Raw genomic sequence first — 238,048 nt, forward strand, 5'->3', positions numbered from 1 at the left:
TTTTTTTCTTCTTTAACTTTTATTATTATTATTATTATTATTATTTAATTAACATGCCACAAGTAAGAAAGCGCTATTGTCATTCTGTTCCCATTGCTCCGCAGAGAAAGCTCCAGTTTGATCCGCTCTAGAGGGCAGCTCAGTCCCCAGAGCATCAGATCTGACTTCCTAGACTCCCTGGAACCACAAGTTCACTTCCCAGCGGGGCAGGGTGCAGCCCTTTCTCCTTCCTAGGCAATAAATAGCGGGGAAACCAGGTTATCTCTGTGGCCAACTTTCAGGAAAGACCTTGAAAACAGACACTAGGGGTGGACCCTCATGTCACATGGTGCTTTCCCTAACAGTGGGGGTTTGCTGCAGAAGCGGCTGAAACTTATTGGGGCCAGCCTGCAACTAAATGCCATGCTGATCCCAGGAGATAGTCAACTCGGGTTTTTCATAGAAGCCCATTTAGAAGGCTGCGACAGACTGCCCTGCCAGCGTCTCCGTTTACCTCAGTGAAGCCATTGGTGGCTCCATCAGATTAGGTGCCAGGACCTTTGGGACCTGGAAGGTTTACTTTCGTGTTCAGCACTCCCCGGCATTTCTGGACCGCCTGAAAATCTTAGTGCTCTTGTTTTGTATTTCTGATTAGTGGGTTGCAATACGTGCAATGGGATTGAGGCTTCATTTTGGGGTGTTTCTTTTTCTTTTTGGCTCCAGTAGCTGCTGCCCTCACCTGAGTCACTTATGGGAATTTTCATACTTTAGGAAAAGCTCGTCCTGGTTCTTCACATAGAGTGTGCCCTCCTTCCGCTCACCCTCGCTCGTGTTGGTTGTACCACGTGGCCAGCACCAGCTACCACACGAAGGCTTTCGGTGCACAAGAAGGAAAGCCAGAGGTGTGGGGACGAACGCTATAGGCAACTGCTGAAGAGGAGGAGACAGGAGGGTCAGGAAGTCAAGGCCAGGCTGGACAACACGTTTGCGGCCTGATGCGGTGGCATGTGCCTTTAGTCACAACACTAGGAGGCTGAGGCAGGAGGATTCCTCAGAGTTCCAGGTCAGCCTGGGCTAGCCTGATAATCTGTCTTGAAGGAAAAAAAAAAAAAAAAGAAGAAAGAAATCATCCAATCAATGGCAGTGGAGACTGACGAGCAGCCACGCTGCAGATTTTTGCTTTTTGCTTTTTGCTTTTTGCTTCGGTGACATGGGCTATCCTCCCACTTCACTGTGACTGAAGGGAAGAGCGAAGACAGCTTGCCTGCAGCCTTTTCTGATGCTTGCTCTGTAAGTTTTACTTCTCTTCTGGTGTTGAGTCCCAACGAAAAATGGTTACCGAATGAAAGCTACAAGCTTGCAAATTCCTACCAATCACACTTTCATTCCTAGAGGCATCATATTGTTGAAAATTATACGTGTTTCCAGGCATGGTGACATATGCCTTGAATCCCAACACTCTGGAGGCAGATGTGAGTTCGAAGCCAGCCTGGGACTACAGAGTAACTTCCAGGTCAGCCTTGGCTAGAGTGAGACCCTACCTTGAAAACAACAACGCCTGATACAAGTTAAATGTGATTTTTGTGTATGTGTGCCTAGGCTTTGTGATTGCAAAAGTTATGAACACGGGGTGGGGGAGATGACCCTGTGTATAAAGTGCTTGCTGCACAAACAGGAGCACCTGAGTGGGTCCCCCGGAAAAGCTGGTGTGATAGCACACACCTGCTCTCCCAGTGCTGCGGGGGCACAAAGAGGAGGATGCCCAGGGCTTACTGGTTAGGCAGTCTAGCCGCGACAGGAAGCTCTAGGTTCACTGGAGAAGAGTAACTGAGATGGACGCCCGGCATCAACCCCTGGCCTCCACAGGCATACACGCCAACCCCCGACATGCACACCCATGCACACCACACACACCCGTGCATACATGCCAACCCCCGACATGCGCACCCATGCACACCACACACACCCGTGCATACACGCTAGACCCCAACATATTACACCCATGCACACCACACACACCCATGCATACACGCCAACCCCTGACATGCACACCCATGCACAACACACCCATACATCCACACCAACCCCCGACATGCACACCACACACACCCAAACATACACGCCAGCCCCCGACATGCACATCCATGCACAACACACACACATACATACACACTAGACCCTAACATATTACACCCAGGCACACTGCACACACCCACACTAAACATGTTATGAAATATATACATATATATATATATATATACATACATATATATATGTGTGTGTGTGTATATATATATATATATATGTAAACAGTTGTGAGCTGTATCCAACAATGGCACTGCGCTTGTTTTTATAGACATGTGCCTTATATAGATCTATACATACAAACTTAGAGGTGCTTTTCAAAGACCAAGTTGGTAACGGTCGAACACCCACCCAAGTCCCCTCACCAGTTGCTTGGGGAGGGAAACGAATGGCTTCTTACGGCCTAAGCTCTGTCTCTTGACTCCAGCCAGGATTTGCCTGACTACAAGCTCTCTGCGGCGGATGGCTTTGTTCTAGTGCTCAAGACACTGGAAACTCTCCAGTAGGTTTTGGTATTTTGTAATTCACAAGAGGACCTTCTCTGTTGTTTTTCAGTAATCTGAAACTGTTTAGTGTCACTAATTTGTACATAAAAACATTTGAGGGCTGGAGAGATTCCTTAGCAGTTAAGGCATTTGCTTGCAAAGCCAAAGGATCTCAGTTCAATTCCCCAGGACCCACATGAGCCAGATGCACAAGGGGGCGCACGCATCTGGAGTTTATTTGCAGTGGCTGGAGGTCCTGGCATGCCCATTCTCTGTTTCTCTCTCTGTCTCTTTCTCTCTCACTCTTAATAATTAAATAAATAAAATGTAAAAAGACATTTGAGAAAAAATAGCACAGTGGTGGACAATGTAGAATTCTACATTACTTTCCTCACCACGGAAAGCTCTGCTAAAGCCCTAGATCAAGTGCAAGGGGCACAAGCATCTGTGGGTTGGACAGATTCCCTAAATCTTCCGAGAAGTGTGCTGTTCACCATTCTATTAGGACCTACTCTATCAACTAATGCCTGCCCACAGCTGGACTGCATTTAGGAAGCTTTAAGAAATCTCTGCTCTTTTTCTGTTCTTTTCTTTTCTTTCTCTCTCTCTCTTTTTTTTCTTTTCTTTTCTTTCTTTTTTTAATTTTTTTGTTTGTTTGTTTTCGAGGTAGGGTTTCACTCTAGCCCAGGCTGACCTGGAATTCACTACGTGCATGGGTGTTCAAGGTTGGCCTTGAACTCATGGCAATCTTCCTATCTCTGCGTCCTGAGTGCTGGCAAGAGAAATCTGCTCTTTTAAGTGTAAGTTGGTTCTTACTTTATCTGATAGTAAGGCCTGGGGTCGACTGTAAATGAAGTGCAGGCATGATCTGCTGGATGCAGGGGAACCCAGCTACAGTGGGTCCTCTGATGGCCGCAGTTCTGTTTAGTTCTCTGGGACTGTTACTGTAATGACTACAAAACACCAGTGCCAAGGTCTCTCCAGATAGCCCAGGATGGCCTTGAACTCAGAGTCTTGCCTTTGGCTCCTCAATGCTGGGATTACAGGCATGAGCCACCATGAATGGCTTGACTTCTTAAGCCTTAACTGTGTCCATGTGGTCCAGCTAAAGCACACACTGGGTGTGGTGGCGCACGCCTTTAATCCCAGTACCTGGGGGGCAGAGGTAGGTGGATCGCCCTGAGTTCAAGGCCACCCTGAGGCTACAGAGTGAATTCCAGGTCAGCCTGAGCTAAAGTGAGACCCTTATCTCAAGAAGAAAAAAGCACACACTTCTCAGATCTGACAGAGCTGAGCCAATCCCTCTACTTCTCTCCTGCTAAGCACACAGATGGGGGGAACCGAGCTGGACTGTGGGAGGAAGTCTGTCTCCTGACCTTCCATAGCACATCATTGGATTATTTGATAGTAGAATTAATAAACTGAAAATGGTGGCAAATGCTTGAAATCTCTGGACTTGGAAATTTGAGGGAGGAAGAGCAGGAGTGCAAAGTGATCTGATCCCCACCTACATAGCAAATTTAAGGCCAGCCTGGGGACTACATGAGACCTTGTCTTATACTTCCTCCCACTGAAAAAGAAAAATGTTGCCTAGTTAATGTTACATATGTTATATTCACTTTGTTTTCTTTCTTTTAAACATTATTTATTTGTTTATTTAGGACACAGAGAGACAGACAGAGAAAGAGAGAGAGAAAGTATGAATGCACCAGGGCATCCTACCACTGCAAATGAACTCCGAACACATGCACTGTTTTGTGCATCTGGCTTCATATGGGCATGGGGAATCGAACCCAGGCCATAAGGCTTTTCAAACAAGCACCTTTCACTGCTAAGCCATCTCTTCAGACCTCTTTTTTTTTTTTCTAAGGAGGGGGTCTCACTGCAGTCCAGGATGACTTGGAACTCTCTCTGTGGATCCAGGCTGGCCTCAAACTCACAGCGATCCTCCTACCTCTGCCTCCCAAGAGCTAGAATTAAAGGTGTGCGCCACCACGCCCGGCCTGTTTGCTGTCTTTTTCCTTTCTCTGTCCTTTGGTTTGAACTCCTGACCCTCATGCTTCCACCAGTGCTGGACTATACACAGGTGCCATCATGCTTAGCAAGTTATGTAAGTACAGTACGTCAAGGTCACTTCTTAGAGCCTGGTGTGCTGGTATATGCAGATAATCCTAACACATGGGAGACTGAGGCCGGAGGGCTGAGAGTTCCAGGCCATCCTGGGGCTACATAGTAAGATCGAATCAGGTCTGAATTACATGGTGAAAGTGCCTTGAAAAAAAAAACCTTTAAAAAGGGTGGAGGAGTTGGGGCGCAGGTTGGTAGAGTGCTCGCTTAGCAAGTAGAAGGCGCTGGGCTTGATCCCCACCACTGCATGAACCAGGCTGAATGGCGTACATGTGTAGGCCTGGCACTCAGGAAGATTAGAAGTTCAAGGACATCCTTAGCCAAATAGTGAGTTTGAGGCTAGCCTGGGCTACATGAGACCCTGTCCTCCCCAAATAAAATATCACTCAGTGATGTTTAAGTTTAGAATCTGAAACTCATTGAAAGCCCAGGATTCATAGAAGCACTGGGAAAAAGTTATTGAAAGAGCAATTTAATATGCACTAATGGATTAAGCTAAGAGAGCCACACTAGCTATGATAGTGAGCTTTTATTACGCCTTAAACGTTTTATATATGATTTCATTTAATTTTACAACAGTGCAAGGTACATGTTCTTACCTTTCCATTTTATAGGGAAGGAAGCTGAGATTAATAGAAATCAGATGATTTATTTCAGTTAATTCAACAGTTAACTTCATAGAGCCAGGAGTCAAGTCCAGATTTTGATGAAGAAAAAAAAATACCTGATTGAAATTACTATCCTGGGGTTAGGGAGCTGGTTCAGCACTTGTGAACTGGAGAGATGGCTTAGTGATTAAGGCATTTGCCTGCAAAGCCAAAGGATCCTGGTTCAATTCTCCAGGACCCACATAGGCCAGATGCACAAGATGGCGCATGCACCTGGAGTTAGCTTGCAGTGGCTGGTGGCCCTGGCACGACTGTTTTCACACTCTCTCTGTCTACCTTTTCTCTCTCTCTCAAATCAATAAATAAATAAAATTAAAGGCACTTGCTTACAAAGCCGGACTGTCTGAATTCGACTCCCCAGTACCCACATAAAGCCAGATACACAAAGTAGCACATGCGTCTGGGGTTTGTTTGCAGTGACAGGGGCCCTGAGGTTCCCATGCTCTCTCTCTCTCAAATAAGTAAATAAGTAATAATAAAACCAGTGTGTGTGGGCTGGGGACATCCCTCAGCGCTGTCGGAATAAGCATGAGGCCTAGAGTTCAGTCCCCAGTGCCACAAAACAACATGTGCGCGCGCACACAACTCAGCTTGGGAACATTAATAATCCAAAAATGTTTCTTGGAGTTGGGGACATGGCTCAGTTGGTAAAGTGCTTGCAACGAGGACCTGTGCTCAGAGCCGCAGCACCCAGGCAGGATGTAAGGTGTGTGGCACGCACCCCTGATCCTGATGTGGCCTTGGCAAGGACTTTCTGAATATAACCCCAATTGCTCAGGAAATAAAACCACAGATCAACCACTGGGATCTCATGAAATTACAAAGCTTTTGTACAGCAAAGGACACTGTGAATAGAGCAAAGAGGCAACCTACAGAATGGGAGAAAATCTTTGCCAGTTATACATCTGATAGACAATTAATATCTAGGATAAAGAACTCAAAAAAGTAAATAATAAGAAATCAAACAATCCAATTAAAAAATGGGCTATGGAACTAAATAGAGTTCTCAAAAGAAGAAATACATATGGCATATAAGTATCTTTAAAAATGTTCTAGGGCTGGAGAGATGGCTTAGTGGTTAAGCGCTTGCCTGTGAAGCCTAAGGACCCCGGTTCGAGGCTCGGTTCCCCAGGTCCCACGTTAGCCAGATGCACAAGGGGGCGCACGCGTCTGGAGTTCGTTTGCAGAGGCTGGAAGCCCTGGCGCGCCCATTCTCTCTCTCTCCCTCTATCTGTCTTTCTCTCTGTGTCTGTCGCTCTCAAATAAAAAATGAACAAAAAAAAATATTTAAAAATGTTCTACATCCCTAGATATCGGGGAATTGCAGATTAAAACCACATTGAGATTCCATCTCATTCCTGTCAGATTGGCTACCATCATGAAAACAAATAACCATAAATGCTGGTGAGGATGCGGAAAAAGAGGAACCCTTCTACACTGTTGATGGGAATGCAATCTGGTCCAGCCATTGTGGAAATCAGTGTGGAGGTTCCTGAGACAGCTAAAAATAGATCTACCATATGACCCAGCTATACTCCTAGGCATATACCCTAAGGACTCATCTCTCTATCGTAGAGGTACTTGCTTAACCATGTTTATTGCCGCTCTATTCACAATAGCTAGGAAATAGAACTAGCCTAGATGTCCCTCAACTGATGAGTGGATAATGAAGATGTGGCACATTTACACAATGGAGTTCTACTCAGCAATAAAGAAAAATGAAGTTATGAAATTTGCAGGAAAATGGATGGGTCTGGAAGGGATTATACTAAGTGAAGTAACCCAGACCACGAAAGGCAAACATTGCAAGTTCTCATATGTGGATCCTAGCTACAAATGACTGGACTTCTGTGTAAGTAGGAAGAAAACTCAGTAGCAGAGGCCAGTAAGCTAGAAAGGAGATACAAAGGGAATAGAAAAGGAGGGAGGGGCACTGAATAGGATTGTATTGTATATATGTAAGTTGAACTGACTAATGGTAATGAAAAGGCCTAAGTGAGGTCAGGGGAAGAGACTGAGTAAAGGAAAGGTGGAGGGAGGGCTAATCAAAATCTAAGAGGATATAAATAAGTCATATGGAAACCTACTTTTTTGGACAATGGAACACACAGGAGCCACAGATTGTTACCAGAAATTTTTCAGTGCCAGGGATGGTATACCTTCCAGTGAGTTGTTGGTCAAGGAGGTCTCTGATGCCCCCAAAACATTACAGGTCATTGCCAAGGCCCTTGGTTTCCCACCAGGAATAGATGGTAAGACCCTATTGCTGAAGACTCCACATACTTGGGCTGCAAGGTCACTGAGAAACCCTGCTGGAGCTGAGCTGAAAACCTCCTCCATGTAGACCAGCTGACAGAAAGCTGGAAAAAGCCACGCTGCATGCAGTTCAATGGGAGAGAGACAAATCACCAGTGAAGATCCTCAACAGTAGACACTGCAAGCCTTATATTTGGCCAGCCAGACCAAATGATCCAACAGGTGTAATAGTGGCACGTCTGTTCTGGGGGAAATCAACTGCCCTCAAATTTGACTGGAGGCCCACTCCACAGGAAGGAAATCATTCCTGATACTGAAAACCTACAACAGGGATAGTCATGAGCCCTAGGAGTGTAACATCTGCTGCTGTTTGGCTAAATGTATATACTATGCTAACCAAACTGCTCAGTAAGCACTGCTCTTAATATTCCTACCCTTATATTAATGCTATTCTCACTTTTGGTTTAAGAAACTCTTTTCAGATGTCAGTGACCTTAGGATGACTCACAAGGTACCATGGTGCTAAGAAGTGACAGAGGAGTGCTCAGCACTGAAATATCTTAATCACATCTTCCAAGGCTCAGGGTCCATTGCAGAAGAGGTGGCAGAAAGAATGTAAGAGCCAAAGGAAGGGTAGGACTCCTTACAACGTGCTCCTCCAGACAGAAAATGGCCTGGATATCCATGACCTCACAGTTCCTGACACTACCTACACAAGACCGTTGGAATAGGAGGAGAAGATGATGACATCAAAATAAAAGAGAGACTGATTGAGAGGGGGAGGGAATATGATGGAGAGTGGAGTTTCAAAAGGGAAAGTGGGGGGGGGGGAGTAGGGAAGGAATTACCATGGGATATTGTTTACAATTATAAAAGCTGTCAATTTAAAAAATTAATTAATTTTAAAAAAAGAGTTTCAAGTTTTCAGGTTCTCATTTTTCCTGTCCTGGGCCACACTCTCTCCCAAACTAAATGAGTCTGAATAAAAGCCACCCTCACTGAGGGGCATATCTTCATGCAGGGCCTTTGGTGAGGGGGGCTTCTTAGAAGATGACAATTGCTCAGCCAGAGGCGGCATTTTCTAGCAGTTCCTGGCTTGAGCTGGACTCAGTAAACCTGCAAAGTCAAAACAACAACAACAAAAAACAAACAAACAACAACAACAACAAAAAAAACAAGCTTTCCCAGCTGGGCCTGGAACCCTGTAATCCCAGCTACTCAGAAGGATGAAGCAGGGCGGGGGGGTGGAAACTCAAGGCCTGCCTGGGCTACAGAAGTTCAAGGACAGCCTGGCCATCTCAAATTAAAAAGAAAAAGAGATGGGCTGTAGAGATGGCTTAGCAGTTAAGGCATTGCCTGTGAAGCCGAAGGACCCAGGTTTGATTCTCCAGGACCCACATAACCTAGATGAACAAGGGGCACATGAGTCTCAAGTTTGTTTGCAGTGGCTAGAGGCCCTGGCATGCCCATTCTCTCTGTGTCTCTCTTCTCTCCCTCTCTCTGCTTGCAAATAAATAAGTTAAATTTAAATTTTTTAAAAAAATAAATAAAAGGTAAAAGAGGTTAGGATTTTAGCTCAGTGGTCAAGAGTTTGCCTAATATGTATTCTTCTCCCAGGGTCAATCCTCAGTTCCACAAGAGAAAAAAGAAAGAAAAAGTTTTCTTTGATTCTTCAAACAAACCTTTCTTCCTTCTTACTGTATTTCCTTGGAAAGAATTCCCCTTCATCCTTAAGCAGGAATCTCCTCCTGTGATTTATGTATGTTAATTAGGAATGTGCCTATTTCATTAAATTTATCTCTGGAAAGCGGCCCACTATTTTTTCTTTTTTTTAAAAAAAATATTTTGAGCTGGAGAGATAGCTTAGGGTTTAAGCGCTTGCCTGTGGATCCTTCAGACAGGGCTTGGAGGCTGGATTCCCCAGAAACCACGTTAGCCAGATGCACAAGGGGGCGCACACATCTAGAGTTTGTTTGCAGTGGCTGGAGGCCCTGGTGCACCCATTCTCTCTCTCTCTCTCTGCCTCTTTCTCTGTCTGTCACTCTAAAATAAAATAAAATAAAATAAAATATAAAATAAAATAAAATAAAATAAAATAGGCCAGTCTGTTGGGCTTGCCTCAAAAAAAATTTAAAAAATATTTTATTTACCTGAGAAAGAATGAGAGACAGAGACAGAGACAGAGAGAGAGAGTGAATATGTGCATGGGGCCTCCAGCCACTGCAAATGAACTCCAGGTGCACACACCACTTTGTGCGCTGGCTTTACATGGGTCCTGGGGAACTGAACTCTGGTTATTAAGCTTTTCAGGCCAACTCCTTAACTGCTGAGCCATCCCTCCAGCCTTGATTTTTTATTTTGCTTTGTTTGATTGATTGATTGTGTGTGGCGGGGGAGGGGTGACGCACGTGTGTGGAGGTCAGAGGGCAGCATGGAGGCGTGTGCGCTCCACTGATTTGGAGACAGGACGTGCTGCCCAAGACCTGGCAGACCGCAAACGTGAGACCAGCTGCCCTGAGCTTCTCATTCGCCTGGCTCTGCCTCCTCCTGTGACGGGAGCCCGGGGTCGCAGGTGCAGCGCTGTGTGTGTGGCTGTACTTGGTGCTGCAGAACGAAATCCAGGCAGGAAAGCTTGCAAGCAAGCACTTAAAAAAAAATTAAAACAAAACTTTTTTTTAACTTAAAAATATTTTTTTCATTTATTTGTTTGAGAGAGAAAGAGGTAAAGAAGCATAGACAGAGGGAGAGAGAGAGAGAAAGAGAGAATGGGTGTGCCAGGGCCTCCAGCTGCTGCAAATGTGCCACCTTGTGCATGTGGCTGGCATGGTTTCTGAGGAATCCAACCTAGGTCCTTTGGCTTTGCAGGCAAGCACCTTAACCATTAGCATCTCTCCACTTCTTAAAAACCCTTTTTATTGACAGCTTGCATAAGTATAGACAATAAACCATGATAATTTCCTCCCCACTCTCACTTTCCCCTTTACAAATCCACCCTCCGTCTTATCCCCTCCCCTTCTCAATTAGTCTCTCTTTTGCTTTGGTGTCATCCTTTTCCTCCTCCTATTATGATGGTCTTGTGTAGGTAGTGTCAGGCACTGTGAGGTCATGGATATCTAGGCCATTTTGTGTCTGGAGGAGCACGTTGTAAGGAGTCCTACCCTTCCTTTGGCTCTTACAGTCTTTCCGCCACCTCTTCTGCAATGGACCTGAGCCTTGGAGGGTGTGGTAGAGATCTCCCTGCCGAGCACTCCTCTGTCACTTCTTCTCAGCACTATGGTAACTTGAGTCATCCCAGTGGTCACTGTCATCTGAAAAGCAGCCCGAACCAAAAGAGGGAGTAGCACAGATAGATGGGTATGGACATGAAGACAAGTGCTCACAGGGCAGTGAGGTGGGCGCAGAATGCGCATCCAGCCAGACAACAGCAGGGGCTACTTCCCTAGGCCGCATGACCTCCCCCACCACGGGCATGGGCTGCTAGCTAGGTTGTCAGTATCAGGCATGTATTCCCTCCCGTGGAGCAGACCTCCAGTCCAATGAGAGGGCAGTTGATTTCCCCATAACAGACATGCCACTATTGCACCAGTTGGCACATTTGGCCTGGCTGGCCAGTCTTAAGGCAAGCAAGTTGTTTTTTTTTTTCTTTTTTTTTTTTGATATTGGGTCTCACTCTAGCTCAGGCTGACCTGGAATTCACTATGTCGTCTCAGGGTGGCCTTGAACTCTTGGTGATCCTCCTACTTCTGCCTCCCAAGTGCTGGGATTAAAGACGTACGCCACCACGCCCAGCTTCCAAGCAAGTATTTTTAATTGCGGAGCCATCTCCCCATCATTCCTTTTTTTTTTTTTAAATTTTTAAAATTTATTTCAGAGTGACACAGAGAGAGAGACAGAGACAGAGACAGAGACAATGGGCACACCAGGGCCTCCAGCCACTGCAAATGAACTCCAGGTGCGTGTGCCCCCTTGTGCATCTGGCTAACGTGGGTCCTGGGAATGGAGCCTCAAACCGGGGTCCTTAGGCTTCACAGGCAAGTGCTTAACCACTAAGCCATTTCTCCAGCCCCATTCCTTATTTTTTTAATTTTAATTAATTAATTTTGTGTGTTGGAGGTAGGGTCTCACTCTAGCCCAGGCTGACCTGGAATTCACTCTGTAGTCCCAGGCTAGGCTCAAACTCACAGCCGTCCTCCTACCTCTGCTGGGATTAAAGGCCTGTGCACCATGCCTGCTCCACCACACTTAATTGTTGCATTCTTCTTCTGGTGCTCTGGTGCCCCACACTGCTGTGTTCATGGGGAAATTTTTATGCATCTCTTGTCTTTTTTAATTTATTTTTTATTTTTTGTTTTTTCGAGGTAGGGTCTCACTCTAGCTCAGGCTGACCTGGAATTCACTATGTAGTCTCAGGCTGGCCTTGAACTCGTGGGGATTCTCCTACCTCTGCCTCCTGAGTGCCGAGATGAACAGCATGCGCCACCACACCCAGCACTTTTTTGGTTTTTATTCAGTGTCAGATCTGATAATTTTCCCATCTTCCCAGCCCATGTATTCTTATATCTGTGCTGCTTTGAGGCATTTTTTGCTAAGATTCCTCAGTCAAATTGACTTATAGCTGATAATTTTAAAATATTTATTTACTGAGACAGTGTCTCAGTATGTAGCCTTCTGAGGTACTGGAATTACAGGCATGTGCCACCACATCTGGTAAATTAAGTCCATGCTTATAGCTGACAACTGGTCAGACAACAGTCAGAGATACTTTTCTCTCCATGAACTGCTTTGACGCTAGTTCTGAGTGGTGTACACCCTTTTGGACATTCGGTTATGGCTCCTAACAGTCCTGGGGTCATGTTCATATGTCTTTGTATTCTCAAGGTACACAATGTGCCTTGCCCAGAGGAATAACCCACTTTTCTTGTCTCTCTTCTCAATGTATGAATATGGCTGAGTACAGGATCTTCCCAGCCCAATATTGACTTTTGTGAACATTGTCAATAGCCATGTCAAAATTAATAGAATGGCCGGGTGTGATGACTCAGGCTGTAATCCCAGAACTCAAGAGGTGGAACCCGGAGGAATAGGAGTTCTCAGCTAGTCTGGGCTACCTAGAAAGACCCTATGTCAACCTCATTAAACAAAATAAATGAAGAACAAATACCAAACATTGAATAAAAATCCGGGTGTGGTAGCACAAGTCTTTAATCCTAGCACTTGGGAGGCAGAGGTAGGAGGATCACCGTGAGTTCAAGGCCACCCTGACACTACAGAGTGAATTCCAGGTCAGCCTGGGCTAGAGCAAGACCCTACCTTGAAAAACAAAAACAAAATTGAATAAAGATGAAGAAAATGTATGTAGACACCCAGTTTCAAAGAAACTTGGGAAAAGTTAGTAAAAGCAAAGTTTAATCACTACTCTAAGTAGTGCAAAAAAATTAGATCTTAATCTGATTAAATTGGTGGACATTTGAACTTCGTCTGGTAAAAGCCCTTCTCTGGCTCTAATTGAGTTAACCAGAACCAACACAAACATTTTCCTGAAGTCACCTAAAGTCAGCAATAGTTAACTCATTAAGGACACTAACAATGACATTCTTCAGGCTTGTGTTGTTTTGCTTAAAATAAACCCATTCTAAACATTTCACTAATCATAAACGAGATCAAACAAAAAATCCACAAGACTTCAAAAGGTTAAGAAAACACCAACTAGATTCTGAGTTCATGGTGGGACAGCACCTCCTAGAGCGAAGGCCCTAAACAGCGCTGTGACTGGAAGCCTCACTCAGGGGTCTCGAAGAATGTTTGTGTCTTTATAGTGTTTTTTTGAGGTAGGATCTTGCTCTAACCCAGACTGTCCTGGAATTTATTATGTAGTCTCAGGCTGACCTCAGACTCAGCGATCCTTCTATTTCTGCCTCCTCAGCGCTGAGATTAAAGGTGTTTGCCACCACTCCCGGCACGTTATAGATTTTCATGCAATGTCTATTCTGCTTGCTTCTAGGATAGTTTATGCAAACATTTACTGAGCACTTATTTATTTTAAATTAATTCATTTAATACAAGGTCCAGGTAGCCCAGTGTCCCAGGCTGCCTAGAACTCACTATGTACCCAAGGATGGCTGTGAACTTGTGATCTTCCTGGACTTGTTTTTTTGGTTTGTCGAGGTAGTGTCTCACTCTAGCTGATCCTCCTACCTCCGCCTCCCGAGTGCTGAGGTCGAAGGCGCGCGCCGCCAGGCCCGGCTCTTCCTGACTTTCCAGTGTTGGAGGTGCAGACATGGGCCACTTGCTCGACTGCTGTGTGGAGGACCAAGTGAGGTACTTCATGCATGCTACGTCATCACTCTACCACCTGAGCGACATCCCCGGCCCTGCTGAGCATTTGTTTTGTTGAAAACATTTGCAAGTAGAAAGCCACCTATATTTTATATTAATCTTTTCAAGTTAGCATGCAAAGTGATAGATTTCATTATGGCGTTATGTACCATTATATTTTGTTTTAATTTGTCCTCCCCCCCCCATAAAACTTTATCGACATTAAAACCATTTGCAGTCTAGGATGGGTAGAATAACTAATGTATTAAAAATGGAACAAGAACAAGCATAGGATATGCTTATAATTTGATTATATATGTATATGTGCGTACATTTCGAATTTGACCGAATATGTAGACAGGTGTACACTTAGAATTTCATTGTATATTTATGTGTACACATGTGCATGTATTTGAGATGGAGCTTCACTATGGAGCTCTCCAACTCTCCATCCTCCTGCCTCAACCTCTGAAACACTGCTATTACAGGTGCACACCACTATACCTGGTCAACGCAATCGTCTTAACATAGAGTACTACAGAAACCAGTACAAAACGACAGGAGAATCAAGAGTAGGTTGCCTCAGAAACCACACGCCCAAAACCCAACTTGGCTCTGATACATCTGCTACATCCGTGAGACCGGCTCACAAATGCGGACTGACTGAAGGAAAACGCCTGGCATGGTGTTACAAGAAACACAGCTCCCCAGGCAGCATGGGAAAAAAAATACTAGCAGCTAAAAATTATTTTTATTTGTGAGCAGAGAGAATGAGTATGGCTGTGCTAAGGCCTCTAGCTGCTGCAGATGATCTCCAGACACATGCGCCACTTTGCGCATCTGGCTTTATGTGCACACTGGGGAACGGAATCTGGGCCAGCAGCTTTGCAAACAATCTCCTTTAACCACTGAGCCATCTCACCTCCCAGTCCCAAGTTTTACGTGTGTGTGTGTGTGTGTGTGTGTGTATTGGAGGGGCAGGGCACACTTGTGCCACTCTGCATTTGGCGTTCTGTGTGCTGGGGAATTGAACTCAGGCTGTCAGGCTTGGAAATCAAGCACCTCCAATGGCTGAGCCATCTCCCCAGCTCCCGTGTAGCAGTTTTTTTTTTTCTTCAGTGTTCTTATTTATTTGAAAGAGAGTAAAAAAGAGGGAGGGAGAGACAGATACAGAATGAGCATGCCAGGGCTTCTGCAAACAAACTCCAGATGCATATGCCACCTTGTGCATCTGGTTTACATGGGTACTGGAGAATTGAACATGGATCCTCAGGCTTGGCAGGCAAGCACCTTAACCGCTGAGCCATCTCTCCAGCCCCAAATCAGCATTTTTTTGATTCATATATATTTTTTTATAATGACAACGATCTATTTTTCTTATGATAAAGAAACTGGCAGTGCTGCGTTAAATAGAACCTGTGGTTTTCAATCTCCTCATGTCTAGCTCGAAACCAGAAATTCAGGTGTACCCAATATTTTTATGTGTGGTGCTGGGGACTGAATCCAGACATAAACACACACCCCACTACTGCGTGACGCCATCAGCCAAAATGTCCTATTTCAAGAAAATGTTCTCTCTCTCTGTCGCTCTCAAATAAATAAGAATAAACCAAAAAAAAATTTTTTTAAAGAAAATGTAGGATGAGCTGTCCAGCCGTCCTCCTCTACCTCCTGCCCTGCTGGGGTTACAGGTGGAGCACTACACCCGCCTGAACGAGCTGCAGTTCTGAACTCAGATCCTCATGTTTTTGCCTAAGCACTTTGCCAAGCCATCTCCCCAAACCATTTCTCTCACTTCAATGTCCTCTTCTGGCTTGCACATGTGATTACTACCTTATACATTTTAGGCTAACACTAATGCTAGGTTCTTAAAAAGTTTCCCAACAAAAATTACTGATCAGGGGGCTGGAGAGATGGCTTAGCAGTTAAGGTGTTTGCCTTCAAAGCCAAAGGATCCCGGATCTATTCTCTAGGACCCACGTAAGCCAGATGCACAAGGGGCGCATGCGTCTGGAGATCATTTGTAGTGGCTGGAAGCCCTGGTGTGCCCATTCTCTCCTCTCTCTCTGCCTCTTTCTCTCTCTCAAATAAATAATAAAATATGTATTTTTTAAAATGACTTAACATTGCAGACATATTATCTTACTCCTTAGCCACAGCGCCTCCTCTGCTTTTAAACTTCTAAAGAAAATTGCAACAGTTGGGAGATTAGCTATAAATCTATTTGTACTGAAAGATTAGTGTGCTTTTAGTGAACTCTGTTAGGATTCCTGGTACCAAGGTTTCCCTATCTGTGTGAATTTTATACTTGAATTTGGCTAGTAGGTCTTTGTTTAATCGTCCTACTGAAGGGACAACAAAGGTGACACGGTAGAACCACACACTAAATTTTATCTGTGCAAAAAACCAGCAGAATAGCCTGATAGCTCTGGGCTCTCCCCAGGATGAGGGTTCTCACTGTACTTCTGGTGACACCTTCTGAAGACAGCCCCCCCCCACCCTGACCACGAGGCTTTGTCAGCCTGGTTACACCCTGCAGAGCGGCTCTGTTACCTGCCTCTGTTCTTTTTTTTATTTTTTATTAACATTTTCTGTGATTATAAAATATATCCCATGGATGCCTCTGCTTCTTAAATACCATCTCCTCCAGGAAAGCCACTGGCAGGCCAAGTTCTTCTACTTCTTTCGAAAGCATTGATGCTATGGATGCTACTCGAATGGTAACGCTGGGCTACAGGAAGCGCTGCTACCGGCCCACAACTGGAGGGCCCCCCTTCACTGTGAGCCGCAGGTCCTCACTCCTGTGCGCTGGACAGTCACGTCTTTCCCACACCCCCCCGCAGGTGACTCCCTTCACGTCCCTTTTTTGGAGGCTCTCAAGGGATTTTCCCGATTGTCATCGTCTCCAGTACGTCCCTCCCAACCGGCGAGAGCCCACTCTCTCTCTCCGCAGTATGTCTGCTCTTTTCTACGTCAGTATTCCTTCCTAGACAATGATAAAGACCAACTTTCTAACTTTTCTTTGTGACACAGATGCTTTATTTCCTAGTCTATATTCCTTTTTGCAGTTTCTTAAACTTCCTTTGGTTGGTAGCATGGACAGCCATCCCGTGGTGACTGAGGCCACCAGTTCATTTCACACAGGCCACTGAACAGTCGTAAGATGGGGATGACTTTTGGTCTCTAGTGACCTGCAGTGGATTCAATTCACTGACCTAGAGGTGAAAGGCCCTGTATTCCATTACTAATCCCTTGAGCCATCCAGCCCCCGAAAATGATTCTTTGGTTTTATTATTGCAAAGACCATTTATAAAATCATGAACTGGATTTAGGAAAGCAACCATGAAATAGCAAGGGACAGCCACCTGATTGAAATTCCCTCAGCGTCGTGCGGGCTGAGCGCGACAGGAAGGGGAGTCGCACCCAGGCACTTTCCTTGCGACTCCAGCCACACGACCTGCTCGCTTCAATGTGGCGGCTGAACGTCCGTGGACTATGCCTCAAGGAACTGAGTCCTAACGAAAGAAAATGGAAAAGCAAACTAGGAAACAGCCAACAATCTTTATTGTGCACTCCCCCACCCTTGTCCCGCTCCAAAGAGCACTAACGGGATACTTGTGCATGTGAAAATATTGTATAAAGTATTTAGAATGATCTCAAATTAATAAAAACAAAACCCACATATCTCAACATAGATGATTTTTTTAGGGGGCAGGGATAGAAAAATTCTGGCTTCTAGAACAAGAAGAGCAATGAACTCTGCACTCTTCAAGGTCTACTCCATTCCCACTGATTTGCAATTTCACATCATGGCAGAGAACCACATTTCTGTAATCACATTATAGGTTTCAAAATATGACTAATTCAAATACTAGTATCACTTGATTTGGCAGTAAAAAATTACATTTTTCTATTAATATATTTGTATTAGATGCAAACCCCACATTTCTAACATTCAAGATAGCTAGCTATCATATGGGCCCAAATGGAGATATTTCAAAATCAAGTAAAAGTTCATATTTACTCCAAAGTTGCTAAAATATGCTAATAAAGTTAAATTTGATGTTTTTTACATTAAAAATAAAAATATTTGGTTTATGTTTCAGATATCTATAACATATAATAAATAGTGGGCAGTATACTAATATAATAAAAGTTTTGTGATACCCTGAAATTTGATGCGTTTTCTTAAAAAATTTATAATATACTTCATTTCAGCCTTAAAGCACAATATCAATGAACAAATTTGTAGAAATAAAACAATATAAACACAAAATGCTACAGCATTTTCTTTTTACTTTTGTAGAAACCACATGTCCTTTTAGTAAAGTCAGATAAATTTACAGAAAATAGGTAACAACAAAACAATTTCAAACCATAAACTCAATTTACATTGCCTTGTTTCTTTCTAACTGCTTGGGTCCTCCCCGCAGGGTCCTGGGCACCGCGCCGTCCGCTCGGCTTGGAGTGGACTTCCCTGAGCGGCGGCTCTTTTCTCTGCACGTCTTTGCTTCTGTACAGACATGGCTGAAATCACAGTGATTCCAGAGCAAGCCAGAATTCAGCACGATAAAAAAATTTAAAAATAACTACTTCATAAATATTTATTATTTACATTAGGGGAACTTTTTAGTATGAAGAGTTTTTTTACAAGTAGATGAAATATACAAGCAGTGAGAAGAGACTCCAGCAGTTTGAGTTTAAAGAAGGGCAAAATTAGAATGCAACAGAGATAAAATATGGTAAACAAAAATAATTTGCACAGAAGCAAACAGGACATGATAGAAACCTTTCTCTTAAAAAATAGAAGGTATTTCACAAAAGTGAACATTTTACATGTTAGTACTAAAAATGGGGTGGGTGGGAGGAAGCTTCATATATTCTCATCACAAAAATATTTACCAATCCTCCAACTGGAGTTTTCTTTCGTTATGATTATCTCACTAGAGGGGAAGGAGCTGAAAATGGTCATGACATCATCCTTAAATTAGTCAAGGTGGTCTGTACATTATCTTCTCATCTAACACCTTAGTGAAAGGCCCTGGAGAGAATAAAGGAAATCAAGAGGGAAGATGTATGGTCTTTTTATTAATACTTGTCACTGGTAATAGAAAGACGGCGGAGCACTGCTCACAAGCCACGCCTCCACTGGAGTTTTCTTCGTCACACCGCCGTGGGAGCTCAGGCTGATGTGTTTCCGAAGGGCACATCCTGAGGGGATGAGCATTCTCGTCCTTGATCTTCCCGGTTCATTATCCACGGGGATGGGGAAAGACGGGATGGCGGAAGCACCCAGCTCGGTCCGCAGGCGGATGTCCACCTCCTGTCTGCTGCGAGGGACGGCAGTGCCCGCGCCCGTGCCGCTGTCAGTGTGCCCGGTGCTTCCTCTTCTTATGCCTCTTGTCCTTCTTCTTGTTGGCACACTTGGAGCAGAACCACTGCATCTCTTCCGGCGGAGCCGCCATTAACCCCACACAGGGCCTACAGGGCAAAGGAAGTTCAGGTAAGCCACTCACATGCTTGTCAACTGCCCACGCTTCCTTTGAGACAGGGTCTCTTATGTCCCAGAACGTGATGCACAGCTACGTATGGCCAGGGACTTCTAGTCCCTGCCTCTTGTGTGCGTGGACTGCAAGTGTGCACGCTACAACGGCCAGCTTAGTCTGTGCTTAGGATCACACCCCAGTTCCCTGCCTATGGTTCAAAATCATGCAAAATACTTCTGTTTATTAATTTGTGAGAATGAGTGAGTATGGGCACACCAGAGTTGGTGCATCTGGCTTTACATGGGTACTGGGGAATTGAACCTGGATCAGTGGGCTTTACAAGAAAGCACCATTAACGACTGAGCCACCTCCCCAGCTCCTTAAAGTCATTTTTAAAACCTATGATGCACTTAACAGCAATCGGCTAAAGCCTCCTCATTTATGTCGCACTACCACTGGGTCTTTGGCTTACTCCATTATATACTGTGTGTGTGTGTGTGTGTGTGTGTGTGTTGGGGGAAGAGCACATGTTCCCTGGCTCAGGTGTGGAGGTCCTTGCTCTTTGCCTTAAGGTAGGGTCTCTTGTTTGTTTCTGGGAACACCAGTTCAGCTCACTGCCTCCTGCTGCTATTGGGCACAACGGGATTACAGACGTGCTTGCTGCTCTATGTGCGGACGGAGGGTCTAAGCGCCAGCTGCCAGCCTGGTGCAGCAAGGGCTTCGAACCACTCACCCGTCTCTCCAGCCCCACCATGCCTTTTATACAGGCCATTCATTAGTTCACTTGCCATTTCTCCAAAACTGTAATGCTTCTGAGCAATGTTTTTGTTTTAGTGTTCTTTTTGAAAAAGAGTGCCAACGAACCCAGCTGGCTTCGAATTCCCTACATAATCGACTGAGGCTGATTCTGAACTTGAGGCTCTCCTATCCGAGCCCTGCAAATGCTGGGACGGCAGGCACGCGCCGCCTCGCCCAGAGCGCACAGGTGACGCGACTGCGCAGGCGGTGCTGCTCACGCACGTCAGTGAGAGGAAGGAAAGGGAACCTCGACACCCTCTCGTCTTTATTTTGCAAGAAGGGTCGATAGGAGAAGCACAACACAGAATCCAGGCTGGGTAACCAGAGAATTCTGCTTGGGCTGTACAGTTAATTTTACCTTGCAGGGCCCATTCCATCCCACACATAGTACTTAAGACAGTAGCTGAATTGGTCTAAAGATACTAGAATATGTCTTGGGAGCCACGTATACTGCCTTGCCTAAGCAGCAGCCACCTCAGTGTGGCGGCCGCACCCTGGGGCGCTCACCAGTGGTACCAGTCGTCACAGCCGTCACAGCCGATCATCGGACTCCCGTCGTCTGGCTTGTTGCACCCTGGACAGATCCAGATCTGATTGCCCCACTCATCTCGAATCTGGTGATGTTATGGGGAAGGAGCAAAAGCAGACATGGAGTGCAGAAAGGAGCAACAAAAAAGGCCACAGAAGAATGGTTACTTTATACTGTAAAACTAATAAAATTGATAATTAAGTTTAAAAACATAGTAGATTAGCAGGTTATTAAAGCCATGATCATGGTTATCCCTGTTTTGGAATCATGTACAGAAACTAGCTACTTAATAATACTCAGTGATCACCCCTTTTCCTTCTTCCTTTCTTTTTATCCCTCCCTTTATCCCCTTTGCCTTTCTTTCTCCCTCCCTCCTGTCCTTCCTTCCTTCTTTCTTTCTCTCTTCCTTTATTTCACTTCCTCCCTTCCCTCTTCCCCTCTACCTTCCCTTTCTATTCTCCTTCCTTTCCTTCCTTCCCTCCAAACAGGGTCACACTGGCTTGGAATTCATTATGTAACCCAGGCTGGCCTTGAACTCCAATCTCCTACCTCAGCCTCCCAAGAACTGGAATTTTTTGGTATGCACCATTATGCGTGGCTTTGTTGAGACTTTAAAAAATATATTTATTTTATTTATTTATTGAGTGAGAGACAAGAGAGGCAGAAAGAGAGAGAATGGGCATGCCAGGGCCTTCAGCCACTGCAAACAAACTCCACATGCACACACCACCTTGTGCATCTGGCTTATGTGGGTCCTGGGGAATTGAACCTGGGTCCTTTGGCTTTGCAGACAAGAGCCTTAACCACTAAACTATGTCTCCAGCTCATGATGAGACATTTTAATAAATAGTCTAAACTTCATTATAAATCATAAAAAGCAAAGCACTTAATAATAATCTTGTGACCAAAATATAGTCTGTATCATCTAAAATTTCCCTATAATCACATAAATTAAAAAAAAAAACTTCCCTTGTTTTTCTAAAATAGACATTTATTTATTTATTGAGAGAAAAAGAGGCAAATAGAAACAGAGGGAATGGGCATACCAGGACCTTCAGCTGCTGCAAATAAACTGCAGACATATGTGCCACCTTGTACATCTGGCTTACGTGGGTCCTGGGGAATTGAACCTAGGTTGCCTGGCCTTGAAGGCAAGTGCCTTAACCGCCAAGCCATCCTTCCAACCCGAATCACATAAAATTTTAATGGTTATAATGAACATAATTCTTCATGGCAATAAAAGTGATGTTTTCTTGAAGGAGTTCAACCACAGTTTCCTGATCCACATTCATAATCACGGGATTAGTATATATGGCCAGATGTGCCTGTATTCCCTTATTACTTATTAGCCAAACCCTTCTCCTGAGCTAGCTGATAAGATCAAGGATATAAAAGAGCAGTTACTAAGTAACTTTCCATTCCCTTTATGACATTTTTAGAAAAGTACAATCAACTAAAGGGCAAATGAAATAAGAGGCTCATGGGGCCAAACCACCGCACAGTTAATCCTTATTTTGCTCCAAACATTGTACACTCTGGAGTGTACAAAATGGTCTTCAATAGGAGGCATTCCCAATTGTACCACTTCCTCAAATTCCACACTATTTCAAACCAATCAGGAAGAAAGAATTCTGTACTGGAAGTGCAAAGTAGCAATAAGTAAAGCTAAGTTTGTTTTCTCAGTAAAATAACACCTATTTCCATTATTTTGCAAGGTTTACCTATTTCAATACTTTTTTTTCAAGGTAGGGTCTCACTCTCGTCCAGGTTGACCTGTAATTATGAAGTCTCAGGGTGGCCTCAAACTCACGGCAATCCTCCTACCTCTGCCTCCCGAGTGCTGGGGTTAAGGGCGTGCACCACCACACCCAGCTCTATTTCACTACTTTTAAATACAAAACTGGTATGCCAAAAACAAGTGGGGAGGGAATTACCATGGGATATATTTTATAATCATGGAAAATATTAATAAAAATTTAAAAAAAAGCAAGTGGTTTTCTTGTGAGGGAACAGTGGGTGCTCTACTCTACTCATGGCCTTTACTTGACTATTTTTGAAAATGTCTTCACAAAGGCCAAGTACACTGATGTGAAACCTTCCCACTGGCATCTGGAGGCAGCTCTACCTGACTGCCCACTCTTAACTTCAGGGAACAAGCAAGGAGACACAGCAGCAGTCAGCAGGTAGCAGCTATCCAGTGGCTGAGGCTGGCTCAGCACTCTGTGCCCCAAGCCATCACGCATGGCCGGTCTTGCTGCTGGTTGACCTTTCTTGAAGCCAGCAGGCGGTAACTCCGTTCTCCATACAATTTGCCATAGCACTCCTAACATCCAGAAGTTCCCAGTGTACTAAGTTCTTTTAAATGGAGCTATGGCAACTGAGGTGGTATTTATAAAATCAGTCTCTGTGCCCTAGTTGCACATTCTGTCTCTAGTTCACAAAGTGTCTCTTTAGGGACCAGAAGGTTTTCCAGCCACTGTGTACTCCACTGGAACCTATCTATGGAGTCAGCTTGAATACTCACTAGAGAACAAACATCTTTTGAGCTGGCCAATAGTATGGAGAGTATCAAGTCTAATACAAATCCTTTACTCACAACAAACAGATGAAGGGGGAGAGATTGAATACAAAATCTTTCCTGAGGAACTCACCTAAGGGTAATGCTGCCTCAATTACACACTTTGAAGTGGTACCTCAATGGACCAATTTGTGTGATGTTTGTATTTTTTTAATTATTTTTATTTATCTGTTTGAGGGAGGGAAAGAGGCAGAGAGAGAGAGAAAGAGAGAGAGAGAGAGAATGGTGGTGCCAGGGCTTCCAGCCACTGCAAATGAGCTCCACATGCATGCGCCACCTTGTGCATCTGGCTTACATGGGTCCTGGGGAATTGAACCGAGGTCCTTTGGTTTTGCAGGCAAACACCTTAACCTCCACCCATGTTTGTATTTTTTTAAATCACATTTTCTATTTCGTCTTGATCTGCTTATTATTTTTATGTTAATTGTTCGTGTCTATATGCTCTTTGAATACATTTAAGATTTTCTTTTTGTATTTCTTTGTATATTATAGTCTCTCAAATATTTAATAATTTATTTCCTCCTAACACTTTTAAGTTATCTGCCATTTCACAGTTTATAACAAATCCATGAACCCCGCCCATCACTTCCCCAGGAGGGCAAGGCTGAAACCATTATTAGGTTAGCACATGACAGTCTGCAGAGCTGGTAGTCATGGCAATAGTACGTTCCCAAAGTAAGATCGGATGTAAGTATGGGGAAACAAGTAAAACAAGGCCGAGCGTGGTGGCGCACACCTTTAATCCCAGCACTCAGGAGGCTGAGGTAGAAGATCACTGTGAGTTTGAGGCCACCCTGAGATGACATATTGAATTCCAGGTCAGCCTGGGCTACAGTGAGGCCCTAACTTCAAGACCAAAACCAAAACAAACACACAAACAAACAACAACAAAAACAAGAAAAACAGTTCCTGGGCAATAAGATACATTCAATGGCATGAGACTGACATATACAAGGATTGAGCTCAGGACCTTATACATGCTGGGCAGGCCTTCCATCTCTGAGCTATCTCCTCAGTCTGAGATCTTGACGGGTTTTATGACCCAAAGCCATGCTAGGGTGCTCAGGGAGTTCTGTGGTCTAAAAGTTTACTTTTATTTAATGTGCAGGCCCTGATATAGTCAGGATCTCAGCCAATAAAATATTATAATTATAATTAGTGCTATAACTCGCTCCTAAAATCTATGTATAAAACTAAATTACACATAATCTTAGGAGAATAATATAGTTGCTTGATCAAGAAATTCAGTGTGGAATTTAAATAGTCACTGTGCTTATACACTGATACTGTATTTAAGCATATAATTGTTCCAAAGCAATATAAATAAAAAATGATCTGATGTTAACCATAGAAACTGAATAAGTGGACTTTGTAATTTAACAGTTCTCAGCCCAAAGCTTGAGAGAATGCAGTGAAGGTACTCGTCAATGCATTGAAGGTCCTCCTCATTTTACTGGGAACCATTCCCCACAGGCCCCCAGGAGCGACCCCCCCCCCCAGCCGTGGGAAAGCAGGCACGCACCACGTATGTGCTGACAGTCTCCGTCACCACGCTGCGCACGGGGGCTTTAGAGCTCCCTGCTCCAGAGATGGCAGGGGCCGGGGATGGCATCAGAGCCGGGCATGCTGCGGCCTGGGTGAGGAGGGGCAGCGGCAGGGGCGTGGGGCTCACGTGCAGAGGGACAGGGACTGGAGCTGGCGGCGGAGTTTTGGGTCTGTTCAGAGAGGGAGCTGGCTTAGCCTCGGGGGCTGGCACCACTTTGCTGATGACACTGTCAAGGAGAGAAAACATAAATGAGTCACATCATGCACTTACAAACGTCACCGAGAACGCGTTCTTCCAAGTGAGCTATCACTCTCACCACTCGCAGCGCTGGCCACCGAATGCACGCCTGCACGCATGTGGGCGCGCTCCACAGCCGAGCGCACGGCCAGCCACGCAGTGGGCTTCACTCAGAAACGGCGAAGGAACTCAAGAGCTCAAGGCCCCCGTCAATCACTCTCTCAACTCAGGCTAGCTTTTAGCAACAAGCACACGTGCATTTTCCACAGACGTGTGCCAGATCAGCTGCCCTTCCTGTGGCTGCATACTACACTCCTCTTTCTGGACCACAATTTCTGGGGTTAGTGAAATGTACGACAGCAGCCCGCATCACTCCTGAGTCGCTGCTGTGAGTCGCCATGGAATTGGGCACATCTGCTTCAGACAAACCCTGGGTCTCTCACTGGCTTGGGCTACACTGGCAGGCAAGGGAGCCTAAGGGATCACACTGCCACTGTCACCCCAGTGCTGAGAGTATAGGCATGAGTTCTTTTTTAATACACACACACACACACACACACACACACACACACACATTTTTTTATTGACAACTTCTGTACTTACAGACAATAAACCATGGTATTTCCCTCCCTTCCCCCAAGGCATGAGTTTTTTATGTCGGTAGTGGGGATCAAACTCTTGTCCTCATGCTTACAAGACACCTTACCAACTATGCTATCTCCAGCCCTGTACTTTGTCCTTTGTACTTTTGTTTTTAATTAATTAATTTTTATTTTTAATTTATTTTCTTTCAAGGTAGGGTCTCACTCTAGCTCAGGCTGACCTGGAATTCACCTTGTAGTCTCAAGGGTGGCCTCAAACTGACAGTGATTCTCCTGTCTCTGCCTCCTGTGTGCTGGGATTAAAGGCGTGTGCCACCACACTTGGCTGTACTTTTATTTTTGCTTTTGTGGAATCCACAAACAATGTATAGGGTGATCTACTTGAGGTCAGTCTATGACTACAGAGTGGGTTAGAAAAAGAAAAATGAAATTTTTAAAAAAGGAGGCCGGGTATGGTGACATATGCCTTTTAACCCCAGCACCATACCCCAAAAACACAAAAGAAAAAAGGAAAAAAAAGTAATCTGGATTTAACGCACACAGGCACTGAGCACAAACCACCCTGAGCAGGGTTTACTTACAATACAGATCTGTTTGTAATGCAGCTAATTATGAGAAACAGCAGCACCTAATGACACACAATCGAACACACCAGGAAATGAAGTGACACAGGGAGAAGCAGAAGAAATGGCACCAACACACATAGCCTCACATCCAGACCACTGGCACTAGACCATTAATCACAAAACACCTCTGCTTACACTGTAAAGACAAACTAGAAGGCAACGCTGAGAATGTCTGCAGGGAGAAAGTTATAATAATGTACCTAGCAGGTGTAGAAAAATATAGACCTTTTGGAAATGAAAAACTATAGTGATTGAGAATTACATTTCAATAGGTGGATGTAAGAGCAGATTAGAAACAACAATGAACTGAATAAGGACAAGAAAACTTACTACAGGACAATCTGATGAAGCAGAGAGAATGCAACAAAAAGGCCTAATTAGTACATTTTCTGTCATGTGTTGGTGTGTTTGTATGTGCATGCACACGTGTGTATGCGCATGTGGAGGTCAGGGATCGCTACTGGGTGTCTTCAAATGCTGCACAATACACATTCTTCTCAGCAGCACATGGAACATTCTTTATAATTGACCGCATATTAAAACACAAAGCGAATCTTAGCAAATACAGGAAAACTGAAATAATTCCTTGCATGCTACCTGATCAGAACGGGATTAAACTACAAATCAACAGTAAGAAAAGCTATAGAGCATTCACAAAATCATGGAAACTAAACAGAAACAACACACTACTAAATGATGAATGAGTTAATGAAGAAATCAAGAAGGAAATTAAAATAAGAAATCATAAATCAAATGATAATGAGAACACAACATACCAAAACCTTTGGGACACAATGAAGGCAGTCCTAAGAGGGGAATTTATAGCTTTACGTGCCTATATTAAAAGGTCACAAGTAGGGCTGGAGAAATGGCTTAGCGGTTAAGCACTTGCCTGTGAAGCCTAAGGACCCCGGCTCGAGGCTCGGTTCCCCAGGTCCCACGTTAGCCAGATGCACAAGGGGGCGCACGCGTCTGGAGTTCGTTTGCAGAGGCTGGAAGCCCTGGCGCGCCCATTCTCTCTCTCTCCCTCTATCTGTCTTTCTCTCTGTGTCTGTCGCTCTCAAATAAATAAATAAATAAAAATTTTTTAAAAATTAAAAAAAAAAAAGGTCACAAGTAAACAACTTAATCCTTCACCTTAAGACTTTGGAAAAAGAAGAACAAGGCAAACTAAAAATCAGTAGACAGGAAGAAATAACAAAAATTAGGGTAGAAATTAATGAAATAGAAACAACAACAAAATACAAAGAATCAATGAGTTGGTTCTTTGACAGGATAAACAAGATTGATAAACCCTTAGCAAATCTGACCAGAAGAAAGAGAGACACAAATTAATAAGAGATGAAAAAGGCATTACCAAGTTTAAAAATCTGAAAGAAATGGATGATTTCCTTGATTTATATGAACTACTTAAATTAAATCAAGATAAGATTAACCACTTAAATAGACCTATAACAAGTATGGAGAACCAAGCAGTTATAAAAAAGAAAAATCTCCCAACTAAAAAAAGTCCAGGCCCAGATGAATCCACTGGGGAATTTTACCAGACCTTCATAGAAAAACTACCACGAACGTGTCTCAAACGTTTTCATAAAATAGAAAATGAAGGTGTGATGGTTAAGTCTGTGTAAACTTGATCTGTTTAGGAATCCACAGACATTCCTCATAAGTGGATTTCTGAGGTTGCTTCCTATTAAGTAAAGGAGGAATCCTCCCCACAAGGCGAGCCCTCACCCCAGAGTGGACAGCCCTTCTGGGGGGGAGGAGGCTTTATCTAAGGAAGCTGTGGGAAGGAAAGTCTTCCCTCCTCCCACCTGGCCGCCTGGGCTGCTCGCTGCCTTCTCCAGGACGCCTCCAGCGGGGCCCTCATGCCCGATTGGGACGGCTGAGCCATCCAGCCTCATGCACTAAGTAGCTACCGGGTTCCTTGACGCTCAGGCTTGCAACCTGCTGTTGTTGGACTGTCATAAAATAATCCAATAAATTCCCTTTTAATCGTTCATTCTATCAGTTCTGTTCCCCTAGAGAACCCTGGCTAATACAAAGGAATTTTACTGAATTCCTAGTATGAAACCAGCATCACCCTGATACTAAAACCAGACAAACACAAAAACATAAGAAGAAAATTACAAACCGAGCATGGTGGCGCACATCTTTAGTCCCAGCACTTGGGAGGCAGAGGTAGTAGGATCATCGTGAGTTCGAGGCCACCCTGAAACTACATAGTGAATTCCAGGTCAGCCTGAGCTAGAGTGAGACCCTAGTTTGAAAAACCACAAAAAAAAAAAAAGAAAGAAAGAAAGAAAGAAAGAAAGAAAGAAAGAAAGAAAGAAAGAAAGAAAGAAAGAAAGAAAGAAAGAAAGAAAATTACAGGGGGGAGGGAAGGCATTACCATGGGATATTGTTTACTATCATGAAAGCTGTTAATTAAAAAAGAGAGAGAGAGAAAGAAAATTACAGATTAATCTCCCTCATGAACATAGGTACGAAAATTCTCAACAAAATATTGACAAACAGCTGGGTGTGGTGGCACATGCCTTTAATTCCAGCACAGGAGGCAGAGGTAAGGAGAATCGCTGTGAGTTCAAGGCCAGCCTGAGACGATTCCAGATCAGCCTGGGCTATAGTGAGACTCTACCTCGGAAAAAAACAAACAAAACTATAGTAATTGAAAATTACATTTCAATAGGTAGATGTAAGAGCAGATTAGAAACAACAATGAACTGAATAAGGACAAGAAAACTTACTACAGGACAATCTGATGAAGCACAGAGAATGCAACAAAAAGGCCTAATTAGTACAAATAAACAAAAATATTGTTAAACAGAATACAAGAATATATCAGAAAAATCTTTCACCCAGACCAAGTAGGCTTTATTCCGGAGATGCAGGGATGGTTCAACATATGCTAATCGATAAATGCAATACACTATATAAATGGACTGAAGGGCAAAAATCACATGATTGGGCTTCTCAGAGAGATGGCTTAGTGGTTAAGGTGCTTGCCTGCCTGTGAAGTTCGATTCTCCAGGTCTCGCATTAGCCAGAGGAGCAAAGCTGAGGCAGGCGCAAGGCCGCACATGTCTACTAGGGGTGCAAGTGTCTGGAGTTTGATTGAGATGGCTGAAGCCCTGGCACTCCCAATTTTCTCTCAAAAAATTTTATTTTGGAAAAAAGAAAAAATATTAGATGCCCAAAAGCACCTGACAAAAACAAATATCCCTTCATGATAAAAGTCCTACAGAAACTGGGAACAGAAGGACCATATCTCAAGATAATAAAGGCTATTTATTTATTTCTTATTATTTTTTCTTTATTTGAAAGAGAGAGAGAAAAATAGATGGCAAGGTTTGGGGGGAGAGAATGGGCACATCAGGGTCTCAAGCCACTGCAAACAAACTCCAAATGCATGTGCATCTTTGGCTTATGTGGGTCCTGGGGAATCGAACCTGGGTCCTTTGGCTTTGTAGGCAAGCACCTGAACCAATAAGCCATTTCTTCAGCCCAATAAAGGCTATTTATAACAAACCTACAGCCAATATAATACTAAATGGAGAAAAACTTGAAGCTTCTTCACTAAAATCAGGAACAAGACAAGGGTGTCCACTGTCCCCACTTTTATTTAATTTTTTTGTTCATTCTTATTTATTTATTTGAGAGTGACAGAGAAAGAGAAAGAGAGGCAATGGGCGTGCCAGGGCTTCCAGCCACTGCAAATGAACTCCAGGTGCCTGTTCCCCCTTGTGCACCTGGCTAACGTGGGTCCTGGGGAATGGAGCCTCGAACCGGGGTCCTTAGGCTTCACGGGCAAGCACTTAAGTGCTAAGCCATCTTCCCAGCCCCCCACTTTTATTTAATATAGTGCTGTAAGTCATAGCTATAGCAACAAGGCAAGAGACACTCATAAAACAGATACAAATTGGAAATGAAGAGATCAAATTATCATTATTTGCAGATGACATGATTATATACACAAAAGACCCTAAAGACTACCAGCAAACCGTTAGAGCTGATAAAACACCTGTAGCCATGTAGCAAGAGACAAAATAAACACACAGAAATTAGTAGCCTTCCTATATACTAACAACAAACACACAGAGGATGAAATCAGAGAATCACTCCCATTGACAATTGCATGCATGCATACATACATACACACATACATACATACATACAGTATCTTGGAATAAACCTAACAAGAAACTGAAGGCAAAGCTCAGGTGTCCTCTGTGTTGCACACACATGCATGCACTCACATCCACACATACATGTTCAATCACATACATACAAAAGACCCCACACAAATAAAACAAATCAAAACCATGATGAAATCTAAAAGATAGTTGAAAAAGATCAACATGCTCAATAAAAAGAAATTTTGTCTTGAAATCTTTTAGCAACAAGAATGAAATGAAGTCATTTTCAGATAAAATTGCAGCCCTTGACTAAAAGAAACCCTTCTCCTTCTTTCTTTAAAAACTGTAATCAGGTCATTAATTTTTTATTTATTTGCAAGTGCGTGTGCGTGTGTGTGTGTGTGTTGGTGCACAAGTGCATCAGGGCCTGTTGCTGTTGCAAATAAACACCAGATGTTTGTACCACGTTTTGTGTCTGGCCTCTGTGGGTGGCTTGGGAATTGAACCTGGGATAGACAGCTTGCAAACAAATGCTTTTAACTGTTGAACTATCTCCCCAGACCCTTGGCCTTTAGATTCTTAAAAGCTTAAGAACTTTTAATATTAGCCAATATTTACCATATTAAAAATTAAACTAAAAATGTAAATACTTATTTACTAACTTATTTAAAATGGGGTACCCCCTGGGAACAACAATGCACACCTGTAACCCCAGCACTGGGACATAGAGACAGTGTGAGCAATGAGAGTTCAAACCAGTCTTGTCAACACAGGACAGCCATACATAAACACATAGTGACCCTGTCTCAAAACAAAACCTAGAACAACCAACCGACCAACCAAAAGAGCTTAGGATATGGTTCAATGACGTACCTGTCTAGTATGTATGAGGCCCTGAGTTCAGGAGAGGAAGAAAGGGAGACGGAAGAAATGAGGGGGACGGGGGGGGGGGGAGGGAAGAACGGTGAAAGAGAGAGAAAGAGGGAAAGAACAATAACGAATTCATTGCATGTTAACAAATTTGATGGTTAATCATTATTGCCAGCCTGAGTGGATTTGGAATCACTAATGGAACCACCCTTCCAGCTGTATCTATGAAGGTGATTCAGAAAGGTTTAACTGAGGAGGGAAGAACCCACCCCCGCCCAGTGTGGGCAGGATCAACCACGTGCTGGGGCCTGGGCTGGATAAAAGGGGCCGGCGCCAGCGCTCCCCCCTCTCTGCTTCCTGCCCTGGAGTCAATGTGAGCAGCCACCTCGTGCCTCTGCCGTCATGACGGACTGCACCCTCACACTGTGAGCCCAAACAGTCCCTCGTCCTTTAAGTTACTTTTGCTAGATTATTTTGTCACAGCAAGAAGAAAAGTAACTAACATAGCAGATAATGTTTTATTTTAAATGGGAGTTAACTATATTTTTGTTGTTCATGGTGGCACATGTCTACAATCCTGGCACGTGGGGAGGAGATTATAAATTCAAGGAAAATCTTAAGCCATAAACAGAAACAGTGACAGGAAGATACAATTTCATATGTCATAAAATATCATAAGCAGAGCTGCAGAGATGGATTAGTGGTTAAGGTACTTGCCTGAGAAGCCTAAGGACCCAGGTTCAATTCCCCAGTAACCACATAAGCCAGATGCACAAGGTGGTACATGTGTCTGGAGTTCATTTGAAGCAGTGGGAAGCCCTGATGTATCCATTCTCTCCCTCTCTCTCTCTCTCTCTCTCTCTCTGCCCCCATCTGCTTCTTTCTCTTTCAAATAAAATATTTAAATACAAACATATCATAAAGTTAAAAGGCAAAAGAAAATTATTTGCAATATATGCATACACACACATACAGGATTCAATTCTTACCAAATAAATAATTCACTAAAATAAAAAGCAAATTCAAACACAAGTGAAGGACACAAGCCAGTAAAGCAGGATAAAAACAAATGGAAACAAAACAGAAGGTTCACCCAGTCTCAGAACCATGAACACAAGAAGATCATCTTTAAAAGTAGATTAAAAAGGAGCAGGGGGTGCTGATACACACCATTAATCCCAGCACTCAGGAGGCAGAGGTAAGAGGATCACTGTGAGTTCAAAGCCAGCCTGGGTTACAGTATGCTCCAGGTCAGCCTGGACTAGACTGAGACCCTGCCTTGGAGCGGGGATGGGAGATGACTAGCAGTTAAATTTGCCTGCTTGCAAAGCCTGCAGGCCTAGGTTCAATTCCTGAGACCCACATAAAGCCAGAGAGGTAAGAGACCCTGGCAAGCCTGCCTTCTACACATCCAAGTAAATATAAATTTTAAAAAGTAGTAAAAAAAAAAAGAGCTACAATGGCTGTAATTTAACCCCAAATAGAGGGCTGGCTAAATAAATGGTGATACCGAAACTACCACCTGTTATCTGAAGTAGTGCCAGCTACACCCATACATGGCCACACACAACTCCAGGATATGGCTATCACAAAGAACAAGGTGCAGAAAATGTGTATAATGGAGTGAAAGTTTTATAAGAAAAAAGAGCAGCTGGGCATGGTGGTACACACCTTTAATCGCAGCACTTAGGAAGCACAGGTAGGAGGATCACTGTGAGATGAAGGCCAGTCTGGGACTACAGAGTGAATGCTGGGTCAGTCTGGGCTAGAGTGAGACCCTACCTCGAAAATGAAACAAAACAAAACATAAATGTTTGTAAAAAATTGCCTCTATATATTGAGATTAGAGGAAATGTTTTTTTTTTTTTCCGCTCATCTATAAGCAACATACTACCTATGTAGCAAAAATAATAAAAGTGAGCTGGGTGTGGTGGCACACGCTTTTAATCCCAGCACCCGAGAGGCAGAGGTAGGAGGATCACCTTGAGTTCGAGGCCACCTTGAGACTCCATAGTAAATTCCAGGTCAGCCTGGACCAGAGTGAGACCCTACCTCGAAAAACAACAAAAAGGGGGGGCGGGGATTATACACTTCTAAAGTGGATACATGGGTCTCACTATGGAACCTAGGTATTTAGCCAGGATAACCTCAAATTTATGATCTTCCTGAGGGTTGGAATTACAGTCATGTGCTACCACACCTAGCTTCTGTTAGAAATTTTTAAATGTTTAATTGAGTTGTATACTTACAATATATTTACCTTTTTGTTTGTTTGTATATATGTAACTTTAATTTCATTATCGTTATTTTAAATTTATTTTATTTTAGAGAGACAGAGAAAGTACTTTTATTTGTTTATTTATTTGAGAGGGAGTAAAAAAGAGGTAGATAGAGGATGGTGTGCCAGGGCCTCTAGCTTCTGCAAACAAACTCCAGATGCATGTGTCACCTTATATATCTGGCTTATGTGGGTCCTGGGGCATCAAACCTGGGTCCTTGGGCTTCGCAGCTAGTGCTTTAACAGCTAAGCCATCTCCTCAGCCAAAGTTTATTATTTTATTTTATTTTATTTCATTTTACTTTTTTGTGTTGGGATTAAAGGCGTGTGCCACCATGCTTGGTGTCCCCCATGCCCCACCAAGGCAGGTCTCACTCTAGTCCAGGCTGATCTGGAACTCACTCTGTAGCCCCAGGCTGGCCTCAAAAGTATATGCCAGCACACCCAGTCCTAAGCTTGTTTTTAAAATTAGAATGCAAAGGAATAAATTTCATCATGGTACCTTCATACGTATGTATCATAATACTTTGTTCTTACCTAAAAGCAGTTGGAATGACCATTAAATATTCCTATAGCTTAGATATGGTTTGTTCCATAAAGTTCATGGGCGAGGTCTTCACTGTGTGGTATGGGAAGTGGCAGAGCCTGAGAGGTGGGGTTTACAGGGACACCACTCTGGACATGTTCTCAGAGGACTCTTAAGTCCTGCCACAGAGACACGTGCGTATCCGCTAGGAAGTGAATAAGCCTATACGCCATCAACTGATGAACAGATAACGAAAATGTGGTGCACTTACACAAGAATTTTCCTCCATTGAAAAGAAAAATGAAGTTGTGAAATCTGCAGGAGAATGGATAAAATTGAAAAAAATTATTCTAAGTGAGGTAAGCAAAGTGATTGTTTTGTGTCACACGTGGATCCTAATTTAATGTTTGCATGTATGTAACTGAGGGGACCCAAGAGTGGAGGCAGGGTCTGGAAGGAGACGGAAGCTCATGGGAAAGGAGCAAAGGCGATGAGAGAGGACGAGGACGGGGAACATGGGGCACAACCGCAGCAAGGAGAGGAGAGACAAGATGGGGGAAGAGAAGTGCGCCCAGTGAGAACACCATAATCAAACCTAATTCTTTGTATGCTAATAAAAGTAAGTAAATTTTGGGTTGGAGAGATAGCTTAGCAGTTAAGGTGCTTGCCTGCAAAGCCTAAGGACCTAGGTCCCATTCTCCAGGATCCACCCAAGCCAGATGGACAAAATGATGCATGCGTGTGGAGTTCGTTCACAATGGCTGGAGGCCCGGGTGTGCCCAATCTCTCCCCCCCCCCCTCTCTCTTTTTTGGTTTTTCAAGGTAAGGTCTCTCTCTAGCCCAAGCTGACCTGGAATTCACTATGGAGTCTCAGGATGGCCTCAAATTCACAATCCTCCTACCTCTGCCTCCAATTGCTGGGATTAAAGGCATGCACCACCACACCTAGCTCTCTCTCTCTCCTAAATAAGTAAATAAAATTGAAAAAACTAAGTAAATTTTAAAAAGAGAAGTAGGGTTTAGTGCAATGTGTGTGTGTGTGTGTGTGTGTGTAAACACACACATATATATGTATATGCATAACACAGATATCATTTATGTATTCATACACATACATACAGTTCCAACTCAAGTCCTTTTGAGCAACAGAAGGAAGACATTATTAGAAGATATACTATCCTTTCTATTTCAAGGGATTAGGTTGCCATTGTATTTATTGACAGTAAAGGAACCAAATTTCCCAACACTTGAAGTTCAAAAGAAATTTTACTAGACTTTGAGTTATACTGATTTTCTTAGTTGCTAAGTAGCTTACAGTAATTAAATATACCTTTCTAAAAGAAACTTTTAATCATTTCTTTAATTTTTGGCAATACAGGAAGATAAATAATAGTATAACATAATATACTTTCTCATCCTGATGAGGTAAGCTATCAACACTTAACCTAATATCATTGTCAAAATAATTTTGGATTCTAACTGGTTACCTGTATTGCCATTCCTTATTGCTTTGCTTCTCCAAGTTTTTCTCCTAAGTATTACTTTTCCCCTCCTAATTTCACTGCATGGTAAGCTCTCCTCCAGAGCTTTCCGTTGCACGCTCAGCGTCTCACAGAGAAAGCAATACTGCCCACAGCTGTGTCCCACAATGGCTCAGTGCTGCTAACATTACATCTTTCTGAGGATTTGGTCTCAGTGCCCTTACTGCTATGAACACTGGTGTTATTCATGCAAACGTGCAGAAGGAGGAACCTTCAGCAGGATTTCTTTACCTGTTTCCCCACCACAAAGCAGTGAAACAAATAGAATGGGTCATGAGCTGTAATGCAAACTCACAGCTTGTCAAGTCAACAGTGAGCCAGTCCTTGCCCTGTAGAGCCTCCAAGGTTAGAGGCAAACACAATTTGGATATGTTCAACACAGGGAGTTTAATGATCCTCATTATTCAGCTATTGTGTGCAAACACGATGAAACCAGTTATTTAAGTCTTAAAAGCCCAAGGAACTGGCTACTACAGTGCTCACAAGTTCAAAAGTTCCTTCACGATGGCTAGCTTACTTATCCCCCAAAGTGAACGAGCATACAGTAACAAATGGTAACACAATGACACCACAGGTAACAACTACTCCAATCATCTCCTTGAATTTTTTTTAATTATTTATTTACTTATTTGAGAGCAACAGACACAGAGAGAAAGACAGATAGAGGGAGAGAGAGAGAATGGGTGCGCCAGGGCTTCCAGCCTCTGCAAACGAACTCCAGACGCGTGCGCCCCTTTGTGCATCTGGCTAACGTGGGACCTGGGGAACCGAGCCTCGAACCGGGGTCCTTAGGCTTCACAGGCAAGTGCTCAACCGCTACGCCATCTCTCCAGCCCATCTCCTTGAATTTTATATCATCTTCCGAACAGAAATTATTTAATAGAGAAAAGCCACTATGAAAAATCAGGTTCTTTATACAACTTAATTATCTACATTTTTTTCTAAATATTTTGTTTGTTGGGAGGGTAGAGAGCGAATGGGTGCACCAAGGCCTCTAGCCATTGCAAATGAATGTCAGATCCATGTGCCACCTTGTGCATCTGGCTTACGTGAGATTTGGGGAATTGAACCTAGGTCCTTAGGTTTCACAGGCAAGCACCTTAACCACTAAGCCATCTCTCCAGGCCAACTTATCTAAATTTTTAATCAACTTCAGATATACCTTTAGAAACAGCTGGGCATGTGCAATGTGCAACACACCTTTAATCCCAGCACTTGGGAGACAGAGATAGGAAGACTGCTGTGAGCTCAAGGCTACCCTGAGACTACATAGTGATTTCTAGGTCAGCCTGGGTTAGAGTGAGATCCTACTTTGAAAACAAAAGCCAACTTCAGACATACCTTTAGAAATAGATTCTCATGCTGTTTGTTAAATGAAACCCCTCCTTACAACAAATACAAATTAAAAAAACCCGAGATTCATAATAATATTAATGTAAGACCTCACAGTGGCCAGTGATATGAATATATATTCTTAGTATTTTTGCCTTTTCACTTTTATTGAAAGTTCCAGACATACAAAGCCCAAGTGTGAAAGTCAGTTTCCTGGTATTCACACACCTGTAGATATTGGATATTTGACAGGATCCTGTGAAAATAACTATGTGTGAGCTCCAAGATGGGACCATAAAGTACTGAAGGTTCTTGCTCTCTCCCTCTGGGATCACTGGATGTGTGTGCATGTGGAAGCTGCTTAGGAAGGAGCCCAAACCTCGTGCTCACGGCTGGCTGTGTAAGACGGAGACCAGTGTCCAGCCTCGCCCAGGCCTCCCGCCACAGTCCTGCTCAGAGCTGTGAAGACCTGGGCAAAGCCACTGCAACTCTGAAGAAGCAAGCAAGTACCGGATGGTGCTAAGTTTTGGGATCAGTTGTTGTGTGGAAATAGAAAATCAATATACCAAGTATTCAATTCCCCTATAAGCAAACATTCCAAACTGGGGAGAAATTATATTTTAGATTATTAGTACTTAAGATGTGAAATTATAACACAGTCATTTCCATATTTCTCATTGATCAAATACCCAAAGACAATTAATGAGAAACAGTTTTATGTTGATTATTCAAATCAATCATTATTCCTTATTCTTCTTGATCCTCACAGTTCAAATTTTAACATTCATCTAATTATAAGGCAACTATAAATGGGTTTAATTCCTCAAGCTCATGGCTTGCCTCTTGAATATTTACATCATTTCATAAAATGGCTATTTTATCTTGTCATAGCCCAAGTACACATCAAGAAGCAAACATTTTATCTTTTAATGCAGGCATGACCTATTTGAAAAAAAATCAAACAAATTGCGTGAAGTAATTAGACAAAAACATAGCCATTATAGAATCTTCACTTCCAAGAGAGAGGACCAAATGATTATACTGCTATTGTCAAATGTTCAAAATCTGTATAACACCCTAAAAGGGCATCAGTACTTAGATAAGTAATGAGAAATGTACATTTCACCATACAGATATAGGAGGAATAGTAATAGTAATAAAGAAACAAGAAAGGCAGACGACGCGGTAAGCAGGATAAAGTGAAAGGGACAGAGGCCAGGCTTCCCCGTGTAGATCTGCTCACACGGCTTCACACTGGAGCCAGGTGAACACTGCCCAGATTCAGAAAGTTAATTTTTAAAAATGCCTTTCAGTGGGAAATAAATAGAAATGAAGGAACCTCAAAGTATATGAGCTGTGCTAAAAAACAATTCAAGTAACTTTGGGTGGACATTTTGTTCACACACCCACAGAATTTAAGAGCAAAGTGAAAAAACCTCTTAAACTTAATTTAGCAGTCTAATTATTTGTAGTATTAGAAGTGTCATTACTTTCAGATTATTTTGTATGGTTTTTATAAGTCAAAGCAAGTAAGTTGTTACTATAATGTTGTCAACACCCAAGATTTCTTTTTTCTTTTTGAGGCAAGGTCTCACTCTAGCCCAGGCTGACCTGCAGCTCACTCTGTAGTTCCAGGCTGGCCTCAAACTAACAGTGATCTTCCTACCTCTGCCTCCCAAGTGCCACCACACCTGGCCCCAAGATTTCTTATGTAAAAGAAAAGGTGGGCTGGGGAAATGGCTTAGCGGTTAAGACGTTTGTCTGTGACGCCTAAGGACCATGGTTCCATTCCCCAGGACCCACACAAGCCAGATGTGTCTGGGGCACATGCGTCTAGAGTTCATTTGCCATGGCTAGAGGCCCTGGTATGCCCATTCTCTCTATCTGCCTCTCTCAAATAAATAAATAAATAAATAAATAAATAAAAATACATTTAAAAAAAGAGGTATGTTGGAATTTCAACCTCTAGTGGTCGTACACAAAAAAAAGGGTACAGAAATTAAAAAAAAAAAGGCAACAGAAATGTACCTTACATAAAGTTTCTAAAATTTTTCCTCAGACAAAAGTCAGTAGGGTCTAGATTTACACTAGAGCCAAGATCATTTTGAAAGAGAGTAAGAGAGCCACCAAGACTCTTCAACGCATACAGGATGAAGGACAGAACTCAGTCAGAAAGCTGCTTTAGATTTTTGTCCTGTGTCCCCTACATTCCCCAGTCGCCAGGGACAGTCAAGAGAGTGGCGCCCCGCACCTACACTAGGAAGCCAGGCGTGGTGACACATGTCTTTATTCCCAGCACTCAGGAGGCAGAGGTAGGAGGATAGCCATGAGTTCGAGGCCACCCTGAGACTATATAATGAGTTCCCAGGTCAGCCTGAACTAGAGTGAGACCCTACCTCAAAAAACTAAAAACAGCCGGGCGTGGTGGCGCACGCCTTTAATCCCAGCACTCGGGAGGCAGAGGTAGGAGGATCACCGTGAGTTCAAGGCCACCCTGAGATGACAGAGTTAATTCCAGGTCAGCCTGGACCAGAGTGAGACCCTACCTCGAAAAACCAAAAAAAAAAACAAAAAAAAAAAAAACTAAAAACAAACAAAACCAACCTAACAGTCCTAGCTGCATACAGGTGGTTTTTTGTTTTTTGAGGTAAGACCAACAGGATGACTTTTTTTATCTTATGAGAGAAAGAGAGGAGGAAGGGGAGGGAAGGAGAGAAAGAAAAGAATCGGCACCTCGGGGCCTCCAGCCACTGTAACTGAACTCCAGATAGATACATGTGGCACCTTGTGCATCTGGCTCACGTGGGCCCTGGGGAATTGAACCTGGGTCCTTAGCCTTCGCAGGCAAATGCCTTAACTGTTAAGCCATCTTTCGAGTCCATGCATATAAATTTTTTTGTTTCTTCCTACCTAAGTGCTTGAGGTGAGTTTTGGATCTGTGTGATAAAGACTATGGATAAGTTTATGCACACCTTTCCCTTAGCTGATTCTGGCAACCCCTTGCATTAGACAAGGGGGAGATCCTAACTTGAAGACACTGACTACAAGTTACAATGCTGAGACTTCAAGTACAGATCATAGGATAGAGTTTCTCTTTCCCCTGTTTCGTTCCATTTTGGAAACTTGGAGAAAAGGAGATATTTATATATTTTTTTTTCAGAATGTTCATTCTGGTATTACGAAACAAATTCAGACGCTCCTGGGCTTCTTTCAGGCTACCCGAAGCCTGCAACGGCTTGCGGGGAGACTCTCGCCTTGTCCTCAACACAAAGGAGACGGTAGCGGCGCAGCACACGCAACTGTGGCTCCACGTTGGAGTTACGCTTAAGGTGCCATTGGGTCATTGGACAAAATGTTCTTGAAGATAGCTGGGCAGAAGGGGGAGAAATCTGAGCTGAACAAAAAGAGCTGGAAGTCATCATGGTTCAAGTGAGATCTAAAGAATGAATATGCAGGAAAAAAAGAACTAAAAAAGTTGGCTACGAAGAGTCCAAAAGAGAAAAATCTAGAAGGTTGGTAAAAGAACAAGACCCCAGACAAGCACAGAATGAAAGTTCTAGAAAGCTTCAAGAAGGGCTCGGGGCACAGGGCCAAACAGAGCAGAAAGGAGCAGTGCTACAGCCCAGGGCCACGTTCTCCAGGCCAAGGCACCGGGACACTCCGGACACTCCTGAGTGAGACGCTTCCTGGGCAGAAACCAAATGCAGGGGCTCAGGACTGAAAACTAAAGAGTACGTTTTGAAGACCTAAGAGAAAAGGCAAAAGGTGACCATCCTGTAGAGGGAAGCTTGGAGAGAAGGTTTAGAAAGAGGGAGGACAAGGCTGAACTGCGCGAAGAAGGAAAAAGAGAGAGCACAGGACAGAGGAGACCACAGAGACGAGTTAGCTACCATGGCAGGGAAGAGGATGGGCGAGGAAGGCACACGAAGAGGAGATCTGAAACCAAGGACTGACGATGCCTTTCTTGGTACCTGGAGGACAAGCTGGGAGATATGTCGTTTTAGAATCCCAAGGAACACATCCAAACAGTCAGGCTAATGCAGTCTGTCAGTTCCATGTGTAGAAGCTTGTGTGACAACAGAAAAAGGTTGCCAAAATTTTTACTCACAGAACCCCTGTAGTAATATGAGTATTAACTTTGTGAGTTACCAAGACTGGGGTGGGTAAAGGAAGAAGACACATCATGCCATGCTTCCAAAACCTTCACGCCAGCATCTGAATCTATTACATAGGTCTGTTAAGGGATAGGAAATACAGAATACAAAGAATTTAAATTTTTTGATATCATATTTCCATCAGCAGGCATATATTATTTTTAAATACCCCAAGTGTGAGTAGGTTGATCTTTGGAGGAAATCACAATCAGACAGTACGTGAAAGGTTACCATGATATAGATAAATTATCTCTGCCTGTCACAGTTAAAGAACATTTAAATTCTCCAAGTTCACATCAGCCTTTTCAGATAACAAATCTTAAGTACCTTCCTATATTCACTCAATTAGTGATCTTGGGACTTGATAACACTGCAGAGAGAAACTTTCCAACTATCACTCAAATCATATCTAAAAAGGTGGTCATAAATATTTTAAAACCTAAGTGAACTAATAAGACCTAGACCCATTAAGGATAAGATCTTTTACAACAAATTAAATAAAACAATTTATTGAAGTCTGGACTCAAGATAAGCTAGATTTACTAGCTGACCTTTTATTCATTTAAAGAACAAAATTAGCTCTAATTGCATTAGAATGGAATCCAGTAAATTTTCCTCAGTCTTCTAATGTGGCATCCATGTAAGAACTGCTGTAATTGTTTACAAGTAAGATGGAAACACTTTGATGATAATCTTTCCACTTGTTTTACTGGGTTGTAAAAGCATTTCCCCAAACCTAAAGCCGGGTTTTTTATCTGACAGTATACTAGTTTTTCTCTTACATATACTGTATCTTTGGTGCTCATAAACAAACTACAGCGCTCCAGGGCAAGAAACGAAATTTAGACTTCATCATAGGTCAGTAAAAATGAGAGTAATATAAGAAAGGCCAGAGATCCCTGTCTGGAAACATCAGAACAATGGCTGAAGACCTGAAAAAGAAACCGTTCAATTACCTGTTCCCTCTTGAGCATAGCTGAGACTTATCCTAAGGACACTGGGCTTGTGGCTGCTGAACTGATTGGTATAGTAAGATGGTACAAGTGATACAACTCCTGCTTCCGTTATGCAGCAGCCAGGAAGTTTATTAGTAATATTTAGTATCTTTCATATTACACAATAGGTTATTTCCAAATTTCAAGTGTAGTCACTTAAAATTTCAAATTTCACTTACAAATTAAAAAAGAAGTGTGTGCAAGCACACACCAGACACTTATACCACTTTCTGTATCTGGCTTATGTGGGTGGTATGGGAATTTAACCTGGGTTGTTGGCAGGAGCAGGCTTTGCAAGCAAGCCCTTTAACTGCTGAGCCATCTTCTCAGCTCCCCTCACTCAAAAAGTTTGAACATGGCCTTTTTTTTTAGTTAATTAAGGGAGATATTTTTTTCTCAATTTTCATTAACATTTTCCATGATTATAATACCCTCCCTCCCCCCCACTTTCCCCTTTGAAATTCCATTCTCCATCATATCCCCTCCCCATCTCAATCATTGTACTTACACATATACAATACCAACCTACTAAGTACCCTCCTCCCTTCCTTTCTCTTCCCTTTATATCTCCTTTTTAACTTACTGGCCTCTGCTACTGAGTTTTTTCCTTTTCACGCAGAAGCCCAATCATCTGTAGCTAGGATCCACATATGAGGGAGAACATGTGGCGCTTGGCTTTCTGGGCCTAGGTTACCTCACTTAGTATAATCTTTTCCAAATCTATCCATTTTTCTGCAAATTTCATAACTTCATTTTTCTTTACTGCTGAGTAGAACTCCATTGTATAAATGTGCCATATCTTCATTATTGAACATGATCCTTTTTTAAGGGGGTACTGGGGAGATGGCTAAAGGTGCTGGCTTGCAAAGTATGCTGGTCTGGGTTTGACTTCTCAATATCCACAAAGTAAAGCATGCATCTATAGTTCTCTCTCTGTACTTGCAACTGGGATCCTCTGGCTTTGCAGACAAATGCCATCTCTCCAGCCCAGCAAAATTTTTCTTTTTGCAAATTATCTTTTAAGAAAGATTTGTTTTTGTCACTGCTCTTGTTATCAGCTCAAGACAGGCCCATGCCTGTAATCAGGATGCTGAGGCGAAGGGTAACAAGCTGGGGTGAGCATGGGCCACGTAGCGGGGCTTGTCTCACCGCCCTGCCAGCACTTTATGAGCTGAGTTTCAGAGCATGTGCATGGTGTGCACAAGAAAGACCTTGGATTCAACCCTCAACTCCAAAGCCAACAGCAAGCAAAGCCATCGCTGCCCCCACCCCAGCTTTTCACTTCTCACCTTCACTAGCAGGAGGCAAGGATTGTATCTGATGTAGAAACATTTCCTTCCTTTTCCTCTCTTCTATCTTAGTACCCTGTCTTTACTAGCTACTTTACTACATGTTTTCTCGTTAGGTTGTCCTAAATTTATTTAGACGGGGGTGGGGGGTACGACACAGGACATTTCAAGGATAGTAAGCGAAATGGAGAATATGAGATTAAAAATACTTGCTATTACCTCTCTAAAGAACTTATCATTAAAATATACATACATATTTTTCTAAATCCAGTATAGTTAAATCTGGCTACATTTTTAGTTTGCGTGCATTTTTAGTCAGGGTCTTGCTACACAGACCTGGCTGGCTTGGTACCCATTATGTAGTCCAGGCTAGCCTGGAACTAACAGAAATCCTCTTGCTCCTCAGCTTTCTAGGGCACTGAAATTACTGGGCATGTGTCACCATGCCTGGTACCAGCTACATTTTTCAAATTATCAAGTTTGCAACTGCCCACGATCACTCTATCTCTATTGTTTGATCACACAGAAACAACAAACATCTGCAGGTAGCCATGTTTCCAAAAATAAAACCTTTTGATTTCCAAGATAAATAAGCAGACCGTCAGCTCTCATTCTTCTAATGCAGAGAAGTAACTGGGGAGTGACATCTGTTAAAAGCCCCCATGAGGCATCAGCAAAACTTAGCGAGCTGTAGAAACAGCGGAAGGCTATGGGAAAGAACACACCGCGTTTTCAGCACTTCTACCATGACAGGGCTGAAGAATGAAAGGACTTCTTGAATTGAAGAAATCAACCCTGTTGCTTTCAGAAATCAAAATGCGAGCAACATGAAAACTCGACTGTCGGCAGTGCAAGAGTCCTTGAAAAAATCTGAAGCCCACTTGGGTATTTTGAAAAGCAAGCAGGTGAGATCTGTCATACAGAGCACCTAGTGCACCCTCCCACAGGGAGCTCACAGCACTCGTCCACGGGGTTCTGCTCTCTGAGAGGCGACACAGACAATTCCTGCACCGCATGCGCACAGAGCTGAGGCAGGGCTGTCATAGAGAAGGGTAACTCCCAGTTGCCTATGGCATGCCCCTGGCCAGAGCAGCCTCTCTTCCGAAGGGAAGTACAGCCCAGAAGACTATTAGGCAACAATGTAAAGGCCACTGCATGGCACATGGCTATCATCCTGACTAACAGAGACAGAGCCAGCAGGATCCTGAGTTTGAGGCCAGCCTGCGTTACTTAAAGGCAGAACCTCACTTTCTAACTCCTGTGGGAACACAGCATTAGAGAGGGCATTTGAAATACTTGAGAAGGATGGTTACTCTCTAACCCACCAGTATTCACCCCAATGCTTTACACAAATTAATACTGTATTTTTCTCAATATCCTACAAATATGTAAAATAACCTTTTCACACAAAGCTCCTTTAACAGAATTTGAATTTTATAAGTACAGTCAGGCATTTAAAATTTGGAAAAGCTGCTGGTCTTATTCTGTCATGTCTTTCTTGACAAATCTGTCTAAACAGACTCTGTCCCTATGAAATTTCACATTTCTTTCCTTTTTTTTTAAATCATAGAAAAGACTAGAACAATAAATTCCACCAGTCAGCCAATTATTCGCAATTCAGCAAATGGAAGATCAGGGTGACAAGTCGCAGGAAAGCTGTACTGTCGCCCCACACCCTAGCTGAGGGTCATGCACTTCCTGTTTCTGAGCCTAGGGGAGCCCCGGGCACTGACCAGTAGAGCTCCAGGCAGCTCTTGGGTAAGCTGAAACCCAGACTTAGGGTAAAACAGAGACGTCACAATGATCTTGAATGTGTTTTCCCATTCGCACTTTATAGGTGGTGAGACTGGCCGCAGGGTGAGGACTTTCGTCTAATGCCAGTGTGGACCATGGGGAGCCCTGCAGACTCGCTACTCGGAGGACCCGCTCAAGGCACTTGAGGTCTTTGGAAAGCCATCTTGAACTTTAACACAGTCATGAACAGGTGGCTTCATCACAAACTCTTACAATATAGCTGTGAGGGCTGTCAAGCCAAAGGGAAAACAAGCTCTCTGTCTTGCTCAAGGAGCACTGACAGAGGGTACAGTCTGACCTAAAAGAATTTTCTGGATCAAGGGTAGAAGACCTAACTTCTTTATTTAAAACTAAATATTTTCTTACAGATCTTTACAGGGTATAATTTGAACCTTGTAAAGCCTTTTCTTTTTCCTGTAATTTCAAAGGGCTCTGCCTGCCTCTGGAAATAAACAATATGCAATACCCCCCCACACCCTCTCTTGCCCTAACTACTCAGACAATTTCATTTTAAGAGTATTAATTTAAGCCGGGAGTGGTGGTGCATGCTTTTAATACCAGCACTCCGGAGGCAGAGGTAGGAGGATCACCATGAGTTCAAGGCCACCCTGAGACCACAAGTGAATTCCAGTTCAGCCTGGGCTAGAGTAAGACCCTACCTCAAAAATAAAACAGAGTATTAATTTACCTCCAATTTGCATAGCCAGTAGTAACATGTACATGTACATGAATCTTTTACCACATTTCCATCACTACAGCCGTACAACAGGCCAGGGGTTCTTATGCTACAATAATAACAGATGGTTGAAATTTGATTATCACAGTATTTTCATGTTATAAAATATTTATTTACTTTTTCAGCCATTAAGCATTAAAAAACAAGCAGTTGGTTGAATATGGCCCATGTATGGGAGTTTATTAGTCCTCAATTTAAACACATTGCCCCCAACGGTACTTTACTGAGTAAGTTTTCTTTGCTACAAAATTCTATATGACTTGAGCCTCTCTTTCTCTTGGTTTAAAATGTGGTGTGTTGTAATTAATTAATTCTGTGATTCAATGTAATCAATCTGGTTGCATCTATCAAGTAACTGATCCCTTATGTATCATGAGGGTTATTTACCAAACATCTGCAAATTTACATCTTACATGTAATACTGCACTTCAATTTGTCTAGTATCTCTGGTTATTATATTTTGACTTAAATTGGATGTTTCTGTTCTACAGTAACAAGATCATTTCTCCTATCTTTGAATATCTTAAACATAGGAGTTACTTTTTGAAAGGAAAAAGAGAATAGTCAATAGTGACCGAAGGAAGCTAAAGGGCAGAGACAGAGTGTAAGATCAGTGTCTTTCATAAATACGTATTTATTTGAGAGAAAGAGAGAGAAAGGGAGAGATAAAGGAAAGAAGGAGAGAAAGAAAGGGAGGCAGAGCGGGAGACTATGGATGAATGCATGCTGGTAGACCCTCGGTCTAATTCAAGACTATGGGTGAACGCACGCTGGTAGACCCTTGGTCTAATTCAAGACTGTGGGTGAACGCACGCTGGTAGACCCTCGGTCTAATTCAAGACTGTGGGTGAACGCACGCTGGTAGACCCTCGGTCTAATTCAAGACTGTGGGTGAACGCACGCTGGTAGACCCTCGGTCTAATTCAAGACTATGGGTGAACGCACGCTGGTAGACCCTCGGTCTAATTCAAGACTGTGGGTGAACACACGCTGGTAGACCCTCGGTCTAATTCAAGACTGTGGGTGAACGCACGCTGGTAGACCCTCGGTCTATTTCAAGACTGTGGGTGAACGCACGCTGGTAGACCCTCGGTCTAATTCAAGACTGTGGGTGAACGCACGCTGGTAGACCCTCGGTCTAATTCAAGACTGTGGGGGAACGCACGCTGGTAGACCCTCGGTCTAATTCAAGACTGTGGGGGAACGCACGCTGGTAGACCCTCGGTCTAATTCAAGACTGTGGGGGAACGCACGCTGGTAGACCCTCGGTCTAATTCAAGACTGTGGGTGAACGCACACTGGTAGACCCTCGGTCTAATTCAAGACTGTGGGTGAACGCACGCTGGTAGACCCTCGGTCTAATTCAAGACTGTGGGTGAACGCACGCTGGTAGACCCTCGGTCTAATTCAAGACTGTGGGTGAACGCACGCTGGTAGACCCTCGGTCTAATTCAAGACTATGGATGAACGCATGCTGGTAGACCCTCGGTCTAATTCAAGGTCTTGTAGGAACGACTGAGAGCAGTAGGTACACCAGGTCCGGAGCTGAATGTAGATTTTTTTTTCAAAGATTTTCTAAGCTGGTCACTAGTATGACCTCTAGGTTTCTACTGGAACCACCAAGAATAATGTGAAAATTATCCAGGAAGTTCAAGCTGAGAAAAATATGTGCCATGTATTTTCCCTTCCTTGCCTCCCCCACCCCTAGCATTTTCAAGGTAGGGTCTCACTCTAGCCCAGGCTGACCCAGAAATCACACTGAACCTCCTACCTTAGCCTCCTGAGTGTTGGGATTAAAGGCACACACCACCACACCCCACTTTCCTCCTCCATTTTTATTGACAGGTTCTTGCTGTATAGCCCAGACTGGACTCAAACTCTTGATATTCCTGCCAAATGCTAGCGTTAGAGGCATGCACTACTATACCCAGTACATTCCCTACTGTCTACTTGCTAAAGACATTCTAAGTCCTAAGGTATGGCTGAACATGAATGGAAACAGGGTGTCTTCCACTTTCATCTACTTAATTGATGCTTGCAAAGTAAACTCTTTCACTTTCACACTTACTGGAAAAAACAAGGTCAGAAAATTGTACTTTTTTTAAAAAAAGTTCTAATTCTTTCCTGTATCTTTTTTTTGTTGTTGTTCATTTTTTATTTATTTATTTGAGAGTGACAGACACAGAGAGAAAGACAGATAGAGGGAGAGAGAGAGAATGGGCGAGCCAGGGCTTCCAGTCACTGCAAATGAACTCCAGACACGTGCGCCCCCTTGTGCATCTGGCTAACGTGGAACCTGGGGAACCAAGCCTTGAACCGGGGTCCTTAGGCTTCACAGGCAAGCGCGTAACCGCTAAGCCATCTCTCCAGCCCAGAAAATTGTACTTTTAATAGGTAAATTTCATTGAAATAACAGTGTGTTTCAGAACAAGGAATATTACTTTCAATATGATTTATAAAAGATATCATCAATATTTCACACCTCATTAGGATCATGTAAGAACACTTTAGCCTTTAATAATTCTTCAAAAGATAAACAGAAGAAAAACTCCATTAATTTAAAGAAAGATAGGCTGATAAAAGAGTCTATAAAAAAAAGACAAACGGCACACACAAGATCTCCATCTCTCACGGTGTCTTTAAAAGGAAGCAGATGTGGGGCCTTCAGTCATCACCACGAACACTGTTTTGCAAAGCTCGCAATGCTCTCTCTGTTTCGTAGGTACAGAATACAACATGGGCCAGCTGAGCCTTTATTTTCTGTCATGGTGATAGATGACATACACTTGAGAAGTATAACATTATATCTCTATGAGTGAAATATGGAAATTAATCTACCCAATACATAGCTCCTTATTTTTCACCTAACTAGGGCCTCAAGTACTATGTGGAAACCATGTCAAGTGCTAGTTGTGAAAATGAACAAGGGGGCAAAAAGATCCTATAAGATGTCCAAAAAGCATTTACCTGAGGAAGAAACCTATAAAAACTTGAAAACAAAGAGCTCTCAAAACAAAAGCCTGACATGCACGCTCATACCTGGAAGGTTTATGGTCTTAAGTCCAGCAGGTGCCGAGCGTCTATACTTACATCTTGTCTTGGCCGGCACCAACGCGCAGAGTCAGCCTGGGAATGACGGGACTTGGGGCTGGGACAACAGGCTCCACTTTTATCTGTGAAAGTTAGTACACTAGTTAGGTTAAAAACAACAACAAAAATTCTTATTTCTTCTACTTTTCTATCCACAGACCTAATAAATAAAGTTGAGCCACCAATTTGGCTAAACTGCTAGTTAAAAAGACACCCTGGCCATGTTTTTGTTTTTTTTTTTTTAAATAACTGAAGTCTACTTGACATCATGATAAATTTTATGGACTTTAATCACATTATATTGATAACAAGACAGGTATTTCTGGTTTACTAGTTTGGGTTAATTTCTTGGGATTTATTATATTGTTACACATACATTTTTAGCAAAACTTGTCATCACAGCATCTGGTGGTCCATTTACACAACTGTCAGATTAAAAAAAAACAAACTAGGGGCTGGAGAGATGGCTTAGTGGTAAAGTGCTTGCCTATGAAGCCTAAGGATCCAGGCTCAGTTCCCCAGTACCCACATAAGCCAAATGCATGAAGTGGTGCATGCGTCTGGAGTTCATTTGCAGCGGCTAAAGGCTCTGGTGTGCTCAATCTCTCTTTCTCTCTCTAAAATAAAAAAAAAAAAATACATACATACATACATACCTGCAAAGACATCCTCCTCATAATATAAAATGCATTTATTTCTGGGCTTTAACTAATGTTAGACTTAGCATACATCAACTTTATCAATATGAGAAAGCTAAAGAAGGAGGTTACATGATTCCATTTTTGGCTAGTTGTAAAAAAGCCTTCAAATGATGTAGAAAGGACTTATGGTGAAGAACATAACTGCTAAAAAAGCTGAAGACTTCACAAATGTGTTAGCTCTTAAAGTATACAGGGGCTGGGAAAGATGTCTCAGTGGTTAAAGGCACAGCTTGCAATGCTTGTGTGAATCCCTAGTACCCGCATAAGGCCAGAGGCACAATGTGCTGCATGCATTTGAGTTTGTTTGAAATGACAAGAGGCCCTGGTTAAGATATTGGCATTATGGTTAAGATAAGGCATAACAAAAATATTAACATTATGCCGGGTGTGGGGGCGCACGCCTTTAATCCCAGCACACGGGAGGCAGAGGTAGGAGGATCGCCATGAACTCAAGACCAATCTGAGACTACAGAGTTAATTCCAGGTCAGCCTGGACCAGAGTGAGACCCCACCTCGAAAAACCAAAAAAAATAAAAATAAAAAAAAGAATTAACATTTAGCCAGGCGTGGTGGCACATGCCTTTAATCTCAGCACTTGGAAGATAGAGGTAGGAGATTTGCTGTGAGTTTGAGGGCAGCCTGAGACTACAGAGTAAATTCTAGAGTGAGCCCTTACCTCAAAGAAGAAAAAAAAAGGCAGAGAGAGAGAGATTATGGCATAATAGATATTCCAAATAAAAAAAAAAAAACTAAACGGAAATCCTAATATTCCAAATTACCATCCACGTTAGAGCTTTTTGGTGGGGTTGACAGGCGACTTCTCGTGGGAGGGTTCTTTGTTGTACAGGACTGTCCCAAGCACGGTTTTGGAACACTACGCCTGCAGCTCACTGATACCTATGATAAGCAGCACAGTCCATTAACTTAAATTCCTGAAGCTCCAAAATTTAAGGCAATGGAAGAACGTGGTGGTTCTAAGGGCAAAGGGCGCCTAATACTGTTCAGAACAGCAGTGGTCAAAACTACTGCTTTCTCACACACATTTAACTGCCTCCTCCCAGGAGTTTCTCTCTCTCTCTCTCTCTTCTTTTTGTTTGTTTTTTAGAGGTGGGGTCTCACTGTAGCCCAGGCTGACCTGGAAGTCACTATGTAGTCTCAGGGTGGCCTCGAACTCACGGTGCTCCTCCTACCTCTGCCTCCTAAATGCTGGGATTAAAGGCATGTGCCATCATGGCAGCTCTTTCTTCTTTTTAACCCATCATAATATCAAGATCTATTCTGACTATTCTCTGAACAGTACCTGGCATGGAAGATATGCTCAATAAATAGTTGTTGAATTAACAATTTATTTTACATATACCCTTAGCTCTCTTGCCTCTGGGTTATTAATCTTCCAGGATCAGCCTAAACTTCTCCAGAGCAATGAATGATGGCAAATTAACATTTTCAAGCCCTCTAATCTATGCCTTCAATACTACTGCAGTTGGTTTCCAGCTTGTTCACAGAGGGCAGAAACCACGGCTGTTCTGTTTGCTGCTGTTTTCCAGTGTCTACCATAGAAGCATGTAAGGACTAAGCAACACTGAAACAAGAATATGAAGTCGAGATTCCAAGCCTGATCTCTTTCCAGACCCTCCCCATCATTTATTTTCCTCTCTATCCACAGCAAACTTCACAGGTAAACACACTGAGGTAGGTATGTCTCTTAAACTCTGTACAAGTGTATGAACTTTGCATGTCTAAGTACTGCTACGTCCACCTCTTCTAGTCTTTTAACGAAACTCATCTTTTCTAGTTTGTTTTTTTTTAAGGTAGGGTCTCACTCTAGCCCAGGCTGACCTTGCACTCATGGTGATCCTCCTGCCTCTGCCTCCTGAGTGCTGGGATTAAAGGTGTGCGCCACCAGGCCTGGCTGTCCTAGCATTTTAAAGAAACTCCTTCCCTCACCAGTTTAACAGTCTTCAACCACTCCACTCTATTATTTGTGTCTGATTTTTAAATGTGCTGAATTCTAATCTTAAACAAAGAACCATTTTCCCTGCAACCTCTGGCAAACAACCTCCTCTGTTTTTCCTTTTCAATTCAGTCTTCATTTCTTCACCCCTCACTCATTCTTCAATGCATTCCATCCCAGAGTCTGTCCCAAGCACGCCAGGACGACCACTCATGTGGATGCTACCTCCTTACGCTGCACTGTGCTTTTTCATTACGGGCCTTACCACACTCCTTCCTTCTCTCCAAGCCTCTAACAGCAAAGCACTCAGGAAGAATCAGTGGTCTGTGGTTAGTAAAGAAATGGCCTAAATTCAACCTCCTGACACCAAATTCATCTCTGGTTCTACAATACTCCGACTTTTTGATATCTTTGGGTCCCTCTTCTGGTAATGCTCCTGAATAGAGCCGTTCACTTTCTTTGCCAAACTCTCTTATGATAAACCTATATGCACCTGTGACATGGCTAAGGTTAGCTGTATCCTAACCCTAGTTTGTTTTTGTCTTTAAGTGGAAAAAAGTTACATGTTGATGGAAACAACTCAGTAAGTTTTTCCTCTGTGGAAGTCTAGCTAATTTACATGGACCCTGAGATTAGCTTTGCCTTCTACTACATTCATCTAAGCAGACTAGCTATTTGAGGCTTGCTATCCTAATGACTTGGACAAATGAATCCAAGGTCTATTCATGACCTCCTCTAAAAGTTCAGCTTAGGTGCCTCCTTAGCATGGTAGGCAAAATGTCAGTCTCATAGAAGTTTGCTTAAAAATACAAAAAACAAAGGTGGGAATATATTTTATAAATCAGATGAAAGCAACAGGTATTCAATCAGTTGACTGAATTATAGGCTGATTGTATCACGTCAGCCCAGTTTTGTCTGTAATCACAGCACGGTATACAATCTAAGCAGAGGTACCTCCAGTAGTGGCAGAGAGAGTTGGTAATTATATCATAAAGCACATGTAAACTGGAACTGTCTCAAGAAGCCCAGGATAAATGACAAGCCTGTCTACAAACTATTCAAGTACTTTCAGTTTAATTACTATTGTGTAGTGTTAGATTCATGTTGAAAAACAGCCAAGGAAGTGCAGAAAAAGATTAATATGGCTTTTTGCTAAAAGAGACTAATTAGGATGCTAATAATATAAAAGGTGATTTTTAAAACTACAACTTCTTCCAGATTTTTATGTTTACTTTATCTGAGTGCTTATCAACATGAAAACAGATGCTACCTACAATTTCAAAATACTTTCTCTTGTGTACTTCACAGGACACACCAAACTGACAATAACTTCAATTGCTTACAAACAATATGCCTAGTGTCATGAAATCAAAATTTAAGGAAACAGTAGGTTTTGAAGGTTAAAATAAAGAACAGCACTTTGGAGTAATGCAGAGAATTGGGGTGAGCAGAAGAGCATTTACAGTGGATTATCAAGCTTCCCAATTCACCAAAGAGGTAAAGTCCTGCAATATAAGACTCCTTTGTAGCTAACTAAAAATACATTGTCAGTGGATTTGTCCAGTTTTATGTATACGCAATACTTCTTTCACCTGAGCTAATACTAGTAGTCATATAAGCCCCTTATTGCCATGTGCTGCATTTTTTTCTTTTTTTCTTTTTTTTTTTTTTCTTTGCTAATCTTCAAGGATTTAGCTTCTTTGCCACATACCTCAGGGCACCAACTGATAAAGCTCTAACTCTCCATTTTTCCAGGACACCAGCAGTGCGGCCTTGCAAAAAATGAAAATCGCTCAAGAGATTTAAAGGGGAAATTTATTTTTAAAATCCTGACTTGAAGCAAAGAGGTGGGTTTTAAAAACGCTTATCTATAAAGAATCAGTTTAAATTTAAATTCTATCTTGGAACTCTTTCATGCATTCCGGCTTTAAAGTTTATCTTTTGACAGGGACTTTTTACAAAGGTAATGGGCAGCTTTGTCAATATAATCTGTCCAAGTCTATTTATTTATTTTTTAATGTTAAACTCCTTTCATTAAAAAAAAAATATCAACCTTCCACTATATATGTGTGCTACTAGGGTAGAAGCAAGGCCAGCAACCACTAGTTCAGATACCCATCTATGCTGAGATATCAGAAAGCCACTGGAACATTGCTGATAAAAAGCCAAATTTAGTCACTTAGTATTTTGGATGTTAAATTGTGATGCAGCCTCCTTGTTGTCTTAGCAATGAAGGTTGTTGCCCGATTTCCTCTTAGAAGCAGTCTAAGGAAATGTTGATAAACAGAAGACAGCCCGAAGATGTTCGGTTGCAGTGTCCAATGTGGACAAGGAAACAAACTCAGCTTTTCGCAGGACCTCAGACGCATTCATAGGAAGCCTGGGGCGGGCCTTCAATAACCCTCCGTAAGTCCAGGCATACTTAGGTGAACATCAGGTGCCTGGCTTTTCCATGGAAGAGTCAGTGACTGACCAACAGAGAGAACATTTTTCCATTTTACTATGCTATTTTATTAAAAATCCTTCCTTTACTAATTATGAAAGTTGACGGGAAAAGATTGGAAATGAGACTGTTACTTTAAATACAAGGAAAGAAAGATGAAAATCTTTTATTTTGAAGGTTAAGAAAGGAATACTATCATTATTTATAAAATAAACTTTAAATTCAATAAAGATCTGGGGGTAAATCCTCAAGATTTGGGAACGGATTAAAGAAACATTAAGAGTGCTAACAGTTCTGATTACTAAGGTCATCAGGCTTTGAGCACGCCGCTTTCCTGCTTTTGAAGGCACGAGTTAAGCGGGGCTCAGGTCTCCTTGAGGACTGACGTTTTACAGGCCCTCATGCAGCAATTACACCTGAACGCAACCCCGTCCTATTCGTCTCAAGTGGGCAGTAGCTGGCCAGCAAAGGCTGCCGTGGGTGGCAAAGAATGTAGGTTTCAGCCATGCAGCCTGACCACGTCGGTCTGTCCCTCACTGCTGTAGCATGTCACTTGGTGCAGGTTACTCAGCTGCAAAAATGGCATCACCATGCCAACCCCCCCGAGCTGTGCAGAGGGTTAAATCATGTAGTTCTGGCCAGGCCGGGCACTTGAAGGCCCTTAGAAAGTGAGTGCAGCTAACATCATTCATCTCTATGATAGTCCATTAAACAGCTAATGTCAGCTCAAATTAAGCAGCTTATCAATCAGTAGGTCAAAGTTATGGGCATTCATTATAAAGTCTATGGGTTTTTACTGTGAACAAATATTACTCACCGGTTTGGTTATTTACAAGACTCCAGGTACTATACTGCTATTGCTGGCTACCTATAAACACCAAGAAGCTCGGCTTTCCTTTGAGAAGGTGGTGAAGAAGGCCTTTTATACCAATTATTCTTAGAGAAGACATGAAATGATTGTTTCTAAAAATATAGGGGTGGAGAGAGAGAGAGAGAGTAGATGTACTAGGGCCTCTTGCCAGTACAGATGAACTCCAGGTGTATGTGCTACTCTATGCACCTGGCATTACGTGGGTACTGGGGAGCTGCGTCCAGGCCAGCGGGCTTTGCAAGCAGCACCTTTAACCGTGGAGCCGTCTCCTTGGGCCCCCAAATGACCGTCTCTACACAGAAGTGCAGGTTGTAACAGCGCCACCTCTTCCTGGTATGAACTAAAGACAGAGGCTGAGGAAAGGAAGCAGGAGTTAAGAGAGGCACAAAATGAGCAGAGAGGACAGGCTGGCATCTGCCAGGTCGGTGTGAGCGCTCACTGTGGGCAAGGGCTGGGCCTAGCGATCTGCAGACGGCGACGTCATCTGCGCCGACACTCCACTGCGCCACCCAGACCACACTAACCTGGCACACGTGCAAATGTAAGAACACACCTTCAGAGTTGACCATTCTGGCTCACCTTCAGTTTAAGACTGCAGGTAGAGCTGAGGGATAGCTCATTGGCCGAGAGCTTGCCTAGCAGAATAGCCCTAGATTGATCCACAAAAACTGACATAATCACATAAAACCTACTTTAAAAGCCAAGCTGATCCTATATGTTTATCTGAACCCCAAAGACTCATGGTTCAAACTAAATGAAGCCATACAATACAGCCACTAATAAGCAGACACGAAAAAAATTGCAACAGAATAGATGCAATGCACAGCGCTACTCACAAAGGCAGCAGAAGCTCACACAAGACGTGTTTAACTCAGTGTCAGGAGCGCAGTGGTTAGGGACATCAGCCACACACATACGACGTGTTTAGCTCAGCGTAGGCAGAGCAGTGGTTAGGGACATCAGGCACACACATGCGACGTGTTTAGCTCAGCGTAGGCAGAGCAGTGGTTAGGGACATCAGGCACACACATACGACGTGTTTAGCTCAGCGTAGGAGCGCAGTGGTTAGGGACATCAGACACACATACGACATGTTTAGCTCAGCGCAGGGAGCACAGTGGTTAGGGACATCAGACACACACATAGGACGTGTTTAGCTCAGCGTAGGGAGCACAGCGATTAGGAACATCAGGCACACACATAGGACGTGTTTAACTCAGCGTAGGAGCGCAGTGGTTAGGGACATCAGGCACACACATACGACGTGTTTAGCTCAGCGTAGGGAGCACAGTGGTTAGGGACATCAGGTACACACACATACGACGTGTTTAGCTCAGCGTAGGGAGCACAGTGGTTAGGGACATCAGGTACACACACATACGACGTGTTTAGCTCAGCGTAGGGAGCGCAGTGGTTAGGGACATCAGGCACACACATACGACGTGTTTAGCTCAGCGTAGGGAGCACAGTGGTTAGGGACATCAGGTACACACACATACGACGTGTTTAGCTCAGCGTAGGAGCGCAGTGGTTAGGGACATCAGGCACACACATACGACGTGTTTAGCTCAGCGTAGGGAGCGCAGTGGTTAGGGACATCAGCCACACACATGCGACGTGTTTAGCTCAGCGTAGGGAGCGCAGTGGTTAGGGACATCAGGCACACACATGCGACGTGTTTAGTTCAGCGTAGGGAGCGCAGTGGTTAGGGACATCAGGTACACACACATACGACGTGTTTAGCTCAGCGTAGGGAGCGCAGTGGTTAGGGACATCAGGTACACACACATGCGACGTGTTTAGCTCAGCGTAGGGAGCGCAGTGGTTAGGGACATCAGGCACACACATGCGACGTGTTTAGTTCAGCGTAGGGAGCGCAGTGGTTAGGGACATCAGGCACACACATACGACGTGTTTAGCTCAGCGTAGGGAGCGCAGTGGTTAGGGACATCAGGCACACACATACGACGTGTTTAGCTCAGCGTAGGGAGCACAGTGGTTAGGGACATCAGGTACACACACATACGACGTGTTTAGCTCAGCGTAGGAGCGCAGTGGTTAGGGACATCAGGCACACACATACGACGTGTTTAGCTCAGCGTAGGGAACGCAGTGGTTAGGGACATCAGCCACACACATGCGACGTGTTTAGCTCAGCGTAGGGAGCGCAGTGGTTAGGGACATCAGGCACACACATGCGACGTGTTTAGTTCAGCGTAGGGAGCGCAGTGGTTAGGGACATCAGGCACACACATACGACGTGTTTAGCTCAGCGTACGGAGCGCAGTGGTTAGGGACATCAGGCACACACATACGACGTGTTTAGCTCAGCGTAGGAGCGCAGTGGTTAGGGACATCAGGCACACACATGCGACGTGTTTAGCTCAGCGTAGGGAGCGCAGTGGTTAGGGACATCAGGCACACACATACGACGTGTTTAGCTCAGCGTACGGAGCGCAGTGGTTAGGGACATCAGGCACACACATACGACGTGTTTAGCTCAGCGTACGGAGCGCAGTCGTTAGGGACATAGACACAGCACTTGGTTGACCTGGGTTGATCTTCTGGCTCCTGCTCAACTATTTATTCAGTATGTTATTTCAGACAAGTTCATTCATTTTTCTAAGCCTGTTTTTCACCCGATTGCTGTATCTCCCTGAGAGGGTTGCAGTGAGACTTGTACAAGTGCTCAGCACAGCAGCGAGCTATCTCTTCCTTCACTTGTGGTGCTATCACTAGCTCTACTTTAAAATGAAATAGCTGCGGCATTTTCTGGATCTTACTCCAGGTATGCTGGCATAAAGGACTAAGGTTTAAAAGAATGCTAAAGAGTAGAAATAATTTTTAAAAGTATAATAATTGATGTATTTATACTAACACATAGGCTAGTAGAGTTCAACAAACTAGTATAATTCTAAGTTTTTCCAGTTTTCTAAGTTAATTCAAAACACTCCCATCAATTCCATTTCCTTGCATCTACTTACCTACATGCCAGACATGGCGCTACACACATCTTTTTACTTTGTGTGTGTATGGCTGCATGGGTGTGCACAGGTGCACGTGCACATGTACGTAAATGCATACTAAGGCTACTGGTTGGCATTAGGTGTCTTCCTCAATTGCTCTCACCTTATTTATTAAAATAAGACCTCGCAGGGCATGGTGGCACACGCCTTTAATCCCAGCACTCAGGAGGCAGAGGTAGGAGGATTGCCATGAGTTCAAGGCCACCCTGAGATGACAGAGTTAATTCCAGGTCAGCCTGGACCAGAGTGAGACCCAACCTCGAAAAACAAAACAAAACAAAACAAACAAACAAACAAAAAATAAGGCTTCTACTGAACCCAGAGATCGCTGACCTGGCTCGTCTAGCTAGCCAGCTTGCTTTAGCGAGTCACCTACCTTTATCAGCCCAGTGTTTACAAGGCCCCGTGTGGGGTCCAAACTCAGGTCCTTATGCTTGCATGACCAGTGCCACTGGGCCATCTTCCCAGCCTAGTACCACACAGGCCTTGTATATTAGTCTTACTTAACTCTCACATAAGTGACATACTGAATGTAACAAATTCAAGATTTGAACTCAGGTCGAACTCTATAGGCAATTTTAATTATTAGTTGTAATGGTTTTATAAGATAGCTGTCTTGAATAAATTTTTATATTTTGTCATTTATCGGACCCTAACCCTGTGAAAAAGGATACAAGGACTTGCATCCTGCCAGGTGAAACCTGTGCTACTTGGAACTGAGCCTTTGAAGCAGACATTTTGAGTGACTTCCTCTTCAGTGTCAGGTGCCTGCTGAGAAAGGAACGGGCTCGTGCTGAGCCTAGTCTGACAGGCTTTACTCTGACTCATAATGGCTTTCCAGTGTCAAGGTGGTAGGGGACGTAATGGTACCATGTTTGATTTACTGAGGGCTAAGTTGCCAATATCTGAAGTATATAATGGATAAATGAATAATTACTGTCAGACAATAACTCAAACATTAAGTACCTCCCGATGTCAAGTTCATTTGGAATAAGTTTGGCTAGGCTTTTGCTATGTGTCATCGTCAACTGAGACAGGTCACCTTCTCAGGCTACTTTTTATTCATAAATGTTGATAGTTAGCTGCTGGATCTACATTGCAGGTAGATCAGGAGGAAAGACCAAAGTGGGAGGAAGTGCTTTGAAACCTGACAAGTACCATATAAAAATAACATAATCATGTAATGATGATTTTAAAGATATAAAAATTGAGGTTCTGTGTCTCCTTAACTTGCCAATATTCTGTCACTGACTTCAGAATTTCCATCTTATGCTTTTGTGTTTTGGAATAGTCCATGAAGACAAAGAATAAAGCTGGGCAGAAAATGTGGCAGTTGTGAGCCAAGATGACTTTTCTAGGTAAGTTTAAAGTTAAAAACACTGATTGGCAAAATTTTTAGTATTGTACATGCTATGAGTTGAATAAATTATATTGAAAAAAATACTGAATATTATTTTGTAGCCAAGCTCAAAAAAGGAGAGTAGCTTCTAAGGAGTGGGCAAGAATCTCTGTGCAGCTCTACGGAGGGATTGTGATTACTGAGTCATTTGTTTAGGCAGTTTAAAATATCAGCCAATTAGGCACTATACTAATCTCAAGACCAATGAGGAAGAACAGAGGCAACAACCCAGATTTCTATAAAACTACAGGACCTAGTCAGTTTCCTGGAAGGAATCTAACTGTTTTCTGCTTGACTCTAAGAAAGCCTGGTTTCATGATGTGCTAGAACAGAATCTGTGTGGAGTGACTTCCTCCCTGCAATCCCCACTGCCCACCTGCGGAGATGTTCCGGGCAAGATACACAGGAAGGAGTTCTACTCTTCTAGCAGGAATTGGAGGAGGCAAAGATGCTACTGAAAGTACTGTAGACAGCCACAGCCCAAAGTGAATGTCAGAGCGTCTCCTCAAAAAGAAACCCAAGTCAGCATTCTGCTGGGGCTTAAAGGAGAGAGAGATCTGTCTCTATATGCTCTAAGACACCCAACAGTCACTACAAAATATTGTGCAGCAGACTTGGTACTAACAGTTTACGATTAGATTCTTTATAAACTGTCAGAGGTTAGTTTAGTGAATACAAAGTTTATAGTCTGATTAGATTCCTCTTATGCTATGAATTTCTAGTATCTTCTAGTGGATACAACTTATGGGTTTCAGAATCAGAATTAAGCTTTGTAGCCTCATTACAAATATACTTTCAACTAGGTTGTGGGTGATTTACATCCAAAATATAGCTTGCTGGCCTGTTTACCTGTACTTCCCACTAGGACCTTGTTCAGACAGTTCTGGAAATGGTAAAGGGCTTACTTTCTCATGCTTGTGTTTCTCCTTCTCCTTCTCTTTCTTCTCTCTCTCCCTTTTCTCCTTCTCCCTTTCCTTTTCTTTCTTCTCCTTCTCCTTCTCTTTCTTCTTCTTCTTCTCCTTTTTGTCTCTCTTCCTTTCTTTCTCCTTAGGTTTCTCTTTTTCCTCAAACAGCTTTTCCGGGAGCATTGGAGACAAGGCAGGCAGCAGGGACGGGACCCGCACTGCGGCCGCGGGGCCGAACAGAGGCAGCGCCATCTCCTTGGGCGGCAGCAGCAGCGGCCCGGGGGCCGCCTTCAGCTTGTCTTCTCTACCTTTATCTTTAACCCTTTCTTTGTCTCTCTTCTCTTTATCTCGCTTGCCTCTTTCTCTGTCTTTTTTCTTGTCTTTATGCTTCTCCTTCTCCTTCCTCACAATTCCATCTTTCAATCTCACTTTTGTATCGATGTCTTCAAACTCTCTGATTTTAAATTTATAGGGATCTGAATCTTCATCTTTCAGAATCTCCTTCCATGGGTACTTGGTTTCCTTGCCAGCTTCCTTTTCCTTTTCTTTCTCTTTCGCTTTATCCTTCTCTTTACTCTTTTCTTTGCTTTTGTCTTTTTCCCTCTCCTTATCTCTTTGCTTTTCTTTCTTTTTCAATTTAGTTTTCAGTTCTTTTTTCAACTTCTTCTTTACCTCCATGGATGAGGGTAACTTGGGTTTGTCCTCATACACCTTGTGGAGAGGCTCAGGAGTGGGAGGAGAAGCTGAGGGAGAAGAGAGGTAAGGGAAGCTGGGAGGCACGCTGGAAGGGGTTGCCAGTTTCGCCTTCCGTACAACCTCATCAATGGAGGCGTCCATTGTCCATGAGTTATCAGAACTTGAAGTTCCGCCTGAGAGAGGCAAAGGAGTGGATCCTGCCTTTGTGAAGTTATTCGAGGAGGTGGAAGCTTTTGGAGTGGTACACTCTGAGGCTGAAATTCTTTTAGGGCTAGTAAAAATGTCTGCTTCCGAGTCTGACCCGGAGGAAAACTCAAAGGGATCTGGCTCCCGCTCAGCACAGGCGCGAGCAATCACAGCATCAATAGAGTCATCAATAGTTTTATCTGTCACAACCACCTTTTTGGGTGGAGTCTCATTGTTCATTTTCCCAGCATCCGGGGGAGTTAGCGTTTGTCTCACCTGGACGATCTCTTTGCTGATTTTCTCACTGGCAGTAGTGGAAGGAGTCCTGTTTGGTGTCTCAGGTCTGGCCGGGGTGGGGGGTGTAAGAGTCATCATCTTAGGGCTCTTGGGGCTCTTGGGGCTTTTAGAACGTCCCGGTGATTTCTTTTCTTTGGATATGGTTTTTGGTGACCGAATAGGACTTCCAACCACTGCTGATGACGGGGTAGTTTTAGGTGATTTAGTTTTCTGTCCTGGAGAGCTAGTTTTTGTCTTTGTTTTAGGTGTAAATGACTTTGTATCTAATGGTTTTGCAGTTGGTATTTGTGACCTGGCAAACGGAGCCAACATCGGGGGCTCTGGTGACAGGGGTGCTCGGTCTGCAGTGTCCTGCACGTGGGCGGGGGAGAGCATGGGCGGGGTCTTCTGTGTGTTGATGGAGCTGAGAGGCTCTCGCGCTTCCAGCGCCGCCCCGTCCAGGCTGTCCGCCTTGCAGCTCAGCAGCCGCGCTCGCTTCCCAGCAGGCACCTCTTCAGCTTCAGGGCTGTCCAGCGGCCTCTTACCCAAGATGTTCTCATCATTAACGACTTCTTCGTCCTCCATTTCTTCATCTTCTTCCAGGGGAACCTGCATGGCTTCAGCCGATGTGCCCCCATCAGTGGGCACCTGCTCCTCTTCTTCCTCTAGTAAAGGAAGGAAAGGGAATTATTAGACCATAATAAAACTAGTGAACACAATGTGTCAAGCATGATTTCCACGAAGGAAATGAAATTATTGAGTGTTTAAACAATAAAGCAGTAAGTCTTCTCAGATCTCCCTAACTTATGTTTCAGCATTTAAAAAGGGGCAACCAAGAAGTGCTTCCTTAATTAATTCTCTTCTCAACCAAATATTCTATTTCCAGGCAGCTTCGACATGGTCTTCTTCTGTGTCTCTCCCCTCCTCAAATAAAAGATGTGACTTCTGCAACAAGTTTTAATTTTTTGGACATAATCCCTAGCCTGTTTATCTTCACTTGGTGTCAGCCACTTGGTTAGGAGGCATGGCACAGTGCAGTAAATTGGGCTTAGACCTCGGAAACAGGGAGCTTCAGTTAAAGCTCAGGTATTCAGAGCCACAGGCCGTAGGTAATCGCATAACCTCTTTGAGCCTGTTTCCTGACCTTTTCAAAAGGGCCTCATGCGCCTGCCTACTGGACTGAAATGTAAGACCAGATCTCTTCTTTTCACTTCTATTAACGAGTCTAAAGGCCAAAGGAATGAGGAATAATTTCTGACCTGAAACACTGCATGTATACAGGACATATATGATGCTGTTGGAGTTCAAAGGGCTGGCTGGGATGCTAAGCCTGTGGGAAGAACTTCAGGAATTAGGCAGTATGCAGAATGCAAGGTTAGGTGACAAAGAGTTAAGACGAGGAAGTATATAAGAATCAGGGAATCATTTAATGTGTGTAGAATGTAGGGAATAAGATGGAAAACAGTAGAAAGTTTAGTAGAGTTGCATCCAGGTCCCAGGACTTGGCTTCTATTGGTAGCTTGGGTGCAGGAGGGTTTTAGACGAGGGAGAGAAAGGCTAGGGTAGATGTTAAGAAGACTTTCCCGGTAGGAACACATGATGCATGAGGATGGAAGGCAATAGAAGCCAAAGGACAGACCAGGTAGCGGCTACTGATGTGATCCGGCTATGAGGAGAAAAGAGACTAAATTAGAACAGTGACAAGGGGTAGGCAGCACTGGAACGAACTGATGTCCTGAAGACAGGATGGATAGGACCTGACAAAAGATCAAGTGTAAGAGTTGAAGGATGAGCCAGGCGTGGTGGCGTACACATTAATTCCAGCACTTAGGAGGCAGAGGTAGGAGGAGCGCTGTGGGTTCAAAGGCACCCTGAAACTACATAGGGAGTACCAGGTCACCCTAGAGTGGCCTAGAGTAAAACCTTACCTCAAAAAACAAAACAAAACGACAACAACAAAGAAGAAGAAGGAAGAAGAATTATTGAAGGATTCAAACAAAGTTCAGGCCTTTCTAGCCCAGGATGGTAACTGTTGCCATTAACAGAAAGAAGAAATAGGAAATGAAGAATGATGATTAGTTCAATCCTGAAGAGTTTTTATGGGCAGGGTGAAGTACAAGGTGGCAGCTGAGACCTTTGAGGAATACCTAACATGTATGTACCAGAAGTAGAAGAACAAAAGAAATATGTGGAAGATCAGAAGCCAAAGAGAACAATGGAGCAAGTTTTCAAAAGGAAGGTGAGGCTTGAGGCCAGTGAGAATGAAGGCTAAGTAAGAGCAACTAGGGGTGACCAGCTACATAAATGTGGCACTGGACACCGTGAGGTGAAAAGAATGGTGCAGCACAGTGACCGATAATGGCGCCACCAGCTCTCTCAGGCAAAGCACAAAGGAGTCATTTCAGACTATTACTTTCCCCACTTCCCCTCCAAATTGGAACTTCTGGGCACACATGGTTTACTTTAATGTGCCCCTGCCCCATGCCTCTCTGTTCTTAGTTCTAATCCCCTGCACCTCTCTTCTGCATGGCTGCAATACCTTCTAACTAGTGCCTGCCTGTGGGCACCTTTCCAGAGCACACCACCATATGGGAGCTTCTAGATAAACACATCCGAGCATGTGGCTTTGCACTGGTCCCATCAGAAGCAGAAGAAGAAGGACTATGAATTGGTCTCTATTTGGTCCTTTAAAGAAGTCAGTCATGAGCTGGAGAGATGGCTTAGCTGTTACAGGCACATGCCTGTGAGGCCTAAGGACCCAGGTTTGATTCCCCAGTACCCATGTAAGCCAGATGTACAAGGTGGTGCATGTGTCTGGAGCTTGTTTGCAGTGGCTAGAGGTCCTGGTGTGCCCATTCTCTCTCTGTGTGTCTGCCTCTTTCTCAATAAATAAATAAATAAACATTGAACTCGCTAGTGAAAGTTTATGTTTATTAAAACAGCTCCATTTTTCATATAGATTCACTAAAAATATACATGCCATATGGTTCAATCATAGAAAAAAGTTGCTAAAATAAAAACTTTTCTTTTTTCTAACACTTATTTACATGTATGTGTTTATAGGCATGCCAGGGCAAATGAATGTAAGATACTGGGCTGTCTTGGAAACTGAACCTGGGCAACAGGTCTTACAAGCAAGAGCCTCTAACAGCTGAGCTATTCTCCCAGGCTCAGTAAGAACTTTACAGTGTGCTGTAGATTGGGTTTTAACTGTCCCATAAAGGCACATATGTTAAAGGCTTGTTCCCTACCTTCTAGCTATTGGGAGGGGTAGAAACTTCATGGGGTAGGGCCTATAAGGGAACAGGTCATGAGGGGGCAGACCTGCTTCTATTCGACCATGGTGTGTGGCTCGGCCACAGGCCACAGTGCTGGCTAATCATGGACGAGACCTGAAACTGTGAGCCAAAATAGCCTTCCTCCCTTACAAGATGGCTACCTCAGGTTGGGTAGTGATGGAAAGTTAAGCAACGTATCTGGATACATTTTCATCAGCAACACAAAGGAAATTATGTTAAATAATATGAATGATTGGATACATATTCTCTTCAAATCACATGAAATAAACAAAATGCATTCATATTAATGTCCATTTTTTCAAAACTTCACAAAAGCTGATGGGGGCAGGGCAGGACAATACAAACATCATGACAATTGTCCCTCCATGATACAAACAACCCAGACTCACTATATTTCCTTGAGGAATAATGAGAAAACCATGCTTGTTTACCAACCTTTTCAAACAGAAACAAAACAAGGCAATGGGGTCTGAATACACCACAAGGATTTGGGGGAGGTGAATTTTATGCTAGTATAAATATTGACTTAGAAAAGAATATTTTTTTAACTAAAACAGTAAGTGCCTTTAATGAAACACTATCATCTAAAAAGCTTGTAGACATTGGGGAAAGGAAATTGCTTGCACATGGCATAGAAGCTTTTGGGCTCATTAACCACACACATGCAGCAGACTTTTAATTCAGGGGCATGTTCACAAACTAAGCAGAAAATACACTTCTCGTTTTAAATCTTAACTAAAAAGACAATAAAATGCTACCCACATGTATTTCCTCCAAATTAAATGCACTTAATTAGATTTCTTGTGATTATTTTTAGAGAAAAAAAGTATACATATAGGGCTGGAGAGATGGCTCAGGGGTTAAGGTGCTTGCCTGTGAAGCCTAAGGACACAGGTTCAATTTCCATAAGTCAGATGCAGAAAGTGGCACATGTATATGGAGTTTGTTTGCTGTGGCTGGAGGCCCTGACATGCCCATACTCTCTATCTGTCTGTTTCCCTCTCTCTTTCTCTCTCTCTCTTACATAAATAATTTTTTTTAAAAAAAAGAAATATCCATACCTTTAAAAAAGCATATATACAAAATCATTTTGTTGTTGTGATAGGGTCATGATGTTCCCTGGGCAGTCTCAGCCACTCCCTGCAGCCCAGGTTGGCCTCAAACTTGTGATCCTCCTGCCCTCAGCTTTCATTTGGAATGCTAGGATTACGGGTGTGTACTAACATTCCCCCTTTTTATTAGTGAGATTATCTAAAGTGTTTCTTCTTTCTTCAAAAACCACCTTCATATTATTTGGATATAAGATGTATTTATCTTAACCAGTTCCTTGAAGTGTGACTCATTCATTCATTCATTCATTCATTCATTCATTCATTCATTCACTCACCCACCGTATGTCATCTAAATGCCAATATGGTTATCATTATGTTAGACTCTAGAGATAAAAAGTCACATATGACACAATGTCTTGGCCTCCAGTTTAAATGGTAGGGTGGGAATCCAGACAAGGTATATATAGAGACTCAAAATAAAAATGGTGACTAGAAATATGGACTGAAAGTGGGATGTGTTCCCACAACCACAGTTCAACTTAGAACAGCCCACTTAATCCCTCCGAAACCTAAGATTTTTTTTTAACCTATACGATATAAAGACTGGCATCTGAGCTCTGTCTAAGTGTTTCATATTACCCAGGCCATCTTTATATGTGATTGATCATGTATGAGGGATAAAGAGCAGGACAAGCTTTTCCCGCTCTTAAACATTCCACTGAAAAACAAGCCATGTGCTTGGCATTCTGATTTGTGTTATTATTGTTTGTGTGCAGCAGGGTCTCACTTTGGTCCAGGCCCACCTGGGACACATTGTGTAACCAGGGCTGACCGCAAACTCAGGCTGGCCCTTCTTGAGCCTCTCCACTGCTGCAATTAAAAGCATGAGCCACCATGGCAGCTCTGGTGCTTGGAATTCTGACTACTTTATGTCTTGGAAAAGGTCATGTCATTAAGATGTTGCTGTCAATGTTTAATTATTTTTTTCGAGGCAGGGTCTCACTCTGGCCCAGGCTGACCTCGAACTCACAGTGATCCTCCTGCCTCTGCCTCCCGAGTGCTGGGATTAGAGGTGTGCGCCATCACGCCAGGCTAATTAAAAAAAAAAAAAAAACTTTAAAAATTTTAATTGTCAGCTACCTCGAAAAACAAAACAAAACAAACAAACAAACAAACAAAAAACCCAAATTTAATTGTGTTAGAGAGAGAGAGGCCGACAAGGCGACAGACAATGAGCATGCCAGGGCCTCTAGCCACTGCACTGAACTCTAAATGCGTGCACTACCTTAGCCATCTGGCTTACATGGGTACTAAAGAAACTAAAACTAAGTCTTTTGCCAGTAACCATCTTAACCCTAAGCCATCTCTTCTGCCCCATTTTTTTTAATTGAGCAGTTATCTTCACAATAGTTATCTCATTTTTTAATTTTTAAAAATTTAATTAATTAATTAATTTGAGAAAGAGGCAGATGATAGACAGGAAGATGATAACTAGATACACAGAGAGACAGACAGATAGAGAATGAGTGGGCCAGGGCCTGCAGCCACTGCAAACGGACTCTAGATGCAGGCGCCACCTTGTGCATATGGTTTATGTGGGCACTAGGGAGCCGAACCTGGGTGCTTAGCCAGTGCTTTAACCACTAAGCCATCTCTCGAGCTCTATTTTTATTTGTTAAAATATTTTTCTTATTTATTTTCGAGCAGAGACAGAGACAGAATGGACATGCCAGGGATTCCAGATGCATGTGCCACCTTGTGCATATGGCTTTGCATGGGTACTGGAGAATCAAACTTGGGCTTTGAAGGCCAGCACCCTAATTGCTAAGCCCTCTCTGCAGCCACAGTTGCCTCTTTTCGAGACAAGCTTTCTCTAGACTGGTTGCCTCGTGAGCTCCAGGGGTCCTCCTTATCTCTGCCTCCCCAGTGCTGGATTGTAGGGGTCACCATGCTCAGTTTTGTTTTGCTTTAATATGGGTACTAAGCACTTTACTCTCCCCAGCTTCCTTACCTCCCACCTTCCTTCTCTTCCTTTCTGTTTTCTGCATTGGGGGGGGGCTGGTATATGTATTGTATGTATGATTTTTTAAAAAAATATTTCATTTTTATTTATTCATTTGAGAGAGAGATATACAGAAATAGGCGGTGGGGGGAAGGGAGAGAGAGAGAATATGGGTGCACCAGGGCCTCTAGCCACTGCGAATGAACTCCAGATGCATGCTCCCTTTTGCATCTGCCTTACGTGGGTCCTGGGGAGTCAAACCTGGATCCTTTGGCTTTGAAGGCAAACGCCTTAACCACTAAGCCATCTCTCCAGCCCCATATGTATGATTTCTTTTTTAAATATTTTGGTTGGGTGCAGTGGCACACACCTTTAATCCCAGTACTCAGGAGGTAGAGGTAGGAGAATTGCTGTGAATTCGAGGCCAGCCTGGATTTTACAGAGTGAGTTCCAGGTCAACCTGGGCTAGAATGAGACTCTACCTTGACAGAACAAAATACTTATTTACAAGGAGAATGAGAATGTGTGCACAAAGGCCACTTGCTACTGCAAACAAACTCCAGATGTATGTTCCACCTTGGTCACCTGGTTTTATGTGGGTCCTGGGAATCTAACCCAAGCCATCAGGCTTTGCAAACAAGCCCCTGTAACTGCTGAGTCGTCTCTCCAGCTCCCTGTCATGTGTATGGCCATAAGCATGCCCTGGCATGTGACTGGTGGTCCAAGGATAACTAACCTTGGGTGTAGATCTCTGCCTGCTACTTTGTTTGAGGCAGCGTCTATGAACGCCACAGCAGCTGGCCTGCAGGCTTTGGTTATTCCCTTACCTGCTTCCCACTGCCCATGGTATACTGCGTGAGGTTACAGACACATGCGCCACTTGTGTCTAGCTTTATGAGTTCTGGGGGACTGAACTCCAACTGTGGGGCTTGTACAGCAAATACTTTTAACCACGGAGCTATCTCCCTGGACCTGTGCAGACATTTTAAGCACAGTGAGCTAACACAAAGCTAGACTACTTTGGGGCAAAGAGGACAGAGAAGACGGCACCTAAGTGAAGAATTGGATGGAATTCTGAGGAGCAAATGGATGTGAAGCACAAGTTTTTCCAGGAAAGTCAGACTCAGGTGAGAGGCTGCTGCAAGGAGAGGGAGTCTGGGGTGGTTGGCTGGTAACAGGGTGACAGACAGACACTAAAGGCCGGGGAGGAAAAGAGCAGCAGTGACACCAGCATGCATCATCCTTTCCAACAGTTTACCCTGCAACTAAAAAAAATTAATTCCATCTACATCTCTGCGTAAGATATTTTACATACTATCCTGTCTATAGTTTAATAGAAGTCAAGCCCTTAACATAATTCAACATGTAGAAGTGGATATATATTTTTAAGCAAACCCATTTGCTTGAAAATGAAATTAATCGCAAAGACAAGACAATTAAGCAATGACAATTCTTATGAGTCTAGTCAATCAATACGTAGTAGAGTACGGAGGATATTTTAGAAATACCTATATATACACACACTGACCTGCGGAAAAGCACTATTTCACTAACATTGTGTTCCATAAAAGACTAAAATGCTATATAAGCAAGCCAACCTGAAATGACACCTAGCATTATAAATGGCCTAATCTATATGTTAATAGTGTTGTATCACATAACCGCAGCAAGGCCAAGATAGCAATATGACTTTGGGGTTTCTATGGCTACATCCTGGGCTAGCGTGCTTGAAAAGGCTGGCTGCTGACACCACATAAGCATCTGAGTATTTCTTTTTGGTTATTTATTATATGATTTATGATAACGACAACATCTCCTATTTTCTGTCCTCCTCAGATACAATGAGTTGCTATCGTTAATCACCCTTCTCGGTTCAACTATGATTACAATAGCAAAGTAGGGCCTAGCTCTGGTAATACTGTGGATTTTTTTCACAAGAAATAAATACAAGTAGATCTCGAGACAATGTCAATATCTCTAATATTTTAATCATCTTCCTTTAAGTCTTTCAGAATAAATTTTGTTACAACTAAGATCCCATTTTTAGGATATAAGCCCTGGGTGTGAATCAAATTTATAATCAGTACCGTGTATTCACAGTTTCCATGATCATGGTTTTCTTAAACTTGCCATACAGTAGGAAGACTACTGCAGGATGCAGCTGTCTCTGAGAGAAACAATGGCAGTTTCTTCCTTCCTGATTAATAAAACCAATCTACTGCTTTACCTCAGAAAAAGACAAATTAGCTACATATCTATCAGAAGGCAAAACAGAAAGAAAGAATAGAAACCTGGTAACAACACAGACATGTATCATAGGCCTCTGCCCATCGCTGGCTATATGGCCGCCTCCTCTTTCTAAAATTCAATTTGCTTTGACAATTTGGGTTAACAGAAAGTAGCACCTCTTCGACTTTTGAGTGACTGTAAAACCAAGTATGTACTCAGAGAAGTGTTTAATATATGAGTGACATTGTAAAGAAGTAACCAAAGCACAGAAATGCTTTGCCTCCCTGCATCTATTGATGGTCAAATACAGTGCTAATCAAGAGTCACCATGTGACTTACTTTGGCCAGTGGGTCAGCTGGTGACATAAGCAGAGGCCTGAAAACCACTTGCACACTGGAGCTCGGCCTCGTGCAACTCTTGGGGAACTTGCAACCACTGCCTTGTGAATAAACCTAAATTATGAGAAGTAAAGAGCCTAAAGCCCGAGCCACAGCAGCAGATATGGAAGTGAGCCCGCTGAGGCCCAGTGGGCCGCAGCTACAGGGAGCCCAGCAGGTCGGCAGAGGAACTGCACAGCTCAGCCAAACCAAACTGTTGAGCGCAAGACTGAGCTGACAGAGAACTGCTGCTTCAAATGGCTGAACTTCAGGTGACCTGCAACACAGCAACATGTCACTGTGCATTCACACATACGTGTATAATCAGTGCTTGTTAATTTTTTAAAATGTTATTTATTTATTCACATGTACATACGGGCACACCAAAGTCTCTTACTACTGCAAAACAAACACCAGAGGCATGTGCTATTTTTTTGCATCTGACTTTATGGCAGTGGCTGGGGAACTGAACCCAGGCGGCCAGGTTTTACAGGTAAGCCCCTTTAACTCTGAGCCATTTCCCCAGTCCCTATCCCTGTTATTTCTATAAGGATGCTGCAAACACTGAATTGCAAGTATCAAAACATCGCTTCTAAGGAAAATATGGGATTAGGTTCCTGTGAGGGTCTGGTTGGATCAAATGCTCAGCACATAACTTTGCGTTTAATTTTATTTCCTTCGGTCTTGATGCTGGAGGTCTTCCTCATCATCTCCACCTTATTTACTGAGGCAGGGCCTTTCGCCTGAACCCAGAGCTCCCAGTTTCAGCTGTAGCTAGCCAGCTTGCCCCAAGAATCCCTTACCCCTCCTGAGCAGCGGGGTTACAGGCAGGCTGTCAAAACTGCCTAGTATTGATGTGAGTGCTGGGGATGTGAACCCAGGTTCTCACACTTGTTCAGCAAGTGTTTGACCACTCCTGTCTCCTTCTTCCTCCACTGTCCTTTATCCTCCATTTTCCTTCCCTTTCCTTTCCTGTGTTTTAAAAAATATTTTATTTTACAATTACTTATTTATTTATTGGGTGGGGATGGGCGAGCCAGGGCCTCCAGCCAGTGCAGAAAAACTCCAGACACGTGTGCCCTCTTGAGCATCTGGCTAATGTGGGTCCTGGGGAATCGAACCTGGGTCCTTTGGCTTTGCAGGTAAATGCCTTAACTGCTAAGCCATCCCTCCCGTCCCAATTCCTGTGTTTTTTTGAGACACAATTTCTCTTGATAGCCCAGCATGGCTTGAAACTTCCTATATAATAAGCCAGGCTGGCCTGGAATTTGTGGCAATCCCCCTGCCTCAGCTTCCTGAGTGTAGGGGTTACACTGAAGCCAGCTGTGTGTGTTTCTATTTAAAAGTACCTTGCTTAGTATGCACTTCTTAACACTGGCTACCAGCTCTACAGCTCACACCTGAAGGAAGACTGTGCTGATACACACTTCCTCCCTTGTGAGGCAATCAGAGGCTTGTGTGTCAGAATAATGTACAACAATTTAGAGGTCTGCTGAGAGCCACTGTAAATGCAAAAGTCACCAACAGAAAGCAAAACGCATACAACATAGGCTATTAAACACAGAGCACAAAAATGATACTCGTTTAGTGTGAGAGCTGAAGGGAAGGTGGAGGGTTACCCTGTTCTATCTCAGCTGGGAACCTAAATGTCAGGTTATGCAATTTCTTTAATCATTTCACACATGTACTCAAATGATTCTAAGAGTGTCATGAGTATTCTAGGGTTACATATACCTGTTAGTGAGTAGACAAATTGACAAAACCAGACTAGAATTTGCAAATAAAGATCAATTGTTTATGACTGTATGCATTCAACATTGCATGTTTGTATGGACTACTGACATTAAAAATATTTTTATTTGAACATAATTGAAGTTCTCACAAGCATTCTATAAAGAGTGTGTGCCTGGTGAAGTATGATATCACGACACGTGTGACTAGATGTTTTACCAAATTCAAATTAGGATACAGTTTAGCTGAATTCAAAGAACAGTCATGTAAAGACATTGTATTCCAGCAACATGACCATGTTTTGAAATTTCTGGAACAGAGTGAGGTTTTTTTCCTTCCAGGGTCTGCTTTTCTCAGCAACATTCTTCCTTTGGCTAGACCATCCCTCCCTCCCTCCCTCCCTCCCTCCCTCCCTCCCTCCCTCCCTCCCTCCCTCCCTCCCTCCTTCCCTCTCTCTCTCTGTCTCTCTCAAGCTCAAGCTTGACAGTGTCTTTTCAAAAAAGTGGTCTGTGGCCATGCTATGATCCCAAATAAGGAACAATTTCTGTCTGATTATTAATGTCATTGCTGCCTGTTCTCCCGAACAGCCTCGCTGAGACAGGAACTAATCTCACTGTCAGTGTAAACCGTTATAAGCTGCTGATGAATACAAATGGCTGATGCCGGTTCAACTCTTTTTTGACCAGTGATGGAGTGAATGGATAGTGGTTCAACAGAAACTAGACTTTGGATTTTAAAATTTGATCTTTCTCAAGCTCATGATGCAATATGGTAAGTCACCTTAGGCAATTTAAAGGTAAGTAAACAAAAGACAAGGTTTCTGTGCTCACAGATTTTATTAGTAGAACCAGAGGCAACAAATAAACACAAAGGATAATTCACAGTGATTAAGAATGAGGAGAAGACAGAGCTAGGAGAGAGTCACTGGGGAAGGACGAATGAGGTTGCAGCTAGACCACAGAGAAGAGGTGGCCCTGGGTGATGCTTTGAACAAGCCTTCCTGGGAAACAAGGAGAGCCAGAGCAAAGGTCATGCTGTGGGCTTGCTGGCCGCGGCAGAGAAGCTGCTGGGTGGCCCTGTGTAGAAGGGCACAGGGACAGCAGGGATCCCAAGGCTCGGCCTCTGCCCACTGAGGCATCAGAGAGCACACAAGGCAGCGAGGAACCACTGGCCTGCATCGGGAGCTCAGCTTGCGTGGAAGAAAGGAAAGGCAGGGAGAGAAAGCCGAGGAGAGAGCTTCACATCCTCCCTCTGCAGATGAGGAAGATAAATTCTCATGAAATATACACAAAAGTTCTGGAAAATAATAGTACTTTATTCTACCAGTGGAAAAATTCACAGTCACAGGAAATTGAAGGTGACTGGCCAGACTAAAACAAATGAAGCCAATAGGAAATAAGTTATTATATAAAATGTCACACATAAATTCTCATGAGACAAGCATGAGCCCTACTGTCCAACTCGTGTGAGAGACAAACCCAGCACCCACCTCAGACCTCGAATGCAGTCCTCTAACCCTAGGGCTTCCCGGGTGCACTGCACTCAAGACTGCACGTGGAGCAAGGCTGACGAGCCCGAGGCCTCGGCCTCATCCCAGGTTCGCAGTTGGCCACTATCCAGTGAGAACAGTGACGCCGACATGCGCACGCTGCACCGAGTGGTGGGTGTGTTCTACGCACTTTTAATGACACCTTTACTCTAACTGAACACTGTCCTAGCGCTCTAAATGACCTTGACAAAATTCAGGGATAAAAAAATCTTAAGACCTGGGGCTCTCAAGCTATTTTAGAATTAACTCTGAATAATTGTCCCACAATATGAGTTTCTTGATTAATTGCTTAAGATAAGGTCTCCTTTACGTTGTGGCCTCCAGTGGCTCCTTCTAGTTCCCATAATCACTTTTGTCTCATTCTTCTAAACCCTGGAAGGCTAAGAGAAAAATCAGAGATATACCAATTCCATTACTTGAGGATTAGCTAAAAGATAACCCTTTGTATTCCACACTGACTGTTACTTGAACAATTATTCAACAACTACAGTAGTTTGAGAGATGCACTAATTGTTTTCTGAGGGTTATCCCTGCTCTACAGCAGACAAAGTGATAGCTATCCCTCCTTTCACACTGCAAGTCTACATTTGGGTCACTGAGAAAAACATGCAGTAGTTTATGTTGCATCTTGGTTTTCTTTGATTTTGTTTCCTAAATAAAAAGTAAAAGCTAAAATAGGAGTAATCAGTCTTTCAAAGGCTTTACAGACTAACTAGAAAATTAGTACTCTATTTCTGACCAGATTTGTATCTTACAAGAGTCAAATTTCTGGTAGAAAATTGGCAGGGATAGCTGTTCCATCTAATTTCAGCAAAATTAGTATCCAGCCACCTGAATTTCTGGCAGCACTCCATTATGTTTATCCAAAGCATTAAGTAGACAGAAAATAAAAGAAAACTGACAATCATGTCTAAGCAAGTTAGTTTCTCTTTTTCCCTCTAACTACTCCCCCCACACATAGGGAAATCTTTAGATGTAAGTAATTTCAAAAGTAGACTTCATGAATGAATTCACAGTTTTGCCTCCCTCCTTCTGTGCACCTCAACTGTGACTAGAGCAAGGACGCGCACTCTGCTTTCAATGTACAAAGAACTCCATTATGATAAGCTGGCTCAAACTTGGTTTAGATTGGGTAAAATTTTTTTTAATCACAAATTCTTCAAGGAAAGAAATGAGTTTTATCAATTCACTACCTGTGCTAACAGACAGAAACAGTGATAGTGGTGACAGTTCTGTTTACAATATGAACAACTCCTAATAAAAAACTGAAAATCACAAACAAACAAAACCCCCTGAAAATCCACGAAAGTTCTTGCTTACTTTGGCTCCTTACAGAACTCAGGTGACAGAGAAAAGCCATGAGGAAGAGCTGTGCATTTACTGAGCACCATCCAATGTGCGCTCTGAGCACAGAGAAAGGAGAGAACACATCACCTTCTGCCTATATCACTTTGTAGCTAGCACCAACTAAGTCTGGTGGCTCTGACACTCCAAAAGCTAGAATGGAACTAGCAGGGACAGCGAAATATGCTGTGGGATTTGAAAGGCGGGCACAAAAGCCCAGCAAAGGATGGGGACTTGCATTTATTTATTCAGTAATATTTGTTGTACATCTATGTTCCAAAACTCAAATATAAAAGACATTCAAGCTGGGTGTGGTGGTGCACACCTTTAATCCCAACACTCGGGAGGCAGAGGTAGGAGGATCACTGTGAGTTAAAGGCCACCCTGAGATCACACAGTGAATTCCAGGTCAGCTTGGGCTAGAGTGAGACCCTATCTCAAAATAAACATAAAAATCAAAATCAAACTGTATACTCAGAAGAAGCTTACAAACTTGGAAATAATCTTATCTAAAATGTGATTGTTTGGCTGGAGAGATGGCTTAGCCGTTAAGGTGCTTGCCTGTGAAGCCTAAGGACCCATGTTCAACTCTCCAGATCCCATGTAAAGCCAGCGCACAAAGGTGATACAAGGTCACACAGGTGCACTAGTTGGTGCACGTATCTGCAGTTCGATTATGGTGGCTGAAGCCCTGGAGTGCCAATTCTCTTTCTTTCTTGCTATCTCTAAAAAAATAAATAATTAATTAAATAAAATGTGGTTGTTGACAACAGTAGTAATAATATACTAACTCAGAAATATTTTCAAGAGACACAATGCTCAACAGAAACACAGCATAAGCACATAATATAATTTAGACTGCTCAGCAGCCACATTAAACTCGCCAAAAGAAACAGGTCAGACTACTGTTTCCCCCCCAAGGTAGGGTCTCACTATAGCCCAGGCTGACCTGGCATCCACTATGTAGACTCAGGTGGCCTCAAACTCATGGCAATCCTGCTGCCTCTGCCTCCCGAGTGCTGGGATTAAAGGTGCACACCACCACGCCCGGCTCAAACTACTCTTTTTTTTTTTTTTTTGGTTTTTCGAGGTAGGGTTTCACTATAGTCCAGGCTTACCTGGAATTCACTGTGTAGTCTCAGGGTGGCCTCGAACTCACGGCGATCCTCCTACCTCTGCCTCCCGAGTGTTGGGATTAAAGGCGTGCGCCACCACGGCCGGCTCAAACTACTCTTTTTTTTTTTTTTTTGGTTTTTCGAGGTAGGGTTTCACTATAGTCCAGGCTTACCTGGAATTCACTGTGTAGTCTCAGGGTGGCCTCGAACTCACGGCGATCCTCCTACCTCTGCCTCCCGAGTGTTGGGATTAAAGGCGTGCGCCACCACGCCTGGCTCAAACTACTCTTAATAATACTCTTAACTCAGCACGTCATGATTATTTCAACACACATTAATATAAAAATGAGATTGTTTTCCATTCTTTTTATACTATGCTCTTGAAATCTAAAGTCTATTTTATACTTAAAGTATATATCAAATTGTGATACTAAAGTTTCATTGGAAATAATGGATTTGTATGTAGAGTTCCTAAAAGTAACTTGTGAAAAAGTAATCCACAAACCCAAAATGTTCCACACGCACTGCTGTGGCTGGACTGTGAGAGGACCACCTGGTCCCCAGCTGGTGGCAGTATTTTGGGAGGTGGCGCAAGCTTTAGGAGATAGAGGTAACCTGGAGAACGCAGAACATGGGGGTGGGCCACTGAAGGTCATACCTAGTGTCTTCCCCTCTCAGTTTCCTCCTTGCCACGAAGAAGCAGACTCTGCCACATGCTTTTGCCTCTGAGGTGCTTGGTCCTACCACCTCTTTTCCGCATGATAGACTGGGACTTCTGACGCCCAGTGCTTCCCTTTAAGGTTTTTATGTCACCATGAAGATAAAACTAACCTTAAGGGCTGAAGAGATGGCTTAGCAGTTAAGGCACTTGCCTGCGGAGCCTGAGAGCCAGGTTTGACTCCCTAGAGCCCATGGAAGGCAGCAACGCCAGGTGGCTGCACGTGCAGTTTGTCGTAGCGGCAGGAGGCCCTAGTGCACCCACATTCATCCTCTTTCTCTAAAAAAAGCAAATCAGAAAAACTTAAAAACCTGCAGCTTGGTCAAAAAGACCCATGCAAAGTTTGGTCCAAGGAAGACATGATTTCTGAAGAGATTAATGCCATTCAGAGAAACCAAGCACTTTGCACTGGGAGAAACACATAGATGGCCTTGAGAAAATCAGAAGCGGGTCAACCCTAAACACAGGCCCAAGTGTATGGAAGAGTTAGCTCACTTAAGACTCTTCATGCCCAGGCACACAAATACTGCAACAGTAGTCTCACGGAGCAACAAGAAATGCCAGGCTTTCACTCATCTGACTTCAGTAGGATCACAGTAGCTGTGGGGTTGACAAATGGCTTTGGGAGAGCACAAAACAGAACCTGAGAGATGAATGCAGCAACTCAGGAGAAAGGTGACTGCACTGAACAGATAATGTAGTTTATGGCAGGGGATTGTATTCCTATTAAGGGCAGAAGATCCAAACATAAGATGGGCATATGCATTTCATGGTCACTTCTTGTGGGATCTAGGTTTGCAATGCCTGTAGGAAAGCCCAGTGTGGATATGTGCCAGGGTTCTTTCAGATAGGAAGAACCTAGGACGTGGGCGGTTTCCTCTGGGAAGTTGGTGGGAGACCCCCACACCTGTATTTCTAGGAAAACAACACTTTTGGTTTTACAGGTCCACCAGGGAGACTTGTATAGTGCTGCTATTATGAAAGCAGTATCACATGATTATGTAAACATATTTAAATCTTTTGGTGGAAAAAATGTATTATAATTTTTAGCTAAAAATAAAAACTAGGGCTGCAGAGATGGCATAGCAATTAAGGTGCATGCCTGTAAAGCCTAAGGATCCAAGTTTGATTCCCCTGGACCCACATAAGCCAGAAGCACAAGGTGGTGCATGAATCTGGAATTCATCTGCAGTGGCTAGAGGCCCTGGCATGCCCATTCTCTCCCCTGCCCTCCCTGTCTCTAATAAATAAATAAAAATAAATCTTTAAAAAAGTATAGGACTGGACAGAGAGCTCAGCAGGGCTGGAGAGATGGCTCAGTGGTTTAAGGCACTTGCTTGAAAAGCCTGGCATCCTGGGTTTAACTCCCCAGTGCTCACTTAAAGCCAGACACACAAAGTGGAACATGTGTCTAGAATTCATTTGCAGTGACAGGTAGCCCTACTACACCCATTCTCTCTCCTCCCTCCCATAAATAATAAATAAATAAATTTAAATGAGCCAAGAATGGTGGCACACACCTTTAATCCCAGCACTTGGGAGGCAGAGGTAGGAGGCTCATCGTAGTTTGAGGCCAGCCTGAGAATATATAGTGAATTCCAGGCCAGCCTGGGCTACAGTAAGACCCTCCCTCAAAATACAAAAACAAACAAACAAACCAAAATTGTTTAAATTCAGCTCAACGGTTGGCTAGAGAAATCCATGTGGCCCCCAAAACCAAGTAGGCCATTGCCAAAGTACTCAGTTACCGTGAGAACCAGGCGGTAAGAACCCACTGCTGAAGGCGCCATCAGCTGTGGTTCCAGGGCACTGTGAAGAACTGGAACTGAGGTGGGTGCCAGTTCCCTCTGGCTAGCTCTCAGAGGGCCGGAGGCACGTGTAAGCTGCTGGAGGATAAAAGTCACCAACAATGTCAACAAGTACATCTGGCAAGCTATACAATGAATGGGCTAAGCACTTAAGTTCCAGAGGCAATCAACTGCGGCCGTGACTGGATGTGTGGAGCGCTGGGTAGGAGGGAATCCACACCCAGTACTGAGAAGCACATCAGGAGCCTCTGGCTTAAAAAGTCACAGCCAAGGAGGGAAGCTTACAATGCTCTCTGGCCAAATAAATAGAGAGGTTATGCCCATCAAATAACTTTCTAAATAAATGTGTATCTCCTTTGATCAATGTTACTTGGCTCCTGGTTGGAGAACCTGCTTTTTACAGATGGTGGTAAATACTGGGAAGAGCCAAGACCCATTAAAACGACAAAGCTGAACGCACAGCCCAAGTCGTCTCTGTCTGATCTGCCAGGGTCCAGGAAACGCTGCAGAGGAAGAAGTGGGTTAACTGTGAACCCGGCTCCACCGCCAGCCAGAGAGCCTTTCTGGGGAGATGGCAGTGAGAAGACTCAAAGCTCATCAAGGCAGAAAATAAGAGGCTGCTGGGAGCTTAGCATGCAAAGGAGACTATAACAGGTCTGCCAAGTCTTCGGGAACACTGGGGAAGACAGGGCACAAAGAATGTAAGAGTCACAGGGTAGAAAGGTGTACTGAGGCATGGATCTCCACACAGGACCCACGGGTCACTCATGATTCCACCGGGATTACTAATAACCCCACTGAGGAGGGCCCTCAGTGGAAAGGGGACAGCGGAGAGGGGTCACAGAAGCATGATGCGATGGGAATACAATCAATCTGCATTATGTTCATTTGTTAAAGTTCCCAATAAGAATTGTGTTTAAAAATGCAACTCATGGGTTGGAGATATGGCTTAGTGGTTAAGCGCTTGCCTGTGAAGCCTAAAGACCCCAGTTCGAGGCTCAATTCCCCAGGACCCACGTTAGCCAGATGCACAAGGGGGCGCGTGCATCTAGAGTTTGTTTGCAGTGGCTGGGGGCCCTGGCATGCCATTCTCCCTCTCTCCCTCTCCCTCTCTCTCTTTCTCTTCCCCTCTTTCTCTCTCTCTCTGCCTCTTTCTCTGTCACTCTCAAATAAATAAGTAAAAATGAATTTTTAAAAATGCAACTCACGTACGACCTCTTGTGTGACGCCTTTCCTGACAGGCCAGTCCAGAGGTTGCCAACTTACCTCAGTCTAACTCACTGACATTTGATCAGTATCATATAATGCTGTATACGGTTATGAAATGCTTTTGTTTGTGTTTATGACTTCCATACCATGACATCTTTCCAGCTTAACATACAACTACCACACTAGCCCAAGACACGTCACCTCTCTCCTAGAATGTCCCCTTGCACCCTTGCAGGTGAGGGTCAAGATGCTGCCACTCCTCCAGCGCAGAGCTTCTGGGGTGCTCTTCTTTGCAGTACTATCCCCTTGGTGACCTCCTCTGTCCCCACAGCCTTTCTCTCTTACTCTCTCAGCCTTTCTGTCTGGTTCAAGTATAACCACACCTGTCCCCTTTACCTTAAATCAATGACCTTCATTCCAGCCTCAGGGTCTGTAAAGCGGTCCTTTCTCTGTGCAGGTACAATTGATATGAAGGCCTCTCCTTAATATGCCTGTTTGTTGTTTTGGTTTCTGTCCTTTGTTTTGTTTGGTTTATGCAGCAGGGTCTCACTGTAGCCCAGGCTGGCCTCAATCTTACATCGCTCCTCCTGTCTCAGCATCCCAAGTGCTGGGATTAAAGGCAAGTGCCACTAACCTGGAGCAGCCTCTCCTTTGTACCTTGAAGTCTCTATTCTCAATTCTCAGAGAAACTTTCCCTGAATAACCTACCTAATGTAACAACCCCACTGGGTTTTTACTTTAGCTCTTTCCTTTTTCTTTCTCTTCTTCTCTTGGAGGCAGTGTGTAACATGTAGCCCAGGCTGGCTTTGAACACACGATGTAGCCAAGTGTCTTTGCTTGTAACCCCTGGAACTCCTACCTCCACATCCCAAGCTCCCCAGTGACAGCATCATAGGATGCGCCAGCACGCCCTGCACTTTTGCCTTTTAGGATCGGCCGTGTGCCATTCACAGCTACTGCTCTCAGTTTGTCTGTGTACAGTCTGTCCTAAGCATCAGCAGTGCGGGCACGGAAGCTAGTGCGGTGTGGAGAAGGGAGGCAGTGGGCGACGAGAAGAGGGACACTCAAATCGGAAGTGGAGGAAAACAGAACAGGAAGAAATCAAACAACCCCATCAAAAAATGGGCTATTGAACTAAATACAGAGTTCTCACCAGAAGAAATACAGATGGCATATAAGCACCTAAAAAAGTGTTCTACATCCTTAGCCATCAGGGAAATGTAAATTAAAACTACCTTGAGTCGGACATGGTGGTGCACGCCTTTAATCCCAGCACTCGGGAGGCAGAGATAGGAGGACTGGCATGAATTCAAGACCACCCTGAGACTCCTTAGTGAATTCCAGGTCAGCCTGGGCTACAGTGAGACCCTACCTCAAAAAAATAAAAATAAATAAAAATAAAAAAAATAAATAAATACCTTGAGACTTCATGTCTCTCCCATCAGAATGGCTACCATCAAGAAAACAAATGACAATAAATGTTGGTGAGGTTGTGGTAAAAGGAGAACCCTTCTGCACTATTGGTGGGAATGTAATCTGGTACAGCCATTGTGGAAATCAGTGTGGAGGTTCTTGAGAAGGCTAAAAATAGATTTGCCATATGATCCAGCTATAGCACTCCTAGGTATATATCCTAATGACTCTTCTTACTTGCTTAGAGATACTTGCACAACCATGTTTCCTGCTGCTCTATTTACAATAGCTGGGAAATGGAACCAGCCTAGATGTACATCCACAGAGGAATGGACAATAAAGATGTGGTATATCTATACAATGGAGTTCTATTCAGCAGTAAAGAAAATTGAAATTATGAAATTCACAGGGAAATGGATGGATCTGGAAAGGATTATACTGAGGTAATCCAGGCCCAGAAAGCCAAACATCGCATGTTCTCTCTTATCTGTGGATCCTAGCTACAAATGTATAGACTTGTGTGTGATCTGGAACCAACAATCAGTAGCAGAGGCCCATAAGCTAGAAAAAGGCTATAAGGGAGGCAGGAGAGGGAAGGTCTTAAGAGGATGGTGTTGTATATATGTAAGTAGAAAAACAGATTACAGGGAGGGGGAAGACCTAAGCGAGGTCAGGGGAAGAGATCATATAAAAGAAAGATGAGGGGGGTCAATCAAAATTCAAGATATTTAGTATAAGACTATGAAAATCTACTTTTTAAAAATAATGATACATCCAGAAACCATAGATTATTTCTAGAAAATTTTCAGTGCCTGGGATGGGATACCTCCTAGTGAGTCATTGGCCAGGGGGGCTTATGTTGCCTCCAAAACATTACAGGCTATTGCCAAGGACCTTGACTCCCGTGAGAAAGAGATGGTCAGACCTATTGCTGCAGATGTCACATGCCTGAGTGGCAAATCACTGAGAAATCAAGGTGGTGCTGAGCAGAATACCTCCTCCCTATAGCCCAGCAAACTGAAAACTGGAAAAAGCTTTACTGTATGCAGTCTTATGGGAGACAGAAGTCATCAGCAGTGAAAACAGTGGACACTGGAAACCTCAAGTTTGGCCAAACAGGGCAAATATCTGAACGAGCATAATAATGGCATGTCTGTTCTGGGGGAAACCAACTGTTCCCTAGTTGGACTGAAGGCCCACTCTATAGGAGGGAATACGTGCCTAATACTGAAAACCTAATCAAAAGCCTATGGCAGGAGAGGTCATGAGCCTTATGGGTATAAAGCCTGCTCTTGTAAATGCATATATTACTCTCACAATATTTCCCTGAAATCACTACACTTAATGTTCATACTCATATATTAATGTTACTCTCACTTCTGGGTAGAGAAGCTTCTCTTTTCAGATGGCAATGACCACTGAGATGGCCCAAAAGGCAACACAGTGCTGAGAAGAAGGGATGAGGGAGTGTCCAGCACTGAAACATCTCACACCCTCCAAGGCTCAGGGTCCATTGCAGAAGAGGTGGCGGAAAGACTGTAAGAGACAAAGGAAGGGGACTGCTCCTTACATACAACTGTCTGGACAGTATTTGGCCTCGATATCCAAGACCTCGCAGTGCCCAGCAATATCCACCCACACAAGACCCTCATAATAGGAGAAAAAGATGATGACATCAAATTAAAAGAGAGACTAATGGACAGAGGGAGGAGATATGACAGACAGCAGAGTTATGAAGGGGAAAGTGGGGGAGGGCAAGGGAGGGAAACACCATGGTTTGTTGTCTGTAAGTATAGAAGTTGTCAATATATATATATTAAAAAAAGAGAAAAAAATTATCTCCCCCCCAAAAAAGGCAAGTGAAAGGATAGAATACATGGAGTGGGAGAGGTAAATACACAAAGCAAATGATGGCTTAAATCAGTACCTTAGAAACCTTCCTCCTCGTTAGCTAATTAAAAGATGTAACTTTAAAAAATTTTTAATTTATTTGAGGGAGTGGGAAGAGGCAGACAGAAAGAGAGAATGGACACACCAGGGCCTCCAGATGCATGTGCCTCCTTGTGCATTTGGCTTACGTGGGTCCTTGGTAATCAAACCAGAGTCCTTAGGCTTCACAGGAAAACTCCTTAACTGCCAAGCCATTTCCCCAACCCCCAAGATGCTACTGTGAACAAGAAAAGGAAAGATACTTTGGGCTGAAGTACCCTGTAGGGGGAGGAAAAAGCTTTATCCTACAACCAGAAGCATGTGCTGGTAAATCCAGTGTCAGACCAGGGTTACCCCCCACAGTGAACCTTGAAGCCCCCAGAACAATGCAGGCCATTGCCAAAGCAATTGGTCACCCCTGTGATCTGAACTGTTAAGACTCTACTGCTGAAGCATGGTAGCAGGACATCAAGAGATCATGTTGGACCTGATGGAAGTCAGCCCCTGCTGGCTATCTCTCTCAGCACTGGAAAGGGTGCCGTGGGCAGCTGGGGAAGAGTGGTCACCAGCAGTGTGAACAAGTAGGGGATTCTGAAAGCTACAAAATCAACCAGCAGTGCAGGATGAACACACCAATGCAATAGTGGCACCCAGGCTATGGGAGTAACCAACTGCTCTCTGACTAGGCATGAGACCTGCTCAGTGGGAGGGAATGCACAGCTTGTAATGAGAACATTAAGTCAGGAATCTATGGCTTGGAAGGTCTAGTCCCTAGAAGGATGCTCCCAGCATTCTTTGGCTAAAAGGAGAGAGAATGGCCATCAAAAATTCTTTTAAGGGTTGGGGAGATGGTTTAGCAGTTAAAAGTGTTTGCCTTCAAAGCCAAAGGATGCAGGTTTCATTCCCCAGGACCCATGTAAGCCAGATGTACAAGGTGGCACATATGTCTGCTGTTTGCAGCAGCTGGAGACCCTGGTGCACCCATTCTCTCTCTTTCTCAAATAAAATATAAATAAATAAAGCCTTTTTTAAAAAAAAAGTCTTTTATCTATGCTTAATCCCCTTGATCCATGCTGCTCTCACTCTTGGTTAGAGAATCTGCGTTTTACTGATGGCAGTGAATACTGGTGAGACCCAACGTCCATCGGCAGAAGACACCAGCACAAGACAGTCTCCTCTATCACAAGTCAGGGCCCAGGAAGCATCACAGAGGTAGTGGCGGATTAGCCCTGAGCGCTACTCTCAGTGGTTCCCGAGAACCACCTCCCCCCACCCATGGGAAATGGCGTGGATGATGAGGAGACCCAAAACCACCAGCATAAAGTCAGGCGCAGATGAGAGTGCAGCAGTAATGGAGACATGCAACATGTGCTCCCGGGCTCGGGAGCAGTGAGGAGGAGGCCAGAAAGACTGTAAGAACCACAGGGTCGGGAGAAGAATCCTGAGGAATTCCCCACCATCACACAGAGTGTTCATGACTCCACAATGACTATCAACAAATCCACTGGGCCAGGCGTGGTAGCTCACACCTTTAATACCAGCACTTGGGAGGCCGAAGTAGGAGGGATTGCCATGAGTTTGAGACCACCCTGAGACTCCACAGTGAATTCCAGATCAGCCTGGACCAGAGTGAGGCCCTACCTCAAAAAACCAAAAAGAAAAAGAAAAAGTCCACTGGGCGGGGCCATCAGTGGAATGGGGCAAGGGAGAGGGAACAGAAGAGTATAGCTCAACGGAATATGACCAATATGCAGTATGTCAAAATTAATTTTAAAATACTTATTGCTCTCCCCAGAACATACACTTTGGCAGTAAAGAGTGGTTGAGTTCACTGATACAGTCCTATCTCTCAGCTTCTTAGGCTTCAGTGAGTATTTGTGAGATGACTGAATAGTCCAGTTAGGACACTGTTGACATTTGGGGTTTTGTAGCAATAGCTACTTCTCAAAATATCACAAATAAGGAAGAAATGGCTACTGACTTTGACTCTAAAGTAGCAGCAGTTGCCACACATCTATTTCATGTACCAACAGGGAAAAATCTGTCAGTTTAATTAAGACAACACATTTTCATACTAAGTGAGCAAATGGTTTCAGAGTTACCTGGATTTTCTTAGGGTATTGCTTATGTAGATAATAAATCACTCATGTAGATAATAAAAAGTAAAGCATGCTGCATAAAACTTTTGTTCCAGTTTAATTCTTCTGACTTATTCTGCAGCCCTGAGTTATGATCCATGCTTTCCCACACATATCAGTCTGTATGCCATCAAGAGAGCTAGAAAGACAGTGTTCTTTGCTCAATGAGCGTCTCTGAGATTTCTTACAAACCAGTGACATTCATTCTGTGAGTCGGGTGCACGTGTGCAGGTGATGACAACTATGTTAGGACAGCTGCCAGGCAGGGACTTCAACATTTGTCTGTATTTCAGAAATACTAAGACAGGGGAGAAAAAAAGTGTATCGAAGAATTCATAAAACATGTTCCCTCCCAATGTATAATGGTCTAAGAATATGTTTAAATGTTTTCCATAATTTTACGGTTTGTACCATGTATTTATCTTATGTATCATCTCCCACTGCCCAAGAATTACAGCAAAATCATCTTTACAACCTACAAAACCTGGTACTGATGTGTGTGCATGCCCGCCTGCATGAGTGTGGGTAGGAAGCTGGGTGTGGTGGCACACACATCTAACCCCAGCACTCAGGACACTGAGCTTGGGACCAATCTGGGCTAGAGTGAGACCCTGCCTCATGAAACAAAAAGTAAAATAAAGAAATAAACACAAATACTTGAGCGTCTGTAAATGCTCAGAGAGATGTTCCTACCACTCTAGCAATGTGAACAGTGTCCTGTGTTTCTTCTACTTGGATTTAAGGTGGAGGAGAGAAGGAAGTCAGTCTCCATGGCCCAAACGTGGTTTTGTCAGATGCCACACCACAGCTGGCAACAGCACTTAGCTCCACATGGGGCATCTCCTCCCTATGTCACTGTAGGTGCCCTAACTAACACCCCTGCACTGAGAAAAACGCAAATGCAATCACAGCAAGATGAACTCTTCATGGTACAGCTGTGGTTGGGAATTGGCCCCATGTCATCGCTTGCATTTTCAGGGCATGAACATTTTATAAAGTCAAATGTCTTCAGTGTTCTTGTTCAAAGAGTGAATTTCTGGGTACATTTTATATAGCAGTGATTTAATAACATGAAATATGCAACACGGATGAGGGCATCTTGAAGAAAGTACAATGCCTGTCATTTCAGAGTAACCTGTCACTTTGGTCTGCTTTATATTACTCCCCCACCTACCTTGCCACTTTTGGGTGGCAAGTTTCATAAAAGTAGAATTAGATCTCTTTCTAGTATTGTTCTTTACCACGAAGTACAATGCAAACCAATGTCAGGGACTATGCCTGTTACTAAGCTAGAGACTGTGAAATGTTTTTGTTTCACTGGTGAAACTTTAGCTTCAATCAAGTAACAACCCCCTTCCCCAAGTCCTCTGTCTCTCAATTTGTGAAGTTCAGCTGCAGAGAACAGCCCCTGCTTTGAGGTTTGTACTCTCTGCTGGAATACTAGCTCATGGCAATGCCAGTCCTTCTGGGCTAGACAAGGGTGGCCAAGTGCTTTTCACTGGGGAGTGGGTGGGACCTTATCAATCAGGTGAGAGCTGACATCACTCTTTTGCACATAGGCTTATTCCTCTCATTCACTTAACCAGGATCAACTGCCACAATGCCTGAGCCAAGTACTTTTTCCTTCCCAAGAGCACTGACTTGATTAAAAAAAGAAGACGGTAGAAAAGACAGGTTCAAAACAAAATGATGTTAGTAAGAAAATGGACAGCGAGATTAACACTGTAAATAATTGCATGTTGATTTCATTTTGCTTTTTTAAAAATCAACTGTACTGAGCCATAGTAACAAAAACAGCATGGTACTGGCACAAAAACAGACATGTAGATCAGTGGAACAGAATAGAGGACCCAGATGTAAGCCCAAGTAGCTATAGCTACCTGATATTCGATAAAAATGCCAAAAATACTCATTGGAGAAGAGACAGCCTCTTCAGCAAATGGTGTTTTGAAAACTGGATATATATCTGCAGAAGGATGAAAATAGATTCTTCTCTCTCGCCATGCACAAGAATTAAGTCCAAATGGATTAAAGACCTTAACATCAGACCGGAAACTCTGAAACTGCTAGAGGAAAAAGTAGGAGAAACCCTTCAACATATTGGTCTTGGCAAAGACTTTCTGAATACAACCCCAATTGCTCAGGCAATAAAACCACAGATTAATCACTGGGACCTCATGAAATTACAAAGATTTTGCACTGCAAAGGACACAGTGAGAAAAGCAAAGAGGCAACCTACAGAATGGGTTAAAATCTTCGCCAGCTATATGTCTGATAGAGGATTGATATCTAGGATATACAAAGAACTCAAAAAGTTAAATAATAAGGAATCAAACAAGCCAATCAAAAAATGGGCTATGGAGCTAAATAGAGAGTTCTCAAAGGAAGAAATACGAATAGCATATAAGCATCTAAAAAAGTGTTCTACGTCACTAGTCATCAGGGAAATGCAGATTAAAACTACATTGAGATTCCATCTCACTCCTGTCAGATTGGCCACCATCATGAAAACAAATGATCATAAATGTTGGCGGGGATGTGGAAAAAAAGGAACCCTTCTACACTGCTGGTGGGAATGCAAACTGGTCCAGCCATTGTGGAAAACAGTGTGGAGGTTCCTAAAATAGCTAGAGATTGATCTTCCATATGACCCAGCTATAGCACTCCTAGGCATATATCCAAAGGACTCGTCTCATTTCCTTAGAAGTACATGCTCTACCATGTTTATTGCTGCTCAATTTATAATAGCTGGGAAATGGAACCAGCCTAGATGTCGCTCAACTGATGAGTGGATAATGAAGATGTGGCACATTTATACAATGGAGTTCTACTCAGCAGTAAAGAAAAATGAAGTTATGAAATTTGCAGAAAAATGGATGGACCTGGAAAGGATTATACTAAGTGAGGTAACCCAGGCCCAGAAAGCCAAGCGCCACATGTTCTCTCTCATATGTGGATACTAGCTACAGATGATTGGGCTTCTGCGGGAGAAGGAAAATACTTGGTAGCAGAGGCCAGTAAGTTAAAAGGGAGACATAAAGGGAAGAGAAAGGAAGGGAGGAGGATACTTAATAGGTTGATATTGTATATATGTAAGTACAATGATTGAGATGGGGAGGTAATATGATGGAGAATGGAATTTCAAAGGGGAAAGTGTGGGGGTGGGGAGGGAGGGAATTACCATGGGACTTTTTTTATAATCATGGAAAATGTTAATAAAAATTTAAAAATTAAAAAAAAATAATAATAAACATAAAAAATCCAACTGTACTCTTTGGGTTGAATATGCCCCTTGTTAAATTTCTACAACTCATGTTTTCCAAAACGTTAACTAAAGCATTTTCATTGAATAACTTTCTTGAACACTATATCTACAGCATGGTAAGTTATGATTCCATATCATTAGAACTTGTACTTTTCAAAGACAGCGCATTTCTGTGATGTCATTTACCACAGTGTATCACAACCAAGCCATTTGTTCTGTCTTTCTCATGAGACCAAAACCAGTGCAAGGGCACTCTGAGAGGGCAGTACTGTGAGAACAATTGTGTGCACCCAGGACCTTATTCACAGTACCTGGCTACAAATGTTTGTGGGACCAGGGGAAAAGCACTCAGTATTTATGCTTGTTGACAAGCTGCTTAAAACTAAGGTATGTGCTCAAGCTGAAGACTACGCAATGCTACCATAATCTAAGATTTGGAAACATGGGTGCTTAGTCTAAGGGACCCATTCTTTAAATATTTTATTTATTTATTTGCAAGAAGAGAGGGAAAGAGAGAGAATGGACATGCTAGAGCCTCTGGCTGCTGCAAACAACGACAGATGCATGTGCCACTTTGTGCATCTGGCTTTACATGGATATTGAGGAATTGAACCCAGGTTGTTAGGCTTTGCAGGCAAGCACCTTAACCACTGAGCAGTCTCTCCAGCCCCTTAGGGATCCTTTTTTCTTTCTTTTTTTGGTTTTACGAGGCTCTTAGTTTCCCACCAGGAATAGATGATTAGACCCTATTGCTGAAGACTCCACATGCCTGGAATGCAAGGTCACTGAGAAATCAAACCGGGGCTAAGCTGAAAACCTTCTCCTGGTAGACCAGCTGACAGAAAGCTGGAAAAAGCTGCACTGCATGCAACCTTATGAGAGACAGAAGCCATCAGTAGTGAAAGCAATGGACATCGAAAGCTTCAAGTTTGGCCAGACAGGCCAAATGAACCAACAAGTACAATAGTGGCATGTCTGTTATAAGAGAAACCAACTGCTCTCTAATTGGACTGGAGACCTGCTCCATGGGAAGGAAAACAGGACTGGAACTGAAAATTTAATCAGAAGCTTATGGCTGGGGCTGAAAAAAAAGCTTAGCAGTTAAGGTGCTTGCCAGCAAAACCAAAGGACCTAGGTTCGATTTCCCAGGACCCATGTAAGCCAGATGCACAAGGTGGCATATGCATCTGAAGGTCATTTGCAGTGGGTGGAGGCACTGGCATGCCCATTCTCTTACCCATCTCTCTTTCTCTCTCAAATAAACAAACAAACAAAAAACCTATGGTAGGAAGGTCATGAGCATTAGGAGTGTAATGACTGCTCTTGTCTGGATAAATGCAAATATTTTGCTCACCAAGCTGCCCTGTAAGCATTTTATTTAATATTCATACCCATATATTAATGCTACTTCACTTTTGGTTAGAGAAGCTTCTCTTTTCAGATGATGGTGACTACTGGGATGAATCTAAAGGTACCACACAGTGCTGAGAAGATGTGATGAAGGAATGTTCAGCCCTGAAACATCTCTATCACACCTTCCAAGGCTTAGGGTCCATTGTGGAAGAGGTGGTGGAAAGAATCTAAAAGCTGAAAGAAGGATAGGACACTTACAATACAATCAAGCAGAAAGAAGTTGGCCTTGATCTCCATGACTTTGCAGTAACTACACTATCTTCACAAGACCCTCATAATAGGAGGGAAAGATGATGACATCAAAACAGAGAGAGAGAGAGAAACTAATGGGGGGGGGTATGATGGAGTGTAGATCGATGAAGGGGAATGTGGGGGAGAGGAGAGAATGGTCATGGTTTATTTTCTGCAAGTATGGAAGCTGTCAATAAAAAGGAAAAACCAAAGAGCAAGCCTGTGACTTCTCCAGGCCCCCATGCGGCCCTGGCAGAATGAAGGCCCGCTGGCCCTGAGGTCCTGGGGGACGTGAGCGGCAGCAGACAACACACACGCACAAGGGCAACTCCATGCAGGTGAAGTGGCCGGAGGCTGTAGGTGGAAGAATCAGGTATAATCTCAAACTAAAACAGAAATGAAAACACCCAGAATCACAAACCAACGATGCTCTTCTTAATATTAGACGCTGATTGGCATCATAATGTAGTGGGCAGACTTGACTGGCACTGCAGGTTCAAGCTAAGTTCTTGTTTCATGCACAGCATGAACTACAGATGTGTCAGATGTATGACTTTTAAAGACGTTTTCCCTTTACAGATACTAGTATATACCACAAAAATAAAAACCCTTTGATACTTCAATGCTAATTTTGCATTAATAGAAAAAATGGATGCTGGCCTCAAGTAATTCTCTTGTATTGCTGACTATAAAATTAATTGTTCAAAACCACAGTTTCAAATAGATTGTTTCTTACATAGCAATTCAGCTTGTGATGAAAATGGCGATTACGTTACTTTTCTCTTTTCCTTTAGAACTCTAAGCATCAGATAAATTGGACTCTGGGCTAGGATATGGACGTCCCCATTAACTAACAAAGAAGGGGACTTACGCTGTAGACCATTTAGTACATGACTATGGCTTCAGAGCGCACTGTACATACATACTTGCCTCTTGTTCAACATGGCTGTCAGGAGAGTAGCGTAATCAATTTGTACGTCAGAGTCCAGCCATGGGGCTGGAGAAGTGCGACTTAGCATTTGGCATCACCCATTAGTAACCTGTCCACATAAGTAAATACAGCCCACCCTCTCTATCCATGGGTGTCCACTCTTGTACTCAACAAGATGCATATCAAAAATACTTGGGGAAAAAAGCATCTATACTGAACATGCATAGATTCTTTCTTGTCATATATTTACTAAACAGAAAGAGTAACAACTATTTATATAACATTGTCTTCTATCAGGTATTATAACTAGTGTGTGGGAAACTGAAAGTGTGTAGGAAGATGTGGGCTATCTGCGAAGACTATGCCATTCTATACAAGAGACTGAAGTGCCTGAAAGTTTGAGGAACAATGAGGAAGAGAAATCCTAGAACCAGTATTTAGCAGGTACCAGGGGATAAGCATTGTTACTGACCCACCTCCTGCCTAAGTATAAATTTTGATAATATAAATGCTGACCTTGGGCTGGAGAGATGGCTCAGTGGTTAAGGTGCTTGCCTGCAAAGACTAACAACCCGAGTTTGATTCCCCAGCACCCACATAAATCCAGATGCACAGTGGCGTATGCAGCTAGAGTTTGCTTGCCATGGTTGGAGGCCCAGGTGCACCGATTCTCATTCTCTCTTTAATTACAAATAAATAAATAAAACATATATTTTTTAATGGTGACCTTTCAGGATTTGCTAGGCTATGTTAAAAAAAATTATTTGCGGGCTGGAGAGATGGCTTAGCAGTTAAGCGCTTGCCTGTGAAGCCTAAGGACCCCGATTCGAGGCTCGGTTCCCCAGGTCCCACATTAGCCAGATGCACAAGGGGGCGCACGCATCTGGAGTTCGTTTGCAGAGGCTGGAAGCCCTGGCGCACCCATTCATTCTCTCTCTCTTCCTCTATCTGTCTTTCTCTCTGTGTCTGTAGCTCTCAAATAAATAAATTAATTAAAAAAAATTATTTGTAAGGGGAGGGAGGGAGGATGAGTATGTCAAAGCCTCCAGCTGCTGCAAATGAACTCCAGATGCATGCACCACTATGTATCTGGCTTTACATGGGTACAGGGGAATTGAGGTTGTAAAGCTCAACTCAAAGGTTGTAAAGCTTGTCAGGCAAGCATCTTAAAAACTAAGTCATCTCTCCAGACCACTTAGGCTGCATTTTTAATACCTGCACAGACATATAATCTCTTGTTTTAGCTCCATCTATATTTTATTGTTATCATTTCTTGCCATGTGTGGACAGTGTTCGTTTTTGTAAAATTTATTTATTTATGAATTTATTTGCAAGGGGAGAGAGAGAATATGAATATGCCAGGGCCTCCTGCCATTGTAAATGAACTCCAGATGCATGTGCCACTTAGCACATCTGGCTTTTACGTGAGTCCTGGGAGACTGAGCCTAGACCATCAGTTTTTGCAAGCCAGCACCTAACCGCTGAGGCAACTCTCCAGCCTGTTTTTTTGTTTTGTTTTTGTTTTGTCTTTTTGAGTCATGATATAAATCAAACTGATGGTTTTGCACATGCTTTAAAAAATGCTCCATGGGCTGGAGAGATTGATTAATGGTTAAGCATTTGCCTGTGAAGTCTAAGGACGCCAGTTCAAGGCTCAATTCCCCAGGACCCACGTTAGCCACATGCACAAGGGGGCGCACGCATCTGAAGTTCATTTACAGTGGCTGGAGGCCCTGGTGCACCCATATTCTCTCTCTCCCTCTCCCTCTCTGTTGCTCTCAAATAAATAACAACAACAACAAAAAAAAATTAATGCTCTATCACTGAGCTAGATCCCCAGTCACATCTAGACATAGTTTGGCTTTTCACTATTTTAGAACCACTATAAAATTAAAGTGAAAATAACACTTAAAGGAACATAAACAGTATCCTACACCCTTCTTAACTCAGGAATATAGTGATTAAATAATACATGTTATTAATGTAGAAAAGCAGAAATTCATATAAACAGCACCACCACTGAAAGGCAGCATTGTGTCCCAGAGGCAGCAGCACCTTGTGCTTACTGGCATGTACGCAGGCGTCCCTTGTGCTTACTGGCATGTACGCAGGCGTCCCTTGTGCTTACTGGCATGTACGCAGGCGTCCCTTGGCTATAAAGGACTAAGCTGATAACAACTGCACAGACTGTGCAAGTGTGTTATCAAAAAAAAGAGAAATATTTCTTTTAATTCACATAAATGAAGAGACTCTTGCAATTGCAGTAAGGAGATCTTTCTCAGTATAAAATATTATTGTGTCGAGAATAATTTGGGAGGTATAAATCTGCTTTAAAATCCAACTTGCATTTCAGAACAAACACAGTTGCTACAGTAAGTTCAAGTACGAGGATTCTGCCTTTGTACCACAGAAGAGTAAGCATTCTCTTAACGCAAATGCCCACGGAAGAACAAGTCACCCTAGAGAAGAAAATGTTGCCATAAGCATGTGTGTCCAACTACACACTGTGATATACCTGACAATATGCCTGCTGATCCAGAGTTCAGGCATCAAGAAATTTAGATATTCCAATTAGATATTCTATGGTGGAACTATTTTAATTAGCTCACTCAACAAATACTCAAGTACTTCCTATACTGCACTAGGTCTAACTAAGGGACACAACAGGAACAAAACAGACACACAAGCTTGTCTGCATGGAATCTGCAGGACACCCTCAGAGGAAGCAGCAGAACTTCTGCCTGCTTCTGAAGCTCTTTTATTATAGGTCAGAGGACTTGAGATCAGTGTCCTTACCAGCACCCTATATATCTAACACAAGAACAATCCAGGGAGTTCTTAATTCTTGGCTTTAAAATCAAGTGTCTTTTAAAATAAAGTGTGGAGCCGGGCGTGGTGGCGCACGCCTTTAATCCCAGCACTCGGGAGGCAGAGGTAGGAGGATCGCTGAGAGTTCGAGGCCACCCTGAGACTACATAGTGAATTCCAGGTCAGCCTGAGCCAGAGTGAGACCCTACCTCGAAAAACCGAAAAAATAAAATAAATAAAATAAAATAAAATAAAATAAAGTGTGGGAGACAATAAAAAAAGCAATCTTCATTTAAAAACCAGAAATCCACAGAAAAGAATGCCTAGATTTAGAAGACAAACACATCTTCCTTGAGAGTCCCAGGTAGACTACATTTGTATAATTCTTCTTTTTTTTTGCTACTTTAAAATAAAGCAATGTTGTTTTATAGGAGCTCTTAAAATCTCAACTGCTATTTTTGTCAGTTACAAATTAAAATTTTTAAATTTATCTATTTGACTATTCTACTTCCATTTTAGAATTTGAATGAGTTCAATATATTAAAATAATATCTTCTGTGCCTTGCTTAAGATTAGTAAGCTACATATTTTTTACCACTTTAGATGTTACTTTTATTGATAATTTCATGTGCTGGAGTATATTTGCTTCCTGCTGCACTTTCCCATCCCACCAACCCTCCTTCTTCCCAGCACGTTCGTCGTTTACCTTCGCTTTTATTCATTTATTTTGGTGACCTACTGAGTAACATCTATAATTTGAATAGTTTATTTAAAAATACTATTTCCACAGGACAACAAATTTCTTGCTAAAACAAAGAGGTACTATTTCTGTTACTTCTTTCTTTTAGATGAGAGATTTTCAATATTCTTAAACAGAATCCTTTTAATTAAAAAAGGTATTACAGGACTGGAGAGATGGCTTAGCAGTTAAGCAACTTGCCTGTAAAGCCTAAGGACCCAGGTTCAACTGTACAGGAACCATATAAGCCAGATGCTCATGGTGGCGCATACATCTGGAGTTTGCTCACAGTGGCTAGAGACCCAGACACACCTATTCTCATTCCCCCACCCCATCTCAAATAAAAAAGACTTTAAAAAAATCTCAACAACTTACTTTGCAATCTCAGAGTTTCCTCCCTCCCTCCCTCCCTCTCTCTCTCTCTGTTTCTCGAGGTAGGGCCTCACTCTAGCCCAAGCTGACCTGGAATTCACTATGTAGTCTCAGGATGGCCTTGACCTCATGGTGATCCTCCTAATTCTGTCGTGCCCTAGAAATGCTAGAAAATTTTCAGTGCCAGAGATGGGATACCTTCCAGTGAGTTGTTGGCCAGGGAGGTCCCTGATGCCCCCAAAACATTATAGGCCACTGACAAGGCCCTTGGTTTCCCACCAGGAATAGATGGTAAGACCGTATTGCCAAAGACTGCACATACTTGGGCTGCAAGGCCACTGAGAAATCCTGCTGGAACTGAGCTGAAACCTCCTCCATGTAGACCAGCTGGAGGAAAGCTGGAAGAAGCCATTCTACATGCAGTTAAATGGGAGAAAGAGATATCACCAGTGAAGATACTCAACAGTGGACACAGCAAGCCTTATATTTGGCCAGGCCAAATGAATCAACGGATGCAACAGTGGCACGTCTGTCATGGTGGAAACCAACTGTCCTCTGATTGGACTGGAGGTCTGCTCCATGGGAGGGAATACATCCCTGATACTGAAAACTTAAAACAGGGATAAGTCATGAGCCCTAGGGGGGTAACATCTGCAGCTGTCTGGATAAATGTATACTATAATTATCAAACTGCCCAGTAAGCACTTTTCTTAATGTGCATACCCTTATATTAACGCTACTCTCATTTTGGGTACAGAATCTTCTCTTTTCAGATGGCAGTGACCTTTGGATGACTCAAAAGGTATCATGGTGCTGTAAAGAAGTGACTGGAGTACTGAGTAATATCTTGATCACACCTTCCAAGGCTCAGGGTCTAATGTGGAAGAGGTGACAGAAAGAATGAAAGAGCCAAAGGAAGGGTAGGACTCCTTACAACGTGCTCCCTCCAGAGATAAAATGGCCTGGATGTCCATGACCTCACAGTGCCCATCACTACCTACACAAGACCATCATAAGAGGAGGAAAAGATCATGACATCAAAAAAAAGAGACTGATTGAGATGGGGAGGGGATATGATGGAGAATGGAATTTCAAAGAGGAAAGTGGGGGCAGGGAGGGTATTACCATGGGATATTTTTTATAATCATAGAAGATGTTAATAAAAATTGAGGAAAAAACCGTAATAAAAAATTCAAAAACAAAAAGAGTATCCTTGACTAAGGAAATCAAGGCACTGAGGCAATAATTTATTTTGGTTTTCAAAGATATCTCATTTTACATTATTATCTGCTATAAATACCAAAGTCAAACAAGAAACATTCTATATTTATAAGAACTGAAAACCACTACAGTGCAATGAATGTTATCATGACCAGACCTACTCACATGTATCACCCGTTCCTTCACAAGCTAATGTGAAAAACGACCAAGATGGAAAGGTAGCTGATGTGCCAGAGCCTTGTCTTGCCTGAACCTGAGGGTGTCGTGTCATGTCATACACATATTGGAAAGGCCTGCAGCTGAGGGTGCCCACGCGCGCACACACACACACACACACACACACACACACACACACACGGAGAGGGGCACACATAAATACACACCATGCTGGAAAGACTTGCAGCTAACTGTAGCTGTAGAACTGTAGCTGGCAGGCTTTCAAAGCAAGCACCTCTTGCAAGTGAGCCAGCCCTCTAACTCAATTTTTTAAAAATTACTCTATTTTATTTGTTTATTAGAGAGAGAGGGAAAAAGAGGCAGATAGAGAGACAGAATGAGCATGCCAGGGCCTCTAGCCACTGCAAATTCCAGACATATGTACCACTTTGTACATCTGGCGTAACTGGGGAAATGAACCTAGATCCTTAAGTCTCCGCAGGAAACTGCCTTAAATGTTAAGCCAGCTCTCCAGTACCCTCCACCCATTCAATTTTAATGGGTGCAAATGTGTAACAAGCACAAATTGTTTTTATGTTGTTGTTTTGTTTTTTTCAGGTAGGGTTTTACTCTGGGCCAGGCTGACCTGGAATTCACTATGTAATCTCAGGGTGGCCTCACACTTGTGGCTACCCTCTTACCTCTGCCTCCCCAGAGCTGAGATTAAAGGCGTGCACCACCATGCATGGACATAATTGTTTAAAAATCGGTAAAAGGGTAAATTATAGTACAGACTACAATGAAATTTATGAAACACATTATAGTATATGCTAACTTCAAAAATTGCTTTTAGGGCTGGAGAAATGGCTTAGTGGTTAAGCACTTGCCTATAAAGCCTAAAGACCCCAGTTTGAGGCTTGATTCCCCAGGTCCCACGTTAGCCAGATGCACAAGGAGGCACACACATCAGGAGTTCGACAGCAGTGTCTGGAAGCGCTGGTGCGCCCATTCTCTCTCTATCTGCCCCTTTCTCTCTCTCTGTCGCTCTCAAATAAATAAATAAAGATGAACCAAAAAAAATTTTTAAATTGCTCTTAAAGAATCAATCCTTTTACAAAGTTTAAAAGCAGAGTTTTATCCTAAGGTTAGCAGGAAACATTCTCAATTGTCACTAGTAGTAAACATCATATTGGTTCCCTAAGAGAATTAAATTGGTAGCCTATACATTTGAACAAGTGAATGCAAAAACAATTACTGATATACATTGGAACATTAAATCTCCAGGTTAATTTTTACTCTTAAATGCCTATAAGAGTACAGTAGTAAGTAAGATAAGGTATCAGAAAACCAGTTTCGCTTTTAAATGTGTTGTTAACAAAGTTGAGGGCAATTGTGGAAACTGACATGACAACCAGGGGATGAATGGCTTTTACTCTGTTCCAAGTAAAATGACGGATATGTATGAAAGTTTCAAATGAAACTATTTTGTATGCTAACTAAAAGTAATTAATAGGGCTGGAGAAATGGCTTAGCAGTTAAATGCTTGCCTATGAAGCCTAAGGGCCACAGTTCAAGGCTTGATTCCCCAGGACCCAAGTTAGCCAGATGCACAAACATGGAGTTTGTATGCAGTGGTTGGAGGCCCTGGCGTACCCATTCTCTCTCTCTCTCTCTCTCTCTCTCTCTCTCTCTCTGCCTCCCTCTCTCTGTCGCTTTCAAAAACTAAAAAAATTTTAAAAAGTAATTAATAAAGTAAACATATTTATATGTTTTATTTATTTAGTATATACACATACACATTATTATTACTTATATACATATACATATGAAACTTTGTATGAGCACATCATTGGTCCCATTATTTCCTTTCCTCCCTGTCCCCATTCCACTGAGGGCCCTCCTCAGTGGGGTTGCTGATACTCACCACACACCATGGGGTTGTGTGGGTTATGAGATGTGAGAGTTTCAGTTTTCAGAGGTAGAGTCTCACTCTAGCCCAGACTGACCTGGAACTCATTCTGTAGTCCCAGTCTGGCCTTGAACTCACAGCGATCCTCTTACCTCTACCTCCTGAGTGCTAAGATCAAAGGTATGCACCACCACATCCAGTGCTAAAAATAAAAGTTAATAAAATAAAGGAAAACAAAATTAAGAGCCTCTTTCTTCTGTGGTTTGTTGTGAAATGTCGGCCCTAGGTCTGTTTTAGCACTGGTTCTCCGCTGGTAGAGCTGTCTGGGAAGGCCGGACCTTTAGGACGCGGATCACTGCAGGTGGGCCTTAGGGTCTAGAGCCTGGCCCCACCTCCTGTTCCTGCCACCACGTGTGCCCTGCACCTACGGACTGCCCACCAGAACCGAAAGCTAAAAATCAACCCTTCCTTAAGCTGCTTCCTGTCAGGCATTTGGTCACAACGAATGGAAAAATACTGTATAAAGCTGAAATTATGAGTGCTTTTTTCTATGTGCTTTCGAATACTTCTGTAATATGCAAATTACCTTAAAGAAAAAGGAACACTTATATCTTTTCACTGGTAGGGTCTCTACCAAGCCACTTGCATTTTCTTTTCTTTTTGCTATGAGTGGAACCCAGGGCCTCACGTGCTAAGCAATGAGCTGTATCTCCAGCCCAACAGGGAGCTCTTAATTTTTACCAAAAAGGGAGTTTAGTAATTTAGTGTTGAGAAAAGGTTAAATGAAAAAGTGGCAGACAATATATATATCAGTGTATCAAGGTATATAAACGACTAGGTACTTGCCATCTGGATTTGTGCCACTTTGATAGGCAGATCACAGGATTCAAGGCAAAGGGCCCAGAGACTTTCAAAGTCGTAAGACAAGGAAATACAAGACTAGATGAGAACAGAAAAGTCTACACCACTCGGGCATTCTTTTACAATCCAAGCACACTAGCACAGACTGTGGATTTCTTTGCTGGTCTTGCTCCAGTGTACTTTCCCATCAGGTTGGCACACTATCAAAACAAAACAACAAAAACACAACGGGGTACACCCTCCCAGAAAGAAGCCCTGGCATTCCATTTGCCCTCACAGCTCCTGCAACCCTGGAACCAGAGAACAGCGAGCAGCAAGCCCGCCCTGCACGCAGCCAGGTGCTCAAGACGCCCGTTTTGAGGACGCAGCAGTCAACCGCACAGTTCAAGCGCCCTAGCCTTTCTGTTTCTATCGGCTATAGGATGAAAGTAGGGCATGACCTTATACCTTGGGATGCTTTTATTTTCAACGTGAAAATAAACAAGTTTGTTATTACTTTATATCAAATGTTAGTTCTATACATATTTCTTATTCAAGACATCTAGACTTGCTTTTTTGTATAAAAAGTCAATTGTGTGCAAAAATTCAATTCTTTCCCCATTTATTCTATACAATGGTTGATCAGCTTAACAATATTTATACAGCGAATCAAAAATAAATGGGGAAGTACATACTTGGTTGTATTGAAAGCATACTTTGAATTTAACAAGAAGTGTTACCATCACGCATCAACGAGTCAAGTTCAGCATGAACACCCATGCAACTTCAACAGAGAAGAGACTTGTTCTGATTTCTGTTTTCCACAATACAGCTAAGGCAGTAACACTACAACTTCAAAAGAAAATGAAGCCAGAAAAAAGTTAAGTTCATTCTAGACATTTTAAGCATATAGATGTGGCAAATACTAGAAGAATTAAAATTAACATTGGTTTTAATGCAAGCAGTATTACAAAATATAAATGTTAAACAAAGTTATATCTGTAGCCCAAAATATGTAAGTATATCTTATGACACACATAGAATCTATAACAAAGTGATCAATAGGTATACACACCATATTTATAGTATTATTTAGGATGTCACACAAAGGAATTTTATTTTTTTTAATATATTTTATTTACTTATTTATTTGAGAGAGAGAAAGAGACAGAGAGGGAGGGAGGGAGGGAAGGAGGGAGGGAGGGAGGGAGGGAGGGAGGGAGGGAGGGAGGGAGGGAGGGAGGGAGAATGGCATACCAGGGCATCTACTCACTGTACATGAATTCCAGATGCATGTGACCCTTTGTGCATCTGGCTTATGTGGGTCCTGGAGGATCAAACCAGGATCCTTTGGCTTTGCAAAGAAACGCCTTAACCACTAAGCCATCTCTCCAGCCCAGAATTTTAAATTATAACACACCAGCTCTTAGTATGACTTTACTTTTGTTGAGGCACTGTGATACAAGATACAGAATGTCAATCATCATGTTTAAATTTCTGTCATAATCATAGTAGTATTTAAATATGATTGCTCGCACCTTCACAAGACCCTCATAATAGGAGAAAAAGATGATGACGTAAAAATAAAAAACAGGGGATGGAGAGATGGCTTAGCAGTTAAGCACTTGCCTGTGAAGCCTAAGGACCCCAGTTCAAGGCTCAATTACCCAGGATCCACGTTACTCAGATGCACAAAGGGGCGCATACATCTGGAGTCCGTTTGCAGTGGCTGGAGGCCCTGACATGCCCCCCTCTATGCCTCTTTCTGTCTATCGCTCTCAGATAAATAAAAATAAAATAAATAAATAAATATAAAAAATAGAAAAGAGAGGGAGGGAATATGATGGAGAGTAGACTTTTAAAGGGGAAAGAAAATGAGGGAGACAAGGGAATTATCATGATTTATTGTAAGTACAGAAGTTAATAATAAAATTATACATTAAGAAATAAATTTTAGGGACTTCTGGTTAAGATGGCGGCGTAGGTACCACGCCAAAGCAGCCTAGGGGGGAAAAAGACCAAAAAAACTCAGCAAAATTCACACTTTTACTAAAAAGTGAGGTGTATAGGAAATTGAAGCGGCAGCGGAGAAGTAGAAGAGTTACAGAGCATCCAGAGCCTGCACAGGCGGGAAAAGCGGCTCCGGGAGCTCGGCCAACCGCCGCGGCCGCGGGGCAGCAGAAAACCGCCAGACTCGGCTCGAGCCGCAGGAAAAGCCAGGCGCGGGATTTTCCCCTCACACCGCGCTCTCCGCAACTCGGGAAACGCGAGGGGAGAGCGGCAGCGGAGGAGAAGACCGCGAGGGAGAAGCACACGTGGAACAGCGAGACAACCAGAGCAGCGCGGCTCCCTCCCCTCCCCCAACACCTGAACCCAGCTCCAGCGAACACAGCAGCGGCCCGGGACCCGGCCACGCCAACTTGGGCTGACAGCGGGACCCAAGCAGAAGCAGAGTTCGGGAGCAACATCAGCGGCTCCGGCACCGGTACCAGCGGCCCCAGCACCGGTACCAGCGGCCCCAGCAGCAGCGGACCCAGGAGCGGCAGCGGCGGCAGATCCCGCAGCAGCGGCTTCGGGGGGAGCAGCGGCAGTGGACACGGCAGCGGAAGCTACAGCAGCGGTAGCTACAGCAGCGGTGGTGGCTCCGGCGGTGGCAGCTACGGCAGCAGCAGAGGCTTGGTTTGCCCCGTAGGAAAAGCAAGTGCCCAGCTCCAGAAATCAGAACAGCAGCCCGACGACCCAGGCAGCAACTTGACTGAGACCAAAATCACCCAAGGTAACTGGGATTGCACCAGGGAAGGGTCTCACTTGGTCACAAGCTGACTTGGATCCCTCAACAGACCAGAAATCTAAACCTCTTTGTTGATAGAGGATCTGGTCATTATAATAACTACTCTTGCATACATACTCGGGACTGTTTTTGATTGAATGTGTACAGTGTTTAGTTAAATTTTAGAATCTACCTGTATTTTATTCCACTCAGCCTGCTTGAATACTCCTATAGCAGGGAAACTCAACCCCTAAGAACATCTTTGTAGATACTCTGAGAGTCTTAAGAGCCACACCTAATACCTTAAGGTCCTACCCTGAAAATATATTACATCAAATCAATTGATACAGCTAAGAATACACAGCTAGCTAGAAAACCCAAGCATTAACTTAATCCAAGATGCAAAAATATATACATTATAACACAAGAAACACTAAAAAGCAAGACGATATAAATCCACCTAAAAGTATTAATGCATCAGAAATGTCCTCCAGAGAGAAAGAGTTAGAGGAAATGCCTGAGAAAGAGTTCAAAAGAATAATTATAAATATGTTCAAAGAGGTCAAAGAACACATGAAAACAATCAAAGAGGAAATCAAAGAGGAAATCAAAGAAGAGGCAGGACACCAATTTAATGAAATAAAGAAGGCAATACAAGACATAAATAGGGAAATAGAAATAATAAAAAAAAAACAGTCAGAATTACTAGCAATGAAGAACACAGTTAATGAAATAAAAAACTCTGTAGAAAATCTCACCAGTAGGATGGATGAGGGAGAGGACAGAATATCTAAGCTAGAAGACCAGGTGGCAGACCTAATGCAGTCCAACAAAGAGAAAGACAAACTTATAGAAAAGTATGAGTGGGAATTTCAAGATATTCAGGACACTATGAAAAGATCCAATATAAGAATTCAGGGCATAGTAGAAGGAGAAGAACTCCACTCCAGAGGCATAGTAGGCATCTTCAACAAAATCATAGAGGAAAATTTCCCCCAAATTGGGAAAGAGGTGCCAATACAGATACAGGAAGCCTTTAGAACCCCAGCCAGACAAAACCCAGAAAGAACCTCTCCTCGCCATATTATAATCAAACTTCCAAACACACACACCAAAGAAAAAATATTGAAAGCAGTTAGAGAGAAAAATCAAGTTACCTACAAAAGCAAGCCCATCAGGATTACAGCAGATTATTCAACACAAACTTTTAAAGCCAGAAGGGCTTGGAGTGATATATTCCAAGTTCTGAAAGATAACAACTGTCAACCAAGGTTACTTTATCCTACAAAGTTATCCATTCAAATAGATGGAGAAGTAAAGACATTCCATGACAAAAGCAGGTTAAAGGAGTATTTGAAGACAAAACCAGCTCTACAGAAAATACTTGATAGAATCCTCCATGCTGCACAAAAGGAAAAGCACACATATAAGGAACCTAGAATAAACAAGCAATACTCAAATACTAGTTAACAGAAGAGAGCACAGGTAGAAACAGAACCACACACACACAAAAAGAGTGGCAAACATAAATACACACCTTTCAATAATCTCTTAATATCAACGGCCTCAATGCCCCAACGAAAAGACATAGGTTTGCAGACTGGGTTAAAAAGCAGGATCCTATAATTTGTTGTCTCCAAGACTCACCTTTCTACAAAGAATAGACATTATCTTAGGGTGAAAGGTTGGAAGACGGTGTTTCAAGCAAATGGGCCTAGAAAACAAGCAGGGGTTGCTATCCTAATATCAGACAGGGTAGACTTTAGTCCGACGTTTGTCAAGAAAGATAAGGAAGGTCACTTTATATTGATTAAGGGCACACTCCAACAGGAGGACATTACAATCCTAAACATATATGCACCTAACATGGGGGCTCCCAAATTCGTCAAACAAACACTATTAGAACTAAAGTCACAGATAACACCAAACACAGTGGTGGTGGATGACTTTAACACCCCACTCTCATCAATTGACAGGTCATCCAGGGACACAAGTGTGTCTCCTCGTGCACATGTGTGACCTTGTACGTATGTGTCACCTTGTGTGTCTGGCTTATGTGGGTTATAGGGAGTTGAACCTGGGTCCTTACACTTTGCAAGCAACTGCCTTATCCATTAAGCCAATTCTCTAGCCCCTGAGGACTAATTATTTAAATGAGAATGGAGTATGTCTCATTCTAAACTGGCAGTTTCAGTCATGAGGCAGTACTTTCAGTGGGCTGTATTTTTAGCTCAACAGTACTCATTATTAAAACATAATGCCCTGGCCGGGTGTGGTGGCACATGCTTTTAATCCCAGCACTTGGGAGGCAGAGGTAGGAGGATTGCCATGAGTTCAAGGCCACCCTGAGACTACGTAGTGCATTCCAGGTCAGTATAAGCTAGAGTAAGACCCTAACCTGGGGGGGGGGGGGGGGAACCAACCAAAAAAAAAAAAATCATGCCTCCCTGGGCTTCTGTGTGAGAATGAAAATACTTAGTAGCAGAGGCCACTAAGTTAAAAAGGAGACATAAAGGGAAGAGAAAGGAAGGGAGGACAGTACTTAATAGGTTGATATTATATATATGTAAGTACAATGATTGTGATGGAGAGGTAATATGATGGAGAATGGAATTTCAAAGGGGAAAGTGGGGGGGGGAGGGAATTAACATGGGATTTTTTTTATAATCATGGAAAATGCTAATAAAAAATAAAATAAATAAATAAATAAATAAAATTTTAAAAAAATCATGCCCCCAAATTATAAGCCAGCACAATAAGATATACAATGTCATGGGGATATAAGAAGATACTGAGGCACACATATATATGACCACCAACTATTTATTTATTTGCAGAGATTAAGGATAATAACATTATGATAGAAAAATAATGCTATCTACTATATTAGGACCTGAATACAAACCTAGTGTAAAGCTTTTAAAGTACTAACTAAAGGCGCTCACTAACGGTTTACCGGGGGAAGGCTGGGGGTAGTTCAAGCAGGAAGGATCCAATCACAGACGAGCAATCTGACAGCATTCGAAGGGTGAGGGGGAAGGGGCAAGCATTTCTTTTGAAAATTTCTTTGAGTCCAGTACTGACAGTGAACCATTTTAAAGGAAATAAAGTAAAGCAAATAGGAACAGGATAGATTCCAGCACAAGCCTAACAAAATTTTTGTACCTTACATATCTAAACACACCCAGTAACTAGCATGATGTTCATAAACCTTTCTTGAATTATACAGAAGCATTTCTTTAGCTCTGACAATGAATGAAGTTTTTGACCACAGGACAATGTCAAATTAGAAAAGAAGAGTTGCTTAAAAAAAAAATGTAGTTTCAAAAAAAAACCTTCAGTCTTTTCAATTTTCTTATAAGACATCCAATGAACATTGACATTGGCTATATAGCTAAAAATTCATGTTACTGCAAATGTAAATGCTAATAAAATTAATAAGGTTATAAGACCTTACCTGAAATATTTCCTATAGCAATACTTCTCAAATTTTCAAAGCAACCCAGAGCAAAAAAGAAAAGTAACTTTTATGCCTATATGTAAATTCCCAAATACATCTGTGTAAAGACAAGAAAAATATCATAATACTTACTCATACAATGAGTGGTGTATTACATTTATACTTTTAAAAATGCTGATTTCAACCCAATAAACTGATATCAAGACCATTAGTGGGTCATGGCCTAATGTTTAAAAAACACTGCTCAGTTTATCTCAGGAAGTCTAAAGGGGGCTAAAGGGTCAAAGGGAGTTGATATAGTGCTTAGCTTTGCTTTGAACAGAAAGATGTTGGATATGTAATAGATGACTGACAGTAAGACGTTTTAGAGGCCGGACAGCAGTCACTTCAACCCCAGTAGCCTGCATTCTACACCAGGTGATTAACAGCTCGCATGGACAGGACAGAAAACCTACCAGATAGAACCACCCTTACCTCTCTCTGCTTCAGTCAAGTGCACTACTACTCTCTGCTAGTGAGGTTTCCAAAGGAACAGTAGGCATTATTAACAAGGCCAAGAAAGAACTGAGAAGCATGTAATGTTTCAGAAAGCTTCTGGCCTGGAAAGGAGCTCCGACGAATTCAAGGGTCTCAACTTCCCTCCAAGAGAATACTACTAATGTCCTCCAGATTGACTGAACCAGCCCCTAACTGCTTCAAGAAAATGTTGACATTGCAGCTGGGTTCAAATGGAAGGTCACTGAGCTTTAAGATTCAGAAAACTAGCAAAGGCTTTCTAGCTACAGTAGAAATCATTGTTAACAAAATGATTAATTTTCTAAATTGACAAAAGCACTCTCCCTTGATATCAAGGCTACCAAATTCCCTTAAGCTATTTGGTAAGAAGTAAGTCTTACTTCAGAAAACGTCTTAACTGCAAATACAAAGCTTTTCAGGTTTAGCCATATTAAAGAATGAAAACAATTAACTATGATTTTTATCTCTGTTCTGACTTTTAAAATGTCAGCTTGGATCAAATAAACAAGATAAGACATATACATTGTTCAAATTCAGGCTTGTTCTTAACATGGTTTCTGCAGCTCACTCAGAACAGACACTAGGAGATAATTTTCTATTTCATTATGTTACACAAAAAAATCAATATGACTATACAGTTTATCATTTATACATCAGAACAAAATGCATTGCATGAAAAACCCTACATTATAAACAAAGATTGGGATCACACAAAATCACTCACAGTATTCCTCTAACCCAACAAATGAACCAGGCATTTGTATACCAATGTTCCTAAGGTTTCTTTTCTTTCTTTTTCTTTCTTTTTTTTTGACATTACTATCAACAACCAAACATGAACAGTTATAGAATGTGCGGGGGGAGGAGGCTAGAAATTGATAAAATATATTCATAGACACACACACACACACACACATCATGAAGTATTTACTATGACACAGTCAGATCTTATCTCCATTTTACAGGTGACAACGAGCTTGGAAAGGCCATACAATGTTCTCACATGTTCTGCAAGGACTCCCGAGTCTTAGTCGGACCCAGTTTAGGTTTTCATGTGTCTCCTTGCTGTCACACTTCAACACTTCCAATGTTGCCTGTATGGGCTCACTGTCGTGACCTCGTTGCACGTCATTCTTTCTTTAGTCTTCCCATCAGACCTCCTCCCTAACCCTTGCTGAAATGTCCCTCCTCAAGGTGGTCAGGGCCTCTTTAGTGCCCAGTGATCCATTTATTCTTCATCTACACAACTTCTGAAAACTCCACTTTTTCTAGAGTCATTTTTTTCCTTGCTGACTTCCAAACTGTCTCTTCTCCTTCTACCTATGAACAGTCCAGTACCAAGTCTCTCTACTGTAGGGCAAACAGTGTCCCTGCCCCCAACAGCCTCACTCCCAGGCCCTACCACCTGTCTTCCACAGAGCACCACAGCGAGCCTGTTGAAGCATAAATTAGATCACACCAGTACCTTGACTAAAAAGCCTCTTGAGATGAGGAATAGCACAAAGTCTAATGCATACGGCTCCCAGACATTGGTCCCAGCCCCTCTCAAATCTACCCACCTCTCCACAGTCATCTCCTCCCTCTCCAGCTTCCGAGCTACCAGAAAGACACCCATCGTAGAAAAGGCACGGCGTGGGGGGGGGGATTACCATGGGATTTTTTTTATAATCATGGGAATGCTAATAAAAATTTAAAAGAAAAGAAAAGAAAAGGCACAGCGGCCTACTTGTGTAAGAGCATTTGTGCTTCAAACAGGGTAGCTCCAGATTCCGCAGTCTTCCTTCCTTCCTAAAGCAACTCGCCTCCTCACTCTCCATCCTCACTCATTCTTCTTTCTGGGTTTTTTCTTCTTATAGCTGGACTGTGCCCTGAAACTCTACCAAATGCTCAGTAAAGGGTGGTGATGGTTTCTGGCTTCTCTGAGGTAGGTCGCACTGTAGTGCAGGCTAACTCTATAGTTCCAGGCTAGCTTTGAACTCACAGCCATCCTCCCACCCCTGCCTCCCAAGTGCTGGGATTAAAAGCATGCCTCAGTAGCTTTTTAAAAACATATTTCATTTTTATATATTTATTTGAAAGAGGGAAACGAGGGACAGAGGGGGGAGACAGGGGGCCTCCAGCCACTGCAGACAAGCTCCAGAGGCATGTGCCACCTTGTGCATCTGGCTTATGTGGGCCTTGGAGAATCGAACCTAGGTCCTTAGGCTTCGTAGGCATGCACCGTAACCACTAAGCCATCTCTCCAGCCCTCAGTAGCTTTTATTAACTGACCTAAATGCAGGCATCACAAGATAACGAATGACCTGTTTCCTTCAATGAATTGCCTGACATGTTGAAAAACATGCTTATTCTTATCAGCACAAAGTAAATCATCAGCAAATGAGGAGTGACCTAGTTAGCAATGGTGAGGCTTTCACCCGAGACCGATGATCTCAAAGTCTCTAGCCTCCCAGGACGCAGAGTACCGCCTGCTTCTCAAGAACACGAGATGAAGAACTGGGCTGCTGTTCCTTGAGTGTGAACCTAATTAAGCATCTCTCTCTTTTTTTTTTTTTTGTTTTGTTTGTTTGTTTTTCGAGGTAGGGTCTCACTCTGGTCCAGGCTGACCTGGAATTAACTCTGTAGTCTCAGGATGGCTTTGAACTCATGGCGATCCTCCTACCTCTGCCTCCCGAGTGCTAGGATTAAAGGCGTGTGCCATCACACCCGGGCGCATCTTTTATTTTTTTCCTAAGACAATTAACTTTAAAACTATCATATGTTAAGATAAAGAATATATCTCAACTGGTACATAACAAAAATAGAAAAGCATCAGTTTTGAAAGACAGAAGAAAATCTATAAGCATTCCCAGGTTGTTTTAAGACAAGATATATGACAATCTAGACCTACAAACACAGAAATATAAAGATCATTTAAAAGCCATCTTTAGCTGGGCATGGTGGCATACAATTTTAGTCCCAGTACTCAGGAGGCTGAGACAGGATCACTGTGAGTTCAAGGCAGCCTGGAGCTGGGGAGTCTCAGGTCAGCGTGGGCTAGGATAAGACCCTGCCTTGAAACAAAACAATAAAATCTTTTAAAGATTAAGTTTCATTAAGGCAACAAAACTAGGATTTTCTCTATAAATTAAACTGCATATTTAAAACTCTCACCCACTGTAGTGGTGTGCATCAGCTGCCCCTCATTAACTTCCGTGTCCTGAAACGCTTGGCTCCCGCTGGTGGTGATTTGGGAGGTGGAGCCTTGCTGGAGGAAGTGTGCCGTAGGGGGACTTCCGCCTTGTAAGAGCTCAGCTCACTCACTCTCCTGCTGTCTGCTGCCAGCTGCTGTGGCAAGAAAGGGTGTCTAAATGCTGCTCTACCATCTTTTCGCTGCCATCATGAAGCTTGCCCTCAAGACTGGAGGACAAAATAAACTGTTTTGTTTTTGGTCAGGTGTTCTGTCCCAGTAACATGAAGATAACTACTACACCTATTATGAAAACATGTCTTTGGGCTGAAGGGATGGCTTAACGGCTAAGGCATTTGAATGCAAAGCCAAAGGACCCAGGTTCGATTCCCCAGGACCCACGTTAGCCACATATACAAGGGGCACACACATCTGGAGAGTGTTTGCAGTGGCTGGTGTGCCATTCATTCTCCCCCACCCACCTTTCTCTGTCAACTAAAAAAAAAGTTTAAAAACATGCCTTTGACAAATATAACTATTTTGAAATTTCCACTAAATAGAAAAACTGTGTTAGACAGTGTTAAGTGTAGGTAAAATGTACTGAAATTGAGAAGCATGTAAGTATATTAACATCCATGGTGACGTATTTTTAGAATTCAGGTTTCCATTATTAAACCTAAATTCTTACATAATTGCATGTCATAGCTAAGACTTCCATATGATGCTGATGAGTACAAAGGTTAAGTGACAGGTACATGAGGTTGATTACATGCTACTTTTGCATATATCCACTATGTGTGTGCAACTTAAAAACATGGGTAAATGAATGATATATACATTAATTTTATGAAGATAATATATGACAGGCAATGATATGATAATCCAGTAAAAAAGGAAAATGACTGAATGCTGACCCAAAGCAAAGTTTGTGTTTTGTATAATACCTTAATAAGTAACTACTGGGTAGAATCTAACCCAAACACTTTCTGGTTAAGTGGAGGAGCTATAACAATATACAATATTTTGTATTCTTATTTTGGCTTCATAGACAAGATTGGGCTTCAAAGCTATGTGGTATTAATAAGCTTGGGTTGTTACAGTCCTTCAAGTGTCCATAGTCTTCACCCTAAGGTATGGTAAGAACTCACTTTCTTGTGGTGAATGACAATAGAGGCAAGAGCAATGTGTTTTATAAAGGTATTGGGGAGTAGGGAAAGGCTGTGAAGGCACATAGGTGTGACAGGCTCCTATTGTAAAGACATGTCTATTTATTTAAGGAAAATCCTAGTGGAGCAATGATATAACAATAAGCTTTTTAAAAATTATTTTTGTTTTTCGAGGTAGGGTCTCAGTCTAGCCCAGGCTGACCTGGAATTTACTATGTAGTCTCAGGGTGGCCTTGAACTCAGTGATCCTCCTATCTCTGCCTCCCCAGTGCTGGGATTAAAGACGTGCACCACCACGCCCAGAAATAACAAACTTGTAATCTACCTTAAATACTTGCAAGAAGCACTTTAGAAGGCAGAGCCTGGTTGAAGAAAGTAGGGCAAGGTGGGCCCCAGAAGCTTACAGGCCTCTGGTTCTAGCCTGTGCTCTTCAGCCAGGTTCACTGTGGGCTGATGTGAGCAGCCTCCACTCCAGTCCTACCAGCACAAATGGTTGATGCTCCTCAAAGTGTGCATCAAAACAAACTTTTCAAACAAACAAAACTTGCTTTTAAGTTGCTCCTGTCAGATATTTTATCCCAATGATAAAAAAAAAAGTAACTGATATATCACCAGTGTGAAATAATCAGAATTACAGGGACTAGACCTGCTTTGGCCACAATCTCCCCATCTGACCTGCCAACGAATGAATGCAAGTGGTGAATGTGAAGGGTAAGGAACCAGCCATTCGTCTCTTATCCCTAATGCATTCAGACACAGATCTCAGACGTCACCAGCAAGTACTGCCATATGACTCTCTTAACAGAAAAGACATTTTATGAATATATATAAGCAATGTCACTATCACATCTAGCCAACTTAACAACTTTAATATCTACCACATATGTAAAGTTCCCCCTAAAATCACCTCCAAAATGACGTTTTTGTCAAGTCTTTAAATCAGTATCTAAAATTGAGTTATACATTGCCAGTGGCTGATATGTCACATAAGTTTCACTTGCACAATTATTGCTCTCCCCTCCCCTGTTTCATTCTATTTATTTGCTAAACAAACTGGACCATTTCTGTGGCTGAGCATCACAGTTTGGACTTAGTTGCTTCCTTGCCACCTCATTTTTTTTTTCTTTTTTCTTTTTGGTTTTTTGAGGTAGGGTCTCACTCTAGCCCAGGCTGACCTGGAATATACTATGTAGTCTCAGGGTGGCATAAAAAGTTAGCAACAATTTAGAAGCAGGATCCAGCCTCTACTTTCTGCATTTCTATTATCTACAAGACAATGTAAAGAAGAAAATGCAGAATACTGCATAGAGAGAATAGGGGAAAGAACACTGGTTTCAATGTGGTTAGTTGTGGGAAGTTGGGCTCTCCCATTCCCTTCACTTATTCACACTACGTCACTGTCACAGTCCATGCCCATTACTACGCTGACCCAACCCCATACGACCGTACATAGATACAGAGCCTGTCCGGCGTTCATAGGGGACTGGGGAGAAAGTGCTTCCCACACAGCATGTAGAACTGAGTTTGGGTCTCTTCAGCCAAGTAAACTGCCAGGCATGGTGGTGAGTGCCTGTAATCCCATCACTGGGGAGGTAGAAATAGGAAATTGTTGAGAAATACAGTAATATAATGGGTACAGTAAAGGCCAAGGAAACTTCTGGAAAAACCAAGGCTTTCAATTTGGTAGACTCTGCTTTAAGGATCAGAGTGGTATAGGTCAAGTTCTGTAAGCAGTGAATATAGTTCTTACAGTGTTTTAGGCTATTCCTCGGCTGGGAGTATGGGATATACAGGCTCACAGATTTCAAGCCTCAATGGGTACAAAAGTCTACCACAGCATTTTTTTAAAAAACAAAGATCCTGGGCACCAGATGTTCCGAAACAGTAGGTTGAGAACAAGCTCTATGAAAAACTCTTGCTAATTCTTCTTAGTCTACATCACTGAATGTGATGCAGACAACATGCTTCCAGGGCAAAGAAATAGCCAGAGTGGGGCCAGAGAGATGGTTTAATGGGTAAGGCGCTTGCCTGTGAAACCAAAGGACCTAGTACCCACGCAAGCCAGATGCACAAGGTGGCACATGCATCTTGAGTTCACCTGCAGTGGCTAGAAATAGCCACGATGGCTAACAATGTCTATGTCATCACTGTGACCAAATCAAGCTACTGCCTATTAGCACAAGAGTTCTCCACTGTGCTTTCCCAGTTCACAGCAGCAGTACCACTGTGGAACTTGTCAGAAGTTCTTGAGTCTCGTACCAGATCCACTGACTCTGAAACTGTGGCTGGGGAGCAGCACACGTCTTTAATCCCAGCACTTGGAAGGCAGAAGTAGGAGTTTGAGACCTGAGCTAGAGTGAGACCCTACCTCATGGGAAAAGGAAAAAGAAAAAGAAAGAAATTAACTGTGGCTGGGTAACAAGCATAGGTGATTCTGATGCAAACTATGGTGAGTACTGCTTCAGGAGAGATCCAACTACCCACGGCCATGTGAGAGAGCACGTCCAAGCCCATCTCTCCTACATACTGCATTCTCACGCGCATGTCTGTTAAAGAAAGGGCTCTAGGGCTGGGAACATGTTTGATAGTAGCTTCTGTGTCATCATGGGCTCGGTGGCTCTGGCAGCAAGGGGCATTGGGATGCTTTCTATTTTGTAATAGGCTTGGGCAAGGTTCCAGGGGAGGAAGGGCAGATACAAGGACAGTGATGGAAACGACGATGCTGCTGCATAAGAACAGATCAGAGCTGCAAGGTTAGGTCCTTGCCTAAGACCTCTGAATTTATTAAGACATCTAACATTCAGAGTTACCTCATACAACAACTGCTGTTTGAGTTTCCAGTAGCATCCAACATTTAAAAATCATGAAATTCCAATTAATGATTGAATCTCCATTTTCTATTCTTAAAACCAAAACCCCTGGCACCATGGCATCCCTTCATGGGAACAAGCAGATAAGTGAAGCAGTAAGCAAAAGCACTCTCCAGATCCAAGATCCTCTTTGTCATTCTCATTCATGCATAGGTCTGACTGGCATGTGACTCTGTGACACTTGCTTTGGAGAAGGGAATGGTGGGATTAAAGCAGGGTAGCAACGCAGAATGAAGGCTTTGACGGAGGGCAATTTCTTGGCAACTCAGTACAATTTCCAAATATCACTTCAATGGCTCCTGCATTTCAGTCCTTCGCCATTGCTTTTGTTTAGGCCCTCACTAGCTTTACCAGTTCCTGTCCTACAGTCACTCCATGGCTTCAGTGTGAACTCTGAAATACACACATTGGCTCACCTATTCATGCCATTCATGGTTCCACATTATTATAACAGTGACTTTCAAACTTAAAGACCCACATCCCTCTCTCTAAAGAAAAGCTTTCCAGGAGATACATACTTAAAATGCTCAGGACAATGGGCAGAACCCTCAAGTCTCAGCTAAGAACCACCTACCAGCCCCTGTGTGTGAACTAAGGATTTCCCAAACTTCTGGTAGTTTTCCTACCTCGCACTAGTTATATTTTCATAATAGATATTAAGATAAAAAAAAAAAAAAAACCAAAGTGATCTCACTTGTCACTGAGATATCCATATTCAACTTTGGGATCAATTCTAACGTCTGAGTGTAGAGTTCATGACAAACCTCCTAACGGGCGGTGACACCCTGAGACTCTGAGGCACCACTCCGCAAACAGAGGTGTGGCCCAGCAGCTCTGGACTCACGGGGCCGGGTCAGTGCGCGCTGCCGCTCTTCCGGATGGACCACGCCATGCCAGGGTTTGCATTTACAGCCTGTGCTACAAGTTGTCCAAGTCACCCCAGCCCACAGGAAGCAAAAGGCCTGTTGGCACAAGGAACAGGTTCACTCAATGACAGTCACATAATGTCACTCAAAATGTGTGGGGGGGTGGAGAGATGAAGAGCCAGAAAAAGGGCAGACTTCATAATGCAAAGGTCTTAAGACAAGGGCATGCTACAGGTAGAGGTCCTAAGGGGCCTTTCATTGCCAAAAGGACAGTAATAGGAACTAAGCAGAAATGTCTAAGGTTTCACAAAACAGATCGCTCTTAAATATTTCCATATTTTTCTGGTTTTTATCCTGAGAGAGAAGAGCTTTAAGGTAATAATAATTTTCTCTTGTCCCATCAAACACAGTGTTTTTCCTTGAATAAGAATGGAGCTGCAGGGCTGGAGAGATGGCTTAGCGGTTAAGCGCTTGCCTGTGAAGCCTAAGGACCCCGGTTCGAGGCTCGGTTCCCCAGGTCCCACGTTAGCCAGATGCACAAGGGGGCGCACGCGTCTGGAGTTCGTTTGCAGAGGCTGGAAGCCCTGGCGCGCCCATTATCTCTCTCTCCCTCTACCTGTCTTTCTCTCTGTGTCTGTCGCTCTCAAATAAAAAAAAAAGAATGGAGCTGCAGGGCTGGAGGAATGGCTTAGTGGTTAAGGAATTTGCCTGCAAAACCAAAGGACCCAGGTTTGATTCCCCAGGACACACGAAAACCAGATGCACAAGGGGGCACATGTGTCTGGAGTTTCTTTGCAGAGGCTGGAAGCTCTGGTGTGCTCATTCTATCCCTCCCCCCCCACCTCTCTCTCTCCCCCCCCCATGCCTCATTTTCTCAAATAAATAAATAAATTAAATAATTTTTAAAAAGAGTGGAGCTAGAGTTACCAGCAGCCTCACCCAGACAGCTTTGTCCAATGAATACAACAACCTTGCTCTATGTAACTGTGGCCTTTACCATATATCCTGCTTGCTTTACTTCTGCATTAGGAAGATGTGCCAATAACTGCGAGTAATACCCCATCCAATATTAAAATCAAAGATAAGATACTATAAAACTAAAACTTATGTTGGAAAATGAAAGAAAAGGGGGGTGCAGTAAGTTAAACAAGAAAACTACAAATATACTCTAAAGTACTCAAGCAACAGAAGAAAACTTTATTTTTTTCTGAGGTAGGGTCTCACTGTAGCCCAGGCTGACCTGGAATTCATTTGGAGTCTCAGGGTGGCCTCGAACTCTCAGTGATCCTCCCACTTCTGCCTCCCGAGTGTTGGGATTAAAGACATGTGCCACCATGCCCTGCAGAAGAAAACTTTTTCTACAGGATCAAATCCTATCTCAGGAGCACTTCAATTCCCTTGACACAGTTCACTAAAGAACATTCTAGGGCTGGAGAGATGGCTTAGTGGTTAAGCGATTGCCTGTGAAGCCTAAGGACCCCAGTTCAAGGCTCAATTCCCCAGGACCCACGTTAGCCAGATGCACAAAGGGGGCGCACGCGTCTGGAGTTTGTTTGCAGTGGCTGGAGGCCCTGGTGCACACATATATTCCTCCCTCTCCCTCCCCCTCCCTCTTCTCTCTCTCTCTCTCTCTCTCTCTCTCTCTCTCTCTCAGTCTTTCTGTCTGTCACTCTTAAATAAATAAATAAAAATAAACAAAAAAAATTTAAAAAAGAACATTCTAGTCAATTTCCTTCTGCCTACCTAGCAGGTGCAAATAAACTTAAACATAACCTGGTGCTTAAAACTAGTACATTTGGAAGCCGGGCGTGGTGGCGCACGCCTTTAATCCCAGCATTCAGGGGGCAGAGTTAGGAGATCATGGTGAGTTCAAGGCCACCCTGAGACTACGTTGTGAATTCCAGGTCAGCCTGGGCTAGAATGAAACCCTACCTTGAAAAACAAAAACAAAAACAAAAACAAACAAACAAACAAAAAAAAAACTGGTACATTTGGGCTGGAGGGATGGCTTAGTGGTTAAGGCATTTATCTACAAAGCCAAAGGACCCAGGGTTAATTCCTCAGAACTCACGTTAGCCAGATGCACAAGGTGGTGCACGTGTCTGGAGTTCATCTGCAGTGGCAGGAGGCCCTGGTGCACTCGTGTTCATTCTCTCTCCCTCCCTCCCTCTCTCTCTCTCTCTCCCCCCCCTTCTTTCTCTCTGTCAAATAAATAAATAAAATTTTAAAAACTGGTACATTTATAGTATATGTTTATGAATACAAACTATATACAGACCTTTTGTCTAATTTTGTTTTAAAAAGAGTATTGTTGACTTGAAATAGTTTTATATCTGACTAAAATTTCACCAAAAAACAGACTAACACAGCTATGTGTAGCTTTGTTAACTAAATTCAAAAGGTGACTATACTTAGACAAGCACTTTTGTATTTTCATTGTGCATGAAAATAAACACATCCCATGTAAAAAAGAGGGAAATGACTTCGTAATTAATTTGTGGGTGCCAGTCTGTGATTATGGGTGGCAATGTCCTTGTTCATAGAAAGCATACAGTGCTTTATCCAGGGGTTATCTGAAAACCTAGGCACCGACTCTCCCACGGTTCAGAAAAGAAAGTGTCAGCGTGATGCTGTGTGCACAGGGACACATATCAAAATGCTCAAAAGAGCTGGGCGTGGTGGCACACGCCTTTAGACCCAGCACTCAGGAGGCAGAGGTAGAAGAACCACTGTAAGATTAGGCCACCCTGAGACTACAGAGCTAATACCAGGTCAGCCTGGGCTACAGTGAGCTCTTACTTCGAAAATAAAATTGAAAAAAAAAAAAAAAGGAAAATAGCTCAGAAGGAGAGAAAGCCATTGGGGGGAGGACAGGATCAAATCAAATCAAACAAAATTTGGAATGTAGCTTCTAAAATATCTTCTGAACATATATTAAAATATAAGAAAGGACATATCAACACCTACATTCTGAAAAATAATTGTTTGCATGTGATGGTCATAGACCTTAGCCAATCTAGAACAATTTAAAAATACTGTTACATCACTGAAGTATCTTAATATGAAACACTAATCGGAGAATCTTTCCAATTATTCCCAATAGAGCTGAGAAATTAACTCTGTTAAACACTAAATATCAAAAATAAATGTGTCCAAGGCACATCTCACACTGAGTCTAAACTAACTAGTCAATGAATCAAGAGATCATGGGAAAAAAAAAGCTGATGACAAAATAAAACTGACCATATAAATAGCTACACATAATACTGTTTTCTACTCAAGTCTAATTTCAAAGGAAAGTAGTTTTCAATGGTTGGTTGGTCAAAAACAACATTAAATAGCAAGCACTAAAAAGTTAATTGAATGTTTGCCAGAAAGAGTAGGCCTGGTTTTCATGTTGGATAATTAATTTCTTTGTTTTTACAAGAATTTTAAAGAGTGACCAACATGCACCCTGTGGGTAATTAACTTCATTCAAGAAAGACTCCTGACATCGTGGCACAGAATCTGCAGTTAGGAAGCATTCCAAGAAGATATTTGTTTAAAAAATTTCCTTCTTAGTTTATCTAAAAACATATATATCAAAATATTACAGTATTTAAATTCAGTTGCAAATAACTTTAAGAATATAAATTAAAGTACATAGTTCGATAATACATCTAAAATCTAAGTTTACAATATGGTGCATTTAAAAATAAATCATAATCAAATGCAGGGGGCCTTAGTAACTTTAAATCAAAACATCTGGAAAAGTTTTCATGACATACTGAAATTAAAAATATTTGTACATACAATTACTTTATGAAGGATCAGTTTAAAAAATAATTTAAAAGATTAACATGGCATTTGAATAGTAAATTATTTTATGATAAATTTGCTATAACTTAAAATGTTTTATATCTTAATAAAATTCACAGGCTTCCAATCAAAATTTTAATTTTCTTTATATAAATCACAAAAAGTGAAAAGTTCTAGAAGACACTAAACACTGACTACCCTATACTTTTGTTTTCCAGCCTCCCCAAAGTGAGGCAATGTCAACTTCAGTGCGCCTTAAAAGAAGGGCCAGGAGGCGGCTCTGTGAATAAAGCCAGAGTCCCTGAGTGTCATCCTCAGACTACATGACAAAGGCAGGCCAGAAGCAATGGCAGGCTTCTATAATCTCAGCCCTTTGACTGTGAGACAGGAGGTGGGGACCAAAGAATCTTCCAGAAGCTCTCAGCAAGCACAGCAAAAAGTAAAAGAGAGAAGGGACAATGAGGGAAATCCTGCCTGAAATGTGGACGGTGAGGAAGGTGAGGAAGGGCCCTAGAGTCGTCCTCTGATGCACTACGGCATGTACGCATCTGCACCCGCACTCATTCACAGGAACACAAGTGTGTGCGCGCACACGTACGTACACACACACACACACACACACACACACACACACAGATTAAAAGATTAAAGAAAGAAACACTTTATATGAACGTTTTTCTGTAGTAAGGAAACTAAAATCAACTTCTAACTTCCAACTTTTTGAAACTGGATTTTCTATTCCACACTGTAGGACATGAACATGTTCTTGATGCCAGTACCACAGTGTTGTGATTGTTTTCTTGGTTCCTTTCAGGGTCACCTAACAGCAATGACTTGGGTGCCACTTCACCTATCTACCCACCAAAGCTGTCAAATATAAAACAGTCATCTACTTATTCTGCCACCTTTAACTTAAAATCATGTGAAAGCATAAAAAATGAGATTAGGGCTGGAGAGATAGCTTAGCGGTTAAGCGCTTGCCTGTGAAGCCTAAGGACCCCGGTTCGAGGCTCGGTTCCCCAGGTCCCACGTTAGCCAGATGCACAAGGGGGCGCACGCGTCTGGAGTTCGTTTGCAGAGGCTGGAAGCCCTGGCGCGCCCATTCTCTCTCTCTCCCTCTGCCTGTCTTTCTCTCTGTGTCTGTCACTCTCAAATAAATAAATAAATAATTTTAAAAAAAATTTTAAAAAAATGAGATTATCCAATTTATATTTTCACGATATAAAGACAAATGTCTCCATTAAAGTTCCATATCCTTGGATTCACCCAACCACAGATCAAAAATATTTCAAAGAAAACTGGCCTCTGTACTGAACAGGCATACTTCCCTCCTTATCAGTGTTTCCCAAACAATACAGTGTCACAGCCATTTAAGCATGTTCCTCTAAGTGTACAAGTCATCCAGAGATGAATGAAGTACAGGATCTGTCTAGGCTGTATGAAAATATAATGCCATTTTTTAAATTTAATTTACTAGTTTTCTTTTCAGTAAATACAGGCAGTTTGGTACCATTATTTAGGCTCATCTGTGATCTACCCCCTCCCATTAGACCCTCCTTGTTAATGAAAATGGGTTGTGCATTGTGGAGTTAGCCCCCAGTTATTGGTATGATAAATGTCTCTGCAAATCATGACCCAACATGTGACTCTGACATTCTTTACGCCCCCTCTTCTGCAAAATTTCCCTGAGCCATGTTGGGTTCATTTTTGGTCTGCTTCAGTGCTGAGGTGTTGGGGGCCTCTGAGGCTCTGGCTCTCTGATTTGGTAGGAGTTGATTTTTCTCTGTGTTGGTCTCCTTCCCCTTTGTGCTGGTATCCGGTTCACAGGAAAACATCACCCTTGCTTATTTCGCCAGTTGTCTATTTTTATAAGGGACTTGAGCAACTGGAAATTTCAGTGTCTAAAAGACTATAAGAAGTCCTTTGTGGACACCAAGGGATGGCTGTAGTTTACTTGTAATTGCTATGAACACTTTTGTATTCCTCATCAGTTCTTGGCTGTTTTTGAAGAATGGCAGAGAAATGGTAGGAAGGGGCTAAATTAGCCAAAGCCTTGAGGACAAAGGTCCTGCTACAAGGACCAACACTTGAGTCACACCAGTCAGAGGGCTCCGTGCCTGGCTGATCTTACACCATCACACATGCTGGCTTCCCTTTAGACCACGACACAACTGTCTATACTTTTGCAAAACACTTAATAGACAAGCAATGGGAGGGCAAAAAATGAGTGGTATCATGGTGGAAACAAGTAGAACGAAGAAAATATATAGTCTAGAAGCTACTTTTCTTATAAATCAGCAAAGCGCCACAATCCAGAAAAAAGCAGTGTCAACATGAGGTTTGCATTTTATTGTACTATTTCTGTGTATGTTTACTCCCCTACATAATTGAAATCATATTAAAATACCCCACATTCTATTTTCAGTTACCACTATATAGCACAAATTCTTAAGTCGTTAATCCTCAAAAATGATTTATTTAACAATATCCCTACTGCTCAGCATTTCTCTTCCCTTCTGTTCTTGAGCATCACTAGAACTGGAGGTTTCCTGAGGACACAGGCTGCCACACTGTTCCCAGGCTTCCGCACACTGCTGTGAGCAGAACAAATACGTTTATCCGTGTTTGTACGGGATGAAGGAGGTCAATGAGAGTCTGACAGCACAGAGAAGAAAATTCTGACACTGTACTCTGAAAAGAGAAATTTGACTGACTATTATACCGCTTCTCAGGCATGAAGTCTGAGGAGAGCAACATTCCCCTTGGTAGACAGACACACAGCTGATACTCCCAGGTGGTCAGGTGGCTACTCAGAAGAACTGAGCTTTTGTAAGCGAGGAGGCAATAACGCAGGACGGGTTTTTAACAAGAAAGGTGTGGGACTCCATACTGAATTCCAGGTCAGCCTGGACTAGAGTAATGTGGAATTTTCCATATGTGTCATGTTGGCGCTCAAAATTTCGGGGGTTTTACAAAACTAAAAATATGAAAAACCACAGATTAGCCTACTTCTTTGTTAGCTAGTAAAAATATAATTAATATTTATAAAGAGAGAGTTTTGGGGGGAAAATCCCTGTGAATGTGGACCGTGCTGCTCTAAGAAGCCATAGATTGTTGCAGAAAAATCCTAGGCTGGGGGAGGGAGGACTGCTGGTCAGACAGGCCTTGAGGTCCCCAAGACAACACAGGAGACTGCCAGTGCTCTTGATTGGCCACCAGGACTAGATAACCAGCGTCTCCTGCTGACGACACCATACGCCTCAGTTGTAGGACACTGAGTAATCAAACTGGCGCTGACCTGGAACACCCCATCCCCATCCACTGGAAAAGGCTATGCAGGCTGCTGGAGAAGAAAAGTCAACAGCAGTCTTCCTCAGCAGTGGGTCCCCTCTGTTTGCCACATAACCAACCACCCAGGCAAGATGTATCTATTGGTGCAATAGTAACATGACTGCTAGGGTGTAACCAAATACTCTCTGATCTGATGGGGCATTCATTCTGCAGGGAGAAATTCATGCATGGTACTGAAAACCTAGTCAAAAGCCTATGGCAGAGAAGGTCATAGACCATGGGGTTGGGGGAGTGCTAACTTCAGTTGTTTGACTAAATGTATACGATATGTTCATCAAGTTGCTCCCTAAAAGTTTATATTATGCTTATACCCACAGATTAATGCTATTCTCACTATAGACCAGAGAAGCTTCTACTTACAGAAGCCAGTAGATACTGGGCAGACCCAAAACTCATCCAAATGCTGGGAGTGAGTGGCTGCTGGGTGCTCAGGTCTAAATGAGAATCTCTATCACACTCTTCGAGGCTCAATGGACACTGCTGAGGAGGAGGCACAAAGCACACACGGGTCGGAGGCTGGAAAGCGCTCTGAGGCGCTGTACTCTGCACGTGCACTGATGGTCACGTCCTTGACCTTACAGCAGCTGACCTTCACCACCTCCTCTGCAAGACCTGCACAGCATGGCCCAACAAGATCGCGACATGTGTGATGGGGTGCGGCTTTTAAAGCAATACCAGAGGGAACAGCTGCACAGAGGGATTCAGTGGAATGGGGGTGTGGGAGGGAGGACAAAGGAAAGGATTATGATCTAACTATAGTATGTTCACATATGAAAATTCTCAACTAAAAATCTTAAGCTTTTTTGGGTTTTAGAACATTATAGATTTCAGATTGTGAACACTTAATCTGTATTAATAAAAGTTTCAACCAACATATCAGTCTTCTCATGCTATTCTCTAAATGTTTTCTTCAAGATCCAGGCAGTGGACTTAAAATAATTCCTTTCCTAGATTAAGGGAATTTTCCTAGAATAAGTGAAAGGACCTACAGGAACTGACATTATTTCTCAAAGAAAGAGCCAATTTCTTTTTTTTTTTTTTTTTTAAGGTATTTATGAGAGAGACAGAAAGAGGCAGGTAGAGAAAGAATGGGTACACCAGGGCCTCTGGTCACTACAAATGAACTCCAGATACATGTGCCACCTTATACATCTGGCATCCATGGGAACTAGGGAATAGAACTTGGGTCCTTAGGCTTTGCAGGCAAGTACTTAAAACCACTGAGCCATCTCTAGCCTGTGATTTCTAATCACGTCAAAGTTCAGTCTACCAACAAGGACCACCTGACCACACAAACAACTTTCACTCAAATTTTAAGTACCTCTCAATTATAAAACCACATCCTGTAATCACAAAACATCTGAGGGGACTGGAAAAATGGCTTAGCAGTTAAGTCACTTGCCTGCAAAGCCAAAAGACCCAGGTTCAATTCCCCAGTACCCACGTTAGCCAGATGCACAAGGGGGTGCATGCATTCTCACTCCCTCTCTCTCTCTGACACTAATAAATAAAGTAAAATGAATTTTTTAAAAAAGACAAAATAGTGGCATTCATTTAAAAATTTTTTAAGGTAATGTCTACCAAAAGAGAGAAAAGTAAACTCAGAAGAAGCAAAGCAACTCAAGGAGAAGAAAACTTTCAGCAAAAAAATAATATTCTCAGAATAAAGAAGAAAAAAGAAGACACAAAACAAGAGAAGACTTTTCAGAAGTAACAGACAAAACAAAATACATAGAACAAGCTGGGTGTGGTGGTGTACGCCTTTAACCCCAGCACTCGGGAGGCAGAGGTAGGAGGATCACCATGAGTCTGAGGCCAGCCTGAGACTACACAGTGAATTCCAGGTCAGCGTGGGCCAGAGTGAGACCCCACCTCAAAAATCAAAACAAAATAAAAAACATATAGAATAGAAAAGAGGATGAGGCACAAAATTAACAGAGGGGGTGGCAGACTTACTGTCTGCTTATACAAATGCCACTTCCTTTCCTCTCCATTCCTTTCATGAAAAAAGAAGTTGACATTCAAAATCAAGTGAAGGAAGGCTGTCTAGGGGGATATGACGAAAATCAGTAATCCACAGTCATAAGACTTTTTTTTTCTTCTATTTTTCAAGGTAGGGTCTCACTCTAGCTCAGGCTGATCTGGAATTCACTATGGAGTCTCAGGGTGGCTGGCTCACCCATAAGACTTTTATAGTACTTTTAAAAATATCTTAACTGGAGCCAGGTGTGGTGGCACACACCTTTAAATCCTAGCACTCGGGAGGCAGAGGTAGGAGGATCGCCATGAGTTTGAGGCCACCCTGAGACTCCATAGTGAATTGCAGGGCAGTCCGGGCTAGAGTGAGACCCTACCTTGAAAAAACAAACATACATATATACATATATACATATATGTGTGTGTGTGTGTGTGTATACATACATACATATATGTATATAATCTTAACTGGGATGGAGAGATGGCTTATCAGTTAAGGCGTTTGCCTGCAAAGCCAAAGGACCCAGGTTCAATTCCCCAGGACCCACATTAGCACAAGGGGGCACATGCATCTGGAGTTTGTTTGCAGTGGCTGGAGGCCATGGCGCTCCCATTCTCTCTCTGTCTGCCTCTCTTCTCTCTACCCTCTCTCTGCTTGCAAATAAATAAATATTTTTTTAAAAAAGCTTCAGAGCAAAAATATTTTAACTTATTTGAGAGAGAAAGAGGGAGAGAGGGAGAAAGGGAGGAAAGGAGGAATGGGGGGGTAGAGAAAGAGAATAGGCAGGTCAGGACCTCTCGCCACTGCAGATGAATGCACGACCGTGTGCATCCATCTGGCTTTTTGTGGACACTGGGGAATTGAACCTAGGTCCTTTGGCTTTGCTGGCAAGCACCTTAATTGCTAAGCCATCTCTCTTGCCCCTTAAAATATTTTACTTATTTGCAAGGAGGGAGGAAGGCACTGCTATCAAACTCCAGATGCATGCACCACTTTGTGCATCTGGCTTTATGCAGGTACTAGGGAATGAAATCCAGGTCATTAGATTTTGCAGGCAGGTACCTTAACCACTGAGCCATCTCTCCAGCCCTCTTATTAACTTCTTACAGCACAACACACTGTCAACAAAGGCACCCAGAGAACACCAAACAGGAAAGGGCTCAGTAGCCAAGGCTTCTGTACCTCAGAGGAACACACCTGGGTTGGCAGGGATAGGGTCCTGCCTTTCCAAGGTGAAGTCATGCATGGAAAAAAGCCCAGTCAAGGGCTTACCCAGCTCCTGTGTACTCAACCATAGCTAATATATTCATTCCACTTAGCGGCAACAGGTACCTGTGTTGAGCTATAGCACGTAATTCAACATGCAAGATCCGACTGTGATTTCCCATTCTGATGATGGGATCCCCTGGCACGTGATAGATGATGCTGGGGCAAAAGCAATATGCTATCTATCAAAATCTGTCTGGAGACATGCTAAGTCTAACAAGTTGTAAGAATAACAGTTAGAGGACAGTACAGTCAGAGTCTTACCTGGCCAACCACCCTTTGTGGCTGGGAGTGGCTAAATGATCTAATTTTGGCCAATGAGATTTAAGGATGACTCCACTAGTGGGATTCGGGAAAAGAGCTTCAGGAAAGCCCACCTCTCTTTACGATTCAATGCTCTGCAGTCAACTTAGGGAGAGGGCAGGGAGGCAGAGGAAGAAATAGCTGGAAATAATTACACTCCAAAAAAGCCAAGGAGGATGGAAAAGGAGTTTAGATTATTGATGACACTGTTAGTTCCCATATCAGTTCTAGGAACACTAATTCTATTTTTTTTTGTTTTTGTTTTTGTTTTTCGAGGTAGGGTCTCACTCTGGTCCAGGCTGACCTGGAATTCACTATGCAGTTTCAGGGTGGCCTTGAACTCATGGTGATCCTCCTACCTCTGCCTCCCCAGTGCTGGGATTAAAGGCGTGCGACAACACGCCCAGCTAGGAACACTAATTCTTAATTCCTGGTTACACAAAACATTGTTGTTGAATTCATTTTTAGTTGAGTATTATTTTAAGTACTTGGAAGTGAAAGGACATATAAAGGTTAAAGGATAAAGTCAAGGAAAGCTTTATGAAAGAAGAAAAGAGCAGAAGAGAATATTAGAAGATAAATTCCAAAGAGTCAATGTCTAGTTAACAAAAATTCAGCCAGCCATGGTGGTGCACTCAGGAGGCAGAGGTAGGAAGATCACTATGAGGTTGAGACCACCCAGAGACTAAGTCATACTAAACATTTAATCAAAGCTATAAAGGAGAAGACTCTAGGCCTTCTGATCATAGCTGGAATGCAGAACAGTACAAGATTTCTGAAGCAGATTACTAGATGATAAAATGTAACTGAGAAGCTCACTTAGAATTACACAGGAGAGTTGGTGGTTACCTTCACAGCATGGGACAGAACACCTAACCAGAAGCAGCTTGGGGGGAAAGGATTTACTCTGATTTACAGTCTCGAGGGAAGCACCACTGTGTCAACAGAAAGCATGGCACAAGCAGAGGCTGGACATCACCTCCTTGCCAACATCAGTTGGGTATCAGCAGCAGGGAGAGTGAGCTGACTGACAGTGGCGAGCTAGGAGCTAACAAACCTCACAGTCCATTCGCACCTAGACTAAAGTTACAGTGGCTGGAGGCCCTGGGGTGCCAGTTCTCTCTCTTCCCCATCTCTTGGGCTTGCCTCAAAAGTACACACACACACACACACACACACACACACACACACACACACACACACATGAGGGCATAAGAAAAAAGGAACCTGGGCTGGAGAGATGGCTTAGCGGTTAAGTGCTTGCCTATGAAGCCTAAGGACCCCGGTTCGAGGCTCGGTTCCCCAGGTCCCACGGTAGCCAGATGCACAAGGGGGCGCACGCGTCTGGAGTTCGTTTGCAGAGGCTGGAAGCCCTGGCGCGCCCATTCTCTCTCTCTGTCTCCCTCTATCTGTCTTTCTCTCTGTGTCTGTCGTTCTCAAATAAATAAATAAATAAATAAAAATTAAAAAGAGAAAAAAGGAACCCTCTTCCATTGTTGGTGGGACTGTAAATTGGCACAGCCATTGTGGAGATGGGCGTAGAGGTTCCTGAGATAGCGCAAGCTCGAGTCACACTTGCTCCCACTACACCACCCTTGGCATCTACTCTAGGAACTACTTGCTACCATAGAGATACTTGTTCACCCATGTTTACTGCTGCTCTATTCACAACATCTAGGAACTGAAACCGGCCTAGATGGATAACGAAGATGTGACACATTTACATAATGGAATTTTATTCAGCTGCAAAGAAAAATGAAACATGCATAGAAATGGATGGATCTGGAAAAGCGACAAACCCAGGCTCAGAAAGCCGAGCACCACCCGTTCCCTCTCTCTCATGTGGATCTTAGCTTCAGATGTTCAAGTTTGTACATGAGCAAAAGCTAGTAAGATAGAAAGGGTCAGGAGGGAGGAAGGAAGGGGTAGGGTGTGAGGTAGGGTACGGCAGAAATCACAAGCAGAGGGGCAGAACGCTAGGGGTGAAATGGTCTACGCTGGGTTAGGGGAGGGGATGGAGGAGAGGAGAGCTAATCAAAATTAAATATGTTGGCCTGGAGAGATGGCTCAGTGGTTAAGACAGCTGCCAGCAAAGCCTAAAAACCCAGGTTTGATTCCCTAGTACCCACATAAGCCAGACGCACAGTGATGTATGTATCTGGAGTTCATCTGCAGCAGCTAGAGGCCCTGGCATCATGCACTCTCTCTGCTTGCAAACAAATAAATTTTTAAAGATACTAAAGATATTATAAGTAAGCCATATAGAAACATACTTCTTTGGTAGCTTAAAAAAATGTATCTTAAACAAGAGAGTTTGGACAGGAGTATGCTGTGGGGGAAGCCAGAGATTGCTACAAGAAAATGTCAGGGCTAGGGGTCAAATACCTTCCTATGAGATGTTGGCCAGGAGGCTAATGATGCCCCAAAATATTGCAGACCATTCCCAAGGATCTTGGATGCCTACCAGAACTAGATGGTAGGACCCTATTGCTGAAGACACTGTGCCTTTGGGCTACAAGTCAGTGACAAATCAAGAAAGCTAAACTGGAAAACTCGCCCCTGCTGACTAGTTGTCAAGATACTGGAAAGAGCTAGGCAGCCTATGGGGGAAAAGTGATCAATGGTCTTAACCAGTGGTGGGCCTGACAAGAGTTACAGCTGCTAAGCCAGGCCATATATATCTATTGGTGCAATAGTGGTATGTCTGTTATGGAGGAAACCAATTGCTCTCTGACTGGACTTGAGGCCCGCTCCATGGGGGCTCTTCATGCCTGATACTGAAAGCCTAATCAAAAACCTATGGCTGGGGCTGGAGAGATGGCTTGGCGGTTAAGCACTTGCCTATGAAGCCTAAGGATCCCAGTTTGAGGCTCGATTCCCCAGGACCCATGTTAGCCAGATGCACAAGGGGGCACACGTGTCTGGAGTTTGTTTTCAGTGGCTGGAGGCCCTGGTGCACCCATTCTCCCTCCCTCTCTCTCACTCTCGTTCCCTCCCCCCTCTCTTTCTGCCTATTTCTCTGTGACTCTCAAATAAATAAATTTAAAAAACAAACAGAAAAAAAACTATGACTGTTGTCTAGCTTAATGGGATATATTATGTCTTCCAAGCTGCCCTCTCATTGCTTATGTTTATGCCCATATATGACTGCTACTCTCACTTTTGGTTAGAGAAGCTTCTCTTTTTAGATGGTGGTGACCATTGAAGAGACTCAAAACTCATCAACGTGTGGAGAAGAAATGGCAGGTGTGTTCAGCACTAAGTGAGACATCTCTATCATACCCTTTAAGGCTCAATGACCACTGCAGAAGAGGGGGAGATCAGAGACTGACTCTGCCTTGTTTTGTTTTTCTTAAGGTTCCTTTGACAGGGCTGACTTAATAGGTATGCGGCAGGCAGAAGTGTGTGTGTGTGTGTGTGTGTGTGTGTGTGTGTGTGTGTGTTTTCAGAGGACAACCTTGAGGTGGCAGTCTTCTTGCACCTTCTTTTGAGACAATGTCTCTTGTTTTGCTGCTAGATAGGACAGTCTAGTTGGTCTGTGAGCATCTGGAGTCTCTTGGCTCTGCTTCCCATTGCCATAGGTGTGTTGGGATTACTGACACATGTGCCATTTGTGTCTGGCTTTTTTACATGGGTACTAGGAAAAATTTAACTTGGGTCAACAGGCTTGCAAGCATCTTTTAATTGCTGAGCCATCTTCCCAGCCTGCAGTAATTTAAAGGAGGAAAATTCTATTTCTTAATATGAAAATTGGTTATAAATTAACTATCAGCAAAAGTCATTCACTGGTAAAATTTACACACACATTGTAATACCATAAAACGCTATTGTACTTGAGTTAACAAGCAAAAGAGATATTCCATTTATATTGGCAATGATCCACAAACAACAAAGCTAAGTCCAGTAAATACAACATTTTCAAAATGCATGTAAACTATTTAGATGAATTCTTTCTATTGACAATCCCAGGAGAGAGTAGAGAAAATGCTGCGTTCTACCCTAAGAGCTCAAAGCTCTCTTGGGAGGTAATTCAACTGAATCGAAATTTTATATTCTGTCTAGCCAGGCAGTGATAAACAGATGCTTAAATTAGCTGTCTTATACCATCATCAACTACCTTAAGAAAAAAAGTTCTTACTATAAATACAGAGAAGGTGCTGAAAAAGAAAAGACATTTTAATAAAAGTTTACCATCGTTTTTAAGGAAAAAAATACTTTTTATGACATTGTCAGTAAGTAGCATGCTACATGAAACCACCATGCTTTTTGGTTCATACACAGAACTGGTTAGCTTATATCAATGCTTACATCAGCACACTAATAGTCAACTTCAAAATAACAAAAAAAATAGTATAAAGATTTTGGAGCAAAGTGTTTTTTAAATTTTTTTTCATATTTTATTTATTTATTATTTATTTGAGAGACAGAAGGGAGAGAATGGGCACGCCAGGGCCTCTAGCCACTGCAAACAAATTCCAGACACATGTGCTACCTTGTGCATCTGGCTTATGGGGTATTGGAAAAGCTAGTCTAGGTCCTTACGCTTTGCAGGCAAGCACCTTAACCAATGAGCCATCACTCCAGCCCGCAAAGCATTTTGAAGCTGATACAATGTGAAAGGTTCTTAAGTGGCTATATGTACAAAAGTTAATTTTTGTCTGGGTATTTTACTACATGTGTTTTCAATTTTTTTCTAAAAGTAACTAGAAGGAGCTGGGCATGGTGGCACATGCTTATAATCCCAGCACTTGGGAGACTGAGTTAGGAGGATCAAAATGAGTTCAAGGCCAGCCTGGATTACAGTGAGACCCTGCTTCAAAAGAAACAAGACAAGTAAAAATAAATCAACAGAAAATAAAGGGTTAAAAATCACTCACTGGGCTGGGAGATGGTTCAGCAGCTAAAGGTACTTGCACCTTCCGCCTGGGCTTGACTCCCTGTCCAACCACATAAATCCATATACACAAAGTGGCACATGCATCTGGAGTTAGTTTGCAGAAGCAAGAGGCCCTGGCATGCCCATTCATATGCTTTCTAATAAATATTTTTAAAAAATGAATCACAAAATCACTCTCTCATATTGAAGTGGGTAAAATCAGATCTATAGAAAGAAAAATCACAGGGGCTGAAGAGATAGCTCAGCAGTTACGGCACCTGCATGTAAAGCCTAAGGACGGAGTTCAATTCCCCAGTACCCATGTAAAGGCAGATGCACAAGGTGGTGCATGTGTCTAGAGTTTCTCTGCAGTGGCTGGAGACCCTGATGTGCCCATTCTCTGATTCTTGCCCCCCACAGTCTCTCATATAAATAAATAAAGCACCCAAACCACAAGAGCCCCGCAGCCTCCGTTCACCAGACACCCGGGGTCCACCAAGGCGCTCCATGTCCTTCCCCAGCACTCGCGGTGGGCGGGGCGCCTGCAGCGAGCAGAGGGCAGCGACGCAGTCTAATAGACACCGGCATGCAACACCTGAGCCACCTACTTACCAAAAACCACTGTGCTCTTCTCAAACTGTTCCTTGTCATTTACATTTGCTGCCCTAAATTATCTTTCCTAACTTAATACTAACCAATGAAATATGGGTACAGAAAGACTATTTCTAATGAAAACTAATCTGCATACGTCAAAGAGGCTGTGGCAGGAAGATTATGACAAATTCAGATACACAGCAAGACCCAGTCTCAAAGGGGGAGAAAAAGCAACATTAAATTCTCACCAGAGAACCAACACTCACAGGAAGAACCTTGACCATACTTAAAGAGATAGGCTGACCCAGGCATGGTGGTGGCACGCCTTTAATCCCACCACTCAGGAGGCAGAGGCAGGAGGATCACTGTGAGTTCAAGGCCACCCTGAGACTACATAGTGAATTCCAGGTCAGCCTGGGCTAGAGTGGGACCCTACCTCAAAAAAAAAAAAGAAAAGAAAAGAAAAGAGAAAAAGAGAGAGGCTGAATACATATCTTTATGTCTTCATATATGAATCTTTTAAATCTTGTTTTGTTTTGGTTTTTCCAGGCAGGGTTTCGCTCTAGCGCAGGCTGACCTAAAATTCACTATGTAGTCTCAGGATGGACTCAAACTCACGGTGATCCTTCTTTCTCCCTCTGCCCCCAAATGCTGGGATTACAGGCGTGCGCCACCACAACCAGCTCTTTTTAATCTTTCTGGGGAAAACAAAAACCTACTCCCATCATGAACCTCTTTTCTGTGATTACCTGACCGAGTGGCTTCCCTACTCGGCTACGCCAGGAACACAAACACAAGCCACTGCAGTTGTTAACGAGAGGCAAGATTCCGTACTGTACGGTGACAGCAATACGAACAGGATGCTAAGAGCCGCCGACTAGGCCTGGGCAGCAGAGGGAGGCACAGAAGAACCTGGGTGAATTTTAGGAGGCTTTAGAATTTCAGCAGGTAGAAGGGGAAAAGAAGAACAGGTAAGAGAGCAGGGTCAGCTTTACTTGGCTATAGCTAAAGCTGTTGAACAAGAAATTTCTGGGGAAATGTCAGAAAGTGGGACAGGAGCAAGCTCTTGAGAACCCACGCAGTAGCCAAAGCTGGGGTTTCATCAGTAGGGCAAACGGAACCACAGAGCTTCAGGTACAGCCCTTGTCAAGTAGGTACGCACTTCAGAAACATGGTGGCCACACGCAAGAGGACGGGCGGGAGGACAATTCAGCTGAAAAAACAACCAACTGCAGTAGCAATCCAAAGTAGGACAGCACCAGACTGGAGACAAGCACAGATCTCATAGTTAGGAGTCAGAATTAATAGGAATTAGGGCTGGAGGGATGGCTTAGCGATTAAGGAACTTGCCTGCAAAGCCAAAGAATCCTGGTTCGAGTCCCCAGGACCCACGTAAGCCAGATGCACAAGGGGACACATGTGTCTGGAATCCATTTGCAATGGCTAGAGGCCCTGGCATGCCTGCCCTCTTTCTCAAATAAATAAAAATAAAAAAGAATTAACAAACAGGAATTAGAGGGTCAATGAGAGTTTAAAGGAGCCTACAAAAGGACTCCCCACACCCCCAGGCCTTTACCAGAAGAAAGAGTCTGCACAACATATGGTTACACAGGAGAACTAGACCAATGGAAGAATTGATTTTTGCTATGGAAACAATGACTACAAGGTTGAGTTTGTCCACTAAGCAACTGAATATGTCTGTCAGAACCGCACAAAAGAGGCAAGGTTTAAGGCTGAGATGGGAGGTATATGTAAGCCGTATACAAGAGTGGTTATGAGTAAGGGCTGGCGCAGACCAAGGATGGATCCCTCCTCTGCCACGCACGAGGCTGAAGCTCGCCGCTGCTCCCTGGCCTCGCAGCGCCTTCCTTCACAGAGAAGACTCGGGGAGTGGCTGGGAACTCTGCAGTGCAGAGGGTATTAGCTGTGGTTGCTCTTCTATGGCTGAGGTCATCCTCTGAATATGGGAAGAAGAGAACCAATGGTAGATTTCCAGAAATCCTGACTTAAGAAGTAGAAAAAGCAAGGACCAGAGCAGAGGAGAGAGGAGTGTTGTCAAAGAAGTGGGGAAAGCACAAGTTCAGAAAGAAGAGTCAGTAACACTGAAAGCCACAAAGGTAAGTAAAGAAGAGTTCTCAAGGTGTGGCTACTACCGGGAACTGGAGGTCACCGGAGGCTTCAATAAACAGCAGTCTCTTTAAAAACTTTATTGATTGACAATTTTTATACATGCTCACAATGTACTTTGATCATAATCACTTCCCATTAACTAACGTCTCTTTTTCTCCTGCTCCCTGACACTGAACCTTTCCTCTCAGCTAGGCCCTCTGCTGCTTTGATGTCTGTCTCAGTGTGTGACCCACTGAATCAAATGGGGTCACTTTCATGGGCATGGGGGGGGCGGTGGTCAGGGAATTCTGCAGGAGAGGGGATAGGAAGGATGTAAGAGCCAGAGGATGGGGAGAAGTGCTGTGAAACCTGTCCTCTGGGCACGGTGCGGCTGCTATATTCATGACCTCACAGCAACTGTTATCTGCACAAAACCGGAATACCACGGGGTCCTTCCACATTCGGTCATGGACGGTGGCGGGGAGCAGGAACCCTCATCCCTCCCCGAGTTAGTAGCAATTCAGGATGGCTGGGGGAGGGGATATTTTCTTCAGTGGTGCAGCCACTGGTGAACTGCAAGTGCACTGACCAATAAAAGCAATTTCTACAGGATGCCCTATAACTGGGTGGCCCATGAACTAAACAGTAAATACGTACCTTAGGAATTATCTTTAGAAAATATATACCTATGCTATTAACATGGGCTTAGACTTCTCAAGGTGAGGGAAGTTTCGTATGCCAGCACAAGAAGAAAGGAAACTCCACATAGCTGACAAGGCCTGTGATCTGGGCGCTGTGAAGACAGCTCCGCTGGTCGAGAACCACAAACATGAGGGCGGAGTTTGATCCCCAGTACCCATATAAGTGCAGCACCGCACAGGTGGAGACATGAGAAAGCTCAGCGCTCACTGACTAGCCAGTCTAGCCTACATGGTGAGCTGTGCCAGCGAGAAGTTGTCTGAAAATGGTGGAAGGCACAGCCGAAGCTACATGCACACATGCACGACACATATGAGCATGCATACTGCACACACACAACACACAATTCTGATTTCTTTTTTTTTTTTTTTTGAGAGCAACAGACTACTACTCTTGTGCTTCGGGCCATTATTAAATAAAATAGGAGTGACTTGATCACAAACATTGTGATGCCCTAGCGCTGGGCTTGGTGACTGATTGGGCGGTTCGAGGCTCGGTTCCCCAGGTCCCACGTTAGCCAGATGCACAAGGGGGCGCACACGTCTGGAGTTCGTTTGCAAAGGCTGGAAGCCCTGGCGCGCCCATTCCCTCTCTCTCCCTCTATCTGTCTTTCTCTCTGTCTGTTGCTCGAACCGGGGTCCTTAGGCTTCACAGGCAAGCGCTTAACCGCTAGGCCATCTCTCCAGCCCCTGATTTCTTATTAAACAACATTAGTTGGGTTTTAAAAGCACAATGTGGCTAACAACAAACCTGGCCCTGCCACGTTCAATCTGTTCACACTGTACTTACGGCAGTAAACTCACTCCTAATGCTTCCAGGCTGGCGTCTTTCTGTGAGGGTTCCCACCTAACCATATAAACGTACCTGACTTGGCGTGTTTAACTGCACACGCTGTCAACACGCTGTTAAACTGCCACCCCACATGACAGATGTCTCCGTCTTCTTTAGGTGATCTTAGACATGCTAGGTGACCTGTGTCTACTACTGCTGGTATCAGAGGCACCAATTCAATGCTCAAAGGTATTAGGCATAAATTAAATGTATCTAGAAGCATCAAGTACTAGGTTTTAAAAATGCATTTAGACATATTAAATATTTTTTCCTGGGCTGCGGAGATGGCTTAGTGGTTAAGCGCTTGCCTGTGAAGCCTAAGGACCCTGGTTCGAGGCTCGATTCCCCAGGACCCACGTTAGCCAGATGCACAAGGGGGTGCACGCATCTGGAGTTCGTTTGCAGTGGCTGGAGGCCCTGGCACACCCATTCTCTCTCTCTCTCTCTCTCTCTCTCTCTCTCTCTGCCTCTTACTCTGTCACTCTCAAATAAATAAATTTTGTGTGTGTGTGTGTGTGTGTGTGTGTATAATTTTTTCCTGTTCCCCAATGAATCATCCTGTGTACTTGATTTTAGAAGCCACTGTTTCAAAGGTTAGATTAACACTTGGCGGGAGGCAATGTGAAAAGCCTCCAAAAGAAAGCCTATTCCTAAAAAGAATGATGTCCAACCTGATCTAGAGGAAGGGAGCAAAGGAGAGAAAGGCTACACGTTCTCCTTAACCCAGGAGAGGCAGGAGCATGCTGGAAAGCAAAAGGAGAGTGCCAATGGAGACCAAGGACCGGGGACAAGAGGCAACGCCATGGAGCAATGAACCCTGAGCTAGGCTTATGGTCACATGTCTGCTGTGAGCAGCGGTGATGAGGACACTTTAACATCTGGACTCAAAGGCCTGGAAAGCTCCTCTCCTTATTCTGATTTTGCAGGTCCATGGACAGGGGCTGAAGCCACTGGCCTGTAGCTCAGGTAATACATTTGAAACTGACAGCACTTTTTCAACTCTGTGATTTGCTTTAGCATTCTTTTTCAAGTGGCCAATTAAAATTATAAAGAATTTTAATCACTTGAAAGGTACCATCAGGTATCTTGTCTAATCCTGAACTTTTCCTTTATCACCCCCAATTTTAGCTTGGATTGAAAAGTCTTTTCCTGGGGTTTGTTCTCAGCCTTCAGATGATTCAGCATCAAAACACTGGCGGGCTCTTATCTGTTTCAGCCCCAGGCAGTCAATTCATCTTGCCTAAACAATCCTCGGTTATCACCGGGAAGGTCAGCTCTGCTCTCTGATCTCCTGCTTCCTCTCCCTATAAACAGCAGAAGTGGGGAAAGAAAAAGAAGGAAGAGCGAGAAGAGGTACCTACAGTCTCCTCATGGTGGAGATAAAGCCTTTCTTTTGACTCTCTGTGGACACAAAAAGTTCTATGTGCACTAGTAAAAACTTCTGAAGCAAACTTTCAAGCTGCGGACCGGAAGTCCTGCGCTACCTATCTTCTTTTAACAACAGAACAAGTTCGGGGTTTTGTTGTTGTTGTTGTTGGTTTGGTTTTTTGAGGTAAGGTCTCCACACTCTATCTAGCGCCAGGCTGATCTAGAATTCACTATGTAGTCTCAGGTTGGCCTCAAATTTGTTACAATCCTACCACCTCTGCCTCCTGAGTGCTGGGATTAAAGGTGTGCACCACCATGCCTGGCTACTTTAGACTTTCCTAATCACTTTCCCAACAAGGAAGGCAATTTGACTGGGCCTAAGGATGCATACCTAGAATCCCAAGATTTTAGAGGCTAAGGCAGGCGGATTATTGTTAAGTTCAAGATCAGCTTGGGCTACACAGTGAGAAGCAAATTAGAAACAACCAAATATGGAAACAAAGGATAAAATGAATCTAAGGAAGAAGGGTTAGGGAGATGGGTCAGTTAATAAAGTACCTACCTGCCTTACAAATATGAGGAACTGAGTTCAGATCCCTAGCACCCATGCAAAGTAAGCTCTGGGTCGGGGTGGCGGCCTGCTACAACCCTAGCGCTCGAGAGACAGGAGATCCACAGAGTGAGCTAGCTAGCTAGACTACCTGAACCAGTGAGCTGGGGCTTAACTGAGAGGCCTTGTCGCATTAAACAAGGTGAGTGAATGATCAAGGATGACACTCACTGTCAATCTCTGGCCTCTACTGCCCCTATGAACACACACACACACGCACACACACGCGCACAGAGAGAGACAGGAAGAATAAAGTAAACTTCATGAGACTGCTCCTGCAAGGGAGTGAGCGGACACAAATTTGGGAAGAAAGGGACAACTTTCATTCCTTTCCTATATGGTTCTTGTATTGTGTTAAGATTGTAAATGAGACAAAAATTCAACAAGGGTAGAGGAAAAGCCTAAAAAGGAAGAAAACTGGAAACGAATGCACCTAGATTTGCACGTAGCTGCGTCTCTGCACATGAAATGAGCAACACAACATGACTGGCCCTGAGGTGGAGGAGGAGGAGCTACCCAAGTGACTGGTGTGGTGTGGACAATCTACTGCCATAAAACCTGTCATGCACCCCACTGAGTGTGCAATATGGTTCCCGATGGGATTCACAGCGTTGTACGACCCTTACCACCATTTACTACCAGAACGTTCCATCAGGTGAATCAGAAGTCCGGTAACCACTACATGGTAACTTCCCTTCTCCCTCCTCACTCCAGCCCTTCCCAGGAATTCCTGCACACACAATTCTTTTAAGGTTTAGGCAGACTTTATTAGATTAAGCAAAGGAAAGAGGAGGAAGTACACAGAGTTCCTGCCATGAGGAAGGTGAGGGGGAAAGCCCTGAGCACAATGTTTTTAAGTTTTTTGGAGATAGGGCGTCGCTATAGGCCAGGCTGACCTGGAGCTCCCTCTAGTTCCAGGCCGGCCTCCAACTCACAGTGACCCTCTAACCCTCAAGGGCTGGATTACAGGTGTGTGCCACCAGGGCCTGGCCCAGAACACAAAATGTTGACAGGAAGTTATGCAGTCACCCCTCCTCATCTAGAGATTTGCTTTCCATGGTTTGAGTTATCTGAAATCAACTGTATTTCACAAGTGTTAGGTGAAAAATGGCACACACAGCCAGTGTGCACATCGTCTGAGTCACGTGCCACCACACCAGTCCTGTGCCAGTGCTCCCGAGGCGGCCCCGGCACGGCCACGCCGTACATGCTGCTCACCAGGAAGCCCCCCAGTTCTCACTCCTCAGTCACCTAGTAGCCCAATCAGTCACCAAGCCCAGCGCTAGGGCATCACAATGTTTGTGATCAAGTCACTCCTATTTTATTTAATAATGGCCCGAAGCACAAGAGTAGTGATGCTAGCAACTCAGATGTGTCAAAGAGAAGTGATAAAGGGTGTCCCTGAATTGAAAAAGTGAACATTCTTGACTAAAGCAAAAAAAAAAAAAAAAAAAAAAAAAAGGAAAATATGTACTAAGGTTGTGAGGATCTATGGTAAGATCAGATCAAGCTATGAAATTGTGGAGAAGGAAAAAGAAATGCTTAGAAGTGCTGCCATCACCACTCAAACTATGAAAGTTAAGGCCATAGTAAGTTATTCTGTAAAATGAAAAATGCACTAAATATGAGGTTTGGTGTCATTCTCAGCTCCAGACATCCACTGAAGGTCTTGTAATGTCTCCACTATAGATTAGGGCTCGCTGCTGTATACCTTCACTTTTTCAAAGGTGAAAAAACATAACTATACATCAAGTTGGAACTTTAGATATGTTGGCATAGGTAAGCAATTATAAACTTGTTTTCTGGATTTTCTAGAGTTAATAAAGGATGAGAATTACCTCTACAGTGTTAAATTAGAACCAGAAGTAGGTGTATGAGCTCAGGCTTTTAGGAAGATAATTATAGAGACAGATAAAGATGTGACTATGCTTATGCAGATATATTTCCTAGTTCTGCAGAGAGGACCTAGAAACAATGGCACTGTCATAACAAGGACTAGACCTAGAATCCTGATTCTGAAATTCTAAACTCTTCAATACAGGAGGGAGGACCATCAGGAAGGATTCCAAGGCTGGAACTGGGACAGAGGGAGGGAAGAGCTCAAGAAGTAGTGAGAACAAGCCCAAGAACACAGGCAGGAGCCTGAGGATCTGCCAGGGACAAAACCAGTAAGACTCAAGAGCCAAAGGAAGTAACAGTAGGAGAGGATAGTTTACAGAAGAAAGTAAGAGTCCAAATGCATGCACTAACATCAGTGCATGATTAAAACTTGTGAAAGAGCCGGGCGAGGTGGTGCACGCCTTTAATCCCAGCACTAGGCAGGCAGAGATAGGAGGATCACCATGAGTTCAAGGCTACCCTGTGACTACGTAGTAAATTCCAGATCAGCCTGGGCCAGAATGAGACCCTACCTCAAAAAAAAAAAAAATTGTGGAAGAAATCATATTGTTAGATAATTGTCCTTCTGTACAACTGAATACTTGCACCAACTAACTTCAAACAAGAAAGGTTTATTTAGGGCTGGAGAGATGGCTTAGCCATTAAGGAGCTTGCATGTGAAGCCTAAGAACCCAGGTTTGATTCCTCAGAACCCATGTAAGCCAGATGCACAAGGTGGCATGTGCATCTGGAATACGGTTGCAGTGGCTAGTAGCAAGCACTGGCGTGTCCATTCTCTCTCCCTCCCTCCCTCCCTCCCCCCCCCCCGTCTCTCTTTGTGTGTGTGTGTGTGTGTGTGTGTGTGTGTGTCTGTGTCTCAAACAAATAAAATATTTTTTAAAAAGATAAGACAAGGTTTATTTGGCTCACAGTTGCATAGATGACTGATCTGAATCTATGTGAGGGTAGAGGATGGTGGCATATCCTGGTGGGAGTCCATGACATGCAAGAGGTCCATCCCTACCAGGAGCAGAGCCATCCGTTAGCATACGCCTAAGCTACCGCTCAGCCCAATGACCTAAGAGCCTCTCACCAGACACCATTTCACAAGAATTCTACCAGCTCCGGCCTCGCTTTTCCTACCACATCTTCCCTCAGCCTCCTCCCCACTGCGCTGCCCCACCATGATAGAGTGAATTTCCCCTCAAAACTGTAAACCAAAGTAAACCCTTTTTCCTTTCTTACGTAGCTCTGGCCAGGCATCCTGTCACAGTAATGGGAAAGTAACTACCACACTCTGACAGAGCATTTCCATGACAAAGCACTTGCCCAGCACAAACAAGCCCCTGGGTCCAAGCCCAGATCCAATCAGTAAATAAATTGATAGACAGATAGAGAATAGATGAAAGACATCAACTACCCAGCAATTACCAGTACTAATTGACACAAGCAAAAATCATTAATGGATACTAACCCTAGCAGGTAACAGTTGAAGAAGAAACAGGAGATTAACAAGGTCTCCATCATCTCCTGAGCAGAGAGCCACTGATGAGCAAAAAGAAGGCAGTAACCTGATGGCACAGAGATGTGCCACGTAACCTCTAGGTAAAATCACCGTCACCGATCCCCAGGCCTTCGTCGTCTATGCACGAAGAGAATGGACACACAGCCCTACTTCCCCAGCACTGCTGTAAAAATAGTTAGCTCTACTTCTCTGCAGAAGTAGCAAGGTCAGGCAGGGAAGGACGACTGGGGAGCTACTCCAGAAGAAAGCACCCACAGACACACAGCACACAACATGGGCTCCTATCAGAACACTGGGCTAGACAGCTTTTCTTTTCTTTTCGTTTTGTTTTGTTTTGTTTTGTTTTTCGAGGTAGGGTTTCACTCTAGCTCAGGCTGACTTGGAATTTATTACGTAATCTGAGGGTGGCCTCGAACTCACAGCGATCCACCTACGTCTGCCTCCCAAGTGCTGGGATTAAAGGTGTGTGCCACCATGCCCAGCCAGATATACTTTCTTTACATTTTGCAATAAGGATAATTATTCGAACAAATGATGTATTATATCAATGCTAATTTCCTGATTTTAATAACTGTACTATAATTACATGAGAACTCCTTTGCTTTTAGAAAATGTACACAAAAATATTGACGGGAAAGGGCGGCATGCCTGTGACTTTTTTGGGAACGTAGTCTGGTTAAAAAAAAAAAAAAACTCCATGCAGATATACAGAAATGCAACAATAAAGCAAGGAGGTAACGTGTTAACAACAATGGAGAATCTAGATGAAGAATCTTTGGAGATTATATTCTAACAACTTTTCTCTCTATAACTAGAAAAAGTGAAATAAAACCATTGGTAGAATTAACCAATCACTGCTTAATATTTTCTGCAGGACTGTCATCTGACAAGAAGCCCAGGTGAGGCTTCCACACTACCAGTGGTTAAATCACCACCTGCTCTCTACCAACCATCCGATAGGAGCATTCCAGCCGAAGGCACTGGAATGAGAAAACACGCAGAGTCCAGGTCTATCCCACTGTATGTTCCATCCACCAAATCTAAGTGCCTTTCTGTGATTAAGATGTTTCCCTATGTGCTTTCAAAGGCTTTCTACCACCTCCATGTTCAGCATATTCTTAAGCATCACATTTCACATCATTTCCTGCTTTTGGAGATTCCTTCTCCTACCCACACAACAGCGTTATTCCTTCCATCACAAAAGGAGGTATCTAGGCCAGGTGGCCTCTATGATCCTATCAAGAGAGTAAGATTCTCAGAGGCAAGGACATAGGAATGAATGAATATGCCTAGTACTAATAGGTCATAAATGAGAAATAAGGGGGTTGGGCTGACCAAACTTCCAAATCTAAAATGAGATTTCTGTGGTAGTCTCCAATAAGCAAATCTCTATACTATGCTACAGATGAAAATACCTTCTAAACTTTATACAAGTAAATACCTATGTATTTCTAATTATTTCCCCATAATCTCATAAAATGGTATATTTTCCCCATGATCTAGTAAAATGGTAGATAATGTTAGGAAATAGCTGTTTGTGAAAACCTGCAGATGAATCAAACCTCCTAGGTTTACAGGTTTGAACGCATGGACAGGAGCCCTATTAACACTGTTTGACTGAACTTACTACTTCCCTCTGCTAGTCATCCCTGAGGACCTCTATTCTAGACCCACAAAGTGCAGCTGTTTCTCTTTCACTGAGTCATGTGGGTGCAGAGAAGGAAAGCATATGCAAACTTCATGGTCAACTGGACTTAAAGATGCACCACAGGCGGGGTGGGCTCGGCGGGAGAGCCCAGGCATAGCAGCATCCAGGGGCCACGGCTGGACCTTACGCATCAGAGCGGAGCCTGGGGAGTTCTCTGCCACAGCCGCTGCCCTAGGACTCTGCCAGCTCGGCTCTGTTTCGTAGCGCAATGCTTCATTACATGAAAGGCACGATTGTTACTCCACCTCATTTTCAATGGTCTCTGTAAGGTCAAGGTATCGTGCTCTCTGCATTGAGAAAACTTAAGTATCTATTCGATTTAAATTTTAATTAATTTATTTATTTGAGAGACAGAGGGAAAGAGGCAGACAGAGAGAGAGAGAGAGAGAGAGAGAGAATGGGTGTGCCAGGGCCTCCAGCCACTGCAAACGATCTCCAGACACATGTGCTACCTTGTGCATCTGGCTTACGTGGGTCTTGAGAAGTGAACCTATGTCCTTCTGCTTTGCAGGCAAGTGCCTTATTCACTAAGCTATTTCTCCAGCCCAAGATTATTCTTTATTGCTAAATTTTATACCTAAACTTGTTGTCTATTTCATGTGTGTAAGCAATAAATGTCTTTTATCACTTTCCTAATTTAATTAGATAACTTCAATTTATAATATATAGTCCTTCAACAGACACTTCAGTAATTCTGCTATACAGCTGATGTGAAGGTATTAATTAAAGGCAACTTTTGAAGGTTAGGGACTTGGGATACTAAAATATAACTGAAGACTCTTACAACAGTACTTTAGTAAAGGAAACTTGGGAGTGGGGGTTGAGACAGGGTCTCACTTTAGCCCAGGTTGGCCTCAGCCTCATGACAATCCTCCTACCTGAGCCTCCTAAGTGCTGGAATTAAAGGCATGAGTCACCATACCTGGCTAACAAAGCTTACTTTTTAAGGGATTTGGGGGGGGGGGGGTAATATGAATAATTTCTAATTTGTCTTTCTTCCTCTGACCACTGATATAGTGGATTCACAGGAAATTAGATACGCTAATACTAACTGATTACAAAGTTTAAATGCTACATGGTCCATGGGTACTCATTCTCAAAACTAATGCTTGCCAAGTGACAATGCAAATGGCTTAGTGGTAAATAAGGAGTTCATTCTGAAACCATTCAGAAAATGTATGAGCCAGAGATTTGAAGGCACAGAACTACAGCACTGTTCTTTACAGAGCAGCATACTATGGGAATATAAGTGCATTTAAAAATTTTTTTTATTTATTTATTTGAGAGCGACAGACACAGAAAGACAGGTAGAGGGAGAGAGAGAGAGAATGGGCGCACCAGGGCTTCCAGCCACTGCAAACGAACTCCAGACGCGTGCGCCCCCTTGTGCATCTGGCTAACGTGGGACCTAGGGAACCGAGCCTCAAACCGGGGTCCTTAGGCTTCACAGGCAAGTGTTTAACTGCTAAGTCATCTCTCCAGCCCTATAAGTGCATTTTAAAGAAACTGCTCTTGTGGCTGGAGAGTTAGCTTAGAGGTTAAGGCGCTTTCCTCCACAGCCTAAGGGCCCAGGTTCAATTCCCTAGTATCCACATAAGTCAGTTGCACAGAGTGGTGCATGCATCTGGAATTTGCTTACACTGGCATGCTCACTCACGCTCACTCTCTCTCTCTCTCCCACTTTCTCTCTCTCTCTCAAATAAATAAATACTTTAAAAAAAAAAAGAAATTGTTTTTATACAGGTTTGGTGGCACACACTTACATTCCCAGCACTGGGGAGGTTGAAGGAGGAGGATCACCATGAGTTCAAGGGCAGCTTGGGCTACAAAAGTGAGTTTTAGTTCAACCTGAACGAGAGTGAGACCTTGCCTCAAGAAGAGAAAAAAGAAGGGAGTGAGGGGCGGCGGAGGGGAGGGAGGGGAGGGGAGGGAAAGGAGCTGCTCTTAAACAGTGGCGACAAGATGACACTTATCACACAAGCTTTCAGTGGGGGTAACATAAGAAAGTCAATCAAGTGCTGTCATTCAACTATCAGGAACTTCTCTTAAAATACTTGGGAGCGCTGTCTTAGAGCACAAGGACTAATCACAGGTGTAACTGAGCAGTTTTCATCTCTCATCTCTTCGGAGGTCCTCCACACCATCACCGAATCTCTTAAACACACAGCATGTATTGCGGAAGTCTCCACATACTTGAGCTGCAAGATCACTGAAAATTCCTGCTAGAGCTGAGCTGAAAACCTCCTCCATGTAGACCAGCTGACAGAAAGCTGGAAAAAGCACACTGCATGCAGTTCCATGGAAGAGAGAGAAATCACCAGTGAAGGACTGAACAGTGGACAATGCAAGCCTTAAATATGGCCAGCCAGGCCAAATGAGCCAAAGGGTATAATAGTGGCATGTCTGTTACGGGGGAAACCAACTGCCCTCTAATTGGACAGGAGGCCTGCTCCATGGGAGGGAACACAGGCCTGATACTGCAAACCTATGACGAGGGAGGTCGTGAGCCCTAGAGGTGTAACGCCTGTTGGTGTCTGGCTAAATGTATACAACATGCTCACGAAATTGCCCAGTAAGCACTTCTCTTAATGTTCATACCCATGTATTAATGCTACTTTCACTTTTTGTTAGAGAAGCTTCTCTTTTCAGATGGTGGTGACCTTGGGATGACTCAGATGACAACTCACAGTGCTGAGAAGTGACAGAGGAGTGCTCAGCACCCAAACATCTCTATCACACCTGCCGCGGCTCAGGGTCCACTGCATAAGAGGTGGCAGAAACAGCGTAAGGTAAGAGCCAAAGGAAGGATAGGACTCCTTACAAAGCACTTTTTAGGACACAAAATGACCTGGATATCCAAGACTTCGCAGTGCCTGGCACTGCCATCATAATAGGAGGCAAAGATGATAACATCAAAATAAAAGAAGAGAGAGAGGTAAGATGGAGAGTGGAGTTGAAAGAGAAAGGGAGGGAGAGAATTACCATGCTTTATTGTCTATGATTACGGAAGTTGTCAACAAAAAATTTTTTAAACTTCACAACATGATCATAGTCATTAGAAAATACTTTTGCTTTCAGATGTGCAAAACTGTGTTTAATAAAGGCACAATTTTAAAGTTAAGTTTTTTTCCTCCTTCCAACTCCAGAAGTATGAGGAATGAATTCCTTGGGCAGTATTTTTTAGGTTTAAAAATTGTATTTATGGGCTTGGAGGGATGGCTTAGCAGTTAGGGTGCTGGCCTGTAAAGCTAAAGGACCCAGGTTTGACTGCCTGGTACTCACATAAAGCCAGCTGTACAAGGTGGTTCGTTTGCAATGGCTAGAGGCCTTTGCATGAGCTCATTCTCTCTCTCAAATAAATAAATTTTTAAAAATCAAAAGAACATTTAAGAAGCCACATCAATACAGAAAGAAAGAAAAAGAAGCCACACCTCAATGTAGAATGGTAAGCCCAGCAGGACAGAGTTATGGAATGAGTAGAGAAGGAAAACAAAACGCTTTGAAGACATGTGACAATATTGCTAATAAGGCTTGAATTGTTTTACTAAAAGAGCTTGTAGCACACTTTGAACTTAAGATTCAGTTTTATCCTTGTTAACTTAACAAATTTCTAGAGGTTTCCTAAAATCATTTGCCATTTCCCAAAATAAAAGTTCCTTCTTCTAGTTTATTTTAATCTTGTGACAAAGATGAAGGAATCAGTATTTTCTCATGTAACTCAAAGGTAATTCTCACTTAAAACTATACTAGATAAAATATTTAATGAAATTAAATATTTAAAAGTTAATTGAAAACCAAAGATGCATGCCATTGATAATTACAAAATCTTTTATAAGTTTGTAACTAGTAACCTACACATTATCATAATTGGTAAAGAAGTTCTTTAAATATCTTATTGATGTATTGGAGAGACAGAGAGATGGAAGGAGGGATGGAGGGAGGAAGGGAGGGAGGGAGGAAGAGACAGGAGGGGGGGGAGGGAATGGGTACACCAGGGCCTCTAGCCACTGCAAATGAACTCCACAGGCATGTGCCACCTTGTGCATCTGGCTTTATGTGGGTACTAAGAATCAAACCTGGGTCCTTTGGCTTTGCTGGCAAGTGCCTTAACCAGTAAACCATCTCTCCAGCCCAGTAAGGAAGTTTTTATCCCAAAGGTATAATCTCTGAAAATGGAAGTGGTAAAATAGAGAAAATCACAATGGCCTACTATGTGAAAATATTTTAAGTATGTGCCTACAATGGAGGAAGAACCAAGCAAGAACCTTTATTCTGACTCCATGTCACTGAACTAGCTTTGAAGACCTAGGACAAGATACTTCACTACATATTGCTGAAGACTCCACATACTTGGGCTGCAAGGCCACTGAGAAATATTGCTGGAACTGAGCTGATAACCTCCTCCGTGTAGACCAGCTGACAGAAAGCTGAAAGAAGCCATTCTACATGTAGTTCAATGGGAGAAAGACCACCAGTGAAGATACTCAACAGTGGACACTGCAAGCCTTATAATTGGCCAGCCAGATCAAATGAGCCAACGGGTGCAATAGTGGCACATCTGTCATGGTGGAAACCAACTGCCCTCCAATTGGACTGGAGGCCCGCTCCATGGGAGGGAATACATCCCTGACACTGGAAAGTTAAAACAGGGGTAGTCAGGAGCCCTTGGGGTGTAACATCTGCTGATTCTGGATAAATGTATATACTATGCTTATCAATCTGCCCAGTGAGCACTTCTCTTAATATTCATACCCTTATGTTAACGCTACTCTCACTTTGGGTAGAGAATCTTCTCTTTTCAGATGGCAGTGACCTTGGGATGACTCAAAAGGTATCACAGTGCTGGAAAGAAGTGACTGGAGTACTGAGTAACATCTCGATCACACCTTCCAAGGCTCGGGGTCTAATGCAGAAGAGGTGGCAGAAAGAATGTAAGAGCCAAAGGAAGGGTAGGACCCCTTATAACATGCTCCCTCTAGACATAAAATGGCCTAGATATCCATGACCTCATAGTGCCTGACACTACCTACACAAGACCATCATAAGAGGAGGAAAAGATCATGACATCAAAATAAAAGAGAGAATGATTGAGATGGGGAGGGGATATGGAGAATGGAATTTCAAAGGGGAAGGTGGGGGGGAGGGTATTACAATGGGATATTTTTTATAATCATGGAAAATGTTAATAAAAACTGAGGGTAAAAAATAATAAATAAATAAATAAAAAGGATACTTCACTACAGACCAGTATGTATTCCTTTCCAACCCCCTCCTCCCCCACAGGGTCTCACTCTAGCCCAGGCTGACCTGGAATTCACTATGTAATCTCAGGGTGGCCTTGAACTCACAGCGATCCTCCTACCTCTGCCTCCCAAGTGCTGGGATTAAAGGCGTGCGCCACCACACTTGGCATGCATTCCTTTTGAACTCACATCTTAGAATACTGGCAGCATATGAAGATCGGATGTACAGTGTCAGTGACTGTTTATCATGCACAACAGGAATGCACAGTATGGTCTCATAAATACACACTGAATAAAATGCCAAATGGGAAAGTATATACAAGTGGACTCCAAGGGCACTGTGGAATACATGGCGACAAAAACATCAGCTCCAATATGCTATAGATCTGTGTTGCCATGATAGCTAGGAACTACCTCGGCGCCAGAACCTCCTCAAACTAGCATAAATGTTATACAGGGATGATCAAAGAGAGTGTCTGTTATATGACCAAGAACATGGGGCGAGGTGCCTGGTGAGACAGTTCAGCACTTAAAGAGGCTTGCTTTAGAGCCTGACAGGTGGGCTTGATTCCCCAGTGCCCACTTAAAGCAGGAAGCACAAAGTGGTACATGAGTCTGCAATTCTTTTGCAGTGGCAAGAGGTCCTGGAACACCTAGTGTTTCTGTCTGTCTCTGTCTCTCTCTCTCTCTTTCTCCTTGCAAGTTAATAAAAGGAACATGGAATAGGAACCAAGAAACCTTATTCTGTTTCTTTTGTTAAGTGTGTGTGTGTGTGTGTGTGTGTGTGTGTGTGTTTTCAAGTGCTCACACATGGGTGTGCACAGGCCAGAGAACAAACTCTGGTATCATTCTTCAGGATGTCTACTGTTGCTGTTTATCGTTTTATTTATTTATTTATTTATTTATTTATTTATTTATTTATATTTTTGGAGACAGGGTCTCTCGGAGGCCTGGAGCTAGCGCATGTGGCAGGACTAGCGGCCTGGGAGGCCCTCCCTCGCGGAGAGGAGGCACAGGCCCTGCGCCTGCAAGGCGGGCACATTGCCTGCTGCATCCACTCAAGCCCTTCTCCACCTCGGCATGAGCAGCGCTGTAGCTCTCGGTCAACTCACCTCATCACCGCATTTCTGCTGCCTTACTTTTAACCTCAGCGTATACCTTAACTTTAACATTCTTAGATTTTTTGTTTTTTTTTAATAAAATAACTGATAAAAGGAAAGCATTTGCACGGCTTACATGGCACTTAAAAATTCTAGTAATACATCATGCTATATTCTCATCATAGCACTGTTCATGAGCCAAACAGGTAGGAATTAAATAAGCAGGTCCTAAAACATTTCAAATACCTTTTTCTGTCTTAGAGAACTGAACAAGAGGAGCTGAGAAGATGGCTCCGTGGTAACAGTGCCTGCTTGCAAGGCCTGCTGGCCAGGGTTGTATTCCCTAGCCACTCACGTAAACCCACACAGGTGTTCCTCTGCAGCTCCAGAGACCCTGGCACGCATGTGTACACACGTGCACACATGAAAACTGAAAAAACTGAGCAAGAAATTGCAACTGTCTTTCTATAACACTTTGTGATAATTCTGGGCTAAGAAATGTGGCTACTTATTTTACTCAGTGTTTTAAACATTGAGAAATTAATTCATTAACTAAAACATATTCAAATATGAAAGAAATCCTAATCCATGCTCTTACAACCACTGCAGTGCCCAGTGATCCCAAAGTTACAAAATAAAATTACCTCTTAAGAATCTCATGAAATCAGTATTAATTATTTGTGAAGACTCAGACACCAACAACTGTCTCACTGATCCTACAAGATCTTCAACTAAATTTATGGTTACAAGACAGGAGTTAACAGGTATATTATAAAGTTTTTTTAAAAAAAAAAAAAAAAACCTTTTAACAACCTAAGGAAGGACAGTAACGGGGGAGGAGGGACTGTCAGGTGTGGGATCTCTACTAACTAAAAGGGGTGAGAAACATAAAAGTGAGCAATTTGGGTAAAGGAAGTTCAAAGAGATTTAAAATCAGGATGACAGTTTTGTTTAGATTTGTTGCAGATGAAGGCTGCAAATCTAGGTGGCAGGGAGGGATGGTGGTCCTGTCTTCAGAACAGGAAAAAGCCCTGGGGGAGAACCATGCCAGGCACTTCCCCAGCTGAAGCAGTGGGGCAGGGAGGGAGAGCATTTCGTAGGTGGAAGGAAACTTAAAGCCCAGATGAAGATCTCAGTGGAAGTCATGATTTTGCTATGCTCCACTGATAAGGATAATTAAGCCAAAGTCTTTCATAACTTTAAACACACGTCTTTTTCCAAATGAGCTGATGAAATACGCAAAATGTGACATTGCAATTTACATCATGACTCTGCATACAGTTTCACATATGTGATAAGACTGCTCCTTCTATCTTTTATCTATATGAACCAAAACTTCACTTCTAATAATGGCGTTTCACTAGCTACTTTTCAAATAAGCAAGCTGTTCTTTAAACTTAGTTCCTATGAAGTCAACAGGAATATTTTAGAAAACAATACGTACTTTAAAACACCTGTACCCAGACTGTTTCATCCAAAATAAAGTATCTCTGTATATGAGTTCCTCATTAAATTCAGAGAAAACCAAATTAATAGCACTTAAGCATGAAGCCACAGTGTTGTTTTGAGGCAACAATTGGTCTTTTTAAATTAAAAAAAAAAAAACTTCACATTATTTTAGAAAATTCACCTTAAGCAATGCTCTTAATACCTACTTGGGGATAAAGAAAAATAAAATAGAAATACTGTATAAAACAATTTATCACATGTACATTTTTCTTTCGGTCATTAGGTGTCTCCCTTTATTATACAAAAAAGACAAATTACAAGCAAGAAGGGAAAACAAACTTCAATTTCACATATCTAAATTTAAAAGCTTAATACCAATATGAAATTACTATCGCTTGTTTGGAGCTGGATTATTTTCTATTAGCAAAATTAATCCAGTGGGGAACCCAAGTTTTACAAATGCCCTCTTCTTACTGCTCTCTTCTTAAAACGTAGGAGGAAACTGCTCGGCCTGGACAATGCCATGTTCCCAATGTACTGTTGTGCCAGCAGAAAGATTCCTCCTCTTCCTTTTTGAGAAATGAGACACCAGAGACTTGGAGAGCGGTAAATTCACTAAAGGAAATATACTTTAAAAGGCCCATTGTTCTACTTTTAGAGGCCTAGTTTTCTTATACTGCACAGGGCCCGCCACACAAAGATCTCTTCTGAAGAGAGACAGTCCACTTCTCTTTCCGGCTACTTTGCAGCTGGAGCCCTCAACACCTACCGGAAGTGGCCGCTTCTCAGGCGAGGTGCCGCCCCGCCCCCTACATTTGGTTCTCTCTTTCTTGCAGCGCAATCTAGTGAACCCAGTAATAAAAGAAAGTGATAATGTCGACACTGTTACTCCTTAGCCTGAAAAAAAGAAATGGACATGTGCTAGATACGTAGACACATATTGCATAGACTAAGAAAGGTTTAAGCAGAATCAAGGACCATCCTTTCCAGTAACTTTTAAAGAAAACTCTTGTAATTTTCATAAGTGGTGCCAAGAATTTATAATGCTTTCCATCTGAATGGTTAAATAAATGTATAAAGTATTGAGAACGAGGGGTAGTTATGACAGCACACAGCACAGCATGGACTGTCACACACATAATGAATGCCTCAAGTCACCATGCAGATTGGTTTCGGGTCTCCTTCAATTATCAGCCAAGATAAGAAAATGTTGTCCAAAACAAGGAAGAGCTACAACCTGATCTCCAAAGGAGTATGAAGGAAAGAGTTCACTTTAGAAAATTAAAAACCATAAACTAAAACAAGCCTATAGTTTAGAGGATTTCCTTTTAGATAACACTGAGAAGGAAAACTAACTTGAGTCCTATACATAATTTCCCAAGTTTATGTGGGTTCTGAATTGTTACAAGCTTTTTGTATATAAAGAACCTATTTTCTGTACTATCTGTTCCTAGAAAGAAAATAAATTCAATCTATGATTCGACTAATGTGGTGTCATCTTATAGAAAATTAAAACAAAAATGACAAAACATTTTTAATATGTCCATGAGCATGAACCAAAGAATTATTGACACTCTGAGTTAAAAAATGTCAGTGAAAATATTTCAAATGCTTTGTCCCCTTTCATATCCTAAATTCAGGTTTAAAGTTCTTAACAAAATACTCCTCACTGTTCCTTGGTAAAGGTAAGATGTCTTTCAGTCCCAACGCCACTCCCCAACCAAGGAAGCAAAAGTCTGAGTTATACAGCAAAGCCTATGGGTAAGATTACATAAATATACACATATACACACACATATACCTACATAAATACAGACACACACGAGCACCTATAATAATCTTACATATGTCAAAATAACTACTTTAACATATAAACTCAAGGTATGTTTGAAATGTACGCATGCTTTCTAATATTTCTCCTTCTGCATGTTCTTAAGAAAATCAGCCTCTAAGGCTTCACGCAAGTGTAAACGTACTGCAATTAATGATTTATTTCTAAAATGCATCTTTAATCTGGTCCCGATCCTTCCCCCTTCTTAAAATGTCTGTGATAATTGTGCTCCTTAGCCCCATTCAGATAAATAAAAATGACAAGAGGCGTATTTCACATGGCAAGCCCACTGCTTTAAAAATTCACAGGAAGCTTGGCAATAATATTTTCAGTGCATTTTTTACTATTACCTATCGATCCCAAAGCACTTGACTTATCTGTGAAGATAAAACTTATCTTGACCTTGCTGAATACAAACAGCTAGACTAAAACCTACGATAGCCTCTGTGGGGAAAACACAGTCACAATCATTGCCAAGATGACACAGGAACTAGAAGTGCGCCATACAAAGGCTTCAACAAAATGAAAATGTGTTTCCGTCTCTTTGGTAATAGGGATGAGACAGCAGGAGCTCTCCATCTACAGGTAGACAGCGTTAAGTTATTTTCTCTAACCTCTAAACGTATCCGAATAAAGAAGCCAGCAGAGCTGCCGAAGCTTCTGCGGTGTGCCTGGCTCTTCAGAACACCCGGCCCGCCTGTCCAAGGCGGGCTCATAAAGCACGAAGGAGTAGGGGCAACGAGACGGGGAGACCAGAATGTCTTTTTTTGAGGACACCACGGAAAGCCAGGAAAAATAACAGAAACCTTTTAAACCTGGACTTCCAATTTTCAGCTAGCACTTACCACTTCTACTAAAGTATTCTAAAATTACACCTACAGTGACTCATGTCTAAATGATATTTCTAAATGTTTTTCTTAAGTTACATGATAGTGTCCCTAAACCCTTCTCACTCCTCTCTCAAACTTAATGCCACGTTTTTATTATCAAAGTAAATAAAAGTTAAACTGTCTATTCTGCTTTAACTTTGTAAGACATAAACTAAGAAAAAGGTTGTCTGAATTACACTTATCAATTTCAATAATCCAATGAACTTTATCTAAAGTATTTCATAAAGTTTAATAAGCTTCTCTAAGAAAATGTTAATTCCTTAATTTTACATGTCTACCAATTAAAAGATTAACCAGTAAGTTTTCTGATTCTCAAATGCTTTTACAAGCATTGAAGCATAAATGAAATTGATTTTAAAACATTTCTCTGTTCCAAAAATCATACAGAAAAAAAGGGATTTATAATTTGATTTTGAAATAAGATCTTTCTTGGCTTTTAAATTACTTATGCAGACTCTAGGACTTCTGAATCAACAGCAAGTTCATGAACCGTGCCCCTGACAACTTAAAGATTCCAGCTTGGATCCTCTCTAGCCTCACTGCTCCTAGACACTTCTGAAGATGGTTTGGTAGGGAGTGCACACTGAATGTCACTTCGCATGTGACACTAATATGCTTTGAAGCAACACAGGTATGTATAACTCTAAGTGAACTCTACCATTCACTATCTTGGTTTAATAACTATGTCAACATTGTATGACTTTAAGGAAGCATGTGGAAGAAATCATTAGGGAATTTGCTAAGTACATCAGTGGTTTTATTGAGCAGAGCACTAATGCAGAATTAACCATCCTCTATTATTATTCAGGGCACCTGAACACAAGATACTATTACTATGGCACATTAACTCGGCTATTTCTCAAGCTAGAACCAGGAATTTTAAACGTTCCCCATTGAATAATTTGCTCAGAGCACCTAAATGAAGCATCCTGTAATTTTATACACTCCGTCTACAGCAGTGCTCAATACTGATAAACAGAAACAGAACTTTCTATATTTTTAATAGACGACAGTTTTGGCATTGGCTATAGATGAACAAGACTTAAAAAAATAATACCATCCACAAACTCTGCCACAAAGAATAAGGCTCAATTGCTAATTATACAGGGAACTGATTTTAATTACACAGAGAATATTGCTTTTAAAAACAGTTTCCAAATTGCAAAGGCAAATGAGGGAAGTTACAGAATTGATAAAACACTTCTGTCGTGTTACAACAGTGCCCTCTACTGGTAGTTATACACCTTTGCAGGTTCAAGGAAAGTGGCATTAATTTACTGAGGAAGAACTTTTAATTGTGAAAATTTTGCTGCCTTTCTTTAATGTAAATGATGAAATCCAACCACTGTAACTTGACATATGAAAAGCTTTCTTATGAAATTTATAGTTTTAAAATAAAGGAATTCAAGAAATGTGGTTTCTAACTATATACCATCTGATTAAAAGACAAATCATGTTTAATGTGATGAATACTGAAAATACTTAAAAATTCATTATTTCTTTTTTTAGAAATTTAGCATCTCAATCAAAAATTTAGATATTTAGAAAAAGACAATAAAAACAGACTCTTTAAATATATGAATTGTATAGCCTGACATAATATCAAAACTGCAATAGTTATTTGAAATCAATTTAGATGCAAGTAAGTCATTTCTATACTTAGTTTCCCAAGAAAGTGTTTCTTGAAACCAATCACTATCTCATGAGATATCTTTAGTTGTTGCAGCAGTTAGCCATGACACCTGTCACACAGATGCCCAGTTAGAACGCAACCATCGTTACTAAGAACTCTTGCAGAAATGAAACCATCATATATAAGAGATCAATACAGGACCCAAGTTAGATTCCCCAAGACCCACATTAGCCAGATGTACAAGGGGGCACACACATCTGGAGCTCATTTGCAGTGGCTGGAGGCCCTGGCGTGCCCATTCTCTCTTTCTCTCCCTCCTTCTCTGTAAAATAAGTAATAATATTTAAAAAAGAGATCAATACAAGAATTACACGGTGTGCACTGTAAAAGCTTTGAATCGTGTTCTGTAAGAGTGGACTTTTTAAAAACCAGAAGGTTATTAACAGCATATTAAATAACTGACCTCAAATTATTACTATTTCATAATTTACTGAATCAAGAAAATTTCCTATCGGCTTTCCTTAGGTGTAAACAGGTTAGTTTATCAGAGATGCACATAACCTCAAGTTGAACTCACAGCAATCCTCCTGCTTGAACCACCACCCCAACCCATGTGCTGGGATTAAAGGCATGTACCACAATGCCCACTTGGCAGAAAATTGTACTTTTTAAAACTATGTATGTATGTATGTATGTATGTATGTATGTATGTATGTATGTATGTATTTAAGACAGACAGAAGACCTCTAACCACAGAGAGCCTCTAACCACTGCATGTGCCACCATTGTGCATCTGGCTTATGTGGGACCTGGAGAACTGAACCTTCATAGGCAAGCGCCTTAACAGCAAAGCCATCTCTCCAGCCCAGAAATTATACTTTTAAAAAGCAGAGCTTGACTGGGCGTGGTGGCGCACACCTTTAATCCCAGCACTCGGGAGGTAGAGGTAGGAGGAACAACGTGAGTTCGAGGCCACCCTGAGACTACATAGAGAATTCCAGGTCAGCCTGAGCTAAAGTGAGACCCTACCTCGAAAAAAAAGTAATAATAAAAAAAAATAAAAATAAAAAGCAGAGCTGGGCTGGAGAGATGGCTTAACAGTTAAGGCACTTGCCTGGAGAGCCAAAAGACCAGAGAGAAATGGGCACACCAGAGCCTTCAGCCACTGCAAACTTCCCTGCGAAGCCTAAGGAAGCCTAAGGACCTGGGTTCAATTCCCCAGGACCTATGTACAAGGTGGCCTATGCATCTGGAGTTCATTTCCAGTGGCTGGAGGCCCCCTCCCCTCTCTTTATCTCTAATAAATAAAATTGAAGCAATTTTTAAAAAATCAATAAAAAACACAAGTAGGATATAAGCATTCTAGGGTAAACTTCAGACTAGCAAACGTGGTCTTGCTCTCTGATGTCTTGGTTTAGACTCTGAAGCCTTTGGGGTTTTGTTGGTGGTGGTGGTTGGTTGGTTGGTTTGGTTTGTTTTTTTTTGAGGTAGGGTCTCACTCTAGCCCAGGCTGACCTGGAATTCACTATGTAGTTTCAGGGTGGCCTTGAACTCATGGCAATCCTCCTATCTCTGCCTCCCCAGTGCTGGGATTAAAGGTGTGCGCCACCACGCCCCGCTAAACTCTGAACTCTTAATCTCAAATCTGAATCCAACCTTGGAAAGACCTTTTTAGAAAATAATATGGAATTATGACTGTAAGCTTTATTTTAGTTAGACCTCAAGTGTAAATCCCACCTTTGCCTTTCAAGCTATGTGACCTTAGGAAACAAAGTTCTCTGAGATGTTTTTCATTTGAAAAATGGGGTATTAATACATGCCTTTGGAATTATGAATAAATCAGACAAAATTATACTAACTATCAAATATGTTATTACTGTTAACTCGCTAGGTGTCAAAAGGCATGGCTCTGAGAACTCCACAGATTTCTGTTTCCTCTTCATTAGTATCCTGAGAAATGAGACCTACTTAGGATCAGTATTTTATGTGGGAGAAAATGAGATGTGAAATTTTAAAGCAACACACCCAATAAAACGAAGCTTCTACGAGGCTGCTCCAGAGCTGCAGCCCTCACTGCGTAGGCTGCAAGCACGGCCGTACCCACTGGCACACGGCTCTGCTACAACTCAGGGTCACCACATGTGCCAGGGTGGTTTCTGGTGTTATTACTACTACTGGGTAATGATTCTTTATTATCCTTCCTTCAGAACATTTCACTTTTTAAAAATTTTATTTTATTTATTTACTTGAGAGAGAGATGGGCAGGCCAGGGCCTCCAGCCACTGCAAACGAACTCCAGATGCATGCGCCACCTTGTGCATCTGGTTTTACATGGGCACTAGGGAATTGAACCTAGGCTATTAGGCTTTGCAAGCAAGTGACTTTAACTGATGAGCCATCTCTCTATCCTCACTTCCCTTTGGGGGGAAGAAGCGCGTCCGCCTTCTTCAGAGCCTGAGCAGACTGTGCTCCATGCCCACAGGTGTTAGCCTGCCTCCTGCACTGCTGACGCGGCATGGAGCAAGCAGGCGCCTTCCTCAGATCCTGCAGAGCCTCACTACAGCGGACGCAGTGCTAATAACTCATGGCAACAGCGGGGTTTGCATTCCATTTATTGTGAAATGCTTGTATATTTGCTTATGGGGTGGCACAGCAGGACCTCTTGCAGCTGTAAGCGAACACCAGACACTTACGTCCCTTTTTGCATGGAGCTGATGCAGGTAAACTGGGAGCAGACCTGAGCTGGAAGGCTTTGCAAGCAAGCACTTTTAACTGCTGAGCCATTTCTCCAGTCCCCAAAGTGTAGTTTTTAAGTCTTCTTAAATAAGTCATAAAACACTTGGTTTTGAGCTCTCACTTAAGCACTTTTTTTTTTTTTTTTTTTTTGGTTTTCTGAGGTAGGGTCTCGCTGTAGCCCAGGCTGACCTGGAATTCACTATGGAGTCTCAGGGTGGCCTTCAACTCACGGCGATCCTCCTACCTCTGCCTCCCGAGTGCTGGGATTAAAGGCGTGCGCCACCACACCCGGCTATAAGCACAAATTTTTGATGCCTCACCATCTACAAGAAATGTATGAAGTTCTAATTATTCCCTCTAAAATATGAAACAGTTTTAAAATGCACACCTGAAATCCCAGCATTAAAAAGTGGTGGCACACAGCTTTAATCCCAGCACTCAGGAGGCAGAGGTAAGAGGATCACCACGAGTTCAAGGCCAGCCTGAGACTACATAGTGAGTTCCAGCTCAGCCTGAGCTACAGTGAGACCCTACCTCAAAAAAACAAAAAAATATTTGTTTTAAGTGGTCTTGAAAGGAGGAGGGGAAGGGGGAAGGAGGAAGGAGAAGGAAGAGGACAAGGATGAAGGAGGGGTAACAAAAGTAAGGAAGGAAGGAAGAGAAGGAGGAGGGAGGAAAGGAGGGAACGGGGAGGGGGAAAGAGAAGGGGAAGAGAGGAGGGGAGGAGGAGGAGAAGGAAAGAAAGGAAGGAGGAAGGAAAAAAGGGGAAGGAGGAAAGAGGAAGAGGAGGAGAAGCAGCTGACAACTATGCCTTTAATCCCAGCACTCTAGAGGATTGCTGTGAGTTCAAGGCCACCGTGAGACTACATGGTGATTCCAGGTCAGCCTGAGCTAGAGTGAGACCCTACCTCAGGGAGAAAAAGAAAAAAGACCTGGGCTTGAGAGAAGGCTCAGGAGTTAAAGGTACTTACTTGCAAAGCCTGGTGGTCTGGGCTTGAGAGAAGGCTCAGGGGTTAAAGGTACTTACTTGCAAAGCCTGGTGGTCTGGGCTTGAGAGAAGGCTCAGGGGTTAAAGGTACTTACTTGCAAAGCCTGGTGGTCTGGGCTTGAGAGAAGGCTCAGGGGTTAAAGGTACTTACTTGTAAATCCTGATGGTCTGGGCTCAGCTCAGGCAGGTGCACAAAGTGGTGCATCTTATCTGGAATTCTGTTTGCCTTTCCCTCTATTCTGTCTCGCAAATAAATCAATAAATTTTTAAAAACTGGGCTTGATCCAGGCGTGGTGGCTCACACTGCCTCTAATTCCAGCACTCAGTACAATGAGGTAAGTTTTTCAAACGCTGTGCTTTCCTTCTATCCAAGCTTTCACTGCCTGGAGTTTGGGCCAGCCTGGGCTACACGGTTAGCTCAGGTCAGCTAGAATGAGGTCATACCTGAAAACAAACAAACGAACCAACCTGGGTTTGATTCCCCTGTACTCCAGTTTAGAATTAAGCAGTATGTTATCTAAAGTTTAATTAATTAATTTTGATGATGCTGGAAATAAAAGCCAGGAACTAACCATGCACAGAAAGAATATGTACTGGACTATACACCCTAGCCTTATAGCTGAGACTTGGTGTAACGATGTCAAGTAAATTATGTTTTATTTTATTATTTATTTATTTATCTATCTATATATATATTTACAAGCAGAAAGAGAAAGAGAGAGAAATAGAATAGGCATGCCAGGGCCTCCAGCCAGCAATCGAACTCTAGATGCATCTTGGTGCATCTGGCTTTATGGAGGTACTGGGAATTGAACCCAGGTCTGTAGGTTTGGCAGGCAAATGCCTCAGCCATTGAACCATTTCTCCACCTTGGAAAATTACATTGTAGAATGTTCCATAAACACAAATGAACAAACCTCCTTTAGCCCTCAATTAGAGCATCAAATAGGTTCACTTAGCACTGAGAGGTTTTCTGGAAACCTTCTTCAAACTGGGCTCTCCTCCTCCTCCTCCTCTACCTCTTCTGGGCCCTGTCCTCCTCATTCACCTGGCAACTTCAGGGTAGTTTTTGTTTTGCTGTTTCCAAATACTCTGTTTTCTTTCTGATAACGTAAAAGTCTCCAGTGGTACCCCTGCTCTTAAATAAAACCCTACTCCTCCCCCTGAAGACCAGGAAGCGCTGCCCCGACCCATCTTGTGCCACTCTCCTTGGCAGCAGTCTAGGCACTGGCCTCCGCTGCTCCTGAGCACGCGGAGCTGAGGCTTTCCTCCATGCTCCTCCACCAGCTCCTCTTCACCTCGCTCAGCCTCCTCTGCTGCCTTCGAGACTTGCTCTGTTTGTCACTGACATTTCAGCTCACGTGTTCCTTGCGTGGCGGAGGCGCACCCCACAGTTCCACAGGCGGGCAGTCAGCGCCTCAGCCCAACTTTCATTCTCTACAGACTAGCGTCACCTCCTGTGGCAGCTGAGTGTCTGGGCATGCTGAACCTGCCTGTGCCATCTGCCGCTCACCCTCAGGTCCAGACTGCACAGTGGGCATTTCCTGAAAGAGTTATATTTAAATTTTCAAATTTCTTTGTCATAAAAAAATCACATGCATACTGAAAAAACTTACAAAATGCAGAACCATGTTTAGACCTGTGCCACAGTCAATGCAAAAGTGCACTCGGGGCTGACGAGACGGCTCAGCGGGAACAGCACCTGCCTACACAGACCAGTGACGGAGCTCAACTCCTCAGCGCCCACGTGAAGCCAGAGGCGCAAGGTGACACATGCATCTAGAGTTCAGTTATGGTGGCTGGAAGACCTGGCATACCTGTTCTGCCTGTCTCTCTTCTATCTCTCTTTGCTTGCAAATAAGTAAATAAATATGTTTTTTAAAAACTGCTATCAATACTTCCATGTACAATTACTAAGAAGACTCTCAAATGTCCTCAGCTATGTTCAGGGAAAGGGCCACAAGGATTAGTATTAAGTGAAATTTAGAAAGGCAAGTGCAGAGCACTGTGCACTTTGTGACAAGGCCCGAGCCAGGGATGAGGGTGAGGTAGGGCTGCACTGCCGTGCACACGGACAGACGGACGGAGACGGACAAGATGCGGAGGCACAGAAGGGAGCACACCAGCCAGCCAGCTTTCCGCTCACCTTCCCCACTCTTCTCCATGCACTGCATTCTCAGCACCCCCCCCCAACAGACTCCCTCTCGAGTCTGAAGCCAGCCTGGAAACTTCTTAACCTACTGAAAACTTGGAAATTACTGCACCAGTACTGAAATGCTCCCCGGACAATGGAGAAATGTCTTACCAAAGACCACCTTTCTGTACACATATGGTCACTTAACTGTCAACTGAGGAACCAAGGCAAGTCAATAAAGTCCACGTGGATTGCTTTTTTTAAAAAAATATATTTGGGGCTGGAGAGATAGCTTAGCAGTTAAGGCATTTCTCTGCAAAGCCAAAGGACCCAGGTTTGATTCCCCAGGACCCACATAAGCCAGATGCACAAGGTGATGCATGCGTCTGGAACTCATTTGCAGTGGCTGGAGGCCTTGGCGTGCCCACTCTCTCTCTCCCTCTTTTCCTCTCTTGCTCTCTCAAATATATATATATTTAGCCAGGCATGATGCCACATGACTTTAATCCCAGCACTTAAGAGGCAAAGGTAGGAGGATCACCAAAAGTTGAAGGCCAAGCCAGGCATGGTGGCTCACACCTTTAATCCCAGGACTCGGGAGGCAGAGGTAGGAGGATTGCTGTGAGTTCGAGGCCCCCCTGAGACTACATAGTACGTTTTAGGTCAGTGTGGACTAGAGTGAGACCCTACCTCGAAAAAACAAAACCAAAAACAAAACAAAAAAAAAGTTGAAGGCTACTCTGAGACTACATAGTAAATTCTACAGCGAGACCCTACCTCAAAAAACCAAAAGAAAACTTTTTTAATTTATTTTACATGAGAGAGTGGAGGAGAGAGAGGAAAAATGAGCATGCCAGGGCCTGTTGCCACTGCAAACAAACTCTAGACACATGCATCACTTTGTCCAACAGAGTAGTCATGGGTCCTGGGTAATTGAACCAGGACCATCAGGCCTTGCAAGCAAGCCTTCAACTACTGAGCCTCCCTCTCCTCACGCCCTTGGACTGCTTTTTTCACAAATGGCACAGGAATTCCTTGGCATCTGCATGATAAAAATCCTCAGCCTATTCTGACACCATATGCAAAAATTAACTCAAAATGGGTCACAGACCTAAATGTAAAGTCTAAAACTCTAAAATTTCTAGTGGGCATGGTGGAACATGCCTTTAATCCCAGCACTCGGGAGGCTAAGGCAGGAGGATCACTGTGAGCTCAAGGCCAGCTTGAGTTACAAAGCAAATTCCAGGTCATCCTGGGCTACAGTGAGACCCTGCTCCAAAAAAGATTATTCTTTCCTAGAAAAAAAAATAAAACAGGGCTGGACAGATGGCTTAGCAGTTAAGTGTTTGCCTGTGAAGCCTAAGGACCCTGGTTCGAGGCTCGATTCCCCAGGACCCACGTTAGCCAGATGCACAAGTGGGCGCACACATCTAGAGTTTGTTATTTATTTGAGAGCGACAGACAGACAGAGAGAGAAAGAGGCACAGAAAGAGAGAGAGAAAATGGGCGCACCAGCGCCTCCTGCCACTGCAAATGAACTCCAGATGTATGCGCCCCCTCGTACATCTGGCTTACATGGGTCCTGGGGAATCAAGCCTTTAACTGGGGTCCTTAGGCTTCACAGGCAAGCCCTTAACCACTAAGCCATCTCTCCAGCCCCATCTGTTCTTTTAATAAAGAAAAAAAAACACAAGCTGAGAAAAAAATACTTTCAAAGTATATAATATGATTAAAAACTGATGACTACTATCTATAAAAGAAATCATGAGTCACAATAATAAAACAAGTAAGTCCAGCATACTTACATATTATTACTGGGCTTCTATTTACCCCAGAGAAATAAACACAGGTCCATGCAAAAAACTGACACATAACGGCTCCTAACAGCTCTACTCCCAATTGTCAAAAACTTTTGAAGAAGTGTTCATTGCCTGTTGTAAAGTGTTGTAAATTGTGGTGTAGTCAAAGTATAGACTATAATTCACCAGTAATGTAATGAGCACTGATAAATACAAAACTGAAAGATCTCAACAGTATTATCAAGTGACAGAAGTCAGACCCACAAGATCACATACTGAATCGTTCCAATCATAGGACATCCTAGAAAAGACAAAATGACAGAAATAAAACACAGACAAGTGCTTCCTAGAGGGAAGGAAGAGATGATGGGCTGATTAGAAAGAGGCTTAACAAACACTCTATGAAATTTGCAAAAAAATGAACAGATTTGGGAAAGCTTACATTAACTGAGGTTACCAGGTGCAGAAAGTCGACTACCACATGCTCTGCCTCGTATATAGATCCTAGCTTTGAGTTTTCAGATTTGTGAATTGGAATAAAGTAAACAGAAGAGGCCAGAAAGCTAGGAAGGGGACAGGAAGGAGGGAGGAGAGGGCATAGTATGTACGTAAGTAGAGGGGCAGAACACTGGGGATGGAAAGGTCTAAGTGAGGTCAGCAGAAGAGGATGGAAGCTGCAGCGATGGCTTAGCAGTTAAAGCGCTTGCCTGTGAAGCCTAAGGACCCAGGTTCGATTCCCCAGTACCCATGTAAGCTAGATGCACAAGGTGGTACATATGCCAAGTTCATCTGTAATGGCTAAAAGCCCTGATATGCCCATTCTCTTCTCACCTCTCTCTCTCTCTCTAATAAATAAATGTATGTAAAATTGAAAAAATAAAAACTAAAGATGGGGTTGGAGAAATGGCTCAGCGGGTTAAGACATTTGCCTGCAAAACCTAACAACCTAGGTGCAATTCCCCAGTACCCATGTAAAGCCAGATAAGCAAAGTATATCTGCTGTTTGCAGCAGCTGGAGGTCCTGGAGCACCTATTTTTCTCTCCTTGTCTGTCTCTCTTTCTCTGTATCCTTCTGCTTCCAAATAAATAAATTTTTTAAATCTCATGACAGATGACTCTGGAATCCATATATAGCAGGACTTGGAGATAATTTGCAAATGTCAGAAAGCAGGTTATAAGTTTCAGTAAGGTCTTCCAGAAAAGCCCCAGCCTCAAAGCTTCAATGAGAAGACAGAACACATGGGAATGCCAACAAGAAGGAGGAGAGGCTCTGGTGCCATCTTCACCAGCTGTCAGATCATCTGACTTAAACAGAGAGAAAGAATGGCTTTTAGAATCTCCATGTACCTCCAATTGCTACTTATACTTGTTTGCTACAAGATTAAGAAACAATAAGCTGAGTGTGGTGGAGCCCACCCTTTAATCCCAGCACTCAGGAGGCAGAAGTAGGAAGATCACCGAGAGTTCAAGGCTACCCTGAGACTGCATAGTGAATTCCAGGTCAGCCTGAGCTACAGTGAGAGCCTGCCTTGAAAATTAAAAAAAAAAAAAAAAAATTAAGTTTATCCAAGAACAAGCCCTACCAGTGTATCGTAGCTGACAAAGTGACTGTACCAGCTTGGGTTCCAATGCATCAAATTCCAAAAAGAAAAAATAAAATAAAATATATCTGTAAAGGAAAGGTGGAGGGAGGGCTAATCAAAATCTAAGAGGATATAAATAAATCATATGGAAACCTACTTTTTTGGAACACTCAGGAGCCGTAGATTGTTGCTAGAAAATTTTCAGTGCCAGGGATGAGATACCGTCCAGTGATTTGTTGGCCAGGGAGGTCCCTGATGTCCCCAAAACATTATAGGCCACTGCCGAGGCCCTAGGTTTCCCAACAGGAATAGATGGTAAGACCCTATTGCTGAAGACTCCACATACTCGGGGCTGCAAGGCCACTGAGAAATCCTGCTGGAGCTGAGCTGATAACCTCCTCCATGTAGACCAGCTGACAGAAAACTGGAAGAAGCCATTCTGCATGCAGTTTAATGGGGAGAGAGAGAAATCACTAGTGAAGATACTCAACAGTGGACACTGCAAGCCTTATATTTGACCAGCCAGGCCAAATGAGCCAGTGGGTACGATAGTGGCACATCTGCGATAGTGGAAACCAACTGTCCTCCAATTGGGCTGGAGGCCTGCTACGTGAGAGGGAATACATCCCTGATACTAAAAACTTAAAACAGAAGTAGTCACAAGCCCTAGGGGTGTAACATCTGCTAATGTCTAGCTAAATGTATATACTATGCTCATCAAACTGCCCCTTCTCTTAGTGTTCATACCCATATATTAATGCTACTCTCACTCTGGGTAGAGGATCTTCTCTTTTCAGATGGCAGTGACCTTGGGTCAACTCAGAAGGTATCATAGTGCTGGAAAGAAGTGACTGGAGTACTGAGTAACATCTCGATCACACCTTCCAAGGCTCAGGGTCTAATGCAGAAGAGGTGGCAGAATGTACGAGCCAAAGGAAGGGTAGGACTCCTTACAACGTGCTCCCTCCAGACACAAAATGGCCTGGATATCCATGACCTCACAGTGCCTGACACTACCTACACAAGACCATCATAATAGGAGGAAAAGATCATGACATCAAAATAAAAGAGACTGACTGAGAGGGTGAGGGGATATGATGGAGAATGGAGTTCCAAAGGGGAAAGTGGGGATAGGGTGGGAATTACCATGGGATGTTTACAATCATGGAAGTTGTTAATTAAAAAAATGAAAAGAAAAAAATATATATCCACTGAACCAATGCCCATCCAATATGATATACAACCACTGGGAAGCCCTGCTAACACCCCTCGCTTCTTTGATGGCTTCTAAATCAGAAGCTATAGAATAAAGGTAAGGGTTCTGTTATATTACAACGAATACTCTTTGAGGAAGCCGATGGGCCCTTGATAGCCAGGCCAAACACTATTTTTTTTTCTTTTTCTTTTTTTTTTTTTATTTATTTATTTGAGAGCGACAGACATAGAGAGAAAGACAGATAGAGGGAGAGAGAGAATGGGCGCGCCAGGGCTTCCAGCCTCTGCAAACGAACTCCAGACGCGTGCGCCCCCTTGTGCATCTGGCTAACGTGGGACCTGGGGAATCGAGCCTCGAACCGGGGTCCTTAGGCTTCACAGGCAAGCGCTTAACCGCTGAGCCATCTCTCCAGCCCCCAAACACTATTTTGAAAGAACAGTTCTTTCACTAAGGTATAGAAGTGAAAGTAATATTATTTCATGTCTCAATTTGTAGTAAGACAGAGCTCAAGAGTTAATATGCTACTGAAGTCTTTCAAACCTATTAGTAATCTGTCAGCCCTGTAAATCCTCAAACTCCACTCTTCTCTATTCTTGCCTACCTCAAATAATTCAAGTGACAGATAAGGTTTCTGTGAAATCCCGAAGGTTAGTTTAAAATAAAAATTCCGAAATGCTGAAAAGAACCCTGGGGTGTGATATAGCTGAAAATCAGTTTTCCCCCAGTGGATGTAGAAAGCTAAAAGTAGTTTCATAACTTCTCCATTTTCTCCTATCTTTTTCTGTCTTGACCTTAACAAAAACATCATTTACTATACTGAGTTAAATAATCACGTTTAAAAGCTAAGAGAAAGCTAAGAGCTTTTCTTAGATATTTATACCCGTGTGAAAGAAAAAAGTCATTATTTCCCTCCAATCAAAATACAATTACCCTTTCATGAAATAACTCACAAATAGGATGAAGAACTCAAGCAACATAAAATCAAAATGCCTTTTAAAACCAGTCTGCGTAGAGTCCTGTGACAGTCTACCAAGTAATACACTATCCAGTGTCCACTTTAATGTTCCAAAGGCTTGCCAGCACCAACCTCGTTACTGCCTGGGGGTACGCACTGCTACCCCACAGGCATTCTGCCAAGTTCACCTCCCACGCCTGGACACACGGCGTAAGGGAAGAGTGGAAGAAAGCATGGACCTACCCCAGCACAGACAGAGTTTCAGGAAGAAGTAGAGAGCTGGCTGACGTTCCCGCACTTTAATTCAGTTCAGCACTGCCTTCAGCACTGCCTTGGCCTTCCTCTCTCTGCACCGTCACTGGCTTAGGCGCCAACCTAACAACTCAAAGTGTATCACTTTAGAAGCAAAGAACTCACAGGCACAAGTTATTCAAGCAAAAAGCAGATACGATTTCATTACAAAGAAATTTCAAACAGGTGCAGTGGCGCACGCTTTCAATCCTAGCACTCAGGAGGCAGAGGTAGGAGGAACACCATGAGTTCGAGGCCACCCTGAGACTACACAGTGAATTCCAGGTCAGCCTGGGCTACAGTGAAACCCTACCGTGATTAAAAACAAAACAATTCAAAGGGGAAAGTGTCAGGGGGAGGGAGGGAATTACCATGGGATGTTTTTTATAATCATGGAAAATGTTAATAAAAATTTAAAAATTAAAAAAATAAATTAAAATAGATAAATAAATAAATAAAGTTTTTTCAGCTGTACTTTGCCCTTTTCTCTTTTTCCCTCAAATAATTTTTTAAAAATTCAAAACATTGGGAGATTTACATTTCTTTTGAGAGGAACTATAATTAATATTTTTAATTAAAATACTTTTATTTATTTATGAGAATGAGTGTAAGAGCAGTGTTCCAGGACCACTCGAAACTGCACAAACTCCAAATACATGCATCACTTTGTGCATATGGTTTACATAGATACGGGGCTAATGAATCAGGCCAGCAGTCTTTGCAAACAAATGCCTTTAACTACTGAGCCATCTCCCCAGACCCTTGCTATCATTAATATTTTAAAATATATTGTGAGGCATGGTGGTGCACGCCTTTAATCCCAGTTCTCAGGAGGCAGAGGTAAGAGGACTGCTGTTGAGTTGTTAGCTGATTACATACTGAATTCCAGGTCGGTCCGGACTATAGTGAGGTCCTACCTCAAAAAACAAAACAAATAAATAAGCCAGGCCTGGTAGTGCACGCCTTTAATCCCAGCACCCGGGAGGCAGGTAGGAAGATCACCAGGAGTTTGCAGCCACCCTGAGACTACACAGTGTATTCCCGGTCATCCTGGGCTAGAGTGAGACTTTACCTTGAAAAACCAAAATAAATAAATAAATAAATAAAATATGTACAGCACTATCTGTCTTCCTCTAATGATAGAAAATTTCCAAGTATGTCCTTGGTTTTGTGATCTTAACTCTATGAATAGATGTTCTTCAAAAAAGTAAAATCATGTATGTACCTATGACATGAAAATAGAAGCAAAAGTATTTACGGGACTAAGAGAGGGTATGGAATGAAAAAGGCCATGGGGGAGATGTGTCCAAGTGTCTTATGAAACCCAGTGCCATGTTCAGTGAACTGTGCCAACTAAGAGAGCAGGAAGAGGACAGCACGCGCGTGGCAGGAGCTCGCGCACGGGTCACGGGGAGGCGAGCGCTGCACCGAGGGCGCGGGACACGCCTCCGTCAGCAGACGGCGTCGCCAGCAGTCCACGTTCTACGCTGAGAAACGGAACAGCAGCATCTCTTTTCAGACGCGTGTCTACTGCACAAGGTGGCCTCACCAGCGCTGTCCTAGCAGACAGTTCTCTGAACCTGGGACGCCTGGAGGACGCCTGTGGGACAGCAGTGCAAACTGGAACGTGTGTGTGATTACATTTCAGTCAGGTACACTGACAGTTCACTTACACGTCAACAACAAGGCTACGCATACACGGACTTCACCACTCCTAATGATGCTATTTTTGCAGCCACTTACATCTATCAAATCTATGTGATGGGAACCCTATATAGCAGTGTGATTTACACATCTCGTCCACAGGGGCTTGAAATTGACTGTGTGAGTTGAATGCCACAGAAATAAATAAATGACCAAAAAAGGAAATACTGTTGATTATCAAAAATCTAAGAAAACCGTGGTGGAACTGTTGAAAATGAAGATTAAATTTAAGGGTGCCCTGTGTCTGTAGCCATTGCATAACGAATTCCACAAGCAACTGCGAAAACATTCGTCTAATAATTTAGACTAGCGCGCATTTCTTCTACTCTGTCTCCCCATTAACATTAAGGAAAAGATCAAGCAACCTTTATGATGAAACCATATTAACAGTGGTTTGGTTACAAACACCAGCTTGGTAAAAATTAAGGAAAGCATTCTTTGAGAATGCTTGAATTAGTGTTTTTGGTGGTATCAAGCCTAACAGTGAAGACACAGGATTGCTTAGGAACAAACGATTCCTTGCAGTTATCTGCAGGGGCAGTTCACAGGGCACTACCGAAAGCATGGAGGACAGCCTGCGGCACTCTCTGAAGACGGCGCAGACGCACCAGTGGACAGGCGTGCTTTCCCTGCAAGCCCCGAGATACTTCTTTCTTACTCGACTCCCAGGCCTCCATGCAAAGAGCAGACGCATTTCAGTAATGCAATCCGTCACTGGACCCACTGGCTAGATAACAGTTTACTGGAGAGAATAGTATGCTGGTAAATGTAAAACAACTGCTTTAGGACGTGGTGATGTGCATGTGTATAGGTTTTAGTTTTCACCTATATAAAGGATACACAGAACATACTTTTTTTTTCTTTTTATTTATTTTTTATTTATTTATTTATTTTGGTTTTTCAAGGTAGGGTCTCACTCTAGCTCAAGCTGACCTGGAATTCACTCTGTAGTCCCAGGGTGGCCTTGAACTCATGGCGATCCTCCTACCTCTGCCTCCCAAGTGCTGGGATTAAAGATGTGCACCACCATGCTTGGCAAAACATACTTTAAAAATAATAAAAATACATGTACTCTTGATTGTTGTAAGTTCCATAGAGCCAACTGATTATTATAACTTATTTTGTTGATATCTGCCAAAATGTATCAAAAACCACCCTACAGTTAGTTTACAGCAGAGCAGGTCAGATGGTAAACATTTCAGTCTTGTGGGATTCATGTATCTGTCACATCCAGCCATGTCTGCCCAGGCAGCGTCAAAGCTGTCCCAGACAACGTGAAGACAAATGGGTGCAGATGTGTGTCAACAGGATTCAGCTTATAGAATTGGGCTGCACATCAGGCAGAGTTTGCTGACCTCTGATTGAATCTAAAGAAAAGGAAAGGGGCTGGAGAGACGCCTCAATGGCTGGTTGAAGGCACTAACTTGCTAAGTCTAACAGCTTGGGTCTGATCCCCCAGTACCCACTTAAACCAGACGCAAGAAGTGGCACATTTGGGATGGAGAAATGGCTTAGTAGTGAAGGTACTTGTCTGTAAATCCAAAGGACCCAGGTTCAATTCCCTAGTACCAAACATATGCCAGATGCACAAGGTGCCACGTGCTTCTGGAGTTTGTTTGCAGCCGCAAGAGGCCCTGGCACGCCCATTCATTCACTTTCTCTCTCTCTCTCTCTCTCCATAAATAAATAAAAAATAAAAAGTGGCACATGGGGCTGGGGAGATGGCTGAGCAGTTCAGCACTTGCCTATGAGGCCTAAGCACCCTGGTTCAAGGCTCCATTCCCCAGGATCCACGTTACCCAGATGCACAAGGGGCACATGCGCCTGGAGTTTGTCTGCAGTGGCTGGAGGCCCTGGCGCCCCCATTCTCTCTCTCTCTCTCTCTCTCTCTCTCTCTCTCTCTCTCTCTCTCTCTCCCTCTGTCTGTCGCGTTCAAATAAATAAATAAAAATGAACAACAACAACAAACTTTTTAAAAAAGTGGCACATGGGGCTGGAGAGATGGCTTAGCGGTTAAGCGCTTGCCTGTGAAGCCTAAGAACCCCGGTTCAAGGCTCAGTTCCCCAGGTCCCACATTAGCCAGATGTACAAGGGGGCGCACGCGTCTGGAGTTCGTTTGCAGTGGCTGGAAGCCCTGGCACGCCCATTCTCTCTCTCTCCCTTCATCTGTCTTTCTCTCTATGTCCGTCGCACTCAAATAAATAAATAAAAAATGAACAAAAAAAATTTTTTTTAAAAAGTGGCACATGGGCTGGAGAGCTGGCTTAGTGGTTAAGGTGCTTGCCTGCAAAGCCAAAGGACCCATGTTCACCTCTCCAGGTCCCACGTAAGCCACAAGCACACACTTGTGAAAGACTGCACATGCGCCCAAGGTGGTGCACATGTCTGGAGTTCAATTGCAGTGGCTGGAGACCCTGGCGCACCAAATCTCTCTGTCTCATTAAAAAAAAATTACAAAAAAAAAAAGTGGCACATGCATCTGAGTTTTTTTGAAGTGGCAGGAAGCCCTGGCCCACCCATACGCATGCTATTTCTCAAATTCATTAGCAAATAAATAAATAAAACAAAAAAGAGGGCCAGGCATGGTGATTCCAGCACTTAGGAGGCAGAGGCAGGAAGACCATTGTGAGTTCAAGGCCAGCCTGGAACTGCAGAGTAAGTCCCAGGTCAGCCTGGGCTACAGTGAGACCAGACCTCTAAAAAAATAATCAGAAAAAAGCTAGGTGTGGTGGCACACAGCTTTAATCCCAGCACTCAAGAGGCAGAGGTAGGAAGATCACTGTGAGTTCTTAGCAGGGCATGGTGGTGCATGCCTTGAATCCCAGCACAGAGGAAGGAGGACTGCTGAGTGCGAGGCCACCCTGAGACTACAGAGTGAATTCCAGGTCAGCCTGGGCTAGAGTGAGACCCTACCTCGAGAAACCAAAAAAATAAATAAATAAGAAGAAAGGAGAAAAGGAAGAAAAAGAAAAAAAAGGTAGTATATTACGGTCTCACTTGACAAAGATAGAAGCCAAACAGTTACAGGACACTGGAAGAATATTTCCTTATTTGGGGCATTGGAAAAGCTATAAATGCCACTTATTTTGAAACTTAATATACATTTCAACATTTCTCACCATCACTTTCTCAAATCTAGATAATCGGCAAAAGAATAAAGCAGCCGGGTGTGGTGGCGCACGCCTTTAATCCCAGCACTCAGGAGGCAGAGGTAGGAGGATCACTGTGAGTTTGAGGCTACCCTGAGATTACATAGTGAATTCCAGGTCAGCCTGGGCCAGAGTAAGACCCTACCTTGAAAAACCAAAAATAAATAAATAAATAAATAAAGCAAGTCATGATTTGTAGCACTTGATAACTTCTAAAATGTAAATACTCCCGCCCTGGCCAATGTCCGGGGATCACTGGGATGTGCCTGTGAGAGCACAATAGCACAGTTATACAAGGTTTCCACATACAGTACAACACACTTAACCTCAAGAAAAAGGTAAGATGTGGGCTGTGGAGATTGCTCACTGGTTAAAGGCACCTGCTTCCAAAGCCTGGGTTCAATTCCCTAGTATTCCATGTAAAATCACATGTGTCAGGTAGCACAGGCATCTGGAGTTTGTAGAGCCAAGAGGCCCTGGTGAGAACATTCACTCTCTTCCTCTGCATATCTCCTTCTCTCTGCTTGCAAATAAATAAATAAATAAATAAATAATTTTTAGAGGGGATTGCCATGAGATCAAGGCCAACCTGAGACTACATAGTGAATTCCAGGTCAGCCTGGACTAGAGTGAAACCCTACCTCAAAAAAAAAAAAAAAAGGTAAGATAAGATGTTATAGGTTTTGAGTATCTTTACTTTTAATATAATTTAATTAATTTTAAGTTTATATAACCTTTGGTAAAGGTTGTATTTTACAACACACCCACAGGCTTCCTGACATCTTAACAACATTCCACTGAGCCACTTCCAGGAAAGCACTGGTCCCACATGCCAGAGTTGAGGCGATGCCAGCATTGATGCATTATGAAAGCTAAATGGGATTGATGCCATCAAATTTGTTTAAAGTCATGATTAATAAGATACTTAAAGCTGGACGTGGCAGCACACGCCTTTAAGCCCAGCACTCAGGAGGCAGAGGTAGGAGGATCACCATGAGTTCGAGGCCACCCCAAGACTACAGTGAATTCCAGGTCAGCCTGGGCTAGAATGAAACCCTACTTTGAAAAACCAATAATAATAATAATAATAATAATAATAATAAAGATATTTTAAAACTACAACTAGTCGGTGACCACTCTAAAGCAGCTAGGAAATCAACTCATTAGAGTAAAAATTGGTAAGAAGGGCTGGAGGGATGGCTTAGAGGTTAAGACGTTTGCCTGCCTGCCAAGCCAAAGGACCCAGGTTCGATTCCCCAGGACCCACATTAGCCAGATGCACAAGGGGGCACACACATCTGGAGTTCGTTTGCAGTGGCTGGAGGCCCTGGTGCACCCATTCTCTCCCTCTCTCCCTCTCTCCCTCTCTCTCTCTCTCTCTCTCTCTCTCTCTCTTTCTCACATACATAAATAAATAAATAAATAAATAAATAAATAAATAAATAAATAAATAAATAAAAATATTTTTTAAACTGGTAAGGAAAAAAACTCATTCATTTGTATATTAAACCATATTAGTAGTCACCCAAAGAGTACATGAAGGGAAGTTTCTGTTTATGTAACACATATTTAAGCTAATTAAGAAAATGGGCTGAAGAGATGGCTTAGCGGTTAAGCGCTTGCCTGTGAAGCCTAAGGACCCTGGTTCGAGGCTCGACTCCCCAGGACCCAGGTTAGCCAGATGCACAAGGGGGCGCATGCGTCTGGTGTTCGTTTGCAGTGGCTGGAGGCCCTGGCACGCCCATTCTCTCTCCCTCTCTCTATCTGCCTCTTTCTGTCCCTCTCTGTCTCTCTCAAATAATAAACAAACAATAAAAAAGGAAATGTACGATTAGACTGCCACCACTTTCCACTTGTACTGACTTAATGGTAGAATGCTGGTTAAATTCATACGCATTCAGCATGGTGCAAGTCCCTGACAGAATGATACACTCCCATCTATGAAGCACTCTCTCCCAAACAAACCTAGTATCTGATCAGGCTTTCAGAGCCAACTATCAACTTACGGGGTATATAGAGACTCTCAGGAAACACAAGGATCAGGAGGTTATTAACAAATTGCAGACTATGAAAAAGTACAAGACAAATAACTCAGATTCTGCACCTAATATGCAAATACAAATGGGAAAGACAAAGAAAAGGGGGAAAGGACGAAGAAGAAGAAAAAGAGATGATGAATGTTTTAAATGACAGTCTTGCTCCACATATCCTAGAATTTTCCTTTTCTCAACAATGCTCTACTTATTTCTCAGAGTACTTATTCGCTCCTACATATATTATAATTTATTCATTTATGTTCATCATTTCCTGTCCAGTCCACTACTTAAGTTTAAACATAACAAGTTTTATCTTTTTGTTTGTTGATTTTTTCGAGGTAGGGTCTCACTCTAGCCCAGGCTGACCTGGAACTCACTCTGTAGTCTCAGGGTGGCTTCGCACTCAGCAGTCCTCCTTCCTCTGTGCTGGGATTCAAGGCATGCACCACCTTGCCCTGCTAAGAACAAGATGTTTATGTGTTTGGTTCAGTTTTATAGTTTCTGATTTTGCAATAGTGCTTGGTACTTCTGAGAATCTTTAAAAAGTGCACCAGCTGAAACAAACAAGTAGTATCAGTGCCGAATTTTGTTTTGATACCAAGTATCTGAGGCGGGCTGACCCCAGAGCAGAGGTCAGCCAACTAAAACAAGAGCGAGCAGTCCCAGCCCTCGGAGGGAAGGCAGGCCCTTGTGCGTAGAGGCCAGCCTGGACTCCAGAGTTCCAGGTCAGCCTGAGCTACAGGGAAACTCTGCCTCAAGAAAACTACAGAAAAATAAAAACAGAGAAGATTATTTAGCATTTGGTGTTACAATGGCAAAAGCACATGTGCAAGGAAGTAAATCTATCTGTTGTGCCACTGTTCGTTCTGAGACAACACCTTGCTATGCAGCTAAGGCTGCTCTCAACCTCGTGACCCTCCTGCCTCAGCCCCAACTGCTGGGATTATAGACTGTGCCTGGAGAGCCAGTTACATTCAGGGGCCAGCTTTACTCACAACAAGCCAGTTTCAGGAGAGCTCAGAGCTCCCATGAGATTATATACCTTAATCCCTTTTAAGGACAGTATCCTCAGTGAGCTACAGACCTCCTACCAGGGCCCACCTCTTAAAATCCCACCATCACCACACTGGGAGCCAAGCTTTTAACCTACAAATTATATTTAAGCCACAAAACAACATGGTGCGAATATGTGCAAACTACCCTAACAGCATAAAGGCCAGAGCAACTGACTCAGAAGTTTGGAAGAACTGGAAAATAAAACTAAAACCCCAAAGCCAAGCTCTTACCTCTAAGTACTAGAGTCGTGCAAAGCTGGTATGTTAAACAGTATTAGTGCTTAACTTGAAATTTACATTTGCTATGGATTTTGCCTCCCACATCACTTTCTCAAACTGACAACAAGAACTGTCTTATCAGCCCCAAATTAAAATGAATGCAGCACGTTCTCATTCATGAGCAGAAATCAGTGAGGAGTACCATCAAGTCTGTTTCTTTAATCCATAAGTACATCACTAAGAATAGAAAATAAAAGATCAATCAGTACTCCTCGTCATCTGCTCCTTGGGAGCCTGAGGCAGGAGCATCTGTTTAAGGCCTGTCTATGTTAGAAAGGAAGGTCAAAACCAGCATGGTTAACTTAGCAAGAGCCTATCTCAAAATAAAAACAAAAGAGAGGTTTGGGGATATGGCTCAGTGATAAAGCCTGGCCCTGCATGTGTGTGGCCCTAAATTCAATGCCCAGCATCCCAAAAACAAACAAACAAACAACCACTGTGGATTTGTGACTCTCAGATCAGTGTGTGGCACTAAGTAAAGGTACGCAAATGTTACTGTTGTTGCAGTTAATACTGCTACGAATTCAGAATCCAGCCTCTTTGTCCCTCAAGTGATGACACACTGTGTTTTATTTCTTTTTGATACTAAGACTTATCAAGACAAACCAAAAGAAGAAGAAAGCCTCAAAAGTACTCTGCCATGAAAGTTATTAAAATATTTAACATGAAGGCTGGAGAGATGGCTTAGCGGTTAAGGTGCATGCCTGAGAAGCCTAAGGACCCAGGTTTGATTCTCCAGGTCCCACGTAAGCCAGAGGCACATGGTGGCACTTGCATCTGGAATTCGTTTGCAGCGACTGGAGGCCCTAGGACACCCTTATTCTCTCCCTCCCCCTCCACATAACTAAATAAAATAAAATTTAAAATTTTTAAAAAAAAACTATTTACCATCAGATAAACTACAAACTTAGGTTTACTCATGGGCTGCAACTGCCACCACAGGTTCAACATCACTTTCACAGGCTTGATGATTCTCTGGCGTTTATAAGGAGTTACTGTTACAATACAGATATAGAAAGGTATAGAACTTTATACCACTCACTCTATTTTCCCATAGCATTTTTTATAATACCACAGAGACAGCCAAGCTATCCTTTCCTTCCCAACAAAGCCAGCTTTAATAAAAATATATGCACCAACAACTTCATTTGAAGTTGAACTTTAAGAAATATTTTAAGTCCATCTCTGCTTCATATTTAATTTGCAACAGGATACCTGGCCGCTGTCCAGGGGCCTAGAGAGGCTGGTTAGCTGATGACGAGATGCCTGCTGAGATGGGTTCCACACTTAGGTAAGACTCAACTGTAGACAAAGTCTACATGCTCCTTTAAAGTTAATCTGCACACACCGCACATGAAAGGAAATGAAAAATGAGTTTTTCTCCTTTATCACGGCCCTGGGACTTCCTGAGTTTTTTTCATTCCACTGCTGACTGGTCTAGAACTACTATTTCCTTCTAACTATTCCCAATTGTGTCTGTCAGCCATAATTAAGGCTGTACACTAAAGAGAAGTGTTAACACATAATAATACCATTAGATCTGACAAGTACTGCTTTTTCACTTTAACCCTCAGTGTGTCAGGAAGAAAAGCCCTTACCATTTAACAAATAGATCTAATGGAATCCTTACATTGATAAGCCATTTTGTATCTAATTTACAGAAGTATGTATAAAGGATAATTTTTAAAAAGCTTTATTAGAAAGTTTACTACAAGCAGGACATGGTGGCTGACACCTATAATCCCATCACTTGGGAATTTGAGAAAGAAGGATCATTGCTGAATTTGAGGCCAACCTGGGCTACACTGTGAGTTCTAGGACACTCTTGGTTACATATAGAGTAAGACCCTGTCTCAAAAATAAAATAAAATTTAAAACATTACTTCCAACTTAAATATATGAAATCCATTATATGTAAGTCCTAGTACATAACATAAAAAATTAATGTTGTCATATACCTTTTTAAAATAGGGTGAGGGCTGCAGAGATGGCTTAGCCTTTAAGGTGCTTGCCTGCAAAGCCAAAGGACCCAGGCCAGGTTCAACTCCCTAGGACCCACATGAGCCAGATGCACAAGGGGATGCATGCATCTGGAGTTCGTTTGCAGTGATTGGAGGCCCTGGGTGCCATTCTCTAGCTGCCTCTTTCTCTTTCCTTCACTCTCTCAAATAAATAAATAAATAAAAATGAAAATATTTTATAATAGGATGATCTTGTCGCAAAATTATTATTGCCAATGAAAACCTCTTCTGTTGAACGGCAAACTACATGAGAATATTATTTGTTTGTTTTTATAGTTATATCAATTTTTTAAATATTTTATTTATTTGTAAGCAGAGAGAAAGAGGAAGAGAGAGTGAGTACAGGTATAGTCGAGACTCCTGCCACTGCAAATAAACTCTAGATGCATGTGCCATTTTGTGCAACTGTCTTACATGAGTCCTGGGGAATCGAACTTAGGTCCTTTGGCTTTATAGGCAAGTGCCATAACCACTGAGACATCCCTGCAGCCCCTATCATTCTGGAATAGAACAATTCATGGAGCCGGCCGTGGTGGCTCATGGCTTTAATCCCAGCACTTGGGAGGCAGAGGTAGGAGGATCACTGTGAGTTCAAGGCCACCCTGAGACTACATAGTGAATTCCAGGTCAGCCTGGGCTAGAGTGAGTTGCTACCTCAAAAAAAAAAAGAAAAACAAATTATTAAATAAAAATTCATGGATCTCCAGCTCTGGGGTCCCCTCCTCCATGAGGAGTCTGTGTTCTCTGCTTACTTGACTTTTTACTTTAAAATAAACTTTGTTCTTTGAAACTCTTTCCTGCATTTTAAATCTTTAATCAGCAGAAAAAACAGATTCCCAAAACCTCAGAGGGTAATGTCTTTGTGAGGGGCTGTCCAGGGTTTGCTTTCTGAAGACCACTAACTTACACACTCATCTAAAAGTCAGTACACATAGAGCATGGTGGCGCATGCTTTTAATCACAGCATTTGGGAGGCAGAGGTAGGAGGATGGATGTGAGTTCAAGGCCAACCTGACACTACAGAATGAGTTCTAGTTCAGTCGGACTAAAGTGAGACCTCACCTCGAAAAAAAGAAAAGAAGAGAAAAGCAAGGCAGGCAGGCAGGCAGAAAGAAGGGAGGAAGGGAGGAAGGGAAAGAGGGAGGAAAGGAGAGAAAGAAAGAAAGAAAGAAAGAAAGAAGGGAGGGAGGGAGGGAGGGAGGGAGGGAGGGAGGGAGGGAGGGAGGGAGGGAGGGAGGGAGGGAGGGAGGGGAAATAGAAGGGAAGGGACAGGGAAAAGAAATAAAAAAACAAGTTGGTAAGGTAATATGATAGAGAATGGAATTTCAAAGGGGAAAGTGTGGGGGGGGGGGAAATTACCATGGGATTTTTTTTATAATCATGGAAAATGTTAATAAAAATTTTTAAAAAATGAACATATACCTCAAAAAAAAAAAGAAATAAAAAACAAAATAGTATGAGGCAAGCTAAACTGGGAAGGAACCAGGAGTGATCGTGAGAGTTCCCCACTCCCCCAGTCACAACTAGCAGGGCTGAGTTCCCAAGCTGGGTTTCTTTTCCATATATCCTTAAGGCTCCCTCCTCCCTGGGTATGGGCGGCTGGCCTCACTGTCCCTGGCAGAAGGAAGCAGAACTCCCGAGACCTCGACAGAATGAACTCAGCCAGCCCTCCACGGTTTCCCAGTGCGCGGACTGGGGCTTGCGCTGGTGAAAGCCTCGTGCAGGGAGGCGTGACACCTCCACAGGTGCCCAGAGCCCGCAAGGATGCAACCTGCACCAGGCAGCTCATGAAGACGAGGAGGCAAAGCGGCCTCCAGGCCACCATGCAACAGCCAAAGCCCACACACAAAGACAGTGTGGCTACACTGCAACCAGCTTGGCGGAGGCTCACGAAGCAGGCTTAGCCACTGGGTCCTGAAGTCCATCACCTCGAAGCTTAAAGAATACTCAATGCTTAGAGACATTTGTGAGTGACCACAGCCTGTTCCATGTGTTCTGTTCTGTCTTTTTGTTTTACAGGGAACGGGCTGCTTAGATGGCCACATGATTTAATGGATTAGGCATCTGATGCTGGGAAGAGGATGTTTTTCCTGCGGATAGTTTTGGCTCCTGTCTGCATGTGGTAACTATGGAACATGGCTCTTACTCTCAGCAGCCCAGCGCCTGAGTGGACGTCACTGAGTGCTGGTGTGCTTGCCTTCTTCCTACTCGAGACGCTGCTGTTTGCCTCTTGTCATCAACACTGCTTTATGGATAGTCCACAGGCAAAATGCAAGACCACAGGGCATTCCTTAGAGTCACATCAGTGAGAGGAATCAGTGGACTCCAGGCTTATTCAGGTTCACATGGTAAGAGACTGGACCCAGACTCCGGTCTTCCCTAACAGTGTGACGTGGACAGTGTGTAAGTGCAGGCGCTCTTTGCTCTGACACGCTATGCCGCTGCGGGGCCTTGGCGGCCATGGGACCACATGTGCTGACTTCTGGCTTGGAGAAGGAGCCTGAGACCCCCAAGGCCTTACTTTTCTAAGTAAATGCCTCACAAGGCTTTAAGACTTTAAATTGGGGTCAACATGTTGAAATTTTTTACGCTGTTTTCTAGTTTTTCTACAGAACTCACTGTAATGTACATTATACTAATAAATCATCATATGTTGTTTACGTTCATGGGGAAGCGGGATTCTGAGACAGTTGGTGCCTGCCTCATCTTAGACCCCAAGCAAGTTTGACCTATTATGTAACCCACAACCTTCCCTTGAGCCAGGCTTGGCCACCTAGTTCAATATCAAGGGGAAAGAGAGCAAACAGCATATATACAGACTTGGTTCTAGCCAGACATGGTGGCACATACCTTTAATCCCAGCACTCGGGAGGCAGAGGTAACAGGATCACTATGAGTTCAAGGTCACCCTGAGACTACATAGTGAATTCTAGGCCAGCCTGAGCTAGAGTATAACCTTATCTCAAAAAAAAAAATTTAAAAAAGAGAGAGAGAGAGAGACTTGGTTCTATGAATCATCTCTCTTGCCTTCAGTTACTGAAAACACAACTGTCAGGTCAATAAGGTCCCAACATTTTTTGCTAGAATAGCTTTTAAGTACAAACCTCTTAAAAAAAACAAACAGATTTGCCTAAGGCTTACAGCAAGGTAGAATTTTATAATTTACCAATATGTGAACAGGTCATTTAATCTGCTACATGATGTCATGAATGTAATTCAGATTCAACTCCATTCACTGATACTGGTTAACTCACGTTATAAAAACAGGCTTTCACATGCTCAGTCAACATAGCTATGTACATATCTATATAACTACTAGGAAAACTGAGTCTTACTCCCCAGTACCTCCTTTTGCTTAAACATTCTGTCCCTTACTTCTTCACTATGGGCCCCATAAATGTATACATATATGGCCATAGTTGAGAATAAGAAACCGCTTTTTTATGTCATCTTTATTGCTCACTGTGAGGCTGGAGGGTTTTGTTTCATTGTTTTGTTTTGTTTGCCATCGCTTTCTTCGGGTAAGGTAGGGATGTGCATTCTCTGACTCTGATTGGTACTTGCTTCACACACGTGAGAAGGCGCCATCCCAGGGAGAAGCTCCTTTCCTCAGCCTACTGGCCCTGGGTCTGGCTAGTTTGAGGCTTTCCGCAAATGAAAGCGTCAGAGATGACAGAAGTATGAAAGGAAGAAGGTGGAGAAGCGGCAAGGTCACACTGCTACGGCAGCCTCAACCGCAGCCAGACCTTGGAAGACCCTATTCCCTGGCCACAGAACAGGGACAGAGCCTGGAGGGGAGGCATCCTCTCACTCAGGAATCAGCCGAGACCTGCCAGAGACATCTAGCCAGGGTAACTCAAGCTTATACTTCTCTTTCACCCTACACAGGGGAGCAGTCTCCTGGCCCCCTGTCTGCTAAGGCTAATTTTCCATTGAAACAAAGCACAGCCCAAATATCCCTGGGGGAACAGAGAGAAATGGCCTGACGGTGGCAGCCTCAGCCATTACACCATCAGGCACTAGAGGGCGGCTGTCAGTGGGAAGGGTAGAGGGAAGTACTCTGCGTGAAGCTTTCTCTGTTTTACAGAGGAACATTCTGATTAGATTAAAGGCTACAAAACTGACAGGCAGATTTGGACACTGGTCTGACTGGGAGCCTCAGAGTTCTTGCCATCAATCAGAACAAAGTGAAGAAAGGGTATCACTGGGTCGGAGCTTCCATATGCTGCCCTGCAACTCCTCACAGCCTATAACCTAGTTTACGAGACTTTTATTCCCCCACAAGAGGTCCCTTCACGTGGACCCCCATGAACTGGCCCGTGTTCCTCTGATTCTGGAGCACCAGCAGTTCCCCAGATTAGGAGTGACGTTTCCTATTTTCTATCATCCACCTACCCCTCCCTCCCTCCCTCTCCCCCCCCCTCAATAAATAAAATATTTTAAAAATTGAGGGGTTGGAGAGAAGGCCTTAGCAGTTAAGGTGCTTGCCTGTAATGCCTGAGGACCCAGGTTTGATTCCCCAGTACCCATGTAAGCCAGATGCATAAGATGGCACATGTGTCTGGAGTTCATTTGTCGTGGCTAGAGGCCTTGGCGTGCCCACTGTCTCTATCTGCCTCTCTCGAACAAAGATTCTTTTTTAAAAATCCAATAGCTGCCAGGTATGGTGGCACACATCTTTAATCCCAGCACGCAGGAGGTAGAGGTAGGAGGATCACTAGGAGTTGTTCAAGGCCACCCTTAGACTACATAGTGAATTCCACGTCAGCTGGGCTCTACAGCAAGAGCCTACCTCAAAAAAAAAAAAAAAAAAAAAAAAAATTTAACCCCGTAGCCAACATACAAATACAAACATACAAATAAAGCATGTATTAAATTTGAAAAATATTGTGGGTAGAAGACTGGAATACAATTGTCACTAATCTTAATTTCTTATTTCTGTACAACCTATCGCGACTAACAGAAGCACTGAAACCAGACCACTAAGTCTATCTGACACAGTTCTCCTTTTGATCATTAGGCCAAAACTGTCCCACAAAGAGAAAACAGTTGATGGTTAGCATGTGCAAGACGCATTAATCAAAGAGAAAACCAATGTCCCACATACAAGCCATCTGCCTGACGCTGCACTGAACAAGCAGTGCACACACACGCGGCACATGCTCACATCCAAATGTACACCTAAACAATGCCCATTGGTGAATTCCAATGGGAGATTTTTTTTTATACCCCCACATTTCAAGTAAAAAATCTGAAACAAAATGACACTGCCTTCAAAAATGTTTAATCTATGCCAGTTTAAAAAAAAAATCTGGCTTTGAAATTCAATTCCAATGGGACTGCTAGGATGCCCACATGATCACACCTTAATTACAGCATTGTAAACTGATACAATTCTGTTGGAAAGCAATGTGTAATATGTGTCAAAACCTATAAATGTGTTTATAGCTTTGACCTAAAAACTCCTGAGGATTGTCACAAGGAAATAATATAAAATAAAAATATGGTGGGGCGTGGTGGCGTACACCTTTAATTCCAGCACTCAGGAGGCAGAGGTAGAAGGATCGCTGAGAATTCAAGGCCACCCTGAAACTACAGAGTGAATTCCAAGTGAGCCTGGGCCAGAGTGAGCCCCTATCTCGAAGAAAAAAAAAAAAAAAAATGCACACTGCGGCTGGGCGTGGTGGCGCACGCCTTTAATCCCAGCACTCGTGAGGCAGAAGTAGGAGGATCACCATGAATTTGAGGACAGCCTAGGACTACATAGTGAATTCCAGGTCAGTCTGGGTTACAGTGAGACCCTACCTCAGAAAACCAAAATAATAATAATAATAAGAAGAAGAAGAAGAAGAAGAAGCACCCTGATGTGATGCCCTATTATTCCAAATAATTAAAAAGCTCAACAATACCTAAGTACTTAAGGTACATTCTGTAAAAAGCACAAAATATAAAACAAAACTCATAGGAGCAACTAACTGCCATAACAAATACTAACAAATGTAAAAAAGAAACATATACAATGTTAATAAAATGAGCAAAAGACTAAGTCATATTAATTATTTACCCAAATACTCTTTCAAAATGTAATAAGAGAAGGCCACATGAAAACTAGGAATGCTGCTGTAGTGGTCTGAATAGATGGCCCCCAATATACCCAGTGTTTTATTGTTTGTAATTTGTATCTGCAGCCACGTGGCTGGAGGCAGTGTCACTGGGTGGATCTTAAGGTGTGGTGATGGGTTTGAGATTTCAATCTAAAGGTATGCAAAGTGTGCCTAGCTGGAGTTCCTGAAGTGTGCTGTGCTGTGTGGCTTTAGGCTTGTACTTCTCTCTCTCTCTGCTTGGACCTGTGAAGGCAGGCCAGCTTCTTCTACCATTATGAAACTTCCCCTGGATCTGTAAGCTTCCAAAAATATCCCTTCCTCCATAACTGTGCCTGGTCTGGAAGTGCATCTCAGCAAACCTGAAGCTGTCTGTTACAGAACTTGGTACCAAGGAGTGGGCTGAGATGTACCTGGCCATGTGGATGTTGATCCTTTGGAACCTTTGTTTGGGAGGAACAGGCATAGACTTGGTGCTTGCAAATGAAGATGTCTTCTGGAGTGGTAAGCCAAGTTTTATGGACTATTCTGATGACAGTCTAAGAATGCTAAGTGCAGACAGCATTAAACTTTGAGGCTTGGTTTATGTGCTTTCTAAGGGGAAGGAAAGACTGCAGAGGACTTTGTTGGAACTGGGCTACTGACATAAGGGCTGGCTGCATCCTGCTGCCCAGGCCCAGAGAGTTTGATCAAGGTTAAATTTGTAATGGATTGCTGTGCTGTGTGGCTTTAAGCTTGTACTTCTCTCTCTCTCTGCTTGGGCCAATGAAGGCAGGCCAGCTTCTTCTGCCATTATGGAACTTGCCCTGGATCTAAAAGCTTCAATAAATATCCCTTTCTCCATGACTATGCCTGGTCTGGAAGTTCATCTCAGCGAACCTGAAGCTGTCTGCTACAGCTGCCATTTTAGAATGGGAGAAATGTTGAGTTAATTTCTAGCATATTTTCTAATGGAACTTTAAATTATTAATATTTGAAATCAAAACAGGGAAGGAAAGGGAGGTAACTATAAATAATAAATTCAAATTCTAGAAAGAAAATCTGGCTTGTGAACAGAGCAAAAAGTACTTTGTTAAAAAAGAGTTCGAGCCTCCATACAGATGTTTCCTTCAGGAACATAAATATTATGTTCATATCTAATCATCCTAACCCATCCCACAGGATCTAAATACCTTGAAAAATAAGCCATGAATGGTCTAAGTTGTTTTTATTCAAAATTTTGAAAAGTTTTTGGCATTTAATCGAGATTCATTAACACTAACAAGAAAGGAGAGACTAGGCTGGAGAGATGGCTTAGTGGTTAAGGCATTTGCCTGAGAAGCCAAAGGACCCAGGTTTAATTCCCCAGGACCCACATAAGCCAGATGCACAAGGGACGCATACATCTGGAGTTTGTTTGCTGTGGCTACAGGCCTCGTGGGCCCATTCTCTCTGTTTGTTTCTCTTCTCCTCTCTCTTTCTCTCTCTGCTTGCAAATAAATAAAAATAAATTTTTAAAAGGTAGACTATCACCTACTGAACTATAATGGCTTGCACATAGAAAAAGGACCAATTTTCTTACTTCTACTATAGAACTTCATGTCTTCACCAAAAGTAAAGTGGATAAAATTTTATTAACAGTACAGCATACTTAAACATTACATCTTGACTGTAAGATTTGATAAAAATAAATTGTAAGTTGAAACTAAATCAGATAAAATGAGAGAAAAGTGTTAACTATGCACATGGCACTGGAATATAAGCACCAAAAAACAATGCAGTAATGTGGGGGGAGGAGAGGGGGAGCAATCACACAAACAAGCCCAGGAATAAGGGTGAGGCAGAAAGAGAGAAGTGAATACCCACCCCCCTTCTACCTCATGGTAAAGTAAAATGCAAATTACTACATTTACATTATTATTTAAAATAAAAACAATCTTTTCTCTTGTCCCATTTATCATCATTATTATTATTAGTGGCTTTTGAAGCAAGGACTCACTCTATCCCAGACTGACCTGGAATTTACTACGTAGTCTCACGGTGGTCTCAAACTCAAGGTGATCCTCCTACCTCTGCCTCCGGAGTGCTGGGATTAAAGGCGTGCAACCACACCCAGCTTCTTACATATGTCCATGGGTTCAAAAAGATTCTGGGGGCTGGGAAGATTGCTAAGTGGTTAGAGCCACAGTTTACAAAGCCTGTTGGCCCTGGGTTCGATTCTCCAGTACCATATAAAGTAAGATGCATAAAGTGGCATGCATTTTGGAGTTCACTTGCAGCAGCAAGACCCTGGTGTGCCCACACTCTCTTAAATAAAAAAGTTTTTTAAAACCAATGGAAGGCAAACACAGAAACTGAAGACCAGCATCAAGATGGGATCAACTCGACCTGCACATTCACACGCATCTATCTCCACTGGCTTTCTTTCCAAGCTCCCCATTTCCGAGACTGGCTGGGCTGTGGGTCCAGGCAGAGGCTTTGGCGTGAGGTAAAGCAGGGCCTCACTTAACCAGAGTGCAGAGGAACCTGCAGCAGAAGCGAAGTAAGCTGTACCACGTGTTGCAACGCCACACACAGCATGCTGAAAATCCCGGATTAGAAAGAAGGGCAGACAGTGATACAAACACATTTCTTAAACTATGTTTGTTTTCGAGACAATGCTATGACAGCCATTTCACCAAGTTCAGAGATTTTCAGGAAAAAAGTTACAAATGTGGGCCAGATTTCAGAAAACTATACCTAAGACCTATAATGATGCCACAATAATGGCATTATAATTAATGCCATTCAGTCACAATCCCCTAGAGGTAATTATAGCCATTTGACCAGCTCATACATTTTCCACCCATTTAATAGCAATGTCATATTTGAGATAATTTTAAAACTGACTTTGAAGCTGGTATACTGCAAGGCAGTGCCAGGCTAACAGTCTTCGGCACACACATCACGTGGCAACTGTGGGTATCAGGTACCACTGAACAAATGTGGACAGAAACATTTCTAACCCTAATGCAAACCACTCAAGGCTGATCTTTATCTTTTGTAGCAGAATATATATTTTAGGTTTTCAGCAATGTAATTTCTGTTCAGGAACTAAACAGGCAGTCACATACACCTGTAACGCCAGCATTTGTGAGAAACAGGCAGGAAGCTAGCAAGTTCAAGGCTAAACTGAGCTCCACAGCTACACCTTATCTTAGAAAGCAAACAGCGAAAGAAGAGGCATTCACTATCCACAGTGAAAATGGACATCTTCAAATAGTCTCATCAATCCAACAATGAAAATCAGGAATAATGCATGTTCCATTCAAAATTAGCCAGAAGAAATAGAAATAGGTCAGAGTTAGAAAAATTCAGAAAGTGACAAAGTTCAAGATAGTAGCTATATGACCTAAAAATGTACATACAGTAATTATCAAAACTGGAGTAAGATGATATAAGCAAAACACAAAGTTTTACCTGTTTATTTTATTTGATTTATTTGACAGAGAAAGGGGGGAAGAGAGAGAGGGAGAGATTGGCCATGCCAGGGCCTCCAGACACTGCAAATGAACTCCAGACATGTGTGCCCCCTTGTGCATCTGGCTAAAGTGGGTCCAGGGAAATCAAACCTGGGTCCTTTGGCTTTGCAGGCAAATGCCTTAACTGCTAAGCCATCCCACCAGCCAAAAAATGTTTTAATTTATTTATTAAAGAGAAAGAGAATGGGTGTGTCAGGGCCTTTAGCCACTGCAAAAGAACTCCAGATGTATATGCCACCTTGTGCATGTGGGCTTACATGGGTCCTGAAGAATCAAACCTGGGTCCTTTGGCTTTGCAGGCAAGTGTCTTAATAGCTAAGCCATCTCTCCGGTCCCATATTTATTTTTTTGCAAGGAGAGAATGGGCCCACCAGGGCCTCTTGCCACTACAAAAGAACTACAGATGCATGTGCCCCCTTTGTGCATGTGACTTTGTATAGGTACTGGGAAACTGAACCTGGGCCATCAGGCTTTGCAAGCAAGTACCTTTAACTGCTGAGCCATCTCTCTAGCCCAATAACTTGAGTGATTTGGGAATTGAACCCATGCCAACAGACTTTGCAAGCAAGTGTCTTTAACCTCTAAGCCATCTCTCCCAGACCATTTTAGTAACATTAACAATGGTATCAGTATTAATACTGTGTGTGTAGTCACCAAAAAAACCAACATGTAATTACAGAATATCCTAATGCCATGATCTGCTTTAACCCTGAGAATCAAAATTCTTGGCACAGGCAGAAATATTTAATGATACAACAGAAAAAGCAAAATCTCAGGCTGGAGCTTAGCACTTAAGGCACTTACCCACAAAGTCTAAGGACCCAGGTTCGATTCCCCAGTACATACATAAAGCCAGATGTACTAGATGGCGTATGTGTCTGGAGTTTGTTTGCAATGCTTAGAGGTCCTGGTGCACCCATTCTCTTTCTCTGTCTACCTCATTCTCTACCTCCCTCTCTCTAATACTTTAAAAAAAAAAAAATCAAAATCTCTATAGCCTGAATTTGACTTGGGAGATACTTTTATGAGCAGAATTGGGATTTCTAAAAGAGCATAGAAATAGCTAATACACATGCTGAAAAAATGCTCATGCTGGAGGAATGGCTTAGCAGTTAAGGTGCTTGTCTGCAAAGCCAATGAACCCAGGTTCAATTCCCCAGGACACACGTAAAGCCATATGCACAACGAGGCGCATGCACCTGGACTCCTTTGCAGTAGCTGGAGGCCCTGGTGAGCCCATTCTCTCTATCTGCCTATTTCTCTCCTCTCTTTCTCTCAAATAAGTAAAGTTTTTTCATGCTCAATATCACTACCGTTAGAGAACTGTACACTGAAGCCACACTATCGCCTCATGTTTGTTATAAAAGGACGATTATCAGGTTGGGGAGATGGCTCAATGGCTAAGCACTGGCTTGCTTGGACTCTCTAGAGCCCATGTAAAGCCAGACACACAAAGTGGCATATACAGCTGGAGTTTGTTTACAGTGGGGAAAAAGCCCTGGGTGAAGCCATATATATTCATTCTCTGTCCAATTATTTTTTTTTAAATAGCAGTGATTTTTAAAAAAGGAAACGGGGGCTATTATAAAAAAAGACAAGGCAGGGCATGGTGGCACAGGCCTTTAATCACAGCAGAGGTGGGAGGATGGCTGTGAGTCCGAGGCCAGCCTAAGACTACCTAGTGAATTCCAGGTCAGCCTGGGTTACAGCGAGGCCCTACCTTGAAAAACACAAAGAACAAAAGTTGGTGATGGGAGCTGGGCAAGGTGGCACACATCTTTAATCCCAGCACTCGGGAGGCCAAGGTAGGAGGATGGCTGTGAGTTCGAGGCCACCCTGAGACTACATAGTGAATTCCAGGTCAGCCTGGGCTACAGTGAGACCTTACCTCGGAAAACAAAAACAACAACAAAAAGTTGGTATATAAGTTTGATATAACTATTCCCACAAATGAATTAATTAAAATTACAAACAAATACTAGTTTTCATGATACTAGGGTATCAGGGAAAAATGATTGATTGAAAGTGCTAGACATGAACATGCACAATGAGTCCAGAACATTTTTATACAACAGACCCACTATCAAAGACTACTAGTGTCAAGGCATAAGGACTCATAGCCCGAGTAAAGAAACTGTCACTGGCTGAAGACGGGCCACCAGAGATGGAGTAAGGTTGAAAGAGTCAGAACGAATGAAATCTGTCAAGTATGTTTCCATATACAAGCTGATAAGAGCAAAGGCTGGAGAGGTGGTTCAGCAGTTATGGCACTTGCCTACAGAGCCTAAGGACCTGAGTTTGATTCCCCAGTACCCATGTAAAGCTAAATGCACAAAGAGGTGCATTCCTCTCTGTCTGTCTTCTTTTTCTGCTTGTAAATAAGTAATAAATAAATATTTTCTAAAAGGAAAAAAGTATCTTTTTTTTAAATTTTTTTGTTTATTTTTATTTATTTATTTGAAAGTGACAGAGGGAGAAAGAGGCAGAGAGAGAGAGAGAGAGAGAGAGAGAGAGAGAGAGAGAGAGAGAGAGGGAGGGAGGGAGGGAGGGAGAGAATGGGCGTGCCAGGGCCTCCAGCCACTGCAAACGAACTCCAGATGCATGCGCCCCCTTGTGCATCTGGCTAACATGGGTCCTGGGGAATCGAGCCTCGAACCGGGGTCCTTAGGCTTCATAGGCAAGCGCTTAACTGCTAAGCCATCTCTCCAGCCCTGGAAAAAAGTATCTTTTATATCAACCAATTTGGTAGTAATTGGTGATCTCAGCTAGATCTGTTCCATGAAAAGGATGGTTTGTTTCTGTAACAGAACACCTAGAAATAAGAAAATGAGGTAAGAAAGCAGGACAGGACAGGAGTTGCAATCCAAATGTGGTAGCAGTCCTGTCAAAGTAATGGCACATACTGGAGTGAACACAGATTTGAGTCTAAGAAATCTCAGTTTCACACAGATAAGCTCTAATGACTCACGCTTGTTTTCGTGTGCATGTGTGGGGTATGTGTGTTGTGTGCATGTGTACAGGCCAAAGGGCAACCACAGGTGTCATCCTCACAGGACGTCTACCTTTGATGGTTGTTTTCGAGGTAGGCTCTCACTCTAGCCCAGACTGACCTCGAACTCACAGCAAGCCTCCTACCGCTGCCTTCCTTCCAAGTGCTAGGATTAAAGCTGTGCACCATTACACCGGACTAACATGTGCTTTTTGCGATGGGGTCTCTCACTGGCCTGGAACTCTCCAAGAAGCCTAGACTGGCTGCCCAGCAGGCCCCAGGAATACACTTATCTCTGCCTCCCAAGCACTGGTATTACAAGTATGTGCCCCAAATCTGGCTTTTTATGGGGGTACTGGGGATAAAACTCAGGTCTTCAAGCTTGCAAAGCAAGCCCTTTACCTACTGATCCATCTCCCCAGTACACACCTGTTAAATAAAAAGGGGGTGTTATTCTTGGAAAAGAAGCTTATGAGTAAAGTAAGAACTGTTCTTTATTTGCTTAATAAGACTGGGGAAATTTTTTTTTTCAAAAAGTTGGATTAGGGCTAGAGAGATGGGTTAGCAGTTAAGGTGCTTGCCTGCAAAACCTAATGATCCAGATTTGATTCCCCAATACCCACAAAGCCAGATGCACAAGGTGGCACATGTATCTGGAGTTTGTTTTCAGTGGTTGGAGGCCTGGCAAGTGCATTCACTCACTCTCTCAAATAATAAATGAATAAAAGATTTTTAAAGTTTGTGTTAGTTTTGTTAATATGCTGCAAACATAGAAATGGTTACTTTTTAAAGAGTATTTCAAATTTTATTTGACAGAGAGAAAGAGGGAGAAGGTGTGGATGTGCGTGTGGCACAGCAGGGCCTCTTGCCACTGCAAATGAACTCCAAATGCACGTGTCAGTGGTACACCTGGCTTTATGTGGGCATTGGGTATTCAAACCCAAACAATTCATATGCTACCTTCAAAGGGGGAGGAGGTATAATTTCTCATGCCTGATGACTTCTAATTAAAGAGTACAATATGGAAAGGGGAAAATGAGTAAGTTTACAAGAGAAACATGGCAGTCGCTGCCTTGATCACATGATCAAGGTGAACTTTACTAGTGATAAATCATGTTGACAGGTAACATCCATGATGTGATGTGATGTGATGTGATGTGATGTGATGTGATGTGATGTGATGTGATGTGATGTGATGTGATAAAAATGGTACTTCGGGGCTGGAGGAATGGCTTAACGGTTAAGGCATTTGCCTGCAAACCCAAAGGATCCAGTTCCATTCCCCAGGACCCACGTCAGCCAGCTACACAAGGGGGTGCGTGCATCTGGAGTTCGTTTGTCGTGGCTGGAGGCCCTGGAGCGCCCGTTCATTCTCTCTCCCCCTCTCCCTCTTTTGCTGTCAAGTAAATAAATACATAAAAATATTTTTAAAAAATGGTACTTCACCTATATGGCCTTAACCTTCCCAATCTTGATGGCCTGGATTTAAATACCCAATACTGGGCTGGAGAAACAGCTTAGCGGTTAAGTGCTTGCCTGTGAAGCCTAAGGACCGCAGTTCGAGGCTTGACTTCCAAGGACCCATGTTAGCCAGATACACAAGGGGCCACAGCATCTGCAGTTTGTTTGCAGTGACTAGAAGCCCTGGCATGCCCATTCTCTCTCTCTCTCTCTCTCTCTCTCTCTCTCTCTCTCTCTCTCTCTCTCTTTCTCTGTCACTCTCAAATAAATAAAAATAAACAAAAAAATTAAAATAAATCAATAAATACCCACAAAACACCAAATGCATGAATGGCACATACAACTGGAGTTCATTTGCAGTGGCAAGAGGCCCTGCCGTGCACACACACACACACACACACCCTCACACTCGATCAAACAAATTTCTTAAACAGAAATCTGGGTTGGAGAGAAGGCTCCACAGGTACAATCACCTGCTGAGCAAGCATGAAGACCCAGTTCAGTGCCCAGCACTCGTAAGAAGCTGGCATGGCTGCGCGTCTGTGACCCCAGCACTGAGCGTGAGACAGGACGGCCACGCTTTCCTGTCGTTCAGCCAGCCTACCCACAGCACGGAGCTCCGAGTCCAGTGAGACTGCCTCGGAGAACTGAGACAAGACGACAGAGAAGCCACTCAACATCTTCCTCTGGCTTCTGCGCACACACACATGCAACCCTACATGACTACATCATACATACACACACACACACACACACACACATGAATACATGACACACACACGCAACCCTACATGACTACATCACATACACACACACACATATGAAATCCTACATGACTACATCATACACACACACACATGAATACATCACACACACACACAACCCTACATGACGACATCATACACACACACACACACATGAAATCTCACATGAATACATCACACAGACAAAATCCTAAAAACAGCAACATTCCAGTATCTTTTGCAAGTTTAAACTGAAGTTGGTAAATTTCTTAAGTAGCATATTGTTTCTATTTCTCCCTTTTCTTTCTCATGCATATATTTATACCAGTCAAGAGACCACGAGGAAGATCTACTGATCAATCACACTCTCAGAACCAAACAATGGCTTTGATATATTACAATAATTTCTGACACTCCTCAGTACAAGAAAGCAGGAAGCAAAAAAATTGGTATTTTGCAAGCACTAGAGGCCCTAACACACCCACTCATTCCCTCTCTCTCTCTCTCTCTCTCTCTCTCTCCCTCTCTCTCTCTCTCTGTCTCTCTCTCTCTCCCTCTCTCTCTCTCCCTCTCTCTCTCTCTCCCAGGACTGGTGGCACACACCTGTCATCACCTGTCATACCAGCACTCTGGAGATAGTGGCAGGAGGATGAAGAGTTCAAGGTCAGTGCAGGCGTGGTGGCGCAAACCTTTATTCCCAGCACCCAGGAGGCAGAGATAGGAGGAGCGCCATATTCTGAGGCCACCCTGAGACTCCATAGTCAATTCCACGTCAGCCTTGGCTAGAGTGAGACCCTACCCAGAAAAGAAAAAAAAAAAAAAAGAGGAGGAGGCAGAAGAAGAGTTCAAGGTCAGACTGAAGAGATGGCTTAGCAGTTAAGGCACTTGCCTGCAAAGCCTAAGGATCCAGGTTCAATTCCAAAAAACCCACATAGGCCAGGTGCACATGGTGCCACATGTATCTGAAGTTTATTTGCTGTGGCTAAAGGCCCTGGCATGTTCATTTCCCCTCCCCCCTCTGTCTCTCTCATAGATGAATAAAAATAAAAATTTTTACGTCGGGTATGGTAGCATACGCCTTTAATCCCAGCATTTGGGAGGCAGAGGTAGGAGGATCACCGTGAGTTTGAGGCCGCCCTGAGACTACTACATAGTGAATTCCAGGTCAGCCTGAGCTAGAATGAACCCCTACCTAGAAAAACCAAAATATATATAACATATTATATTAACAATTAATATAAAATATATTTATAATTAATGATTACAATAATATATTAATAATGAATCAATGTATTAATAACTAATACATTGATTAATATATAGTTTTTTTGTTGTTTTGTGTTTTTTTTTAATTTTTATTTATTTATTTATTTGAGAGCGGCAGACACAGAGAGAAAGACAGATAGAGGGAGAGAGAGAGAGAATGGGCGTGCCAGGGTTTCCAGCCTCTGCAAACAAACTCCAGACGCGTGCGCCCCCTTGTGCATCTGGCTAACGTGGGACCTGGGGAACCGAGCCTCGAACCGGGGTCTTTAGGCTTCACAGGCAAGCGCTTAACTGCTAAGCCATCTCTCCAGCCCCAATATATAGTTTTAAAAAGAGTTCAGAATCATCCTTAGCTAGATAAGTAAGTTCAAAACCTACTTAAGATTGTGTCTCAAATAAAAACCACAACACAACAAAAAAATGAAACTCATGGGGCTGGAGAGATGGCTTAGTGGTTAAGCACTTGCCTGTGAAAGCCTAAGGATCCTGGTTCGAGGCTCAATTCTCCAATACCCATATAAGCCAGATGCACAAGGTGGTGCATGCATCTGGAGTTTGTGTGCAGTGGATGGAGGCCCTGATGCACCCATTCTGTCGGTCTGTCTGTCTGTCTGTCTCTCTCTCGCGCGCGCGCTTGCTGTCTCTTTCTCTCTTGTCACTCTCAAATAAATAAATAAGAAACTTGTTAAAATACCTTACCTAATCACTTATTTTTCTGAAATTTGTATTCATCACCTGCAAAACAGGCATAATAATTAGGTATACCAATGCATACCTTTAATCTCAGCACTCAGCAGGAGGCAGAGGTAGAAGAATCACTGTGAATTCAAGGCCAGCCTGGGACTACAGAGTGAATTCCAGGTCAGCCTGAGCTAGAGTGAGATCCTACCTCGAAAAACCAAAAAAATAAATAAAATCCAAAAGGTAAGACCCTATTGCTGAAGACACCACACGCTGCCAATGCAGAACATTGAGAAATCCAGCTAAATCTGAAAGGAAGCCAGTTCCCAGATGGTCAGCTCGTATAATGCTGAAGTGTGCTGTGTTGCTGGGGAAAACTGGCCACCAATGTTGTAAGCAAGCAGGGGACACTGCTATATGAAAACAACCAACCTGATAAGATGTACACACCTGTGCAATAGTGGCACACAGGCTATGGAGTAGCCTATGGCTGTTTGATTGACTATGAGATCCACTCAGTGGAAAGGAACCCATAACTGGAACTAGGGACCAAATCAGAACCCTATGGAAACCAAGACAATGGACTCCAATGAGAAGCTCCCACTAGCCTTGATCCATAAGTGAGGCTACACCCATCAAAATTTTTCTAAATTAATAATACCTATCCCCTTTAACCTCCCCTGATCTCATCTATATTGGAGAATCTGCTTTTCTTTTCCAGAAGGCAGCAAGTACTAAGAACAACCATAATCTACCAAGAAGACAATAGACAGTTGACACCCAGACAGGAGATGAGCCACCCCTCACACAGCAGCCAGGGCCCAGGTGAAACCACAGAGGAACCGGCAGGATGAGCAAGGGTGCTGCTTCCACAGTGAGCCTGACAACCTGCGCCAGGGAGATGCAGACAGACACTGAGGACACTCAAATACACCAAAACAGAAATCCAGAAACTTCTCAGAACTCAGCACTAAGTAGAATTAAAGCACATCCACCAAGGTTCAGAGAAGTTTGCTAAAGAGGGGGGCAGAAAGATGTAAGTGCCACAGGCTAGGAAGGACTATCCAGAGACACAGTCCTCTCCACATGACACTACTGCTCTCACCTCTCATAATCCACAACTACATGCTGAATACCAGCAATCCCACGAAGGACGCCCCTCAGTGGAGTGGGGTAGGGAACAGGGAAATGAAGGTACTACACATGAAGTGTCCATACAAAGGTTCTAGTTAATACATACGACTTAATACATACACACATGCTGGAGAAATGGCTCAGTGATTAAGGTGCTTTCCTCCAAAGCCTAACTACCCAAGTTTGATTCCCAGTACCCACGTAAAGCCAGATGCACAAGTGGTATGTGTCTGAAGTTTGTTTACAGTGGCTAGAGGCTCTGGCATACCTATTTTCTTTTTTTTTCCCCCACATCCCCCACGTCTGTATCTTTCAGCTTGTAAACAAACAAACAACTTAGGCAAGCATGGTGGCACACAACTCTAATAGCAGCACTTAAGAGGAAGATGTAGAAGAATTGCCATAAGATCGAGGCCATCCTACTACGTAGTGAATTCCAGGTCAGCCTGGGCTGGAGCAAAACCTTATCTTGAAAAACAAAACAAAACAAAAAATAAATAAGTAACTTACCAAACCCTCTCAAGTGTCAATATAATATGTATTATTATGCATGCATGTGCATATATACACATGCATACACACACAACCATAGGGCCTCATGTAGACCAGGCTGGCCTTGAACTTCCTACATAACCAAGGCTGGTCTTAAACTCCTTATCTTCCTGCCTCTACCTCCAAAGTGCTGGAATTATAGGTGTGTGCCACCATGCATAATTACTGCACCTATTTTACAGATGATGGATATAAACTTCATAAAAATAGAGTGAGATGCGGTGGCTCATATTTAATCCATAATACTTGTACATACTCGTAGTACTTAGGAAGCAGAAGCAAGAGGACTGCCATGAGTATTGGGGGTCATCCTGGGCTACATGCTAAGTTCCAGAGCACCCTGGGCTACAGGGTAAAATCCTAAGTCAAAAAAGATTAACTTCAGTAAAATAAAATTACTTGGGAAAAAAACACAGAGACAGAATAAGTCACATCAATGACTGCCATGAAGTCCATGTTTCTTCTCCTACAGGATGCTGCCACTCACCATAGCACTTTATTTGCTAATTTAGTTATTTCTGGTTTTTTGAGGTAAGTTCTCACTCTAGCCCAGGCTGACCTGGAATTTACTATGTAGTCTCAGGTTAGTCTAGAACTCACAACGATCCTCTTATTCTACCTCCTGAGTGCTAGGATTAAAAGTGAGCGTGAGCTACCACACCCAGCTACCATAGCACTTTTGACAAAAGTCTGTTATTTTTTTAAAGAAAATTATCTTTTATTTATTGGTTTGAGAGACAGAAAGAAGCAGAGACAGAGAGAGAGGCAGAGAGACAGAATGGGCGCACCAGGACCTCCATCCACTGCAAGAGAACTCCAGATGCCTGCGCCACTTGTGCACCTAGCTTACATGGGTCCTGGGAAACCAAACTTGGGTCATTTGGTTTTGCTGGCAAGTGGCCTAACTGCTAAGCCATCCCTCCAGCCCACAAAGAATCTTTTGACATAAATCAAGTTAAATGACTGACAAGAAGGGAGTCAGTGCCCTGCTGATATTTTATGAGCAAGCCTGGCTGTCTACTGTACAGGAAGTCAAAGGAAGACGAAGACTCTGGTGAACGTCAGAGCCACATCGCTCGCCTCTGCACATGCCACACTCTGCACCACTGACCACAGTACTGAGAAATGAAGACCCTGGTGAACGACGTCAGAGCCACATCGCTCACCTCTGCACATGCCACACTCTGCAACACCGACCACAGTACTGAGAAATGAAGACCCTGGTGAACAACGTCAGAGCCACGTCGCTCACCTCTGCACATGCCACACTCTGCAACACCGACCACAGTACTGAGAAATGAAGACCCTGGTGAACGACGTCAGAGCCACGTCGCTCACCTCTGCACATGCCACACTCTGCACCACCGACCACAGTACTGAGAAATGAAGACCCTGGTGAACGACGTCAGAGCCACGTCACTCACCTCTGCACATGCCACACTCTGCACCACCGACCACAGTACTGAGAAATGAAGACCCTGGTGAACGACGTCAGAGCCACGTCGCTCACCTCTGCACATGCCACACTCTGCACCACTGACCACAGTACTGAGAAATGAAGACCCTAGTGAACAACGTCAGAGCCACGTCGCTCACCTCTGCACATGCCACACTCTGCACTACCGACCACAGTACTGAGAATATTTTGACATGATGTGCCCATAAAAATTTCAATTGTAGGAGCCGGGCGTGGTGGCGCACGCTTTTAATCCCAGCACTCGGGAGGCAGAGGTAGGAGGATTGCTATGAGTTCAAGGCCACCCTGAGATGACAGAGTTAATTCCAGGTCAGCCTGGACCAGAGTGAGACCCTACCTTGAAAAACCAAAAAAAAAAAAAAAATTTCAATTGTAAATAATTTATTGGGGCTGGAGAGATGGCTCAAAGGTGCTTGTCTGTAAATAAGTTATTAAGTTGACATGTGACCATATTTAAATAAATGGTTTAAAAATGATAACTACAGGAATATATTTTATACTATTTTCCCAAGAACAGAAGAGTAAAGTTTGGATAAGCATCTTATTGTAGTGTCTATCATTTATACTGTCCTTAGGACGGATGTGCATAACCTATAAATCGGCAATATTTCTGCTCTTTAGATAATCCATACTTGTCATAATAAACAAAAGTAAGCCAGCCATCTGTAGTCCCCGCACTTGAGTGGCTCCGATTACAAGACACAGACCAAATATAAAACACACATAAACACATGCAAGCCACACTCATATACACACAAGTTATAACAAAAGTAGGTTTCTAATATCAAAAACATCAATTAAGCAGTAACAAAAACGATTATATGAAGTGAGGTTTCCTCACAGTATTAACAGTTATAAATGCAAATGATCAAAGGTGGTAGAACATTGAGCTGTTACTAAAGGAAGCTGACAGTGACTGAGGTACAGTGTAGTCTCCTTCCAAGTCCTGGTAGTAATGCCACTAGGTCTGGAGTGAATAAGAAACAAGAACTTAAACAGGCAAATTCTACAAATAGCTTTTAACTCAGTTCGAGAGCATTTACTGAAGGTGTATTTTGTTTGAAGCACCATCCTAGGCCCTGTTGATACTGTTTCAGCCAGTGGTAATCCACAGTATCTTGAAATGAAGTGCTGCATTACTGAGCAGGGTTTGTTTCCTAAGAGACTCAAACCAGTACCTTCCCTACCTCCACACAACTGTCAAGCATGGGTACGGGAGCTCAACTTCAGCACAGTGATTTACAGCATGCTACTAGGGTTTTGTGAAAATAGTTTTATTAGGCTGGAGAGATGGCTTAGCAGTTAAGGCACATGCCAGCAAAGCCTAAGGACCCAAGTTCGAGTCTCCAGGTCCCACATAAACCAGATGCACATGGTAGCACAGGCGTCTCCAGATGAACTCAAGATCATTTGCAGTAGCTAGAGGCCCTGACATGCCCATTCTCACTCTCTCCCTCTCTCTGTCTCTAATAAATACATAAATAATTTTTTTAAAGTTTTCTTTATTTGCAAGCAGAGAGAGAGAAGCTGAGAGAGAGAGAGAGAATGGGTGCACCAGGGCCTCCTGTCACTACGAACTGCAGATGCATGCCCCACTTTGTGCATGTGGCTTCATGTGGGTACTGGGGAACTTTATAAGCAAGCACCTTTAACCAATGAGCCACCTCCCAAGGTTCCAGCATTAGTACTATACCACTGCCCTCAAGAGCAGGGAGACCCACCAAACCACAACTAAGAGCCAGCACTGGCCCAGTTTTTCAGATGAGAAGCATGGCCACACAGACTGTGTAAAACACAGGTCAAGTACGAAATAAATGGGTAACACTTCAAAACAGTAATAAAGTGGGACAAGAGACTGTACAAAATGAGGTGCACAAGACATTGCAACCCCAAATTTCCATCTGGAATATGAGACGATGGCACCTGATGTAGAAACATTGGCACCTTCTTCAAAATCAGACACTGGGCCAGCGTGGTGGCACACACCTTGAATCCCAGCACTCAGGTGGCAGAGGCAGGAGGATCGCCATGAGTTGGAGGCCACCCTGAGACTCCATAGTGAATTCCAGGTCAGCCTGGGCTAGAGTTTTACCCTACCTCAAGAATAAAAAAAAAAAAAAAAAATCAAGATACTGTGGCTGAGGAGATGGTTCAGCAATTAAGGCGCATGCCTGCAAACCCTAATGACCTGGGTTCAGTTCCCCAGTCCCTACACAGAGCCAGATACACAAAGTGGCACATGCATCTGGAGTGCCCACTCTCTCTCTACTCTACTTGCCAATCTCATTAATTAATTGATTGATTAATTAAATAAATATATTTTTAATTTTTTTTTTCGAGGTAGGGTCTTGCTCTAGCCCAGGCTGACCTGGAATTCACTATGTAGTCTCAAGCTGGCCTCAAACTCACAGCAATTCTCCTATCTCTGCCTCCCGAGTGCTGGGATTAAAGGTGTGTGCCACCATGCCCGGCTCAAAAACTATTTTTTAAATACTGTACGGTTCCACTTACAAGAGACATGGAGGAGTGAGGATGTGACTCGGTTGGTCGCACTTGCTTCCTGGGTCAAACAAGCTCACACAGGTGTAGAGACACACACCTGCAGACCCGGCCGAGGAGGCTAAGGGTCAGAAGCTCAAGGTCATCCTCACACACAGTGAACATGAAGACCAGCCTGGACTAACTGAAACTGTTTCAAGAAGGGCTGGGGAAGAACAAACTCAAAACACAGAAAATGAATGGCATTTGCCAGGGCCTGGGAGAAGTACAGAAGAGAAATAATTATGTTTAATAAGGACAGTTACTGTCTGTTATGGGCGATAAATAAGTTTTGGAAATATAAGACTGTGGTGGTTTGATTGAGGTGTCCCCCATAAATTTATGTGTTCTGAGTGCTACGTCCCCAGCTGATGGCAATTTGAGAATTAAAGCCTCTGGAGGCAGCACATTGTTGGGGGTCGGATTTATGGGTGTCATAGCCAGCTTCCCCATGCCAGTGTTTGGCACACTCTCCTTTGCTGCTCTCTACCTTATGTTGGCCAGGACGTGATGTCCACCCTCTGCTCATGCCATAGTTTTCTCTGCTATCATGGAGCTTCTCTTTGAGTCTGTAAGCCAAATAAACCCTCTTCTCCCATAAGGTGCTCTTGATTGGGTGTTTTTATTTTGGGGGGTATGGGTTTTTTCTTAATATTTAATTTTTATTTATTTATTTGAGAGAAAGGGAAAGAATGGGTGCTCCAAGGCCTCCAGCCACTGCAAACGAACTCCAGAAGCATGCACCACCTTGTGCATCTGCTTACATGGGTTCTGGGAATCGAACCTGGGTCCTTCAGCTTTGCAGGCAAGCACCTTAACCACTAAGCCATCTCTCTAGCCCCAGTCAGGTTTTTTCTGCAAGCAATGTCAACCTGACTGCAACAGTGACAGTGATGGTTGTAAAGCAATGTGTACATACTTAATATCACAGAAATGAACACCAAAAGTTTACTAAAATGGCTAACTTTATGACCATAGCAAAAGGAAAACATGAATGAAGTTTATTCTAGCGCTGTTTACATAGTTCTGAAATATATCTACAGAAAAATAGAAAAATAGAATAGAAAAATAGAAAAATATTAGGGGCTAGGAATATGGCTCAGCAGTTTAAAGGCACTTGCCTGCAATGCCTACCAGCCCAGGTTCAAGTCCCCAGCAACCCACATAAAGCCTGAAGCAAAATAGTGGCATAAGCATCTGGCAATCTGTTTATAGCAGCAAAAAAACTGTGGCACACTGCTACATATACATGAACACATACACAGAGACTTAGAAAAACATAAAAACATGTATGTTAACTTTTCTATTAAGATATTAGCCAGGCATAGTGGTTCACACCTTTAATCCCAGCACTTGGGAGGTTGGTTGAGGTAGGAATATTGCCAAGAGTTCAAGGCCACCCTGAGACTACATAGTGAATTCCTAGTCAGCCTGGGCTAGAGTGAGACCCTACCTTGAAAAAACCAAAATATTTCTGTATATATATTTATATTTTACACACATCACTTAAATGACTCCTCAAAATCTTAGTCAAGTCAATAATCGACATGTACATAAACTCCTCCACAAAGACTGGTACTGTGCACCGGCACTGACTACTGAGCCTGACTGTCACTGTAAAATCACGAGTTCCACAAAGCGAACAAGAAACGTTTGCGCTCACCCTAGAAGAGCGGTCCGTCTACCTAAGGTCAATGAGTGCTCACAATGCAACGCACCGCAGTGGCATTCACCTTACGCTAATGATAAAGGGAGGAGAAGAGACACTCAATTTTCCTTTTTGTTTCAAAGTTCTTCTAGCTTGGTCCCTCTGTCTGTCTGTGTAAGGGTAAGAATAGCTCATAAATGACTTTGACTGTGGGCTGGGCAGACAGCTGGATCAGTCAACTGCTTGCTTCACTAACATGAGGATACTAGTTGGATCCCCAAAACTCATCTACAAAAAAAGCCAGACATGGTGAGATGGCTGAGAGCTTAAGGGATTTGCCTGCAAAGCCAAAGGACTCCGGTTCAATTCCCAGGACCCACATGAGCCAGATGCACAAGGTGGCGCGTGTGTCTGGAGTCTGTCTGCAGTGGCTGGAGGCCTTCTCCCTCCCTCCTTTCATCCATCCATATCTCTCTCTCCCTCTCCCTCTCTTCTCTCTTTCTCTCTCACTCTCACAAATAAATAAAATTAAAAAAAAAAAAAAAAGACATGGTGGGTTACAGGCACATGCCTATAATCCTCATGCTAAGGAGGCAGAAACAGGTGGATCCCTGGAGCCTGAAAGTCCAGCCAGTGTAGCCTAATCAGCCATCTCCAATCAATAAGACTTTGTCTAAAATAAAAAACCAAAACTGGGTATTTCCTGAGGAATGATACCCAAGGTTGTCCTCTGGCCTCCACGTGCTTGTACACATGTATGCATGGGCATTCCCCTCACCACCCAAACATGTATCTGCACAAATAATATTGTGATTGCATTTCTAAAATTTGTATATTGGCACAGTGGGGAAGGATGAGACGATGGAAAGTCCAACAAAGCCGTCATGAATATGAGCATCAAACAGTGACAAACCTTCCTGAGAAGACACAATGGGTGGCAGGTAATCAGGGATGTATTCTTTCCTTTCCTCTGCATCTTTACTTCCAGGCTGAGGAAACTGAAGGACATTATTCTTGCTGACAGGAAATGAAGGAATTTGATGTGGAAAAGTGACAGGTTCAATATTATGAATATAATCTTCTAGTTCATGTAGATTAACCCCCATAAGTTGGAAAGCTTCACCAACATCGTCCAAAATGGGGTCTGTTCGGCCATCTGAAACAAAGTCCAAAGCAAATCATATCATTTTAAGGAAATCCCATAAATGTATTTCAAAATATTATGAAAAATGTATTAAGTAAATACGCAGCTCAGAATCAAGTGTACAATATAGTTTTAAGATTAACTGTTACTTACATAACACAAAGCTAAACCCTCTCCTCCTTCTCTGTTTGTTTTTATTTTTAGAAACGGGTTCTTTTTGTCTCAAACTCACGGCACTCCTCCTGCCTTGTCTCCTGAATACCTGAATTTCAGGCATGCACATCATTTCCAAGTACAAAGCTGATCGTTTTCTGGGTTTGTTTTGAGACAAGGTCTCATGTAGCCTAGGCTGGCCTCAAACACACTACACAATGGGAAATTATCTAGAACTCCCGATCTTCCTGCTTCTACCTTCCAAGCGCTACGAAGTTGATTCTGAAAGTCAATTTTAGATATGACTGAACTAACCAAAACGCCACTGACAATCATCGAGTACAGAACAGGTATCAACCTTAATTTACAAGGGCTAGACAGGTGGCTCAGTGATTAAATGTGTTTCCTGTCCAAGTGTGAGGGCCAGAGACCACCCGAATTTAATCTCTAGAAGACATGTAAAACAGCTGGGCGTGGACATGCATACCTGTATATCCAGTTCTACAGGGGAGCAGAGACAGGGACTCCCTAGGATTCCTCGGACACATGCAGGCAAACCATGTGGGGCTACAGGTGAGTGCACAGGGTACTGCACCAGCACACAAACCTCTCTCTCTCTCTCTCTCTCTCTCTCTCTCTCTCTCTCACACACACACACACATACACACATATACACACACACACCCTTCCATAAATGAAAAATAATGTGCAGGTGATCCAAAGCATCCAGAACAGAGGCTGGACAACGTAAATGTCTAATGAACACTCTTCAAACTCCCGCCATGCTGACTAAGTATCCACTCCATTTTCCTGTTATTACTAACACATACCTGGAACTTATAACAACAGCTAACACACGGTGGGCATTCAATAAACTGCTGAATACCACCAAGCCATTTTTTTAATCCAAGAATTTACAAAGAAGGATTTAGATTGTGAAGGTAATTTAAACATCAACTTTCAAATGTAATTAGAAGATACTAAAACATAAAAAGTAAAATATAGTGAGATTTTCTTTTCTTTTTTTTTTTTTAATTATTTATTTATTTGAGAGCGACAGACACAGAGAGAAAGACAGACAGAGGGAGAGAGAGAGAATGGGCACGCCAGGGCTTACAGCCTCTGCAAACGAACTCCAGACGCGTGCGCCCCCTTGTGCATCTGGCTAACGTGGGACCTGGGGAACTGAGCCTCGAACCGGGGTCCTTAGGCTTCACAGGCAAGCGCTTAACCGCTAAGCCATCTCTCCAGCCCTAGTGAGATTTTCTTTACAGGATTTTGTTGTTGTTTGATTTTTGTTTTTCACTCAAGCCCAGGCTGACCTGGAAATCACTATGTAGTCTCAGGGTAGCCTGGAACTCAGAGCAATCCTCCTACCTCTGCCTCGCAAATGCTGGGATTAAAGGCGTGCGCCACCATGCCCAGCTACAGAAGCAACTTTTACCTATGCCTATCTTAAAGGCCTTTTAAAAATACTTTTGAAACTTCTATGGAAATTCCAATTCCCAATAAAAATATATTTTTTTAAATGGGCTAGAGGGATGGCTTAACCGTTAAGGTGTTTGCCTGCAAAGCCAAAGGACCCCCAGGTTTGATTCCCTAGGACCCATGTTAGCCAGATGCACAAGGGGGCGCACGCATCTGGAATTCAACTGCAGTGGCTGGAGGCCCTGGCACATATATTGTCTCTTTTTCTCTCCCCTCTTTCTCTGTCAAATAATAAAAATAAAATATTTTTTTAAATTCCAGTTCTCAATTTCAAAATAACCTAAGGGATTTTGCTTCGTTTTACTTTTACTATTTTGTTGAGACAGTGTAGCAGGCCAGGCTGGCAAGAGCTCCTGATCCTCTTACCTCAGCTCCCCAGACGCGGGGCTGGGGCTCCAGGAGTGTGCCGCCACTGGCAGACATAAAGGGTTTTGGTCTGTGGTCACTTCACACTCAGTACGTGTGTTACTGGTGGCAGATGAGCTGTAACCTAGCTGGTGGGTCCAGTCACTGAGAGGTGGCTGGAAAAGGGCTCGGCCTTCACCAGTGGACGCCTTTCTTGATGTGTTCATACTCTGCTGGCATTGCCGAGAGGTGGACACTGAGGGCATGGCTCTGCAGTTATTTTTGTCCCTAGCCTCTCACACCACTAGCTCGGAGTGGGGACTTCGTGAGGTGAGCAACTCTGCGCTGCTCTGGGCGCTGCCGCCAGGACTCTGCCTCAGCACAGCGTCGCACTGGGCAAGCTGACGACGACTGAAAACCCACGAGCTGAACAGACCTGTCCTCTTTTGACTGGTCCTCGGATATTTGTAACAGCAGTACAGAGTCTTGTTAACACAGTGTATCTATGTAAATCACACTGTAAAATGAAAAAGAATCAAATTTTGGCAAGAAGATACACATGTGCTGGCACTGATCCAGAAAGATCTGGAAGGATGCTACTAGGCATGGTGGCACATGCCTGTTAATCCAAGGCCTTGGGAGACTAAGGCAAAAGGACAGCAAACTCAAGGTCATCATGTGCTAAAAAGTGACAGTTTCAAAAATAGTCTTAAAGAATATATAGTCAAGCCAGATGTGATGGCACACATCTTTAATCTCAACACTTGGGAGGCCGATGTAGGAGGATCACTGAGCAAGGCGACCGTGAGACTACATAGTAAATTCCAGGTCAGCCTGAGCTAGAGTGAGACCCTACCTCGAAAAACCGAAAATAATAATAATAATAAAATAAAACACATTACAGCTATGCCAGTCATGAGAAGATTATAATATATGGTCAAAGATTAGTAGTTCAAGCCAGGTGTGGTAACACACACCTTTGATCCCAGCACTCAGAAGGCAGAGATAGGCAGATCACCATGAGTTCGAGGCCACCTGGAGACTGCATAGTTAATTCCAGGTCAGCCTAGGCCAGAAAACCAAAAAAAAAAAAAAAAAGATCCGAAGTTCAAAATGGCAGAAGCTGTAATACCAGGGAACAAGAGACTCACTAACTTCAAACACAAACAAAGGTGAACAGGGCTAGGGAGACGGCTCAGCCTGTAAGAGCACGTACTGTGCAGGCAGAGGACCTGAGTCTAATCTCCAGTTCCCACATAAAAACCTAAACATGGGCTGGAGAGATGGCTTAGACGTCAGCATGGTTGCCAGCATAGCCAAAGGACCCAGGCTCAATTCCCCAGGACCCACATAAAGCCAGATAATGCAGAAGGGGGTACATGAGTTTTTGCTGTGGCTGGAGGCCCTGGTGTACCCATTCTATTTCTCTATCAGCCTCCTACCTCCCCCTGACTCTAATAAGTAAAATATATTTTAAAGGTTTTTTTTTTTTTTTTTAAGCTGGATATAACCCCACATGTCTGTAACCCCAGCACAAGGGGGCAGGGACAGGAAGGTCTCTAGACCTTGCTGGTCAGTAACTAACCAAATCACAGAAGGGCAAGTCCCAGATTCAGAGAGAAAAAAAGGTAAAAAATACTAACTCTTTCCCAGAACATAGGTATGCATTTCAACTATTTATTACTCTCAGTATAAAAAACAACCATCTCTTAAAACACTATTGCTGAAGACTCCACATAGTTGGGCTGCAAGACCAATGAAAATTCCTGCTGGAACTGAGCTGATAACCTCCTCCATGTAGACAAGATGACAGAAAGCTGGAAGAAGCCATTCTGCATGCAGTTCAGTGGGAGAAAGAGAAATAGCCAGTGAAGATACTCAACAGTGGACATGGCGAGCCTTAGATTTGGGAGGCCGGGCAAAATGAGCCAATGTGTACAATAGTAGTATGTCTGTCATGGTGGAAACCAACTAATTGGACTGGAGGCCTGCTCCATGGGAGGGAATACATCCCTGATACTGAAAACTTAAAACAGGAGTAGTCATGAGACCTAGGGATCTAACATCTGCTGCTGTCTGGCTAAACATGTATACTATGATTATCAAACTGCCCAGTAAGCACTTCTCTTAATGTTCCTACCTATATATTAATAATACTCTCACTTTTGGTAGAGAATCTTCTTTTCAAATGGCAGTGACCTTGGGATGACTCAGAAAGCATCATAGCACTGGAAAGAAGTGACTGGAGTGCTCAGTACTGTAATATCTGTATCACACCTTCCAAGGCTCAGGGTCTAATGCAGAAGAGGTAGCAGGAAGAATGTAAGAGCCAAAGGAAGGGTAGGACTCATTACAATGTGCTCCCCCCAACACAAAATGGCCTGGACATCCATGAGCTCACAGTGCCCGACGGGACCTACCCAACACCATCATAGGAGGAAGAAAAGATATGACATCAAAAGAGAGACTGATTGAGATGGGGAGGGAATATGATGGAGAATGGAGTTTCAAAGGAGAAAGTGGGGAGAGGGAGGGCATTACCATGGAATATTTTTTATGATCATGGAAGTTGTTAATAAAAATTTGAAGAAAAAAAAAGAACATCTTAGCAAACACCAGGGAGACCCAAGACCCATCAGTACAACAAGGAAAAAAAGCTGACTGCCTGCATGAGAGCAGCCATCTCCACCTCATCTGCCAGGGCCCAGCAGACGTCACGTCATGGGGCAAGCCTGAGAGCCTCCTCCAGGCAGACAGCAGCAGATGCTGAGGCGTCGCAAAACTCATCACAGCAGCAAACCAGAGGCTGCTGAGAGCTCAACACTAAAGTAGAGATTAGACCTCCAACATTGTGGAGGAGGGGCGGAAAGAATGTTAAGAGCCACCAGGTAAGGAGTACCCTCAGGAACTGCCCCCACCAGAGACCAACTAGTATATTCATGACCCACCAGTGAATACTGTAGCCCCACTGAGGAGGGGCCTCAGAAGAATAACTTCATGAGAATATGACTAATACACAATATGTTAAATAAATGTAAAAAATACATCCCGACAGAGTAGGCTTTATTCCAGAGATGCAGGGATGGTTCAACATACACAACTCGTTAAGTGTAATACATCATATAAATGGACTGAAGGACAAAAATCACATGATCATCTCATTAGATGCAGAAAGAGCATGTGACAAAATCCAACATCTCTTCATAATAAAAGTCCTACAGACACTGGGAATAGAAGGAACATACCTCAACATAATAAAGGTTATTTATGACAAGCCTACAGCCAACATAATACTAAATGGGGAAAAACTGGAAGTTTTTCCACTAAAATCAGGAACAAGACAATGGTGTCCACTGTCCCCACTTTTTCTTTTTTTTTTTTTTTTCCGGATTTCAAGGTAGGGTCTCACTTTAGTTCAGGCTGACCTGGAACTCACTATGTAGTCTCAGGGTGGCCTTAAACTCAATGGTGATCCTCCTACCTCTGCCTCCCAAGTGCTGGGACTAAAGGTATGCGCCAGCATACCCAGCTAAGTGTCCCCACTTTTATTTAATATAGTACTCATTGGAGAAAAGACAGCCTCTTCAGCAAATGGTGCTGGAAAAACTGGATATGTATCTGTAGAGGGCTGAAAATAGATTCTTCTCTCTCTCCATGCACGAGAATTAAGTCCCAATGGATCAAGGATCTTAACATCAGCCCTGAAACTCTGAAACTGCTAGAGGAAAAAGTAGGGGCACCTTCAACATATTGGTCTTGGTAAAGACTTTCTGAATATAACCCCAATTGCTCAGGAAATAAAACCACTGATCAACTGCTGGGACCTCATGAAATTACAAAGCTTTTGTACAGCAAAGGACAATGTGAATAGAGCAAAGAGACAACCTACAGAATGGAAGAAAATCTTTGCCAACTATACTTCTGACAGAGGATTAATATCTAGGATATACAAAGAACTCAAAAAATTAAATAGTAAGAAATCAAACAACCCAATTAAAATTGGGCTATGGAACTAAATAGTTCTCAAAAAGAAATACAGGGCTAGAGAGATGGCTTAGCGGTTAAGTGCTTGCCTGTGAAGCCTAAGGACCCTGGTTTGAGGCTCAATTCCCCAGGACCCATGTAAGCCAGATGCACAAGATGGCACATGCATCTGGAGTTCGTTTGCAGTGGCTGGAGGCCCTGGCGTGCCCATTCTCTTATCTGCCACTCTCAAATAAATAAAAATAAACAAAAAAAATTTAAAGAATAAATACAGATGGAATATAAACATCTAAAAAAATGTTCTACATCCCCCCTAGTCATGAGGGAAATGCAGATTAAACCTACAGTGAGATTCCATCTGACTCCCGTCAGATTGGTTACCATCATGAAAACAAATGACCATAAATGTTGGCGGGGATGCAGAAAAAGAGGAACCCTTCTACACTGTTGATGGGAATGCAATCTGGTCCAGCCATTGTGGAAATCAGTGTGGAGGTTCCTAAAACAGCTAAACATTGATCTACCATATGACCCAGCTATATTCCTAGGCATATACCCTAAGGACTTGTGTCTCTACCTTAGAGGTACGTGCTCAATCATGTTTACTGCTGCTCTATTCACAATAGCTGGGAAATGGAACCAGCCTAGATGTCCCTCAACTGATGTGTGGATAATGAAGATGTGGCACACAAACACAATGGAGTTCTACTCAGTGGCGAAGAAAAATGAAGCTATGAAATTTGCAGGAAAATGGATGGATCTGGAAAGCATTAGATTAAGTGAGGTAACCAAAGCCCAGAAGGCCAAATGTCACATGTTTTCTCTCATATGTGGATCCTACCTACAAATGATCGGATTTCTGTGCGAGTAGGAACAAAACTCAGTAGCAGAGGCCAGTAAGCTAGAAAGGAGATTATTAGGGAATAAAATGGGAGAGGCGGGACTTAATAGGATGGTATTCCATATATATAAGTAGAACAACAGATTAATGGGGGTGAAAAGGCCTAAGAGAGGTCAGGGGAAGAGACTGAGTAAAGGAAAGGTGGAGGGAGGGCTAATCAAAATCTAAGAGGATATAAATAAGTCACATGGAAACCTACATTTTTGGACAATGGACCACTCAGAAGGCATAGATTGTTACTAGAAAATTTCCAGTGCCAGAGATGGGATACCTTCCAGTGACTGTTAACCATGGAGGTCCCTGATACCCCCAAAACATTACAGGCCATTGCCGAGGCCCTTGGTTTCTCACCAGGAATAGATGGTAAGACTATTGCTGAAGATTCCACATACTTAAGACTGCAAGGCCACTTAGAAATCCTGCTGGAGCTGAGCTGAAAACCTCCCCCATGTAGACCAGCTAACAGAAAGCTGGAAAAAGCTATGCTGCATGCAGTTTAATGGGAGAGAGTAATCAACAGTAAAGATACTCAACAGTAGACACTACAAGCCTTATATTGGGCCAGCCAGGCCAAATGAGCCAATAGGTACAATAGTAGCATGTCTGTTATAGGGAAAACCAACCACCCTCTAATTTGAATGGAGGCCTGCTCCATGGAAGGGAATACATCCCTGATACTGAAAACCTACAAGAGGGGTAGTCATGAGCCCTAGGAGTATAAAATATGCTGGTGTCTGGCTAAATGTGTATACTATGCTCAACAAACTGTCCAGTAAGCACTTCTCTTAATGTTCATACCTATATATTACAGCTACTCACTTTTGTTTAGAGAACCTTCTCTTTTAAGATAGCAGTGATCTTGAGATGACTCAGAAGGCACCATAGTGCTGAGAAGAAGTGACAGAGGAGTGCTCAGCACTGAAACAACTCTTTTACACCTTCCAAGGCTCAGGGTCCACTGCATTAGAGATGGCGGAAAGAATGTAGGGTAGGACTCCTTACAACGTGCTCCCCCAGACACAGAATGGCCTGGACATCCATGACCTCACAGTGCCTGACACTACCTACACATGACCATCATAACAGGAGGAAAAGATCATGACATCAAAGTAAAAGAGAGACTGATTCAGAGGGGGAGGGGTATGATGGAGAGTGGAGTTTCAAAGGGAAAGTGTAGGGAAGAAGAGAATTACCATGGGATATTGTTTACAATTATGGAAGTTGTCAATAAAAAAATTAAAACTTTTAAAAAAATGTAAAAAATACAGCCATGTTAACTTTTTCTACATGCTCAATCCAAGGTTTTTTGATGCTCGCCCTCTTCTTTTTCTTGTTATAATTTCAAAAGTTTTTTCTAAATCTGTATTCTTTCTATGAGGGCCGTCCTCAGTGGGGTTATTCACCATGAGGTTATGGGTTATGAGTAAAATTCTTTACTTTTTAGCCCAGGCTGACCTGGCACCCATTCTGTAGCTCCAGAATGCCGTCAGACTCACAATGATTCTGCCTACCTCCATCGCTGAGGGCTGAAGTTGGGAATTAAAGACCTGCGTCACCACACCCCGCTCCTACAAAGGCTTTTGTGATTTTGTTGGGACAGGGGCTCGCTATGAAGCTCAGTCTGGTCTCAAACTCTCTGTGATCCTCTTGCCTTAGCCACCGCTCCTGGCTTCTAATTGCAAAGCCTTAAGTCCCTCCATAACATGGTTTCCTTCTGTTGAATATTTTCCTCGAATATCCTTAAATGATTGAGCTACACATGTCAAGTTGGTCATTTTCAACAGTGTATTGTGCTGCTTTCACATGAGCATCTTATTTTATGTACTGTCTAATGTAGAATTCTACCATATTAAAACCCATTACTCAACTCACACCTCACCTCTATTTGAAGTAACCCTATCCTGGACTCTCCAGCCCAAAGTCGCTCTCCTTAGCTTCCCTCACTCGCGTCTGGAGACACTCGAGCTCCAGCGCCAGTCTCCAAGTGTCAGCCTCAAAGACCCAGCAGCTGCGTGAGGCACCCTGTACACGTGCTTCACACACAACCACAAGTTAGGCTCCGAATACGAAGCCATCTGGGGAAGTCTTTTAAAAATCATTATTTGGGCTGGAGAGATGGCTTAGCGGTTAAGCGCTTGCCTGTGAAGCCTAAAGACCCCGGTTCGAGGCTCGGTTCCCCAGGTCCCACGTTAGCCAGATGCACAAGGGGGCGCACGCGTCTGGAGTTCGTTTGCAGAGGCTGGAAGCCCTGGCGCGCCCATTCTCTCTCTCCCTCTATCTGTCTTTCTCTCTGTGTCTGTCGCTCTCAAATAAATAAATAAATAAATAAAATTAAAAAAAAATCATTATTTGCTGAATTAAGAGAAGCTTCTAGGGACGGAGAGATGGCTTAGTGGTTAAACGCTTGTAAAGCCTAAGGACCACAGTTCAAGGCTCAATTCCCCAGGACCCACGTTAGCCAGATGCACAAGAGGACGCATGCATCTGGAGTCTGTTTGCAGTGGCTGGAGGCCCTGGCGTGCCCATTCTCTCTCCCCCTCTTTCTCTCTCTGTCTGTCGCTCTCAAATAAATAAATAAAAATGAACAACAAAAAAAATTTTTAAAGAAAGTGAGAAGCTTCTAGTTCCTGCGTTAATCTGAGAAAAAACCACACGTCATTGTTTCTGTGGATATCATGATGTCCTGGCAGACGGAGATGCATTTTGCTTCCCAACACCAACACAAGACTTAGTTCATAAGTAGCTCTCAATAAATGCTTGTCAAAAAGATGCAAAGCACCCATTTTCTCTCACTCTGATTGCAAATAAATAAAAAAATTTTTTTTAAAGTAATGAAATGGGCTGGAGCAATGGCTTACCAGTCAGTTAAGGCAATTGTCTGCAAAGCCAAAGGACCCAGGTTTGATTATAAATAAAGAAAATATTTTTCTGGGTGTGGTTGCACACGCCTTTAATCCTACCACTAGGTAGACAGAGGTAGGGGGTAGCAGTTAAGGCACTGGCCTGCAAAACCTAATGACCCAAGTTCAATTCCCAATACCCACATAACAGTCAGATGCATGAAGAGGTGCATGAATCTGGAGTCCGTTTGCAGTGGCTAGAGGCCCTAGAATGCCCATTCTCTCTGTCTGCCTCTCTTCTATCTCTTTCTGCTTGCAAATAAATAATTGTAAAAGGCCTGGAGAGACAGCTTAGAGGTTAAGGTGCTTGCCTGCAAAGCCAAAGTACCCAGGTTTGATTCCACAGGACCCATGTAAGTCAGATGCACAAGAGTGCATCTGGAGTTTGTTTGCAGCAGCTGCAGGCCCTGGCACACCCATATATTTTCTCTCTCTCTCTCTTTCCCTGCCTATTTCTCTTTCTCAATTAAATAAACAAAAATATTTTTTAAAAAAGCAATAAAACTAGGCATGGTGGTGCACACCTTTAATCCCAGCACTTGGGAGGCCAAGGCTGGAGGATCACTCTGAGCTCAAGGTCAGCCTGAGACTACTTAGTGAGTTCCAGGTCAGCCTGGGCTACAGTGAGAGCCTACCTTGAGGGGAGGTGGCAAGTAACATAAGGGGGCTGGAGAGACGGCTTAGCAGTTAAGGTGTGTTCCTGCAAATCCTAATGACCTGAGTTTGATCTCCTAGTACCCACGTAGAGACAGACGCAAAAGACGCCTATGCATTTGGAATCTGTTTGCAGTGGCTGAACGCTCTGGTGTGCCTATTCTTTCTGTCTGTCTGTCTCTCTCTGCTTGCAAATTATTTTTTAAAAATTTTTAAGTAAGAAAGTTTTTTAAAATGATGCAAAAATTTATAGGGTAAAAACACAAGAGTGCACAGTAGTAGCCTGAAGTTCCAGAGCTCAGTTTGAAAATAAGCATGATACGGGAAAGAAAATCTAGGGCGGGGAGACGGCCTGCTGGGAAAGTGCTTGCAATGTGAGTCAGAGGACGGACTCAGGACCTCCAGCACAGGTGAAAGTCATCATCCCAACCTTGAAGCACTGGAGGCCTGGAGGTTAGCAGAATCCTCGGGCTTGCTGGCCAGCTGTGCTAGCTGAATCGGTGAGCTGTAGGTTCAATGTGAGACCCTGACTCAGCAAGTAAGATGGAGAGGCTGGGGAAATGGAGCAGCAGTTTACAGCGCTTGCTTGCAAAGCTTGTTAGCCTGAGTTCAATTCCCTAGACAGGTAACAGTTTGCAGTGGCAGGGGTTGCTGGCACACAACCACCCACATATGTGCAAATAAATGAATGAATATTAGGGTGGAGTTGAAGATGACCCTCAATGTTGACCTCTGCATCTGTGAATACATGTGTCTACCAACAAATACACAAACTAAACAAGGAAAAAGAATCTAAACATGTCTGTCTTAATAAGTGCACCTAAATTAACATTTCTAACAAGTTATCAAAACAGAATGGGGAATAATGAACCCAAGAATTGTATTCTCACTAAAAATAAGAAATTAGAAATAAGGTTCACATTAAAGCACTACAAAGATCCTTTCCCAACTTTGGAATGCCAAAACGCATGGACGCTAGGCACAAAAGGTAATCTATACAAGGGAGACTCTGACTAACAAAGTAGACATCTGTATTCAGTAAACTATGTAGCAAAATACTATCTGTCCTGTCCATAACAGCCATCTACCCAAGGACCCCAGGAAGGTGAAGGAAAAGCAATGGCAGAATATTCTGCTGAGGCATGTTTTCACGCTGACGATGAATGAACACCACTTCAGAGTTTCCACAAGTAGCAATGGAATAGAGAACATTAAAAAGGGGAGGCCATTGTAGCAGGGCACGATGGTGCACGCCTTTAATCTCAGCACTCAGGAGACAGAGGTAGGAGAATGGCTATAAGTTCAAGGCCACCCTGAGACTACATAGTGAATTCCAGGACCCCCTGGGCTAGCGGGAGACCCTACCTTGAAAAAACAAAACAAAAAAAGGGGGCATTTTAGGACCTCACCACGTAAAGTCAATAGTGACTATTTTGTCACTGATTATCAGTTCATTCATGTAGTCAACAACTATTTCCCCAGCACTTATTGTATTTTGGCCCCAGTAGGTTATAGAATACAACTATATTCTGGATGTTCACTGGCACCATTGGTTAGTAGTAGGTACTTAGGCAGAATATAGATGTAATCATGTTGTTTCCTGAGGAAGGAGAGAGACAAATGCAGACAATAACATGGCAGAAATACACGGAGGATTATGACAGCAGATAACACTCATTCCCTAGAGCAAGTGATAAGTGTATCTCAGACTATTAGTAGTACTGCTGGTGAACCAGAGGGAGAAGGACACTCAGTGACAGCAGGCACGGAGGACCGGGCAGCTTTGGATGGGCTGGCATAGGCAGGTGGCTCAGCATGGCCGCAGATTACTATGGCAGGGTGGCAGAAGATAAGAGAAGCACTAGCGCACAAAGGGCGCCGTGTGCTGCGAAGAGTTTCGAGTCCTCAGCTGTAACCAATGGAACGCAACCGAGGTATCTGTAAGAAGACTGGCAGGATGAGATTTGTCAGGGCCAAGATTAGATTTGTGTTGTGGTCAGGTTGTTCTGGCCGCACTACAGAAAATGGCATGGAATTTGGAGTCTTAAGAAATATAGCAAATCTCAATTTTTAAATCTAGGAACCAACTTAACAGGACAAAATTGTCTAAGAAGCGCTTCATTTTCCTCTAGCTCTCCAGTAAACTACCTTCAAAGTCATAGGCTGATACTTAGTGGCGGGGGGGGGGGGGGGGTGTGCACCAGGGTCTCCAGCCACCGCAACAAACTCCAGATACGTGCGCCACTTTTTGCATCGCGCTTTAACGTGGGTGCTGGGACCTGAATGCTGGCGGGGAGGCATTGCAAACAAGCACCTTTAAACCGCTACTCCATGCCCCCAGACCCTGTGATGACGTCTAAGTCGGTGACAAGCCACAACGCACTTACACATAAGCATGCTTCCAGTCAATCATTCCAAGTTACTTTCTACCGCTGGCCATACACACTGGTGAGGATTCCTTTAAAGTACCACTAAGCCTGCGGCCCAGACTGCCCGGGGGAACCTTGCAATTGTACCTATGACCTCCTCCCTTCCAGTGCACTTTGGAGACCACTGACATGACAAAACCGGGGCCGAGGAAGCCGGTGGGTCACTGCGGGGGGCGGGAGGGAGCTGGGTGCCAATCGATCGGCGAGAACCGACCAGAGCCGGCCTCGGGGGAGCCGCTCAGAGCGGGGCGGGCGTGCGCGAAAGGCGCGGGGCCGGGCGCCGCGGCGGGGTCCCGGGCGCCCAGCAGAGCTGTCAGGCAGCCTGGGCGCGGGCAGGGGGCTCGAGGCCGGGCAGCAGCCCGCTCGCGACGCGCCGGCCGGTAGACGGAGCGCCCGGGACACAAGTAGTTGTAGTAGTTGGCGAGCGAGGGAGGAAAGGGAGCCAGGTGAGGCGGGCGTGGAGCATGCCGGTGATGGGCGGGGGGGAGGTGGCCGTGGCCGTGGCCGCGGCGATCGTGAGACAATGCGAGCGAGCGAGCCCGGGGCGCGGAGCCGGCTGCAGGCTGCAGGCGGGAAGTTAGCGGAGGAGCGCCCGGCGGGCGGGCGAGGGGGAGAGCGAGCGAGCGAGCGAGCGTGCGGGAGGAGGACGGGGAGGAGGAGGGGGAGCCCGGCCGGGCAGCGGCGGTCCGGGCAGCGAGGCCACGCCGCGGCGGCGGTGGCCGGGCGGGTGTCGCCGGTGGCGGGCTCGGGGCGGGCGTCCCGCGGGCAGCGCCGGTACTCACAGAGCTCCGAGTAGCGATGGCAGCCGCGGGCCAGCTGCTGCAGGTAGCGCTGCAGCACGTCGGTGAGGAGGTGGCAGGCGCTCAGCTGCACCGAGTCCCAGCCCAGCGCCTGGCAGATCTGCGCCACCGAGACCCTCAACAACGACCGCGAGTAACTCTCGCACATCCCGCTGGGCTGCACGCCTCCGCCGCCCGCGCCGCCGCTCCGCTCCGGCCCCGCCGCCCGCCCTCAGCGCGGCCCCCGACTCATTGTCCGGCGGGGGAGGGCCCCCGAGGCGGGGAGGTCGTCCCCCGTCCACACAGACCCCCGGCGACCGCCTCAAAGCGTCGGCAGCACGGAGCGCGCCAGCCTGAGAGCCGCCATCTTGGGCTCGCTCCGCCTCCCGCTGGACGGCCGCCGGGGCGAGGCAGCGCGAGACGAAAGCCGAGGGCGACGATGGGGAGCCCCGCCCCGTGGGAGCGGAAGCGATGCGCTCGCTATCGACGCTCGGGCCTGGGAGGCTGGCCGGAAACGCGGCGGCTGAGCGCAGGTGCCGGGGGCCGCGGGAGCCGGGGCGCGGGGCGCGGGGCGCGGGGCGCGGGGCGCGGGGCGCGGGGCGCGGGGCGCGGGGCGCGGGGCGCGGGGCGCGGGGCGCGGGGCGCGGGGCGCGGGGCGCGGGGCGCGGGCCCGTGCTCTGCCCGCCGCGGGAGGAGCCAGGGGTGCCCGGGCGCCGCGGACGGAGGTGATTTATGACGAGGACGCGCCGGCCAGACGCTTTAATGCAAACGTGAATATCATGAATGATGTCAGCCTTCCGTTTGGGACATGGCAACTTAAGCCGCTTCCCCAAACGCGCGTCCGTTCCGCCTTGCCTCTGCCAGAATAAAATAGATTGAAGTAAGTAATGTGAGACCGGAGTGTTCCCGCCGTACGGCTGGATGGAAACGCAAGCTCGGAAGGCTGGAGGACCGTGAGCTGCAGGCTGACCCCAGCTGCCGAGAGACTCCGCGGCTCCGGAAAGCGCCATCGAGCTGCTGAGCAACCGAGCCGCTCGTGGGGGTTCCAAACAGCTATAACGTTTTAATCAGCTTTCTAGACACAAAACAAAAGTCTTAAATTCACAGCCGCGCGTGGTGGCGCACGCCTTTAATCCCAGCACTCGGGAGGCAGAAGTAGGAGGCTCGCCGTGAGTTCGAGGCCACCCTGAGACGACAAACAATTCCAGGTCAGCCTAGACTAGAGTGAGACCCTACCTGGAAAAGCCAAAAAAAAAAAAAAAAAAATCTTAAGTTCCCGTTTGCTGATTGGACAGTGCAAGCCACTATGACCGGTCCTGAGCACTGGAAACCTGATTTTCAAACGGTACTTTACATCCCCAGGAAAGGTTTTCTGAGAACGGAGGCCTGCCTCCCATCCTTTCCTCTGCTCTAAGCCAAGTACTGCCCGATTGTTTGCAAGATGCCAGTTATTGGGATGTTGTTATGGTTTGCTTTTAAATGGTGTGAAATATTTGATTTTTTTAAATACTTTAAGGCATTTGCCTGCAAAGCCAAAGGACCTCGGTTCAATTCCCCAGGACCCACATCATTCAGATGCACAAGATGGCACATGCATCTGGAGTTCGTTTGCAGTGGCTGCAGGCCCTAGCACGCCCATTCTCTCCCGCCCCCTGCTCCCCCTTCCCCCCTCTCTCCCTCTCTCTTTCTGCCCGTCTCTCGCTCTCAAACAAATAAAGTTTAAAATACTTTTATTCATTTACCAGTGAGACACAAAGAAAAAGGCAGTGTGCAGGGGTCCACCAGGGCCTCTTGCTGCTACACGCTAGATGCATAGGTTACCTACTGTGTGTGGCTTTACAGGGGTACTAAGGAATGGAACCCAGGCAAATGCCTTTTAAACACTGAGTTGTCTCCCCAGCCCTAAAATACTATTTTTATTTTCTTATGTTGAGTTTTTGCTGTCTTGACTAGACCTATCTCAATTCCTAGGCTCAAGTGACCCTTTCAGCCTTCCCAAAAGCCAGGACTGCAGGTGTGTGCCACCAGACCCAGCCTATTAGGAACACAATTGAAAAGTTTAAATTTACATGCCAAACTAATCCCGAGGGTTCATTGGCTAATTAAAATATAGCTTGGCTACATTCAGCCGGAGAGTAGCCAGGTTGTAAGGCTGACCACCATTTCTGGAATATTGCCTCTGCTCATCACCGCATACTTAGCATTGAACTATGGCCCTGGCAGTAAATTGCTTCTGAGTAGCTTTCTACTCCTACAGGACCGGTGAACATGCTAATCAGTTTTTTAAGTCTTGAAAATTCAATAAAGCAGAAAATATGTTATTTCAGCTGAAGTACAAGCTATGTTGAAGGAACTAGGTAGCATTATGCCTGTAGTATTTACTCCGTTTACACTTTTGTCCCAAATATCATTAGGGACAGACATCCGTGTCCCCAAGATTGTAGCACTTTTCTTTGTTTTGTTTTCTGAGCTAGGGACTAATGCTGACCTAGAATTCACTATGTAGTCTCAGGGTAGCTCGAACTCACGGCAGTCCTACCCCTGCCTCCCAAGTGCTGGATTAAGGACATGCACCACCATGCCCAGCTTTTTTGTTTATTTGTTTGTTTTATCAAGGTAGGGTCTTGCTCTAGCACAGGCTGACCTGGAATTCAGCATGTCCTCTCAGACTGTCCTCAAACTCATAGTGCTCCTCCTGACTCTGCGTCCCGAGTGCTGAGATGAAAGGCGTGTGCCACCACACCTGGCCAATTATACCATCTTTTGTTTTCTTTGGTTTGTTTATCCAGTCTTTGTAGACCAGGCTGACCTGTAATTCACTCTGTAGTCTCAGGGTGGCTTTGAACTCACGGTGATCCTCCTACCTCTGCTTCCCCGAGTGTTGGGATTAAAGGCATGGGCCACCACACCAGACTCAATTTAGCATTTTTAGTGCTAAATCTATGGGACACTGTTCAATCCTACCCTTAGTTAGCCTTTTGTTTGTTTGTTTTTGATATTCAAGGTAGATCTTGCTCTAGTCCAGGGTAACCTAGAATTTACTAAGTAGTCTCAGGGTGGCCTTGAACTCACAGCAGTCCTCCTACCTCTGCTTCCTGAGTGCTGGGATTAAAGCATGCGCCACCATGCCCAGCTAATTAACCATTTTTACAAATATTTGAAAATATTCACCACTAATTAATCATTTTATGGCTATTTGAACATTTCCTGTTTTGAAACTCTTGTACCTGGAAGCCGGGCATGATGGTGCACACCTTTAATCCCAGCACTCAGGAAGCAGAGGTAGGAGGATCACCGTGAGTTCAAGGCCACCCTGAGACTCCGTAGTGAATTCCAGGTCAGCCTGAGCTGGGTGAGACCCTACCTCAAAAAAAAAAAAAAAAGAAAAAAAGAAAGAAAGAAAAGAAAAGAAAAACTTTTGTACCTTAGGTTGGTTGGTTTGTTTTTCTGAGGTAGGGACTTTCTCCAGCTCAGGCTGACCTGGAATTCACTATGTACCATGGAATCTCAGGGTGGACTCCAATTATTTCACGATGATCCTCCCACCTCTGCCTCCCGAGTACTGAGACTGAAGGTGTGCACCACCACACCAGCTGTACCTTGGGTTTTATACTTTGTTTTTGTTTTTGTTTGCCTGTTTGGAGCTAGAAAATTTCAAACCCGCAGAAAAAGATAAATTCAATCTGGACTCACTAATTGTTAGCACTTTCTGTACTTTTTAAATATATATATTTTGCATGTGCATATGTCTTGTGTGGTATGCATGCATGTATGTGTGATTGTAGGTTGGTGTGTGTATATGCTGTGTATGTGCGTGTGTGGAACCCAGAGGTTGACATTGTGTGTCTTCTTCTGTTGCTGTCCAACTTAGCTCTTTTTATTTTTTTTTTTCAAGGTAGGGTCTCACTCTAGCCCAGGCTGATCTGGAGCTCACTCTGTAGTCCCAGTCAGGCCTTAACCTCACAGCGATCCTCTTACCTCTATCTCCCAAGTGCTAGGATTAAAGGAATGTGCAACCATACCTAGCCAACTTAGATTTTGAGTAATAGTCTGTCACTGGTGCAGTCAGGTTTGCATTGCTGGCAGAAATCACCTTACCATGATCAGCTTGTGAAAAATAATTCATTTTGGCTTACAGACTTGAGGGGAAGCTCCATGATGGCAGGGGGAAAACGATAGACATCACCCCCTGGCCAACATCAGATGGCTAACAGTGACAGGAGAGTATGCCAAACACTACAAAGTAATACTGGCTGTAATACCCATAAGCCTGCCCCCAACAGTACACTGCCTCCAGGAGGCATTAATTCCAAAATCTCCATCAGCTGGGAACCTAGCATTGAGGACACCTAAGTTTTTTGGGGACACCTGAATCAAACCACCACATTCTGCTCTGGCCCCCATAAACTGATAAGCATATGTGATTTAAAATGCAATGCATTCATCCAACTTTAAAAATCCCCATAGTTTCTAAGACCCTATTGCTGAAGACTCCACATACTTGGGCTGCAAGACCACTGAGAAATCCTGTTGGAACTGAGCTGATAACCTCCTCCATGTAGACCAGCTAACAGAAAGCTGGAAAAAGCAATTCTGCATGTAGTTCAGTGGGAGAAAGAGAAATCACCAGTGAAGATACTCAACAGTGGACACTGCAAGCCTTATATTTGGCCAGCCAGGCCAAATGAGCCAACAGGTGCAATAGTGGCACATCTGTCATGGTGGAAACCAACTGCCCTCTAATTGGATTAGAGGCCCTCTCCATGGGAGGGAATACATCCCTGATACTGAAAACCTAAAACAGGGATAGTCATGAGCCCTAGGGGTGTAACGTCTGGATAAATGTATATACTATGCTTATCAAACTGCACTTCTCTTAATGTTCATGCCCATATGTTAATGCTACTCTCACTTTTGGTAAAGAACCTTCTCTTTTCAGATGGCAGTGATCTTGGGATGACTCAAAAGGCATCATGGTGCTGTGACAGAAGTGACAGGAATGCTCAGCCCTGCAATTTCTGTCATAACTTCCAAGGCTCAGCATCCATTGTGGAAGATGTGGCAGAAAGAATGTAAGAGCCAAAGGAAGGGTAGGACTCCTTCCAACATGTTTCTCCAGACACAAAAAGGCCTGGATATCCATCACCTCACAGTGCCTGACACTACCTACACAAGACCATCATAATAGGAAGAAAAGATCATGACATCAAAATAAAAGACAGACTGATTGAGAGGGGGAGGGTATATGGAGAGTAGAGTTTCAAAGGGGAAAGTGGGGGAAGGGAGGGAATTACCATGGGGTATTATTTACAATTTTGGAAGTTGTCAATAAATTTAAAAAAATTAATTTATTTGTTTAAAAAAAACCCTATAGTTTCTATCACTCCTAATGATGTTCAAACATTCCCATAGTCCTAGATCTTTTAACTGAGCTATAATACAAAAATAAATAAACATAATGGCAGAGAGTACATATTCACACTTCAAAAGATGGCATTGGGCATAGCAAAGAAATGTTCAACCGATACAAGGCATAAGAAGAGCAAACATCAAACTCCATGGCTCCAAGCCCAACAGCTCTAGTCAGTGACAGGTCTCCAAATCCAATAATTCCAACTAGCTTCAAGTCTCCAGAGTTCCAATTCTGCCCCTCCAACTAGGCTACTCACAGTCCTGGAAAACTTCATCTGGGGCCAGAAGCTCACCTTAGCAGCCATCTCATGGTCCCGGCATCTCCACTGGGTCTCCACTGCAAACCTCAGTCCATCATGGCTCCATCAAGTCTCCATGAAGGCGTCCAGCAAACCTGCTTCACACTGCCCATGGCCATTTCCAAAACACAAGACTGCTGCAAACTCAATGACTATCTCTTTCCTACATTTCTTATACTCTACAATGCCAGGTAGAGTGCCAATTTATTAATCCAGGGGGGAATAAAGCAGACTTTGATGAACAGGACGCTCCTTCAGCATGCAGGCCCCTGCAAAAGAGCCTGCACTCTTCCTGTTGTCTCAATGCAGGTCAGCTGGCCTAAGTCGATGGATGTGATCTCTCATACAATTGCAGCTAAACAGGCAGCAGTTTGGGCCCAAAGATTTTATTTTTTTCTGTGCCATAACCCTCTGCTCACATGAATCTGTTTGTATGCAAAGCAACCCTGCACAACTTCTTAGGACATGGGTATAACAGCAAGCCTCTCACACAAACTGTTTCTAGCCCAGTCCAGGCAAAACTCTTTCTCACCCTCACAAGCCAAACCTCAGAGGCCATAGTTCCTACTGCATTCAGGTATTTCAACTCATCCATCAAGCTGTACTTACAACACTGAAAGGCCTCTCTTAGGCCAAGATTTCAAATTCTTCCACATTCCTTTTGAACATCAGCTCCAAAAGGTCAAAGCCATACAGCCAAATGGCTAGCTGCAACCCCACTTCTGGTACCAAATTTACTGCAGAAATGTTCACATGGCTGGTAGAAATCACCTGACCATGAGCAGCTTGTGGTTAAAAAAAAAAAAAAAAAAGTTTATTTTGGCTTACAGGCTTGAAGGGAAGCTCCATGATGTCACGGGAAAATGATGGCATGAGCAGAGGTTGGACATCGCCTCCTGGCCAACATCAGGTGGGCAGCAGTGGCAGAAGAGGGTACCAAACATTGGCAAGGGGAAACTGGCTATAACACCCATAAGACCATCCCCAGCAATACACTGCCCCCAGGAGGCATTGATTCCCAAATCTCCATCAGCTGGGAACCTAGCATTCAGAACACCTAAGTTTTTGAGGAACACCTGAATCAAACCATGACAATCACTCAACCTGGAGTTAAACAGTTTAGCTAGACCAGCTGTCCAGAACACCCCAGGCACCTACCCATTGCTTAGGTTTGAAGTGCTGCACCTGACTTTTATAAATATTGGTTCTGGGGATCCAAACTAGGTCCTCACGCTAGAACAGCAAACAGTAGAGCACTGAACGCTCTCCCCAGGCCACTTGCTCTATTTTTGCATATACTTATGCAGACTTTTTCCTCAGAACAGTTTGAAAAGAAACTGCAAACTTTATGACACTTAACCCCAAAATACTTTAGCACACATCTCCCCCAAACAAGCATATTCCCATGCATAACCATATGCAGGACCATATGTCACAACTTTGGTTTCCTAGGAAGCCAACCCGGGGATGGAGATAAGCCTCTAGCAGATTTGTGCAGAAACTCCTAGAATACCAAGCATGGGAGTGAGGGGAAGGGAGGAGCAGGGTTGAAGCGCACTGTCAGAAAGGCCTCAGCTGATCTGAGTGAGTGCTGAAGACCTGGGCTTGACTTTTTTTGTTTTGGTTTTTCGAGGTAGGGTGTCACTCCTGTCCAAGCTGACTATGCAGTCTCAGGGTGGGCTCGAACTCTCACTGATCCTCCTACCTCTGCTTCCCGGGTGCTGGGATTAAAGGTGTGCGCCACCACACCCAGCTCCTGTGCTTGACTTTTAAATTGCCAAATCGAGAGGCCACTGCCATGAGGAGTGCTCAGGAAAGGGTGGAATGTGAGGCCAATGTGCTGTCTGAAGAGGAGGCAGTTGTGAAGAAGGCTCCTTCACATCTGAGACGGCCTGAACAGTGTGTACAAGTCACCACAGTTCACTGCTTGGTTTAAGTTTAAGGAGCAGCTCTTCTGGTGGTAACTGTTCTCTTCTCTTAGGGCATCCATTAAAGCGGAAGGCTGGGAGGTAAATTCTACTCATGCTGCTGGAGATGGACCCCAGTTGACACTGTCTTTTCCCTCTATTATCCACTGTAGATCCTCTAACTTCCAGCCTCAGTGGCTTAACTGGTGGCATGAGCTAGGCCTCCTGTGTAAGAGTTCTACAGCCAGCCACACGTGGTGGTGCACACCTTTAATCCCAGCACTGGGGAGGCAGAGATAGGAGGATCACGGTGTGATCGAGGCTACCTCAAAGTAGCCTGGGCTAGAGTGAGACCCTGCCTTGAAAAAAAATAACAAACAAACAAAAAAGAGTTCTTTTTGTAAATTTTTTTGTTTTATTTATTTATTTGACAGCGACAGACAGAGAGAGGAAGAGGCAGAGTGAGAGAGTGTGTCCCCTTGTGCATCTGGCTAATGTGGGTCCTAGGGAATTGAGCCTCGAACTGGGGCCCTTAGGCTTCACAGGCAAGCACGTAACTGCTAAGCCATCTCTCCAGCCCCCCAAAAGAGTTCTTGACCCTCTAGTTTCCATGTCCTTTCAGACTCCGTGAGAGCACCATGAACATGGAACAAGAAAGGCCCAGGCGGCACCCAAGCAGATGGCTTGCACAGTGAGACGCTTCTTGCTCCTGCCACCGCAGCAGCTAGACCTTCTGCCCAGGGTCCGTGGCTTCTGTCTGGTTGGTGATGTGCTGTTGTCTCTTGGCTGAGACCTACAGCTAATATTCCAGCAGGGCTTCTACTATATCCTCTTGTTAGAACATTGCCCGTTTTGGAAATTAGACCTAAACACTGTAAAGAGAACAAAATGTTATATTTCTCTACGTTTCTTTATACCTAGCCTAGAGAAATATAGAAGTCACTTCCTTGTAAGAGGCTCTGCTGATGGTGGACAAACAGGAGGCTCTGCTGGGATGAATAGCGTTTCCGGGGCTGCATTGTTACCTACCTGTACCCCCCCCCCCCGCCCCCCAGGATGTGCTTCCTGTGACTGACCAACAGATCTGTTTACAAGTTCCTTTTTTTTTTTTTTTACTTCTATGGCTGTAACTTTCATATGTAAATTGTGATTTAGGGCTTAACTCCTATCCTTTTTTTTTTCTAATATCATGTGGTTATTAACAATAAAAGCTGACACTCTGAACAACTGCCCCCGGATATTACCTCTAGGCCACAGAGTGGCATACCAGACTTTTCTTTTTCTTTTTTTACCCAATAAAAATTTGCCCCACATTCCATGAGTGGATGGTCTTAACTTGTGCTACACCGCACCCCATAACAAAACCAAGAGAAGTAGGCATTAGAGCAATGATTAGTGGAAAAATTCTAGCCTCCACCCCTGTTGTCTACTTGTTGAGAACCCCCGAGCATCATAGAAAAGACATTTGTCTAAAGTACACGTATCGTGCCAGACATGGTGGCACATGCTTTTGAACCCAGCACTCGGGAGGCAGAGGTAGGAGGATTGCCATGAGTTCAAGGCCACCCTGAGACTCCATAGTGAATTCCAGGTCAGCCTGGGCTAGAGTGAGACACTACCTCAAAAAAACAAAACAAAAAAAAAGTACACATATCATGGGGGCTTGAACTCCATCCTCACAGGGTACGTTCCATGGGCTGGTGCGTTAGCTGTGCCTGCAAAAGGCCATTCCATTCCTCTGCTTAGGATGACACTGTCTGAGTGGAATAGTATGTCACACTACCAGGGGATTTCATACCTTGTTGCCTCTTCCACACATCTGCTGGTAAAATAGGTCCTTTTGGCTGAAGCAACATGATAGGAGCCACCAGTAAGTCAGAAACCATGACAGGAAAGTACAAACCCAGATTATATGTCTACTTCTTTGAATATTTATTTATTTACTTATTTGAGGGACAGAGGAAAAGGCAGATAGATTGGGCATGCCAGTGCCTCCTGCCACTGTAAACAAACTCCAGATGCATGAGCCACCTTGTGCATTTGGCTTGCTTACATGAGCACTAGGGAACTGAGCCTGGGTCTGCAGGCTTCACAGGCAAGTGCCTTAACTGCTAAGCCATCTCTCCAGCCCTTATGTGTCTGCTTCTTACCAAAACAAATGGCTGCTCCTTGTAGGATGGAAGGGACCCAATGCAGTCGCCTTGGTCTTCTTGGACAGTCCCACACCTTCTCTTGGGTTTCTGTTAACACAAGACCATAGACTGAGTGGCTTAAGCAACAAGCACTTGATGTTTTTATATTTCTGGAGGTGAGAAGTCTGCATGAAGGTGCTAGCGAGCTTGGCTTTCTGTGAGACCTCCCTCCCTGGTTTACAGAGTGCTGCTTTCTGTCCGTTCTTACATGGCCTTCGCTCTCTAAGCACACCTCTGTCACATTGGTTCCATTCACCCAGTGCGTCTGAGGAACTCAGGAACCAGATGGACGCCATGACAGGCTTCGGAGTCCTCAGTAGGCCCAAGTTTCTGTTTCTCGGCAATATCTAAGCTTTTATTTTCTGGTAAGGGTGGGCTTAACACTTACTGGAAACTGATTACGCCATTCATTCCTGTAGTCATAGATAAGTTCAATTCCCCTAGCCCCTGCCCGCCAACTTTGCCCGCCAAATTCCTAAGCCAACCAGAAGAGTCCAACTGCAGTTACTGTTTAAATCAACCAATCATGTGCCCATCCCCTTCTTCTATGTTCAAATCCCTATAAAACCCTACCCTCCCACTAGTCGGGGCTCTTGTATGGACCCACTGCGTTGGTGAAGTCAAGAGACCGAGCTTAAGCCCAAAATATAGCTCCTTGCCCTTGCATATGTGTTTGGTTCTCCTTGGTGGTCACTGGGGGTGCCAAGAACTGGGCATAACAGGTCAGGATATAGCCATTATAACACAGTACCTCTCCCCTCCCCCCGCCCCAATGTAGAGTCTCACTCCATATGTTGACCTGGACCTCACTCTGGAGTCCCAGGTTGGCCTCAAGCTCACAGTGATCCTCCTACCTCTTCCTCCTGAGTACTAGGATTAAAGGCATAAGCCACCATACCCAGTTTACATTACTTCTTTTTTAAAGTATTTAATTAATTTATTTATCTGAGAGAGAGAAAGAGGTAGACAGGGAGAGAAAGAATGGGCACGCCAGGATCTTCACCACTGCAAATGCATGTGCCAACTTGTGCATCTGGCTTATGTGGGTCCTGGGGAATCAAACCTTGGTCCTTTGGCTTCACAGGCAAGTGCTTCCAGCACTAAGCCATCTCTCCAGCCCTTACATTACCTCTTCAAAAGCCCCATCACCAGATCCATTCTGTCTGGCATGTATCTGGCATTGGGACTTTACATCCATCACACAGAGGAAGAAATCAGCGTAGATATTGCCCAAAGCTATGACCTCAGTCCTCTTTCACAGCCACACAGAGTGAGGTCATTTCATAATTCAAGTCCACTTTTACTTAATCTGTACCTCAAGCCTCCCCATTTATGAACAAAGCTCGGCTTTTGTGTCCTCGCAATGAGCTGGTCATAAGAAACTTCTGTGTGGCCGCTGTCCTAAGGTGAGGGAGAGCTGGCGTAACATGAATGACATAGAGGGAGACGGGTCTTCCTGACCGCAAAGCTTGTGCTCCGTGGGCCCTGATGGTGGTGGATTCTGGGTGTGCACTTATGTTGGGTTGTTGCTAGTGCAGACTTTTTTTAAAATTTAATTTAATTTAATTTAATTTTTTTTTTCAAGGTAGGGTCTTACTCTGGTCCAGGCTGACCTGAAATTAACTATGTAGTCTCAGGGTGGCCTCGAACTCACAGTGATCCTCCTACCTTTGCTTCCCGAGTGCTGGGATTAAAGGCATGTGCCACCACACCAGCTAAAATTTATTTATTTCAGAGGGAGAGACAGAGAGAGGATGGGTGCACCAGGGCATCCAGCTGCTGCAAGCAAACTCCAGACGCATGTGCCACTTTACACATTCAGCTTATGTGGGTCCTGGGGGAATAGAACCTAGGTCCTTTGCTTTGCAGGCAAGCGCCTTAACTGCTAAGCCATCTCTCCAGCCCAAGTGCAGACGCTTTGACTTGGGAGCTCTGCCAGACCCAGCTGAGTCGAGCAGCTCCAGCTTTCAAGTTACAGGGTCTCCTAAGACACATGCTTCACCTCTAGCCTGGCCCAACATCACGGCGAAAACTGCTGCTCCAAGGGCGTGTACCACCCTGCGCACACATGCCGTGGCCTTACTCCTGCACACTGGGCAGGGGCGTGGCAGCTCACTCGTCTGTGCCTGTCAGACACCCCATGTGGATCATCACCGTCTTAGGGACCTGGAATAACAGAGCGCATGAGGTTACGTGGTCCTTGTGGACGCGAGCTGGCATGGCGCCCGAACCTGCTTCAGAACCCTTTCCTGCCCTGTGCTTCCACTCAGATTGGCACCCATCGATGCCATCAGTATATGGTTCATAGAGAGCTGCTTCCAGAAGCCAAAGAATTCTACCAAATTTGACATTTCATAGTGGGAGGTATAAAATGTAATTGTTTACTTACCTATTACTTTGCAGATGTACCCACATGTCTCTCAGATCACTATACCCCTAAAAAAAAATCTTCATTTTCATGTGTGTCTTTTTCTTCTTGTTATTAGGATACAGTATTGTTGCAGTTGCCTTCTCATTGTGGAGACAGACACTGGACCAGAAGCAGCTTATAGGAGGAAAGGATTTCTTTTAGGCTTGCAAGAGGCTTCAGGGCAGGAGAAGCCAACTCACTCCATCCCGTCCCGCCAGCGTGCACTGACCCTGAACACACACCTATGGCCCACTCCAGCCCAACATCTGCCCTTGGGGACACAACTTCCCCGCAGGGCCCCACCTCCCAGATGTTCCAAGCTGAGGACTGAGTAGGAAACGTAATCACATATACTTTGTCAGTCTTGTCCTCCATCACTGATGGTCTTCTTTTCTGTACACCTGTATTGAGAACTTTAGTCCAGGAACACACCGTACTCTGATCATGCTTCTGTTCCACCCTATTTTGTCTGCTTGCCCCACCCTGATCCACTGAGAACCCTTCTCTTTCTAAGTAGCCCTTGCTTTGTTTTTAAGTTTTATTTTTATTTACTTATTTGAGAGCAACAGAGAGAGAGAGAGAGAGAGAGAGAGAGAGAGAATGGACGCACCAGGGCCTCCAGCCACTGCAAATGAACTCCAGACACATGTGTCACCTTGTGCATCTGGCTTATGTGGGTCTTGGGGAATTGAGCCTTGAACTGGGGTTCTTAGGCTTCACAGGCAAGCGCTTGACCACTAAGCTATCTCTCCAGCCCCCTTGCTTTGCTTTGATGTCTCATTCCTTTCGTCCTCTTCCATCCTTCATTTCAAAATATTGATGGATGCAATAGTGGCATGTCTGTTATAGGGGAAACCAACTGCTCTCTAATTGGCTGGGAGGCCCACCCAACGGGAGGGAATACATCCCTGATACTGAAAACCTGTGACAGGGAAGTCATGAGCCCTAGGGGTGTAACATCTGCTGATGCCTAGCTAAATGTATATACTATGCTCACCAAACTGCCTGTTAAGTACTTCTCTTAATGTTCATACCGATATATTAATGCTACTCTCACTTTTGGTTAGAGAAGCTTCACTTTTTAGATGGCAGTGACCACTTGGATGACTCAAAAGGCATAATAGTGCTGAGAAGAAGTGATCGAGGAGTGCTCACTACTGAAATATCTCTATCCAAGGCTCAGAGGTCATTGCAGAAGAGGTGGTAGAAAGAATGTAAGAAAGAATGAAGGGTAGGGCTCTTTACAATGCGCTCTTCCAGACACAAAATGGCCAGGGTATCCATGACCTCACAGGGACAGCACTACCTACACAAGACCATCATAATAGGAGGAAAATATGATGACATCAAAATAAAAGAGAAACAGATTGAGAGGGGGAGAGGATATAATAGAGTGGAGCTGTGAAGGGGAAAGTGACGGGAGAGGGAATTATGGTTTGTTATTTATAATTATGGAAGTTGTCAATAATAAAAAAAATTAAAAATTTGCCAGGCATGCTGATGCATGCCTTTAATCCCAGCACTCCAGAGGCTGAGGTAGGAGGGATCACTGTGAGTTCAAGGCCACCCTGAAACTACATATTGAATCCCAGGTCAGCCTGAGCTAGAGTGAGATCCTACATCAAAAAAAAAAAAAAAAAAAATCAACAAAATAATAATAATAAATTTTAAAACTGATGGTCTCAGGCGGTCTTGTGGGGTTACTGGCAACCACTGTGAGGTTATGAATGCACCAGTCGGTCCGTGTAGGGAGGACAACAGCCATAGCACTCCGTCATCCCTGTGGCTCTTAGATGCTCTCAACCCCTCATCCACAGTGTTTCCTGAGCTGTGGAGGTGTGGTGGCAGTGTTTCATTTAGTGTTCAGCTCTCAACAGCCTCTAATTTTCAGCTTTGATGAGTTTTGCATCTCCTGTGTCAACTGCCATCTCCATAAAAGGCTTCTCTGGCTCACAGTGAGAGCGGCAGCTGTAGTCTTTCTACCACTTCCTCTACAAGGTTCCCTGAGTCCTGGCCAGTGTGATAGCAATGATGCATTCTGTGCCAACCACCGAGAGTTTTCTTCTCCTCTTCTTGAGAACTTCTAGGCCCCTAACAATCTTACTGATATGGTAGACCCTTGAATATTTGTACAGTTTAGTTGCCTACCCTCTGTAATGTGTCTTACTATATTGTGCTGGCCACTTCTTTTTAAAAAAAAAAAAAATTTTTTTTCATTTATTTATTTATGAGAGAATGGTGTGGGCACACCAGGGCCTCTAGCCATTGCAAACGAACTCCAGACACATGTAGTATCATGTGCACCTGGCTTATGTGGGTTCTAAGGAACCAAACCTGGGTCCTTAGGCTTTGCAGGCAAATGGCCTAACTGCTAAGCCATCTCTCCAGCCCATTGGCCACTTCTTTCTCTTCTGGGATGATCTGCATGATCATGTCTTTGGTGGTTTGAATATAAAATGCCCCCCATAGATTCATGTTTAAATATTTTTATTGGAGGCAGAAAGTGAAAGAATGAATATAGGTGTGCCAAGGCCTGTTGCTGCAGCAGATGAACTCCAGATGCATGTGCCACTTTGTGCATCTGGCTTTATGTAGAATCTGGAGAGTTGAACCCAGGCTGGCAGGTTTTGCAAGCAAGCACTTTCACCACTGAGCCATCTCCTCAGTCCAGATTTGTGTTGAAATACTTAGTGCCCAGTTGATGGCATTGTTCTCATAACTTGTGGATCCTTTAGGAGGTAGAGCCTTGCTGGAGGAAGCGTGTCACGGGGGGGGGGGGGGCTCATGAACCCAGGTATCCAATATAAGCCATGCCTGGGCCAACATTCCGGGTAATCTCTTGGTCTCACGCTCTACTTCTACAAGCAGGTCCACTGTGGCTGGTTTCATTCTCAATGCAGCCTCTGATCAGCAGTCCACAAAATGTGTGGCTAGTCCCTCCCCTGGAGGGAAAGGAAGGATAGGATACTGGAGAAATGGAAGGGAAGGATGAGACTAGAAGGTGACTGCATTCACACTCAGCCAACCCCACAGAGACCTTTAGCGCTAAGATGGCCTTTCTGGGTTGTCCTGAGTCAGGCAGGGAGACCAAACTTGTACTCCCACGTGCATCAGGTGTTGGAAGTGAAGTGAATCATATCAGGGAAGTCATACTGTCCAGTTATTTATTTATTACTTATTTGAGAGAGTAAGAGAAAGAGGCAGATGATAGATAGATAGATAGTAGATAGATATATGATAGATAGATAGACAGATAGATAGATGATAGAAAGGTAGAGACAGATAGATGAGAGAGAGAGAGAGACAGAATGAGCATGCCAGGGCCTCCAGCCACTGCAAACAAACTCCAGACACATGCACCATGCACCACTTTGTGCATCTGGCTTTCCGTGGGTACTGTGGAATTGAAGTCAGATCTTTAGGCTTTGCAGGGAAGTGCCTTAACTGCCGAGCCATATTTCTAGCCCTTAGGCGTTCCATTTATTGATGACAAAGTTTGATCACTTGCATCAGTGCCATCTGTCAAGATTCCATCCCTCCTTTATAAAGTCACCTGTTGTTACTTTGAAATTACTAATTAATCTGTAAAGTGATTCTTTGAGCCCCCCCAAAGAGGCTTGTCTGCAACTTTTTCCTCAGTGGTTTCACTGAAGCTATTTCTGATCTCTTTTTTTTTTTTAAATTTTTATTTATTTATTTGAGAGCGATAGACACAGAGAGAAAGACAGATAGAGGGAGAGAGAGAGAATGGGCGCGCCAGGGCTTCCAGCCTCTGCAAACGAACTCCAGATGCGTGCGCCCCCTTGTGCATATGGCTAACGTGGGACCTGGGGAACCGAGCCTCGAACTGAGGTCCTTAGGCTTCACAGGCAAGCGCTCAACCGCTAAGCCATCTCTCCAGCCCTCTGATCTCTTTTTACATGAATTATTATGTTGGTTGTAAGTGGTGATCTTTCATTCTTTTTAATATTTTTATTTATTTATTTGTGAGAGAGAGAGAGAGAGAGAAAGGCAAAGAAAGAGAGAGAATTGGCTCACCAAGGCCTCCAGCCACTGAAAATGAACTCCAGACATATGTGCCACTTTGGGCATCTGGCTTATATGGGCCCTGGGGAATCAAACCTGGGTTCTTTGGCTTTGCAGGCAAGGGCCTAAATCATTAAGCTCTCTCTCCAGCCCCTTTCTTTTTTTTACTGGTTATTTTTCAAAGTGCTATTGATTTCCTCTATATTTGTCAGCCAGCATTCTGTAAAAAGGAATTCCCTGCCATTTCTGACATCCTAGTGTGGTCAAGGCCACTACCTCAATGTGTTACCTGTGGGAGATTTTAAGGCAGCCATTGTATTATGCTGCCAGGATACAGACACTCACCAAGCGTATCCTTACTTTGTGACTCTTGATCTTCCAGGCTGTGTGCTTCCTCTGCCCTGAGCTTGCAGGGACTGTGAGGGGCACAGTTATTCTTGGTGAAGGGTCATGTTTAGAGGCCAGCTGTGAGTGCTAGCTGTCCTGCCTTACTACAGGGGACTCATTGCTTCAGGGGCCTTGAAGTGGACAGAACTAGAAAATATTGAATCAGATATTTTGACATTCATTCATTTTATTCATTTCTTTATATATTTTTAACCAATTTATTCTTTTTTAATTTTTTTATTCATTTGTTTGAGAGAGAGAAAGAGGCACAGAGAGAATGAGAATGCCAGGGCCTCTAGCCACTGCAAATGAACCCCAGATGCATGCATCATGTGCATCTGGCTTACGTGGGTACTGGGGAGTTGAACCTGTGTCCTTAAGCTTTGCTGGCAAGTACCTTAACCACTAAGCCACCTCTCCAGACAGTATTTTTTACATATATTTTACTTATTTTTTCCAAGGAGAGAGAGAGAGAGAATGAATGAATGAATGAATGAATGAGTCACCAGCTTCTAGCTGTCGCAAATGAACTCCAGATGCATGCACCACTTTGTGTATCTGGCTTTACATGGGTGCTGGGAAGTCAAACCCAGCTTGTTAGGCTTTACAGACAAGCGCCTTAACCACTGAACTCTCTCTCCAGCCCTCATTTCTTTATTTGGTTTGTGAGACCGGGTCTCAGTGTTAGCCCTGGCTGGCCTGAAACTTAGCATCTAGACCAGGTGACCCTCCTGCTTTTGCTATGGGGTCCTGATTACAGGTGAACACACCCGCATCCTCCTGCCAACAGAAAGTAGAGAGCAGTAGTACGTACTAACAGCTACTCAGCTGGAAATGGCGTGTTCCTGTATTCTACCCATGTCAGATTTGCCTCTTTCTTTATTTCACTTTAGCTCAGGCTGACCTGGAATTCACTGCGTATTTTCAGGGTGGCCTCGAACTCATGGCCGCCCTCCTACCTCTGCCTCTGGAGTGCTGGGATTAAAGGCATGTGCCACCACACCCGGGTTAAGATTTGCATCTTTCATCTCTCTCAGGGAGAAGCCCAGCTTCTGACATGTCAGACAGATTCTTTATCCTCTGATGCCTTTGTCTGCTTTTGAAGTGTTTGTTCTTTTTAAACATATCTGTGTGTGTTTGTGAGAGAGAGAGAATGAGAATGGGCGTGCCAGAGCCTCTTGCTGCTGCAAACAAATTCCAGTTGCATGTACCACTGGTGCATCTGGCTTTATGGTGGTGCTGGGAAGTGAACCTGAATTTACAGGCTTCGCAAGCAAGTGCCTTTAACTGCTGACCCATCTCTCCACCCCTATAATCTTTTTGCTAACAATTTGATAGTGTCTATTCAAAATTTTAAATGTAGAGTTTGAATCTTCCATCCTACTGCTAAAAATGTTGAAATATTTGCGTAAGGGAGCTCATTCAACACTTTTAAAGTACTGAAAAATTGGAAACCCTTCTATCAATGGTTGTGGATGTATATGGGGTGTCCAAACTTAAAGCTATGCGAATATGGCATCTTATAAAACCTTCCCCTGGATTTCCACTTCAGGATACTAAAGTCAACCTGCATATATGCAATTCCTTTTGTGCTATACTCTACCAAACTTAAGCAAACTATATTTTATTTATCTATTTTTGGTTTTCCGAGGTAGATTTTTCAGGGTGGCCTTGAACTCATGGCTATTCTCCTACCCCTGATTCCCAGTCCTAGGATTAAAGGCATGTGCTACTGCGCCTGGCTAAGCAAAATAATTTTTTTTCTTTTGCCCCAAAAGACAATTTCACAAACGTGAAAAGAGCAAACAACTGTATGTCCTGTAGAAAGATCCTTAGTCTTCTTCTTCTTTTCTTTTGTTTTTTTCAGATAGGGTCTCACTCTAGCCTAGGCTGACTTGGAATCCACTATGTATTCTCAAGGTGGTCTCGAACTCACGGAGATCCTCCTACCTCTGCCTCCCGAGTGCTAGGATAAGGCGTGCGCCAACACGCTCTGCTTCCTTCCTCTTCTATGTGACAGCCCCTTTCTACTCCTGAGAGACATCCAGTCTTCGGAGAGAATTAAGACTGGGCTGTAAATCATGTGGCTTTTCACAGGTTGATGGCCACAGGATGCACATGCTGGTTGGAAGAAGAGTTTATAGAAGTTTAGATTTTTTTTTTTTCTCATGGTAGAGTTTCCATCTAGTCCAAGCTGTCCTGGAATTCACTCTGTAGTATCAGGGTGGCCTTGAACTCACAGTTATCCTCCTACCTTGGTCTCCCAAGTGCTGGGATTAAAGGCATGTGCTGCCACGCCCGCCTCAAAGTTGAGATTTTTAGCTGCCTACCCACTCTTCACTTTGACTTGGTTCCCAGATGGTAGCATTTATTGTTTATTTACTTTTTTTTTTTTTTTTTGAGGTAGGGTTTCACTCTAGCCCAGGCTGACCTAGAATTCACTATGGAGTCTCAGGGTGGCCTTGAACTCACAGTGATCCGCCTACTTCAGCCTGCTTAGTGCTGAGACTATAGATGTGCACATTAGCCAGATGCACAAAGGGCCGCACGCATCTGCAGTTTCTTTGCAGTGGCTGGAGGAACTGGCATGCCCATTCTCATTCTCTCTCTATCTGCCTTTCTCTCTGTGTCTGTCGCTCTCAAATAAATAAATAAAAAGTAAACAAAACAATATTAAAAGAAAGTCAGATCCCCTCTTTGAATACCCTCTACGCTTGCCAATACCCCGGAGGAACCAAAACAACTATTCCTTAACTACAGTTACATGGTCACAATGTATTTCTCCACATGGAACCCACCAATCCTGCTAGAGGTCACCCAACTCCTGCCCTGGCTATATCTTGTTTGCCTAGCACTTGGATCCCAGCATTTGGTTGTGGTTTTTCTTTAAAAAGCCTGTGAGCCACCCCTTCAGGGTCGCAGCTGATCCTGATCCATCGGCTTTGTCTTACCTTGGCTGTAATATACTTTTTTTCTGGTTTTTATTGAGCTCAAGAAGTCTGTGCCTCATTATTTGTGCACCTCCTGACCCAGCATCATGGAGAGTGGTCCAGTAAATGGCCCAACCAAATGACACTAGTGAAAATTATGGTCAGAGCAGGACTCACAATTGCAGAGCTAATGAGCCTTCAAAATAGGGACCTGCACGAGGATTTCTAGGCAACTGGAACTGGGGTTGCCAGGTATACCAGGACCAAGACCCCAGTTACTAAGGACGATGTGTTTTTCTTTATGGTTTTTCAAGGTAGGGTGTCGCTCTAGCCCAAGTTAGCCCAGAATTCACTATGTAGTCTTAGGCTGGCCTCCAACTCACGGTGATCCTCTTACTTTGCCAAGTACTGGGATTAAAGACATGTGCCACCATGCCTGGCTGATTCGTACATTAAATAAACAAACAACAACAACAAAAAACTGGCCTGGCGTGTTGGTGCATGCCTTCAATGCCAGCACTCGGGAGGCAGAGGTAGGAGGATCACTGTGAGTTCGAGGCCACCCTGAGACTTACTGAGCTACAGTGAGACCCTACCTCAAGAAACAAACAAACAACAGATAAAAAAAAAGCAAAGAAACAAAAAACAAAAAAAAAAAACAAACAAACAACAAGAAACCCTGTGGGCTGGAGAGATGACTCATCAGGGGTTAAAGGAGCTTGTTTACAAAGCCTGCCAGCGCCAGCCCAGGTTGCTCCCTGGCATCCATGCAAAGCCAGGCGCCAAAACCCTGGCACACCCATACAGACAACATAAAAATATATTTCTTTTCTTTAAAATATCTTGCTTTTATTTATTTATTATTTCAAACTTTTATTAACTTCCATGATTATAAAAAATATCCCATGGCAATACCCTCCCTCACCCCATTTTCCCCTTTGAAACTCCATTCTCCATCATATCCCCTCCCCATCAATCAGTCTCTCTTTTATTTTGATGTCATCATCTTTTCCTCCTCTTATGATGGTCTTGTGTAGATAGTGTCAGGCACTGTGAGGTCATGGACATCCAGGCCATTTTGTATCTGGGAGGAGCACGTTGTAAGGAGTCCTATCCTTCCTTTGGCTCTTATATTCTTTCCACCACCTCTTCCACATTAGACCCTGAGCCTTGGAAGGTGTGATTGAGATATTACAGTACTGAGCACTCCAGTCACTTCTTTCCAGCATCATGATACCTTCTGAGTCATCCCAAGGTCACTGCCATCTGAAAAGATTCTCCACCAAAAGTGAGAGTAGCATTAATATATGGGTATGAACACTAAGAGAAGTGCTTACTGGGCAGTTTGATAAGCATAGTATATACATTTAGCCAGGCAGCAGCAGTCATTACACCCCTAGGGCTCATGACTGTTTTGAGTTTTCAGTATCAGGGATGTATTTCCTCCCATGGAGCGGGCTGCCAGTCCAATTAGAGGGCAGTTGGTTTCCACCATGACAGACGTACCACTATTGCACCTGTTGGCTCATTTGGGCTGGCTGGCCAAATATAAGGCTTGCAGTGTCTACTGCTGAGTATCTTCACTCTTTCTCCCATCGAACTGCATGCAGAATAGCTTCTTCCAGCTTTCTGTGTGCTGATCTATGGAGGACGTTATCAGCTCAGTTCCAGCAGGATTTCTCAGTGGCCTTGCAGCCCAAGTATGTGGAGTCTTCAGCAATAGGACCTTACCATCTATTCCTGGTGGGAAACCAAGGGCCTCGGCAATGGCCTGTAATGTTTTGGGAGGCATGCGGGACCTCCCTGGTAAAATATTTTACTTTTATTTATTTGACAGAAAAAGAGGGAGGGAGGGAGAGAGAGAATATGAATGCATGGGCGTGCCAGACGCTGCAGAGGAACTTCAGCTGCGTGCGCCCCCTTGTGCATTTGGCTAATGTGGGTCCTGGGAAATCAAACCAGGGTCCTTTGGCTTTGCAGGCAAATGTCATAACCACTAAGCCATCCCTCCAGCCCTAAATGTATTTCTTTTAAGATGGATGGAATGTGTTGTAAGAAATGATACTTGAGCTGGGCATGGCACATGCCTTTAATCCTGGGAGGCAGAGGTAGCAGGATAGCCAAGTGTTCGAGGCCACCCTGAGGCTACATAGTGAATTCTAGATCAGCCTGGGTTAGAGAGAGACCCCACCTCAAAAAAAACAATGACACTCCATATAGAAAGGTCTGGCAATCTTTGGGATAGCAATGCAATGAGGACCAGAGATGATGTGCACTACAGAGGAACACTTGTAGAAACTGGTTGATGCTTGAGACACAGAGCTCTGTTACTGTAAGACCTTTAGTCTCCCTGTTTTTGGTGGGGAAAGCAAGTTGTGGCCTCACACTCGTGATCCTTCGCCCTGCCCCAGGCTCCCAAGTGCGAGGGTTACATGTTTGCTTGTGCCTGGCTCCCTTCTGGACCTAGGCAGTTTGCTACCAAGTTCCACTCAGCTTTTCCTCCTTTCCAGGTCTACGTCAGTCCACCCTCACATGCTCTGCTAACCTGTTTAGAAACAAAATCCCAAACTGACAAAAGACCCACAAAATACTGACTTCCTGGCCAGTAGTCCAGAAAGGCACCTGGTACTAGGCTCTTCACTGCTGTTTGACTTGTTGAGGGAACTCAACTGATTTCCATAGTGGCTCTAAGTGTCTTTCAAACAAACAGGAAAAACCCTGACCAATGGCATGGCCAGAATAGTGCAAGGAATCAGCTCAGGTACCCAAATATATTTTTTGGATTATTTTTTGACAAGTTCCACACTTACAGATAGTAAATCATAATTCCCTCACCTCCCCCATTTCCCCTTCACACCTTCACTCTCCATCGTATTGCCCTCCCCCCCCCATCTATTAGTCTCTTTTATTTTGGTATCATCTTTTCCTCCTATCATGAGGGTCTTGTGAAGATAGCACTTGGCACTGTAAGGTCATGGATATCGAGGCCAGATGCTGTCTGGACAATTACATAGTACACAGTCCTACCCTTACTTTGGCTCTTACATTCTTTCTGCCACCTCTTCTGCAATGGGACCCTGAGCCTTGGAAGATGTGATAGAGATGTTTCAGTGCTGAGCACTCCTCTGTCACTTCTCAGCACGGTGGTGGATTGAGTCATCCCAGTGGTACCACCATCTGAAAAGAGAAGTTTCTCTAACCAAAAGCGAGGGTAATGTTAATGCATGTTAATGAATGTTAGGTAAGGTGCTTATAGGGCAGTTTGGTGAGCATAACATACGCATTTAGCCAGACAAGAGCAGGTGTTACACTCCATATGCTTTTGGTTACATCTTCAGTGCCAGGCATGTACTCCCTCCTATAGAGAAGACCTCTAGTCCAACTCGAGAGCACTTGGTTTCCCTCATAAAAGACATGCCACCCAGGGCACACAGTACTTGGGAGCCATATGGTAGCAAGACTGCTGTGAGTTCAAGACCAGCCTGAGACTACATAGTTTGTTCCAGATTAGTCTGGGTTAGAACGAGACCCTACCTAAAAACTCAAATAAATAAAAAAGTCAGGTTGCTGGTTAGAGGAGATTGCTCAGTGGTTAAAGGTATTTGCTTGCAAAGCCTGACCACCTAGCTTTAACCAAAGTGTGCCATGTGTTTGGAGTTCATTTGCAGTGGTGGGAGGTCCTGTCATGACCACACTCCCTCTGTCTCAAATAAATAAAATTCAAAGTAAAAAAAAAAAAAAAAAAAAAGACATGCCACCAGTGCACCCATTTGGTCTTTTGGCCTGGTTGGCCAAACTTGAGGTTTGCCGTGTCCACTGTTTTCACCACCGATGACTTCTCCCACAGAGGTACATGCAGCATAGCTTTTTCCAGCTTTCTGTCAGGGGCTCTACAGGAAGGAGATTTCCAGCTCAGCCCTAGCTTGACTTCTCAGTGAATAGGTATTCAAGTCTTAATGGATATCTAAATGTGGCTATCATATTTAAAGTTTCTTTTTAAAATAATTTAAAATTTAATTTTTTATAAGAAAGTGGCAGAATGGGTGTGCTAGGGTCTCTAGCCACCTCAAATAACTTCCAGATGCATGTGCCACCTTGTGCATCTGGATTTACGTGGGTATTAGGGAATCAAACCTGGGTCCTTAGGCTTTACAGGCAAGTGCCTTAACCGCTAAGCCATCTCTCCAGCCCCCATCATTGGTTTCTTATTGTTTACAAGTTTTTTGATAACTACAACATTTAAAAGTAGGGCTGGAGACACGGCTCAGTGGTTAAACGCACTTGCTTGCAAGCTAGCACCCACATAAAGACGCTGCAAGGCACGAGGTCTGGAATCCCAGCGCGCCTATGACAATGGAAGAGCCAGAAGAACCTGGAAGCTCTCAAACAGCACGACACAGTGGAAGGAATGGCTCCACCCCCCCCAACCAACCAAATAATAAACTTTAAAAGTGGCATTTTAACTGCATTGTCCTGCCCGTTCTTTAAGGCGGCAGAAGCG

At 43.5% G+C, this 238,048-nt stretch overlaps 1 protein-coding gene across 1 annotated transcript; it reads right to left on the bottom strand.

Moving 5' to 3' along the window:
• Nucleotides 1–17,457: 17,457 nt before the first annotated feature.
• Taf3 (TATA-box binding protein associated factor 3) lies at nucleotides 17,458–214,165 on the bottom strand. The gene is made up of 7 exons (XM_045135241.1): nucleotides 213,988–214,165; nucleotides 200,121–200,363; nucleotides 60,358–62,180; nucleotides 49,059–49,141; nucleotides 24,829–25,078; nucleotides 20,707–20,813; nucleotides 17,458–19,396 (listed from the first exon to the last, which is right to left on the bottom strand). The coding sequence occupies exons 1-7, from the start codon at nucleotides 214,151–214,153 to the stop codon at nucleotides 19,282–19,284; spliced, it is 2,787 nt and encodes a 928-aa protein (XP_044991176.1). The 5' UTR covers nucleotides 214,154–214,165; the 3' UTR covers nucleotides 17,458–19,281.
• Between the last annotated feature and the right edge of the window lie 23,883 nt (nucleotides 214,166–238,048).

The sequence above is a fragment of the Jaculus jaculus genome, chromosome 15, assembly GCF_020740685.1.
Source record: "Jaculus jaculus isolate mJacJac1 chromosome 15, mJacJac1.mat.Y.cur, whole genome shotgun sequence".
Taxonomy (NCBI): Eukaryota; Metazoa; Chordata; class Mammalia; order Rodentia; family Dipodidae; genus Jaculus; species Jaculus jaculus.

What these genes read in the sequence shown, in the direction of transcription:
- Taf3 (XM_045135241.1), bottom strand. Translation starts at nt 214,153, where the DNA reads ATGTGCGAGAGTTACTCGCGGTCGTTGTTGAGGGTCTCGGTGGCGCAG. An exon ending in CCATCGCTACTCGGAGCTCT is followed by an intron (nt 200,364 to 213,987) that starts GTGAGTACCGGC and finishes ACTTTGTTTCAG; the next exon opens with ATGGCCGAACAGACCCCATT. An exon ending in AGACTGTCAGCACATACGTG is followed by an intron (nt 20,814 to 24,828) that starts GTGCGTGCCTGC and finishes TAACATCACCAG; the next exon opens with ATTCGAGATGAGTGGGGCAA.